This window comes from Chlorocebus sabaeus, chromosome 12, assembly GCF_047675955.1.
Source record: "Chlorocebus sabaeus isolate Y175 chromosome 12, mChlSab1.0.hap1, whole genome shotgun sequence".
Classification (NCBI taxonomy): domain Eukaryota; kingdom Metazoa; phylum Chordata; class Mammalia; order Primates; family Cercopithecidae; genus Chlorocebus; species Chlorocebus sabaeus.
This window is the reverse complement of record NC_132915.1, coordinates 34,843,967-35,055,662: the sequence shown is the minus strand read 5'-3', so window position 1 is coordinate 35,055,662 and position 211,696 is coordinate 34,843,967. Positions and strand designations below refer to the sequence as shown.

At 38.1% G+C, this 211,696-nt stretch overlaps 1 protein-coding gene and 1 long non-coding RNA gene across 7 annotated transcripts; one reads left to right on the top strand and one right to left on the bottom strand.

Moving 5' to 3' along the window:
• Positions 1-10,091: 10,091 nt before the first annotated feature.
• Positions 10,092-163,835, bottom strand: RIC1 (RIC1 homolog, RAB6A GEF complex partner 1). 6 transcript variants are annotated; one of them, XM_007969325.3, is made up of 26 exons: positions 163,092-163,835; positions 132,940-133,047; positions 92,414-92,493; positions 68,961-69,068; positions 62,663-62,805; positions 62,237-62,373; positions 52,327-52,418; positions 47,355-47,443; positions 42,913-43,057; positions 42,337-42,385; positions 40,019-40,171; positions 38,606-38,809; positions 32,888-32,926; positions 32,480-32,590; positions 30,914-31,003; positions 29,473-29,633; positions 28,390-28,528; positions 23,170-23,286; positions 21,660-22,388; positions 19,959-20,117; positions 19,736-19,872; positions 17,388-17,674; positions 16,363-16,554; positions 13,849-14,026; positions 13,510-13,698; positions 10,092-12,689 (listed from the first exon to the last, which is right to left on the bottom strand). In XM_007969325.3, exons 1-26 carry the CDS (start codon positions 163,233-163,235, stop codon positions 12,401-12,403), a joined length of 4,269 nt encoding a protein of 1,422 aa, XP_007967516.3. In that variant the 5' UTR covers positions 163,236-163,835; the 3' UTR covers positions 10,092-12,400. The 6 variants fall into 6 exon arrangements, with proteins under 6 accessions (XP_007967516.3, XP_072877664.1, XP_007967517.3 ...); XM_073021563.1 differs by having other exon boundaries at positions 52,327-52,415; XM_007969326.3 differs by having other exon boundaries at positions 62,237-62,370.
• Positions 162,881-181,412, top strand: LOC140712928 (uncharacterized). Its single transcript, XR_012094775.1, has 4 exons — positions 162,881-162,974; positions 176,492-176,636; positions 178,664-178,820; positions 180,067-181,412. It is a non-coding gene; the product is annotated as an uncharacterized lncRNA (long non-coding RNA).
• The last annotated feature ends 30,284 nt before the right edge of the window (positions 181,413-211,696 follow it).

Sequence of the window (211,696 nt, the reverse complement as noted above, 5' to 3'; positions counted from 1 at the left end):
CCTCCGCTGCAGACTGGCAAAGGCTGCAGAACAGCAAAGATTGCTGCCTGTTCCTTCCTCTGGAAGCTTCGTCCCACAGGGGGACCCACCAGATGCCAGCTAGAGCTCTCCTGTATGAGGTATCTGTTGGCCCCTACTGGGAGGACCAACTTGAGGAGTCAATCTGTCCTTTAGCAGAGCTCAAATGCTGTACTGGGAGATCCACTGCTCTCTTCAGAGCTGCCAGACAGGGACGTTTAAGTCTGCTGAAGCTGCGCCCACAACTGCCCTTTCCCCAAAGTGCTGTGTCCCAGAGAGGTAGGGGTTTTATCTGTTAGTCCCTGACTGGGACTGCCGCCTTTTTTCAGAGTTGCCATGTGCAGAGAGGAGGGAATCTAGAGAGGCAGTCTGGCCGCAGTGGGCTTGCTGAGCTGCAGTGGGCTCCATCCAGTTTGAACTTCCCGGCGGCTTTGTTAACACTGTGAGGGTAAAACTGCCTACTCAAGTCAGCAATGGTGGACGCCCCTCCCCCTACCACATTCGAGCATCCCAGGTCGAGCTCAGACTGCTGTGCCAACAATGAGAATTTCAAGCCAGTGAATCTTAGCTTGCTGGGCTCCGTTGGGATGGGACACACCAAGCCAGACCCATTGGCTCCCTGGCTTCAGCCCCCTTTCCAGGGGAGTGAATGGTTCTCACTGGTGTTCCAGGCACCACTGGGGTATGAAAATAAAACTGCAGCTAGCTTGGTGTCTGCCCAAAACAGGCGTCCAGTTTTATGCTGGAAACCCAGGGCCCTGGTGGCATGGGCACTGGAGGGAATCTCCTGGTCTGCGGGACACAAAGACTGTGGGAAAAGCACAGTATCTGGGCTAGACTGCAAGATATAGTCCCTAATGGCTTCCCTTGGCTGGGAAAGGGAGTTCCCCAACCCCTTGTGCTTGCCAGGTAAGGCAACTAACCACCCTGCTTTGGCTTACCCTCACTGGGCTGCACCCACTGTCCAACCAGTCCTAATGAGATGAACCAGGTACCTCAGTTGGAAATGCAGAAATCACCCACCTTCTGTTGATCTCGCTGGGAGCTGCAGACTGGAGCTGTTCCTATTCAGCCATCTTGCCAGCAATCCCAGTTATGGCTCTTAATGTCTCTTTTTAGTTGAAATACTTAGGGATTTTTGGGGTGTATCAGTGTATTTTTTGACACTTCTACTTCCATATTTGATTTGTAAAAATATAACATGTTGGTAATAATTTCTTTTCTTTCTCCAACTTGGCTCTACACCATGACCAAATGGAATTTATGCCAGGAATGCAAGGTTGGCTTAACATTAGAAAGTTGGCTAGGCGCGGTGGCACATGCTTAATCTCAGCACTTTGGAAGGCCAAGGTGGGTGAATGGCTTAAGCCCAGGAATTTGAGACTGGCCTGGACAACATGGCAAAACCTTGACTCTACGAAAAACACAAAAATTAGGGCATGGTCGTGTGTGCTTGTGGGTCCAACTACTATAGAAACTGAGGTAGGAGGATGGCTTGAGCTCAGCAGGTTGAGGCTACAGCAAGCCATGACTGTGCCACTTCCTTCCAGCATGGGTGACACAGCAAAACTCTGTCTTAAAACAAAAACATTCAAAAATCAGTGTAATGTACCATATTAGTAAAGGACAAAACCCACATGACTACTTCAATAGATGCAATGTATGTTTGTTGAGTGTTTTTATCATGGGAGGGTTTTGGGTTTTGTAAAAGACCAACTACACAGAAGGGAACATCCTCAACCAGATAAAGGTTATCTATGAAAAACCCACAGCTAGCATCATAATTAGTGATGAAAGAAAGCTTCTCCCTAAGATCAGAAAACAAGGATGTCCACTATTGCCACTAAACAAGCATTGTACTGGTGGCTCTACCCAGGACAGTGTGGCAGGAGAAAGAAAGAAAAGGCATCCAGATTGAAAAGGAAGAGTTTAAACTATCTCTGGTTGCAAACAACATGAACTTCAATGTAGAAAATCCTAAGGAATCCACAAAAAAGAAGTTTCGTGTTGCATAATGCAATGTCAATATACAGAAGCAATTGTATTTATATACACAATCCAAAAACAGAAAATTCCATTTTTTTTTATGATAGCATTAATAATACTTAGGAGTAAATCTAACAAAAGTATGAGACTTACCAAAAACTATAATCCATTGTTAAAAGACTTTAAAAACCCAATAAATGGGTGCAGGGTGCAGCCCAACAAGCGAGAGCTGAAGCACGGCGGGGCATCACCTCACCTGGGAAGCACAAGGGGGAAGGGAATTCCTTTTCCTAGCCAAAGGAAATTGAGACACACAACACCTGGAAAATCAGGTAACTTCCACTCTAATACTGTGCTTTACCAAGGGTCTTATCAAACGGCACACCAGGAGATTGTATCCCACACCCGGCCCAAAGGGTCCCAAGCCCACAGAGCCTCCATCATTGCTAGCACAGCAGTCTGAGATCTAACTGCAAGGTGGCAGGGAGGCTGGGGGAGGGGCACCCACCAGGGATTGCTGAAGCTTAAGTAGGTAAACAAAGCCGCTGGGAAGCTTGAATTGGGTGGAGCCCACCACAGCTCAAGGAGGCCGGCCTGCCTCTGTAGACTCCTCCTCTGGGGACAGGGCATAGCTAAACAAAAAGCAGCAGAAACCTCGGGAGAGGTAAATGCCCCTGTCTGACAGCTTCGAAGAGAGCAGTGGATCTCCCAGCACCGAGGTTGAGAGCTGAGAACGGACAGACTGCCTGCTCAAGTGGGTCCCTGACCCCTGAGTAGCCTAACTGGGAGACATCCCCCACTAGGTGCAGCCGACACCTCACACCTCACACGGTGGGGTACACCCTGGAGATGAAGCTTCCAGAGCAAGAATCAGACAGCAACACTCACTGTTCAGCAATATTCTATCTTCTGCAGCCTCAGCTGCTGATACCGAGGCAAAGAGAGTCTGGAGTGGACCTCAAGCAAACTCTAACAGACCTGCAGCTAAGGGTCCTGATTGTTAGAAGGAAAACTAACAAACAGAAAGGACACCCACACCAAAACCCCATCAGGACGTCACCATCATCAAAGACCAAAGGCAGATAAAACCACAAAGATGGGGAAAAAGCAGTGCAGAAAAGCTGGAAATTCAAAAAATCAGAGTGCATCTCCCCCTCCAAAGGAACGCAGCTCATCGCCAACAACAGAACAAAGCTGGACGGAGAATGACTTTGACGAGTCGAGAGAAGAAGGTTTCAGTCGATCGAACTCAGAGCTAAAGGAGGAACTATGTAACCAGTGCAAAGAAACTAAAAACCTTGAAAAAAGATTTGACGAATGGCTAACTAGAATAACCAATGTAGCGAAGTCCTTAAAAGAACTGATAGAGATGAAAACCATAACACGAGAACTATGTGACAAATGCACAAGCTTCTGTAACCGACTTGATCAACTGGAAGAAAGAGTATCAGCGATTGAAGAGCAAATGAATGAAATGAAGTGAGAAGAGACATCTAGAGAAAAAAAGAGTAAAAAGAAATGAACAAAGTCTCCAAGAAATATGGGATTGTGTGAAAAGACCAAATCTATGTCTGATTGGTGTGCCTGAAAGTGACGGGGAAAATGGAACCAAGTTGGAAAACACTCTGCAGGATATCATCAAGGAGAACTTCCCCAGCCTAGTAAGGCAGGCTAACATTCAAATTGAGGAAATACAGAGAATGCCACAAAGATACTCCTCGAGAAGAGCAACAGCAAGACACATAATTGTCGGATTCACCAAAGTTGAAATGAAGGAAAAAATGTTAAGGGCAGCCAGAGAGAAAGGTCAGGTTACACACAAAGGGAAGCCCATCAGACTAACAGATCTCTTGGCAGAAACTCTACAAGCCAGAAGAGAGTGGGGGCCCATATTCAACATTCTTAAAGAATTTTCAACCCAGAATTTCATATTCAGCCAAACTTAAATTTTACTAGTGAAGGAGAAATAAAAACCTTTATAGACAGGCAAATGCTGAGAGATTTTGTCACCACCAGGCCTGCCCTACAAGAGCTCCTGAAGGAAGCACTAAACATGGAAAGGAACAACAGGTACCAGCCATTGCAAAAACATGCCAAATTGTAAAGACCATCGATGCTAGGAAGAAACTGCATCAACTAACGAGCAAAATAACCAGCTAATATCATAATGACAAGATTCAATTCACACGTAACAATATTAACCTTAAATGTAAATGGACTAAATGGTCCAATTAAAAGACAAAGACTGGCAAATTGGATAAAGAGTCAAGACCCATCAGTTTTCTGTATTCAGGAGACCCATCTCACATGCAGACACACACATAGGCTCAAAATAAAGGGATGGAGGAAGATCTACCAAGCAAATGGAGAACAAAAATAGCAGGGGTTGCAATCCTAGTCTCTGATAAAACAGACTTTAAACCATGAAGATCAAAAGAGACAAAGGCCATTACATAATGGTAAAGGGATCAATTCATCAGGAAGAGCTAACTGTCCTAAATATATATGCACCCAATACAGGAGCACCCAGATTCATAAAGCAAGTCCTTAGAGACTCACAAAGAGACTTAGACTCCCATACAATAATAATGGGAGACTTGAACACCCCACTGTCAACATTAGACAGATCAACGAGACAGAAAGTCAAAAAGGATATCCAGAAATTGAAGTCAACTCTGCACCAAGCGGACCTAATAGACATCTACAGAACTCTCCACCCCATATCAACAGAATATACATTCTTCTCAGCACCACATCGCACTTATTCCAAAATTGACCACATAGTTGGAAGTAAAGCACTCCTCAGCAATTGTAAAAGAATAGAAATTTTAACAAACTGTCTCTCAGACCACACTGCAATCAAACTAGAACTCAGGACTAAGAAACTCAATCAAAACCGCTCAGCTACATGGAAACTGAACAACCTGCTCCTGAATGACTACTGGGTACATAATGAAATGAAGGCAGAAATAAAGATGTTCTTTGAAACCAATGAGAACAAAGATACAACATACCAGAATCTCTGGGACACATTTAAAGCAGTGTGTAGAGGGAAATTTATAGCACTAAATGACCACAAGAGAAAGCAGGAAAGATCTAAAATTGACACCCTAGCATCACAATTAAAAGAACTAGAGAAGCAAGAGCAAACACATTCGAAAGCTAGCAGAAGGCAAGAAATAACTAAGATCAGAGCAGCACTGAAGGAGATAGAGACACAAAAAGCCCTCCAAAAAATCAATGAATCCAGGAGCTGGTTTTTTGAAAAGATCAACAAAATTGATAGACTGCTAGCAAGACTAATAAAGAAGAGAGAAGAAACAAATAGACGCAATAAAAAATGATAAAGGGGATATCACCACCGATCCCACACAAATACAAACTACCATCAGAGAATACTATAAACACCTCTACACAAATAAACTAGAAAACCTAGAAGAAAGGGGTAATTTCCTGGACACTTACACTCTCCCAAGACTAAACTAGGAAAAAGTTGAATCCCTGAATAGACCAGTAGCAGGCTCTGAAATTGAGGCAATAGTTAATAGCCTACTAACCAAAAAAAGTCCAGGACCAGACGGATTCACAGCCGAATTCTACCAGAGGTACAAGGAGGCGTTGGTACCATTCCTTCTGAAACTATTCCAATCAATAGAAAAAGAGGGAATCCTCCCTAACTCATTTTATGAGGCCAACATCATCCTGATACCAAAGCCTGACAGATATACAACAAAAAAGATTTTTAGACCAATATCCCTGATGAACATCGATGCAAAAATCCTCAATAAAATACTGGCAAACCGAATCCAGCAGCACATCAAAAAGCTTATCCACCATGATCAAGTGGGCTTCATCCCTGGGATGCAAGGCTGGCTCAACATACCAAATCAATAAACGTAATCCAGCATATAAACAGAACCAAAGACAAAAACCACATGATTATCTCAACAGAGGCAGAAAAGGCCTTTGACAGAATTCAATAGCCCTTCATGCTAAAAACTCTCAATAAATTCGTTATGGATGGGACGTATCTCAAAATAATAAGAGCTATTTATGACAAACACAGCCAATATCATACTGAATGGGCAAAAACTGGAAGCATTCCCTTTGAAAACGGGCACAAGACAGGGATGTCCTCTCTCACCACTCCTATTCAACAATGTTGGAAATTCTGGCTAGGGCAGTCAGGTAGGAGAAAGAAATCAAGGGTATTCAGTTAGGAAAAGAAGTAGTGAAATTGTCCCTGTTTGCAGATGACATGATTGTATATTTAGAAAACCCCATCATCTCAGCCCTAAATCTCCTTAAGCTGATAAGCAACTTCAGCAAAGTCTCAGGATACAAAATCAATGTGCAAAAACTCACAAGCATTCTTATACACCAGTAACAAACAGAGAGCCAAATCATGAATGAACTCCCATTCACAACAGCTTCAAAGAGAATAAAATACTTAGGAACCCAACTTACAAGGGATGTAAAGGATCTCTTCAAGGAGAACTACAAACCACTGCTTAGTGAAATAAAAGAGGACACAAACAAATGGAAGAATATACCATGCTCATGGATAGGAAGAATCAATATTGTGAAAATGGCCATACTGCCCAAGGTAATTTACAGATTCAATGCCATCCCCATTAAGCTACCAATGACTTTCTTCACAGAATTGAAAAAAACTGCTTTAAAGTTCATATGGAACCAAAAAAGACCCTGCATTGACAAGACACTCCTAAGCCAAAAGAACCAAAGCTGGAGGCATCAGGCTACCTGACTTCAAACTATACTACAAGGCTACAGTAACCAAAACAGCATGGTAGTGGTACCAAAACAGAGATACAGACCAATGGAACGGAACAGAGCCCTCAGAAATAATACCACACATGTACAGCCATCTGATCTTTGACAAACCTGTGAAAAACAAGAAATGGGGAAAGGATTCCCTATTTAATAAATGGTGCTGGGAACATGGGCTAGCCATAAGTAGAAAGCTGAAACTGGATCCTTTCCTTACTCCTTTTACGAAAATTAATTCAAGATGGATTAGAGACTTAAATGTTAGACCTAAAACCATAAAAACCCTAGAAGAAAACGTAGGTAATACCATTCAGGACATAGACATGGGCAAGCACTTCATGTCTAAAACACCAAAAGCAATAGCAACAAAAGCCAAAATTGACAAATGGGATCTAATTAAATTAAAGAGCTTCTGCACAGCAAAAGAAACTACCATCAGAGTGAACAGGCAACCTACAGAATGGGAGAACATTTTTGCAATCTACTCATCTGACAAAGGGCTAATATCCAGAACCTATAAATAACTCAGTCAAATTTACAAGAAAACAAACAACCCCATCAAAAAGTGGGCAAAGGATATTGACAGACCCTTCTCAAAAGAAGACATTCATACAGCCAACAGACACATGAAAAAATGCTCATCATCACTGGCCATCAGGGAAATGCAAATCAAAACCACAATGAGATACCATCTCACACCAGTTGAAATGGCAATCATTAAAAAATCAGGAAACAACAAGTGCTGGAGAGGATGTGGAGAAATAGGAACACTTTTACACTGTTGGTGGGACTGTAAACCAGTTTAACCATTGTGGAAGACAGTGTAGCGATTCCTCAAGGATCTAGAACTAGAAATACCATTTGACCCAACCATCCCATTACTGGGGATATACCCAAAGGATTATAAGTCATGCTGCTATGAAGACACATGCACATGTATGTTTATTGTGGCACTATTCACAATAGCAAAGACTTGGAATCAACCCAAATGTCCATCAGTGACAGACTGAATTAAGAAAATGTGGCACATATACACCATGGAATACTATGCAGTCATAAAAAAGGATGAGTTCATGTCCTTTGTAGGGACATGGATGCAGCTGGAAACCATCATTCTGAGCCAACTATCGCAAGAACAGAAAACCAAATACCGCATGTTCTCACTCATAGGTGGGAATTGAACAATGAGATCACTTGGACAGAGGAAGGGGAACATCACACACTGGGTCCTATTGTGGGGAGGGGGTAGCGGGGAGGGATAGCATTAGGAGATATACCTAATGTAAATGATGAGTTAATGGGTGCAGCACACCAACATGGCACATGTATACATATGTAACAAACCTGCATATTGTGCACATGTACCCTAGAACTTAAAGTATAATCATAAAAAATTCTGAGCTCATTTATAATAAATTCAGTTTTTCAAAAAAAGAAACACAATAAATGGAAAGACATCTCACGTTCATGGACTGGAAGACTTAATATGGCAATATTCTCCACATTGCTTTATGTCATGAATACAATGCTTATGAAAATCCCATCTGCCTTTATTTTAGTATGGAAATTGACAAGCTGATCCCAAAATTCATATGGAAATACAAGAGACCAAGAATAGCCAAAACACCCTAGAAAAAACAAACTTAGGACTTCCACTTTCAAAATTTCCTACAAAGCAACAGAAATCAAGGCAATGTGGTATTGGCATAAGAAGATATTATAGATCAGCCTGATACAATTAAGAGTCTATAAATAAACCCATACATCTATAGTTTTTTGACAATGGGAAAAAAATCTTTTCCATAAATGGTGCTCTGACAATTGAATAGCAACATGTTAGATGAAGTCAGATCTCTTTCATACCATATACGAAGATTAACACAAAATGGATCAAAGACCTAAATGTAGGAGATACAACTATAAAATTCTTAAAACTTAGTCATAAATATTCATAACCCTGGATTAGGCACAAGCAACCAAAGAAAAAATAAGTTGGACTTAAAATGAAAAACTGTGTTTAAAACGACACTATCAACAAAGTGAAATGATTGAGAGTCTGTGTGATTGTAATCACATGGCGACAACACTCAGTCTAAATCAGACCTCTGTTGTATTCTCACCAATTTGTTTTTTTTTAAGCAGTATTTAATGGGTACATTTTAGAGTCTTCCATTTTGTGTGGAATTAGGGAGCTTCAAATGCTGTAATTAACATTATTAAAAAAAAAAAAACTTGAATATTGAAACCTAAAAAAGTGAAGCCCACAGAATGAAGAAATATTTGCAATTTATATGTACATAAGAGTAGTATTCAGAATATATAAAGAACTACAGCAAATCAACAATGAAATGACCTAATGAAATGGACATTTTTCTTCAAAAATAGGCAAATGGCTAATAATCCTATGAGAAGATGTACATTAACCATTAGGTAAATGAAAATCTAAACCATGGTGAGATACTACTTCATATACAACTTGGATGGCTACAGCCAAAATAAACATGTTTTGATGCCAAGAAGTGAGATAGAAAAGTCCATATACTGTATGTTTCCATTTACATGAAATGTCCAGGATAGGCAAATCTGAAAGCATATTTAGGAAAATGGGAAAAAGTCAAAGTACTTTTTAATCCCACTTATTAGAAATGACGCCTAGGTTCCTCTATACTTACATGTAAAATTTTGTTTGCTTGGTAGGTATCTTATGGTATACATAATTTTCTGTCATTCCTTCATTATATTTTGAACATTTTCCATGTCATCGACATGGGCTGTTTCCTCCAATATTTTGTTGTCAGGCATCTAAGATGTTGCCAACTCCTGATGTTCTCATTCTAAATCTACGTATAAATAAATATTTTTAAATTTTATTTTTATTTATTTTTTTGGGGGACGGAGTCTCACTCTGTCGCCCAGGCTGGAGTGCAATGGCCGATCTCAGCTCACTGCAAGCTCCGCCTCTTGGGTTCAAGCCATTCTCCTGCCTCAGCCTCCCAAGCAGCTGGGACTACAGGCGCCCGCCACTACACCCAGCTAATTTTTTGTATTTTTTAGTAGAGACGGGGTTTCACTGTGTTGGCCAGGATGGTCTCCATCTCCTGACCTCGTGATCCGCCCGTCTCGGCCTCCAAAAGTGCTGGGATTACAGGCTTGAGCCACTACGCCCGGCCTAAATAAATATTTTAAATAAATCTGTCTGAATTTCATTTCATAAGGAAAATTCTAAGAAGCAGAATTATATAATGAAAAGATGATTTTTGTGGCTTTTGTTAACCTGAGATGATGAATAAACCAAAGTTTGTGTAATGGTTTTATTGCCCTTTATCAAGGGGAAAAAAATACACATTACAGAAATAGCAGCAACTTTAATTACAAGCAAAGGTTGATTTTATTCCCACACCCCAATGACTTCTTCTTTTGGTTTCAGCAAATAATTTATTAATAAATGCATCTAGTAAACCTCAAATAGTTATACTGAATATTTAAATTCACTGGCTAAAATTATGGCTTAAACAGTTGATATGTGAACCAAACAACACAACAAAATAAAAATGGGTTTTTAAAAATTAAAGTATATAACAAATTACCAAATTTTCTGTAAACCTGCCAACCGTCTTGCCTTGGGGCCTCCTATCTCTATTAGTTGTAAAAGAATATTGTATAAAAGAAAAGATTCATTCACGGCCTAACCCACAGGCATACAGTTACCTTACTGGTGCCCTGCTTTCAAGAATGTGAGATGAACTCAGCAGCACAGTGTTTTATTTCAGATACTTGAAAAGATCACAGCTCTTTATAATGGTAAATCATTTTTATTGACTGAATGTTCACACCAAACACAAAAGCAATGCTGGTTCTTCTCCTTAATGGACTAGGACAGGAGAAGAGAGTTCAGTTTAGTTTCTTGCTGGGCTGCATGTACTCACATGCAAAACGTTATCTTAAGATTCAGGGAAAGGTGGTTTGAAATAAAGACTTAAATAAAAATAGCACCAGAAGGACCAGGTACCAATAATCACATACTCCACCCATTCGGGAGTTTTATTTTATGAAATATTATTGCACTTGTAATGTAAAAAGTAAATGATAGTAAATTACCCAACTCAGTAATTTTAAATACTTTGATGCATTCTGAACTAAGCAGTTTCAAAATGGTTTTGAGTTTCTCTTCAAAGGAAACCTGGCTAAGACAACTAAATCTAGCCATTTACTTTAAAAAGCAAGGAGAGAGGACCAAGTTTTGTTTCTAAACTACAATTGCACTATGAGAAAAGAGGCTGTTTTAGATAGTGGTACGAATTTGGTCCACATCAAATACATCGTTATTATAAAAATAAACAAGTTTGTCTTTTGTAAAAAATAACATTGCATTCCTTGTTCAAATTGCACAGTACAAACAAGCTGTCTTAATACTGTTATAAGGTAATTAGAATTACATACAGTGGATGGGTGTTTAATCTAAAGCAATTAAGGAGTATGCAGTTGTTTTCATAATGTATGAAAACAAATTTAAGTCATTTCTAGAAGTACATAAAATATTTTAAGTTTACAATGAAGAATGTATTCTTTACACACTAATTTTTAGTAGCCGTGATAATACAGGATTCAGCAGTCTATTTACATAGAAGTCCGTCTTTATTCAATTTACAAAAGCAATAAATAAGAAACTATGTTAATTTGCACAAAACCTGCTGCATTTCATGATCAGTGTGACCATTTCTGTTACTTCATGACCAAGCCAATAAACCTGTCTTCCTCAGTTTTGCAGAGGAGCAAGCCCTGTCTTTGTATGTGTAGACATGCAGAATCCAGCATTAAAACCTTGCAAATTATAATACAAGTCCTAAAAATATGAACAGTGCCTTTGAGTATATTTACACAAGAGTATTCACAAAAAGATACTGTTCTTTAATACAAAGTAGTTTAGTGGTATCTAACAGCATAATTGAGAAGAACCCCCCTCAGACCTCTGCCCACATTGATCTAATGAGAATCAAGCTTGCTAAAACAAGCACATTAACTCACAGGTAAATAGCTTCCATCAATTCTGGACTGGGACTTAACTGGCTAGTAAAGCCAAGGAGAATGTTTCCATCACACTGGCACATATTGTGCCCCAGGGTAGGTATCTATTCAGGAGGACTGATTAAGGAGTCCAGCTCTATCCAAGGGAGCAAACAGGTAGCTCAAGTACCTGATAAACTACAGCAAGCACCTTAGCATTTATTTTTTAAAAAGCAGTCTGGACATAATGCAGAACTGGGAAACGTGAGAAGATGTAAGTAGTGAAAAAGTAAGCTCACCTGGGGCAAAACAATTCCTGTGGTTTAAAAGCTACCAACCTTTGAGTAAAACCAAAATATTCTCATGTACATCTGTACAATACTTTTCACTGCAGCTTAAAAATTTTTTATGAAAGATGCTTTATATCACATTTTTATGGAGTGAAAAAGATTTCTTAGACAAGAATTATTTAAAATCTAATAATACTTACCAAAGAGTCTCTGAACTGAGTTCTGTTAAATCATCGAACTGTGTTACAACGTACTGAGTTGCACGCTGCTGCTAATTAATACTGCCCCTTTGTGACGGAACCTCGCTGTTGTTAGGACACAGAACAGTCGTAAGTCCCATCCTGAAAAGGTTCTTCCTCCTCTGCTTGGGCTGTGTCCTCCTCTTTCCGGCTGACCATACTGCTGCTTCCAGCTTCTCCCTGGGGGATGCTTCCATGGCTGGAGGAGCCTCTGCTCTCCTCTGCCCGGGGGCTAGTCTGTTCAGGAGTCTTACCCACAGTTATTGGCTGGAAGGCATCTGGCTGGACTTGCTCTTCTGTTATCTCACTGAGCTTCTGCAGTTGTGGCTTAATGATGTTTAAAAATGGCTTATATCCAGGACTATGTAGAGAAAAAAAACATTAGCTCCTCTACCATAATTCAAAAGGTTTGGTAGAATGTTACGGGTGAACTTCTACTAAACATTGATATGATAAGGACAATGATAGATTAGGAGGGGAGATAGAAGACAAAGAAGGTAGGGAGGAAGGGCTTCTTGGGTGTCCTGCCCAGCAGAGGGGGTTACACATTGCATAAGCCTTAGGCTTAAGTTTCTAAGCACTAGGGGCAAAGGCTGATGTTTTAGAACTAGTATTACAACCAAAAATTATATTTTACAGTTGAAAGGCCAACAGGAGCTTAGACTTGAAAAAGGACCTTCAGACAACATTTAACCTAAATGCATTTGGCAATTAAGGAAAACCAGATCCAAGTAAGGGAATTAACTAGCTCTGAATACACACATAACTGGTAATAAAGACAGGGCTAGAGTCCAAGGCTCTTAACTGCCACCACAACTCTAATTTGGATTTGCTTGTAACTGTCATGGAATGTTAAATTCACATGGACCTTAACTTGGAATCTTTTCAAGTAGATATTTTTAGACTATTGCTTTCGATTCCACAGGGCTGAAATCTGAAGTCAGTGATACGCATTCACACTATAAATTATACACTGACCAACAGTGTAACTTTATTTGATGGATATTCATTTAAATAGCTGGGTATAGAATGATTATTAAAGAAAGTAGCTTAAAAATGAACATAAATAATATATAATAAATAAAATATAATACATGAACCATAACTAAGCCTTAATGTGAAAGGACAGGATTCACCAAAAGACATGGAAGGACACCAGTCCTAAGGAAAGCAGCACTTACCAGTCTGTCGAGGCCCATCGGTCTACTGCATGGAGCCCTGTCTTTATGTTCTGTAACATCTCTCCATCTACCTCTGAAGACTGTGTAATAACCAAAATCTGATTGATTATTGAAGATTCTCTAAGAATCAGGCCTATAACAATGCACCAGTCCAGGCACCCTGCCTCCATGAAAATGTGTAGCAAATATCTAAATATAAGCAGAAACAAAATGATTTATGCTAAGCAGGATCTATAAGATGTACAGAAGTGCAATGATTCTTAGGAAAGTAGCCCCACACCTATTTGCCCAAATACTCTGAGTAGGCATTCTGTGATTTCAAATAGCCAAGAAACTCACCGAAGCTGGACCTGGGATTTATGAGGCCCTTTACTGGCCAACTCCATGGAAATGTGCTCCAGCTCTGACTGAGTTAAACTGAGTGTAGAGAAATTTTCATCCACCATCGTCCAGTCTCCATCCACCATGGAGCTACTTTCAGTCAAGTCTGTGGCTGAACCAATACTGCATTCATCACCTGATGAAGAATTGCCAAAAGTTACAAACCAGCTTCTTGGAGAAAATATATTTTCCTTTAATTTTAAATATTAGCTGTTCCTCAGATGTTGATTTCTCAGACTCTTGAAACTAAAACATGAAATCCATGGCTAAAATTACCATGTGAACATAGAAGATATTTAAAGAAAGAATTAGATAACCAGACATTATATACCTTTAGATGGAAAAACATACTACCACCACCTATGAAGCAGTCTTCTCCAGCTCCCTCAGCAAAATCTAGCTAGAATTTGACCAAGTCTTTACATTCAGCTACTAATTTCCAGGAAATACAGAGGAAACTGTTCAACTAAACCATGAAGGATGTAATAAGCAAAATCATTATTGCGAGAAAATCCACAAAATCAAATTTCTTCCATGAATAAACTGCAAGGAAGGGAAAAGGAGATGGTGGGGGAACATCCACTTGAGAATTAAGAACACAATCATAATATGTGAACCTTACTTAAATCTTGACCTATACAAAATTTTGATGTTTATGAAAATTAGAAATCTGAATACTTATTGGATATTTGATGATATCAAGGAATTACCAAATTTTTATAGGAATGATAATGGTATTTTGGTCATAATTCTTCAAGAGTCCTTGTAGGAAAAATACTGAAATATTTATAGCTAATATGTCATGGATTTTCTTCAGTTAATACAAGACGGGGGAGGTACACCAAACAAATGTAGCCATTAGTGATGTAAGCTGAGTGACGGCCACATGGGGGAAGGAGGGGAACCCCACTATATTATCTCTGTTTTTTAATATATTTGAAATTCGGCCACATGGGGGAAGGAGGGGAACCCCACTATATTATCTCTGTTTTTTAATATATTTGAAATTATCTCTTTAAAAAAGTTTTGTAAAGTAATGGTACCATCCCACAACCATTAGGATGACTACTATCAAAAAACTGAAAGTGAGTGTTGGTGAGATGTGGAGAAAATAGAACCCTTGTCCACTGCTGAGAATATAAAATGGTGCAACTGCTATGAGAAACATTATGGCAATTCCTCAAAAAAACTGCAAGTAGAATTGTGATCCAGCAGTCCCATTTCTGGATATATACACCCAAAAGAACTGAAAACAGTCTCACAGAAATATTATATACCCACGTTCATAGCAGCATAATTCACAATAGCCAAAACTAAAAGCAACCCAAGTGTCCATCATCATCCGAATACACAAAACGTGGTTTCTGCATACAAATGAATAAAACATGCTCCAACACAGATGAACATGAGGACATTATGCTAAGTGAAATAAGCTGGTCACAAAAAGACAAACACTATACGATTTCCTTATATGAAGTACCTAGAATAGTCAAATTCAGAGAGAGAAAGAATAAAATGGTGGTTGCCAGTGGCTTGGGGAAGAATGCATGGGGAGTTGTTATTAAATAACATATACAGAGTTTTCATTTTGAAGATGAAGAGCGTTCTGGAGGTTGATTGCAGAACAATGTGGGTGTAACACTACAAACTTTGCTTAAAAATGGTTAGGCTGTTAAATTGTGTATTCTACCATAATTAAAAAAAAAAAACCTGATGAGATCTGTAAGCCTCCTCACATAGCAGAAGCTCAAGTAATAGTGATGACAGACTGATAATCAAACATTAGACAAATGCCTGGTCACTAAAAAAACAAAAAACTTCAATTGTTGTTTAAGCTCCTATACTGTATAACCCTATGCCAACACAAATTGCTTCAAAAGCTCTTCAGTTTGTAATTTACCCATTACTATAGAGCAGAGGTTGGTGTACATTTTTTTGTAAAAGGGCCAGATAGTAAATATTACAAGCTTTTAAGACCAAGAGGCAAAATCAAGGATATTATGTAGGAACTTATATAGCGAGAGAAAAAGCGAATGTCCACAAATTTTTAAGAAATAAAAAACCTTACCTCCTCACATATTCCAAAAGAAAAAAATAAAAAATATAAAAATGATAATGGAGTAAAATTTTTTATGATCCACATCTAATTATGATAAAAATGGAATTCTTTATATGGGGATAACACATTTTGCTTATTTGGAGCTCAAAGTGTTTCCTTATCAGCAAAACTGATTTACAAAGATTCATGTATTGATCTGTACTATTTATTTTGTTCACGTAAAATAAATATGGCAAAGTACAGTCAAGGCCAATCTGGCCTTGTTCTACAAACTGTCTACCTCTCCAGTGGATACAAATGGTTAATCCTCCATCACGACAGAAAAAGGGTGAAGGTTGATCTCTGAAGTGCTATAGCACATAAACTTTCTTCAAAGGAACTGAAGAACAGCCAGGACTTAAAATGACATTTACCTTTATTAGATAAAGGTGACAAGAAGGCATCTTGCATTTGTGGTCCATGGGATGAAGCTGTGTCTATCTCATGATGGGTGGGGCCAATGTTGGTGAGCCAGCTCTGACTTCGCTGGATGTTGGAGATGCCAGCATCCATCTCGAGGTTTAAAAATGGGTCAGCTGATTGAGACTTTAACAGCTGCTCTCCCACTGCAGAGTGGGTCCGAAAACAAAAAATGGAGGAAGAAATTCAAGATGCACGCACTGACATTTTCAGTTCAGCTCTTTTAGCTTCCCCCATGTGCCTACTCAATAAGAACAGTTTAAAGGCAATTACTGTCTTACACTGTGTCAGCCACCCCAAAACTAGAGACGTGGGATTGTGTAACAATGAACTGACCATACAGTGCCACCTAACAGTTATATCATTGTGTATCTTACTGGAGCTAGGCAAAACTTTATTATGTTGATCTTCTAAGTGATTTGCTTTGGCTCTTAAGATAACATGAAGTTTCTAAATGCCAAAGTTAAAAGTTTTGGTTTCAATATTCATAAATAATAATAATTAGAGCAGTCTTCATAAAAAGACCTGAATTTAAAAACTTTAAACTCTTCTTTCACCAAAATCTACACTTTCAGTTTGTCCTCTCCTACTTTAGAAGGTGGCCTTTACTGTTCCCCTCGAGTGAGTTCTGTCAGCTTATTTTGAGGTCCATGTCTATCTGATTCCAGAACTCCTTCCCACAATATCATAAGCATGGTAGCTTTTATATTCAGGCAGTTCTCAACTTCTTTATAATCCAAGAATGATTAGATTTTTGAATTAGACTTCAAGGTCAAAAGACTTAGAGACATAGGTTCTACTTTATTTACATCCTTGGTCAAATAGTTGGCATTCCAACTCATGTACAAAAAGTTGGCTTTTATCCATTCCTAAGTTTGGAATGAAAATAATTCCTTGAATATCAACTAACAGCAAAATGTGTAAATACATGGAGTAAAATACAATTCTTCTGGTACAAGTGACATGAAGTCTACATTACCAGTTCGGTATTTTCCATTTTTGAAAGGAGAACTGATAGAAGAGGCTGGGATGATTGGAAGTGGCCACAGGAAATCTTTATGGAGTCTCTTCAGGGCTATTACAAAGTTGTCTACCCGGGCAGCTCGGGTACGTTCCTTGCACAGCCAACTAATTAGTTCAAAGCCCAGCTGGGCTGCAAAGCAGCCAAGGTCCTTTAACCTCACATCTTCTAAGAGGCGCCGAGCATGTCTCCAGAGCATCATGTCAATATACATGTTCTCAGCGCAGTCACTGTCTTTGCTCCATCTGTAAGTGGAAACACAAGAAAGCTACAGAATAATCTTTACTGGAGGATTTCACATACTTAATTACGCAGAGGTACTGATAAAGCTGACAAGGAGATAAGAGATCCAAGATCTAATTCTGATTGACAATGATGATAAAGTATCAGCGCTTCTCTTCCGTGTTACACCACAACCCTTGGAACACAGTAGGCTCTTTAAGACACATCTGTAGAATGAATACAGGGAACAGGAAAAGGGGGATGGAAGAAGTCAGACTAGGAAGCAGGTGACAGGTGGGTGATGGAAAGAAAGGCAGCAAACCTATGCCGTATTTGAAAAGCCCAATGAAAAGAGGGAAGGAGAGCACATCAAAGAAACTAAGGATAGAGAAGCAAAGTGAAATTAAATTTCTCAGTGTGAGTCATGCAGACATGAAAAGAAAACCAATTTTTTTTTCCTTAAATGACAAGGTTTCACAGTGTCACCCAGTCTGGAGTGCAGTGGTGTGATCATAGCTCACTGCAACCTCAAACTCCTGGGTTCAAGCTATCTTCCCCACCTCAGCCTCCCAAGTAGTTGGGACTACAGGTACAATTCATTTGGCTCCTCCACTGTTTAATAACTTCTCTAATCAATAGGTCAAATGCATTAGCACTAAATTTTTATTTTGATTTTTTATCAAAAGGTATAATTAGAAGGACAGGTAAAATTATTGACTTTAAGAAGGCTTTTGGATTACCTACAGATTTATCTATCTTCCTTTTTACTTTGGTCCTCTATCATCAGAGGTAATTTAAAAGTCTTGCATTTTCAAATCAAAACCACAATGCAATGCCACCTTATTCCTGCAAGAATGACCATAATCAAAAAATAGTAGATGTTGGCATGGATGTGGTGATCAGGGACTTCTACACTGCTAGTGGGAATGTAAACTAGTACAGCTGCTATGGAAAACAGGGTGGAGATTCCTTAAAGAACTAAAAGTAGAACTACCATTTGATTCAGCAGTCCCACTACTGGGGATCTACCCAGAGGAAAAGAAGGCATTATTCAAAAAAGATACTTGCACACGCATGTTTATAGCAGCACAATTCACAACTGCAAAATTGTGGAACCAACCCAAATGCCCATCAATCAACGAGTGGATAAAGAAAACTGTCGTACATACGTATATATGATGGAATACTACTCAGCCATAAAAAGGAACGAATTAACAGCATTTGCAATGACCTGATGAAACTGGAGAGTATTATTCTAAGTGAAGTAACTCAGGAATGGAAAACCAAACATTGTACGTTCTCACTGATATGTGGGAGCTAAACTATGAGGACACAAAGGCATAAGAATGATACAATGGACTTTGGGGACTTGTGGGAAAGGCTGGGAGTAGGGCGAGGGATAAAAGACAACAAATATGGTGCAGTGTATACTGCTCGGGTGATGGGTGCACCAAAATCTCACAGATCACTAAACAACTTACTAATGTAACCAAATACCACCTGGACCCCAGTAACTTATGGGAAAAAAAAAAGTCTGTGGCATTTGGCCAGGTAGGGTGGCTCAAGCTTGTAATTCCGGCCTTTTGGGAAGTAGAGGCAGGCAGATCCTTGAGGCCAGGAGCTCGAGACTAGCCTGGGCAACATGGTGAAACCCCATCTCTACTAAAAATACGAACAGTAGCGGGGTGTCGTAGCACATGCCTGTAATCCCAGCTATTCGGGTGGCTGAGGCAAGAGAATCCCTTGAACCTGTGAGGCGGAGATTGCAGTGAGCTGAGATGGTGCCACTGCATTCCAGCCTGGGTGACAGAGTGAGACTCTGTCTTAAACAAACAAAAGTTTGTTACATTCAGAACAGGTACATCAAGATCTATTCCAGAAAAAGGGGCAGAAACTATTCAAAGGGTACTGAACTTGGGAGGAAGAAAAAAGGGAAGCCTTCTGTATGGTCTCTGCTTTTTGGGAATGGATAAACTGCAACTGGATTAAATAGTTGTTTCCATTAAGACCCAATTTTGTAAATGTCTTGAACTGCAATGTGTCATGAATGCCCAAAAAGCAGTAATGGCTCTTTATTATTTTACCTTTTTCCAGAGGGACCAGATGGCATGCTTAGTGTTTTCTGTAAACTGAATTTACTCGGAGGAACATTTTCCGCTGACTGGGATAAACTGATGCTTCGATTCCTGAAGAACTCAAATCCACCACTTGAACTGGGTTCCTAGGATTACACACAATATGCAGTACCATTAGAGAAAGATGCCACATGGGTGTATGGTCTAGAGATGTATAACTTTTCCAACTAACCTGAGTTGTGGGTGTGGATGGAGGTGTCTCAGATTCTCCAGAGCCAATGGCTTTAAGAAATCGAATCATGTGTCGACAGAGGTCCCACTTGCCTTGTTCTAGTGCTGTGTTGAATAGAAGGGTAGCATGTTGCCTACTTACTGCAGGGACTTCCATATTCTACAAAAAACAACCAGGACAGCATTCTTTTTATACTACACAATTTGGGAAGATATGAACAATTCTTTATCTCCAGCTTTCTAAACTCAAAGAATGTAGTCACACCACCACAGCGGTTAGTTTAATAGCAAGATTAAAAAGTACCATACAAGCAAAAGCGGGGCAAGTACTCTTCTGGTGTATGTAAACTATAATTTATTAAACTCCCACTACATGCCAGATACCGTACATATACTTTAATTCATTATTTCATTTATTTCTCCCAGTGACTCTGCAGATATACATATCATTTGTATTTTACAAGTGAGGAAACTCAGTTAAGTAAATTGTTGAAGATCAGCAGAAAAGGAAGAGAAAATAGGGAGGTTTGCCCGACTCCAAAAAAGGTCAGGTCTGTCACCTGCTGTAGAATTTTCTGAGGCTGTAACTAAAATCTTTGCTTTGGGCAATAGCAAGTAGTAAGGTCCTGCTGCACATTCAGAATTCCTCCATTTTTCTTTCACAAATTTAACCTGCCTATCTTGGTCTTCATGGAAAGGTGCCTAATATACAACTTTAATTGTAGTTATTAACTGTCAATCCATAGCAACTTAGGAATTCTGCTGCAGAAAAAATTACATTGTCAGGGAGATCAGTGAAGTTACAGGGAGTGATCCAGAACCAAAAAAACAGCTGCATTTATTTTGATTCTGTTTTTAAACCCCTATGGATTTTTCTTTAGGGCTAGCCATGGATCATACTTCAATGCCACCCGGCCTCTGCCTGAGTGTCTCTTCTGGTTTCAGTCCGTTGTCGTGAAGCAAAGAAGCTGACGGGAAATCTGCTTCAGGCAGAGATTCAAACCAGGTTTATGGTTAGTTTCTTGTATCAATGAAAACAACTTTGCAGTAACTGGAAAGAATCTTTAAGTGTAGCCTATCAAATAACCATCAAGCCCTTTTGTCAAATATCTAATGAAATAAATTTTCAGGAACTGCAAAGAAGCCATTCTTTTGAGAAAAACCGTGTGCTCTGAGGGTCTTTGCTGTGGCAGGCCTGAGCCTTCTCGGCGTGCTTTCGGGAGACTAGCTCAAGGTGCTCTGTTATGACCATGCTCTAATAAGTGTCCCCTCAGCAACCCACACTAAAAGGAAACAAATTTACTGTTGTGGGAAGCTCAAACTCACTAATACCCCAAATAATACTTTCTTTGCTATGTTTCTTATGTAATATTTCAATAATCTTATGTAGTATTTCTTACATGTTATTATATGTATTCTAATACATATATTAAATTTCTTCAATCTATTAAATTTCCAAAATACTACTCTGAACTCATTAATCTGTTTAGGCTTATTTATGCACAAACAGGAGAAAATATCTCTGCAGTGTTACTTTATGACATTCAAAGGAATCTGTCTGAATTCTTCCAAATTAAAGATATAAACAGAAAATCTGACTATGAATTCCTTAAACACAATCATGGTGCCAAAACAGGACATTTCTATTTTTCTAAGTTTAAGCTCATTAATTCTTGCCCTTTTGTAAGAACAGAATTGTTACCTGTAAGATAATAAGGTAAGAGGCAGCTGTGTCCAAATCCTGAGCCATCAAACATTCCTCAAACAAGTCCTTAGGGTTTCCAACAGCTGCAAAAAGGTAATTCCACAGGGCATATTCGGTCTTCCTGGCACAATGGACAACTGTCTGCAGGAAGAGGGGGAACTCGGTGATAAATTTTGCCACAGTGGGAAGCAGAGGGTCGGGAATGGGCTCCCGTGAGGTAGCTTCTTCTTCCAGTACTTCATGGAGCATGAGCTCCAGCACATGAGGGAAGTAAGGTAATGTGGCACAGGACTGGGCCAAGAGCAAGGCTTGCTCCCCAAGGTTTCTGACCAGAAGTTGTCGTAGAATGTGGTGGAGGTAGATCTGAGAGGTTCTCTCCACAACACAGAAAGGGAAGAGCACCTCCAGCTGTTCTCTAGCATTGTTCCGAGTATACAAAGAATCATATAGCAAAGTGTCATTGACAGCACCAAGGACTAAAGCATCTTCAAACAGAACAGCTAGCGGGTAAATGTTGATGTGGAAAGGTAGCATGATCCGCTGGGACAAGAAGGAATGGGGCTTGCGGTGATCCCTAGGGAAGAGAGGGAGCCAAACTTTCATCCCTGCACCACCACAGCTCAGCCAGAGGGCCTCCAGAAGGTGACGTTTCTGTTTGTTTGCTCGACACGTTGTCCAGACACTTTCAACAGACTGGGCCAGTACAACAGGAGGACAGAATGGCAGCTGGAGAAGGAGAGACAAAAATCAAGTTGTTTTCCTATTAAATTTGCAGGTTCTTAAGTTCCTAGGTAGTAGTTTACTAAGTCTTTTAAATGATAGTATAATATCTTTTTGGGAAAAGCAAGGGAATCTATTTAGAGTTAATAAAAGTATCCTGGCCTCTTAAAGTATATACACTTAAATCTAAAAACAAAACACCCCATGAACTTCACCAGTCTATCCCTATATATATATTTTTTGAGACAGAGTCTCACTCTGTCGCCCAGGCTGGAGCGCAGTGGTGCGATCTCGGCTCACTGCAAGCTCCACCTCCCGGGTTCACACCATTCTCCTGCCTCAGCCTCCCTAGTAGCTGGGACTACAGGCGCCCGCCACCGCGCCCGGCTAATTTTTTGTATTTTTAGTAGAGACGGGGTTTCACCGTATTAGCCAGGATGGTCTCGATCTCCTGACTTCGTGATCTGCCCGCCTCGGCTTCCCAAAGAGCTGGGATTACAGGCATGAGCCACCGTGCCCGGCCTCTATCCCTTTTTTTTTTCCATTAGAATTCGCAATGAATGATGCCTAAGCAGTAACATATGGAATATGGAACATTTCATGATCATTTTGGGACCTTATCCTCCAGTCAGTCAGTCTTACACCCAGAGGCTTAAGACTAATTTTATGGACTTAAAATTTCTCGTTTCCAAATCATAAAATACTCTTCTCCTAAATTCTTTCATTCCTTCATCCTTATCCCATACCTTCTTAATGTTTGAAAAGAAATGACTTGCACTTTACTCACAAGTTTCCTTTGGTTAGGGTTACTGTCCTTCTCCCGGATCTGTGGGCCTGACCTGTCCCTCTGCATCATGATGAGCTGTCCTGCCAGGTTTAACATAATGCTCTCTGCACCACGAGCCTGAAATTTAAGAAAAAGCAGCTAAATTCATACTTCTGTATCAGTATGCTTTCCGCATCTCCCCCCAATCCATAAGGTTTATAGATTAAACAACACAATGTTTATTGAGGTTATATTATGTATAGCCATTCTGCTAGGCTCTGTGGGAATACAAGGAGCTTTCTGGCTAGGATGGTACAAAGCCTAACACATAATGCAATTAATGAACACCACCAGTGACATAAGATTGAGGGCAGAGTTGAATTATCCTGAAAAAACTAAGAGAACTTTAGAAGTTTATCAAAATGAGAGATCACTTCAGTGATCTAGCTGCCATAACTACAGGAAGTTTAAAAGGATGCAGTGGAACCTGACAGATGAGGAAGACATACACAAGTGGGAGAGTAAAGGTTGGTAGAAGTGTGCAATGAAAACGAAGACAAGGAACTACTGGGAAAGTGAGAACAGTCTGGCTAGACTAGGGACATTATGAGAACAAAGCTGGATGGTAACAGCCCTTCAAGGAGGATTTAGAAAGCCAGGTAAAAGAGCAGCAGGAAAGAAGCCACTACTTATGGCTCTTGATTAAGACAGTTATTTAAAAAATCAGAGTTAATCAGGATAGGTTACTGAGGAGAGGCAGATTTCATGGGTGTTGACTTCAGAAATGAGGAAATAGTCTGCCTTTTTATTATGAAAAATTTCAATCAAACCTCAGAGAGCCTAGTATAATGATTTCCTATTGAGCTCTATCACCCAACTTAAAGCATTATGCACATTAAACTTTGAGCAGCCCTGTTTTAAAAGGAATCTCAGGTATCAAGTCATTTCCACCTGTAAAGAGGAAGGAAAATTTTGGTTAAAAAATAGAACTTACTGCTATCCTAGACATGAAAGGTAGAAAAAGAGAAGAACCACAGACGATTCCCAGGTTAGCGGAGGTGCTAGACAGGTTGAAGTTATTATCACTGATAGAAGGTAGGAAGAGAAATTAGGGAAAGGAAAACAAAAGAGTTTCCCTTTTTCTTTTTGGCTAATTTGAAACAAAAAACAAAAAACAAAAAAACAAAAAACAAAAACTTTAAGACTTCCAGGTAAAAATGTGAGCAATGACTAAATCAGAGATGACTGTACCAGCATCAGAAGCTTAAAGGTGAGGCTGGGCCAGGCTGGGCGCAGTGGCTCACACCTGTAATCCCAGCACTTTGGGAGGCCAAGGTGGGTGGATCACAAGGTCAGGAGTTTGAGACCAGCCTGGCCAAGATGGTGAAACCCCGTCTCTACTAAAAATACAAAATAAGCCAGGCACGGTGGCAGACGCCTGTAATCCCAGCTATTCGGAAGGCTGAGGCAGAAGAATCACTTGAACCTGGGAGGCGGAGGTTGCAGTGAGCCAAGATCGTGCCATTGCACTCTAGCCTGGGTGACAAAGCAAGACTCCATCTCAAAAAAAAAAAAAAAAAAAAAAAAAAGGTGAAGCTGGTAAACTGAAGGAGACAGATGTTTCTCAGGCACAGTAGCCAGGGAAAAAAGAGCAGCGGGCCATCACCTGAGCTTTTGGAAAACAAAAGAGAAATAGGGAAGCACAATGCTATATATGCTATATAAACAGAAGGAAAGAATTTCAGGGAGGAAAGAATGACTATTCAAAACTTGTGGGATTGTGTCCCAGTCTTTGCTGCATGCTGGCAGGATTAATTTAAGCTGCCAATATCAGTTAGGGTTTATCAAGAAAACAGCCACCCCTATATATTCTAGTTGCAAAATACTTGGCTATACAAACTAATCTTGCGTACTGCTTTCAGATTCTACAGGGGATTGTGTATAAAGAAATGACTAAATAAAAAAATTGCGTATCTATCCAGAAAGTAATTTGGAGGTATGAAAAGTGAACATGGAATTTAGGTGTGTGGGAACTAGAAGAGTCAGACACCTAGATAACAGTAAAATGTAGCTAGATAGCAGAGGAAAAAAAAACCACAAACACCTGCAGCAAAACAGCATGACTGGGGATTGGCATACACTAAAACACTTCAAAAGACCTTAAAGGCATTTACTGTAATTCACCACAATATGACTAATATTTATAATGACTACCTTATGTTTTAAGATGGTAGATTTCACCATATTTCATACTAATTCATTAAAAAAGTACACTTCTCTCTTCTTCAGTGAGTGGGTATTATCAGTATCCGATCTTAGCATTCAACATTTTCTTTAATGTTAAAGATGACTGCAACAGCACTCTCAGGCAACTTTAATAAAGCTTTCAGAAAAAAGGAAGGGCTACCTGTATGCTCAAAATCCTAAATTTGAAGGAACCCCAAACTCCATCTCTTACCCTAAAAAAATCCCTGGCAGATGATTATCCACGAGAGTTTCAGTAGCAAGGAGCTCACTCTCATGGAGAGACTATCTTGCTGTTGAAGAGTTTTCACTGTTACTACAATTTTTTTTTTAAACTTTAGTATTAAATCAAAACTTACTTTGCTCTAGCATTCTTTGTCTTCCCTCTATGGTAATCAGTCAAGTTTAACTTCTTAATCTGCTCTAGCCAAATTAAGCACCTTCTCTTTGTGAAAGGTCCTCTCTAAATATGGTATCCAGTACTACTGATGCCACTGGTTGCCTACTCTATCTGGGATATATGAGTCCTTTTTTAAATATGAAAACTTTAAATGTGATTAAAAGTAGGGAGAATAGTATAATGAACTTCCACACTGCCATTATCCAGATTCACAATTATCAAGATTTTGCCTTATGTGCTCCATCCATCCCTTATTTTTTTTTTTCCAGTTTTGTCAGAGTATTTTCAAGTAAGATATGCTACCCATTTTACTTCTATATGTTTAATATGCATTCCTAAAATATATGGGCATCTGCTTACATAGCCACAATGCTAGTATCACATCCAATAAAATTTCCAAGTATTCCCTACTTTCTCTCCCCATTAGTATTTAAATATCCCTAATTGTTTCAACAGTGTCTTTTCATAGCTTGTTTGAATGAAGATACAAATGAGCTTACTGACTTGGTTCTGTAGGGTGGTGATTATCAGATTTGCCTCACAAATGAGTTTTACCCACTGCATTTAGTTTTTATGGCTTCAAAATCTTACTTAATCTAGAAGATGCGCTTCTTTTTCCCCCATGTTAGTGACTTGTAGCTGTCCAACAGAATGTCTCGTATTCTGCTTCCTTGTGGTAGGGAAGATGACGCTGTACACTTGATTTGATTCAGGTTCAAGATTTTTGGCAATAATTCTTGTGAACTTCATGCTATGTCACCTCAAGAAGCATACGATACCTGGTTTTCCCATTTTTAGTGACGCTAAGATTGATTAGTTCCTCAGGACTGCAAAATGATTTTTAAATTGTCACAGCTTGTTTCACACCTTTTATCTAAACTTCTGTAAAACAGTATATTTCCTTATCAATTAGGACTAACTGGTTACCATTAAATATGATTTGCAGAGGAAATGGGAACTATATTTTAAAGGAGAAAACCAATTTGACCTATAGAAGGGAGACCAAGGCCGAGCACGGTCACTCACGCCTGTAATCCCAGCACTTTGGAAGGCTGAGGTAAGCGGATCATGAGGTCAAGAGATTGAGACCATCCTGGCCAACATGGTGAATCCCTGTCTCTACTAAATATACAAAAATTAGCTGGGCGTGGTGGCGCAGCCCTGTAGTCCCAGCTACTCGGGAGGCCGAGGCAGGAGAATCACTTGAACGTGGGAGGCAGAGGTTGCAGTGAGCCGAGATTGCGCCACTGCACTCCAGCCTGGCAACAGAGTGAGACTCTTGTCTCAAAAAAAGGAAAAAAGGGGGGAAAAAAAAAAAAAAAAAAAGAAGAAGGGAGACCAAGATGGTTAAGGGGTCTAGAACAAATATCACATGAAATAGTTGGAGGTATGTCACATGAAATAGTTGGAGATATGGAAGTATTTAGCATGCAGATAAGACAGAGAGGTTTGAGGAGAGAAGAAGACAAGGAATGATAACTGTCTGCAAATATTTTAGGGGTCATCATGTGGAAGAGGGAGTAGCTTTTATAATGTCTTGTTACTGGGATAGAATGTAACAAAATCGATTTTAGATTCATATAAGTAATATTACATTCCCCATAACTGGATAGTCTACTGCACTGTTTTCTAATTATTTTGTGGAGTGTTGAGATTTGACAGAAGTGCCTCAATAGGAAGTAAAAGACAGAGTGGGCAGACAGGGATGACAAATAAATCTACATACAATTTTCCTCTGACAGTAAGTTCCCAGTTGACACGAAGTTTACAAACCACTGAAATAGGAAGTTATGCAACGTGGGTCCTGGTCACCCTACTTCCCTGTTACTTTACCCAGCAACTATGGGATTATACTTTCTCTTTCCTCATAATTAACTAATTATAAAGCCCCTGCTATTCTATACTCAATTCTACTTCTTTCCGTATCCTTTTTCACTGCCCAAGTTCAGACTATGAACACCACTGACCTAGATCATTACAATTACCTCCCAGTTGCTCTCCCTACTGTAGTTTTGTCTTACTCCAGTTCATTTTCCTCCTTATAGTAAACATTATAAAGGTTAGATCTAATAATATCTACCTTAAAACACTTTAGACTTAAAGTCTAAAATTATCAATATTATCTACAAGACTTATATATTTCAATTTCCATGTCCCAATCACAGTAAAATTCTTCCAATTCCCTGAGTGTGTCATGTTCTCTCTTGTCTATGGGCCTCTGCACTACCGTTCCTTCCACCTGAAAATCCATCCCCTCTTGACTTAGATAATCTCTACTTATTCTCCTGGTTTTAATTTAAATGATACAGAAATCTCTGATTATTCAGATTATTATAGGTTTTTGTTATATGCTCTCACAGTAATGTATACTACTTTTTGGTACACATAACAGGAACAATTCATTATGTACGTAATTATTTATTTAATGCCTGAGCAGAAAGCGTGTCTTTTTAATTTGCCACTGCAACCCAGCATCCTCATATAAGGTACATTTTAGACACTTAGTATTTATTTGCTGAACAAATAGTTCCTAATATGGACTCGAATACCAAAAACTGAGATGTAAACTCCAAACAGCTTTGATAATGGAATGGTACCTGCTGTGGCATTTTCAAGGTGATTCCATTCTCTGTACTCACTGATGTCAGAGTGACAGATACCACCAGGAAAGGGTGAGGAATGTAGCGTGACATGGAAACCTCCTGAAGAACCTGAATACCAGCAGTAGTATTTGGACTGTAAAAACAAAAGAAACCCACATACCTCAACAACAATGCTAACAAGATTTTCTTTCTTTTCCATTAGTAATAGTATTAGACTTCATGCTTATGGAAGACTCAGATGTCTTCTACCTATCATCTTCTCCCCATATATCCTTCGATCAGGAAGTTGGCAAGGTTGAGGGGAACCAGGGAACATATATGGGGATGAGAGAGAAAGAAAGGGAGTAACAAATAGGAGGGAAGATGAAAACTAGGGAAGAAGCTATAAGAATACAAATATTTAAGTGGAAAAAACTAGTTGATTGAGAAAGAATGATGGTTCAATCACTGAGGCTAGTGAGATGTCTTAATTTTTATCTTGCATTACTCCTCAATCACTGTGCTGTTTCAGTAAATACGTACTTCAATTAACCTCTGAGAACAAAAACAGAACTCAAGAGGTGTGGTCTAAGTATGTTGCAAGTAGACCAGATGCCAACACAAATATAAGGCAACATGCAGCAGCAACAACACTGCTGATTTTTTTCTGCCCCAGACTATAGCCATCTAGCTCAGCGGAAATATAAGTCAGTTTGCTAAGGACATGCTTCCTACAGTCTTAAAAGTTGTGGAACTCCTTCAAATTCCCACCAAGTATCGGGAGCACTAGGAGAGTCAGTAACCATTTATTTTCAAGGTTGTGAAAAAAATTTAGTATCTAAGGGTTTAACCTCATTCCAAACTAGATTTTTTTTTTTCAAATGACTCCAGGAAGATAAGCTAAAGAAGTTAGTGTAGGATATTTCTTTTTTCTTAGCTATTATATCAATATCACTAATTAAAACTTGCTTTTTTTACTTCTAACAAAAACGAGATTGAATATAAAAGTGGAATAACTGTTTTGAGAAAATAAAAACTACAAAAGAAAAACGTGATTAATAGGAGCAAAAAGTGACTTCTCATAGGCCAGATACTTACCCATCAGATTTTCTTTCAATACTGTAAAGGCATATTGAACAGTCTGCTCTAAATACTATTACCATGTCCTGGAAGACACTAAGCAGTAATGTTTCTGCTTGTGCTTTGGTGACATGAGCAAAGGCATTGTCCAGATTTGATGTTCGCAAGTATACTCTAAGCTGAAGAAAACAAAAATAAATAAAATTATAAAAACAAGATAACTACTAGGGATGACCAAATACTTTAAACATGCTGTTTTTATCTTCTGACTTTTTTTTTTTTTTTTTTTTTTTAGTAACAGGAGTTAAAAGAACTATCTAAGCTTTAACAATAAATGGATTATGCTTATATATTTTTGCAGACTAGGCTCATTCTATGAAAAAGCAAAGAATGAAGTGATCAAAACTGAATGTACTATTATAAAATATTCCTGTTAGACCTGCTTTATTTATTTATTTATTTAAAGGCGGGGTCTCACTCTGTTGCCCAGGCTGGAGTGCAGTGGCATGATCTCAGCTCACTGCACCTTCCGCCTTCTGGGTTCAAGCAATTCTGCCACTTCACCCTCCCAAGTAGCTGGGATTACAGGGGTGTGCCACCACGCCCGGCTAATTTTTGCATTTTTAGTAGAGATGGGCTTTCACCATGTTGGTCAGGCTGGTCTTGAACTCCTGACCTCAGGTGATCCACCCTCCTCAGCCTCCCAAAGTGCTTGGATTACAGGCGTGAGCCACCGCACCTGGCCTAGACCTGCAGATTTAGACCTGATACATCATGAGACCAGCAGTTTCTCGAAACAAACAAAAAACCAGATACAGTAGTCTCCCTTATCCATGGCTTTGCTCACCACGGTTTCAGTTATCTACAGTCAGCCATGGTCTGAAAATAGGTGAGTACAGCATACTAAGATATTCTGAGAGACCACATTCATATAACTTTTATTACAATATACTGTCATAATTGTTTTATTATTAGTCATTATTAATCTCTTACAAATTAAACTTTATCATAGGTATGTATGTATAGGAAAAAAGATAGTGCTATATAGGGTTCAGTACTATTAACAGTTTCAGGCATCCAGTGATGGTCTTGGAATGTATCCCCCATAGTTAAGGAGGGGTTACTGTAAATCAGTAACTAAATAAATCTATCTCTGAGGACAGCTGTTCTTATATCATGAAATTTTTTGCTTTTAACTCTTTATCTTCAAACTCCATAGAGAATGTCTGACAGCTAAAATCTTTAGAAAAGGTTATCTTAGAAGTCTCAGTTGTCACTTAAAAATTTTTTAAAGTAGTAACCTAAAAAGAAAATCCCACTGGTTAAAATAAGCTACATTTTTTATTAAAAGATAAAATGTTTTGTTCAGTTTTCAATAGACTATTTTCTATATAAAATTAAATCATGCTTAATAGTTTTGAAATATAAAAATCTGTTATTTCTGAGAGAAAAAACATACCTCTTCTTGACGGTCATTTATGTTATAACATGCAAGGACCATAAAATCATTCCACCAGGCTAGGCCACCTGTCACGATCATATTTTGCTCCTTAAAATAAAAAATTTTTAAAAAATTTACCTTATGCTACTAGAAATTATAACAAAGTAATATATTTATAAAAATTCTTACCCAGACAAAGCTTAAATTATTATTTTTTGAGACAGTCTCACTCTGTCACCCATGCTGGCGTGCAGTGGCTCAATCTCAGCTCCCTGCAACCTCTGCCTCCTGGGCTCAAGCAATTCTCATGTCTCAGCTGCATCCCAAGTAGCTGGGATTACAAGCATGCACCAACACACCTAGCTAATTTTTGTGTATTTTGTAGGGATGGGGTTTCGCCATGTTGGCCAGGCTGGTCTTGGACTCCTGGCCTCAAGTGATCTGCCCGCTTCAGCCTCCCAAAGTGCTAGGATTACAGGCGTTAGCCACCACGCCCAGCCAAAGATCAAATTATTCTGTTCTCTCCCTCTCCAGTGATAACTCTAGAGCCTTTATTAATAATGATTCAGGCCGGGCGCGGTGGCTCAAGCCTGTAATCCCAGCACTTTGGGAGGCCGAGACGGGCGGATCACGAGGTCAGGAGATCGAGACCATCCTGGCTAACACGGTGAAACCCCGTCTCTACTAAAAATACAAAAAAAAAAACTAGCCGGGCGAGGTGGCGCTGAGGCAGGAGAATGGCGTAAACCCGGGAGGCGGAGCTTGCAGTGAGCTGAGATCCGGCCACTGCAGTCCAGCCCGGGCTACAGAGCAAGACTCCGTCTCAAAAAAAAAAAAAAAAAAAAAAAAAAGATTCATACCCTGTTTATAAAAATAAATATTTCTTTAAGAAGGCAAATATACCATTAAAAGTAACTGGGTGCTATATAGCATCATCATTCCAGCACCCAATAGGGCTTGGTGTAAATTCTGGCTTAATCACTTATCAGATGAGTAACTGAATCCTAGTTTTGTGTGTGTGTGTGTGTGTGTGTGTTTACATTGAAAGATAAGTAGTGCCTTCATTGGGTTGCTATGCAGATGAGTAAGGTAACATATATGAAAGTGCCTTAAAATGCCTAACACACAATAGGCACTTAACAAGTATTGATTTCCTTCTCTTCCAACTGCATGCATGTATGTACATACACACACACACACACACACACATACGCTCACTATCCCATACGCATCACACACAGAACAGGCAGGGAATGATCTCAAATTCTGTGGAAATCTATTCTGATCAAATTAGATAAACTCAAGCTGGAATGTAAGAATAAATCCTTAGGCTAAAGAATTATAGTTACCGATCTTAACAAGAATAAAAAATAAACCAACTATTTCAACACAAGATCCTTTATCAAATAGCAAGTATTTTATCAGAATCAAATCTTAGACATTATTCAATATCACTTTTTAATATCTGATTTTCCTTATTTTTAATAAGTAACCAAAATTACTTAGTGATAAACTTTATAGCTATTTCATATTGTAGTTCTCTTATACTTTGAGAAATAGGTTTTTAATCTCAAAAAAACTAACCTGGGTAATGTTTCCAAAAAGTTTCCATTTTTTGGTGAGTAAAGAGTAATGTGCAAAACCAAACTTGCCAACCACAGCAATATTCTGTCCAAGCTTATCAATAGCTGAAAACTGTTTGAAAAAAAAAATAAGAACTTTTCCTTGCAAACCTATATACTTTATTAGGCATAAAGAGCTTAGTATTGTGTCAGGCAAATAGACTATTAATAAATGTTTGCTAATTAAATATTTTAAAATCCAAATATTCAGTTATAGCTGACAAAATTATAGATGTTAATATACTAGCAATGTTACAATAGATCAAGTGTTTTATTTTTCTCAATACACCCACTGAAGGGCTCTTCCCAGAATGCCTCTTGCAGCAAATGCTAGCCAACAAAAGTTAACACCAACAAAGTAACAACTCACCCGTATAGGCCAATTGCTCTCTAGATAGGTGCTGGAAATCTATAGAAAATAACACATCAGTTCGGTAAAACTTATGAAATATATTTAAACTTAAAGCATTAAGTTATCACAATATGAGATTCATCTTCCTGAACAATGTTTAAGGTACCCCCTCAGTTGGTAGCAGAGCACTTGGAATTCACCATTTGTATATGAATCAGCATTTTACATCTTATGTCTGTTATTTCATGTTTCTAGGCACCAGGCTTTCCTCTCCCCGCCCCTTACCCCTTACGATGTTTCTGTTTGTTTTAAATATTGAATTCAATAATTACGGACTGACAAGAGATTTTCAGAGAAGGCACCCATGAGGGCAGCTAAGAATTGTGCAGATGAACAGTTTGGGTTTCCTGATATAAACCATTCCAAAACAACCTAATCTAATACAATTACAGCCTCAGAAAAAGTTCTGGTTTTTAATGGAAATATTTTTATTACTTTTACACTTTTCTGATTAAAAAAGCAATGCTCAGGCCAGGTACGGCTGCTCACGCTATAATCCCAGCACTTTGGGAGGCCGAGGCAGGTGGATCACCTGAGGTCAGGAGTTTGTGACCAGCCTGACCAACATGGCAAAATCCCATCTCTACTAAAAATACAAAACTAACTGTGCATGGTGGCGCATGCCTGTAATCCCAACTACATGGGAGACTAAGGCAGGAGAATCGCTTGAACTCGGGAGGCAGAGGTTGCAGTCAGTGAGCCAAGATCGTGCCACTGCACTCCAGCCTGGGCAACAAGAGTGAAACTCTGTCTCAAAAAAAAAAAAAGCTTATAAAATTATACAATATAAAAATTGACAAAATGAAGTTCTCTGTTGTTTAGGGACAACCACTGGTAGCTTTTATTCTATCTTTAAACATATATATATATACATGAAAGAGTGTATGTACGCTGTTATTCTTCTATTGGGGTATTTGACTTATCTACAAGAACTTTTAATATATTACAAATATTAACTCTATCTGCAAGAAAAGGGGTTAATTTTTCCACGTTGTTTGTCTTACATCTTTGAACATGGTGTCTTTGTATCATCCTAACAACACCTTTCAATTTAAAGAATTGATACGGGATATCAATGTACATTAAGTAAATTTTTGTTTTAATGAGACTGATCTCTCTAGCCTGCTGATTAGTTTTCATGAGCACATGCTGGAGCAGGGCAAGAATTAACAGAACCGAACAAAAAAAGAGTCTTCTGTTCTTGGAATAAGAAAAGCTTCAATTTGTTCAAATTTATTTTCATTTTACTCTAAGAAGAGTTGTCACATATTTAAAAACTAAATGCCAAATTAAAAAGCTAAATCAACTGCAATCAAACCCAGTAAGATTGTTTGTGTAATGTGAAGACAGAATAAAAATTAAGTAAAAGCAATATGCTCTAAACATCTGTATTAACCTTGAAAAAATTTGATAGAACTATTTGTTATACTTCACTTAATCAAGTGCTTTACTTACTACTTATTATTTGTTATTAAGTTGACTTAAGTCAACTTAAAATCCAACTAAATCAATAGCTTCATAAATTAATAAAATTCACTATGGGCCAGGTGCAGTGGCTCACGCCTGTAATCCCAGCACTTTGGAAGGCTGAGGCGGGCAGATTGCCTGAGGTCAGGAGTTCGAGACCAGCCTGGCCAGCATGGTGAAACCCTGTCTCTACTAAAAATACAAAAATTAGCCAGGCATGATGGCAGGTGCCTGTAATCCCAGCTACTCGGGAAGCTGAGGTAGAAGAATCACTTGAACCCGGGAGGCGGAGGTTGCAGTGAGCCGAGATTGCACCATTGCACTCCAGCCTGGGCAACAAAGTGAGACTCTGTCTCCCCGCACCAACCCCCCCCCCCCAAAAAAAAATCACTATGATGGGTAAAATTAGTTCAGAATAATGGTACACTTAAGGTAATGATTGGGTGGTGAAATAAAAGTTGAAAGCATTTTCAACTTTTTTCAGCAGTCACTCACAGCAGGAGTGACACTCACAGTTACACTCACAGTACCTGAGTATAACTGTGCCAATCACCCATGGCACTAAAAGGAATCCTCACCTCCCTCAAACCTTGGTATTTCATGAGTACTTAAGAAACGTGTGGTTGGGTAATGGAGGAGCTGGGATCTTACTGCAAAAGTGGATTCTAACACAAAGAGTTTCTAATAATGGGAACCAAAGTTAAATCTTATCAAATGATCACACTATGATCAGTATCTATAAGAGAAAACAATTTACTCTGTAAAAATCTATGAAGTGCCACAAATGATTTATTTTAAAAACTTAAGGTGTTAAGTTTAGAACGAAGCTTTATTTTTCATGCAGTTTTCTGTCTAAAGATACTTTGTATTTTCTCCAGTAGGTCAACTTGATTGATCTATGTGTCATCTGAACTCTGAGCTCTACCTCTAATTCTGAGAACAGGAAATGGCAGAAGTAAGGAAGAGGCAGCTAATCAGTGAGAAAAAAAACAGGTCATGAAAGCACACTCAGGGCACTAAAGTCATGCCACATCATTGGAAAACTGAGTGCTAAGGTACAGAAACTCTACCCTTATCTTAGAATGTTTCAGTTTCTCTTAAAGAAACTGAATCTGCCCTTATTTGTTACTATGATTTCTAAATTTTAAAGTAACTGCTAAAACTGTCTCCTGCCTAGATGAGTTTTGTCTATAACTAGTGAGACTGTGGGAGCCATCCTCCTAGCAGATTTGTTCTGTGCCAAATACCTGGTACACTTGATACATACTGTAGGAAGACAGCAAGTAATTTATGAATGAAATAGCCTTTAAATACTGTCTGTTGAAACCCCTAACTTAGTGCCTGATACCCTGTAGGTGCTTATCTCCCACATTTTGTGAAGCTTATTCTTTCTAAATAGCCAAGCTAACTATCAAACCAACACCCTCAGAACACTGGATAATAGATTTATGTACCTTTCAGAAGTAAATGTTTACATCATACAAAATACTGACCATTAAAATAAATGGCAGTCTTAGAAGGAACATGGCCTAAAACTAGAAGGTTTGTGTTTTGTAAAATTTCAGTAGTTTGTGCCCCATATGTCAACAAATGACTTTCAAAAGTTTTAAAATTTCTAAGTAAGAAAAATCTTTTTAAAAAGCACCTTGGCTGGTGCTTGCTTTGGCTGGGTGCGGTGACTCATGCCTGTAATCCCAGTGCTTTGAGAGGCCAAGGCAGGTGGATCACGAGGTCAGGAGTTCAAGATCAGCCTGGCCAACATGGTGAAACCCCGTCTCTACTAAAAATACAAAAATTAGCCGGGCGTGGTGGCAGGTGCCTGTAATCCCAGCTACTTGGGAGGCTGAGACAGCAGAATCGCTTGAATCCTGGAGGCGGAGGTTGCAATGAGCTAAGATCGCGCCACTGCGATCCACTCCAGCCTGGGAAACAAAGAACAAACTCGATCTCAAAAAAAAAAAAAAGCACCGCCTTTACTGCCAGCTACCAATCCTGCTTCTGACAAGTATGTATTTGTTTTGTTTTAGTTAAAGAAAAATCATAAGTAACATAGAATTTTCCAGTCTGGAAGCTAAGGAGTATCAGGTAGCAGGTTTAAACAAACAAACAAAAAACCAGTATTCTAAATGAGAAGCAGAACAGGCAGCAGAATTAGTTGGAGTTTATCTAAGCTACACAAGAAGCATACAAAGAATAAATCATGCAAACAAAATCAACTTTGACAGAGGATGTGGTCACTTATCTTAGAACAAAGGATAATACTGTAGGGTAAATTAAACCAGGCAACTATGTTTCTTCAGGGAGTCATGATAAATGGCTAAAAAGCCTAGAACGTAAAGGTTTAGCATTAGACAGACACTGTATACTGCCCTATACACCACTACCATAACTGCACTGAATCACGTAGCTGGAGTGCCAGCAAAATATAGGGCAACTCCAGTGCAAACTGCCAAACAGGCAAATTCTAAGGTTTAGCTCAAGGTCAGTAGTGTATTATGTGATTTAATACTCAGTACCTCGGTTTTAAAATACATTAGATTGTTACTTTAACATAGAGTCATGATAAAGATAAGTCTGCCACTACTCTGCTGAGTGAACCGGACAAGTCATATAACTTCCCTGATCCTCAGTTACCACATGTATCAAATCCAGTTGGACTTTATGATCTCTAAGGTCCTTCCAGCTTGAAAAATTCTATGAGCTCATTATAATTGTTTCGGCAGTACAAAACAATTAATGTGGCATTATTTATGTTATTTTTAAGGAAACTGATAAACTAGGTAAACTCAAGTTTTAAAAGTTCATCTGTCTAAATATCTTTAGCTATTGAAAGAATAGAATAACAGTAGAATCTTGCTGGTACCCAGTCCTAAAATCAGTGTTAAAATGTTTCTCTTATATGGGATACTTCATAGATGCTTAAGAATCACAGAATCACTGAGTTTTTGAGCTGGAAGGAAATTCAATTTTTGTTATTGCCTGATCGATTTTTTAGTTCCAGACCTACCTTCTTTGATCCTCTGCTCTACTTGGCTCTCTGGTAACACAGACCTGGCTAGGCAGAACTGGCATTGATGCTAGGTCAGTGTAGAATGAATAGTTCAAAGTATGGGGAAATGAAAATAGCAGAGAAATGGCTATAGGAGAGAAGGGAGCAGTGGAAAATTTTAGTCAAGGAAGTAGCTAATGCAGTTTTATTTAAAAATTGTTACTAATTATAAAATGGTATGTACATTGTTTGATTCTATGAGTTTATTAATGTAAGTTAAGTACATTTTCTTTTAGTGTATACCACATGTCAATGTAGGAGATAATCCTTCAACCTTTCACATGACCATTTTTTTGTCCCTCATTATCTTCACTCAAAGTCAACTGAAAATAACATGGAAGCTGAAGTAGGCTAGTAGGGTAAACATACAGAGTCAAAGTAAGGCAAAGAATTATGGAAATAGAAACTGACTAAAAGAAACTAAGAATGGGCTTTAATGTACCTAAAATATTTTGCTATCAAAAGGGGAAAGAAAATACTCAGGACACTGAAATTATGTATGCAAGTTTCTTTTAAGAAACTTCAACTTACTGGTTTCCCCAAAATAGTTTTACTTGGTATTAAAATTCAGAATTGATTTCTATGTTAAATGTCAGTTTATCAGAATTACTGTAAGACTGTTAATTTAACAGTGATATCAGAATGAATAAATAATTTAGAATGAGATTAGCTAATAAAATTATTAACAATAAAGCTCTCTACTGATCACAAGTCTGCAGTTAGGGTCCAAAGTCATGTGATTAACCTCAATGTGGCCCCATTAGGACTGTAAGGTCAGCTGCACAGAATACTAGTTGATGTTCCACTTTCTGTGAGATTATTACACTTTGTTTTGCCTGTGCAAATCTGTAGAGCTAAATTTATACAAAAAAGAGGCTGAAAGTAAAATAAATAGTTCTCAATGAGAAGGCAAAACGAACTTCTAGTTCTTGATATTATTAATGGACTTGAAGCAGGTGGGGATACACTCTACGCCAAATGGAAAGAAAGGAGGGAGAAGACAAGAGGACAAGAACACAGAAAAGCAGAAGAGGGACATGACAAAATGGTTAAAAGGATTCTCAGTTGCCTGAAGTTAAAAGATGAAATATTTAATAATCTCTTCCAGGTGATATCCTACCAAAGAATAAGTCTCTTGTAATCAGTAATTAAAGATTTACCTGTACAACATGCCAATGCCGATGTCCAAGTAAAGTGCTTAATCCCTGAGACTCTAAACCTCCATCTGCAAATGGGCTCTTTTCTCGACTGGGCTTATGCTCAGAGTGTGTTGAAGAACTCCTAGGATTCTGGGTTTGTGAAGCCTCTCCACAGTTCAAGTACAAGCGGTCCTCGCCCTGAAGCAACACCTGCTCTTGGTTACTCTAAATGAGGGAAAGAGGAACAAGAGGGCAAAGGAAGCAAGCAAATAAAAACAACTCAGTATTACGTAGGCGAAAACACATTGATTTAGTTTTATTATAGGAAATGTACATATATCTCGATGTTGATTTTCTTCACAGAGGACAAAGACTACACAATAATCTCATGCACTGTTATAACTAGAAAGAATAGTGATCTTAGTGACTATGAGTTTTCAACTAGAAAGTCAGTGTTCTCAAAGGTGAGTAGACTCATTAACTATTCAAATCAGACAAAGCAGCACCTACCCTCATCGCCTTTCCATTTTAGTCCAAATGCTGGTTTGACATAAAACTCAAGGGTGCTTTTAAATTATTATTTGGGATGGGGAAGGGAGGGAGAAATGTTCTCTTCTTTTCTGGGGATCCTTAATCTTCAAGTGGAATAATGGATCTGAGATTCAGGCTATTTTCACCTTCTTTCTGGATGTGTTGTAAACTTTAATTAGAAATTTGTTGTACCAAATATCCATTAAAAAGCCATTGACGGTAGGTATTAAGATATGCATTTCTAACATGTAACATATACCATTACTGTATATTAGCAATATATAATAATATTAGTGTACACTATTTCAGCTAGAAATACAAGAGGCAGTGTTTGAAGTGGTGTTTCTAAAAGTAAGTCCTCAGATATACTTTCTTCAAGCTGTTTCTTAAAAAGTCACAGTTAAATAAGCATGGGGAACACTGTTTTTTATATACCACCTCCTGGATTTTCATGATGCACATTAGCATATTTAAGACTCTGGAGTCCTAAAATAAATAAATCTCTACAATTTTGTTTTACCTTTATTTGACACTTATATGGAAACAAAACTTTTAGAAAATCCTGTGGAATTGCTACTAATATCTCTCATAAGTAGTGCCTAGAGGAACACACTTTGGGAAATGCTATTCAGATAAAGACTAAATTACTCAAATTATTTAAATCAATATATAAACAGTGCTTTTGCTTATGATCCTTTTGAAAAAATAGGACCAAAGAAACACAACCCATTGAGAAATAAAATTTTGGTATAAATTTAATATAAATTAAAAAGAAACACAAGAATTATAGGAAAGAAGATAATATGCCAATTTTAGAAGTATACACCATACGTATGTCATAAAGAAGGGTCTGAACTTCTAACATAAAAGACACTAAAAAATCAGAGCTTTAAATATACTTACCATACAAGGGTTTACAGTGAGTACACTCTTAATAAACTGAAATAACAGGATGCTGGGCTGTTTAACTACACTCCTGAGGTCAGACTCAATTTCAGTGTTTTGAGAACCAAATCCGCTGATTACCCATAGGTGATAGCCTTCTGCACCCCAGCTCTTAGAGAGAAGAGGGAGAAAAAAAGTCAGAGCAATAAAAGGCTTTTGTATCCCTTTCTAGCTTCAATTATTCAAATTCTGAAATAGTCAATGATAGCATTATTAATGACTTCTGAAGGCTGGAGAAACAGTGATAACACAGACAAGAATCACATCTTCAGTTCCCTGTTAACTCCAGAGGAAACCACCATCACTGCTCTCTATCTACAGAAGTGGAAACATTACCTATCATTCTTAATGCCAGTTTCAGGGTCTTAATCCTAAAAATACCTACTGTGCTCTGTAACTTCTCCATTGCTTTAATTTAGCTGCCTCTCAAATACAAAGAAATTCCTTACAGAAGACACCCCAGGTTACCTAGCAGAAGCCTGGCAAAGAAGCCCCTACAACAGATGCAGTTTTGTACGGAGCAAAAAACATTGGATTGGAAGCTGTGACACTAGAGTTTTCATTATAGCTTGGCTTTTTGTATATATTACCTTGGCCAAGCTGTCTGGTTTCTCAGGATATAAGTTTCTTCCTCTGTAAAATGAGAAGGTTCAAATAAATTCCTCCAGAACCATTCAGTTTTAATATTCTGTAACTAGACTCCATGAGAGTATTTTTAAAGATTAGTGATTCTCAATCTTCAAGCCAAGAAAATGGTAAAGGGGCAGGGGTAGCCATGAATTGTTGCAAAATTTCAAAAGTTTAATAGAACTTTTATGTTTTCCTATGATAAAGCTGCATAAGTTTTAACTAAAATGCTTAGACTCTTAGTTTGTGGCTGAAATATCAACTTAGTGAGACAGACAACACTGGTTGTTGCATGCCATTCAGAAGGCTGACTGGCATTTATAAAAATGTGTGGCTAAAAACTTATTTTAAACTATGGAGGTGGGCAAAGACATCAGAAGGGGTCCTCGGTGGTGAAAGGTTGGGAACCATTATTTTAGGCAACCATGGTGGTTTTAATTCTACAAGAAACTCAAGATCAGAAAAATGTCTTCCTCTGTGGAGCAAGAGAGAAGAGAAGCGACAAGCCTCATAGTCACTAATTTAAAAAGGATGGTATGCAGAGGGGCTACAGCAAGAAAAACTTGTTATGTAAAGACAGGGGTTATATCTCTTTGTTTTCTACAGAAACTCTAGGTAAAAAATAAAAATACAAGTTGAGCCTCGCTAATCCAAAAATCTGAAATGCTCCAATAGCTGAAACTTTTTGAGGGCTGATATGACACCACAGTAAAAAAATTCCACATCTGACTTCATGTGATGAGCTACAGTCAAAATTTTGTTTTATGCACAAAATTATTAAAAATATATTACATTACCTTCACTCTATGTGCATAAGGTATATATAAAACATAAGTAAATTCTGTGTTCAGACTTGAGTCCCATCCCCAAAATGTATTTGCAAATATTCCAAAATCCAAAAAGTTCCAAAATTTGAAACACTTCTGGTTCCAAGCACTTTGGTTAAGGGATATTCAACCTGTATTGTTTACAACAGTGACTACAATTCTCTTTACATACATCTATGTAAAGTTTTAAAAATATGCTCAATGCACTGTATACATATATATAGATACAGATATCCTCAAGTAATGCACAAGTGCATATCCTCCAGGAAAAATACCCAATGAGCATTTTACCTCATGTTAAAAGCAAGCAGGCCATGAGAAGACACATACAAAAAAGGCCTCATCTGAACAGTCATTATCATCATAGAGATGATAGGGGTTTGCTGGCCACATCTAAACAAAACACAAATACTGAAAACCAGGCAGCCTTCCAATTAAAAAAAAAGACAACTTTCATCAAGCAAGAACTGTATAAAGAAGAGTCTGCTGAGACCGAAATAGTTTTGTGATTTTGTCAGATCAACATGAGTGAAAAAAGGGCCAGCCTGGGCAACATGGCAAGACCCCATCTCTACTAAAAATCAAAAAAATTAACCAGGTGTGGATAGTGGCGTGCCTGTAGTCTCAGCTACTTGGAAGCTTGAGGCAGGAGGATCGCTTAGAGAGGCTGCAGTGAGCTATGATCTGCCATTGCTCTCCAGCCTGGGTGACAGCACAAGACCCTGTCTCAAAAAATTAGATAAATAAAAATGACCGAAAAAAGGGAAGAAAAATCCAAGTTTTTTTTTAATACCATGCCAATTTTTTATAGAAAGTACTTACCATAGAGTTGATCTTAAGGGGATCTTTTTTGGTGCCATCAGACCTATAACTGAAACAGAACAGAAACCAAATATAATACAGCCTTCCAATTACACATAATGCACATAAAATTTAGTGTGTTTTTTAAAAAAATCAGACAGAGTTTGCTCCTTCAAAATAGAAATACATAATAATGCATGAAATACAAAACTGTGGGTTAATACACCTAGGTGTATATATCTCTCAGCCACATTTTCCGAGGTCAAAGTGACTTCTTGCCAGAGTCATGCAGCTTTTAAAGGTGTGGTCATTTCATCAGAACTGAACCTCATGTCTGATTCTGCTTTGTGTCTAACATGCTGTCATATATACAATAGGGGTTCAAAAAAAAAATACATTTTTATGGAATGAGATGTAATTTTTTAAAAAAATGAGTGTTCAGAGAATCAATATATTCTGAACAGATTATGAACTTTGCAAATTGTTTTAAGGTAAGAGTCAAGGCAAAAAGGGAAGTTCTGATATAAGGTTTTGGTATGCATGCATTGTGAGAAATAATGGAGTTATTTTATCTAAAAATTGTCTTTTTTGACTTACGCAAAATCTCCTCCAAGTGTACAAATCAGCTGTGCTCCAAACACACTCCATAAAGAAAGGCCTCCATATTCCCAGGTCACTATTACAACACTATTGTCAGGAGACCATCTCATCAATTTGACAGCTCCTGTTTTATTCCAAATGTCTGTTAGGAAATAGTGAGAAGAGTTAAAAATAAATAGTTGCTTCAGAAATACTTTTTTTTTTTTCTACATAGTCTATATTTTCAAATCTAAATGAGCAGAAAGGCAAGACTGCTTCAAAAAATAAATCCTGCTCATTTAGGACTACTTAAAATTAGTAAGGCCATTAGTTTTGTCCTGATCTAAGCAGAACAAACTCAGTGCACAGGTGATTTGTAAGAAGTGAAAACTGTTTCTAGCTACTATTAACTTGATTAACTTACAACTGTGTAATCTTAAAAGTCTTTGGTTTTGTATAAATCAATTTCTGTAAAACAGGGATAAGGTTACAGTAAAAGCTGTCTTTAGGAAAAAACATATGTAGACCTTAAAAAAGGCTACACAGTAAGGATGATTAAAAAAAATAAGGAGCAAATTTCTATTTTTGGAAGTACAGCAAATGACACCCTGAATGACTTCCACACTGAAAAAACTAAGATGTTGAATAGAATACTTAAATCCTCAAAACAACCAAAAATACTGAGACAAAGTGCTTGTTCCCTGAATTTTTCTGCCAAACCCTGGAGACCTTGATTTCTACCTCTGATGACTCATAGCATGTTAGGAACAGGAGATAAAGCTCAGAGCTTGCCTAAGGCAGGTAATCTTACAAAAGATACCCATGTAAAGCTGGGACTACAATGGACTAGATCCGTGGTATAAGAAAGAATGAGAAAAAAGCCTCTGCCATATAGGAAAAGAATCAGCAAGGAACACTTTCATGTTTCATCAGTGGAACTCTATGGAAAATAACACTCCCTTGATAATCTGAAGCCACAAACCCTCACTCTGATTTGTAATTTGTACAATGTAATGTGGTTCACACAGAGAATACAATGCAAAGGGTTAGAGATTGATGTAGTGCTCCCAAGTGACCAGCAGGAGCAAAGACATTTAAATCCTCTCTGGAAAAACTCAAATGTTATCCAGTTTTCAAAGTGTTACACACACACAAAAAAACGCTTCAAGGAAAACAATCAGCTCTCAGTCAAAAATCCTAAAATACATACACAAATGAGCAAGAACCCAAAGGATCAAGACATGGCAGAAACAGACTCAGAAAGGCTTCAGATTTTGGGATTAACAGACACAGAATGTAAAATAACTGCTTTTCATAGCCAGTGAAATAAAGGAGAAGACTCAAACAAGGAACAGGATGCATACAGATTGGAAAAAGAGCTAAATAAGCCTTTAAATAATAAAAAATACAATAACTGAAATTAACTTGATGGACAGATCAAACAACATATTAGGCATAACTGGAAAGGATCAGCAAACCCAGATGGAGAAAAAATTTCTAGAATGCAATCTAGAGAAACAAAATTAAAAAAATTTTAAAGTCAGGTTAAGAAACATGGAAAAAAGTATCACATATATCTGAGTTCCAGAAAAAGAGATTAGGGGAGAGGCAATATTTAGAAAGATTGGTTGAGAATTTTCCAGAAGTAGTTCAAAGACATAAATCTTCATCCAGCAAGCCTGAGTCTCAAGCAGGACTTGAAAAACAAACAAAATTCTTCACCTTCCACATCACAGTGAAACTGCAGAAAGCCAAAAACAAAAACAAGATCTGAAAGGTAGCTATAAAGACCAATCTCTTGAAAAGAGAAGACAACTTGACAGATGACCTCCCAATAGCTGCAGTGGAAATCTAATGACACTAGAGCAAATTCTTCAATGTATAAAAAAAAAATAACTGCCAATCCAAGACAGCATACCAAGTTAAACTATAATTAAATCACATGGGGCAAAATAAGTACATTTCAGACTCCGCCAAAGTAGAGTTTACCTTCAAAAAACTTCATAAAATAAATTCCAAAGGATATATGAGAGGTTTTTCAGGCAGAAAATGGTCTCAAGAAGAAGGTATGAGTTGGTAAAAGATATGGTGGGCAAAAATACTGGTATAAATGTGGGTAACACTAAGTCAACATGAATAGTTAAATATCCTAATTGTGATAGTTAACACTGAGTGTCAACTTCACTGAATTGAAGGATACAAAGTATCAATCCTGGGTGTGTCTGTGAGGGTGTTGCCAAAGGAGATTAACATTTGAGTCCGTGGGCTGGGAACGGCGGACCCACCCTCAATCGGGGTAGGCACAATCTAATAAGCTGCCAGTGTGGCTAGAATATAAGCAGGCAGAAAAATGTGAAAATAGAGACTGGCCTAGCCCCCAGTCTACATATTTCTCGTGTGCTGGATGCTTCCTGCCCTCAAACATCAGACTCCAAGTTCTTCAGTTTTGGAACTCGGACTGGCTCTCCTTGCTCCTCAGCCTGCAGATGGACTACTGTGGGACCTTATTCATGTGAGTTAATACTTAATAAACTCCCCTTTATAAATATGTATGTATCTATTCTATTAGTTCTGTCCCTCTAGAGAACCCTTACTAATACAGATATTGGTACCAGGAGTGGTTCTAGAGGAACAGAATATTAAGGATTGAGTTCCTTCACTGGTTTTGGGGTTTCTGGAATTGGCTGCCTAATATCATTAGACCCCAAAATGCTAAGGACTCTATTTGTAATAGTATGGAGAACACTGACAGTCCTTGACATGAACTGTTCAGAGAATTATGCAAAATAAATGCATTTGGCACTTCTGATTCATTGCTTGTGAGAGTCAAGGAGTTTAGTGACTCTATACATAACACCTTTGACCATATGTGAAGAACCAAGGAACATAATGAAGCTAGTTGGTTGCTCCTAAGTTCAGTGAACAAAGTGATGAAAGAAAATGAATTCAGGGATTCTATCTCCCAGAAGCAGACACTGAGCCTCAAATCTGCTAAGATTGCCCTGAGAGAGAGTCTTATCTCCTATAGAGAAAGAGCTAAAATTGTGGAAACACAGAGACAAGCTCTTATCATTTGAGTGGCTGACCTGCAACGAAAGGTGCATACACCTGCATCACCAGGTGTCTACTGTTAAAATGAGGGCATTGACTGGAAAAGAATGGGACTCTGCAACTTGGAAAACGGATGTGTGGGAGGACCCTGATGAAGCCACATTCACTGAGTTTGTAAACTCTGGTGAACCTTTTTTTGCCAGAAGAAACAGCTTTCCCCATCCCCAATAGTGGCAACATCCCCTCCTGGACCCATGCTGCCATTAGCCCTTCCACATTTGTCTGAGGAGATAAACCCTGTGCTGCCTGAGGCAACAGTGATGCCCTCCCCTGAGGCAGTTGCCAGGCAAGATGTTGATTCTCCTCAGGAGCCACCCCCAACACCTCTGTTTGCTTCTAGACCTATAAATAAAGTCCTGGCGGGCCTCTAGAGGTGAGGTTGAGACTGTGACCCATGAGGAGGTGAACTATGGGAACTGCTCAAGTTTTCTAATTTATATAAACAGAAATCTGGAGAACAGGCATGGGAATGGATATTAAGGGTGTGGGATAATGATGGAAGGAAAATAGAGTGGATCAGGGTGAATTTATTGATTTGGGCCCACTAAGTAGGGACTATGCATTTAAAGCTGCAGCTCGGGGAGTTAAAAGGTTCTAATAGTTTATTTGCTCGATTAGCTGAAACATGGATTAAAAGATGGCCCACTGTGAGTGAGCTGGAAATGGCTGATCTCCCTTGGTTTAATGTAGAGGAAGGGATCCAAAGGCTTAGGAAGATTCAGAAGGTGGAGTGGATTAATCACTTTAGACCTCCTCATCCCAGCTGGGAGGGTCCAAAAGATATACCCTTGACTGATGCCTTGCAAAACAGATTTGTAAGTGCAGCACCTGCATCTTTGAAGAACCCTATAATTGCACTTCTCTGTATGTCAGATCTAACAGTGGGAACTTCAGTCACTCAACTACAAAATTTAAATACAGTGGGAATAACTGCATCCCAAGGCAGCAGGGGCAAGTGGCACTCAATTATCAAAGGCAAGGTGGGCGTAGCTACTATAATGGACAGCAGAGGCAAAGCGACAATCAAAATAGTCTGACTTGTGTAGAACTCGGCACTGGCTAGTTAATCACGGTGTTCCTGGAAGTGAAATTGATAGGAAACCTATTGCATTCCTACTTAATTTACACAAGCAGAAAACTTCTAGGTCGAATGGACAAAACACTAATTTGAATTATCAAAACAGAATCACGGCCCCTCAACTGATTTCCAGACTTGAGCCAGTTTACACACCCAGAGTCCCAATATTTGACCTATAGCATGACATGTATTGTTTAACTTAAAATCAGCATCTGCTACACATAGCATTACCAGTACATTAAAAATTTTTTTTTTTTTTTTAAAGACTCACCAGGATACTGTTTTGCTGTTAGCTCTAATTTATGAGATAGCAGCATGGCTCCAGTGCTGTTATCTATTGTATAGACCTGCACAGAACCACTGTGAAAACAACAACAAAAAACTTTTAGTGAAAAAAGACAAATACAAATAGAAAAAGCATAATAACTCTTATGTTCTGCTGGTGGGAGTGTAAACTAGAACAAAACCATTTTGTCAATAAGTTGCAGTCATCTCATAAATTTGAACAAAGGCATATTCTAATCTAGCAATTTCACTTCCAGATATATCGCAGAAATTATTGTCTAATGTTTACTAGAGATACATACAATGTCCATTGTACTACTGTGTATAATTTTTTAAAAAGGAAATAGCTGGCTGGGTGCGGTGGCTCATGCCTGTAATCCCAGCACTTTGGGAGGCTGAGGTGGGCAGATCACGAGGTCAGGAGATCAAGACCATCCTGGCTAACACGGTGAAACCCCGTCTCTATAAAAATACAAAAAATTAGCCAGGCGTCGTGGCGGGCGCCTATAGTCCCAGCTACTCGGGAGGCTGAGGCAGGAGAATGGCGTGAACCCGGGAGGAAGAGCTTGCAGTGAGCTGAGATCCGGCCACTGCACTCCAGCCTGGGCGACAGAGTGAGACTCGGTCTCAAAAAAACAAAACAAAACAAAACAAGGAAATAGCCTATCTAGCAATGTGAGGAAAAAAATGAACTTTTATTTGGCTGTAGTACATATGGTGTAGCAATATACTACTATACCATACAGCACTGAAAATGAATGAACTTTAGCCACATGGATAGCGGATACCGTTAACCCTTGAACAACATGGATCTGAACTGCACAGGCCCACTTATACATGTATTTTCTTCTGCCTCTGCCACCCCTGACATACCTCCTTTTCCTCAAGCCTACTCAACATGAACACAGTGAGAATGAAGACTTTTAGGATGATCCACTTCCACTTAATCAATAGTAAGTACATTATTTCTTCCTTATAATTTTCTTAATAATCTTTTCTCTAGCTTACTTTATTGTAAGAATACAATATATAATATTAGTATATATAACATGGAAAGTATGTGTTAATTGACTATATTGTCAGTAAGGTTTCAATAGTACATTATTAGTAGTTAAAAGTCTTTGGGGAGTCAAAAGTTACACGCAAATTTTCAAATATGTTGGGGGGTTGGTACCTCTAACCCCTGGGCTGTTCAACGGTCAACAGTATATACATTTAAGAGATAAAATATATATATACACACACACAAGTGTGTGTGTGTAAAAGCATAGCAAATATAAACATACATATTTGATATATATAGTAGATATATAGTATTAATAGTAAATATATTTGTGGTAAAAATACAGCGAAGAGTTCATGTATACAAATTTCAGATTAGTGATACTCTGGTGGAGAAAGGGGAGTATCGAAGAAGAGGGGTAAACAGGAGGCTTCATCAGCACTGGTGATGTGTTATTTCTTACGTTGGATGGTAATTTATAAAGATTTTAGTTTTAAAATATATATGCTTTTTTTGTGTATATGGTATATATATTTACTTAATTTAAAATATCTTTACAAGGGTCAAATTTATGAAGGGCCTGAAGCCAAAAGTAAAATCTCTATAATACTTCTAAGCTACATTTCAAAATGAACTACAATGATAATAGAAAAGTCTCATTTCTGCTTATGGTATATTCTCAGTTCAAAAATTTAATGCACATTCAGCATTTGAAAATGAGGCTCCTGCTTTACATTACTTATGCAACACTATATAGTGAGAAAGAGAAACAGATGTTCTTAAAGATACTTTTTAATCTAAGAATGCTTTTGCATATAATAAGATGACACTGGTTTATGACTGCCAGACTGTTTTTTTTTTTTTTTTGTGAAAGGAGAAATCAGACGGTTTCTTCACAGCAGCTTTGATCCATTTCCATCCAGGTCCTACCTCTTCTCAAGGATTAGAACTGGGATTAACTAAAAGACCTGCAGTAGTAGGCTCCTTAAAGTTGTCCCACAGCTTACTCTGTTTTTGTTTTCTTTTTTTTCTTTCTGTGTTCCATTCTGGATAATTTCTATGTTTTTCAAGTTCATTAATCCTCTCTTCTGCAATGTCTAATCTGTCGTTAGTTCCATACAGTGTATTTTTCATCTCAAACATAATGGTTTTTCACCTCTAGAAGTTTAATTTCAGTCCTTTTCTAATGTCTTCCATGTCTCAGTTTAATATTCAAGAGGGACTCTCTACAGCTCTCTGAAGTTCTCTCTTTGTGCCACCGGTTTGGTGTCTATAATTATGAACTCTAGCTGCCTTGGTTTTCCCAGATTCTCTGATTTCCATGTGCTTATCTCAACTCAGGACCTATCTCCTCAATCCTGTGCTGCAGCCTACAAACACTCAAAATAATAAAAACTAAGGGCAGTTACAGAGAGATAATTTTGTTTCTCATCTTTCAGAAATCACTATCCCTTGTTACCTTATGTTCGTGTTTTGAATTCAAAACAGCTCTTTCATATTTTTGTCCATTTTCTTGACTATATCAGGTGGGAGGGAAAATCTGATCTGTCATTCCATCATACCCAGAAGCTAAATATCTGAAAAAGATTTCTTTCCAGACTATCTACCCAAATAGATCATCTCCTGCTGAGAGACAGCACTAAGTGGGTAGCAGGTGTTTGTTTTTGCTTTGCATCTGACAACTGTCAACTGCTAACCCTGGGTTGCTGAGCTCTAAAATGTTAGTGAGGAGTCCATGTTTTAAATATAAGAAACAGGTGCTAAGTTACTACTTATAAAAGTCTGACAATCTTTTAGTTGTTCTATAGTGCTTGTATTCTTTAAACTACTTTTCCTTCCATTTCTCACCAGCTCAATGTAACAGAAAAATATATTTTCATTAAAAAGACAGGACTTACTAACTCCAAAGCAAATAAATCTCTGTAAGAGAGATATGGCTATTGTCACCATAAGTGATCAAATTCAGCATCATTAATACTGAGACAACTTGACATTATTACTAAATGATACTATAGGAAGTATATATCATCACCCATGACAAAATGTGTAACCAGAATCTAGTAATACCTTTAAATATTTAGGTAACAGGAAGGTTGTTCAAATACTGATCTGCTGCCAACTGGCATCCTAAAAGGAAGCTGGCTTCTTACACAACTCTAAGTACACCAGCTATCACCTAGTGTTCAAGGCAATTAAGTCCTGATAAGTGTTGGCAGATCTGGACTAGCAGACACTGGTTTGTTATGTCACACAGCTAGAATCACAAAACTTTAACCCTAACCCATGGGCATGGTAGAGGAGAGCTTGTAGTCTCCCAGCTGATGAAAACTGAGGTGGCTGAAAAGCTATAAGCCAAGAGTCTACCTTCATTATCCTGGGGAGGGCTAGTACTTACGAATCATGTAGCTTAGAAGCCCATAGCCTAGGGAGGAGTACTTCTTCTGGATTCTAACACCCAGCCTTGTGCTAGCCCCAAATGCAGGAAATGGAACTGCACACTTGCCACTGCTTCTGTCTCTGTGTATTTTCTCTAAATGCTTTTCCATGCCTGATGTGTGGGCTTTCTAATCACTTGAATGTATTGCTCAACAAGAACCAACTTCCAGGTTAGTCATGACAGGTGTCAGATAAACTAGTTAAATGCCATCATGAGGAAACAATGAGGCAAATCTAGGATGCAGGATATTCTATAAAGAATCAACTCAGACTCAAAAAAAGTCAATGCCATGAAAATAAGAAAAGTGGTATAAGGATTATTGTAGGTAAAAGGTAACTAAAGAGAATTAATAACCAAATATAATTAATGAATCTTGACTGATTCTGGTTGGAACAAAGGAGGCATAGAAAAAAACTGGGTTAATCTGCATATAAACTGGGTATTAGATCCTATTAGGGATTTATCATTAATGATCTCATGTGATAAGGATATTCCATTTATACAAGAGAATGTCTCCTTTTTTAGAAACCAAAAAATAAGGCAAATGTATGTCAACAGCAAGGTGGATAAATGCTATATTCAGACAATGGAACGTTATTTATAAACCAATTTAAAAAATGATTACAACTACTGGTAAATGACATGGATAAATCTCACAGTTTTGACCGGTTACTAAGTGAGTCAAGGAGGGAGTAAGAGTTGTCACTAGGAAGTAGCAGAGGCAGTTTGTGACTGTAGTCCAGCAATGTTCTATTTACTGATCCAGTTGTGAAGAGACAGGTATTTGTATTACATTAAACTATGAATATTTGGATTATGTACTACTTTGTATGTAAGTTTTTGTTTCAGAATGTGAAATAAAAAGGGTATTATAAACTTTATGCCAATAAGTGTGAATGTGTTTAAGAAAGAAACCAATTCCTGGAAAAATGCAACTTGCCAAAATCATGTAGGGAGAGATAAGTCTAAATCCTCTTAAATCTATTTTTAAAACTGGGCTGGGCCCGGTGGCTCACACCTGTAATCACAGCACTTTGGGAGGCCGAGGTGGATGGATCACGAGGTCAGGAGTTTGAGACCAGCCTGACCAACATAGTGAAACCCCGTTCTACTAAAAATACAAAAATTAGCCGGATGGGTGGCGCATGCCTGCAGTCCCAGCTACTCAGGACGCTAAGGCAGGAGAATCACTTGAACTCAGGAGGCAGAGGATGCAGTGAGCCAAGATCACGCCCTTGCATTCCAGTCTGGGCAACAGAGCGAGACTGTCTCTCTCTTTCTATATATATATTTATATATATCCAAACATATAATATATTTTGGATATATATATCCAAAATCTGCCCTTTACTTTTGTTTCAATCTAATAAAACACTTTTACATTTCATATTAAAGTTGACTGACAAATTATGATAGCATGATACAGTTTATAAGTGTGTTAGGAACATCTTATGTTTACAAAAAAACAGTATTTTTTGCAACAACTCTTAAAAATGCAAAAGTCTACATCAATTATACCTCACACAGCCAAATGCCATTAGTCGATACTTGTTATTTACTGCTACACACGTTCCATCAATAACATCTTGTGGCCAAACTCCATGAAGCTGCTATAATAAAGAAAAATAGTTAAGGCTTAAAAAATGTTTCTCCAAATTTACTGTAGTCAACATAATTCTCCTTCAATAAACACACAATTTCTAATGCTTTATTTGGTTTCATCTGCAGAGGAAAATATCCCATCAGGACTATTCCAATAGTCTCCCTTAAAATACTACCAAATAGTCTCCCTTAAAACCTCAAACTTCTCATGAATTGGTCTGATAAATACTCAGTCCAGTGCTAGTTAATCTATTTAAAAAACACTAAAATATGGAAATTCATCCCCAAACTCAAATAAAGATGACTTTCTTGTTAGAATATAAACACTTTGATAGCGGAAACAGCATCTAACTTGCTCACTATAATTATTCTCATCACCTAGCACATAGTATTTAACTTCTCAGTCAGTGAAAAGTAGTACATTCTGTTTGGTTTATTCTTTAGAAGCAAAATTGCTTACTATTCTCTACAATTCCCTTCTTTATAATGTAATGGTTAATAGCATGGTATCTGGAAGCCTGACAGCTCAGGACTACCTTCACTCCACAAAATGATTATTTGATCTTTTTAAGCTTCAGTTTTCTTATCTGTATTTACCTCTTAGGGTGTTTCAAAGATTAAATGAAGATACACATGTAAACTATTTAGGACAATGCCTACCATTCAACAAACATTCAATAAATAAATGACATTATTAGTAAGCATATATGCTATTTAATTCCTTATATAGAAAATACAGCTCAGTTGTTTGCTCTTATTTGTCAAATCACAGACATTCGATGACAAATTCCAAGGCAAATGTCATAATCATTAGTTCAGTTAGCACAAAAAGTGGCACACTATAATATAGCACTTTATTTTTGGATGATCCCAATAGTAAACACTAAAGATACAATATAATCACAACTATTTGAACTAGAATACTACAGATTTCATTTAATTCCACAATCAGCTATATAATCTACTATCTAAACATGGAATCTTTGCTTTAGTAGGAATTTTATTTATCTTTTAATTTTAATAATAAAACTGGACATTTTATGTCACAAATGGTAAAGACAGCAGTGAGCATTGGTTTTTTGAACTGCTGCTTAGATTGAAATTCAATCCTACAATAAGTATTTTCTAGGTGGTTACGATTCACTAGGCACTGCTCTAGGTGCTGAGGTTATACTAGCACACCAAAATCTTTACTTGTATCCTTGCTTTACATTTGAGTCAAGAGACAGACAAGTTAAAAAAGTATATTGTATATTAGAGGTTAAAAATACTATACGAAAAAAATTAAGCAATGGTGGTAAAGAGGGAGTACAGGGGAAGAGTGTAATATTCAACAGGTTTCCCTGTAAGGATGCCTTTTGAGGAAAGTCCTCAAAGAAATAAAGCAAGTGTAAAAGCTCTACTGTAGTAGCATTTCTGGCATGCTCAAAGACCAGCAAAGAGGCCTGTGTGGACAGAGTGAAGTGGATGGGTTGTGAAAAGAAAGTAGTATATGTGGTAAGAGATGTAACAGGAGGTCAGATTTTTAGGGCTTTGAAGGCCACCATAAGAATTTTGGCTGCTTCTTCAAGTTATACAGAAGAAGAATATTAATTTTTTTAACCTTTTCTGTCATGAATTATAATAAAGAATACATGAAAATGAAATGTACATCTCAATTAATATCACAAAGCAAACACTTGTGGAATTGCTACGCAGGCCAAGAATCATCAGTACCCAAAAGTCTCCTAATAGTGCCCTTCCCGATCACCGTATCCTCACACCCCTACAACAAAAAATATCCAGATTTACATGGTAATCACTTCCTTCTTTCTTTTAAATCATCATCACTTAAACATGCACCCATATATACTCTAATTTAGAACGGCCTACATTATTTGCCCTTTAATTTTTACCTAAAATGGAATCATAGCATGTATTCTTTTGTGTCTAGCTGCTTTTGCTTACTGTGTCTGTAAGATCTATCTGTGTTGTTGCATATAGCCTAGTTTGTTCATATTCATTGTAGGCTTAAATATTGGGCTTAGCTCACTGGGTCGCTTTGGCCTCCCTTAGTCTGGCCAGTTCTTTACTGTCTTGTTTGCTCTCCAAGGCCTTCAAGCATATTAAAAAATATATTTTTTCTCCAGCTCTTTTAGTCCTCAGGAGGTTCTGTTCTAATAATCTAGTCCTACTGAATGAGTCTCCACAGAGAACTAACATAATCATATTTTAACACATCTGTTAAATGTCATTTAGTTATTTCCCTATTACCAGTAATATATACGTACTGTTTTCTTGTAATTTGTATTTTCTCTCTATACCTTATTTAGTAATGCCCATCTGCTTTTCATTAGTTTTTGAATCCCTAACTTATTAGAAAAATTTAATTACATACGAATAAATGCTGAGAATTTATTTTGTACTAACTCTAAAGTACTTGGAAAAGAGCCAATCACTTTTTCAGCCCTAATATTTTTATTTCCAGTCTAAACATTTAAGTCCCAAAGATAATTACAAATATATATGCACTTTATAGGAAAAAAAAAATTTTTTTTCTAATTCATCAAAAGTTTATTTTTATTATTTATATATTGACACAGGTGATCACAAATATATTATTTAGTACTTTATTATCTGAATAAAGTTGATAATGGAAGATATTAGATAGAAATATTAAAGTTGATAACAGAATGACGACAATTAAAAAAGGCCATTAAAAACTTAAATTCCTTTCCAGTTAAAGAGATATGACTGAATATAAACATTTAGCTTCTTGGACTCCTAAAACCGTAACTTCTACAAGAGAAAAGAGTTTTTGTTTAAAAAAGCATAAAGCGGCAAAGACAAAAATAAAAGGAGAGGAGGCGGCATTAGAAAATTTTAGAAGCTGGAAAGCATACCAATGAGTAGAATCCTTAACTGGCAGGGAATAATGCTGAGAAACATCTAAGTTGTAGGGTACACGAAAGGCTTGGGAATACAGGTGTCTTTGAAAGACAACTAAATGCTGTAGAAGTGGTTCAAAACCTACTTAAAGAAGCAACTAGGTCCTCCCAGAGCACTTCCCCACAGCTGAGGAGCCAATAAATACCCCGCCTCCACTCCTACAGAAAACTGGTTATTTTTCTTTGAAGAAACACAAAACAAAACACCCCCACCCCTATCCCCTCCACCAGAGGCGTATGGACCACACTGAAAACAGGGATAGAAAATAAAGGCTCACATCTTGAATTTGGACCCTCTAGCCTAACTCTTCGGTAACTCAAATCCCAGAATATTGGGTAGCCAAGCATATATACTCTAGAAAGGATTGCAGGACTGTTTTCCAAAGAACACTGGAGCGAGAAGAGAACTTTAGAGAAAAAAGAGTAAAAAAGTAGCGAATAAAGCCACCCAGAAATATGGGACTATGTGAAAAGATGAAATCTACATCTGATTGGTGTATCTGAAAGTGACGGGGAGAATAGAACCAGCTGGAAAACACTCTTCAGGACATTATCCAGGAGAACTTCCCCAACCTAGCAAGGCAGGCCAACATTCAAATTCAGGAAATACAGAGAAGCCACGAAGATATTCCTCAAGAAGAGCAACTCTAAGACACATAATTGTCAGATTCACCAAAGCTGAAACGAAAGAAAAAATGTTAAGGGTAACCAGAGAGAAAGGTCGGGTTACCCACAAAGGGAAGACCATCAGACTAACAGCGGACCTCTCGGCAGAAATTCTACAAGTCAAAGAGAGTGGAGGCCAATATTCAACATTCTTAAAGAAAAGAATTTTCAACCCAGAATTTCATATCCAGCCAAACTAAGCTTCATAAGTAAAGGAGAAATAAAATCCTTTACAGACAAATGCTGAGAGATTTGTCACCACTAGGCCCACCTTACAAGAGCTCCTGAAGGAAGCACTAAACATGGAAAGGAACAACCAGTACCAGCCACTGCAAAAACATACCAAATTGTAAAGACCATCGATGCTAGGAAGAAACTGCATCAACTAACGAGCAAAATAACCAGCTAACATCATAATGACAGGATCAAATTCACATGTAACAATATTAACCTGAAATATAAATAGGCTAAATGCTCCAATTAAAAGACACAGACTGGCAAATTGGAAAAAGAGTCAACACCCATCATTGTGCTGTATTCAGGAGACACATCTCACACGCAGACACACACATAGGCTCAAAATAAAGGGATGGAGGAAGATCAACCAAGCACATGGAAAACAAAAAAAGCAGGGGTTGCAATCCTAGTCTTTGATAAAACAGACTTTAAACCAACAAAGATCAAAAGAGACAAAGAAGGCCATTACACAATGGTAAAGGGATCAATTCAACAAGAAGAGCTAACTATCCTAAATATATACGCACCCAATAGAGGAGCACCCAGATTCATAAAGCAAGTCCTTAGTGACCTACAAAGAGACTTAGATTCCCACACAATAATAATGGCAGACTTTAACACCCCACTGTCAACATTAGACAGATCATCAAGATAGAAAGTTAACAAGGATATCCAGGAATTGAACTCAGCTATGCACCAAGCAGATCTAATAGACATCTACAGAACTCTCCACCCCATATCAACAGAATATACATTCTTAGCAACACATCACACTTATTCCAAAATTGACCACGTAGTTGGAAGTAAAGCACTCCTCAGCAAATGTAAAAAAAAAGAAATGATAACAAACTGTCTCTCAGACCACAATGAAATCAAACTAGAACTCAGGATTAAGAAACTCATTCAAAACTGCTCAACTACATGGAAACTGAACAACCTTTTCCTGAATGACTACTGGGTACATAATGAAATGAAGGCAGAAATAGAGATGTTCTTTGAAACCAATGAGAACAAAGATACAACATACCAGAATCTCTGGGACACATTTAAAGCAGTGTGTAGAGGGAAATTTACAGGACTAAATGCCCACAAGAGAAAGCAGGAAAGATCTAAAATTGACACCCTAACATCACAACTAAAAGAACTAGAGAAGCAAGAGCAAACACATTCAAAAGTTAGCAGAAGACAAGAAATAACTAAGATCAGAGCAGAACTGAAGGAGATAGACACACAAAAAACCCTCCAAAAAAATCAATGAATCCAGGAGCTGTTTTTTTGAAAAGATCAACAAAATTGATAGACCGCTAGCAAGACTAATAAAGAAGAAAAGAGAGAAGAATCAAATAGATGCAATAAAAAATGATAAAGGGGATATCACCACCGACCCCACAGAAATACAAACTACCATCAGAGAATACTGTAAACACCTCTATGCAAATAAACTAGAAAATCTAGAAGAAATGGATAAATTCCTGGACACATACACACTCCCAAGATTAAACCAGGAAGAAGTTGAATCTCTGAATAGACCAATAGCAGGCTCTGAAATTGAGGCAATAATTAATAGCCTACCAACCAAAAAAAGTCCAGGACTAGACGGATTCACAGCCGAATTCTACCAGAGGCACAAAGAAGAGCTGGTACCATTCCTTCTGAAACTATTCCAGTCAATAGAAAAAGAGGGAATCCTCCCTAACTCATTTTATGAGGCCAGCATCATCCTGATATGTGATCCTGACAGAGATACAACAAAAAAAGAGAATTTTAGACCAATATCCCTGATGAACATCGATGCAAAAATCCTCAATAAAATACTGGCAAACTGAATCCAGCAGCACATCAAAAAGCTTATCCACCATGATGATGTTGGCTTCATCCCTGAATGCAAGGCTGATTCAACATATGCAAATCAATAAATGTAATCCATCATATAAACAGAACCAAAGACAAAAACCACATGATTATCTCAATAGATGCAGAAAAGGCCGTTGACAAAATTCAACAGCCCTTCATGCTAAAAACTCTCAATAAATTCGGTATTGATGGAACATATCTCAAAATAATAAGAGCTATTTATGACAAACCCACTGATACTGAATGGGCCAATATCATACTGAATGGGCAAAACCTGGAAGCATTCCCTTTGAAAACTGGCACAAGACAGGGATGCCCTCTCTCACTACTCCTATTCAACATAGTGTTGGAAGTTCTGGCCAGGGCAATCAGGCAGAAGAAAGAAAGAAAGGGTATTCAATTAGGAAAAGAAGAAGTCAAATTCTCCCTGTTTGCAGATGACATGACTGTATATTTAGAAAACTCCATTGTCTAAGTCCACAATCTCCTTAAGCTGATAAGCAACTTAAGCAAAGTCTCAGGATACAAAACCAATGTGCAAAAATCACAAGCATTCCTATACACCAACAACAGACAAACAGAGAGCCAAATCACGAGTGAACTCCCATTCACAAGTGCTTCAAAGAATAAAATACCTAGGAATTCAACTTACAAGGGACGTGAGGATCTCTTCAAGGAGAATTACAAACCACTGCTCCACGAAATAAAAGAGGACACAAACAAATGGAAGAACATACCATGCTCATGGATAGGAAGAGTCAATATCGTGTAAATGGCCATACTGCCCAAGGTAATTTATAGGTTCAATGCCATCCCCACCAAGCTACTGATGACTTTCTTCAAAGAATTGGAAAAAACTACTTTAAAGTTCATATGGAACCAAAAAAGATCCAGCATTGCCAAGAGAATCCTAAGCCAAAAGAACAAAGCTGGAGGCATCACGCTACCTGACTTCAAACTATACTACAAGGCTACAGTAACCAAAACAGCATGGTACTGGTACCAAAACAGAGATATAGACCAATGGAACGGAACAGAGCCCTCAGAAATAATACCATACATCTACAACCATCTGATCTTTGACAAATCTGACAAAAACAAGCAATAGGGAAAGGATTCCCTATTTAATAAATGGTGCTTGGAAAACTGGCTAGCCATATGTAGAAAGCTGAAACTGGATCCCTTCCTTACACCTTATACAAAAATTAATTCAGTATAGATTAAGCACTTAAATGTAAGACCTAAAACCATAAAAACCCTAGAAGAAAACCTAGGCAATACCATTCAGGACATAGGCATGGGCAAGCACTTCATGACTAAAACACCAACAGCAATGGCAACAGAAGCCAAAATTGACAAATGGGATCTAATTAAACCAAAGAGCTTCTGCACAGCAAAAGAAACTACCATCAGAGTGAACAGGTAACCTACAGAATGGGAGAAAAGTTTTACAATCTACCTATCTGACAAAGGGCTAATATCCAGAATCTACAAAAACTTAAACAAATTTACAAGAAAAAATCAGCCCCATCAAAAAGTGGGCAAAGGATATGAACAGACACTTCTGAAAAGAAGACATTTATGCAGCCAACAGACACATGAAAAAATACTCATCATCACTGGCCATCAGAGAAATGCATATCAAAACCACGAGATACTATCTCACACCAGTTAGAATGGTGATCATTAAAAAGTCAGGAAACAACAGGTGCTGAAGAGGATGTGGAGAAACAGGAACACTTTTACACTGTTGGTGGGACTGTAAACTAGTTCAACCATTGTGGAAGACAGTGTGGCGATTCCTCAAGGATCTAGAACTAGAAATACCATTTGACCCAGCCATCCCATTACTGGGTATATACCCAAAGGATTATAAATCATGCTGCTATAAAGACACATGCACATGTATGTTTACTGCGACACTATTCACAATAGCAAAGACTTGGAACCAACCCAAATGTCCATCAATGATAGACTGGATTAAGAAAATGTGGCACACATACACCATGGAACACTATGCAGTCATAAAAAAAGGATGAGTTCGTGTCCTTTGTAGGGACATGGATGAAGCTGGACACCATCATTCTGAGCAAACTATCGCAAGGACAGAAAATCAAACACCGCATGTTCTCACTCATAGATGGGAATTGAACAATGAGAACACTTGGACACAGGAAGGGGAACATCGCACACTGGAGCCTGTCGTGGGGTGGGGGTATGGGGGAGGGATAGCATTAGGAGATATACCTAACATAAATGACGAGTTAATGGGTGCAGCACACCAACATGGCACATGTATACATATGTAACAAACCTGCATGTTGTGCACATGTAGCCTAGAACTAAAAAAAAATATATATACACACACACACACACACACATATGTATATATTTAGAAAGGGCTCTCTGATATCACACTGGGCTTCAGAAAACCAGTGTTAAGTTTTTCTAATATTAAAGTCAGAAAAGTTTTTATGAAGAAATATTTATATGTGCATGGAGGCTATGAACATGTATGTGGACATGTGATACATACCTATAGACCCACACATGCACTGCACAGGTGTACACACACACACACACACACTCTCTTATGTTTTATGCAAGCTCATTTCTTCTGTAAGCCATCCTTAAGTGATATAGTTCCTCAGGGTGGGGAAAAAAAAAAAAAAAAGATGAAATGGGCCAGGTACCATGGCTGACGCCTATAATCCCAGGACTTTGAGAGGCTGAGGTGGGTGGATCACCTGAGGTCGGGAGTTCAAGACCAGCCTGACCAATGTGGAGAAACTCCATCTCTACTAAAAATACAAAATTAGCTGGGCATGGTGGCACATGCCTGTAATCCCAGCCATTTGGGAGGCTGAGGCAGGAGAATCGCTTGAACCCGAGAGGCGGAGGTTGTGGTGAGCCGAGATCGTGTCATTGCACTCCAGCCTGGACAACAAGAGCAAAATTCCGTCTCAAAAAACAGTATATGAAACGAACAGAATAGCTAATATGCTTGAAAAAGCTGGGAGGCTATTTACACAACTGACAGTTTGGGTTGAGTAAGAGGTAAGTACATAAAAATTAAGCAAATGTAAAGAACAAGGTAATCATTAATTCCTAGCAGGAGGAAAAATCTGCAGTAAAGGAAAAATAATTATAACATACTGACAGAAACAGGAGACAGCCGGGGTCCCCAGCGAAACTCCACCTTCAAGCCCAAAAAGAGCCTGAAGGCTGAAAGACGAGACTTCTTGTCCCAGATGAAACTGGTGACACAGAGGGAGAACTGCCCGTTTGCCCTTTCTTGACTGATTCTTTCTGAATAGTGCCTACAAGCACACTGGGAGAATGGGGTGGGGTCACGGGAAGTTCACGCCTTGTGCAGCAGGGAGGACCCTGGGCTCTTCAGCTGGTGTGTGTGTGTGTGTGTGTGTGTGTGTGTGTGTGTGTGTGTGTGTCGGGGCTTGGTAATCAATCTGTGAGGTGGGAGCCTGTTAGCAAGACCCCTTCTTTTTTTGCTGAGAGCTTTCTTTTAATAAATTCTGCTCTCCTCACCTTTCAGTATGTCTGCATGCCTAATCTTTCCTGGCTGTGTGACAAGAACCTGCTTTTACCTAAACTAAGGAGCAAAAACTTCTGCATCAGTACTACATGGTTTAGGTACTAATGGGGCTTACATATTGATAAAAATATAAGCAATTAATAGTAACCTAATCAAAATCACAGTAATTGTAATAGGAACATGAGAAGAATGTAAGTATGGTGGAAGCAGGGAAAAGGGAAGTAAACTGTCACTCTCCACAGTAAGAAGTCAATAAACACAGCCTAAAACCTAAAAATTAAAGGAAATATTCAGAGTAGTGGAGATTAAAAACCAAATAACCAGTAAAGGAATAAAAAGTAGTTGCCTCCAAAAGTGGAAAATTAGGCATGAGGAGAGCAGGGAAGAGAAAAGGAACCATCATTTTTCTTTAACTTGTCCAAGAGAATTTTGTCTACTTATACTATTTATATGTTTGATTTGATTAAAAAATTAACAACCCTTAAAATCTTGTATGAATAATGAAAACAGAAGAATTTAATAACAAAGAATAAAATAAGTACAAAATAACAACAACAACAAAAAACCCTTCAAAATAAATAAGCCATACCTCTGCAGTAAATCTACTTGATACTGGTGTAATAAATCCAACTTTACCATCATTAAATACAACAGCAAACCCATCAAGTGTGGCACAGTATTCCATGTCTCTGATATGTACATCTGTGAAGCCCAGGAATGAACCTACTGATGAAAAACATAAGCACATGAAATAGGATTAAGAATATAATAAATTACTCTCTCACCTTTTGCCAGAAAAACCTGTAAGTTTAAAAGGGTAAAAATAATGACCTAACAACCCTAAACAATTAAACTGTCCTTTCCTACTAAATGCCTCTCTCACCCCGCCTCTCATACTCTCCCTACCTCTCTCCTAGCATAAGTAATTCCAAAGAACTGTTCATCCATAGAAGATATCTAACTAGATATCAAACATAAAACAACTGGTTTGACCTCATATAGAAAGTATAGCTACCTCTAGATGACTGCAGGTCTACTGAAAAGGGTACTGTGCAAAGATTAATGGCTTTCCTTCCATTTGTCATTCCTTCCCAGTGAATAAGATGAAGAAGTCCATCAGAAGTAGCAACCAGGAGATCTTCCAACACAGACTGCAAACTGTAGGTAGAATCAATTAATTTTTAAGAGAGCATACTGGGAAAGCAATGTGTATGAATATAAAAACTGCTTTAGAGAATACTCATGCAAAAATGATCATGAAACCATTTACAAAACATCTCCATTTATCTGAAACTTTATCTATGTATATTTCGATCTAGAATCAGAAATTCTGGAAGAAATGAAAGACTATGGGCAGCCAGTCACAAACTTGGTAACTGATAAAACTAGTTAAAAACTAGAAATATTGAAACAGCAAATTAGAAGATGGAAACAGAAGTGATAGCAGACAAGAAAGAAAAAGAGGTACAGAAACCATAAAATGAATAAGACCTAACTAATAACAGTATGACAATCTGGAGCCATTAAGTGTAGAGGTAACAATTCTCCGGTACTTGTCCAATAAAACTTTGAATAATGATGGAAATGGTCTGTATCTGTAAACTATCTAGCTATCTGTAAACAGTAGCTATGAGCTGTATGTGGTGACTATACACTTGAAATATGGCTAGTGCAACAAAGTAACTGAAATTTTATTTACTTTTCATTAACATAAATTTAAATAAATTAATGTGTGACTAGTGGCTACTGTATTGGAGTATAGTTCCAGGCCAATATATTTCTCAGGTATTAGCAAGTATCACATTGTTCATTCCTTCTGCAAACATTTACTGAGCCTATCCTCAGTGACAGGTGCTATACTCTGTGTTGGATATTCGAGGGTGAATAAAATATTCTCTGTCTTCAGAGGACTTCTCAGGCAAGAAGTGAAAAATAGTTACACAGCATGATCTCAACACTTATCAATATTTGTGAAGATATTCAGCATTTACTTAATGGGGAAATAGCCTGTTTTGCTCACCTCTGTATGCACAGTCCCAAGGGCAGTGTTAGTTAAATCTGTCACTAAATATTTGTGCAAAGGAGGCAAGAAGAGGGAAAGGGTTAGAAGAAAGAGGAACCCATAAATGAGCCTGCAAAGATACTGGCACAAAGAAAAAGACAACTAGGGAAACCAGTAGAAACTGACCAAGAAAGCCAAGAAGTAAGATGAATTTAAGAAAGAGTGTTCAAAGTATCAAATACTATATAAGGAAAAACAAAAAATGTTATGTGTATATTATATACAACCTATTAAATACTATTAAATTCCCTTTCATACTTAAGGAAAGAGCATATTTCAGATATATTTTAATCCATAATGACAAAAAAAAGTCTTTTAGTATTTTAATTCTTAAACTAAACCTTTAATTCTTTGGAAAGTTGACTTCAACTACTTATACTCCAAATATTTCAGTTAATGAAGAATTTGCTATTTTTTCCCCAACTATAAAAGTACTGAAAAAGATCAGAAACAGATGTTTCTTTACCCAGCTCTATTTCTTGAACTTCACAGCCATTTGTAATCAATTAAAATTCCCAGTTTATAGAAATTTCACTTTTTAAAGCATTATATATTAATTTCAAATTTGTATTTCAGTGATAAAATCTATGTGTATCATTTGGTGGCTGGAGTATAAAAAGTTCATGTTTTAGATGTACTACTATATGCTATGAAAATATGTAATTCAAAATCTAAGCTGTTGGAAATCTGAATTACTTTTGAGCCTTAAAGAAATGTAATTATGGGGCCTGAGTCACATAATTGGCAGCTATAACCCAGGCAGCTGTAATCTTTCTTTCTCTGATTATAGATTAGCTTTCTTCTTTACTGTATTGTTTTACAAATGTTATAAATGACTAAAGGGATCCAGGGAAGACCCTTCCCTCTTCACTGTTGATCTTCATGGTAGATTAACTTCCCTCTTATCTTTCTTACACAAAGACTTATGGCTATCAAATTATCTTAAAATGGAAATGTTAAATACACTCTTTTTAAATTGGAAAGGAATGAAACTAGCTTTAAAGAAAAGCCATAAAGAAAACAAATTGTAACTAAATTGTAACTCATAAACCAGCCTGGTATACAAAACATTACAATCCTACTAAACTTTATTTTAAACCTATATAAGCCATAACTGAACTTTTTTTTTCTTTTTTTGAGATGGAGTCTTGCTCTGTTGCCCAAGCTGGAGTGCAGTGGCACAATCTCAGCTCATGCAACCTCCACCTCCCGAGTTCAAGCGATTCTCCTGTCTCAGCCTCCCCAGTAGCTGGGATTACAGGTGCACGCCACCATGCCCAGCTAACTTTTGTATTTTTAGTAGACACGAGGTTTTGCCGTGTTGGCCAGGCTGGTCTTGAACTCCTGACCTCAGGTGATTGACTCACCTTGGCCTCCCAAAGTGCTGGGATTATAGGCATGAGCCACCGTGCCTGGCTGAACATTTTTTTGAGACAGAGTCTCACTCTGTTGCCCAGGCTGGAGTGCAGTGGTGCAATCTCAGTTCACCGAAACTTCCGCCTCCTGGGATTCTCCTACCTCAGCCTCCCAAGTAGCTGGGATGACAGGCATGGGCCACCATGCCCAGCTAATTTTTCTATTTGTGGTAGAGACAGGGTTTCACCATGTTGGCCAGGCTGGTTTTGAACTCCTGACCTCAGATGATCAACCTGCCTCGGCCTCCCAAAGTGCTGGGATTAGGTGTGAGTCAGTGTGCCTGGCCTGCAAGAACTGAACTTTTAACTTTGGAACACTGACCCCATTTTCTGAAGTCTGTTCTCACTGATTGGCCAGCTTTCTGCTTGCATTAATTCCAGATTCTGATCCTTCTGATTACTTCAAGTTGACAATGTCAAGAGAAGCAATTTAGCAGAGTAGTCCCTGGTTTACCAGTGATTTTCCTTGGAAGGAGTCAGCCTCGTTTTTTCCAAACTACATTCTTTCTCTCCCCTAACCCTATCTCCCTAGAAAATCACTGTATATGATAGAAATAAAAGTTACACTCCAGTAATCTGACTACCTGCTAGACAAAAACTCAACAATCGTCTGACAAAATTAAGAGTTCATAATCTCTACAACGTGATAATCAGCGATGCTGCAACAAACAAATGACTGGCCAGATGTGTGAATAAGCGGGAAAATGTAACCTAGAATCAAGAGAAAAATCCATCAATATAAATAGACTTACAGATAATCTTGATATTGGAATTAGCAGATAATGACTTTTTAAAAACTGTGATAAACATAATAAATAATCTATAGGAAGAGATAGATATATCCTTCTCATTTAATCGAAAGTAGACAAACTTGTTAAAGGCTGAGCCAGGCGTGGTGGCTTGTGCCTGTAATCCCAGCTACCAGGAGGCTGAGGCGGGAGGAACACTTGAGCCCAGGAGCTTGAGACCAACTGAGCAGCACAGTGAGACCACCATCTCTAAAAAAATTTAGAAATAAAAAAACTGGTGTCAGTTGTTAAAATACTAATATTTCTATAAAGGTTGGTAAATAGACCTTGCCCCAAGGTACCCAAGTGTTTGCTACAACTGAATCCCCTCCCTCAGAAAAATCTGGCCAACTGAAGGATTCATTATTGGCATAGTAGGGCAATGTGACAACCCTGTTCAATAACTAATATAACCCATGTCTTTTCATGCTGTATTGGTTCTTAAATTTTTGGTTTCTTTGAGACACAGTCTCTCTTGCCCAGGCTGGAGTGCAGTGGCGCAGTCTCAGCTCACTGCAACCTCTGCCTCCTGGGTTCAAGCAATTCTTGTGCCTCAGCCTCCCGAGGAGCTGGGAATACATGCCCATGCCACCACGCCAGACTAATTTTTATATTTTTAGTAGAGACAGGGTTTCACTATGTTGGCCAGGCTGGTCTCAAACTCCTGACCTCATGATCTGCCCTTCCTCATGATCTGACCTCGTGATCCGCCTTGGTCTTCCAAAGTGCTGGGATTACAGGCATGAGCCACTGTGCCCAGCCCGGTTCTGAAATATTTTTAATATCACAACTGTTAATGAGTACATTTAAAAATTTATGTAAATATACTCTAAGTTATGTCCTTAGAGAGTCTCTTCAATCATTGACTTCATGAATTTTATGAGAGCTATGTGGTATCCCAGGTGTGCGTGTGTGTTAAATTCATGTTTAAATTTAGGATCTTGGCTGGGCGTGGTGGCTCAACACCTGTAATCCCAGCACTTTGAGAGGCCAAGGAGGGGAGATCGCTTGAGCTTAGGAGTTTGAGACCAGCCTCAACAACATGGTGAAACCTTATCTCTACAATAAAGTACAAAAAATTAGTGTGGTGTAGTGGTATGTGCCTGTAGTCTCAGCTACTTGATAGGCTGAGGTGAGATCACTGGAGCCCAGGAGGCTGAGGCTGCAGTGAGCTGTGATCATGCTGCTGTAATGAGCTGTGATCGTGCCACTGCACTTCAGCCTGGGTGACAAGGTGAGACCCTGTCGGAGGAGTGGGGAGAGAGGGAGGGAAAAATCTTATTATGTTTTTACCTTCTAAACATTCTCTATCCTCAATAACAAAAGTTAGATGCTTAACATTAATCATATTTTTTCTTCAATCAAAAATAAAAGATCAGATAGTACTCTTACATCTATAAGCAACAGCATAACCAATATCCCTAGCCTTATCTGACTTACATTTGTGGTGACAGGAGGGAAAATAATTGGTTATAAAAATCTAAGTTTCATGTCTTCTCACTCAATCCAAATTCTATAGGAAATTTCAAATTTCCAGCAGTTGTGTGTTTCAGGTGCTGATAACTTTGTTCTGAAATGCAATTATTCCACTGGAGTTTTGAGAGAAACCTTACAGATTTCCAACCACCTAAATTCATAGATTAAAACCTAGCACCTGACAGGTTAAACTTGGACAAGATGGCAGAAATTTTTTTTTTTTTTTTGGCTCTTTTTCTATTCTAGTTCCATGCACCATACAAGGTTTCCCACCAGGTGGAGGTAGAAAACCAAGCCTGTACCATTCCACCCTTTTTGGTACCTACAGACACTCAGAATTTCTTATGTATCAAGTTACTTTCTTGAAAGTGATTCCCATGCTGAAATAAATAAAATGTGAAGTGATGAATAACCTTCTGACCAAGGCGATGAGTAACTCTGAACTCGATCTTTTGTAACACTGATTACATTTAAGCAAATAATTGTGTTCTTTTCTATGAGAATAAGATATGAAGGGATGGACCAAAAAAGGCAAGACAATACCCAGCCACTTGCATAGTTTTATTTAATATGTTCCAATATCATTCTGTACAGTACTCTAACAAGAGAAATGGTGAAATAAACCTTTTCTTAGAACTGTGAATCAGAGGGATTTTTTAAAATTAGCATTACATTCATATAATTCAATACATTTACATAGTTCAATATTAAAAAAGAGTACACAATAGCTTTTCCCCCAAACCTGTCCCATAGCTACTCAGTTCTCATCCCGTTTCTTATGTATTCTTCCAGAAAAATACATGTTCTCTTTTAAACAAGATGGAGATCCCTCAACAACCTTTTAAAAACAAACAGTAGCAACATATGCATTTTATTTTTTTCACCCAACAACATATTTAGAAAGCTTTTTTCCCATAAAGAATGTCCTCAATGTTTTTACAGCTAAGTATCATTTAAGTAAATTTTCTTACATCTACACAATGGAAAAGATATGCAGCTAAACTAAGTGACAACTAAAACATCAATAGTGGAACAACAATTAAAGAAATAAAGCCAAATTGTAGGTAAGATTCCTTATTTTTTTCTACCAATGGGTATAAAATAGATTTCTGGTATTCTGGTATTTCTGGCCACTTTGTCATAAAACCTTTATTCATATTTGGATCAAAAAGCGTAACTTTCTTCCAAGCGTACACAAACTTCCCAGAAGCTTAAGACAACTTTGGAAACAAAGGCACTTTCTCTTTTCCTCAACTTGTGTGCTTTCATCAGTATTGTTTTGGGAAATATGGACTGTTATTGCTCAAACAATTCTAGACCTTATAAAATATAAATTTCAAAATAAGATTATAGTTGTTATATTCAATTTATGAGCGCTATTATAATAACTTAAGTATAATGTGCCATCTGCAAAACTTCCAATGTCTTATAAGGGTTAATCAAGCATTTCCAGAACTAAGAAGTTATCTTGAATTAAAAGAAATTAAACTAACTTTCCTGTTGGTCACGGGATTTACCAACTACATTGTCTACTGTCATCATACAATGTCAAAGTTAACCAAAGTACTGTACCTCATGATGGGTGCTTGTAAATCCAGTATTTTCCTCATCTCTAAATTTAATGCTGGAGCACACTGTTCTTCCTTAAAATGGGGTGTCCCCTTCATTTGTGGACTTCCTCTAAAAGAAACATCATAGAGTTAAAGAAAGATATTGAATTTGCCTCCACTCTGTGGCTAATATACATCCAATCAAATAAAGTAAATGAAATCAAACTTACAAATCAGGTATTCATCCTTCAGATTCTCAAATGAAAAACAGACTTAAATTCTATTATAGCAGACATATCTACTTATCAATTGGAAATAAATGTTTGACCAATGTAATTTATGTTAGGAAGGTGGGAAGGAGAAGAGCAGAGAATCTGAGAAAAAAAAACACATTTGAAATAAAAGTGAACTAACTCTAAAAGAGAAGCAACAGGCATTTTGTTTAAAATTACTGAAGGCCCTTTCTAAGATGGGCAACTATGGGGAAAAAAAAATGTATCATTCTATATAGTACCTGTCCCAGTGGTCCAAATCGTGTAGCTTCATCTTTACTTACTCCACACCTTATCTTTGATTCCTATTCTTTGGGTATGTATCAGAATTAAGGTTAAATTCAAGGGTGCAATTAGGAGATGTTTCGCAAGTTACTTAGTTATAAATAACAAAATACCTAAAATTTTAAATTCCTGGCATTAAACAGCTGCAGCAGAGTGCTGGGTCAATGCCAACTTAACTGAACTGTCACACACGACCCTTCAAAGGACTACAGGCTGTTTTGTATTCTTTATCTTCACATGGCATAGTAAACCAGTATCTTCTTCAGTGCCTGTGTTGGAATTTAACAGTTATCTGTCTTTCACCATCAGCTATCACTTGTGGCAACAATTAGCCTGCTAATATCATCTCTCCCTTTCCAGTCAAGTACAGTCCTGTAAATTAATTTGTCAATACTATTAAAATATGCACAAAGAGGCAAACAAATCCAATAGCTTTCAAAGTTCCCAGCTTTGTGAAATATATTTTGATGCTCATATTTTAGTTTTCCTTCTTGCTTATTTTTTAGTTACAGACTATTTTTATTATAAAAGTTTTGTGATTTACTACCATTCTATCCTGCTACTGCTATGATCTGGAGTACTTAATTCCTTCTAAGTCTAAACGACTAAACTAGCTAATGTTTAACCATACAGGTTCATGTTCAACTAACATGTCTGACTGATGTGACAGCCTGTAAAAAGGACATGAAAGTAATTAGTTTATAGGAGTCACATTTAAATTGCTGAACACACAGCCTATGATGATTTACTGAGATGTCTTCCATGTATTAATATATCTGGTTTTAAAGTTAAATTTTATTTTCCAAAGTAATATATACACAGACGTTAAAATTCAAATAGGGCTAGAAAGCTTAAGACAAAAAACAACACAGAGGTAGACTCCTTTTAGTGGAAACTTAAGACATGTGTCCTAATTTGAACAGACCAACTCCCAAAATAACAGCTCTGAGTTAAAATAGGAAAACTGAACACAGACTAGCTATTTGATGATATTAATAAACTATTGTTAATACTGTTGGGTGTAATAATATTGTGGTTTGGTTTCCTTAAAATATCTACCTGTAGCCTGTAATCCCAGCACTTTGGGAGGCCGAGACGGGTGGATCACGAGGTCAGGAGATCGAGACCATCCTGGCTAACACAGTGAAACCCCGTCTCTACTAAAAAATACAAAAAACTAGCCGGGCGACGTGGCGGGCGCCTGTAGTCCCAGCTACTCGGGAGGCTGAGGCAGGAGAATGGCGTAAACCCAGGAGGCGGAGCTTGCAGTGAGCTGAGATCCGGCCACTGCACTCCAGGCTGGGCGGCAGAGCGAGACTCCGTCTCAAAAAAAAAAAAAGTCTACCTGTTACCGATAAAACAGAAGCATTTAGAGTTGAATGATATAGTACAAGGAAGTTGCCTTAATATTTAAAAAGTATGCATGCATGGGGATGGGGGATGTTGACAACTTTTGAATCTGGGAGTTAAGTACATTGGGTACGTGTCCTTTTAGATTCTCAAGTATGGCTGTGGAATTCGATGACATTCCTATTCAGAGACTAGCTCATTTTCCTCTGAAGTACCTAGCATCTTCTTTTTATATCCAATGGGTTCTGAAATTTCAGAATAATTAATTTTTCTACAAGTATGTGAATATTTATCATTGCATTGAGCACTTGCTAGACCTCTTCAATCTACTGATATATTTAGTTTAAACTCTAGGAAATTTGCATGTTTTGTTTCCATAATATAATAAGCTTCGCCATTCCCTGTTCTTTCTATAACTCCTAGTCAGTTAGATATTAAACCTCATATTAAACTCTAATTTTCTCTTTTCTCTTTTATTTTTGTCTTTTATTCTATACCCAGGGAAAGTTCCTCAACTGTTTCTTTCAATGCTTTTACTGAATATACTTCTACTATTGTACTTTTCATTCTGAGAATTTTCTCATCCACTCCCCTTGTTTTCTTAAACCATCCTGCTTTGATTAGCCAAAATTTGTCTAAGGTTGTTAATTATTTCCTCGAGGTGTTTTCATTCCCTCAATTATCTGTTTACTTTAAGTTCCTTTTTTCTGGTATGTGTTTCTAAGTTACATTGGAAACTTTCCTAAGATGGCTAACAACATTTAGTCCTTTGTTCTTATTTTAGAGGTTAACAATAAAAAGGTGACTATGTGTCCGCAGGCTGTCAATTCGTGGACTTCAGCAGGGTAGTGGCCAGCCAGCTTTTTTGTTGGGGTCTTCAAATACTAGTACCCGTAGAGCAATTTTTCTTCAGTGGTTCCATTTCTCCAGGAAGGATCCCTCAAACCTGCCTGGGATATCAAAGTGTGAAAGACAGAAATCTGGAGCCAAGCAGGGTAAGGAGGCACTATGACAACTTTAGCATCTCACTCTTGTCCTACTGTTAAATACATATTGTTAAACCAGACAGTATATTTCCTGTGAGGTGGGAACACAGGAATCCTTATTCAGAGTTTTCAAGCAATCTCTATGTTGATGGCTCCTGCCTCACTTCTATATTCTGTAGTACTAGTCCATCTAATCCCTGAGCCTTTCTGAGTTTGCAGGTAAAACAAGGTGCTTTTTATCAGTATCCTGTAGGTTCTTAAGCACTCAAGTTTGATGGTCTTCCTTAGTTATTTACTCTTTCCCTTCAGATTTTTAGCTCAAGGGTTGGAGATACCTCTAGTTTTGATTAAAGATGGAAATATTATTTCAACTTTTTTTCTGTTGGTGATTATCAAGAGAAAGAATGGAAACCACATTACCTATCTTAAAACTGGAAACCATGTTTTTCTTTACATGGATACCTCATTTATTACAAGTATTACAAGAACTTTAAAGTAAATTTAAGTAAATCCTAATTTCTTCATGACTTCCATTATAAAATTAGAGCTACATCTGGCAGGAAAGTTTCCATCCTGTCTTCCAAACATACTAAAATAGAGCAAACTTTAAAAAATTATAGTAACAAAAAAATTCTGACTTTCTGATAAAAATATTTTAGAGTTCAACTATAATTTGATAAGGTACAGCATCAGATGATTAGAAGAGAGTCACAGAAGATGAGGCTAGAAGAAGAAGATGAAGCCAGATTATGAGAGCACTGAATGTCAGGAGAACAGGAATAGAGTATTTACTATGTATGGAACAGTGTACAAAACATCCTATACACATTATCTCAACAGATCATTTGTAATCTTTTGAGACAGGAATTATCTCCACTTTTCCAGAGAGAAAACTGAAACTTAACAAATATTGAGAACTGTGCTCTTGGTCACAAAGCTAAGAAAGTAAGGGAGCTGATAATCAAGCTCTAATATTTAAGGCTCTAAGAAACTGAAAATTATAGAGTTAAAGAGACTAACAAAATAACCTCTGTCTGCACATAGAAATAATGGAACAAATGCTAAAGAATGGATTGGGGATGGGGTAGGGAAGGGAACACACACTGTAAATGTTAATGTTTTTCATATCTGGACAGACAGCAGAACTGCAGTTTCTTGCCTTCTTAAAATTAGGTGTGGCCACATGAGTTACTTTGGCCTATAAAATACGAGGGGAAGTCATTTGTGTCACTTCTGAACAGAAAATTTAAGAGCCAACACTTGGTACATGTTCTGTTTTTAATCCTCTACTGCAGAGATTTAACCTATACTGACTAATATAGTAACTGACAATTGTTAGATTTTTGTCCTGTAAAACTCAACAAATTAACAGTTTGTGACTATTCTACATGAGTGATTTCAATAACTATGCAATCTGAGAAATAGGAAAAAAGAATGAAAAAAAAATAGACACAGTTCAAAGACTTATGGGAACAACATCATAAATAACAATGCCTGTTTGTATGATGGAAGTCCAAAGGCAAGGAGAGAGAAAAGAGAATATATGAAGAAATAATGGTTACAAACTTTCCAAATTTGAGAAAAACAAGAGTCTTTCATCCAAGAAATTCCAAGTAGGATAAATTTTAAAAGTTGCACACAGAGACACATTATGTTCAAACTGTCAAAAAACAAAGAGAATCTTGAAAGTAGCAAGAGATGTATGTGACTCTTCACATACAAGAGATCCCAAGTAAGACTGACAGCCAACTTTTCATAGGAAACCATGGAGGCCAGAAAACAGTGGGATGACACATTTCAAGTGCTGAAATATCTAGAAAAATTATCCTTCAAAAGCAAAAAAGAAATTACCAAATTTCCAGATAAACAAAAAGTTGAGGGAATTTGTCACAAGTAGACCTGAACTACAAGAAATGCTAAAGGAAGTTCTTCAGCCTGAAAAGACAAGAGGCAATAACTCAAAGCCATGTGAGAAAATAAAGAACACTGATAAAAGTAATTACATAGGTAAATATAAAAGCCAGCAGTATTATATTTTTGTTTCAGAAATCTGCCTTTTCCCCCCTATATGACTCAAAAGACAAGTGCATAAAACAGCAATTATACATCTATGTTAACAGTCATACAATGTATAAAGATGTAATTTGTGATAACAACAACATAAGGGAGGGAGGGAGATGTACAGGAACATAGTTTTGAGATATTATTGAAGCTAAGTTGGTATTACTTCAAACTAGGCTGTTGTACATGCAAGATGTTAATTTAATCCCCAAGGTAACCATTAATAACTAAAACATGCACAAAAAAGGAAATAAGAAAGGAGTCAAAATGGTACAATGCAAAAAAATCAAACCAACAACAACAAAAAGGCAGTAGTGGAGGAACCCAGGAACAAAAAAGATACAGACATAATAGAAAACAAACAGCAAAATGGCAGAAATCCTTCTTTATCAGTTAAGTACTTTAAATGTAAATGGATTAAATGCATTCATTAAAAGGCAAGCATTGTCAGAGTGGATTCAGAGAAACCAAATGAGTCCATTTATAAGTTGTCTACAAGAGAATTACTTTAGATTCAAGGAAACAAGCTGAAGGTGGAAGGAAGGAAAAATATATTTCATGCAAATAGTAACCAAGACAGGGTGGCTATGGTAAAATCAGAAACAAACAAATACACAAACAAAAAAACCAAAAGACTTTAAGAACTATCACAAGAGATAAAGAATGACTTTTATAATGATAAAACAGTCAATCTAACAAGAAGATACCACACCTATAAATAGATACAAATATAACATCAGAGCCACAAAATATTAATATATGAAGAACACAAAACTGAAGGGAAAAATAGATCTGTAATAATGTTAGAGACTTCAATACCCCACTTTCAATAATGGATAGAACTGGGCAGAAAATAAGGAAATAGAGAATTTAAGTAACGCTGTATAAACCACTTAGACCTAAGACACATACTGAATATGCCACCCAACAGCAGAATACGTATTATTCTCAAATGCACATGGAACATTCTCCAAGACAGAATGGATATTAAACCACAAAAAAGTCTTAATATATTTTAAAAGACTGAAAGCATATAAAGTATCTTCTCTAACCAAATGGAATATAACTAAAAATCAGTAAAACTAGAGAAATCACAAATATGTGGAAACCCAAAGTACACTCTAAAACAATCAATGACTCAAAGAAGAACCAAAAGGGAAATTAGGAAATACTCTGAAACTAATGAAAATACAAATACAGCATTATGGGATCAGAGGGAAATTTATAGCTAAAATGCCTACATTAAAAAAAAGATTTCAAATCAATAACCTAACTTTATACCTTATGGAACTAGTAAAAGAGCTGGCAGAAGGATCGAAAAATTAGAGTGGCTGTACATGAAATTGAGAATAGACAAACAATAGAGAAAAATCAATTACATAAAGAGTTGGTTGCTTGAAAACATCAATACAATTGAAAAACCTAAGGAAAAAGAGAGAAGACTCTAAAAGTCCGAAATGAAAGTGGGAATATTATTACTGACCATACAAAAAAACAGTATGGCTTATAAGAGAATATTGTAAACAACTGAATGCTAACAAGTTAGATAACCTATGTTAAATGGACAAATTCCTAGAAACACACAAATTTCCCAACTGACTCAAGAGGAAATAAAACATATGAATAGACCTGTAACAAGTAACAAAATTGAGTCAATAATCAAAAACCTCCCAATAAAGAAGAGCCCAAAACCAGGTGGCTTAGTGACTTATACAATATTTAAATAAGAATGAACATTCATCCTTCTCAAGATGTTATTTAAAAAAAAAAAAAATAGGTAAGAGGAGGGAACACTTTCTAATTCATTCCTTCTTCTTTTTTTTTCTTTTTAGACAGAGTCTTGCTCTGTCACCAGGCTGGAGTGCAGTGGCGCAATCTCAGTTCACTGCAACCTCTGACTCCCTGGTTGAAGCAATTCTCCTGCCTCAGCTTCCCGAGTACCTGGGATTACAGGCACGTGCCACCATGACCAGTTAATCTTTTTATTTTTAGATAGAGTTTCGCCATGTTGGTCAGGATGGTCTAGATCTCCTGACCTCGTGATCTGCTGACCTTGGCCTCCCAAAATGCTGGGATTACAGGCGTGAGCCACCATCCCTGGACTTCTAATTCATTCTATGAGGCCGGCATTACCCCGATACCAAAGTCAGATAAAGACACTGCAAGAAAAGGAAACCATGGCTCAATATACCTTATGAACACAGATGGAAAAAAAATCCTCAACAAAATATTAGCAGACTGGATCCAGTAGCATATTAAAAGGATTATCCACCATGACCAAGTGGGCTTAGCCCAAGAATACAATGGTGGTTAAACACATGAAAATCAATGTAATACAATGTAATCACATTAATAGAATGAAGGGGAAAAATCCCAGAATGATTTCAATTCATGTAGAAAAAACATCTGAAAAAATAGTAATAATCTTTTAAGATAAAAACACTCAACAAACTAGGAAAGGAAGGGAGCTTTTTCAAAATGATAAAGGACATATATGAAAAAGCGCACAGCTAAGATCTTACTCAACATTAAATGACTGTTTACTGACTGAAAGTTTTCCCTCTATGATCAGGCATGAGACAAGAACGCTGCTCTCACTACTTCCATTCAACATAATACTGGACATTCTAGACAGCAATCAGGTAAGAAAAAGAAAAGTCATCCAACACAAACAGAAAAAATGGGACTCTCTTTATTCAAAAATGTCATAATAGTATAGTATATATAGAAAATTCTAAAGAATCCACAGAAGAGTTATTAGAGGTAATAAATTTATCAAAGTTGTAGTATATGATCAACACAGAAATCATATGTATTTCTCTACACTAGCAATAAAAATTTCAGAAAACAACTCCATTTACAATAGCATCAAAAAGAATAAAATACTTGGGAATAAACTGACCCAAGGATGAGTAAGAGTTGTATGCGTAAATAAATTAAGGGAGAACTAAGAAATTGGAAAGGTATATTATGTTCATGAATGGAATATTTAATATTGTTATAGCTACAGATTAAATGCAATTTCTTTTTTTTTTTTTTTTTTGAGACGGAGTCTCGCTCTGTCGCCCGGGCTGGAGTGCAGTGGCCAGATCTCGGCTCACTGCAAGCTCTGCCTCCCGGGTTCACGCCATTCTCCTGCTTCAGCCTCCCGAGTAGCTGGGACTACAGGCGCCCACCACCTCGCCCGGCTAGTTTTTTTTTTTGTATTTTTTAGTAGAGACAGGGTTTCACCGTGTTAGCCAGGATGGTCTCGATCTCCTGACCTCGTGATCCACCCGTCTTGGCCTCCCAAAGTGCTGGGATTACAGGCTTGAGCCACCGCGCCCGGCCGATTAAATGCAATTTCTACCAAAATCCCAATGTTCTTTTTTAAAAAAAAAAAAAAAGAAAGAAATGGGAAAGCTGATCCTAAAATTCATATGGAAAGGCAAGGAACCCTGAAGAGCCAAAATAATCTTGAAAAGAAGAACAAAGTTGGAGAACTCACATTTCCTGATCGCAAAACTTACTGCAAAGCTACAATATCCAACACAATGTGGTAATGATAGAAGGGCAGACATAAAGATCAATGGAATAGAATTAAGAGCCTAATAAAAAACTTATACACCTATGGTCAATTGATTATTGGCAAGGGTGCCAAGTGTATTCAACAGGGGAAACAACATTCTCTCTAACAAATGGTACTAAGACAACTGAATAGCCATTTACGAAATAATTAAGTTGGATCCTTATCTCACACCATAAGTAAAAAATAATTCAAAATGAATCAAAACTCTAAATATAAGAGCTGAAACTATTCTTACAAAATAGAAGAAAATATAGGGGTAAATTGTCATGGCCTTGCATTTGGCAATTGTTTTCTAGATATCAGAAAACTATAAGGAAATATATATATATATATATATATATATATATATATATATATATACTGGATATCATCAAAATTAAACTTTTTTGTGCAAAATATACTACCAAGAAAGTAAAAAGCCCGGAGAATGAGGAAAAAAAATATGAAAATCATGTATCTTAAAAGGATCTGGTATCCAGAATATACAAAGAAGGCTTACAACTCAGACAAAGATAAACAACCCAACTAAAAAGAAGGGAGAGGTGGGGCATGGTGGCTCATACTTGTTATTCTAGCACTTTGGGGGGCCAAGACAGGAGAATTGCTTGAACCCAGGAGTTTAAGACTAGCTTGAGCAACATAGTGAGATCTCATCTTTACAAAAAATTTAAAAATTAGCCAGGTGTAGTGGTGCATGCCTGCAGTCCCAGCTACTCTGGAGACTCAGGTGAGAGGATTGCTTGAGCCCAGGAAATCAAGGACGCAGTGAGCTATGATTGTGCCACTGCCTGGATGACAGAGCAAGAACCTTTCTCTTAAAAAAAAAAAAAGAAAAAAAAAAAGTGGGAAGAAGACTTGAAGAGATATGTATCTAGAGAAGATACACAAATGGCCAAAGAGCAAATGAAAGTATGTTCACTGTCATTAATCATTAGGGAAATACAAATTAAAACCATAATGAGATACTATTTCACATTCATTGGGATGACCCTAATATAATAAAAAAAACAGAAAATAACAAGTGTTGATGAGGATGTGGAGAAACCAGAACCATCATGAATGACTTGTGGGAAAATAGTCTGGCAGTTTTTCAAAAAGTTTAACACACAATTACCATGTAACCTAGCAATTCTACTTCGAGGTATATACCCAAAAAGAATTGAAAACAGGTGTTCAAATACAAATTGTACATGAACAATTGCTATGAACACTCATAGTCATAGCAGGACTGTTCACAATAGCCAAAAAGTGAAAACAACCTCAATGTCCATCACCTGATTAATGGATAAACACCCTGTGGTAAATCCATATAACAAAATATTATTCAGCCATAAAAGAAATGAAGTACTGATACATGCTAAAACATGAATTAACCTTGAAAATATTACATTAAGAAGACACAAAAAGTACACAGCGTGTGATTCCATTTATACAAAGTATTCAGAAATTAAATAAGACACAAAAGGTACATGCTGTATTATTCTATTTATACAGTGTATCCAGAGTAGGCAAACCCAGAGAGAGACAGGAAACAAATGTATGGTTCTAGGGGTTGAGAGCAGTAGAGAACAGGGAATGACTTCTTAATGAATCCATGGTTTCTGCTCGGAGTGATGTAAAAGTTCTGGAACTAGATAATTGTGATAGTTGCACAAAACATTGTAAATGTACTTAATGCTACGTAAGACATGGAGTCAAAGGAGGTTATTTTGGAGCTTTAAGATTTAATGACTGCCCTGCTGCATTTCAGATGTGCACGGGGCGGGAGTGTTACCCAATGTCTACATTCCCATTGTATCTTGGAAGTTATTAACTTGTTTTTTTGATTTTACAGGCTCATAGGCGGAAGGGACTAGTTTTGTCTCATATGAGACTTCGGACTTTTGAGTTAACGCTGGAACGGGTTCAGACTTTGGGGGACTCTTGTGAAGGCATGATTGTATTTTAAATGTGAGAAAGATGTGAGATTTGGGGAGGGGACAAGGGTGGAATTATATGGTTTGGGTCTGTGTCCCTGTGCAAATCTTATGTCAAATTGTAATCCCCAATGTTGGAGGTGGGGCCTGGTGGGAGGTGACTGGATAATGAGGGTGATTTCCCTTTTGGTGCTGTTCTTGTGATAGTAAGTTATAATGAGATCTAGTTGTTTAAAAGGGTGTAGCACAGCTGCATGCAGTGGCTCATGCTTGTAATCCTAGCACTTTGCGAGGCCGAGGTGGGTGGACTGCCTGAGCTCAGGAGGTCGAGACCAGCCTGGGCAACATGGTGAAAGCCCGTCTCCACTAAAATACAAAAAAAAATTAGCTGGGCAAGGCGGTGTGTGCCTGTAGTCCCAGCTACTCGGGAGGCTGAGGCAGGGGAATTGCTTGAACCTGGGAGGCGGAGCTTGCAGTGAGCTGAGATGGTGCCACTGCACTCCAGCCTGGCAACAGAGCGAGACTCTGTCTCAAACAAACAAAAACAAAAAAACAAAAGTGTGTAGCACCTCTCCCCGGCTTCCTGCTCTGGCTATGTAAGAGGTGCCTGCTTCCCCTTCTCCTTCTGTCATGACTATAAGTTTCCTGATCCCCAGCCATTCTTCCTGTACAGTCTGCAGAACCGTGAACCAATTAAACCTCTTTTCTTTATAAATTACCCAGTCTTAGGCGTTTATTTATACCAGTGTGAGAATAGACTAATATACCTCATGACTCAGTTCAGATGCTACGCTCTTTACAATATAATACACTGAAAGTATGTTCCCCTTCTCAACTGCCTCCCAAAAGCTCTTTATCTGTAGCTCCTTTATAGTACACGTCACTTTTACAGTGTATTTGATATTATCTGAATTTAGCTTTTGCCCCCTTAATAAACTATGAGCTTCAGACTGGGAAAAAATCAACTCTAATTCACACTATTGCCTTGTATATAGCCCCAAACAAACAAATGTGTTGAATGAGTAAAAGATGAGGAACACCTCATCAATGGGATGAATATATCCATTTTGGCTGCTCAGTGTCCCCTTTGAGGCCTTATTTCCTGAATCTTAGCTATTCCAGACAATTGATGATGCTTAATACGTGGATCCCCGTATAAGTGGGATGTATGTGCCTGTGTTTTCTGACATTTTGAGTGTATTAAATGTTAATAGTTACTCAGTGTACTTTTGATTCCAGTCATGTGCTTAAGAAACTAACCAGCTTCAATATTTTAATTACCTTGGTTTTCTCACGAAAAGCATAGATTGTTTGCAAAAACAGGTAACAGATTTGACATGCATTACCTACCATATTCATACCAATGTTATGGTACGAATTATACAGAGCAAAAGTTAAGTTAAACTATACAAGGTAAGGAAGATGGATACAAAAAAACTCCTGAATTTTCAAGAGAAAATGTAACTAAACTTTGTTTTTAAAAAATAGAGTCTTGCTCTGTAACCCAGGCTGGAGTGCAGTGGCGCAATTTCGGCGCACTGAAATGTCCACCTCCCGGTTCAAGCAGTTTGCTTCAGCCTCCTGAGGAGCCGGGATTACCACACTGGCTAATTTTTGTATTTTCAGTAGAGATGGGGTTCTGCCATGTTGGCCAGGCTGGTCTTGAACTCCCGAACTCAAGTGATCCACTCGCCTTGGGCCTCCCAAAGTGCTGAGATTACAGGCATGAGCCGCCTCACCCAGCCCAAATATTCATTTCTAAGCTACACTTTGCATTTAAATCAATATACTCCAAAGCATTAAATACAGATGCCCATAAAAGGATAAATATCTCCATCAGAAGTGCTATGTACACATCTACTCATGAAAACAATAAAAACATTCAGAACTTTTCTATAGGTCTCAAACAGAAGAGCCAACTATACCATAGTTATACCACAGATGGGGTATAACAAGTTATTGTTTACTTGCACTAATGAAATAGAACCCAGCCAATTTAAGTCACAGTAGTAGTTTTGATAAATTTTGAGAAGAAACATGAAGGGAAATTAAACACCAGACTTTGACCATATGATTCTGAGAAGAATCTGAACTAAAAGTTAGGTAAGCTAACTGGGGAAAAGAATGTGAAGAGTAGGGAAGCAGTAGGAAATTAAACTTATTTGAAAAAAAAATATTTATAACTTGCAGTTGTCTTTGTGAAACTACATGGAAAGGAAAAAATTTAGTATCTTCTAACTTTTATTAAGATTATTATTTGTGACTCCTCTAGTTCAAAGTTACAGGAAGTCTTAAGTGATCTGTTCCAACGATTTTTCCACAAGCTTTGTTTTCAGTTTGCAACTGTGTAGAATGAAGGTGTTTACACAATGCATATATCATGCTTTGGCAGAAATACCTGCTCATAAAATGGTACAAAGCTTGTTTAGACAATTCAAGTATTTTAAAAAGAAACAAAATATATAGTTTATTATATATTTATAAGGCATATTTATAAATATACATTAATACACATAAGATAATTTAATTTGTAAGATTCCCCTCTAAAAGTGTTGAAATTTGCTAGATTTACAAATAGATTTTTAAGATTTGTAGATGGAACTTAAAAGTTTGAACTACAGTTATTATTTTGAAGCTTTAATAAATTGAATATTTTTAAGCCAAAGTAAATGCTAAATAAATATTCTGATTTTTTACTTTGAAAACACAGAATCGCATATGAACAAAAAGAAATGAAACAGCTGAATACATTACGGGAGAGGCAAAAGGGATTAATCCCATTATAATCCCCTCAATAATGTTCTAAATTTCTATCTATTTGAGATTAACTGGGGCTAAGAAAAACAAACTAACAAAATTTATAGAACTAGCTAAGAATTGTCAGTCATTCCCAGTTCCATATTGGTTAATCAGGTGGTCTCCCCATAAGCCATGGCAGAATTTGTCAAGGAAAGAACAAAAATGTCAACGAAGGAAACTTGGTGGGGTAGGGTGGGGGAAGCCCATGAGAACTATGACCCTGAGAGACAAGAAACCAGTAAAAGAAAAAAAAAAAAGTAGCAATTTTTTTAACGCAGTTTCAGATCATGTGACAGTTTTCTTAATGCATTCTAAGTTGTTGCTAAGTTGTTGTGGTACTTAAAGCCAAGAGGTTTACACATCACTGGCTATATAAAGCTAATTCTGTAGACAATTTGTCTTATTTATAGATAGACAACTTTCAAATATGCTTTAAAGTTTAATCTTGGTAAACTGACACCTATTTTAATACTGTATATGAAATCCAATAATATAATTTAGTTTCAGAATCAGAGTGAACAGACATCAGAAAGTGTTGTAAATCTGAGAAGACTGCAAAAATCTAAGATGTGAAAAATCCAACATTACACTTTATTTACAAAAATTGATTTACACAGGATTCGTTAAAATCCAATTTATGAAACAGAACAAATATAGAGACACGAGGTTGCCCTTACCACTTGTGTGGAATTTGTCTCTCTAGAAAGTTTTATAAAATGTTACTTTTATATTTTATTTATATATGCAATATACAAACAGTTTTTTGAAAAAAAAAAGACATTGAAATAAATGTAAGCTATACATACATTTAAGAAAGATGAATAAAAACATTTACGCATTAATTCCAGTTCAGAATTACAGGTGGCCAGGGCCCATTCCAGCAGCTCGGGGCCAAAACTGAAGCCCACCTTGGACCAGATGTCATTCCATTGGAGGGCGCACTCACACACATACCCCACACTTACTCAGACTGGGGCCATGCAGACACCAATTCACCTAAAGTGTACATCTTTGGGATGTGGGAGGAAACCACAGTACTACACAGACACAGGGAGAATATGAAAATTCCAGATTGACAGTGGCCCTGGCCAGGGATCAATTTTTTTCCCTCATCAATATTATGACATTATTCAAGGATATGATGTAATGAGTTTCACACTATATTAAATAAGCTACCTTTGTAAATACTTGGAATTTTCAAGTATTGTATAAATGAATACTCTGCCGGAATTCCCCAGAGGAGTCAAGTCTGTTATTGCTTACATTTGATATATGACTCAATCTGAGACTTGCTTTTGAACAAGTACACCTGTATTTTTTGGCAACCTCTTAAAAGTTTTGTCATTCTTCAAATTCTAGTTCACTCTAAAACCTCGCAGTTAATGAACTAGAATTCCCTTCTTTTCTAAACACATATAAATTGTCTTAAACATGCAATGGAGGCAGATTATATTTACATAATTCAAAAGGCAACCTAGGCAACAATACCAGTTGCAACTTATTAAGAATCTAATAATAACTCATTTTTCTCATTTTATAGACACACAGCACAGAAAGCAACTTTAGAAAGTGGCTTTTCCAAAGTCTTGGGAAAAAGTAGAATCTGAACTAGAACCTGGGCCTCCCTGATTCCAACTGCCATATTTTTTTCCACATCTCTAAACTGGATATTTATTTGAGGTAGTAATAGCAAGTCTAAGAAAAATAGGAAACTAGGAAAAATGAAGCTAAGCCAGTTTTGTTTTATTAATGTATTTGACATACATTGACTTTTATAATTAAAAGTAAACCCTCCCAGTTTTCTATTCCAATGAATGATAAGGCATTCACGTTAATGAGTGGCCCTTAAAGGTCCATGAAAAACATAAAATGTTTCTATGGGATGGGTCAACCACTAGTCAAACTTCCCAGGACATTGAGGGGGGAGTAATTTCTCATCAAATTGGTAAAAAACAAAAATCAAACCACAATACCCACAAGTGTAGCATAAAAACTACACAGAAGTCTTAAAAGAAAAGAAGAGTGCTTTTAAAGCATGTCAAGTATGCTTTGGAGGGCTAGATCAGGTGATACAGAAAACTGACTCACGATTAAATTCAACAGCCATTTATTTGAGCAGATTCTTTTGTGCAGGAGATAACAAATGCTTTAAGTGCCAGTTAAAGGAAAGAATAATGTGGCAAATAACCTAATAGATTTGGGGTGTGGGGGAACAGAAACTTTAAGAACGCAATTAATTACAGTGTTTTTCCTTGCAACATAACTTACCTAAGTCCTGACTTTTCTCCCAAGTATAGAACTCAAGTCTCCTTATTTACAAAACTTTCCTTGACAACTAATCACTTTACCCTGAAATACTATTATGACTTTTCAAGATATTCACCTGGCAATCTGTTATTTTATATTGCCATTAACTTTAAACAATTATTCATTAACATCTTCAGTAGCAGTGTATAGCAAGTGTTTTACAGATAGTAGGCATACAATAAATGAGGATGAATCCCTTTTGAAATGATTCTGAAATGTGCAAGGTTTGATCTAGAAAGTTCTGGCAGTCCTATGTAAATTCTGGGACTAAGAGGCTTTAGTTTTCCAACCGTAATTGTGGAAAGGCTCAGAACGATTTCTTTTCCCAAAACTCCAGGCCTCATATTTCATCATTTGCATTCACCAAATTGTGTACTGGAATGCTCACAATAATAAAAAGTATTTCTGGATGAAATGAAATAATGGTATCTTGGATGTGCTTAAATATACTCCAGTGGAAAAAGACTGAAAATTGTTCAAACTGACTGATGGACACATAGATGGTCATTTTATTATTCTACTAATAGAGTACCTGGTACTAAACTAGTGCCCAGAAACAAGAGAACTGGACAAAACAGATCAACCAACTATATTCAGACATGAGACAGCAGCAGCACAGGACTGATATCATGAGGGAAGGAAAACAGGTTTTCTGGCAGATGTCACCTTCTAACCTCTTAAGATTTTGTCCATCATGTAGGGAGAGAGAACCCAAGTATAGTATGGCAGCCTTGTTAAGTTTAGGAGAAAAAGATTAAAGTTCAGAGAAGCAGAAGCAGCTATTTGTGAAGTAGAGCACCAGTGATGTGGGAGACACACAGAGAAAAGCTCTAGAAACCTGCAGGAGTTTTCCCTGAGTCTTACTGAATACTATGCAAATATACAGTGACACTCCATAAATACAGGCAAAGAATGACTGCTAGGGTTTTTGGCTACCCAGTTCACACAGGACTGGGAGACATTTCCGAGATGACTGGCCAGAATGGAGAGACCTTGTTAAAGACCCAGGACATTCAGTGGCGATTTCAGAAGGGCTAAGCTAGCTTAACAGTTAAATCCATCCTAAAAAACATACAAAAAGCCTCAAAAGATCAGTAAGATCTCCAAGTAGCTTAACTGCCACCCAAAACAACCTTCAATACTCTTTAAAGGAAAAGGACAAAAATCAGACAATGCATAATGTAATACAATATTTAACATCCAATCTAAAATTACTAGACATGTGATACGGCCCAGCAATTCTATTCCTAGGTATTTATTTACTCAAGAGATATAAGACAACTGGAGAGTGAAATGAGATTAGAATCTAAAAAAGCAAAGTTCACTTTTTTTTACTTTTTATCTTTATAGATCTCTCGTTGGATTTGTTTTAAAAATAAGAAGGTATTCAAGAATTAGTGTAAATTTTTAAAACAAACTATGGGAACGCACATGCCAGATCAGTTATTTGTTGGGTACAGGGGAGGATATAGGAGAGTTGAGGGCAGAAGGTTTATAGAGTACAACAGATGTCTGACCTGAGCTTGAAAACCAAGTCAGATAAATTTCTTACATAAAAAAAGATAGCAGGGGAGTCACACTGAATACAGCAAATAACAAAGGAACCAAGGCATTAAATAGGAATTGTGGGTTCGATGTGTTCAAGATATGGAGAAAGTAGGTTCTAAATGCCAGGCCAGAGAGCTTGGACTTTGTTTTGGGGGAAAAAAAAAAGTTATCAATGCAAATGATAAACTTCATTATGTAGGCGAAAGAGACTAGGGGAAGAGAAATGAGTTAGGGAATAAGCTTTTTTAATAGACAAGGAGGAGGACATGAGGGCCCCTAAAAAGACCAATGAGAGTAAAATAGAGTTAAATGAATTCCAGAGGCACTGGAAAACTATAATCAATCAATAAAATTTGATGATTGAACAAATACGGAAAATGAAGAAACAATCCAGAGGAAGAAATAAAGAATTCAAGGTTTTCTACCTCATACAACTATACAAAAGATGATGGTAACTGTAATAAAGTTTAGCAAAGCAATAGCATGTTTGGCTTGGTAGGGGGTGAGTGAGGCTTAGACATGAATTTGAGATTAAGAAGACATAATAGGCCCGGTGCAGTGGCTCACGCCTGTAATCCCAGCACTTTGGGAGGCTGAGGCAGGCAGATCACTTGAGGTCAGGAGTTCAAGACCATCCTGGCCAACATGATGAAACCCCGTCTCTAGTAAAAATACAAAAATTAGCTAGGCACGATGGCGTATGCATGTAGTTCCAGCTATTCAGGATTGAGATGTGAGAATGGCTTGAACCCGGAAGGTGGAGGTTGCAGGGAGCCAAGATCACACTACTGCACTCCAGCTCAGGTGACAGAGCGAGACTCTGTCTCAAAAAAAATGATATAATAATAATCCAGGAGAAAAGTGACAAGACCTAAACCAAACTACTGTCACTGGGAATTACGAGGAGGGAAAAGAAATGACACACAAGGTAGAATATACTGGACTAGATAGAGACTGGCTATTGATGTTAGTGGGCAGGAAGAGTGAATAAACTCAAATACATGGTGGTGCCATTTACTGGAAGAAAAAAAAAGGTCTCTTGACTTTCCCAGGATTCAGTTACCTAAAAATCAGACTGCATTTTCATTTTTACAGCTAATAAAAAATTCATCATTTCTTACTAACTATAAATTATTATAGGACCTAAAATTTACTCATGGTATCTTCTTACGAATTTTCATACCTGCTAAATCTCACCAATCCAGAATGGTCTTCCTCTGGATGTATATTTTGTTACCTCATCATCTTTGAGATCCTTTTATATGTCATCTTCTCAGTGAAGACACCGACTGCTATTTTAAGTCATGTCCTGCTCTGTTCCCTTACCCCGCTTTATTTTTCTCCATAGAGTGGAGAAAAATCTCCTAACTCATAATGTATTTCACTTATCACCCTCTACTAGAAGAATAACAAGCTCTATCAGCAGGGGTTTTTGTTTTGTTTTCTTCCACTGTTAGATCTCTAGTTATCTACAATAATGCGTAGAGCCGGACAAAATTCAATACTTTTTAAATGGATAGACACATGGATGAAAATAATTTTCAGAAGCATTTTTTGAAAGACGTAGTACCCTTTCACCAGACTCTTTAAAGAACCAAACCAACACAAAACACCAAAAAACAAAAACTGCTTATCATTTGCATTATCACACATTGAGACAGCCTCCAGTCTGACAGAAACAATGTGCAGGGCTCTCTGAATTGGGCAGATTTTTTTTACCAGTCCTATCATTCTTTGGACTCAGGTGCCATCCTTGGAAGTGTGGCCAATAAGGGAGTAGTTTTCACCATCCAGAACTTATGTAATAACTCTGTTACCAATCCTATTAATAAGTGCTCATGCAACTATAATGTAAAGTAATGGATGCATGTAATATGCAAAGTTCAATAGTGAAAGATCACCCATGTACATTTACAGAATAAAAACACACTGAAATCAAACTATACATGGGATGTTTTCAGAGGCTCAAGCAGAACAAAAAACATTAAGATCACTAGCATACTTTGTCAAGTTTATAAACTGAATGTAGAATAAGGTTTATTATTAGAAATACAGGGAAAAAGTGGCTAAAGTTCCTCCCTAGAAAACGAACACTCAGAACATATTAGCAAAAAGAAATAAACATGTGTTGAGGGAAACTTTCATGAGTCTGTAACTAATTCAGATCTCTTGTCGCCTCTAAATTTGGTATGATTTAGATGCTTCTGTCCCTTACTGTAGGTTTCTTCTGCAAAGAAGCTGGATTTTAGAAGGGGCAAGTTGTGTTGAAGTTAAAAATTGCTAACCTCAAGTAGCTTTTCTCTTCTTCCTTTCCAGCTGGCACTAATTCATTGGTAATGAGCTGGTAAGAAGTATCACCATCAGATGAAATTATGTTGGGAGGGTGGAGGGGGAAGAGGCGAAGGAGATTTGATTATATTTTGGAGTGATTTTGTTTTCTTCAGTGAAAAAGATCAGTATCTTTACTATATAATAATTAAATGTACTGAATTTTAGTACAGAAACTTTTTTTTTTTTTTTTTTAAGAAACTCAGCCTCAATAATGCTAGTCTCTAACAAAAAAGAGGGTAGTAGTAGCAGTGAAAAGACAGGAATAAGAGGGGGAAATCTCTGCTCTCAACAGAGTGTACATTATGATAACATATTTGTTTAAATTATTTTCATTATGCTGAAATTAAATGTGATGTGCAATTTAAAGATCTACTAAACTTCTATTTAAACATAAGCACATGAACACATTTTAAAGCTAAACACAAATTATTTCTGAATTATCCCTGGAAGTTTCCTTCATTAATTTCACTAAAATTTCCAAGCCATAAAATAAAATGTCCAGACAACCTTCAACTAGTCTGGCCCACTGGTCTGTGTAACTAATATGAAGAGATACTGTAATATACAATAGAATCTAAGATTTCTAAAATGGAAAATTCATTCATCAAAGAATAAATGATCTTTGAGGTACAGAGTCACTTAATAAGACTGCCACCATTGTTGAAGACTGACTCCCAACATCTATAGGAAGGATGCTAGAAACAACACGAGGTGGAAACTAGGAAAGATCATGAGGCATCTGACCTGTGTTCTCAGATGGAGCATTGTGGAAAAGGATATGCAGTCTGAGGCTAAGATGCTGTCACATAATACAGGGAAGTTAAGATACTCTAGAAAAACTCATGTGATAAATTCATAAGATTTAGAGAAGAGAAACAAGAGACAATAGAATTTCTGTCAGTAAGTGAGAAGAGGACAATTAACCACTGGCCTCAGTAATTACACTGCCTCTATTCTTCAGGACTATTAGAAACCACTCCAGATCATTTCTCCTTTATTTTTCCATTCTCTACTCCTAGATAAACCCCAAAGTAGTAGCTGGATGGAGCATAAACAGGGTTGAGACAGTATATTACTAATTAATAGCACAGAATTTAGAGCTGCAACACTTATGTCTGAATCCTGGCTGTGCAACTTATTAGCGTGTGACTATGGGTGAGTTACTTTGCCTCTCTGTGCAGCAATCTGTATAATAGTTATACCTAACTACCTCATAGGGTTGCCACAGAGATTAAATAAGTATTAAAAAGTGCTTAGAACAGTGTCTCGAACTACACAAGGGTTTATAATGGCACAGATGACAATGAAGATACCACTGTCAAAAACAAACTTTACTTTTCTCAAAACCCTATATAACCACTATTTTTCAGGTTTTAAGAATATGAATTCACATAATCCTCTTAACAATTAAAGAAGTTATTTTTATTCCCATTGTACAAATGAGTTCTGCAGAAAAACCAAGAAACTTACTAGACCAAAGTAACATAACTAGAATAGTCTAGCACACAAATACACAACAGGCTGACTTCAATCTGCAGAACTATTTTCATATAAGAGATTTTAGGTAGCAGTTACTAGAATTGAGACTCTGGCAAAGAAGTAAAATATCAAGTAGAAATATATATATATATATATTTAAAAATTACTTAAAAGCTTAGAAATGAAGTAAACACTTGGTTAAAAAAATTACTGATAATAACAGTTGTCCTGTATTAATTATCCCATAAGCTAGGTGCTTACCTAAGCATTAAATAAGAATGATCTCATTTAATCTTATGAGATGATTACTACTGTTATCCTACTCTACAGATGAGGAAAGATTTTGGTGGTATTAAATAACTTGAAAGAAATCATATAGCTGAAAAGTGGCACAGCAAACATTTAATTCCAGGTCTATCTGACACCAAAGCCTGTATCTTTAATGATCGTTCAAGCTGCTCTAAAGCAATGCACATTTTATTGAGGCCAGTCATTGAAACCTAAAACTTTCAATTTAGGAAAAGAATGCCCAAATTAAGAAAGAGAGTATGTTTTTTATTTAGTTCTCTGCCTTAACACACAGAGTCAAACACAGCGAAGTTCATGCATTGTCAGGACTACTTAGTTAACTGGTGTCTCTTGCAGTTTCAGAATCAGAAAAGAAACAAACTGATTCTTAAAACTTTTCTGGAACACAAAAAGTGGGTCTCAAAATACCATTCCAAAACACTATAAACATGTAATTCTATTAGTGAACTGAAATAAAGAAAACAGAATTTTCACTGTTTCATGAGAAGTTATTTCTCTACCATGCCCACAGGAACATAAATTAATGAAGTTAAATTGTTGTTTCTGATTATTGCTTTTTATTTATAGGAACATGTCTAAATTAAGCAATAAAACAAATATAATAGTTCAAAATGCACAAGTAAATCTAATTTTAGTCATTGATTACAACAGTTCTTCAAAATAATCACAAAATTATCACTTAGAATGAAAAAAATTCATTTATTTTCAGTTTTACCCATAAAACTGAATTTAAAATGTCTAACTACATCACGATGTTCCTATCATTTTGCACTATATTTATGTGTCAAAACTCTTTGCACTATTTTTATTGAAAAATAACCAAATTAAATTGAATCCCATCATCAAAAAAATGTCTGTACTTTAAAGATTTCCAAAACTGAATACCTCAGTTAGCACTATATTTGTTACAAAAACAAGTGGCTATACCATCAAGAAAATCTAACTAGTTGAAAATTTAAGAGTTGAAAAGCAGAAGAATCACTACAGTTCTACATTCAGGAGCAATTACTATAAATATTTGTATTGTATTGCTCTAGATTTTGTCTTTAGATGACTTTCATTGTTTTGTTTTATATAGTTGTGGTCATATTACATATATAATTTTGCATGACTTGTTTCTTCACTTGGCATTATAATATGGTCAGGTTCTTAAGTTTATAAATTTTTCTGAGACATAATGACTACATATCACTGTAAGAGAAGGATGTACCACAGTTAACTTTATTAATCAACTCCCTATTATCACACCTTGGTGTATCAGAAGTGTGCAACACAACTTTTATTATACTTCAGATAGCAGTAACAATTTTTAAAAACTATTTTAATATATTAAAATGTGTGGGTTGAAAAAATGGTTATATTTAATGTTTATTTTATTTGGGTTACTACCGGGTCTAAATACTTCCTCTTGAATTTGTTAGTTACAGTATTTCCTTTTATGAGACTACTTTTCCCTATTTATCTACTGGAATCTCTGTGTGCTTATTGGCAATCTATATATCTATTTTATATAAAAGTAGTAAGACTTGGCCCTATTAACCACAAATATTTTTCCCAAGTTACTTGCTATTAATGTTTTTTTTTTCTGTTAATATTCAAAAATTTAAACTTTTCACACAATAAAATCTGTCTTTCTCTTTAATTTCTTACATACCTATGAAACTTTGGATGTCTTCCACCATCTAGAAATGTGATAAATGCTCTTATATTTTTATCTGGCTTTATGGCTTGATTTTTTTTTTAAAGATGGAATGCTTTACAATTTTATGTTCTTTTATTTCAACAATTAAGGCCTGCTATAAGGAAAAAAATTAAAAACATACATAACTACACAGTGTAAAGGGCAAAAGTCCATGTTTTTCCCAAATTTAAACCAAGAGGTAATAACTGTCTGGGGTTCTTTTTTCTATGCATATATAAAAGCAGATGCAAAAGTACTTGTAACTTACCAACATTTCAACTCTTCCTCTCACCATCTCATAGCTCTTCCCTAATAAGGACTAAGAAATGCTAGACCTGGAGTATATTAACAGTAATTCTGAATGCCCAAGAAAATAGTCTTGATATAGTTTATCATCAAGATTCCCAGACTTAAAGAATTCTTTATTCAAGACATGACAGTTCAAAGACCTGGTAATTTTTGAAACACTATTTGGGAAATGCTGGCTTATTCTAATCACTACAGACAACTCAAAACTGTAATGTTTTTCTGAACATAAAGCATGTGAATCACATATTAAAAGAATGAAAGGCAACAAACTTACTTGGGATACAGTGGTTCATAAAGGTACTTGTCCCCTCTTGTAGATGTAATATGAAAAAACAAGATGTATCCATTTGCCGTCTGAAAGAGAAATTTTATTAATCATGAATTAAAGAGTAAGGCTATAACTGTAACCTTGAATTTTAATTTTATAAATTCTTACTTTGAAAAAAATTTTACTTTCCAGTACTCTCCCTTGGAGAATTATAGCCTAATTATGCAAATAAAAGTCACTTGTTTAATATAACCCATGTTGAAAAAAAGGGTTTTTACAGATTTGAAAATATTTCAAAATATGTCAGTGAAATCAGTACTTCATAAAATATTCTAAACACGAATACTCTCAAATAACTGTATTATTCAATAATGAGTAAGTCATTATTTTGCAAAATATATAGTACTTTTTGAACTCTGCATTAATATGGCAAATTATTATTCTAAGTTTATAAAGCAACAATGCCGCTTTATGGCTTTATTACACCTTTAAGACAAAATGCTTACTCAAAGTTTACACAGTATTAACTTCAGAACAGCATATTTATATATTTCAAAATCAATCTTTTGGTGTCTGATTTACTACAAAATATAGCCCAAGATACAGACATAAAACAGAGTAAACCTTTAATTTCCAAAATTTGAATATCAGCTAGTTCATTTTTCTAAGTTAACAAAATATTTTTTAAAAACAAAGTGTAGGCTGGGCACAGTGGCTCACGCCTGTAATCCTAGCACTTTGGAAGGCCGAGGAGTGCGGATCACGAGGTCAGGAGATTGAGACCATCGTGGCGAACATGGTGAAACCCTGTCTCTACTAAAACAAAACAAAAAAAATTGGCCGGGGGTGGTGGCTGGCGCCTGTAGTCCCAGCTACTCAGCTACTGCTGAGGCAGGAGAATGCCGTGAACCCGGGAGGCGGAGCTTGCAGCAAGCTGAGATCACACCACTGCACTCTAGCCTGGCCCACAGAGCAAGACTCTGTCTCAAAAAAAAAAAAAAAAATTGTATTAAAAACAGTACTGTTACACGATCATGACATACATCTGTGTCATGACATACATTTGTGAAGTTCAAACAACCCTTTTACATTTCTGTAAGTATAAAATAGTATATTTAGCTGTTTCTAGCCAAACATTTTTAGGCATAACAGAGTGAAGTGGCAGCGTTTTGCCCAAACTACTTTACAGTAATACTGAATTCCTATCATTTTAGAGGGAAGTGGGCATGTACTCCAAGTAGAACCAAAGAAAACCAAAGAAATTATCCAAGGTTTCAAATTTTTCTAATTCTGGCTTCCTGTTTTTCAAAGGAATGACCAAGAAAATACTTTAGTTTCTTCAGCAAAGCCAGGTGGTTTGCTTTCTTTTTGACTATTAACTTTACTATTTTATAATGTATTTGAAACTAGAGTTTCAACACTGTTGAGACCAAACAAAAAGGGTGAAAATTCTTCAGATAAGATCATCTTTCTAATTCTTTAGGTGCAATTTTATGTTCTTGCAATATGGAGAATATGGAAGCAAAAGGAAAATGGCTTCAAATCAAATCATAACAAAAGTTTCACACATACTGCCCCTAAACATGTTAATGACTATTCAAAATGTTTAAACTTTACTATTACCTTATATGAGCTAGAAAAGTAAAATAATATGATCTAGTGCTTAAGATGGATAACATTAACCTAAAAATGGTGTCTGAAATATTAGTTACTCAGGGCCAAAAGTTCAACATTTCAGAGTATCAAATGTTAATAATATACTCAGCATCTTAACAAGTGCTTAGAAGACTACAATGTCAGGGAGAATATGCATCATTTTGCACCAGCACTTAGAAATTTTATAAACACAGTGCAGTAGCTGAAATGACAAATAATGGCTCAATTTACTATTTTGGTATTCTATATATCAATCTTCTTTAATAAATATCTAAGGCTTTGTAGGAATAGTAAATGCCATATACTTCCAGATCCCTAAGACATTTATTATTGACATTTTATAAACAGCCTTTGAACAATTTAAAAAGTGTTTGATAGTAAATGGATTATCCTTTAAAAGTAGCTTTATTTTTGTTGTTGTTGTTTTTCAGAGACAGGGTCTCTATTGCCCAGGCTGAAGTGAAGTGGTACAATTTTGGCTCACTGCAGTCTCAACCTTTTGGACTCAAGTGATTCTGCTGCCTCAGCCTTCTGTGTAGCTGGGGCTACAGACGTGCACCACCAAGCTTGGCTCATTTTTAAAATTATTTTTAGAGATGAGGTCTTGCTATGTTGTTCAGGTTGGTCTTGAACTACTGGGCTCAAGCAATCTTCCTAATTCAGCCTCCTAAAGTACTAGGATTATAGCCATGAGCCATTGCACCTGGCCAAAATGTAGCATCTTAATATTGTTATACTAAATCTGTCATTATGCAGTGTTACAGTGGGCCTTTGCATCCCCAAAATAATGCAAATAAAGCATATAACTATTGCTTAATCTGTAGACAACAATCCTAATACCTTCTTTAAACATGTACACACACACACAAGTACACCAAAACGAATGTTTCTAAGTAATTTGGAGTTCTTTTACCTGTTATCATATTTTAAATCTATATCTATCTATCTATCTATCTATCTATCTATCTATCTATCTATCTATCTATCTATTTTTTCTTTCTCCAAGACACACTACTACTGGATTATGTAGTTTTAATCACAAGGGCCAAACAATTTCTGTAAGCAATTTAAATGACAAGTCTTCTTATCCCTTTCTTTTGTATATCCATGAATTAGGGTCATAGATCTACAGGGATAAAGGTTATCATAGATACACATGGATAAAGGAAAAAAAATAAAAGAACATCACTACTTAAATAGAGGATAAAACAGATTTGTCTCTATAAATATACTTAGAATGAAATAACCAGAAACAAGAATTTAAAAGGACATTAACAAATGCATCAGAAATTCAGTCAGGTATGGATATTAAATTTTAATGTATAATTCTTCACCTGTAAATCTAATAATGGTAGGTTTGAAAAACCATACAAACTACCTCAGTTAATTCTACATTTTAGAAAGAAGAATGTGAAATCCGGAGGTAGTGATAGTTGATATTATTATTACTGCATGTTTGTGTTTTGTTTTGGGCACTTGCCAAGTTTTGCCCTCTTTCCCAAAATTAAATATATTTTAAAAATTGTGATTGATGTATGGCATGTGCCATAAATTATAATTCCCTGTAAACAGTAAGAACTTAAATCCTACTGTCATGAGGCAAATGAAGTAGTATGTTTAATTAATGCTTTACCTGGAAGCAGCAATTCCAATACCTTCCTCTATAATTATCCAATTATTCTGTCACATATACATTCACCAGATACTCCAGAATTCAAACCATAATGCATTTCTCCCTTAGGATATACTTTTTAAATTATGAAAGAAAGGACAGACATATGCATCTGGCTCCAATAACCTGAATGATGCATCAGGAAGATTACCATATTAATTTAAGAGATAAGAATTTGATGATTTAAAGATGTATCTTTTATCCCAACATACTGTCATGTGAGGCTTCAAATAACTCTGAAATAAGAGGCTAGCACTTTAAATTCTTCATGCTGGCCTGCAAATGATATTTTCTGTTTTCAATTTATTGTATATGTTCAAAATTTAAAAATACCTAAAATCAGTGACCCCATATCATACCACCCCCAAGCTAATAAACATTTTTGGTATAATCTTCTGGACTTTATACGTACATAGATATGAATATATTTAAATGGAAATGATGAAAGCTATAAATCACTCTCAAATATACGCAATGAGGAGCTTTTGACATGAATACTCATCAAAATTATTCCTAATACAACCACACACTATTTTATACCAGAGTACTAATTTGTTTTTTAAAAAGGCCAGACTTCTGCTACCAACTAAGAAGGAATAAGCTGAAGCTGATTTATAATCCCATCTGAAACAAGAACAACAACAACAAAAAAAAACAGACAAAATATATGAAATAGTTTTCAAAACATTGGCATCAAGCAATGAAGGCCAGTCATCCTTGAGAGATGAGAAACAACTGAAGTGAACCCTACTACTCTTACCCAGTTTACTGCCTTGTGAGAATTTCTGGGTCAGCACACTTAGAAGGGGCACTAAGACAAAGTCTGGCAGACTTCCAGAGTTGAGAAGACGATGAAGAGTCCAGGAAGAGTAAGACAAACATGAGACATAATGAAAAATCAACCAATCAAAACAATGCATAACTCAATCAGATGTTAAAAATAGCACAAAAGGACATTAAAACCTTCTGCTATATTTCGTATGTTACATATATGAACTATATTCCATATGTTCCAAAGGTTAGACAATACAGAAAACCCAAACAAAACTCTAGAAACAGAAATAATAAAATATCTGAGATGAAAAAGACATTGGCTGGATGAATGACAGGTTAGACATTGATCATAAAAGCACAGCAACAAAAATTATCCGTAATGAAACACACACACAAAAAACCCCAAAATAAAACAGAAACAGAATCAGTGAACTGAGGGACAATTTAATGTAGCCCAATATACATATAAACAGAGTCCCCAAATGACAGGGGTAGGAGTCAGAAAAAAATAATTAAATTCAAATTTCATTTGCTTCACTTAAATTTCTTTAAAAGATAACAGGCTTTAAAACAAGAATAATAGCAGTATATGCTGGGGTTTATACCATGTATAAAAATAAAATGTGTATAATATATGTTTCCTGATCCCAACAGAACAAAACTAGAAACAAATAAAAAAAAATTATGGAAAGCCCTCAAATATTTTGAAGCTAAACTGCATACTTCTAAATAACCCATGAATCAAAGGAGAAAAAAGGAAATTTAAAAAACACATCATACCAAAATTTGTGGGATGCTGCTAAAGCAACACTAAAGAGGAAATTTACAGCCTTAAAATACTTATATTAGAAAAAAAGGAAAATCTCAAATCAATGACAAGCTTAAACTAGAAATAAATTACACTGGAGTAAATGATATCCAAAGCAAGTGGTGGGGGGTGTGGGAGCGTGCAAATAACAGAGCTCAGAATGGTAATCAATCAAATAGAAAATAGAAAAATTAAATCAATGAATAAAAATCTGGGGTTCTTTTGTTATTGTTTTAGAAGATCACTAAAGCTGACACACTTCTGGTCATACCAATCAGGCAAAAAAGAACCACTAACAGAAATCAAAGAGGTGACATCACTATAAATTCTAGAGGTATTAAAAGAAAAATGAAGTCACATTATTAATATGACAATAATTTTAACAACTTGGATGATATGGACAAATTCCTTGATAAACACAAACCACCAAAGTTCACTGAAAAGAAATATGTACCCTGAATAGCCAATGTCTGTTAAAGAAATTATAATTCCAATTCAAATCCTTTCCACAAAGAAAACGCTAGGCTGAGATAGCATCACTGGTAAATTCTACCAACTCTTTAAGAAACAAATAATACCAGTTCAATACAAACTCTTCCAGAAAACCGAAGAGAAGGAACCACTTCCTATCTCATTTTATGAGGTCAGCATTACCCTCACAACAAAACCAGACAAAGACATTATAACTACAGGCCAAGATCCCTTATTAACATATTCTAAACAAAATTATAGCAAATTAAGTTCAACATTATTAAAAACAATACATCACAATCAAATGGGGTTTATCCAAGAACGCAGGGTTGGTTTAACAAAGTTCAATAAATGTAATTTACCTTATTAACAAACTAAAAAAGGAAAACCATGACAGTCTCAATACATTGCATTAAAAGCATTAGACAAAATTCAACACCCATTCCTGATTAAAAATTCTCAGTAAATTAGGAAGAAATGGGAAACTTCCATAACTTGATGAAAGAGATTTATGAAATATTTAGAACATCATTCTTGATGATGAAAGACTGAATGCCTTCATCATATTCAACACTGTCTAATCAGTAAATTCAGACAAGAGAAAGAAAAGGTATATAAATTGGGGAGAAAAAGTAAAACTGTTTTTTATATGGTAATTTCCATAGGAATCCCAATGGAATTGACTACAATGAGTTTAGTATGACTGCTGGACACAAGACGAATATAGAAAAATCAACTGCATTTTTATATACTAATAAGAACAATTAGAAAATGAAAAAAAAATCAGTAACATTAAAGTTGTGAAATGAAATACCTGTACACTGATAACTACAAAACATTGCTGAAAGGAAAAATACTTAAACGGAGAAATACATCTTGTTTATATTGCTAAGATAGCAACTCTCCCCAAATGGATCCAAAGATTCAATGTAATCCCAAACAAACTCCCAGCAGACATTTCTGTATAAATTGATGAGATGAACATAAAATTAATATGGAAATACAAAGGCCTACAATAGCAAAAGCAACTCTGAAAATGAACAAAGTTGGAAATCTAACACTGTGATTTCAAAAATTATTATATATCTAGAGTAATCAAAATCATGTTAAATATATACAAATAGATCATGGAACAGAATAAAGAATATGGGAATAAACCCACACATATATACACAACTGATTTTTGACAAAGGTGCAAAAGATATGCTGTGTAGAAGGGATAACCTTTTCAATTAATTATACTGGAACAGATATCAAGATGTAAAAGATGAACTTAACAATAAGAAATCAAGGAACCCATCTAAAAAAATGGGCAAAAGATTTGAACACACATTTCACCAAATAAGACACACAAATAACAAATAAACAAATGAGAAAAATGTTCAACATCATTAGTTATTAGAAAAATGCAAGTTAAAACTATAATGGGATACCACTACACCACTACCAGAATGGCTAAAATTAAAAAGGCATACCCTATCACGTTGGCAAAGATAGAGGAAAACAGACACTCTCATACACTGCTGGTAGGAATGTAAAATGGTATAACTACTTCAGAAAAAAGTTTGGCATTTCCTTTAAAAGTCAAATATACTTCTACCTTATAATGTAGCTGTTCCACGCATGGATATTTACCCAAGAGAAAAGGAAACATGCATCCGTACAAAGACCTGTACATCAATGTTCATGTAGTTTTGTTTGTTACAGCCCCAAACTGGAAACAACTCAAACTGTCCATAAACAGATGAATGGATAAACCAACTGTGAGAAATCTGTAAAATAAACTAATACTCACAATGAATTACTGATTCACAACAAAATGGATGAATCTCAAAATATGCTGAGAGAAACTAGAAAAAATAAGTATATATTGTATGACTTAATTTATATAAAACCAGAAAACACAAGGTAACTGGCAGTGATAGAAAGCAGATCAGTCATTGGTTTTGAGAGAGATGAGGATACTTAAAACAGTAAAGCAATTTTTTTTCTTCACACCCCATTAAAAAAGTGTCAGTGAGATTTCTTTTTAAGATACAAATTGATAAGGAGAAGGTTATGGCTCTATTAATGATGCAGAAATAGAGCTTTTAAAATATTACTAACATTTCATTATTAGTCATGTATTCTTGAGCAGGTTACTCAATCTCTCTGTACCCTAGTTTGCTCAACTGTATGATGGGAATATAAAAGTATCCATCTTGAGAAGACTGTTATGAATAATAAATTAATTGTAATACACATAAAGCACTTATAATAGTGCCTAGAACACAGACACCTCCCAAAATTTACTACTATAATTATAAAATTTAACCTTCAAGTACATAGTTAATTCATATTCAATATATTTCATACAAGGATAAAAAACTATACAGTATATTTGAGGAAAAGAATCATTCAATTAGTAAAGTTTCAGAATGCAATAAATCTTTGGTTACCTAAAAAGTTCGCTTCTCCAGGCCAGGTGCAGTGGCTCACACCTGTCATCCCAGCACTTTGGAAGTCTGAGGTGGGCATATCACTTAAGCCCAGGAGATTGAGACCAGTCTGGGCAACACAGCAAGACCTTGTCTTTCATTAGCTTTACAAAGGTGGTTTAGTTTTGGGGAAGGGCCATTATCATTTAAACTATAAATTTCTCCTAAAGTTGGCATGGCCCAGGCCCAGGAATGACTAAGGGCAGTTGGGAGGTTAAAGGCAAGATGGGGGTTAGATTAGATTTCTTTTACTGTTATAATTTTCTCATTGTTATTTTTGCAAAGGTGGTTTCAAGATCAATAAATTACCACTGACTGCAAATGTGCTGTATGCAAATTATGAATAGGATAATTTTTATATTCAGTATATAATTAAAACTCTTCCTCATCTTTCAAAGAAGAGTTCAGTGAAAGTTGAAGCAACTGGTACATTAGTTTTTACATCTCATTACTCCATCTTATTTGTAGGCCATTTTGTATCCAGTTTTCCCCCCTAAAATTCTCACAGACAGTAAAGAGGGAACAGTCTGATAGCTTTATTTTTATATCAGAAATAATTTCACATTAATTTATTAAGTGACTACCTTTTATATTACTCTAATATTAAGATAACAAAGAAGTTAGAAGAAATTATACTTGCCGTAAGTTGAAGAAATAAAGTACATACAAGAGTAACAAAATAATTTAATATTTTTGGCTACTGAAAATCCAATTTTTATTTCACTTATTTATTACTTATAGTTGTTAGATATGAGTTCTAAATTTCTCTTCAAAGAATCAATATGTCAGTATGTTCAATTTCTTTGCCTTCTACTTTTAAACTTAACTTCCTCATAAGGCAATCTTTTTCAATTACCTGCTCCACCCTGACTCATTCCGATTACCTACTCCAACCTGACTCATTCCATCCTGATTCATTCCGATTACCTGCTCATTCTCCACCCTGACTCATTCTGATTTCCTGCTCTGCCATAACCATTTTTCCCGCCAAATCACTCACCCCGTCACTCTCTTTAAATCAGTCAACTGGAATTAGTTTAGCCTGTGTGGTCTAACCCTAGCCAACAGGGGAACAACACAGCAGCAGGGGCCACGTGCGTCAGGGATAAGAATCCCTTCCCCTCCCTTGTCCAAGTGTGGGCTCACCATTGCTCCATCTGTAAGGGTGCACCCTCCTACATTGCCTTGCTGAGAATTAAAAAGAAAATTTTATATTTGAGTGCTATTTCTTTTGTGGCACCGAAACTTTAACATAGTTGTAAACCAAAAGTATCTGAGACAGGTCTCAATCAATTTAGAAGTTTATTTTGCCAAGGTTAAGGATATGCTCGGAAGAAAAAAATACAGAATCACAGTGACAGTCTGTGATCTGTGCCTTTCTCCAAAGATGAATTTGAGGGTGTCAATATTTAAAGGAGAAAAGTGGGCTGTAGGGGAGAGAAGGAGGGTATGGTAATCCACAAGTTCCACGAGAAAAGAGCAAGTAGAGGAACAGTCAATTATGTATTCATCCGGCATCATTAAACAGGCACTTTACATAAGATAAGGTGAACATAAGTAGTTACTTGTGGAGTAGCTAACCTAACCTTTTATCTGTAGCTATCAGCTTAGGAACAAAAGGAAAGGCAGTTTCTTACGTGACTGGGCTTTCAGCTTATTTTTTCCCTTTTGGCGTGGTGAATTGGGGTCCTAAGTTTTTATTATCCTTTCACCACTGTCTTATTTCTAGAACTTTGTGGAGATGTTAAGATAAATATAATATTAGTCATAGTAATCTGGCTTGTATTAAATATATTGAGTAAATGCTGACCTGCTTCTATTGACTTAATTCATCCTTACTTGGGTTATTTAAAACATGAATTAACATTTTAGCTTATATGAATTTTAAAATTCATATAGGATCATAAATGAATTTTTGTTAAGTGTTTTTTGTTATGAATGACAAATTTCTCCATGTTCAATGAAAAAAACCCGAGAAACACAGAAAGTAACAAAAATAAACTGCCAATAGTTTCACTATTCACAGATAATCATTATTAATTTTTATGTAGTCCTTATGTCTTTTCCAGGGACATGTGCCGAAACTCTCATATTTTATAGCATATTAGATTTCTACTGAAGTCTGTCTGTTTTTAAATCCAAACTGATGATACTGTAAATGACTGCTAATGTAACTGGTTGATGAGCAGTTGATAAATCTGTTAGTTTCTTAAGTAGAGGGTTATCTAAAATATAATTTTTTCTTCATATAAAGCTATCACACAGTTTTATAATCTACTTTTATGGTATTTTATCACAAATGTATAAACTTGACTTTCTTCTGTAATTTGATTTTAAATGTCTGCATTGGATTCTAACTCAGAAATGAGTAAATTTTTAAATTGATAAATACATACAGGAATTTTTATTATTTTCACACAAAATTGGAATCTTAATTTACACATTACCATGCAATTTGATTTTTTTTTTCACTTAGAGTTTTCTGACTGTTCTTCCACATTCATAGATATACTTATTACTATTTTTAGTATTTGTGTGATATTCCAAAGTATGGAAATTTCTTATTTACTTTGCTATTCTTTTCTTGATGGGCCTTTGGCAACTACAGACGATGCTGTAACAAACATATATATATATATATATATCTCCTTATGTGTGTGTGTGTATATATATATCTAATGTTTTGGTGCATATATATTTTGTGGGATACTTTCCTTTAGGTAGGATTGCCAAGTCAAAGTGTACATATATGCACATTCATTTCAATAAGTATTGCCAAATTTACCAAAAAAATTATATTAATTCCCAGTATCACTCTAATTGTTCTTAGAATTCCTGTTTATGCCTGCATTAGATTGGTGAAAAACGGTCTTATTTTAATTTCCATTTGTTTCCTTGCTAGTGATGCTTATCTTTTCATTTTTATTGGCGCTTCATACTTCTTTCTTCTGCAAGTTGCCTTGTTTGTCCATTTATCAATAGGATGGTCTTCCGTAGGAAGCTTTTATTAGTATTAATATGAATATTAATACAGATAATAATTGTCCCTAAGCATTGCAAATACCTAACATGGATGGTATGGTCATCACGTTTCATTTTCTTGTTTAGACTTGTTTATCATCTATCTCTCACTAACCTAGGAATTAGTTACATGTCCACTTGCTTGTCCTGTTCACTGTAGCTCCAATACCAAGGCATTCCCATATTAAACGAAATAAACTAACTGAACATACCATTACTTAACCGAGATAAAGGACATCCTATCTAGGTACAGGATTGTTAGAGATTCTTTTTTCGTGGCTATGAGATATTGTTCTAATGTTCCTTTAAGTTTCTAGGGTTAGTGGTGAGAAGTCTATTGTTAATGTGATTCTCTCTCTCTTTTCTCTGAATGATTTTTCTCATGACTGAAATTCAGTTATTTCTGTACATTATCTCTAGATATGTATGTTTTTTCATTAAACTTTTTCCACACAGCACCACCCGCAATCAAATGTATCTAAGTCTCAGCCTTTTCAATCTGACAACCTCAAGTGTTTCTAAACTAGGGAAGTTTCTTCTGTTATTTCCTAAACTAACACTTGTTCTGTCTTGTTTTCTTTCTTTTTTTTTTTCTTTCTATAACACTCATTCGCAAACCTCTTGAATTTGTTCCTGCAGGTCGCTTATCTTTTCAAAAATAATTTTATTTCTATGTGTCTTACATCATGAAATTGTTTCTATTTGATCTCTGGAACAAAAGATTCAGCTCTCACAAGGGGTTATTTATCAGTTCATCTGTTGAATTTTTCTCTTAGGAAATTTTTAGCTCTGAAAAATTCTGAGTATGTTCTAATTACATTTTCTGAAAGTTCTTAATAATTTTCTTCTTAATTTACTACATTCTTCTGTCTCATCCCTGTGGCTCATCGGTAGGAGCCACATATTTTACTTGTTTAGTTTGGTCTTACATCATAAAGTTAATGAGCTCCCTTAGTGATTTTTTTTTTGCTGTGTTCCATTAGCCACCTGTAGAGGTTAGGCTTTGATGTGGTATCTGGCAAGGCAAACCTACAGATGCTGGATAAAATGACAGTTTGCGGAGGCAGACAAGCTCACACACTGCTGAGCTGAGGCTTCAGCTGTCTCCTCTCAGGCACTGTCTCTGAGTGGAAGGGCCAGCTTTCTCAGACCATGAGGTGTGGCAGCAACTGAGTTCACCAGTGCAACCTCTATTTTAAACCCGCAGCAGTCAACAGAGTTTTATGGGAAGCCCTGCTAATGTCCATTTCCAGAAGCAGACACATTCATCCTTCTTTTGAAGCAAAACCACAAGATTCCACTTTTTTAAGCTCACTTAGAGAACTCTGAAATCTCAGATCCTGGCTCAGTGCCTTAAGGAGTGGCAAAGCAAACCTTTCCCTCTGCCTGGTCCTTCAGTACCTATTCTGTCCCTAAAGAACTTGATATCTTGATGATTCTGACTTTACGCTCATGTTTACTATACTCCTGAGAGGAGAAGATGAGGTTGGAGGTTAGTCCTTCTATCTTCTTGAATTTAGAAATTAACTTAAACCATTTCTACCAGTTCTTCAAAGTTTTTGTTTTTAGCCTCTGCCTGCAAAACAGGTTCTTTATTTTCATTTCTTTCATTATGATGTAAAGTAATACAGGCTGGGTGCAGTGACTCATGCTCATAATCCCAGGATTTCGGGAGGCTGAGGTGGGCAGGTCACCTGAGGTCAGGAGTTAGAGACCAGACTGGCCAACATGGCAAAACCCTGTCGCTACTAAGAATACAAAAATTAGTCGGGCCTGGTGGTGAGGACCTGTAATCCCAACTACTTGGGAGGGTAAGGCAGGGAGAACTGCTTGAACCTGGGAGGCTAAGGTTGTCGTGAGCCAAGATTGCGCCACTCCACTCCAGGCTGGGCGACAGAGCAAGATGCTGTCTCAAAAAAAAATAATAATAATAATTATAATAATAATAAAATAAATAAAATAATCTAGACAGAAAGCCATTAGTTATTTGGTAACAGTTTAGAAAGGTCACTGATATTTTTGTATCATGTTTAGCAAGACTTTTAGGAGGATGAGAGGAGCCTGAATTCTGCTACAGTGTAAATGTAAACAATTACCGGCCCTTACTCCAGAGGTCACAAGATTTGCAACTTCCCCAATTACTCCTGCAGGTAACATCACTATTGTAGAACCTAAGATTGACCTTTTCAGCTATCTCTTCAGGATTTTGCATTTCCGGTGGCTGAGGGCTCCACGTGGACCCACCAACTGGTCCTGGTCCTGTAGTCCTACTCAGAAGCGGACTCAACATGAAGACCATTTTCCACACCTATGATTGCCTCCCTAACCAATCAGCAGCACCCATTCCCTGCCCCACCAAACTATCCTTGAAAAACCCTAGCCTCCAAATTTTGGGGAAGACTGATTTCAGTAATAAAACTCTGGCACTTCTGTTCAGCCAGCTCTTCATGAATTAAACTTTCTCTACTGCAATTCCTCTGTCTTGATAAATCAACTGTATCCAGGCAGCAGGCAACATGAAACTGTTGGGCAGTTACAATAGTTTTAATGGATATATCTGGGCTCATTCCATCTTTATATAATGCTTAGGATTTTATATATAAAAATGAAATTAGACTCAAAAAATCATAAAAGGAGTATTAAGACAATTTTATATTACATGGTTAAGAACTCTATTGCACAGTAGTAAACAGTAAGTAGGTCATGGCAGACCAACTCTCCCAACAGCTAGAAAAAGGCAGAAAACATAAAAAATTATATTTTTAAAGGCATCAGGCAAGCTATGGAATCAATAAGGCCTAGATGGATTAAAATTCATAGTAGGAGGACTGTTCAGAGGTAAGCTGATTTTTTTTTCCTCTAAGAACATTCACCAATTCTGGGCACAGGCTAAGAAAGCAGCAGACTTAGTTCAGGCAGAGGCCTGCTGGAGCTAAGAAAAATCAGCAAAGCTCTTGGCAGTTACATAGGGTTGAAGAAATAATCAGACTTGAAATGCCTCAACTCCACAGTCAATTTTTCCCACAAGACATCTGCTGAACTTAGAAGCTGCAGAAGGGGCTCAAGGGCTCAAAAGCAAACTACAGAAAGGCAAAGTAAAATGTCTGGCATTTCTGAGATGCACAGGTATCCATACTAATTGGAGACCTGATGTGCCTCAAACACATAGCCAGTGACAAAGATTCTGTGCTTAGTCAAACTTCAGTCAGGCTCCTGAACCTTCTTCTCCTAGGTCCATCTGTGCATTTCCTTGTAAAATCCAGTTTAGCAAGACCCCCATACTCTCCAATCTCCCCTAAGTGATGTCTGATCACTCTCGTCTGTCTTCAGCAAGAATCCTGTTGTTTTAGCCAGAATCTCCATTATCCCTGATGTTTCCTCTTAGTAATTTTCTATCCACTGACTCCCACACTGCTTCTTGGCTATAAATTCCCACTTGCCCATGCTGAAGAGTTGAGTTCAATCTCTCTTTCCCACTGCAAGAACCCACTGCAGTGTTCCCTGCATGCAATGGTCCCCAAAAAAGTTTTCCTTACTGTGTTTCAACAAGTATTATTGGATAATTTTTTCTTTAACACCAATTTTACCCTCAAGACATCTGCTGAATTTTGATGTCATATGGGCAAGATGACAATCAAACGCCCATCAGTCAACAAGTGGATAAAGAAAATGTGGTATACATATACACCATCGAATACTACTCAGTCATAACAAGGAGCAAAATAATGGCATTCACAGCAACCTAGATGGAACTGAAGACTATTATTCTAAGCGAAGTAACTCAGGAATGGAAAACAAACATCCTATGTTCTCACTCATAATTGGGAGCTAGGCTATGAGAACACCAAGACATAAGAATGATACAGTGGACTTTGGGGACTCAGGGAAAAGGGTGGGAGGTGGGTGAGGGATAAAAGACTACATATTGTGTACATACTGGGGCTGCAGTATATACCACTTGGGTGATGATGGGTACACCAAAATCTCAGAAATCACCACTAAAGGGCTTATGTATGTAACCAAACACCATCTGTTCCCCAAAAACCAAAAACAATTTCAAAAAAAAAAAAAAAGCTTTAAAAGACAAAACCAAATCTCTCAGAATAAACTAGAGGTAAACTGAGTCTTACCAAACTTTCAAACCAATTCAAATCAAATTCAATCCATGACAAGACAGAAATAATCAGCCCCTAATCCAAATAATGAACAGGAGTCTCTAAAGATAGCTACCGCAATTCTCTTTAATTCTGTGGTACACTATGTCTAGAATAAAACTGCCAGACATGAAAAAGCAGAATCAGAAGACCAATAACCAAAAGAAAGAACAAATGATCTTAAATAACTTTAAAATAATCACAACTATTATGTTCAATAAAAATGAAAAAAAAATACCGATGAGAGGATTGACATTTTTCACCAGATATTTAGACTCAATAAAAAGAAGCAAGTGGATATTCTAAAATTAAAACATATGAAACCTCAATTTACTATCTTAATGGAGTCAGACTGGATATAGCAGATGGCATGTATTAGTGACTTGAGAGACACAGCAATAGAAAATAGCCACGACAAAGCACAGAAAAAATAAAGGGAGAGTGGGCAACAACAACAACAAAAAAAGGATAAGAGATGAAAGATACATACAAAAGTTTAAATCGATGTCCCATTAGAAAACAGAATGGGACAGAAGCAGTATAGAGGTAATAGTTGAGAATTTTCAGATTCAAGACCAGAGAACAGCAAACAGATAAGCACAAAGGAAACCACACCTTAGTATATCATAGCTAAATTCTGAAAACCAAAGACAAAGAGAAAATCTTAAAAGCAGTAAAAAAAAAAAAAAAAAATTGGTGGCTGGGCACAGTAACTCACACCTGTAATCCCAGGACTTTGGGAGGCCAACACAGGAGGATCACTTGAGGCCAGGACTTCAGGACCAGCCTGGCCAAAAAGGCAAAACCTGTCTCTACTAAAAATTAAAAAAAAAATTAGCTGGGCCTGGTGGCTCACACCTGTAATCCCAGCTACTCAGGAGGCTGAGGCAGGGGAATCGCTTGAACCCAGGAGGTGGACATTGCAGTGAGCTGAGATTGTGCCACTGCACTCCAGCCTGGGCGACAGAGCAAGACTGTCTCAAACAAAGAGACTGGGCAACACAGCAATACTCTGTCTCAAAGAAAGAAACAAAAAAGGTTGCATTACTTTGAAAAGGCCAAAAATAAGACCATTCACTGACCTCTCAATAACAATGAAAAATGGCAGAAAACAATGAAATCAAATCTTTAACTTAAATAACTACCAATCCAGAATTCTACACCTCTTGAAAATATCCTTCAGAAATTAATGCAAATTAAAGATATCTTTAGGGGAAGCAAAAATGAAATTCATACAGTTCATGTAAATTCTTTCTTGCAAGTTCATACTTACTGATTAACAAACTCCCAGGAAAAGAACAGGGACCCCAAAGCTCAATATACAACAGAGACTTCATCAATGTTGAAAACTGATGCAAACATGAATATCTACATGTAGCAAAAACACCCTTCAAAAAAATAATAGCAAACCAAAGACATTCTTAAAGAAAATGGAAATCACACTGCATGGTTCCAGACAACCTTTTTTTCTCAAACTACATCCTCATTGATTACATACTATCTGGAATGTACAGAAGCTCTATAAATGTTGAAAAAGTGAGAGAATAAATGTATTTTAATACTTTTTAAACCCACAAAACTTGTGATAAACAAATATTTAATACTAATACTTCATATGTAATCCAGTTTCTAATTTTCCTTTATGTAAATAAATACATTTTGGGAGACTGAGGCATGCGGCTCATTTGAGGTCAGGAGTTCAAGATCAGCCTAACCAACATGGTGAAACCCTGTCTCTACTAAAAATACAAAAAATTAGCTGAATATGGTGGCATACGCCTGTAATCTCAGCCACTCAGGAGGCTGAGGCAGGAGAATCACTTGAACCCGGGAGGCGGAGATTGCAGTGAGCCAAGATTGCACCACTGCACCCCAGCCTAGGCAACAAAGCAAGACTCTGTTTCAAAAATGAATAAATAAGTACATACACACATACATACATACATACATACATACATGTTACCAATTGTTAGTAATAGTATCGATCTTAAGATGTTACCTTTTGTTTAAAAGAAATCCATGTTTCTCCAGTGTAACTCACTTTAGCTGAGTTCTACACTTCTTTAATTGAATATTCAAGCTAATAGCATTATAAAGCCAGAAGGTGAACTTGAAAGAAAACTTAATTCTGATTTTATTTCAAATTAACATTCTCTACATAACTACATTGCAGTCTCACAAGCTATTCCTTTTCTATACCCACACCTACAACACCTACATACCACACACACAAACACACACACACATACACTACACCACACACATGAAATATACATATATATATGTCCTAGAGACCTAAAAATATCAACAGTGCAGAGAGGGAGCTTACACATAAAATTATTAATAACCTAAACTTTAAGACACTTTAAGTTTGCAACATTCCCTATATCAGAATGGAGTTACATGGTTAGAACTTTATTTCTAAAATTGGCAGTCATAACTTACTGCCACTGCACATAGGAATTTGAATTTGTATATCAAAATAAGCCTGGTGATTGTCCAAAAGAGCCAGGAAGAAAAAATAAATAAAATGCAACTTTAAAAAATTACCTTGCTAGAATTTCAGTGAAACCAGAAGGAAACGTATTCCCCACGCTGTTTTAAAACAACTACCACCACTTCTTTGCCATCAACTGCACATAATTTAGAGAGCCTTTTCCTCTTATAGCCCTCTCATTCAATTGTTAAGTTTCAACTATGATTTACAACACACACTTCTAAATTTAACAAGAGTGGAGAATGACATCAGAAAAGGTGGTAGAAGAGGAAGCTCCAGGAATCCATCTATCCACCAAAACTACAACTTAATTAGCAGGAATTACCTGAAGCTACTATTGTGGAAGTCTGGATCTGGTAGAACGCCTGCAGCCTCCAGGAGACAGCCTGATGAAGCTGTTGGCAAATTTCAAACAATTTCAGTTTTCCTATGGTAACAGCTGTCACCCACCTCATCCACCAACTCTGTGGCAGGCAGCTGCAGATGTTGCACAAGGGTATCTAGTGTGGCTTGTGGGAGTAAGGGGGGTCAATAAGGGCTCTGTGCTCCAAAAGCTGGTGTTGTGGGTTCTAATTTCCGCTTTTGATCACTGAGGGTATGGTACACCCAGGAGATAAAAAGGATTCTGGGCCAAGAGGGAACTTTAGAGATAGGACCTATTTTGTACCCCACTCCTGGGAGTAGGATAAGGAAATATTACATGATTAGCTGAAAACAGAGAAAACAGAAGAGAAACTTCAGAGACCACTCATAAGAAGAAATACATACTATGCAAAAATAGTTCCAAAAAATCATAAAAGGAACTCTTCAGTAATCAAGGAGCAAAACCCAGCAATCTCTGAGGGCTAGGAGAATTAGATTTCCAAAGTCACCACAACATAATACTCAGTCCAGTTCTCAATGAAAAATTATAGCACATAAAAAGAAACAGAAAAGTATGGCCCAGTTATAGAAAATAAAGAATATGGCAGAAAACATCCCTAAGGAAGCCCAGACATTTGAATTATTAATCTGAGACATTAAATCAACAGTCTTAAATATGTTCAATGAGCTAAAGGAGACCATGGGCAAAAAAACTAAAGAAAATCAAGAAAACAATGTCTAAACAAAATGAGAATATCAATAAAAGGGAAAAACTTTTTAAAGGAACTGAAAAAATTCTGAAGATAAAAAGTATAGTAACTAAAATGAAAAATGCACTACAGGAATTCAACAGCAAATTTGAGCAGACAGAAGAAAAGATAAATGTACTTGAAAATAAGACATTCGAAATTATGCAATCTAAGGAGCGAAAAGAAGAAAGAATAAAGAAAAATAAACAGAGTCTGGGGGACCTGTGCGGCACCATCGATCACACCAATATACATAATATAGGAATAGAAGTATGGAGGAAAGAGAAATGGTTGAAAATGCCAGAAGCCTTAATGAAATTCATGTATACACAAAAATCCAAGCAATTCAAGAAACTCCAAAAAGGATAAACTCAGAGACCCACACTGAGACACACTAGAATCAAACTGCTGAAACTAAAAGACAGAATTGAAAACATTAACAGAGAAGCAGCTTATCAAATATAAGCGTTCCTCAATGATACGGTTTGGTTGTGTCCCCACCCAAATCTCATCCTGAAGTGTAGTTCCCATAATCCCCATGTGTCGTGGGAGGGATCTGGTAGGAAGTAATTGAATCACAGGGGTGGTACCCTCATGGTGTTCTCATGATAACGAGTGAGTTATTACGAGATCTGATGGTATTTTAATAAGCGGCTTTTCTCCCTTTGCTCAGCACTTCTCTCCTGCCACCATGTGAAGAAGGACATGTTTGTTTCTCCTTCTGTCATGATTGTAATTTTCCTGAGGCCTCCCCAGCCATGTAGAACTGTGAGTCAATTAAATCTCTTTCCTTTCCTTTATAAATTACCCAGTCTTGGGCAGTTCTTTATAGCAGCATGAGAATGAACTAATACAGTAAATCGGTACTGCAGAGAGTGGGGTGCTTCTATAAAGATACCCAAAAATGTGGAAGCAACTTTGGAGCTGGGTAACTGGCAGAGGTTGAAACAGTAGACAGCCACACTTAAAAAGGCACATCTCAGGCCCAGTGTGGTAGCTCATGCCTGTAATCCCAGCATTTGGCCAAGGCAGGATGTTCGCTTGAGCCTAGGAATTTGAGACCAGCCTGGCCAACGTAGTGAGATCACATCACTACAAAAATTAAACAAAATCAGCTGGGTGTGGTGGTACGTGCCTATGGTCCCAGCTACTAGGGAGGCTGAGGGAGAGGGTCACTTAAGCCCAGGAAATCAAGACTGCAATGAGCCATGATCATGTCACTGCATTTCGGCCTGGGCAACAAAGCAAGAATCTGTCACCAAAAAAAAAAAAAAAAAAAAAAAATGTGGGGGTGGAGGGGCATTTCAAATCAATAACCTAAATGTGAACAAAAAATAACTAAATAACAAAGAGCAAAGTAATCCTGAAGCTAGCAGAAAAAAGGAAATAATAAAGATGAGAGCAAAATAAAAAGAAAACGGAAAAACAATAAAGAAAATACACTTTAACAAAAATTGTTTGGTTTTTCTTGACACAGAGTCTTGCTCTATTGCCCAGGCTGGAGTGCTGTGTCAAGATCAAAACTCATGGTAACCTTGAACTCCTGGGCACAGGTGATCTTCCTGACTCACCCTCCTGAGTAGCTAGGACTACAATCATGTGCCAACTCACTTGGCTAAGTTTTTTTTTTGTAGTGACTGCATTTCACTATGTTGCCCAGACTCCCCTGTAACTCCCTGCCTCAAGGAATCCTCCCACCTCAGCTTCCCAAAGTGCTGGGATTAAAGACATGAGCCATCACATCCAGCCAAAGTTGACTCTTTGAAAAATGAACAAAACTGATAAACCTCTAAGTAAGTTAAGAAAAAAAGGAGATGATTCAAATTACAAAAATCAGATATGAAAGAACTTACTAGTAATTTTGCATAAATAGCAGAGATTATGAGAATACAATAAAGAGTTGCATTCTAACAAAATTAGACAAGCCAGATGAAATTGAGAAAGTTCTAAAAACATACAATCTACCAAAACTCACTTGAGACCTATAGATCAATATATTGTATGAATACAGATGAAAAATCCTCAGCAAGTACTTCGTACATCGTGACAAAGTGGGATTCATTCACTGAATGCAAGGATGATTCAATATCTGAAAATCAATCAATGAAATACACTACATTAACAGGATAAAGAAAAAATCCACGATTCTCAACTGATGCAAAGAGAGCATTTGACAAAATTTAACACCCTTTAACGATAAAAGCATGCCAGAAACTAAGAATAGAAGTAAATAACCTCAACATAATAAAGGTCATATATGAAAAACCTAAAGCCAACATTATACTCAATGGTGACAGACTGAAAGCCTTTCCGCTAGAACAAGATAAGGGTGCCCGTTTTTACCACTTAATTCAACATAGTATTGAAAGTTCTACCCAGAGCAATTAAACAAGACAATGAGATAAAGGCATCCAAATCAGATCACAGACAAGGTGTATAAATAATGCACACAAAAAATATTAGAGCTAATAAAGTTAGCAAAAGTTGTAGGACATAAAATGAATACACAAAAATCACATATATCCATATAGCCTGGATGAGAAAGGGTTCCTGCAGTGTAGTAGAGCCACACTGCCAGATCGTGGCCAGACTGCTTCTTCACGTGAGACTTCTAGCCACTCCTCCTTATGGGGTAGTGGGCCTTCCCAGCTGGGGTCTTGAGCCACCCCCAATTAGACGGAGCTCTCATTTCCCCCCAGGATGGAGTACCCGGGTGGTGGGGCAGGCTGCCACATTGGTGTTCAGGCTTCTCAATCAGTCCAGCCTGTGGGTCCTGGAGAGGCCATACCGATTGGGGACTGAAGGAATCCCCAACACAGCACACCTGTTGTAGCCAGACTGCTTCAAGTAGGTCCCTGATCCCGTTCCTCCTGACTGGGTGACATCTCCCAACAGGGGTCTCCAGCCACCTCCTCCAGGCACATATGAGCAAGCAACAGGTCAGTACCCCCCTGTGAAGGAGCTTCCAAGGAAGAAGCAGGCTGCCATCTTTGCTGTTTTGCAGCTTTCCCTGGTCATACCTCCAGGTACAGGAAAAATCGAGGCAACTACGGTCTGGAGTAGACCACCACAAATGGCAGCAGCTCTATGGAAGAGCGGCCTGTTAAAAGAAGAACAAACAGAAAACAACAACATCAACAAAAAGAGACCCTACAAAAACCCCATTCAAAGGTCAGCAACCTCAAAGATCAAAGGTAGATAAGCCCACAAAGATGAGAAAGAATCAATGCAAAAACACTGAAAACTAAAAAAGCCAGAGTGCCTATTCTCCTCCAACTGACCAAAGCACCTCTCCAGCAAGGGCTCAGAACTGGGCTGAGGCTGAGAAAGCTGAATGACAGAAGTAGGCTTCAGAAGGTAGGTAACAATGAACTTTGCTGAACTAAAGGAGCATGTTATAACCCAACGCAAAGAAGCTAAGAAACATGACAAAACAATACAGGAGGTGCCAAGTTCTTAGAGACCTTCAAAGAGACTTAGATTCCCACATAAAAATAGTGGGAGACTTTAACACACCCCTGACAATGTGAAAGAAGAGGAGCCAGTTTAGAGAGCAACATAACCAACCTATTAGAGCTGAGAAACACACTACAAGAGCAAAAAAGACAAAGGGCATTACATAATGATAAAGGGTTCAATTCAACGAGAAGAGCTAAATGTCCTAAATGTATACGCTCCCAATATAGGAGCACCCAGATTCACAAAGCAAGTTCTTAGGGACCTCCAAAGAGACTCAGACTCCCAAACAATAATAGTGGGAGACTTTAACACACCACTGACAATACTAGGAGGAGCCAGTTTAGAGAGGAACATAACTGACCTGTTACAGCTCAGAAACACACTACAAGAACTTCACAATGCAATCGCAATTATTAATAGCTGAACAGACCAAGTGGAGAAAAGATTCTCAGAGCTTGAAGATTATCTTGCTGAAATAAAATAGGCGGACAATAATAGAGAAAAAAGAATGAAAATGAACAAAACCTCCGAGAAATGTGGGATTATGTAAATATACTAAACCTAAAACTGATTGGGGTACCTGAAAGAGACGGGGAGAATGGAACCAAGTTGGAAAACATATTTCAGGATATCATCCAGGAGAACTTCCCCCACCTAGGAAGACAGGCCAACATTCAAATTCAGGAAATGCAGAGAAGCCTCATAAGATATTCCCTGAGAAGATCAACCCCAAGACACATAATCATCAGATTCTGCAAGGTCATAATGAAAGAAAAATGTTAAGGGCAGCCAGAGAGAAAGACCAGGTCACCTACGAAGGGGAGGCCCATCAGACTAACAATGGACCTCTCAGTGGAAACCCTAAAAGCCAGAAGAGATTGGGGCCAATATTAAACATTCTTTTTTTTTTTGACGGAGTCTCGCTCTGTTGCCAGGCTGGAGTGTAGTGGTGCGATCTCAGCTCACTGCAACCTCCGCCTCCCGGATTCAAGTGATTATCATGCCTCAGCCTCACGAGTAGCTTGGACTACAGGCATGTGCCAACACAGTTGGTTAATTTTTGTATTTTCAGTAGAGATGGGGTTTCACAATGTTGGCCGGGATGGTCTCGATCTATTGATCTCATGATCCGCCTGCCTCGGCCTCCCAAAGTGCTGGGATTACAGGTATGAGCCACCGCACCTGGCCAATATTAAACATTCTTAAAGAAAAGAATTTCCAACCAGAATTTCATATCTGGTAAAGCTAAGCTTCTTAAGCAAAGGAGAAATAAGATCCTGTTCAGACAAGCAAATGCTGAGGGAATTCATAACCATCAGACCTGCCTTGCAAGAGCTCCTGAAGCAAGCACTAAATATGGAAAGGAAAAACCATTACCAGCCACTATAAAAACACACTGAAGTAAACAGATCAGTGACACTATTAAGTAACCACATAAACAAGTCTGCAAAATAACCAACTAGCATCTTGATGACAGGATCAAATCCACACATAACAATACTAACCTGAAATGTAAATGGGCTAAATGCTCCAATTAAAAGACACAGAACGGCAAGCTAAATAAAGAACCAAGACCCAACAGTATGCTGTCTTCAAGAGACCCATATCATGTGCAAAGACACACATCCCAAAATAAAGGGATGGAAGAAAATTTACCAAGCAAATGGAAAACAGAAAGAACCAGGGATTGCAATCCTAGTTTCTCACAAAACAGACTTTAAATGAAAAAAGATCAAAAAGGCAAAGGGCATTACATAATGATAAAAGGTTCAATTTAACAAGAGCTAAATATCCTCAATATATACACATACAATATAGGAGCACCCAGATTCCTAAAACAAGTTCTCAGAGACCTTCAAAAAGACTTAGACTCCCACACAATAATAGTAGCAGACTTTAACACACCACTGACAAGACTTTAACACACCACTGACAATATTAGGCAAATCACCAAGACAGAAAATTAACAAAGATATTCATGATCTGAACTTAGCTCTAGGATCAAGTGGACCTGATATCTACAGAACTCTCCACCCAAAAACAACAGAAAATAATTATTCTCATCATCTCGCGGCACTTACTCTAAAACTGATCACATAATTGGAATTAAAATACTCTTCAGCAAATGCAAAAGAACTGAAATGATAACAGTCTCTCAGACCAAAACACTCAAAAAAATTCACTCAAAATAATTAAGAAATTCACTAAAAACCACACAACTACATGGAAATTGAATAGCCTGCTCCTGAGTGACTTGAGTAAATAATGAAATTAAGGCAGAAATCAAGAAGTTCTTTGAAACTAATGAGAACAAAGAGACAATATACCAAAATCTCTGGGATTCAGCCAAAGCAGTGTTAAGAGGGAAATTTATAGCACTATATGCCCACATCAAAAAGCTACAAAGATCTCAAGTTAACAACCTAAATCACAACGAAGAGAACTACAGAAACAAGAACAAACTCAAAAGCCAGCAGAAGACAAGAAATAACCAAGATCAGAACAGAACTGAAGGAGGTAGAGACATGAAAAACCATTCAAACGATCGATGAATCCAAGAGCTGGTTATTTGAAAAAATTAATAACATAGATAGACCGCTAGCTAGATTAACAAAGAAGAAAAGAGAAGATTTAAATAAACACAATCAGAAATGATAAAGGGGATATCATCCTGACCCCAAAGAAATACAAACAATCATCAGAGAATACTATAAACACATCTATGCACATTAAATAGAAAATCTGGAAGAAATGGTTACATTCCTGGACACATACACCCTCCCTAAGACTGAACCAGGAAGAAACTGAATCTCTGAATAGACCAATAATGAGTCCTGAAATTGAGAAGTAATAAAAAGCCTAGCAACCGTCCCCTCCCACCCTCCAAAAAAAGCAGCCCAGGACAGACAGATTCACAACCGAATTCTACCAGAGGTACAAAGAACAGCTGGTATCATTTCTACTGAAACTATTCCAAAACAATTAAAAAGAAGGGGCCGGGCACGGTGGCTCACGCCTGTAATCCCAGCACTTTGGAAGGCCAAGGCAGGCAGATCACGAGATCAGGAGATTGAGACCATCTTGGCTAACATGGTAAAACCTCATCTCTACTAAAAATACAAAAAATTAGCCAGGTGTGGTGGCAGGCACCTGTAGTCCCAGCTACTCAGGAGGCTGAGGCAGGAGAACAGCATGAACCCGCGAGGTGGAGCTTGCAGTGAGCTGAGATCGTGCCACTGCACCACTGCCCTCCAGTCTGGGCAAATCCATCTCAAAAAAAAAAAAAAAAAAAAAAGAAGAGACTCCTCCTTAACTCACTCTATGAGGCTGGCATCATCCTGATACCAAAACCTGGCAGAGACGAAACAAAAAAAAGAAAACTTCAGGCCAATATCCTTGATGAACAACAATGCAAAAATTCTCAACAAAATACTGGCAAATACCTAGCAGCACAACAAAAAGTTTATCCATTATGACCAAGTAGGCTTCATCCCCAGAAGGTAAAGTTGGTTCAACATACACAATTCAATAAATGTGATTCACCACATAAACAGAACTAAACACAAAAACCACATGATGATATCTCAACACATGCAGAAAAGGCTTTTGATAAAATTCAACATCCCTTTAGGTTAAAAACTCTCAATAAACCAGATACTGAAGGAACATACTTCAAAATAATAAGAGCCATATACAACAAACCCACAGCCAATATCATAATGAATGGACAAAAGCTGGAAGCATTCATTCCCCTTGAAAAAAGGCACAAGACAAGGATGCTCTCTCTCACCAGTCCTATTCAACATAGTATTGGCAGTTCTGGCCAGCGCAATCAGGCAAGAGAAACAAATAAAGGGTATTCAAATAGGAAAAGACAAAATCAAACTATCTTTGTTTGCAGATGACATGATCCTGTATCTAGAAAACCCCATTGCCTCAGCCCAAAAGCTTTGTAAGCTGATAAGCAACTTCAGCAAAGTCTAAGGATAGAAAATTAATGTGCAAAAATCATTAGCATTCTTATACATCAACAGGCAAGCAGACAGCCAAATCATGAATGAACTCCCATTCACAATTGTCGCAAATGAATAAAAATGCCTAGCAATACAGCTAACGAGGTGAAGAACCTCTTCAAAGGGAACTACAAACCAATGTTCAAACAAATGAGAGATGAACAAATGGAAAAACATTCCATGTTCATGGATAGGAAGACTCAATATTGTGAAAATGGTTATACTGCCCAAAGTAATTTATAGACTCAATGCTATTCCCATTAAACTACCACTGACGTTCTTCACAGAATTAGAAAAAAAATTATTTTAAAATTCACATAGAATCAACAACGAGTCCAAATAGCCAAGGCAATCAAAGCAAAAAGAACAAGGCCAGAGGCATCACGCTGCCTGACTTAAAACTGTAATTCAGGGCTACAGTAACCAAAACAGCATGGTACTGGCACAAGAATAGACACATAGACCAATGTAATAGAATAGAGAACCCAGAAACAAGAATGCACACCTACACCATCTGATCTTCACAAACCTGACAAAAACAAGCAATGGGGAAAGGACTCCTCATGTAATATATGGTGCTGGGAGTACTGGCTAGCTATATGCAGAAAACTGAAACTGGACCCCTTCCTTACACCCTATAGAAAAATCAACTCAACATTGATTAAAGATTTAAATGTAAAACCCAGGAAGAAAATCTAGGCAATACCATTTGGGACATAGGCACAGGCAAAGATTTCACAACAAGGATGACAAAAGCAATTGCAACAAAAGCAAAAATTGACAAATGGGATCTAATCAAACTAAAGAACTTCTGCACAGCAACAGAAACTATCATTGGAGTGAACAGATAACCTACACAATGGGAGCAAATGTTTGGAATTTATTAATCTGACAAAGGTCTAACATCCAGCATCTACAATGAACTTAATAACTTACAAGAAAAAAAAATTCCATTAAGAAGTGGGCAAAGGACATGAACAGACACTTCTCAAAAGAAGACATAAATGTGGCCTATGAATATATTTTAAAAAGCTCAACATCACTGATTAATTAGAGAAATTCCAATCAAAACCACAATGAGATACCATCTCATACAAGCCAGAATGGCTATCACTAAAAAGTCAAAAAACAACAGATGCTGGTTAGGTTGTGGAGAAAAAGGAATGCTTTTATACTGTTGGTGGGAGTGGAAATTAGTTCAACCATTATGGAAGACAGCAGGCAATTCCTCAAAGACCTAGAGGCAGAAATATCATTTGACCCAACAATGTCATTACTGGGTATAACCCCCAAAATATAAATCATTCTGTTACAAACATTCATGCATGCGTATGCTCACTGCAGCACTATTCACAATAGCAAAGACATGGAATCAACCTGAATGCCCATCGATGATAGACTGAATAAAAGAAATGTGGTACATATACACCATGGAATACTATGCAGCCATAAAAAGGAACAAGATCATGTCCTTTGCAGGGACATGGTTGGAGCTGGAAACCATTATCTTCAGCAAACTAACACAGGAACAGAAAATCAAATACCACATGTTCTCACTTGTAAGTGGGAGCTGAATGATGAGAACATATGGACATGGGGGAAACAACAGACACTGAGGCCTGTTGGAGGACGGGGGGAGCGGGGCGCAGGATGATGGAGCACATCAGGAAGAACAGCTAGTGGATGCTGGGCTTAATATCTAGGTGATGGGATAATCTGTGCAAGCAAACCACCAACCACACATTTACATATGTAATAAACCTGCACATCCTACACATATACCCTGAACTTAAAAGTTAGAAAAAAAATCAGACATATGTCTACACACTTGGAATGAACAACTGAAAAGGAAACTTAAAAACAATTCCATTTGCAATAGCATCAAAAAGAAATTTAAAACTTAAGAATAAATTTAATGAAGCAGGACAAAGACTTGCATACTGAACACTAGAAAACACTACTTACAGAAATTAAAGGTCTAAATAATTGATAAGACATTACATGTTCATGGATTGGAAGACTTAAATTAATGCTTCCCAAAGAGAACTACAGACTCAACACAGTCTCTACCAAATTACCAATGGTATTTTTTACAGAAATAGAAAAACCAATTCAAAAAAGTCGTACAGCATCTTAGGGACTGGCTCAGAATAGTCAAAACTATAGATGGTACTGAACTTATGATGGTTCAGCTTACGACATTATGATGGATGTTTGGGGCTGTTAAATTTTTGACTTACGGTATTTTTAAGTTACAATGGGTTGCTAGTGGGTTGACATGACTTACATCCTGAAATGCAACAATAAAATTGGAGGATTCCACTTCCTGATTTCAAAAGTTACTACAAAGCCACAGAAATTTAAAAACCGTGGTACTGGAAAAAGGACAGACATATAGATCAATGAAATAGAATGGAGCATCCAGAAATGACCCCAAATACCAATGGCCAATTGATTTTCAACAAGCGTACCAAGACCATTCAATGGGAAAAGGATAGTTTTTTGTTTTTTTTTTTTTTCATTTTTAAATATTTATTTTACTCAGAAATGTACCAGTTGTGCAAAGACATGTTAGAAAACACTGCATATGCACACACAATCTATCAATAATATTCCTCTCAGAGACAATTTGCTATATATTTATTTAGAAGTATATTTTCTGTTCAATACATTTTTTTGATGCAAAGATAGAAATACAGATATTTGATTATCTGTAAATTCTGGACATTTTTATTTTATCTTATTAATACTAATGTTTTTGCACATTTTTATAATTGGCATTATTCACATAATTTTGATAAGATTACTTATTTCCAAGATGATTTCATTTGTCTGATAATACCCATTGCATGTTTGTGTTACAAATTATATTCAAAATTCTGAATTGACCATTACTTTGTTCCATTGCTGTCAAGATTACTGTATCTAAATAATTGCTCCTATCTTTTTTTTTCGGGGGAGTTTGCAGAAATTTTATTATTATTATTATTATACTTTAAGTTCTAGGGTACATGTGCATAACGTGCAGGTTTGTTACATATGTATACTTGTGCCATGTTTGTGTGCTGCACCCATTAACTCGACAGCACCCATCAACTCGTCATTTACATCAGGTATCACTCCCAATGCAATCCCTCCCCCCTCCCTCCTCCCCATGATAGGCCCCGGTGTGTGATGTTCCCCTTCCCCAGTCCAAGTGATCTCATTGTTCAGTTCCCACCTATGAGTGAGAACATGCGGTGTTTGGTTTTCTGTTCTTGTGATAGTTTGCTAAGAATGATGGTTTCCAGCTGCATCCATGTCCCTATAAAGGACACAAACTCATCCTTTTTTATGTCTGCATAGTATTCCATGGTGTATATGAGCCACATTTTCTTAATCCAGTCTGTCACTGATGGACATTTGGGTTGATCCCAAGTCTTTGCTACTGTGAATAGTGCCGCAATAAACATACGTGTGCATGTCTCTTTATAGCAGCATGATTTATAATCCTTTGGTATATACCCAGTAATGGGATGGCTGGGTCATATGGTACATCTAGTTCTAGATCCTTGAGGAATCGCCATACTGTTTTCCATAATGGTTGAACTAGTTTACAATCCCACCAACAGTGTAAAAGTGTTCCTATTTCTCCACATCCTCTCCAGCACCTGTTGTTTCCTGACTTTTTAATGATTGCCATTCTTACTGGTGGGAGATGGTATCTCATTGTGGTTTTGATTTGCATTTCTCTGATGGCCAGTGATGATGAGCAATTTTTCATGTGTCTGTTAGCTGTCTGAATGTCTTCTTTTGAGAAATGTCTGTTCATATCCTTTGCCCACTTTTTGATGGGGTTGTTTTTTTCTTGTAAATTTGTTTGAGTTCTTTGTAGGTTCTGGATATTAGCCCTTTGTCAGATGAGTAGATTGCAAAAATTTCCTCCCATTCTGTAGGTTGCCTGTTCACTCTGATGGTAGTTTCTTTTGCTGTGCAGAAGCTCTTTAGTTTAATTAGATCCCATTTGTCAATTTTGGCTTTTGCTGCCGTTGTTTCTGGTGTTTTAGACATGAAGTCCTTGCCCATGCCTATGTCCTGAATGGTGCTATCTGGGTTTTCTTCTAGGGTTTTTATGGCATTAGGTCTAACATTTAAGTCTCTAATCCATCTTGAATTAATTTTCATACAAGGAGTAAGGAAAGGATCCAGTTTCAGCTTTCTACTTATGGCTAGCCAATTTTCCCAGCACCATTTATTAAATAGGAAATCCTTTCCCCATTTCTTGTTTCTCTCACGTTTGTCAAAGATCAGATGGCTGTAGATGTGTGGTATTATTTCTGAGGACTCTGTTCTGTTCCATTGGTCTACATCTCTGTTTTGGTACCAGTACCATGCTGTTTTGGTTACTGCAGTATTGTAGTATAGTTTGAAGTCAGGTAGCGTGATACCTCCAGCTTTGTTCTTTTGACTTAGGATTCTCTTGGCAATGCGGGCTCTTTTTTGGTTCCATATGAACTTTAAAGCAGTTTTTTCCAATTCTGTGAAGAAACTCATTGGTAGCTTGATGGGGATGGCATTGAATCTATAAATAACCTTGGGCAGTATGGCCGTTTTCACGATATTGATTCTTCCTATCCATGAGCATGGTATGTTCTTCCATTTGTTTGTGTCCTCTTTGATTTCACTGAGCAGTGGTTTGTAGTTCTCCTTGAAGAGGTCCTTTACATCCCTTGGAAGTGGGATTCCTAGGTATTTTATTCTCTTTGAAGCAATTGTGAATGGAAGTTCATTCATGATTTGGCTCTCTGTTTGTCTGTTACTGGTGTATAAGAATGCTTGTGATTTTTGCATATTAATTTTGTATCCTGAGACTTTGCTGAAGTTGCTTATCAGCTTAAGGAGATTTTGGGCTGAGACAATGGGGTTTTCTAAATGTACAAGCATGTCATCTGCAAACAGGGACAATTTGACTTCTTCTTTTCCTAACTGAATACCCTTGATTTCTATCTCTTGCCTGACTGCCCTAGCCAGAACTTCCAACACTATGTTGAATAGGAGTGGTGAGAGAGGGCATCCCTGTCTTGTGCCAGTTTTCAAAGGGAATTTTTCCAGTTTTTGCCCATTCAGTATGATATTGGCTGTGGGTGTGTCATAAATAGCTCTTATTATTTTGAGGTACGTTCCATCAATACCGAATTTATTGAGCGTTTTTAGCATGAAGGGCTATTGAATTCTGTCAAAAGCCTTTTCTGCATCTATTGAGATAATCATATGGTTTTGTCTTTGGTTCTGTTTATATGCTGGATTACGTTTATTGATTTGCAAATGTTGAACCAGCCTTGCATCCCAGGGATGAAGCCCACTTGATCATGGTGGATAAGCTTTTTGATGTGCTGCTGAATCCGGTTTGCCAGTATTTTATTGAGGATTTTTGCATCGATGTTCATCAGGGATATTGGTCTAAAATTCTCTTTTTTTGTTGTGTCTCTGCCAGGCTTTGGTATCAGGATGATGTTGGCCTCATAAAATGAGTTAGGGAGGATTCCCTCTTTTTCTATTGATTGGAATAGTTTCAGAAGGAATGGTACCAGCTCCTCCTTGCACCTCTGGTAGAATTCAGCTGTGAATCCATCTGGTCCTGGACTTTTTTTGGTTGGTAGGCTATTAATTATTGCCTCAATTTCAGAGCCTGCTATTCGTCTATTCAGGGATTCAACTTCTTCCTGGTTTAGTCTTGGGAGAGTGGAAGTGTCCAGGAAATTATCCATTTCTTCTAGATTTTCTAGTTTATTTGTGTAGAGGTGTTTATAGTACTCTCTGATGGTAGTTTGTATTTCTGTGGGATGGTGGTGATATCCCCTTTATCATTTTTTATTGTGTCTATTTGATTCTTCTCTCTTTTCTTCTTTATTAGTTTTGCTAGCGGTCTGTCAATTTTGTTGATCTTTTCAAAAAACCAACTCCTGGATTCATTGATTTTTTGGAGGGTTTTTTGTGTCTCTATCTCCTTCAGTTCTGCTCTGATCTTAGTTATTTCCTGCCTTCTGCTAGCTTTTGAATGTGTTTGCTCTTGCTTCTCTAGTTCTTTTAGTTGTGATGTTAGAGTGTCAATTTTAGACCTTTCCAGCTTTCTCTTGTGGGCATTCAGTGCTATAAATTTCCCTCTACACACTGCTTTAAATGTGTCCCAGAGATTCTGGTATGTTGTATCTTTGTTCTCATTGGTTTCAAAGAACATCTTTATTTCTGCCTTCATTTCGTTATGTACCCAGTAGTCATTCAGGAGCAGGTTGTTCAGTTTCCATGTAGTTGAGCGGTTTTGATTGAGTTTCTTAGTCCTGAGTTCTAGTTTGATTGCACTGTGGTCTGAGAGACAGTTTGTTATAATTTCTGTTCTTGTACATTTGCTGAGGAGTGCTTTACTTCCAACTATGTGGTCAATTTTGGAATAAGTGTGATGTGGTGCTGAGAAGAATGTATATTCTGTTGATTTGGGGTGGAGAGTTCTGCAGATGTCTATTAGGTCTGCTTGCTGCAGAGATGAGTTCAATTCCTGGATATCCTTGTTAACTTTCTGTCTCGTTGATCTGTCTAATGTTGACAGTGGAGTGTTGAAGTCTCCCATTATTATTGTATGGGAGTCTAAGTCTCTTTGTAAGTCTCTAAGGACTTGCTTTATGAATCTGGGTGCTCCTATATTGAGTGCATATATATTTAGGATAGTTAGCTCTTCCTGTTGAATTGATACTTTTACCATTATGTAGTGGCCTTCTTTGTCTCTTTTGATCTTTGATGGTTTAAAGTCTGTTTTATCAGAGACTAGTATTGCAACCCCTGCTTTTTTTTGTTCTCCATTTGCTTGGTAGATCTTCCTCCATCCCTTTATTTTGAGCCTATGTATCTCTCTGCATGTGAGACGGGTCTCCCGAATACAGCAGACTGATGGGTCTCGACTCTTTATCCAGTGTGCCAGTCTGTGTCTTTTAATTGGAGCATTTAGTCCATTTACATTTAAGGTTAATATTGTTCTGTGTGAACTTGATCCTGCCATTATGATCTTAACTGGTTATTTTGCTCGTTAGTTGATGCAGTTTCTTCCTAGCCTCGATGGTCTTTACATTTTGGCATGTTTTTGCAATGGCTGGTACCGGTTGTTCCTTTCCATATTTAGTGCTTCCTTCAGGGTCTCTTGTAAGGCAGGCCTGGTGGTGACAAAATCTCTAAGCATTTGCTTGTCTGTAAAGGATTTTAATTCTCCTTCACTTATGAAACTTAGTTTGGCTGGATATGAAATTCTGGGTTGAAAATTCTTTTCTTTAAGAATGTTGAATATTGGCCCCCACTCTCTTCTGGCTTGTAGAGTTTCTGTGGAGAGATCTGCTGTTAGTCTGATGGGCTTCCCTTTGTGTGTAACCCGACCTTTCTCTCTGGCTGCCCTTAAGATTTTTTCCTTCATATCAACTTTGGTGAATCTGGCAATTATGTGTCTTGGAGTTGCTCTTCTCGAGGAGTATCTTTGTGGCGTTCTCTATATTTCCTGGATTTGAATGTTGGCCTGCCCTACTAGGTTGGGGAAGTTCTCCTGGATGATATCCTGAAGAGTGTTTTCCAACTTGGTTCCATTTTCCCCCTCACTTTCAGGCACCGCTATCAGACGTAGATTTGGTCTTTTTACATAATCCCATACTTCTTGCAGGCTTTGTTCATTTCTTTTTCTTCTTTTTTCTTTTGGTTTCTCTTCTCGTTTCATTTCACTCATTTGATCCTCAATCGCTGATACTCTTTCTTCCAGTTGATCGAGTTGGTTACTGAAGCTTGTGCATTTGTCACGTATTTCTCGTGTCATGGTGTTCATCTCTGTCATTTCGTTTATGACCTCCTCTGCATTAATTACTCTAGCTATCAATTCTTCCACTCTTTTTTCAAGATTTTTACTTTCTTTGCGCTGGGTACGTAATTCCTCCTTTAGCTCTGAGAAGTTTGATGGACTGAAGCCTTCTTTTCTCATCTCGTCAAAGTCATTATCCATCCAGCTTTGATCCGTTGCTGGCAATGAGCTGCGCTCCTTTGCAGGGGGAGATTCGCTCTTATTTTTTGAATTTCCAGCTTTTCTGCCCTGCTTTTTCCCCATCTTTGTGGTTTTATCTCCTCTGGTCTTTCATGATGGTGACGTACTGATGGGGTTTTGGTGTAGGTGTCCTTCCTGTTTGATAGTTTTCCTTCTAACAGTCAGGACCCTCAGCTGTAGGTCTGTTGGAGATTGCTTGAGGTCCACTCCAGACCCTGTTTGCCTGGGTATCAGCATCAGAGGCTGCAGAAGATAGAATATTGCTGAACAGCGAGTGTACCTGTCTGATTCTTGCTTTGGAAGCTTCCTCTCAGGGGTGTACTCCACCCTGTGAGGTGTGGGGTGCAAGACTGCCCCTAGTGGGGGATGTCTCCCAGTTAGGCTACTCACGGGTCAGGGACCCACTTGAGCAGGCAGTCTGTCCCTTCTCAGATCTCAACCTCCGTGTTGGGAGATCCACTGCTCTCTTCAAAGCTGTCAGACAGAGTCGTTTGCGTCTGCAGAGGTTTCTGCTGCTTTTTTTGTTGTTGTTGTTGTTTAACTGTGCCCTGTCCCCAGAGGTGGAGTCTAGAGAGACAGGCAGGTTTCCTTGAGCTGCTGTGAGCTCCACCCAGTTTGAGCTTCCCAGCAGCTTTGTTTACCTACTTAAGCCTCAGCAATGGCGGGCGCCCCTCCCCCAGCCTCACTGCTGCCTTGCGGTTAGATCACAGACTGCTGTGCTAGCAATGAGGGAGGCTCCATGGGCGTGGGACCCTCTCGGCCAGGTGTGGGATATAATCTCCTGGTGTGCCCGTTTGCTAAAAGTGCAGTATTGGGGTGGGAGTTACCCGATTTTCCAGGTGTTGTGTGTCTCAGTTCCCCTGGCTAGGAAAAGGGATTCCCTTCCCACTTGCGCTTCCCAGGTGAGGCGATGCCTCGCCTTGCTTCAGCTCTCGCTGGTTGGGCTGCAGCAGCTGACCAGCACCGATTGTCCGGCACTCCCTAGTGAGATGAACCAGTACCTCAGTTGAAAATGCAGAAATCACCGGTCTTCTGTGTCGCTTGCGCTGGGAGTTGGAGACTGGAGCTGTTCCTATTCAGCCATCTTGGGAAAAGGATAGTTCTTTAACATATTGTACTGGGACAACTATATATCCACACACAAAAAATGAAGTTGGAATCTTACACTTTACACCATCTACAAAAATTAACTTAGAAGGAAGCAAAGACTTAAAGTAATAAAACTCTTAAAAGAAAAAAAAGAAGAGGAAAATCATGGCATTTGGCAATGATTTATTATATATGATACCCAAAGCATAGGCAATAAAAGAAAATAGAGATAAACTAGGCTGGGCGTAGTGGCTCACGCCTATAATCCAAACACTTTGGGAGGCCGAGGTGGGTATATCATTTGAGCTAAGGAGTTCAAGACCAGCCTGGGCAACATGGTGAAACTCCATCTCTACAAAAAATACAAAAATTAGCCAGGTGTGGTGGCATGCAGCTATAGTCCCTGCTGCTCACTTGAGCCCTGGAGGCAGAGGCTGTAGTGAGTTGAGGTTGCACCACTGGCACTCCAGCCTGGGTGACAGAGTAAGACCCTGTTTCAAAAATAAATAGATAAACTGTACTTCACCAAAATTAACTTTTGTACATCAAATGACTCAGAGAATGAAAAGAAAACCCACAGACTGAGAGAAAATATTGTCAAGTCATACAGCCAATAAGGGATTCATGTAAGAATAAACAACTCAGTAACATACAAACAGGCAGCCCAATTAAAAAATGGACAAAGAATTTTCTTTTCTTTTTTTGAGACGGAGTCTTGCTCTGTTGCCCAGGCTGGAGTGCAGTGGCGTGATCTCAGCTCACCTGCAAGCTCCGCTTCTCAGGTTCACGCCATTCTCCTGCCTCATTCTCCCCGGACTACAGGCGCCTGCCACCACGCCTGGCGAATTTTTTGTATTTTTTAGTAGACACAGGGTTTCACTGTTAGCCAGGATGGTCTTGATGTTCTGACCTCGTGATCCACCTGCCTTGGCCTCCCAGAGTGCCGGGATTACAGGCATGAGCCCCTGCACCCAGCCAAAAACGGGCAAAGAATTTGAATAGACATTTCTTCATAGACATACGAATGGCCAACAAACACATGAATAGATAATCAACATCATTAGTCTTTAGGAAAACATAAATCAAAACTACAAGAAGATACCACTTCACCCCTTTAGGATGGCTATTAAACAAAACGAAAATAAAGCATTTAAGGGGCTAAGGAGAAACTGGAACTCTCCTACACTGACAAAGAAATGTAAAATGATGCAGCCTTTATGGATTTTGATCCACCAATTCCATATCTCGGTATATACCCAAAAGAATCAAAAGCAGGAACTCCAACAGCTACTTGTATGCCAATGTTCAATGACGCACTATTCATAATAGGCAAAAGTTGGAAACAACCAAAATGTCTACCAAAAGATAAAGAAAATGTAGCATATACAGACAATGCAATATTACTCAGTTATAAAAAGGAATGAAGTTCTGATACATAACACAATTATGGATGAACCTTAACAACATTATGCTAAGTGAAACAAGCCAAAGATAAAAGGATAAATACTGTATGATTCCACTTACATGAAATACCTAGATAAGCAAATTCATAGATACAAGAAGTTGATTAGAGGTTACCAGGAGCTGGAGAAATTGAGAATGCAAAGTTATGCTTAATGATAAACAAGTTTCGGTCCAGGGTGACATTCAAGAAAACAGATAGTGGTAATGGCTGCATAACACCATTAATGTTACTAATGACACTAAATTGTACACTTAAAATAGTTAAAATGCTATATATATTTATGCTATGTATAGTTTACCACAATTGTAAAAAGTTAATAATGTAACATAACAAAACTCTATAGAACCAAATCCAGAAAATTCCATCTTCTTTCATGAACACTTGCTCTTCTTACATTTTTTACTAATTGCCATGAACACCTACCTACCTAATCATCTAGGCTTGATATCAGAGCAATCTCAACTACTCATGCTCATTTATCCAACAATGAGTTGGCAAATTTTGTCATTTTTCTTTGAAATTTCTAGGGAATAATGGAAAAAACCAGTTTAGCTAAAGGAAAGTCTATGTAGACAAAGAACGAAAAAATAACACCAGAGAAGTAACGAAGTAGGGTTTTAGAGATTAAAGTGCCTTAAATGAAAGGCTAAGAGGCCTGGACTTGGTTGTGTAGAATAAGGATCTGCAAACCTTTTCTGTAAAAGGCCAGATAATAAATATTTTAGACTTTACAAGTCAAGAGGGAAAATCAAAAATATTATGTAGGTTTATCATGTTTACTTACATAACAAGATAATATTTTAAAATGTGGATTTTATTATTATTCAGGTATACTGAGGTGAACAGATCAGGAGATGACTGCCAATGAAAAGACAGTTTATTACTCACGGTTCCAAAGAGGAGGGGACATGACATGCACCACCAAGGAACATACTGCAAACTACCAGGGTCAGTCAGGAGACAGTGGATGTGAGGGGAAAACATGAGTAAGATCCTTTATTGTGATTTCCATGGGAAGGAATGGTTGAGGCATGGCAAGGAGGCTTTGTATTCGCTAGGCTGAATAAATCAGTTGTCTCTAGTTATACAGTACCTAGCCCTGAGATAATTAGGGCAGAGGATTATCGGCCCAGAGTGGCAGAGGTCAATAAAGGAGGTGGTTGGGGCTATATGCTTTGGATTGATTAGTTTGCATACGAAGGTGTACTTGTAGGTAAGTCCTCTAGGAACTGGCTATCCCTGGCAGGAAGTGGGCTGTCCAGGGATAGCAGGCCCTTATGTCAAAGCATAAGAAATACAGAAAAATAAAACATCATGATTAATAGAATGCAAATTTTTATAAGTTTTATAGTTACAAAATTCTAAATATAATAGTAATGAGAACTGAGTACAACTTTTTTTGGTAATACGTATCCACTAATGAGAATCAGATTCTTTTTGTGGAAATAACCTTTTTGGTAAATTGGAGTTTAAAGTACTTTTCCCTATCATCAAAATTGAGTGCAAATTTTTATCTATTAATGTCGGTCCTTAATGAGATTTTACATATTTCATATTTGAAAACGTTTTCTAATACAGCAAAAGCTATTTTCCAAAGTTATTCAGTGCCTGTTAAGTGGTAGAGGGTGGTCCTTCAAGTAAAGAAAACAAAAAGTCAGTCTCCGTTAAAAAAAAAAAAAAAAAAAAAAAAAAGTTTCCAATAAACCTTTATCACTACCCAAGCCATAACAGCTGTGTGCTGAGCAGGGCAAGTCAAGTTATTCCCACTCCCATCTCTGAAAAAAAAACTTACAAAAACCATAGGTTTTAAAAGACTTATATTTTCACAAACTTTGTATAAATCTGTCCAACTAAGTCTTTTGCTGCTCCATGTGGATTTTTACTACTACCAATTAATACAACTTCTTAGATGCTACTTCGGGTTGTACTGAATTAGTATTTTCTCAACCCCTTTGAGAATTTTTTTCATCTGGAATTGTTCCATAGGTCACTCACAGTAATTCTCAGTCAATTCATACTTCACATGGACCACTGAAATTAACAACTGAGCAGTATTATAACATCTGTCAATTCATCAAAAACCAAGCAAACTTACTTTTACTGCACTTTCATTTTCATACTTTGTGAAGGAATTCTCCTGTGGTGAGCTGTTCTGTGCTAAATTTTTAATTCTTCTAACTTTACCTTCAGTATATTCCAATAAGTGCTTAGTCTAGTAATGTCAGCTTATATTCTTTTGGCATAGCTATAGTGCCACTGAGTAATAAATACAATATTTTGCCATCAAATTCAATAATAAAATAAACCACACTCCAGTGTGCTTTAAAAACAAAACAAAGTCTTTTTCTCTTTTCTGGTTCTTTTGACATGATTATGTACTAGAATAAAAATAATATAAAATGTCACAGAATGGCAATATGTGTACACTTGAAAAGTTATGAAGTTATAACTGTGTTACTATATAGTACACTGAACAGAGGAGCAAAGCAATGAGAGCACCACATATGCTTGCTGTAAGAACTTCAACTCAATCTGCTATTGTAGCTTGAAAGAAGTTACAGACAATACATAAATCAGTGAGGATTTTCGTGCCCCAGTAACATTCTACTTATAGACACTGAAATTTAAGTATCACATAATTTTCAACTATAGCAAATATTCTTCTTTGACTTGTTTTGATTATTTAAATATGTAAAAACTATTCTTACATTATGGTCTGTGTACAAACAGGCACCAGAGCATACTTGGTACATGGTCAGTCATCTGCAAACTCCTGCTATAGGAAGTGTAGAACTACTCAGTATTTTTGATCATATGGCACGTTTCAGATTATTAACCTAGTCAGTGTTATATATAGTACGGACTAGAAAGCGACCAACAACCAACACAAAGAGATAAGTTAGTTATAAGGATACAGTAAATGGAAGCTGAGTAGCTAAGTTTATACCTTATCTCTCTAATATACACTACCCATGTAACCTTGGATAAGACAATTTTTCAGATCCTCAACTTACACATCAATTATGAGGGATAGTAATATCTACTTCAAAGCACTTATCGAAAGATTAAATGGGATGATCCATGTAAACTGATTACAATTGTACTCATCAGATAGGAGGTGCTCAATAAGGTTAATTAACCACATATATTACTGCTAATGCAAATTAAGTCATAATGACAGCCTTAGACAGTGATAAAACATGAACTGAAAAGGTAAAATTAAACATATCTAGGCATGTTTAATAGAACAGAAGAAAAATGGAGAAACAGATCCAAATGGATATGAAAATTTTAGTATTACATATACATATAAAGCTTATTATTTTGTGGGATATCTTTTGGAATGGAAGGGAGGACTTTAAATATAAATTCAAGAATACCATGTGAATATGTTTTCAAAAACTAGATAAGACTTCAAGGACAAAACAGTAAAGTGAGAACAACAAACAGAAAAGGATATAGGTGCTATGTTTAGGGATGGAAGGAAGTAGCGGAGTCAAGAGAAGCTATCGTAGGAGTAACATGCACAGAATAATTAGTAAAGCAGTTAGACTTCAAGGACAAAACAGTAAAGTGAGAACAACAAACAGAAAAGGATATAGGTGCTATGTTTAGGGATGGTAGGAAGTAGCAGAGTCAAAAGAGAAGCTATAGTAGGAGTAATCCACACAGAATAATCAGTAAAGCAATTCCTATCAGAACAAAATAAATGCTTATGAGTGTAAAAGACTGAAAGAAAGTCATCTAAGAGAATCAAATTTAAATGCAATGTAACGGTTTCATAAGAAAACACTGTTTAGCGGAAAAATCTACTTACTGATACAGCTATCATGGTACTATCTGGCCTCCATTCAGCTTGCTTGTAAGATCCAAACTGAGTAGATGATTTTGCAGGCTCCTTGTAGGTTACAATTAACACACTCGGCTGGAAGAAAACAGTTGTATTTTTTATCAATATCTCATAAAAATACACACAAATAAAATTTAAGATAACATATAGAGTATTCAAAGTATTTTTAGAGTAAAATAAAATACAACATTGATATTAAACTATTGGCTTTCAACATTCCAAGCATATCAACCAAAACAAAGACCTAAACCTAGGCCTGTACATATTAAAGAAACCAAAATAATAATTAATAATCATCCAAAACAGAAAGAACCAGGACTAAATGTGTTCATAGGTGAAGTCTACCAAACATTGAAGGGACAAATTACACCAATTCTTTACAAAACCTTCTACAAGATAAAAGCAGAAGGAGTACTTCCTAATTTTGAGTTCGGCATTCCCTTAATACCAAAATCAGACAAGGGTATTACATGAAAAGAAAACTACAGGCTGGGCGTGGTGGCTCACGCCTATAATCCCAGCACTTTGGGAGGCCAAGGTGGGCAGATCACGAGACCAGGAGATCGAGACCATCCTGGCTAACACAGAGAAACTCCGTCTCTACTAAAAATACAAAAAAATTAGCCGGGCGTGGTAGCAGGTGCCTGTAGTCCCAGCTACTCGGGAGGCTGAGGCAGGAGAATGGCGTGTACCTGGGAGGCAGAGCTTGCAGTGAGCCGAGATCGCGCCACTGCACTCCAGCCTAGGTGACAAAGTGAGACTCCATCTCAACAAAAAAAAAAAAAAAAGAAAAAGAAAACTACAGATCAACATCTCTTATGAACATCGATATAAAACCTCTCAACAAAATATTAGCAAATCAAATCCAACAATGTATTAAAAAAATTAAACACCATAACCAAATACGATATACCCCAGGTATGCAAGGCTGGTTCAACATTCAAAACTCAATTAATATAATCCATCACAACAACAAGCTAGAGAAAAATCATGTGATTATTTCAACAAACGCAGAAAAAGCACTTAATAAATCTAACAACCAAGATAAAAATGCTGAGCAAGGCCGGGTGCTGTGGCTCATGCCTGTAATCCCAGCACTTTGGGAGGATGAGGCTGGTGGATCACCTGAGGTCAGGAGTTCGAGACCAGCCTGGCCAACATGGTGAAACCCCATCTCTACTAAAAATACAAAAACTAGCTGGGTGTGGTGGCGGGCACCTATAATCCCAGCTATTTGGGAGGCAGAGGGAGGAGAATCGCTTGAATCTGGGAGGTGGAGGTTGCAGTAAGCGGCGATTGCGCCACTGCACTCCAGCCCAGGCAAAAGGGTGAGACTCTGTCTCCATAAAACAAAACAAACGAACAAAAAACACTGAGCAAACTACAGAACAACACTCATTCATAATTAAAAAAAAAAAACTCTCAGGAATGGAAATAAATTTTTTCAACGTGATAAAGAACATCTATGAGAAACCTACAGCTTCAAAGCTTTCCTGCTGAGATCAGGAACAAGGCAAGGATGTCTCCACTCACAGCAGCTTTTCAACAGAATAGTGGAAGTTCCAGCTAACTCGATAAGACCACAAAAAGAAATAAAAGGTAAAGAGAATGGGAAGGAATAAATAAAACTGTCTTTACTCATAGATGACATGATCATCTTTGCAGAAAATTTGAAAGAACTGACCCCAAAATCCTCCCAGAATAAGCAACTATAGCAAGGTTAAGGATCCAAGATTAATACACAAAAGTCAATAAATTTTCTATATACCAGCAATAAAAAAGTAGAATTTGTCATTACAAAACATTTGCAGGCCAGGCGCAGTAGCTCATGCCTGTAATCCCTACACTTTGAAAGGCCAAGGTGGGCAGATCACTTAAAATCAGGAGTTCAAGACCAGCCTGGCCAACATGGTGAAACCCATCTCTACTAAAAATACAAAAATTAGCCAGGTGTGGTGGCACACACCTGTGGTCCCAGCTACTCAGGAGGCTGAGGCAGAAGAACTGCTTGAACCCAGGAGGTACAGGTTGCAGTGAGCTGAGACTGCACTACTACACTCCAGTCTAGGCAACAGAGACTCCATCTCAAAAACAAAAACAAGGCTGGGCATGGTGGTTCATGCCTGTAATACCAATACTTTGGGAGGCCGAGGCAGATGAATCGCCTGAGGCCAGGAGTTTAAGACCAGCCTGCCAACATGGTGAAACCATTGCTCATGCCTGTAATCCCAACACTTTGGGAGGCTGAGGCAGGCAGATCACGAGGTCAAAAGTTCAAGACCAACCTGGACAACATAGTGAAACCCCATCTCTACTAAAAATACAAAAATTAGCCAGGCATGCTGGTGTGCACCTGTAGTCCCAGCTACTCAGGAGGCTGAGGCAGGAGAATCACTTGAACCCAGGAGATGGAGGTTGCAGTGAGCCGAGACTACACCACCAGCCTGGGTGATATAGTGAAACTGTCTCAAAAAAAAAAAAAAAAAAAAAAAAAAAAAGAAAAGAAAAGAAAAAATAAATGGAGACATATTCCATGTTAATGAATACAAAGACTCAATATTGTTAATATGTCAGTTCTTCTCAACTTGATATACAGATTTAATACAATCTCAATCAAATTCCCAGAAATTTATTTTCTGGATATCAACAAACTCGCTCTGAAGTTGATATAGAGAGGCAAAACACCAAGACTAGCAACTTAATAGTGGAGAAGACAATGTTGGAAGACCAGCACTACCTGACTTCAAGACTTACTATAAAGCTAAAGTAGTCAAGAAAGTGTGGTATTAACAAAATAATAAACAAATCAATCAATAGAACAGAATAGAGAGCCCAGAAATAGACACACACAAATATATGCCAACTGATCTTCGACAAAGGAGGAAAGGAAGTACAACAGAGAAAAGACAGTTTTTGCAACGAATAGTGTAACTCAACACAATAAAAGCCATATATGACAAACCCACAGCTAACACTACTGAAAAAGGAAAAGCTGAAATCTTTTTTTCTAATCTAGAATAAGACAAGGATACTATCTTTCACCACTTTTATTCAACACAGTACTGGAAATCCTGGCCAGAGCAATTAGGCAAGAAAAAACAAAAAAAGAATAAAAAGTATCCAAATTAATTGGACAGGAGAAGTCAAATTAGCCCTATTTGCAGGTAATACAATCTTACATATAGAAACCCTAAAGATACCACCAAAAAAGTGGTAGAACAAAATAATTCAGTGAAGTTGTAGAATACAAAATCAACATACGAAAACCAGTAATGTCTCTATACACTAATAGTGCATTAGCTGAAAAAAGAAATCAAAACAATCCCATTTATTAATAGCTATATACCAAGGAATAAAAAATTTACTTAAAGAAGTAAAAGATCCCTACAATGAAAACTATAAAACAGTAATGAAATGAAGAAAACACAAATACATAGAAAGATAGCCCATGTTTATAGATTGGAAAAATTAATACTGTTAAATTGTCCATATGACCCAAAGTGATCTACAGATCCAATGCAATCCCTACCAAAATACCAATGATATGCCTCACAGCAGTGGAAAACACAAGCCTAAAATTCATACTGAACCACAGAGGACTTCAAATGGCCAAAGCAATCTTGAGCAAAAATAACAGTTAGTGGAATTACACTACCTGACTTCAAAATATACTACAAAGTTATATTAACCAAAATACCATGGTACTGGCAATAAAAGCAAATAAAACAATGGAACAAAATAGGCCAGAAATAAATCCATGCTTTTACAGCCAACTGATTTTCAAAACAAGTGCCAAGAGCACACATTGGAGAAAGCATAATCTAATAAATGGTGCTGAGAAACCTGGATAGCTACATGCAAAAGAATGAAATTAGACCCTCTTCTTACTATACCCAAAACTCATTTCAAAATAGATTAAAGAGGCTGGGTGCAGTGGCTCACGCCTGTAATCCCAGCACTTTGGGAGGCTGAGGTGGGCAGATCACTTGAGATCAGGAGTTCAAGACCAACCCGGCCAACATGGCAAAACCCCATCTCTACTAAAAAAAAAAAAAAAAAAAAGAGCTGGGCACGCTGGCACACACCTGTAATCTCAGCTACTCGGGAGGCTGAGGCAGGAGAATCACTTGAATCCAGGAGGTGGAGGCTGAAGTGAGCTGAGATCACACCACTGCACTTAAGAATGAAGGACAGGGTGAGACTCTGTCTCAATTAAAAAGAAAAAAAAAAAAAAGATTAAAAGACTTAAATGTAAGACCCAAAACTATAAAACTACTGGAAGAAAACATAAAGGAAATGATTCATTATATTGGTCTGAGCAAGGAATTTTTTGGATAAGACCTGAAAAGCACAGGCAACAAAAGCAAAAATAGAGGGGGGCTTCAAGATGGCTGACTAGAGACATCAGCTCTTGCCTCCTTCACAAAGAAAAACCCAAATAGGGAGTAGTCACACTTTCAACAGAACATCTAAGACACAACACTGGAATTTAGCAGAGAAGTGATAGGGAACAGCTAAAGCAAGGAAAGAGAGGGAAGCAAGGTTGTCTGCTTGGCCTTTATCAACTTGGAGCACAGAGCAGATCTCCAGTGTGGGGGAAAGCTGAGAGATACCCAGCAGCCCACATTCCCACCATGGACTCCTGCAACCCTAGCTTACAGAGAGGGAGTCCAGAGACTAGCACAGAGAACTTCTTAGAGACCACGTGATGACACTGCTCCAGAGAGAGCTCACACTGAGTCCTATACCACCTGCATGAGACCTAAACAGCTATAGCATTGTGCCATTTTCAGTCTAGCTCTTATCAGGCTGCATCCTGGCCTTGAGCACAAGAGTCCCTGCATTTCCACATTAGTAAAGCCCTACTAACATTCCCTGCATCCACCTGGGGGGCTACAGTGATGCAATGCCACTTGGACCCAGCAGAGTGGCAGAGTCCCTGGTATTAAAGCATATATAGAATCCTACACTGTGGAAAACAGGCAAGTGCAATGCACTGGGGAGGGTATACTGGGGAGGCTATCACAAGGGCAAAATGAGCCAAAGCCCACACTTCTGAGAGCCTAAACCCTGTCAGCTGGGGTTGCTGCCACTGACAGCAACCCCACCTCCACAAACAGCAAGACTGAAGCACACTTGAACATGTCCTGAGACAGAATCTACCAGCATGCCAGCGTCAATGTTTCTGACACTGCTTGGAGCAAAGCACACCATACCTGCCCCACCCCAGCCTCTGGTGTGAGGCTACTGACACAACCCTATCCCCTCCAGCAGCAGGGCCATAGTGGACATACACATGGCCCTGAGGAGAGCCTCTCTCTACCTATTGCTGCTACCTGAGCACTCAACAAGGGGGTCTGAAGACAGGCCCACCTGGCCTGGCACCACACACCCCCAAGGGCCCAAGCATACAGACTGGAGCATAGAGATTGCCCCACCCTGTCTGCCACTCACACATATGCACTGCTATAGGGAAGCCTGAGAGTCAGCCCACCCAGCCTGATGCTACCACCACAACTACTGCCATAGCCCATACCACACACACTGCCCAGGGACCAAAGGACCTACCTACTCACCCGGTCATCCACTGCAACCACCAGCACCTGAGCAAGCCACATGGAGGCCTAAGAATTAACCCAATTAAACCTGATAACACCATGCCTGTGTACCCTGGGACTGAAGGACAGGCACACAGCCTGCTGCCACCACCACTGGTGCCCAAGGACTGGCCTACCTGGCATCCCACTGCCCAGGAATACTTCACCTCAGCCTCTGCTAACAACTGCACCCTAAATCACTGAGGAAATCACAGACACTACTAATGCTATAGATGGCTAAAACAGTCATATGAAAAATACACTACTGCTCACACCCAGAATCAAAGACAAAGTGCCCTACCCAACCAACACCACGGATAGATCTTCAGGAAAAAGTCTACCCCCTCTGAAAGCCAATCTAAAACACTGGAAGAAGTAACTGTTACACCAGAGGTACAGACATCAACTTGTAAGTATACAAGTAACGTGAAAAAGCAAGAAATTATGACATTTCCATAGGAACACAATAATTCTCCAGCAACAGATTCTAATAAAAAAGAAATTTATGAAATGCCAGAAACAGGATTCAAAATAATACTAAAGACACTCAGTGAGATAGAGAACACAAAAATACAAAGAAATCAGAAAAACAATTCAAGATACGAATGAAAAATTCACCAAAAAGATAGATATCATAAAAAAGAAACCAAACAGAAATCCTCGAACAGAAGAATTCACTAAATGGAATAAAAAATACATTCCAGTGTTTCAACAATGGATTATATCAAGCAGAAGAATGAATTTCAGATTTTTGAAATAACTCAGAAAACAAAACAAGAATAAATAAGAATGAACAAAGCCTACATGACACATGGGACACCATAAAGTGATCTATTTGAATTTTTGTTCTTACAGATGGCAAAAAGAAGATCAAAGGAGCAGAAAAAGAACTATTTAACAAAATAATAGCTGAAAATTTCCCACGTGTAGCAAGAGATTTAACCATACAAACAGGAAGCTCACATATCCTCAAAGAGATACAACTCAAAAGGTCTTCATGGCACATTATAATCAAACTGTTGAAAGAAGGAGAGAATTCTAAAAACAGCAAAAGAAAAGAATGTAGTCACTTAAAGAAAACCTCCATCGACTAACAGTGAATTTCTCAGCAAAAACCTCACAGGACAGGAGAGAATGAAACGATATATTCGAGCAGCTGAGGAAAAAACCAAACCAAACCAAAAGAAACTTGCCTGTCAAGAACACTATACCCAGCAAAGTTATCCTTCATAAAGGAAGGAGAAAGTCTTTCCCAGATGAGCAAAACCTGAGATAATTCATCACAATTACATCAGCCGTACAAAAAATGCTTAAGGGTGTTGGAGGCAAAAGGACTATGTCTACCATCATGAAAACACAAAAGTATAAAACTCTCTGGTAGAGCAAACACGTAAATGAGAAGAGAAGGGATTCAAATGTTACCACTACAGAAAATCATCAACTTACAATGCTAGCAAGAGAAAGAAAACAGCAAAGAATATACAAAACAACCAGAAAACAATTAATAAAAGGACAGGATTATGACCTCACATATCTATCTATATTTAAATATACATATATATACACACATATATATATACACACACACACACAATAATATCAATAATCACCTTTTCCACTTAAAAGATACAGACTGGATGAATGGATTTGAAAACATGACCAAACTATATGCTACCTACAAAAACTCACCTTGAAAGGCACACAGACTAAAAGAGATGGAAAAAGGAATTTCATGCAAACAGAGCAAAAAGTGAGAAGTGGCAATACCTACATCAAATAAAACAGGCTTTTAAGTCAAAAGCAGTAAAAAGAGACAAAGAAAATCATTGTATAATGATAAAGAGATGAATTCGCAGGAGGATATAACAATTCTAAATATATATGCACCTAACACCAGAGCACCCAAATATATAAAGATATTATTAGACCTAAAAAAAGAAGTAGACTCCAATACAATAAAAGTTGGGGCAAGGTATGGTGGCTCATGCCTGTAATCCCACTATTTTGAGAGGCTGAGGTAGGCAGATCACTTGAGGCCAGGAGTTCGAGATCAGCCTGGCCAACATGGTGAAACCCTGTCTCTACTAAAAATACAAAACTTAGCTGGGTGTGGTGGCACACACCTGTAATCCCAGCTACTCAGGTGGCTGAGGCATGAGAATCGCTTCAACCCAGGAGGTGGAGGTTGCAGTGAGCCGATATCACACCACTGCACTCTAGCCTGGGTGACAGAGTGAGACCTGTATCTAATAATAATAAAATAAAATAATAGTTGGGAACTTCAACATCCCACTATCAGCAACACACCATTGAGACAAAAAATTAACAAACACTGGATTTAAACTGCACTCTAGATGAAATGAACCTAACAGACATTTACAGAAAAATTTTATCTAACAGCTATGGAAATGCATTCTTGTCAGCACATGAAACATTCTCCAGTGCAGACCATATGATAGGCCACGAAACAACTCTCAAAAAATTTTAAAACTCTGGGAGGCTGAAATGGGAGGATCACTTGAGCCAGGGAGGTAAAGGCTGCAATGCGCTATGATTGTGTCATTTCACTCCAGTCTGGCAACAGAGATAGACCCTATCTCAAAAAAGAAAAAAAAAAAAAAATTAAACTCAAAACTATATCAAATATCTTCTTAGACCACAGTAGAATCCTCAAACTAGAAATCAATACCAAGAGGAACTTAGAAAACTGTCTAAATAAATGGGAATTACATAGAATACTCCTGAATGTCCATTGGGCCAATGAATAAATTAAGAAGGAAATTTTTAAAAATTCTTGAAACAAATGAAAATGGAAACACAACATGCCAAAACCTATGAGACACAGCAAAAGCAGGGTTAAGAGAGATGTTTATAGCAATAAACATCTGCATCCAAAAAGTGGAAAGATTTCAAACAAAAAATCTAACAATGGACCTCAAGGAACTAGAAAAGCAAGAATAAACCAAATCCAAAATTAGCAGAAAGGAGCAAATAATAAAGATTAGGGGGTCGGGCTGGAGCAGGAGCGCAGCCCTGGGACGTGGCCTCCTTTACTATTAAAATATATATATATTTCTGCTATAAAGTATGCATATACATACATATATATTTATACAAAGCAGAACAAAATGAAGGACACTAAAAAAATACAAAAGATCAACAAAATGAAAAGTTGGTATCTTGAAAAGATTTTAAAAATTGATAAACTGCTAAGAAAGAAAAAAAAAGAGAAGATCCAAAAAAAAATAGAAAATGAAAAAGACATTGCGACTGATACCACAGAAATACAAAAGATCAGAGACTATTATAAACTATTCACTAAAAAACTAGAAAACCTAGAGAAAAAGGGCAAATTCCTGAACATATAACAATCTACCAAGATTAGATCATGAAGACAGAAAACCCAAATAGACCAAAAACAAGTAATGAGATTGAATCAGTAATAAAAACTCTCCTGAAAATGAGAAGCCCAGGACCAGATGACTTTAAAGTCAAATTCTACCAAACTTACAACACAAATTCTCCTCACACTTTTCCATAAAATTGAAGAGAAGGGAATTCTCCCCAACTCATTCTACAATACCTGCACTATTCTTATGCCAAAGCCAGACAAGAATGCAACATAAAAAAGGAAGCCACAGGCCAATATCCCTGATGCAGGTAAATGCAAAAATCCTCAACAAAATACTAGAAAACCAAATCCAACCACACATCAAAAAGATAATATACCATGATAAGTAAGATTTATCCCAGGGATGCAAGGATGGTTTAATATGGTTTGGCTCCGTGTCCCCCATCTAAATCTTGTCTCAAATTGTAATCCACACGTGTAGAGGGAAGAACCTATAATCCCCACATGTTGAGGGAGGGAGGTGATTGGATCATAGGGATGGTTTACCCCCCACATTGTTCTCATGATAGTGAGTTCTCACACGATCTGATGGTTTCGTAAGTGGCAGTTTCCCCTGCTCCCTCTCTCTCCTGCTGCCATGTGAAGAATGCCCTTGCTTTCCCTTTGCCTCCCACCATAATTTTAAGTTTCCTGAGGCCTCCCCAGCCATGCAGAACTGTGAATCGGTTAAACCTCTTTCCTTTATAAATTACCCAGTCTCGAATATTCTTTATAGCAGTGTAAAAAATGCACTAATACATGGTTCAACATATACAAATCAATAAATGAGATACATCACATCAACAGAGTCAAGGACAAAAAACATTATCAATAAATACAGAAAAAGCATTTAATAAAATTCAACATCATTTCATGATAAAAACTCAACAAACCAGGTACAGAAGGAACATACCTCAATGTGATACAGGCAATTCATGACAAATCCACAGCTAACATCACACTGAATGTGAAAAAGCTGAAAGCCTTTCCACTAAGAACTGAAAAAGACAAAGATGCCACTTTCGCCAGCCCTATTCAACATAGTATTGGAAGTCCTACCAAGAGCAATCAGGTAAGAAAAGGAAATAAAAGGCACCCTAGCTGGAAAAATTCAGTCAAATTGTCCCTTTTTGCAGATGACATGATCTTATATTTAGCAAAAGCTAAAAACTCCACCAAAAAACTCTTAGATCTGCCGGGCATAGTGGCTCACGCCTGTAATTCCAGCACTTTGGGAGGCTAAGCAGATGTATCACGAGGTCAGGAATTTGAGACCAGCCTGGTCAATGCGGTGAAACCCCGTCTTTACTAAAAATACAAAAATTAGCCAGGCATGGTGCCAGGTGGCTGTAGTCCCAGCTACTCGGAAGGCTGAGGCAGGAGAATCACTTGAACCCAGGAGGCGGAGGTTGCAGTGAGCCGAGATCGCACCACTGCACTCCAGCCTGGGCAACAGAGTAAAACTCTGTCTCAAAAAAAAAAAAAAAAAAAAAAACACACAAAAAACCTCTTAGATCTTATAAGTAAACTCAGTAAAGCTGAAGGACACAAAATCAACAAACAAAAATGAGTACCATTTCTATACATCAATAATGAACTAGCTGAAAAAGAAATCAAGATGGCAATCCTATTTATAGTAGCTACAAAATTAAACTAGAATAAATTTAACCAATAAGGTAGAAGACCTCTATAAGGAAAACTACAAAACAGTGATGAAAAAACTAAAGAGGAAACAAACAGTCCATACTCATGGATCTGAGGAATTATGTTACAATGATCAAGCTGGTCAAAGTGATCTACAGATTCAATGCAATACCTATCAAAATATCAACTTCATTTTTCAAAGAAATAGAAAAAACAATTACAATATTCTCATGGAACCAAGAGAGCCCGAAAAGCCAAAGCAATCCTGATCGAAAAGAATAAAGCTGGAGGCATCTATCTGACTTCAAAACATATCAAGGCTATGTTATATAAACCAAACAATATGGTACTGATATAAAAACAGACACATGGACCAATATTCTCAACAAAACAGACAACTCAGAAATATATTCACAAATTTACAGCCAATGACTTTTCAACAAAGTTGCAAAAAATATACATTAGGGAACGAGCACCTTCCTTCAATAAATGGTGCTGGAAAAACTCAACATCCATTTGCAAAAGGATGAAACTAGATGACTACCTCTCCCCATATATAAAAATCAACTCAAAATGGATTTAAGGCCTGAATGAAAGAAACAAAAGTATAAAACTACTAGAAGAAAACATAGGAGAAACATTCCAGATACGAAAAAAACAAAAATAACAAACGGGACTAAATTAAACTAAAACAATTTCTGCATAGCAAAAGAAACATTCCAACAGAGTAAAGAAATAACCTTCCTTTTGAATGGTAGACAATATTTGCAAACTATTCATCTGACAAGAAACTAACAACTAGAATATACAAGTAGCTCAAACAACTCAACGGTTAAACAAAACATTCCCATTAAAAAGTGGGCAAAAGACATAAACATTTTTTCGAAAGAAGACATATGGATGGCCAACAGGTATATCAAAGAAGGCTCAACATCACTAATCATCAGGAAAATGAAAATCAAAACCACAAGATACCATCTTAACCCAGTTAGAATAGCAATTATTAAAAAGACAAATAACATGCTGATGAGAATGCAGAGAGAAGGGAACTTGCTGTGGTGGGAATATAAATTAGTACAGCCATTACAAAAAACAGTATGAAGATTTCTCAAAAAGTAAAAATAGAACTACCATATGATCCAGCAATCCCACTGTTAGGTATTTATGCAAAAGAAACAAAATAAGTACATGAAAGGGATATTTGCACCTCCATGTTTATAGCCACACTGTTAACATTAGCAAAGATATGGAATCAACCTAAGTGTCCACCAACAGATAATCATTTCAACTGACTCAGAAAAAAAATCTGACAAAACTCAATATCCTTTCATGCTAAAAATACTCGAAAAACTATGAATAGAAGTAAACTATCTCAAAATAACAAAAAGGCGATATATAAGAAACCTATAGCTGGCTAGGCGTGATGGCTAACAGCTGTAATCCCAGCACTTTGGGAAGCCAAGGCAGGTGGATCACATGAGGTCAGGAGTTCAAGACCAGCCTGGACAACATGGTGAAACCCTGTCTCTACTAAAAATACAAAAAATTAGCCAGGCATGGTGGCAGGCACCTGTAATCCCAGTTACTTGGGAGGCTGAGGCAGAATTGCTTGAACCCAGGAGGTAGAGTTTGCAGTAAGCCAAGATCACACCATTGCACTCCAGCCTGGGCAACAGAGCAAGAAAAAAACAACAACGACAACAACAAAAACAAACAAACAAACAAAAAACAAAAACAAACAAAAAAACTTGTAACCAGCATCAAACTCGATGGTGAAAAGATGGAAAGCTTTTCCTCTAAGGTCAGAATTAAGACAAAGATGCCCATTCTTACCACTTCCATTCAACATAATACTGAAAGCCCTAGCCAGAGCAATCAGCAAGGAAATGAAATAAAATAAATCTAACTTGGAAATGAGTTAGTAAAATTATATGTTTGAAGATGACAGACATGATCTTATAGAGTATCTAATCTTTAGAGTAAAGACCCTAAAGATTCCACAACAACAACAAAAAACCTATTAGAATGAATGAATTCAGGAAAACTGCAGAGTACAAAATCAATACAGAAAAATCAGCAAACCATAACATCAAAAATAATAAAGTACTTAGGACTAAACATAATCAAGTAGGCAAAAGACTTCTATAGTGAAAACTGCAAAATATCACTGAAAGAAATTAGACACAAATAAATGAAAAGGAATCCTCTGCTCATGGATTAGAAAATTTAATACTGTTAAGATGTCAATACTACCCAAAGCGATCTACACAGTCAATGTAAGTCCTTTCAAAATCCTAACAGCATTTTTAGCAGAAACAGAAAAATCCATCCTAAAATTCACATGGATTCCCAAGAGACCTCGAATAGACAAACTTGAAAATAACAAAGTTGGACATCTCATATTTCCTGACAGCAAAACTTAATAGTAGGCTACGGCAATCAAAATACTGTCGTACTGGCATAGAGATATACACATATAGACCAACAGAATAAAACACAGAGTCCAGAAATACATTCTTGCATAAATAGTCAAATTATTTTCCACAAGGCTACCTAGACCATTTATGGGGGAAAAGGAAAGAAAGTCTTTTCAACAAACAGCTTTGGGAAAACTGGATATCCACATGTAAAAAAAATAAAGTTGGACCCTTATCTTATACCATATACAAAAATTGTCTCAAAATGATCACAACTCTAAACAGAAGACCTGACCCTATAAAACTCTTAGAAGAAAGCACAAGGCAAAAACTTCATGACTTTGGATTTGAAAACAATTTCTTGGATATGATACTGAAAGCACAGGCAACCAAAAACATAGGTAAGACAGACTTCATCAAAATTGAAAATGTTGTGCATCAATAGCCACTACCAAGAGAGTAAAAATGTAACCCTTGACATAGAAGAAAATACAGTCATGTGTCACTTTAACAAGAGTGGATAAGTTCCAAGAAATGCATCACTAGGCAATTCTGTCATCATGTGAACATCACAGTGTGTACTTACACAAACCTAGATGTTACGGTCTACTACATACCTTGGCTATATGGTATACCCTATTGCTCCTAGGATACAAGCCTGTATAGCATATTACTGTACTGAATACATAAGCAACTGTGCCACAATGGTAAATATTTCTATATCTAAATACATCTAAACATAGAAAAAGTAATGCATTGCGCTATATAAAATTTATATTGTCACTAGGCAAGAAAAAATTTTCAGCTCCATTAGAATTTTACAGGGCCACCATCGTACATAATGCAGTCTGTTGACAGAAACATCTCAAAACGCCATTACGTGGAGCATAACTGTATTAAAAACCACATATCTGATAAAGGATTATACCCAGAATACATGAAGCATTACAACTCAACAAAAAATAACCTAAGAAAAACAATGGGCAAAGAACTTCAATAGACAGTCCTTCCAAGAAGGCATATAGATGACTTACAAGTACATAAAAGATGCTCGACATTAATAATCACTGGGGAGATGCAAACCAAAACCATGAGATACCACTTTGGACCCAAGGGAATGGCAATCATCAAAACAACAGAAAACAAGTACTGGCAAGGATGTGAAGAAATTGGAACCACCGTATTGCTGGTAAGAATGTAAAATGATGTAGCACTGTGGAAACACAGTATATGGCAATTTCTTAAAAATAAAAAAAAAAAAGCAAAATTTCTCAAAAAAACAAACAAAACAAGAAAACACAGAATAATGAAATGAAACAGCAAGTCCACTTCTGGGTATGTACCCAAAAGTAGTAAAGCAGGGATCTGGATATTTGTCTACCCAAGTTCACAGCAGCATTATTCACAATATCCAAGAGGTAAAAGGCCCATGTGTCCATCAACAGATGAATGAATAAAACAAAATACAGTATGTATATATACAATGGAATATCATTCTGCCTCAGAAGGAAGGAAATTTTGGTACATGCTACAGCATGGATAAAACTTAAGGCATGCTGAGTGCAATAAGTCAATCACAAAAAGACAAAATACTGTGTGGTTCCACTAGTCTGAGGTACCTAGACTAGTCAAATTCATAAAGACAGAAAATACAATAGTAGTTTCCAGGGACTGATAGCATGACAAAACCAGGAATTACCGTTTATGGTGCATGAAGTTTCAGTTTGGGAAAATGAAAATGAAAGTTCTGGATACTGATGGTGGTAATGGTTACATGACAATGTGAATGTACTTAATACTGCAGAACTTTGCAAATTATATATCTGCTAAATAATTTGTATCAAGGATATATAAAGAACTCTTACAACTCAATAATAAGAGAAATATTCCACTTAAACAAAAATGGTCTGGGCATCGTGGCTCACACTTGTAATCCTAACACTTTGGGAGGACAGTCCGACGATGGGAGTTTAAGACCAGCCTGGGCAACTTATGGAGACCCTGTCTCTACAAAATTTTTAAATAAGTGAGGCATGGTGTTGTGCACCTGTAGTCCCAGCTACTAGGGAGGCTGGGGTGGAAGGATCACTTGAGCCCAAGAGTTTGAGGCTGCAGTGAGCCAAGATCAGATCACTACCTTTTGTTTGTTTGTTTTTTAAATGGACAAAGGATTTGAATAGATAATTAACTACATAGGTATAGTGAAATGGCTAATAAGATATATAAATGGAACAAGATAAATAGCTAATAAGCACATGAAACCATGCCAAACATTTTTTAGTCATTAAAAAAATACCAAATTAAAGCCACAAATATGACACCACTACAAACCCTCTAGAATGGATGTGGAGAAACAGAAACTTTCATACATTATTGGTAGGATTGTAAAATGCTACAGTCACTTTGGAACAAAGTTTTGCACTTTACTAAAAAGTTAAACTTGCCATATGATTTAGTAGTTGCACTCCTAGGTATTTCTCTAGAAGAACAACATTTATTCACACAAAGACATGTATACAAATGTTTACATGTATACAAATGATTCAAAATGAGAGTATTATTCATAGTGACTCAAATACTCTCAACTGGTGAATGGAGATAAAAATGTGGCACACCCAAATAATGGAAAAATATTCGGCAACAAAAAGGAATACTACCACACAGACATAGAGTGTGAAATAATAGATGTTAGACTCAGAAGGATGAGAAGGGGATAAAGGATAAGAAGTTACTTATGTGTACAATGCACATTCTTTAGCTGATGATTACACTAAAAGCCCAGACTTCACCACTGTGCAATATATCCATGTAAAAAAACTGCACTCACATCCCTTAATTTACACATATTTTGAAAAAAGAAATATTATGACCTGGATGCACCTAAAAACATTATGCTAAATGAAAACCAAACACAAATGACTATATACCATATGATTTCATTGATACGAAAATTTCAGGAAGCTAAATCCAAATGGACAAAAGTAGGCCAAGGTTTTCTGAGGCTGGAGTGGGAGAAGAGGTTGATGAAAAATGGGCATAGTACTTTTTAAGGTTGATATATATATGTTCTAAAACTAGATTGTGATGATGGATGCACAACACTATAAATTTACTAAAAATCAATGTACATTTAGATGTACGTTTATGCACCTCGAAGCTCTTAAAAATTTAAACCATAGCAAATTCTGCAGTATATCTACAATAATATCCAAATTTTCATAGGTAAATTTATGTATGATTTATGGTTGAAATAAGGTAAACCACTTGGGGGACAGTAGATTTGTGACAGCAACTCAAAGGAAAGCAATTGTAACTTAAAGGTAAGAAACCTCTCTGATTCTAACCAATTGGTCCCTGCTCATCAGTAAGAAATTTGAATGAAGAAATTGTCTCAGTTTGTGGCAGATGTAAATTTCAAAATATTTTTAAATTGTAAATTTACTACATTTTTTCTGATTAAATAAATTGCCTAACAAACTAATACAGGTGGAACACTTTAATGCAGGTCCTATACCACCATTTTAGATGACATACAAATACCGAAGTAAATAATCACACATGAAAAAAATCTTTTTTCAACTCCTCTTCAATCTTTTTTATTTAGGTAAGGAGAATATCTGAATGAGGTGCTAGTTTATTTCTAAGCACCTTGCATAAAAAGGGCTAATTGTCCTTTTTAACAAAGGAATAAGAGTTTGGCAGGAAACTATATTTTTCATAACTTTTTTTTTGAGAAAGGGTTTCACCCTGTCACCCAGGCTGGGTTGCCATAGTGCAATCATGGCTCACTGCAGCCTCAACCTCCTAGACTCAAACTACTCTGTAGTTCATCAAAATTTAAATAGTATACAGTCATCAGATTAGCTGAGACCACAGGCATGCACCACCATAGCCAGCTAATTTTTTTATTTGTATTTTTTATAGAGATGGGGGTCTCCCTATACTGTCCAGACTGATCTTGAACTCCTGGGCTCAAGTGATCCTCCCACCTAAGCCCCCAAAAGTGCTGACGTTACAGGTGTGAGCCACTGTGCCCAGGCTTATAAAATTGTTTTTATTGTATTCCTTCATAATACCTTCTATTCATATAAATGGTACTAGATTTCCATTTATGGTGAAAGTATAAATTCATTTATTTTGAAAGAGAATTTCAAGTTTAAAAGTTACAATGAACAGGTAGTATGAGAACAGGGCAAAAGTCATGAATGAGAAATAAAAACAATTTATATTTGGGAAACTTTGCTTACTATGATGTAAAATACCTAGTCCATGGTAAACTCCAGATAAATATTTAACTATAATATGGATTATGTTAATGATTCATAAACACCTGAAGATGACTGCCAGGCACTGGCCTGGCAGAACCCACTGTGGTCCTGTGGTAGTGGTAGCCACAGAGGCAGATTCTCCTCTGCCTGTGGACAGGGGAAAAAGTGGGAAGAACTTTGTGTTGTGGTTTCAGTGCCAGCTTAGCCACAACAGAACAGAATATCAGGCAAATTGCTAAGAATTTTGATGCCAATCCCTGGCTTCCAGACAGTATTTCTGGACTGGCCTGGAGTTTGGGGAATGAGACACTCTGAAGGAAAGGACACAAACCTGGCTGGCTTCGCCAACTGCTAATGGTAGAGCCTTAGGGCCTTGAGTGAACATAGGTGGCAGCCAGGTGGTGGTGATAGCAGGCCTTGGATGAGACCCAGTGTTCTGCTGGCTTCAGGTCTAACCCAGCTTAGTTTCAGTGGTGGTGGCAACAGGGGTGCTTGCAACAACACATCCCTAGTTCCAGACGACTCAGCACAGAGAGAGACTCCATTTGTTCAGAAGAAAGTTAAGGGAAAAGAACAAGAGTCTCTACCTAGTAATCCAAATAATTCTTCCAGATTTTATCCAAGACCACCAAGACAGTATCTCTGAGTCTGCAAAAACCACAGCATTATTGGGCATGAGGTCCAAGTCCCTTCGAATAACTGGAAAAGACTTCTCAAGAAGGACAGGTACAAACAAGCCCAGACTGCGAAGACTACAATAAATACCTACCTCTTCGATGTCCAGACACCAATGAACATCTACAAGCATCAAATCAAGATCATCCAGGAAAACATGACCCCACCAAACAAACTAAGTTAAGGCAGGGACCAACCCTGGAAAAAGAGAGATAGATATGTGATCTTTCAGGCAGGAATTAAAAATAGCTATGTTGAGGAAAGTCAAACAAATTGAAAATAACATGGAGAAGGACCTCAGAATTCTATCACATTTTAAACAAAGAGATTTAAATTTTTAAAAATCAAGCAGCAATTCTAAAGCTGAAAAATGCAACCAATAAACTGAAGAATACATCAGAGTCTCTTAAAGCAGAACTGATCAAGCAGAAGAAAGAACTAGTGAACTTGAAGACAGGTTACTTGAAAATATAGTCAGAGAAGTAAACAAAAGAAAAAAGAATAAGGAACAGTGAAGCATGCCTAAAAAATAGCATCAAAAGGGCAAATCTAAGAGGTATTGGCCTTAAAGAGGAAGTAGAGAAAGAGACCGGAGTAGAAAGTTAATTCAAAGGGATAAGAGAGAACTTCCCAAACCTAGAGAAAGATATCAGCATTCAAGTACGAGAAGGTTACAGAACACCAAGCAGATTTAACCTAAAGAAGACTACCTTATGGCGGCTGGGCACAGTGGCTCACGCCTGTAATCCAGCACTTTGGGAGGCCGAGGGGGGTGGATCATGAGATCAGGAGATCAAGACCATTCTGGCTAACACGGTGAAACCCCATGTCTACTAAAAATACAAAAATTTAGCTGGGCGTGGTGGCAGGCGCCTGTAGTCCCAGCTACTCGGGAGGCTGAGGCAAGAGAATGGCGTGAATCCAGGAGGGAGAGCTTGCAATGAGCCAAGATTGTGCCACTGCACTCCAGTGTGGGCAACAGAGCAAGACTCCCGTCAAAAAAAAAAAAAAAAAAAAAAAGAAGACTACCTTATGGCATCTATAGACTCTCAAAGGTCAAGGATAAAGAAAGATCCAAAAAATGGCAACAGAAAAAAAAGAAACAAATAACATACAATAGAGCTCCAATATGTCTGGTAGCAGACTTTTCAGTAAAAACCTTACAGGCCATATTTCAACAATATATGGAAAGTGCTGACAAAACAAACAAACAAAAGCATTTACCCTAGAACAGTATATCCAGTGAAAATATCCTTCAGGCATGAAGGAGAAATAAAGACCTTCACAGACAAAAAAAAAACCCTAAGAGTTCATCAACACTGGATCTACCCTATAAGAAATGCTAAAGGGAGTTGTTCAATCTGAAAGAGTATTTAATGACCAAGAAGAAACCATCAGAAGGTACAACTCGCTGGTAATAGTAAGTACACAGAAAAACACAGAAGAGTATAACTCCTTCTACTTGAGTAGTTTACACACCACAATTACACTCTTATTTTATAACTTCAAATAAATAACCTAATGATGTCTCTAATGAGTGTTATTGTAGTGTGTAAACTGCTCTTAAGTAGAAAGACTGATGAAATGAACCAATAAAAAAATAACTACAACTTTTCAAGACATAGTACAGTAAGACATGAGAAACAAAAAAGTTAAAAAGCAGAGGGATGAAGAGTTTTAATTACACTTTAAACACTTTTTGTGTGTTTGTCTGCTTATACAATCAGTGTTGTCATGAGTTTAAAATAATGGGTTATAAGATAGTATTTGCAAGCCTCACAGTAAACTCAAATCAAAAACACACAACAGATACACAAAACACAAAAAGCAAGAAATTAAATCATGGCACAAGAGAAAACGACCTTCACTAAAAGGAAGACAGCAAGTAAAGAAAGACCACAAAACAACCAGAAAATATGTATCAAAATGACACAAGTCCATACTTATCAATAATAGCATTGACTATAAACAGACCAAACTCTCCAATCGAAAGATACAGAGTGGCTGAACGGATGAAAAAACAAGATCCACTGATCTGTTGCCCACAAGAAACACACTTCACATACAAAGGTATGCACAGACTGAAAATAAGGGGATGAAAAAGATATTACATGCCAATGGAAACCAAAAGAGCAGGAGTAATTATATAAATACCAACAAAACAGATTTCAAGACAAAAATTGTGAGACAAAGTATGTGATTATATACTGAGAAAAGAGTCAATCCAGCAACAGAATATAACAATCATATGTATATATGCACCCAACACACCCAGATATATAAAGTAAATATTATTAGGGCTAAAGAGAGAGCTAGATCTCAATATAATAGCTGGAGACTTTAACACCCCACTTTCAGCACTGAATCCAACTCCCAGACAGAAACTCAACAAAGAAACATCAGACTTAATTCGCACTACAGAACAAATGGACCTAACAGATATTTATAGAACATTTCATCCAAAGGCTGCAGAACACACATTCTTTCCCTCAGTACATGGATCACTTAAGGACAGCACATATGATAGGTCACAAATCTTAAAACACTCAAAAAAACTGAAATAATATCAAGCATCTTCTCTGATAGTAGAGTTAAACTAGAAATCAATAAGAACAATTCTGGAAATCATACACACACTTGGAAATTAAACAATATGTTCCTGAATGACCAATGGGTCAGTGCAGAAATTAAGAAGCAAACTGAAAACTTTATTGAAACAAATGATAATGGAAATACAACATACCAAAAGTTATGGGATACAGCAAAAGCAGTACTAACAGAGAAATTTCCAGCTATAAGTACCTACATCATAAAAGAAGAAAAAATTGCCAGGGATAGTGGCTCACGCCTAAATCCTAGCACTTTGGGAGCTGAGGTGGGCAGACTGCTTGAGCTCAGGAATTTGAGAACAGCCTGGGAAACATGGTGAAATCCCATCTCTACAAAAATTAGCTGGGCACGGTGGCATGCAACTCCCAACTTTTTGGGAGGCCGAGGTGGGAGGATCACATGAACTTGGGAGGTTGAGGCTACAGTGAGCTGAGATTGCACGACTGCACTCTAGCCTGGGGAATAAAGTGAGACCCTGTCTCAGAAAAGAAGAAGAAAAACTTCAAATAAATAACCTAATGATGCCTCTTAAACAACTAGAAAAGCAAGAGCAAACAACCCAAAATTAGTAACAGAAATAATAAAGATGAAGCAGAAATAAATTAACTTCAAGAAAATAATCCAAAAGACTAAAGAAACAAAAAGTTGCTTTTTAGAAAAGATAAACAAAACTGACAAATCTTAAAAGAGAAAACCCAAATAAATAAAATCAGAGATAAGAAAGGAGACATTACAATTGATAACACAAAAATTCAAAGGATCATCAGAAACTACTATGAGCAACTATATGCCAATAAATGGGAAAATCTAGATGAAGTGGATAAATCCCTAAGCACATACAACCTACCAAGATTGAACCATGAAGAAATTCAAAACCTGAACAGACCAAAAATGAGATTGAACCTGTAATAAAAAGTCTCCCAGTAAAGAAAAGCCCAAGACCCAGTGGTTTCACTGCTCAATTCCAACAAACATTTAAAGAAGAACACCAATACTACTGAAACTGTTCTCAAAAATACAGGAGGAGGGAGTACTTCCAAACTCATTCTATGAGGCCAGGATTACCCTCATACCAAACCCAGACAAAGACACATCAATAAAGAAAACTACAGGTCAATATTTCTGATGAACATTGATGCGAAAATCCTGAACAAAATACAAGCTAACCAGATTCAACAATATATTAAAAAGATCATTCATCATGAGCAAGTGGGATTTATTCCAGGAATGCAAGGATGGTTCAACATATGCAAATCAATCAATGTGATACATCAACAGAAGGAAGGACAAAAACTATATGATCATTTCAACTGATGCTGAAAAAGCATTTCAGAAAAATTCAACATCCCTTCATAAAAACCCTAAAAAAACTGGGTATAGAAGGAACACACCTCAACATAATAAAAGCCATATATAACAGACCCATAGCTAGTATCATACTGAGTACATAAAAACTGAAAGCCTTTCCTCTAAGATCAGGAACCCGACAAAGATGCCCACCTTCACTACTGTTATTCCACACAGTACTGGAAGTGTCCATCAACAGATGGGTGGATAAAGAAAATGCGGTACTTATACATAATGGAGTACTACTCAGTTATTAAAAAAAAAAAAATGAAATCCAGTCATTTACAACAACATGGATGGAACTAGAGTTTGTTATGTTAAGTGCAATAAGCCAGGCACAGAGAGACAAACATAGAATGTTCTCACTTATTTTGTGGGATCTAAAAATCAAAACAATTGAACTCATGGTGAGAGAGAGTAGAAAGATGGTTACCAGAGGCTGGGAAAGAAAGGTAGCTGGGGGGATAGGAAGGGAGGTGGGAACAGCTAATGGGTACAAACAAAAGAGAATGAGTATGACCTAGTATTTGACAGCACAACAGGGTGACTACAGATTGCAGTGAGCTGAGATTGTGCCACTGCACTCCAACCTGGGCAACTGAAGTGAAATCCTGTCTCAAACAAAACAAAACAAAACAAAAAAACACACAAAAAAACAAACACCTACTGTGTTCTCACAAAAATTAAAAAACTAAAACTTAAAAAAAAAATTGCTATGCCACACATAGGACAAATGCCTTAAATTCATTAATATTAAAAATGTTTATTAAACATCTTCTTTGTACAGGCACTATAGATAATACAAATTAAGATAGTTTCTGTGCTCCAGAAATGTATAATCTAGTTGGAGAAATAAAGCATAAGTGCAAAACTTACAATATAAAGCAGTAGTTCAAAAGAAAAAGCAAAATTGTCTCTGAAGATGACATGATCTTATACGAAGAAAACCCTAAAAACCACCAAAAAAAATTTAGAACTAAGAAATGAATTTAGTGAAGTTGCAAGATATAAAATCAACATACAAAAATAAGTTGTGTTTCTACACAAGAACCATGAGTATCTAAAAAATAAATTAAGAAAACATGGCTGGGCGTGGTGGCTCACGCTTATAATCCCAGCACTTTGGGAGACTGAGGCTGGCAGATCACCTGAGGTCAGGAATCGAGACCAGCCTGGCCAACATGGTGAAACCCCATCTCTACTGAAAATACAAAAATTAGCCGGGTATGGTCGCCGGCACCTGTAATCCCAGCTACTCGGGAAACTGGGAGAGGAGAATCGCTTGAACCCGGGAGGCGGAGGTTGCAGTGAGCTGAGATTGCTCCATTGCACTCCAGCCTCGGTGAAAAGAGTGAGACTTTGTCTTAAAAAAAAGAAAAGAAAAGAAAAGAAAACAATACCATTTACAGTAGCATCAAAAACACTAAATACTTAGAATACATTTAACCAACACTAAACACTATAAAATGCTGATGAAAGAAACTGAAGAAGGCACAAATAAATGGCTGGATATCTTATGTTCATGGATTGGAAGAATTAATGTTGTTAAAATGTCCATACCATCCAAACCAATCTACGGATTCAATTCAATCCCTATCAGAATTCCAATGACATTTTCACATAAATAGAAAAGCAATCTAAAATTTATACAGAACCACAATAGCCCATGAATAGCCAAGGCCATCTTGAGAAAGAACAACAAAGCTGGAAGTGTCACATTACCTATGTGTTAGTCCGTTTTCACACTGTTATAACAAACTTCCCTGAGATTTGGTAATTTATAAAGAAAGAGGTTTAATAGATTCAGTTCTGTAATGGCTGATGAGGCTTCAGGAAACTTACAATCATGGCAGAAGGGGAAGCGGGCACTTGTTACATGGCGGCAGGCAAGAGAGAGACAGCATGTGTAGAAGGAACAGTAAAACACTTATAAAACCATCAGATCTCATGAGAACTTACTATCACAAGAACAGCACAGGGAAACTGACTCTATGATCTAAAGACCTCCTACCAGGCCCTGCCCTCCATACATGGGGATTATGGGGATTACAATTAGAGATGAAATTTGGGTGGGGAAACAGAATCAAACCATATCAACCTGATTTCAAAGTATATTACAAAGCTACAGTAATCAAAATAGTATGGTACTGACATAAAAAGAGATACACAGACCACTGCGACAGAACGGAGTCCAGAAATAAAACCACGCATGCATATATGGTCAATTAATCTTTCACAAAGTGCTAAGGATGGAGAAAACACATCCTGCAACACTGACTTTTCAACACCATATAAAACTGGATATCCACATGCAAAAGAAGGAAACTGACCCTTATCTTACACTATCAACTCAAGAAGGATTAAATAGGGAGGGGGAAGGGAGGATGGTTAATAGGTACAAAAAACAGAAAGAATGAATAAGGACTGGGTGTGGTGGCCAGATCACTTGTGTCCAGGAATCTGAGACTGGCCTGGGCAACATGGCAAGACCTCATCTCTACAAAAAATTAACTAGGCATGGTGGCACGCATCTGTAGTCCCAGCTACCCAGGATGCTAAGGTGGGAGAACTGCTTGAGCCCAAGAAGTCGAGGCTGCAATAAGCCATGATCATGACACTGTACTCCAGAGTGACAAAGTGAGACCCTGTCTAGATGATGAATAAAATCTAGTATTTGATAGCACAACAGGGTGACTACAGTCCTGTATCAAAATATCCCATAAATACACAGATCTATGTACCCACAAAAATTAAAAGAAGGATCAAAGACTTAAATGTAAAACCTGAAACCATACAAATCCTAGAAGAAAACGGGAAAAACACCCTGACATCTGTTTTCACGATGGCATTTTGGATGACATCAAAAGCACAGGTAACAAAAGCAAAAATAAACAAGCAGGATTGCATGAAATTAAGTTATTGTACAGTAAACAATCAACAAGATAAAAAAGCAACCTATGGAATAGGAGAAAATATTTGCAAACCATACATCTAAAAGGGGGCTAATATCCAAGATACGTAAGGAACTCATACAACTCAGTAGCAAAAAGCAAAACAAAACAAATAACCTAATTTAAAAATGGCCAAGAGATCTGAACAGATGTTTTCCCAAAAAACAACCAATGACCAGTAGATGCTCAATACACTAATCATCAGGGAGATGTAAATCAAAACTATAAGATATCTCATACCTGTTAGGATATCTATTATCAAAAAGCCAAATCATAACAAGTATTGGCAAAGATGTGGAGAAAAGGGATGCCCTCCCTGTACACTGTTGATGGGACTGCAAAATGGTACAGTCATTATGGAAAACAGAAGTTCCTCAAACTAAAAACAGGACTATCACATGATCCAACAATCCCACTTCTAGGTATATATCCAAAGGAATTGAAATCAGTATCTCAAAGAGATATCTGCACTCTCATATTCTTTGCAGCATTATTCAAAGTAGCAAAGATATGGAAACAACCTAAGTGTCTGTCAATAGATGAATGGATAAAGAAAATGTAACACACACACATACACACATGAAATATTATTCAGCCTTTAAAAAACAAGGAAATCTTGCCATCTGCAACAACATGGACGAAACTTAAGGACACCATACTAAGTGAGCAAGACATAAAACAACTGCATGATGTCATACATGGAATATAAAGACGTCAAACTCATAGAAACAGAAGAGTAGAACAATGATTGCCAGGGGCTAGGAGGTGGGTGGAATGAGAGTACTTCGGTCAAAGGTAAAAATTTTCAGGTATAAAATGAATACGTTCTGGGGACCTAATGTACGCCACAGTAACTATCATTAATAATGATATTTATTTCCATAATTAACACATATCGTATACTTGAAATTCGCTAAGAGAGTAGGTCTTAAGCGTTCTCATCCCACATACAAAAAAAGAGGTAACTGTGTGAGATGGTGGATCTGTTAATTAGACTGACTGTGGTTATCAATTCACAGGGTAGATCCAAGTATTGCACAGCACACCTTAAATATATACAATTTTTACTTCTCAATTATACCTCAACAAAGCAGGTAGTAGGGGGGAAGCAGCAGTTCATCAGAAAAATGAACACTTATGGTTATAGTAGGTAAAGAATGACTCATAAAGAAAGAATTTCAACAGCAGTTAAAGGATGGATAATATTCGGACAGGCAGAAATGAGGCAAGAGAGCATTCCAAGAAGGGAGTGTCTGTGATATCAAACTAAGGAGTTTGAACTTCATTCTTTAATCAACAGTGAACCCTAGAAGACTTCAGAGCAGTGAATTTATAAAGAAGGCTCTCAGGAGGCAGTGAGTAATAGAGTTAAAAGGGTGAGAAATGGGAATGCTGGGAAAATACAAATAAAATGGTCTTCCTGAGGTCACACAGTTAATCATATATCTGATTGAAAGCTTGGTTCTTTTGAAAGATCATTGTTTTTTTCCCATGATTAGCACACCAGTGGGAACTAAGTTTTTGCTCAGAATTACTAAATGGCATACAATTTATTTTATAAGCCTAGCAATTATTTGCCCATTTCAGCTTTTTATTAACTACCTACAACAGTGATAACTCACAAGATTTATCATATTAACACATTAACATCTTTACACAGTTCACATATAACATGTCTCTTCATCCCTTTTATACACATCTGTATTTTACAGTTGGTGTTCAAAAATACATCTGAAGGTAATTTAAATGTTTAAAGTCAGTGACGTGAAAAATGAGATACGATTATACATCTAATTTAGAATGGCTACATTCAGAGATATCATTTTGATGTTCACATATATAGACTTTCATATTCACAGTTAGTATATTAAAGAGTAATTCTGGGCCCCCAGTACAGTACAAAATGTAATTCATCTCACACTACACCTATGTCAATCATAAATCATAACCTACCTTATATAGCAGTTTCATCTTCAAAGCTGAAACTAGTCCTTTTACAACAACCTTAGCAGAAATGTATCAATTGCCCCCAGTAAAGTTCTACCTCTGCTACCCCAATCTAGCCTACACATATTAAGCCCTTTTTAACACCTTTTCGGGGGCTCCAAAATGTAACATTGGAGCTTCAATATAAAAAAGCTAAGTGACTATCTAGAGGCTCTTTTGTTCATAAACAACACTATACTGTATTTCTCAACTTTGGGGGAAGAAATAATTATGAAGAGATATGAGCCTATAACAGTGGAATTCCGAATACCTACTTAGAATAGAGGACAGTAGGTATAAGTAGTACATAAAAGTTCACTAGAAGACCCATATAATGTACAGTTAGAGATTTTAACACAGATTCAGTCTTATGAAGCATCATTGTACACATACAATTTCCACAATTCTTTTGAACATTAAAACAACCAGCTTAGATGACCAAACGACTGTCCCTTCCATAAGGCTAGCTGTCTCTTTTTAAAACCTATCCCTCCTAAGAGAGCTTGATTTACTAAGTGAGCCCTAACAAAATTTCAAATAAGCAAATCTTGTTTTATCATCTCTATGAGCATGTCTCCCTGCCTTCAAATGCCCTCAAGCAGCTGTAAGACTTCAACTCTGTAGAATCCTGTAGATCTTCAAAATATTAACATAAAATTACTTGCATCTACAGCCTCTCAAAAGTCAAAGCTTTTAGCAGCTCCATTAGAACTTTTAAAACCAATTCACTCTAAATTACGCAGTATAACTGACAGCCCTTTAATTTACCTAAAGGCATTTTCACTTTTAAATGAAGTGTGTTAATCTAAATTTATTTTAACTTATATACTTTCAGGAAGTTTAGAAATTAGAAAATCAAAATGAAAACTTTCATACAGAGTAAGAAAGCGCATATCCCAGGAAGAGAAGATTGGAAGCTAGAGTCTAGTATATGTATCCCACTCACCTAGGCATGTAATCATACACCTTATAATCACTTGGTTCAATACCTGATTTTTTTTTTTTTTTTTTGGAGACAGAGTCTTGCCCTGTCGCCAGGCTGGAGTTCAGTAGTGGAATCCTGGCTCACTGTGACCTCTGCCTCTTGGATTCAAGCAATTCTCCTGCCTCAGCCTCCCGAGTAGCTGAGACTACAGGCGCGGGCTACCACCCCCAGCTAATGTTTTTGTGCTTTTAGTAGAGACGGGGTTTCACCATGTTGACCAGGATGGTCTCCATCTCTTGACCTCGTGAATATCTGATTTTTTTAAGTGACAACAAAGCTGGTGCCCAGAGACCAAGGTTAACCACTCATACTACAGTATCATGCAGCCTCCTGTAAGGTATCCTGCATTTCGTTTCACTCCAGACCTCTAAACCCATGGGTTCTCTACAACCTAACTTCTGCACACTGGAACTTAATAGTAGTGGTCCCTGGACTTCCGTGGAAAAAGGAAGCTGCATGTGAGTTGGGAATTTGAAAGAAGAGTATAAATAGTTTAAATTCCAGGACTGTCTTGGATTTCTAGATGTGGTATCTAACTCCAAAACCAAACAATGGACATTCTTAAGAATATTCACAATGTCCCTAAATTAAAGCAAATTTTTGTGCTCCTCTTAATGGGGGAATAAAGTGGTTTACAGGCTTCTGGCCAATTCATACTGTTTACTTTTATTTAAAATTAACTTAGGTCTGCCTTTTTAAAGGTAAGAAAAGTTAAATTTTAGATGTAAAGTCTAAATTTGTTACATTCAAAAGGAATTATGTACTAAATTCAAAAGACAATTTAAATTCAAGTTCCATTTTTTCTGCATATGCTTTAAAGTTAATAGTTATATACACCTAAACAAATTAAAAATTATTCAACGGGCATATACATTGTAAACGAGTATCTCATTTAGGAACCAGATGATACTTTATAGATATATGTGTATATATTTACACGTTTTTATATATATATACACACATACATACATATTCAAAACACCATCAAGCACTAGACAAAATAGTCATATTATTGGTATTAGGATTTTATAACAGTTTGTTTTGTTCTGATTTGCATTTGAAAATTAGATCCGCCAAAACTTGATGGCAGTCTGATTTACAGCCCAACTATGACAGTCACAGGAGACACCAGAATTACCCGTCACTAAATCCCATCACCAGTTTTACCAGGGATGTGGGTGAGGACGGTCAAGGGCATTACAGGCAATCAAATAGTAACACACAAAGATTTGAGGATTTTACCAAACTAAAACCAGTATTTCACGAAGATCTAATAAGGACAAGGTCACAACCTATCCCACATGGTCAAATTAACTTGGAAAGGAGAAAAACTTCACTCTGACATCGATTGGTACTGCCTTCTTTGGGGAAGAAAAAAAGCATTTTTATACTCTGAACTCTGTCGTTCTCATTGACAAAGTTATAGCAGTGTTTGTAGAGAGTAGGGAGTATCCCATCCACCACTTATTTCTTTCTCATATCTACTCAATACAAGAAAGAAAAAGATAACCAGGACTTAAAGCAAAAACAGAATTCAATTCCATGCTCCTCCCAAGCCTTATTATTTCCAGGTGTCATAACTGGGGGTTGTGCGGACAGATTTGAGTTCTACTTCCGCTCCTTTAACCCCCTACTCCGAAGAGTCCAAGAGCAGCAGCAAAGAAAAAGACCAACTCGAAAGTGGGGAAGGGATGTTGGGGTTAAAGAGGGGAGTTAAATAACCAGACCTTTAGTGAAGAATAAAGAATTCAGGCTGTAGTTTCCAGAAATAATTTATTACAGGCCTGTAAAGTCTGGCGCTGGGTAAAGCCCAAGAGGCTTTCCCTAACTCCAAAACAACGACCTTTAAAGGGAGGGAGGGTTGGGGCACCATAGCGGCCGGATTTCTAATTGTGGAAAGTTTAAACAAATTTGTTCCTCGGAGAATGGGGGAAGGGAGGGAAGAACAAGTCTGGGCTCGGCCGGGGAGCGTGCGGAGTCTGCACGGCGCGGCCGTCGGTTCAACGTGGGGAAGCTCAGGGATTTTCGGCAGCAGCGACTTCATCCACCCCGGACCGCCGGCTGGAGGACGTGCCCGGAGCCGGCGGGTACGTGCTGCCAAGTCGGTGGAACGAGGACGCGGACGGCGAAGGTAGGTGGGTCTGGCGCGAAGGGGCAGTGGTCCCGGGAGCTGGGTGGAAGTTAGGGGTGGGACGGCGCCGGGGGGCCGGGGAGGCAGCGGCGAAAGGCGGCGGGCGGCTCTACTTACTCGGCTGTACCAGATGCTGAGGCGGGCCGCGGCCAGCACGGCGAAGAAAGCCCTCTGCGGGTCGGACTGAACGTGGAAAGGCTCCTCGGCCGGGCTACCCAGAGGGCACAGCAGCCTCTTGGGCCAGCCGCTCAGAAAATACATGGTCCGTGCGGAGCCACAGACGCCGGGGCCCCGGGCCCCCGGCTCCCAGCTGCGTCCGTCACACTCAGCGGCCCCGGGCTGGTAGCCCGCCTCCCACACCGCCACCGGCCGAGTCGGCGGCGGCGGCGGCTGCAGCTCGGGGCATCTGCCCGCTGGCCTGGCCGGGCCGGGCCGACGCGAGGCTGCGCGACGAAGGCACCCCTAAGCTGAAGGGGCCGAGTGTGGGGGAGGGAAGGGGAGGGAGAGTAGGCACAGAGAGAGGGCGGGAGGAGCGCGGAGGCCCGCCCCGGCCCCGCCCCTTCCTCAGGCCGCGCGGGCGTCACCACGCCGCGCCGCGTGGGTCGGGACGGGGAGGGCCGGCGCGCGCGCTCTGGAGACTCCTGCAGTCCCCATAGCTGTATCCTGAAGCTCAGCCTAAGCCTCGCCCGCGGCTGCCGGGCTGCGTCGGCACTTCTGCTCACTGGCCTCGCACTTGCTCCTCTCCCTAGCAAGCTCCAGGGTTTTGCCGGGAGGACCTGGGCAACGGCCTGAGACTCCGAGGCAAGTGGGCGAGTCCAAGGATAACGCAGCAGCAAGGCGACTGGGCCCGTGGAACACGCCCTGGCCTGGCCAAATTGGACCTCCCTTCCGGATTGGCGGGGTCTCGGTGGGGGCGGGCCGGATGCCGGGGAGCTGGAGTCACGTGACGCCCTGCGCGGATTCCCACTCTGGGCTGCTGGCCTACTATGGCTGTAGAGGGCGGTAGGGGCTTTTACCGTGTGAGCGCCTTTAATGCCGGGGTCTGCAGTGAGAGCTGGTGATGAAGCTCCTGCCGGTATAGAGCTTACATCCCTAAGGGAGCGTTTATTTAGTCAGTAAATAAACCACTCACCATGAAAGTATTAAGTTCTGTCTTCTGCCTTTCAGGAGTTCTAAATCTGTGTCTGAAATCGGTTTCCATTCGTCTGAGCCTCTACCAGCCATGACTTTAGATAGGAGGAGGTTATCTCTTTCGTGCTGCAAAAGGCTTGGACTTAGTTTTAGAACTGGAAGGGACTGGTGACAGCTTAGGTCCATATTTAGCTTTTGGACTCCAGGTATCACCTTAACTGTAACTTTCAACGGATTGACCCAGTGGTAACGTCTGAATAGAAGGAGGGTTGAGGGGATGTGGTGTGGAATGGGGAAGGAGGAGTCTCAAATAGAAGAAAGATTTGCTTCTCATTGTCTACTTTTTTTGTTACAGTTTGAATTTTTACATATGTTTGTATTACTTTTTCAATTAAGCCAGGTTTAAAAACTGAACCCACATTAAAAAGTAGCAATATAGGCGGGGTGCGGCGGCTCACGCCTGTAATCCTAGCATTTTGGGAGGCCGAGGTGGGCAGATCACTTGAGGTAAGCAGTTCGAGACCAGCCTGGCCAACATGGTGAAACCCCGTCTTACTGAAAATACAAAAATTAGCTGGGTGTGGTGACAGATGCCTGTAATCCCAGTTACTCGGGAGGCTAAGTCAGGAGAATTGCTTGAACCTGGGAGGCGGAGGTTGCAGCGAGCCAAGATCCCGCCACTGCATTCTAGCCTGGGCAACAGAGTGAGACTGTCTCAAAAAAAAAAAAAAAAAAAAGCAACATAAACAGAAAAAAAGGAAACAGAGGAACTTAATTCATATTAGATATAGCATTGTAGCTGGTATTCATAACAAAATATGTAACTTTCTGTAATTTTTCTAAACATTCACCGCATTCCCTAGAAGGTGATTATAGAACCCTGGATTCCTCAAATGAAGGTTGAAACTGCCTCACCACTCACCAGCCTGTTGTGATCAGATTGTCTCCTTGGCGTCTACCCTCCCACAGTCCAACACAGCAGCCTGGAACATAGTAAACATAGTAAGCTGGCAATATTTGTCAGACAAACCGTGGATGAAACCCTGATCCAGCTGAGCTACATCATTAGACAAAGAGGCCCAGAGAGGTTTCTTAACTTGCCAATTTAAAATTGTAGAATAACAAAGTTGCATCATACTTTCATCTTAGATTCAGTTATGCACTTGGCAGAAAGAGAGAGGAAATGAAAATATTCTAGTGCAACAATTCTGCTGGCAGTGTTACTGAATGTTTGTCCCAGCTGTCTCTCAGAGAGTCTTTGTTCCCATGTGTCTCTCAAGCCTGTCATACTGTGCTCATGGGCAATTTAAGGAACTTCTAAGCAATTTTTATTGCACTTAATTTTAACCTTGCTGACTTTAGAAGCTAATTCCTCTGCCACACTCCTGTGTAGTACTTAAGATTCACGAAATAATTTCAGATGCTTGTCTTGATTTAATTCACAGTAAACATTCAAGGTGGGTGACGTTGGTGTGATGTTGTTATTCTCACTTTCTTAAGTGAGGAAACATGACAAGTGTGGTAGATGTGCCTGAAGTCACATGGCCTGAAAAGAACTGATATTCTTTGTACAGATCCAGTGTGATTTCTTTTTTTCTTTTCTTTTCCTTTTTTTTTTTTTTTTAGTTGGAATTGCACTCTTGTTGCCCAGGTTGATGTGCAGTGGTGCCATCTCAGCTCACTGCAACCTGCACCTCCTGGGTTCAAGCAATTCTCCTACCTCAGCCTCCAGAATAGTTGGGATTACAGGCATGCACCACCATGCCCAGCTAATTTTGTATTTTTAGTAGAGACGGGGTTTCTCTGTGTTGGTCAGGCTGGTCTGGAACTCCTGACCTCAGGTAATCCACCCACCTTGACCTCCCAGAGTGCTGGGATTACAGGCATGAGCCACCGTGCCCAGGCTCCAGTGTGATTTTTTTAAAATGTAAAGTTTGGCTGGGCACGGTGGCTCACACCTGTAATCCCAAAACTTTGGGAGGTCAAGGCAGGCAGATCACGAGGTCGGGAGTTCGAGACCAGCCTGGCCAATATGGTGAAACCCTGTCTTTCTTCTAAAAAAAAAATACAAAAATTAGCCAGACATAGTGGCATTCACCTGTTGTCCCAGCTACTCCGGAAGCTGAGGCAGGAGAATTGCTTGAACCCGGGAGGCGGAGGTTGCGGTGAGCCGAGATCCCGCCACTGCACTCCAGCCTAGGTGACCGAGTGAGACTTTGTCTCAGGAAAAAAAAAAAAAAAAATTTAAGGCTTATGGCAACCCTGCATCAAGTAAGTCTATTAGTGCCGTTTTTCCAACAGCGTATGCTCTTTAGGCTGAACTAAATTGTGGTAATTGCTCTGGACAGTGAGAGGGAGACGGGAAAAACCTCTAGGTCTTTCTCCCTGCTGGGGAGAAAAGGAAATATCTGACTCTCCAAAACCCCATACTTGAGAGTTCCCCCATTGTGACAAAAATGTTATTGGCTGGATTTTTCAACTTTCTTTTTCTTTTTTTTTTTTTTGAGACAGAGCATTGCTTTGTCGCCCAGGCTAGAGTGCAGTGGTGCAATCTTGGCTCACTGCAACCTCCGCCTCCCGGGTTCAAGTGATTCTTGTACCTCAGCCTCCTGAGTAGCTGGGACCAGCTGCCCCACCATGCCTGGCTAGTTTTTGTATTTTTAGTAGAGATGGGGTTTCATCATGTGCCAGGCTAGTCTCCCAACTCCTAGCCTCAAATGATCCACCAGCTTCGGACTCCTAAAGTGCTGGGATAACAGGTGTGAACCACCGTGCCCGGCTTCAACTTTCAAATACCATATTTTAACTTCATTTTGTACAATATACTAACAGTTCCCATGCCTTAGGTCTTCCTTTTTCTACCAGCTTCCCCCACCACTCTAGTCAAAATTTTTGGACTCTGTTCTAAGATTAAGCTTACGATAAAAGTTAATAGGGGGCTGGGCAGTGTAATCACGCCTGTAATCTCAGCACTTTCGGAGGCCGAGGTAGGCAGATCACTTGAGCCCAGGAGTTTGAGACCAGCCTGGGCCACATGGTGCAACCCTGTCTCTACAAAAAATTAGCCAGCACTGTGGCATACATACTGTGGTCCCAGCCCTTCAGGTGGCTAAGGCAGGAGAATTGCTTGAGCCCGGGAGGCAGAGGTAGCAGTGAGCCAAGATTGTGCTATTGCACTCCCACCTGACTGACAGGAACGAAATCCTGTCTCAAAAAGGTGCATGTTTTCATCTATGAAACTTATAAACTTTTTAAATTACAAGAACTAATGTTGGTAAGAGTACACATAAGAAACAGGGATACATTTATACACTCTTGATGGAAGTGTAATTTGGTCCTTTTTTTTTTAATCCAAGGTTTGTGGTAACCCTGTGTTGAGCAAGTCTGTTGGCACCATTTTTTCTAATAGTATATGCTCACTTCATGGTTCTGTATCACATTTTGGTAATTCTTTCAATATTTGAAACTTTTTCATTATTAGTATATGTGTTGTGATGATTTGTGATCAGTGGTCTTTGATATAACTATTGTAATTATTTTGTGGTGTCATGTACCACATCTATGTAGGATGGAGAACTTAAGCGATAAATGTTGTGTGTGTTTTGACTGTTCCATCAACGGGCAGTTCCTCTGTCTCTCTCCCTTGCTTTGGGCTTCCCTATCCCCTGAGATGCAACAATATTGAAATTAGGCCTGTTAATAACCCAACAATAGCCTCTAAGTGTTCAAGTGAAAGGAAGAATCCCATCTCTCACTTTAAGTAAAAAGCTGGAAATGGTTAAACTAAGTGAGGAAGGCATGTTGAAAGCAAAGCTAGGCCAAAAGCTAGGCCTCTTGTACCCAATAGCCAAGTTATGAATGCAAAGGAAAAAAAATTCTTAAAGGAAATTAAAAGTGCCACTCTGGAGGACATAGGAATGATAAAGCAAAACAGCCTTGTTGCTGACCTGGAGAAAGTTTTAATGGTCTGGATAGAAGATCAAGCAAGCCACAACATTCTCTTAAACCAGACGCAGTGCCTCATGCCTGTAATCCCAGCACTGTGGGAGGCTGAGACAGGAGGATCACTTGAGCCCAAGACTTTGAGACCAGCCTGGGCAATATAGCAAGACCCCATTTCTTTTTTAAAAAACAGTTTTAATTAGCTAGGTGTGGTGGTGTATACCTGTAGTCCTAGCTACTTGGGAGGCTAAGACAGGGGGATCACTTGAGCCCAGGTGTTCCAGATTACAATGAGCTATGTGCGCCACTAGACTGGGTGACAGAGTGAGACCCTGTCTCTAAAATGAAGCAAAAAACAGTTTTTAAAAAGCATTCCCTTAAGCCAAAGCCTGGGCCTGAGCAATGCCCTAGCTCTCCTCAATTCTGTGAAGCCTATGAGAGGCAGAAGAAACACTTGAAGCTAGCAGAGGTTGTTCATGAGGTTTACCAAAAGAAGCTGTGTCCATAACAAAAGTGCAAGGTGAAGTAGCAAGTGCTGATGTAGAAGCTACAGCAAGTTATCCAGAAGATCTAGCTAAGATCTTTGATAAAGGTGACTACATTAAACAACAGATCTTCAGTGTAGACGGAACAGCCATCTATTGGAATAAGATGTTATCTAGGACTTTCATAGTTAGAGAGGAAAAGTCAATGCTTGGCTTCAAAACTTCAAAGGACAGGCTGACTCTCTTGTTAGTGGCTAATAATGCTGGTGACTTTTTTGGTCTAAGCCAGTGCTCATTTACCATTCCTAGAATCCTAGGGCCCTTAAGAATTATGTCAAGTCTACCTTGTCTGTCCTCTGTAAATGGAACAGCAAAGCATGGATGTCAGCACATCCGTTTCCAGTGTCGTTTATTGAATATTTTAAGCTCTTGTTGGGAACTACTACTTGGAATGAAAGAGTCCTTTAAAATTTTTACTGTTCACGGACAGCACATCTAGCCATCCAAGAGTTCTGATGGAGACATACAAGGAGATTAATGCTGTTTCCTTGCCTGCTAATGCAGTATCCATTCTGTAGCCCATGGACCAAGGAGTAATTTTGACTTTTAAGTCTTCTTATTTAAGAAATACATTTCATAACGCTAGAGCTGCTATGAAATGCAGCTGTACATAGTGAATCTGCTATACATAGTGATTCCTCTGATGAATCTGAGCAAAGTAAATCTAAAACCTTGTGGAAAGGGGCTGGGCATGGTGGCTTATGCCTGTAATCCCAGCACTTTGGGAGGCTGAGGTGGGCGGATCACCTGAGGTCAGGAGTTCAAGACCAGCCTGGCCAACATGGTGAAACCTTGTCTCTACTTAGAAATACAAAAATTTGGCTGGGTATGGTGGCTCGTACCTGTAATCCCAGCACTTTGGGAGGCCGAGGTGGGTGGATCACCTGAGGACAGGAGTCCAAGACCAGTCTGGCCAACATGGTGAAACCCTGTCTCTACTAAAAAATACAAAAATTAACCAGGTGCGGCTGGGCACAGTGGCTCACGCCTGTAATCCCAGCACTTTGGGAGGCCGAGGCGGGTGGATCACAAGGTCAGGTGATCAAGACCATCCTGGTTAACACGGTGAAACCCCATCTCTACTAAAAATACAGAAAGAATTAGCTGGGCCTAGTGGTGAGTGCCTGTAGTCCCAGCTACTCGGGAGGCTGAGGCAGGAGAATGGCATGAACCTGGGAGGTGGAGCTTACAGCGAGCCGAGATCGCGCCACTGCCCTCCAGCCTGGGTGACAGAGCGAGACTCCATCTCAAAAAAAAGAAAACAAAAAAAAAAAAGCCAGGCATGGTTTCGGGCACCTGTAATCCCAGCTACTCAGGAGGCTGAGGCAGGAGAATAGCTTCAACCCGGGAGGCAGAGGTTGCAGTGGGCTGAGATCGCGCCACTGCACTCCAGTCTGGGCAACAATAATGAAACTCTATCTCATAAACAAAAATTAGCCGGGTGTGGTGGCACACACCTGTAGTCCTAGCTACTGTGGAGACTAAGGCACAAGGATCCCTTGAACCCAGCAGGTGGAAGTTGCAGTGAGCAAGATTGTACAACTGCACTCCAGCCTGGGCCATAGAGTGAGACTCCGTCTCAAATAAATAAATAAATAAATAAAATAAAACCTTCTGGAAAGGAGGTTTAGATGCCAGTCTAGATGCCATTAAGAACATTCATGATTAATGGAAGGAGGTCAAAATGTCAGTATTAACAGGAATTTGGAATAATTTGCTTCTAATCCTTATGAGTGACTTTGAGGGGTTCAAGACTTCATGTAGGAAGTCACTTCAGAAGTGATGGGAATAGCAAGTGAAAAAGAATTGAAACAGCCTGAAGATGTGACTGAATTGCTACAATCTCATGATAAAACTAATGGATGAGCAGTTGCTTCTTATTGATTAGCAAAGAAAGTGGTTTCTTGAGATGGAGTGTTCACCTAGTTAAGATGCTGTGAACATTGATGAAATGACAAAAGTTTTAGAATACTACATAAGCTTAGTTGATAAAGCAGTGACAGGGTTTGAGAGGATTGACTCCAATTTTGAAAGAATTTCTACTATGGTTTAAATGCTATCAAACACCATCACATGCTACAGAAAAATTATTCATGAAAGGAAGAGTTCATCAATGGGTCAAATTTTATTGTTTTCTTATTTTAAGAAATTGCAGCCGGGCACGGTGGTGCATGCCTGTAATCTCAGCACTTTGGGAGGCCAAGGCAGGCAGATCACGAGGTCAAGAGATCGACACCATCCTAGCCAACATGGTGAAACCCCGTCTCTACTAAAAATACAACAATTAGCCAGGCGTGGTGGCACCCGCCTGTAGTCCCAGCTACTTGGGAGGCTGAGGCAGGAGAATCGCTTGAACCTGCAAGGCGGAGGTTGCAGTGAGCTGAGATCACGTCACTGCACTCCAGCCTGGCGGCAGAGGAAGACTCCATCTCAAAACAAAAACAAAAACAAAAAAAACTTGCAACCTTCAGCAACCACCACCCTGATCAGTCAGCAGCCATCAACATGGGACAAGACCCTCCAGCAGCAAAGAGATTACTATTTGCTGGATGCTCTGAAGATCATGAGCATTTTGTTAGCAATAAAATGTATATATGCACACACACACACACACACACACACACACACACACACACACACACACATTTTGAGATGGCATCTCGCTCTGTCACCCAGGCTGGAGTGCAGTGGTACGATCTCAGCTGACTGCAACCTCCACCTCCCAGGTTCAAGCGGTTCTCCTGCCTCAGTCTCCTGAGTAGCTGGGATTACAGGTATATGCCACCATGCCTGGCTAATTTTTGTATTTTTAGTAGAGATGGGGTTTCATCATATTGGCCAGGCTGGTCTCAAACTCCTGACCTTGTGATCTGCCCACCTCGGCCTCCCAAAATGCTGGGATTACAGGCATGAGCCACCGTGCCCGGCCAATGAGGCTCTTTTATACCACTTTTACTACACTTAAAGGATCATTTCTCGACTAGTGACTCTATCATCTTTACCGATTAACTGGACGTCCAGTGGTGCCCAAATTTTCAGGGACTAACATGGGCATGGGCAAAATCTTGCCTTGTTAAGGTTAATGGTGTTGTAAATTGTTAACTATTGCATTTAGGTTGGGCATGGTGGCTCATCCCTGTAATCCCAGCACTTTGGGTGGCCAAGGCAGACAGATCACTTGAGGCCAGGAGTTTGAGACCAGCCTGGTCAATATGTTGAAACCCCGTCTCTACTAAAAATACAAAAATTAGCCAGGCATGGTGGCGCGCACCTGTAGTCCCAGCTACTTGGGAGGCTGAGGTAGGAGAATTTCTTGAACCTGGGAGACGGAGGTTGCAGTGAGCTGAGATTGCGCCACTGCACTCCAGCCTAAGTGACAGAGGGAGACTTTGTCTTTAAAAAAAAAAAAAAAAAGAGCCTCATTCAGTTTAAGTTTGCATGAAATATGATACATACTCTTACTACATTCAGGCCATATGAGTAAATTATACATCCTTCAAAATTATATTTATACTTTTTGTCTTTCATTTACTTATGACCATTTACTCAATGTTCTATTTTTAACATGTTGGCATTTTCTTTGTTTCATTATTCCAGTTATTAATGGTTGCATTTTCTGGAATCTCTTCTTATTAAACTTGGGCAAATATAGCATACATTTGAAAAGAACAGATCAAAAGAGAACTTCTGAAGGAAATTCCATCCAATCAAGCAAAGAACCATTCAGTGTGTCAGTATTCAATAATCTCCCAAAACCTTTGTCTCCTGTCTCACAATGACACTGTCAGCTTCAAGAACAGGAAAACATCATCAGAGGCTTCTTCCTAGAGACTACAACCCCATGCTTTCCTTCCAGCATTGCCCCAACCGCTCCAATTGGGTCCTCCTTCTTCATAGGTTCACCTTTTCTTTGCTCTTTGTCTTAGTTTTGGTTCCCCCAGAAGCCAGATCCCAAGACATTAATACGTACACAAGTAGTTTACTTGGGTAGTGATCTCAGGAAATACGGGCAAGGGAAGTGAGACAAAGAGGGAAGGCAATCAATGAAAAGGGTGTGTTTTCAAGTGGTTTAGTACTATAAATAATGGACTTAATCCCTCTGGAGAATTTTGGGTACCAGTGTAAAATTCATGCCTCTTGAGTTATTCTACCAGAGTAGCAAAGGAGCTGAAGTATTTATACCCCAACTCCTATCAATCATTAGTTAAAGGCTGCACTTAAGGCATTACATCTCCTCAAACCTATGCTCACACATAGAGCTCCAGTCACCAGAGAAGGCCATTAAGCAAGATGGTCCAGCTGCTGGCACTTGGTAAGGCTCAGGAGACATGGGCAGGGCACCAACTATATCTACTACACTGCTATCTGAGATCCCAATCTAGTACACTAGGACCCATGACTAAAAGCCAGGGATTACAAAATAGGAAAGAAGATCAAAGCCTCTGGAGTCAGACTGATTGGTTTCAAAACCTGATTTCTTAATCTCTCTAAGTTTCAAAATTCCATAGAGGATTGTTACGGGGATTGAATAACGTAATCCGTGTAAAAGTATCCAGTATTGTGACTAGCACGTACTACATATTCCCAAAAATACTAGTTAATAATGTTAACACCTGATCCCCTCATGGAGACATAAAACTGAACAGGATCTACTTTGTTCTCTGTCCAGATTGCCCAGCGGGGACCCAGCAATTCCAGTTTTGCTACTGGCACTGCATTTACACTGGTGTCAGTGAGCAGAACTGATGAAATGACTGGACCTCAGTTAAAGTAGTCATAAAGACATGGCCAGATGGAGCCTTGAATTATCATCAATGCAGAGTGGGTTGCTTCAAGCTGCATGGGGCTCTATGGAGTACAGAAGAGTAGATGGATCTCCTAAGGAAGGAATAGGTTCTAGAGCAAGCCTACCTGGTCGTCCAACTTAGCCTCTTCACACTATTTTCCTACCCAGCCACTCAGACAGTCTTTAATTTTTTTTAATGTTTATGAGAAAAAGGGAGAAAAGAACTAGTACTTATCCTTCTCAATATCAAGTTCTAACACAGCAATATAACTGCTCTTTCAGTAAGCAAAGTATTTTTGGAATTCCGTAGTTCAAATGAAATTACATGGTTCACATGCTCAAGGCATTTTTTTCCAAATGGTTTTCATTCCCAGTAAAGACCAGACTTTTGGAAAAACTCAAACTTTCATTAAAGTTCAGCCATGCAGGATATAAAAGCTGGGTGGATCCGCTTTGATTTTGCTTTGTTGCTAACCATTTCCGCTTAACTGACAGCAAGAACAGATTTTTGGAAGAGAATGCAAAGGGCATGGAGAGGCCTGTGACACCACATAAAAATTCTAACAAAAGAAAACTTAGAGAAGAAAATTTACCATATTTTCCAAACAGCAGAAAACACTAATTTTTCAATTTTAATATAGTATCTGAAATAAATATATAGCAAATGTATTTCAGTACAATTTGGTATTTTTCTAAATCACTGATCATGAAGACTACAGTTGAAATACCAAATTTTAAAAAACACTTAGCCACTAATATTTATAGACCCCTAATGAAAATATTGCCTTCTCCTGGAAAACCAAACATCATATGTTCTCACTCATTAGTCGGAGATAAGCTATGGGGATGCAAAGGCATAAGAATGACACAATGGGCCAGGCGCGGTGGCTCAAGCCTGTAATCCCAGCACTTTGGGAGGCCGAGGCGGGCGGATCACAAGGTCAGGAGATCGAGACCATCCTGGCTAACATGGTGAAACCCGGTCTCTACTAAAAAATACAAAAAACTAGCCGGGCGTGTTGGCAGGCGCCTGTAGTCCCAGCTACTCGGGAGGCTGAGGCAGGAGAATGGCGTAAACCCGGGAGGCGGAGCTTGCAGTGAGCTGAGATCTGGCCACTGCACTCCAGCCTGGGCGACAGAGCGAGACTCTATCTCAAAAAAAAAAAAAAAAAAAAAAGAATGACACAGTGGACTCTGGGGACTCAGAGGAAGGGTGGGAAGCGGGTGACGGATAAAAGACTACAAATTGGGTGCAGTGTCTACTGCTCGGCAGATGGGTGCACCAAAGTCTCACAAATCACCACTAAAGAACTTATGTAACCAAACATCACCTGTTTCCCCAAAACCTATGGAAATCAAAAATTAAAAAATAAAAATATGGGAAAGTGCTTTGTACATGTCAAAAAAAAATGTTGCCTTTCTTAATAAAGATAAACACTTCTCCCAAATGTTCACTGGAAGGAGAATCTCCACATGGGGAAGAATAGCTAGATCTTATATCCCGCTAATTTTGTCTACCCTTAGCCTGTGGGGGAAGACACTATTCCCCTCTTTACTATTGGTCTAAGACCAGACAGTGGACTGGTTTGATCCCAAGAACACTCCCTAATAAACTTCCTTCACCCCAATCTCTGTCCAGACTCTGCTTCACTGAGAACCCAATTTGTGGCAGTTACCCATGGCCAAGGTACATACACCTTAACACTTCAACTCCCCAAGTCTAGACCCAGAAGAGTAAGAACAAGAAAAAAAGCAACTTATTGACTGTGTGTGGAAGTGGCTTTGTTCAATTGATTGGTGGTGTTAATGATCACTTCTTTACAGGAGGAAGTTAGCCTCTCTCTTTTGAGGTTTCTACATGATAACCATATTGGAAAATAACCCAATAGGTACAATATCCATAAAATTGTGGGTTGTGGGGGCATTTTGTTATACACTATCTTAGAGTCCAAATCAGTTAATAGAAAAGGGAGAGTGACAATATTATTGCATAGAAACAAAAGAAGTACTGATACATCTCACTTTGTAAAGAAAGAAACATATTTCAGAAAAAGCTATGAATCATATTTTTATCTTAAATTTTATTTTAAAGTTAGTAATGAAATGCACCATCTAAAGATTTTTAGGACATAGTTTTTGCAGAGAACAACTTAAAAATTTACATTATTACCTTCCAATTTGTTATTTTGTGAAACTAAAAATGCTAAAAAAAATTTTTATCTTTTTCTTTACCAAAAGAGTTTCCGACTCCTCAAAATTTATTTTTATCATCTAAAATGATAAATGATTAAAATTTTTTTATCATTTAAAAGTGATAAATACTCTATTTTAAATCACTGAGATGATTTATAATAAAGTATTATTGAAAATCTAAATACCACAGTAAAACACTTCATATAAAATTACATTCAACTCTAATCAGTTTCTTTTGGCCCAATATTTTTAGATAAAGAAATTACTTCAAGTTGCATATGATATAAATGTTCTTGAGATTAGCCAAACTTTTTCACAGTACTGGAACTTTGTTGTATTATTATTACTCAAATTCATTGACAAAGAGTTATTATCTCCCTAACAGAATTTTATTTCTAAGGCTATGTTTTGATAATGGTTTTAACATTCATCCTGGATGAGTGGCTAAGAATCTGGAAATGAAAATTAGGAATGTACTTATCCTCTTCTGCCAAAGAGTGTTTTCTTTTTCCCCCAGATTAGTAGTCACAGAGTAACCATGGATTATGGTTACCAAATTGGTACCAAATTTGGATTTTATATGGAGAACTTGGCCTTAGCTCAAACGCAGCAGTTCACATTTAAATAAAATGAATATTTAGATGCTGTGCTCAAATTTAGATAAGATTATATTGTAGTGAATCAGTCTTAAGATCACATCTATTTGCAGTGGAATGAGGAATTTCCTTTGGAGAATAATTAGTAGAACTATTACTGCAAAGCTACCTAAGCCCTCTTATGTGATATGATCAGAGGCAATTGGCAAAAGAACATGAGTCAAAAATATCCCTCGGAGAGCCTGTACCCAGATCCAAAATACTGACATGCACTTTCTTATGAAGGGTTTCAGATGCATAAGACTTTTTTTTTTTTTTAAACAGGTTTCTAGGTAACAAGTCACTTGACTTCTCTGGGCCTCTTAAACTTCCCATATGAAAATAGACCAGATGAACCTGGAGAAACATTTTCTGCCTGACATGGAAGGTGAAAGTGAAGAAATTAGCTGTATTTCCTAACACTCAGGAGGTAGGTGCAGAGCCCATAGCTCCCCCAGCTCCTCTGGATCTTATGCTTCAGCTTCTCTAACTCTTGGGTCAGAGGTGTGTTTAACTCCATGGTAAATGGCACCAGAGGTTTGGAGGTGGTGAGAGACCAATGCAGATTCCAGTCCATCCTCATGGATTCCAGTTTGTCCTCGCTTCCTGCTCTCTACCTCCTGACCACTGGTCCTGTGAACTTCGGTTCCAGCACTAGACACAGAAACAACAGCCTCCCATAGCGAGTATAACCAGCTCCCACAATTGCATACAGTCAAGTCTCTACAATAAAAATAAATCCCTTATGTCAATTTCTCTTAGTAGTTCTACCTCTTTGAACAAACCTTGACTGATTACATTTGGGTTGTCATGTTTTTAACAAAAAGTGCTACTGTGCATATTCATGTTCATATTTTCCGGTACACTTGTGCAAGAATTCCTCTACAATATATACCTGAGCCTACATATTGCTGGATTGTAGAATGTACAGTACTTAACTTTGTAAGATAATGACAAATTGTATTCCAAGGTGGTTGTGCCAATTTATGTTCACACTAGCATTGTTTAAGAGTTCCCCTTGAACTGTCTTTGGGAAAAATTAATATAGTGATATTTCTCTTTTAATTTTTTTTAGAGACAGGGTCTCACTATGTTGCTCAGGTTAGAGTCAAACTCCTAGGCTCAAGTGATTCTCCTACTTCAGCCTCCTAAGTAACTGGGACTACAGACATCCACCCCTGCACCCAGCAGTAATACTTAACTTTAGTTCATCTGAAGAGTATAATATGTTTACTCATCGTAATCTTAATTTGCATTTATATGATCACTGTGAAGTAGAGAATCTTTTCATATTTTTATTCTTCATTCATATTTCCTCTTTTGCAAAATGACTATTCATGCCTCCCTTTTTTGTGGCATTGCTTGTCATTTAATTATTGATAAACAGAAAGAGTTCTTCTTGCATTCTGGAAACAAATCCTTTAGTGTTATATGCAGTGGTGTGCTGAAGCTGGCTTGTATAGTCTCGTCAGAGAGATATGTGTATCTCTTCCTAACTTCATGTTTAGCAACATCATGTTGGTGGCTTGAAATAAATTTTCCACCTTGAAAAGAATCAAACCCAACAAATCATGGCTTTTTTCCTCTCTGCAACGCCAGGTTTTTAAAACATATTTTGGCATACCACTAGTTATATATAGCAGATATCTACTACTGGCTTGTGGCTTGTCTACAAATTCTTGTTTGGAGTATTTTGAAAAACAGAAAGTCAAATTTGTTCATCTCTTCAGTTTTAGATAAGCTTTTTTGGAGTGTTTTGTGTTTTCAGTTTCAGATAAGCCTTTTTCTTGGTATGTGTTTTCTCTACCCCAGGAAACTAAAGACATTGTCCTATAGATGTTTAAAATATCAGCTTTCACATCCAAGTCTTGGATGCATTTAGAATTGACTTATGTATCATGTTGGGTAGGAATCCAATTTCATTTATCCCCATATTCTCCCAGCACCATTTATTGACTAATTCTCCCTTTCTTCATTATATACAATACCACCTCTGTTATAAATGGTGTCCAAATATGTGTGGATCTGTTTCCAGAATCTCTACTATTCCATTAATCCATTTGTGTATTGCAGCATTAATAACACTCTCTTAATTAACTTTGTAATCAAAGTCCTCAAATAGGATAGAGTATACCTCCTATCTTATTCTTCTCCAAAAGAGTCTTTGTTATATTTTTGACCTTTGTTCATCCATATAAATTTTAGAATAAGCTTTTAGGTTCTTGGGAAAAAACACAGTGGGATTTGGCATTAAATTACACTGAATCTGTAGGTCAAATTGGGAAAAACTGGTAACTTTACAACAGAAAGTCTTCCTTTTGAATGTCTTCTTTTATTTATTTCTATAGTAGATCTTCTTTGATGTTTATCAAATAGAGTTTTAGAATTTATTCCATATTGGTCTTCCGTAACTTCATTAGATGTAATTTATACTTTTTTATTGTTATGGTATATTAGTCTTTTCTCATGCTGCTAATAAAAGACATACCAGAGACTGGGTAATTGATAAAGAACAAGAGGTTTAATGGACTCACAGTTCCGCATGGCTGGGGGCGGCCTCACAATCATGGCAGAAGGCAAAGGAGGAGCAAAGTCATGTCTTACATGGCAGCAGGTAAGGAAAGCTTGTGTAGAGGAATTCCCCCTTATAAAACCATCAGATCTCGTGATATTTACTCTCACAAGAATAGCACAGAAAAGACCCACCCCCATGATTCAATTACCTCCCACTGAGTCCCTCCCAGAACGTGGGAATTATGGGAGCTACCGTTCAAGATGAGATTTGGGTGGGGACACAGCCAAACCTATCATATGGTAACCTGCTTTTTTATTTTTTAAATTTTCTGTTTGTTGCCAATGCTTAGAAATATATTTGGTTGTGCATATTGTTCTTCTACTCAGCCATGTTGGTTAGCTTTGTTATTGTTATTATTATTTATTTTATTTCTTTTTGAGACAGAGTTTCACTCTTGTTGCTCAGGCTGGAAGTGCAATGGCATAGTCTTGGCTCACTGCAACCCCTGCTTCCTGGGTTCAAGCGATTCTCCTGTCTCAGCCCCTCGAGTAGCTGGAATTACAGGCAAATGCTGCCACACCCAGTTAATTTTGTATTTTTAGTAGAGATGGGGTTTCTCCATGTTGGTCAGGCTGGTCTCAAACTCCTGACCTCAGGTGATCTGCCCTCCTCGGCCTCGCAAAGTGCTGGGATTACAGGCATGAGACCCTGCATGGCCAGCTCTGTTATTATTACCAATAATTTGCCTGTAGATTTTGTGGGACTTTCTGTATAGAGAATTATATCTTTATGAATGAAGTATATTCCAATACGCCTACCTTTTATTGCTTTTCCCAATCTTTGTACTTTGTTGCTTCTTGTCTTAATGCACTTAGAAAATCCACTATAATGTTGAGTAGAAGTAAATAGGACTTCTAAGTCTTATTCATGATTTTGAAAAGTCTGCTTCTCATTATCTGCTGCATCTTTTGAGATTATCATATTTTTCCCCTTTAATCTGTTAATGCGGTGAATTATATATATGTGTATATATACGTATATGTGTGTGTATGTATATACACACATATACATGTATGTGTGTGTGTATAGATACATATGTATATACGTGTGTATATACGTGTGTATATATACATATATACATGTGTATATACGTGTGTGTATACGTGTGTATATACAACTATATATACGTGTATATACACATACATATGTATGTATATATGTGTGTATATACATATATGTATATATACATATATGTGTATATATACGTGTATATATGTGTATATATATGTGTGTGTGTGTGTCTATATATATGTTTTTGAGACGGACTTTTGCTCTTTTTGCCTAGGCTGGAGTGCAATGGTGCGATCTCAGCTCGCTGCAACCTCCGCCTCCTGGATTCAAGCGATTCTCCTGCCTCAGACTCCCAAGTAGCTGGAATTACAGGCATGCGCCACCACACCTGGCTAATCTTTGTATTTTTAGTGGAGAAAGGGTTTCACCGTGTTGTCAAACTCCTGACCTCAGGTGATTTACCTGCCTTGGCCTCCCAAAGTGCTGGGATTTCAGGTGTGAGCCACTGTGCCTAGTCAGTGAATTGTATTTTTATATTTTCTTTTCTTTAGTATTATTATTATTATTTTTTGAGACAGGGTTTTGCTCTGTTGCCCAGGCTGGAGGGCAGTGGTGCCATCTTGGCTCACTGTTGCCTTCACCTTCCAGGCTCAAGCAATTCTCCTACCTCAGCCTCCCAAGTAGCTGGGACTACAGGCATGTGCTACCATGCCTGGCTAATTTTTGTATTTTTTGAGGGGAGACGGGGTTTTACCATGTTGCCCAGGTTGGTCTCTAACTCTTGGGCTCAAGTAATTCACCCACCTCGGCCTCTCAAGGCACTGGGGCTACAGGTGTGAGCCACCGTGCCTAGCCATATTTTATATTTCCTGATGTTTAACTGCCCTGGCATTTCTGGTTAAACTCAACTTTTTTATGATGTATTATCTATTTGAAATAAACTCCTAATCTTGTTTCATTAGTATTTTATTTGAATTTGTAGCTATGTTTATGAGTGAGATTGGTCCAAAATGTTTCTTTATTGTCCTGTCCTTATTTGGTTTTGCTATCAAGGTTACATTAATATCATTGAGTGAGTTGTGTCATAGTCCCTCTTTTTCAGTTTTATAGGACATTTTTAAAGATTGGAATGATCTCTTTCTTGAAACCTTGGTGTAAGTAATTTATAAACATATCTGGACTAATTATTTTCTTTGTGGGAAGATTTTAAAATATTGATTGCATTTCTTTGGTAGATATAAAACAATTCAGTTTCTCTATTTAGTAAGTTTTCATAAATCATAGTTTTCTAGGAATTTGCCCATTTCACCTAAGTTTTTGACTATGTGGCCTAAATTGATTCAGAGTAGCTCATCTAAAAAAATCTTTGCCTCGTCTGTGATTAGGTCCCTTTTTATTCTAATATTGCTTATTTGTACGTTCTTTTTTTTTTTTCCTCGCTCAATCTCAGCAGAGATTGTTCTGTTTATAAAATAAAACTTTTAATTTTGCGGATTCTTTTTTTGTATCTTTTTTTACCTTTTTCTGAACCTCTGTTTTTATCTTTATCATCTACTTCCTCCTACTTTGATTGTTTTTCTATTTTTCCTCCTAATTTCTTGAGTTAAACACAAAACTCATTAATTTTTAACCTACCTTCTTCTCTAAAACAAGCTTTCAAATTAATAAATTGTCCTTAAAGAACGACTTTAACTGTTTTACAGAACGTGGTAGGTGATATTTTCATTATCATTCAGCTTTTTCATCAGTTTTTCTTTGACACATGAATTACCTACAAGTGTGTTTCCACATTTTTAAATATATAAGAACTTTTACAGATTTATCTTTTGTTATTGCCTCTAAATTACTTTGTGCACAGAGAATGAGGCTATGTTATAATTTCATGAAATTTGCCGTATGGCCTAATAAATGGACAATTTTTGTGATTGCACTATGATGTTTGAGAAAAATAAGTGCATTTGCCAACTGTTGGATGCAGAATTTTTATCTGTCTATTTAATTGTGTTGTTAATTGTGTTGTTCAGATCTTCCATATTGTTAATATCTTTGCTTTGGATGGTCTATCGGTAATTGAGAGATACTGAAAGCTCTCATTGGCAATTTCTCTCTGGAGTTCAGGAAATATTTGCATTATGTATTTGAAACAATTTTTCTAGGTGTAAAACTTTGAAGTTATTATATCACTGACATTTGGAACCTTTATAAAAATCAAATAGTGGCCCCTCTCTAACTCTAATGATACTTATTTTCTTAAAGTCTATTTTGTGTGATTTTTAATACACACTTTAGTTTTTTTTGGTTACTGTTTTCCTGTTACATCTTTCAACCATTTTGTGTCTTACGTTTTAAGTGTTTCTTTTGAAAGAGCATGTAGTTAGAGGTTTTTTGTTTGTTCCCCAATCTGTCTTTCACTGTAAAGTTTAGATTTATGTTGATTATAATTATTAATGTATCTAAACATTTTCTACCACCCCACTTTTAATTTTTATTTGTCCAAATTTTATTTTGCTTTTGCTTTCCCCCTCTTCCTTTATTGCTCTCTTCTTAGTTGATTGGGGTTGGGCTTTTGTTTGTTAAGTTTGTTTTCTTTTTCCATTTTTCTCTCTTCTTTTTAGAAGTTATTTGAATTTTTGTTATCTGAAAATTGACTATAATGACTTAGAAAAATTGCACCGAATATTCTGTATCTGAATAAAAAAACTGCTGCAATGAATTTACATTCATGTGCTAGCAAAGACATTGAAATTGCATATAAGTCCAAATGAAAAGATGTAGAGTCCATTGCAGTCATAGCTGTTCTCTAATAAGCTCACATCTTGTGCTCCCATTACTTAAAGAGGCATAGATTGTCACTATTACTGTATTTTCCACATTATTAAAGTGAAAAGGCTTATTAAAGGACAGAAAATGCCATAGAGAAAATAAGTGAACGTAAAAGATTCACTGCATGAACACCAGACATTTACTGTTGTGCTCACTCCTTTACCAGCTCACTCTTGCCTAATATAATGCAATTATTTCTCATCAAATGAAAGCACAGTGGCTTTCCCTGACCCAAAATAAGGTCAAGAGTTCCTTTATCCATTTTTAGGTGATCTTCATTTCTCTTTTAGTTTAGTCACATTTACCCTTCAATAGATACCCTGTAACTGAAATAGTGGGATATAGAGTTAATTCTTTTAGCACATAAACATGCAATGAAATATTATACAGCAGTGAAAATGGAGTACTATATGTAACAATATTGATATGTCTTACAAACATAATATGAAGTAAAAAAGATAATTTGTGGGAGAATATATACAAGACAATTCCATTTACATAAGTCTGAAAGCACACCAGGGCAGAAGTGGGTCATGTAATTAATATAGCCTGTGTTCTGTTTTGCAAGCAGTGCACCTTGGTTTAGAGTTGTGTCCAACACAAAGAAGAGGAGCTTTTTTTTTCTAATTTGCACAGAGGCTCTGAATGGGCTTCCTATGACTCTGGGTATATGTAGAGGTATTGGTAATATTCTAATTCTTATATTTGGTGATGGGTTCATGACTTTTATTTTGTAATTTTGTTACCTCAGACCTACTAGTTTGCTTCCCTAGAGTCAGTTATTGTTAACAGTTGCTTGTATATGCATCCAAAGATACCCAGTGCTTTGGAAGCATAGATAAATGTATATTTGTGCTTTTGTACAAAACACAGTAGAAGCATTCTATGACATTGTATTGGATCTTTTTTTTTTTCCTACTTAACGCTATGTCTTAGAATTGTTCTATGGTCACAAATATAGATATACCTCATTTCTAAAATGGCTATGCAGCATTCCATCTATATTATGTGCCATAATTTATTTAACTTGTCTTCTGTTGATGAGACATTTCAGTTGTTTCCCATCTTTTGCTTTTATGAACAATGCTGCAATGAACATTCCATTATGGGTATTTTTGCCCACACGTGTGATTATATCCATAGGATAAATTCCTAGGAGTAAAAGCGCTGGGCCAGATGGAATGTACTTTGACATATAGTACCAGATTGTTTTTAAAAGCTGTAACACCAATTTATTCCCTTGTTAACACAGGGAGTGCTCATTTCTCTCACAGAAATATCATACATTGTTGTTGTTGTTCATTTGATAAGTTAAAAGGAATAGCCAATCACTGTGTTTATTTTCTATTAAGAAAAGAAGATTGATCATAAAAGTTATTTTAAAAATCTTCAGGGGTTCAAAGGAGGTAGAAACATCTGTTTGAGAATGAGAGGCAGGGAAATTCTCAGAGGAGGTAGCCTTTAAGCAGGCCCTGTAATAATATGTAGAACTATGACAGCTGAGATGAAGGCAGGTGGCAGAGTGTTCAAGGTGGAGAGTGTGGTATGTAAGGGCAGAAGGTGGGAAATTGTTTTACAAGTAACCTAGTTTGTCTAAAGCAGAGTGAGCACATCCTGAGTAGTGACAAGAAGTGTACTAGAAATCAAAAGCTACCTAGTAGGCAGCAAACAATCACTTAAGTAGGGGCTTCTAGCCTTGATTGCCCATTACAACAACTGGAAGGTTAAAAAATATATATTGATGTTAAGTACCTCTCCAGACAGATTATATTAGAGTCTCCAGTAGGAGCTTTCTCCCCAGGGGACATTATTTGTAGCCAGGGCTGAGAATGACTGCATTAAGGACAAATGGACTAGGGAGTAAAAGGCTCAAAAGTGGGCTTACAGAAGATTTAGAGTTGTGGATCACATGCTGTTTACCTCTAAATTTATTTAATAATTTGAAATATGGGAAAAAATTTGTTCAAAATTTAATTTAGATAAATTTCCACTATAGTTTAAAATGATAACTATTCTATGTCTCAGAATAATTAATTTTGGCTGGGTGTGGTAGCTCATTCCTGTAATCCCAGCACTCTGGGAGGTCATGGCGGGTGGATCACTTGAGGTCAGGAGTTCGAGACCAGCCTGGCCAATATGGTGAAACCCCGTCTCTACTAAAAATAGAAAACTTAGCTGGGTGTGGTGACCGGGGCACCTGTAATCCCAGCTACTGGGAAGGCTGAGGCAGGAGAATCACTTGAACCAGGGAGGTGGAGGTTGCAGTGAGCTGAGATGGTGCCACTTCAGCCTGGGCGACAGAGCAGGACTCCATCTCAAATAATAATAATAATAATAATAATAATAATAATAATAAATTTTTTTTCTTTCAGGGTATAGGATCATTTACCAGGTGGGTGTAATTCACAGTGAAAACTGCTCATACATCAGTGATTTGACGCAGTGGTTTGACTGCCCCAGAATTCCCCTAGAATGAGATGGTTCTCAGGGCTTGGTGAAGCGTCGCCTTGACACTAGGTGGAGCCATGGACTGTGATTAGGTGAAAAACTGCCGCTCCAAAGAAACTGAGGTAGAATTTGAAGAGGGGAGGAGACTTGGAAAGCATGTGCGCTGGTCCCTCGTTTATATTTTACTTTTTAATTTCTCTTTTGTGTGTGCAAAATTTTCTTCTTCTCTTCTCTGCTCTTTTCTCCTTTCTTGTCTTTTATTTTCCTTTCTGTTTTTTCCGGAGTTTTACTTTTGTTGCCCGGGCTGGAGTGCAATGGCGCCATCTTGGCTCACTGCAACCTCCGCCTCCCGGGTTCACGCAATTCTCCTGCCTCAGCCTCCCAAGTAACTGGAATTACAGGTACCCGCCACCCCACCTCGCTGTTTTGTATCTTTAGTGGAGATGGGGTTTCACCATGTTTGTCTTGCACTCCTGACCTCAGATGATCCGCCCACCTCGGCTTCCCAAAGTGCTAGGATTACAAGCTAGCACTTTGTGCCACCGGGCCCGGCCATTTTCTACTTTTCAAATAAGTTACATTTTTATATAGTTCTAAGTTTACAAAGTGAAAATGCTGTACTGTCTGTGAAGTGGATATTCTCTCTGTATGTCTTCAGATCTACTCTCCACTTTGCCTTGAGCCCCAAGAGGCTCATCTCCAAGGATGTCCAGAGATCCAAGTGCAGAAGGAGAATGTGGTGAGGTTATTTATTCCCCCAGCGCCTTCCCTGCTGGGCTATGGATGAACAGTGGCTGACTTCATCTGGGAAAGGGCTATGGCTTCTGTCCCGTATCCCCTTCTATACCTATAGCGCTCTGTCTCTGGATTCAAGTAACCGCTTACTCCCCTTCTTCATCCTTAGAACTTAGGTATAATGATGATTCCCGTCTGTAGGTTGCCCACTGGGAAGTGTCAGCCTCCTTTGTTGGGTGCCTTAGCCCTGTCCACAACTTTGTAAATAATTCTGTCACTCAACTGTCTTCGATGATGCCTTTTGAATATGCCATATATTTCCTGCTGAGATCCTAACTGGTACATTCTCCTTCCTCTCTTCTCTGTCCCACGCCAATTCAGTTCTCCTCCTGAAGCAACCAATTTTAGAAGTTTCCTATATTTATGTAATATGAGCAAAAAGGAATGTATCTATTCCTTTTATCCTTACTTATGCAAATTGTAGTATATTATATGTCCTGTTCTGCACTGTAGTTGTTTTTTATCCCCCATAATAGTATATCCTAGGGATCATTCTATAGCAGAATATAGGGGTCTTTCTTAATACCTTTTTTTTTTCAGGTTTAGAGCAGAAATTTAATAGGTGAAAGAACAAGAATAGCTGTCTGCTACAGAGAGGGATCCTGGGAAAATAGGTTGCCAGTTCACAGTTTGGATACAGAGGCTTTTATAAGAAACTGATGGGGGCTGGTCATCTCATTTGCATAAGGTGTGCATTTCTGGTAATTCCACCCCGTCCTCCCAGTGTGGATGCAGGCTTTTAGCTTGAGTTACTCCATGTTGCTTTGTTTCCCTTACTGCACATATGTCAGGGGACAGAATTTTCCATTGTAGGTATGTCTGGGCAAGTCTCCTCTGTAGTCTTTCTTATCTCTGCAGCTGAGGGGATGTCTTAGGCAAGCCCCCTTGTCTCTTGAGCAACTTCTCTTATCTGTGCCTGCAACTTGATTTTTCAGGCTGTCATTTTGTTTGAAATAATTTAATCTTATTACTTTTTATGGCTGCATTATATTCCATTTTATAGGTGTACACTTTTTAGCCAGCCTCCTATCAACAGACATTTAGGTTGTTTCCAGTCACTTACTATTACAAATGTTGCTTTAAGGAATAACCTTGTATGTAAGTTATTTCTCCTTATTTTATGTATGAGGAAAATGAAACAGAAAGAGATTAAGTTGTCTAAAGTCAGTCATTGGCAGAGTCTATGGTATTATAGTCATCAATTAGTAGGGTGAGACTTGAGTGACCTGTATAGTCTTCATTATGGACTGGAGTGATCTGAATCTTGCTGAGGGACCCCCACAAAATTTACTGCACATTTCTACTCTTCTTAAATTTTTACCCTTATACATTTATTTCCTAGCATCATGATTAAAAGCATGGATTGCATAGCCACAACACTAGGTTGTATTTTCCACTCCATTATTTATTAGCTGTTGACATTGGACAAGTCACAGCCTTTCAGTGCCTCACTTTCCTCATGGTGTTGCTAAGGGCATTAAGTGCCTGCCACATGTTAAGGACCATGTAAGCACTGACTCTTATTAGTAGTGCTGTTATCATTCTTTTGGCTTGTGACTGTGCCCCATTATTAACATTAAAACACAGCCTGAGCGCTATCTCCTATTTCATCAATAGTTTACCTTTTATGTAAGTGAGATCATCAGATCTCTTCTTGATAGGAAATTAGGGCAGATAATTAGGGATATGTGATGTCCCTTGATATGTGAAATGGGACCTAAATGAGAAGGGAGTTTCTGAAGATAACTTTACCCACTTCACGATTTTATTCTGATATTCCTATTCACATGTACTTAAAACAGTGAGACCCACAAATAATTCCTGAACTGGATTCACTGTCCATAACCCCTCCACCATTCACCATCCTTGACCAACAAAACCAAACCCCGTCTTCCTCTCACAAGCCCACATCACATTCAGGTGGATCAATTAACACATCTCAGAATCATCCTTGACTAATCTCTTCCACATCATTCACGTCAAATTTGTTATCAAGCCCTGTAAATTATTTCTTCTTAATAGTTTTCAACTTCATCCCCATCCCTTTTTCTCTGTGTCCTTTGAGATTGCCTTAAATCAGACTCTTATATTTCTGTGGGCCATTGCAGAACTTTGGTTAGTCTTTTCCCACTCTCTCTCCTTCCCCTCTCTCTCTTCCTCTCCTTGCTCTGCAAATATGTATTGAGTGGCTGTTATTTATCAGGCCTTGAACTGGCACAGGGATGCAAAAGTGAGTAAGACAGAGGGATCCTAAAACCAACTGCAACCTTAACGTAATCCTAATCCTCAATTCATGAAATTTTTACTCCAAAGAGAGTCAGGTATTAAACATACAGTTATACAAATAATTGGTTTAGGATAACAGGAATCTCTGTTTTCTGCTGTAGGCTTTCCCTGAAACAAATAGATTATTAGCTCAGGCTTTATGTGGGTAGTGAGGGCTTCCTAGTCTCAAAAATGCATCACAACTTTTGCTTTAGAAAGTCTCTGTGATGGTAAGAACTGGAGTTTGGAGGGGAAGAGGAAAGGAAGTGGCCTGACCCTAAGGAAAAGGAGAATGCCTGAGACTGTCCTGGACAGGGAATTGGGGGACAGGTTTGCAGTATGTTCTATAAGGCTTTGGGATGTTATCACACTGTTGCATAGTTTTCCAAAGACTATGACACTTGCAGTGGGAGAGGCATAGGTACATGTCTGTGGTGGCCTGACCTGAGTGCTCTGGCCCCCAAAGCAGTGGCAAGAATTCCTTGTGGAGGACCTGTGGTCAAAAAGAGAGAGCTTTGTGGGAGCATCTCTGCAGTGTGCCAAGGGCAGTAGGGCCTACCGAATTCCAAAGGACCAGCCCAATGACCTGAAGGACCAAAGACCAGGTCCTCCTCCCTTTTCATGGGGCTGTGTAAGCCCCAGGGCCCTAGTTGGCCTGCCACTGGGTGAGTGTGGTGGGGGGTAATAATTACAGTTACCTCTGTGTAAAACATTAAAAAATGGTGGCTCCACATGAACCTTATTCCATAAGCTATTTCTATATGGCTAGTTAATTTCTATTCTTTTCTTTTTAAAATAAACCAAAAAAAAAATTTTTTTTTTCCTAAGTCACAAATTAGTTGTGTTATCATGTACATCACACATCCCCTCTGGGACTCCGTTTCCTTATCTGTGAAATGTGAGGGATGATGTTGGATTTCTGTTCCAGCTCTCCTATCCCAAGGTTTTATGTTGTCTCATCCTGAGAACAGAATAGTTAATGCAGTGACTCGAGAGTTTCTTTCTTTGCTTTAATCATGTTGATTACACTCCCAGCAAAGAAAATGAAAGCTGATGATATCTATCTACATCACCAAGTATCAGAGTTTGCATAATTCATGCTAATTTCTGTAAACTCTCCCTGTATATGAAACATGCAGTTAGCAGTAAAGATGAAGCAAGAAATGCTATATCAAGAGCACATGACCTGTCTTTGTTTGAGGCAGATCATGTGAAATTGATACCGAGATGACTTTCTCACCTGTGACTGGTGACATTGGAAGGAGGGGGAAGGAAATTTTTTGACTTAAGAGACTCTTTATGCTAAATGAACAGGAAAACTCCCCTTCCTCCCTTTAGTAACATGAACAGAATCTTACTTGTCACCAGGCCCGTCCAGATGGGGAGTGAACAAGGCTTCATTGGCAAATAGCCAGCTTCTTCCATGGACCTAAGGGGGTTGTTAGAGAATATGCTTTATTGAATGTGGCATTTAATTACAGAAGTGGGGGTTTTGAGGGAGGAGGGTGAGTAGGAGGAATCATTGTAATTTTTCAACTGGAGAAATAGATTGCTGGATGAGACAGTCAAGTATATTAAAGATATGGAATCTGGAGACAGACTGCTGGACTCAGCCTGGCTTTGCAACTTACAAGCTCTGTGACTTTGGGCAAATTACTCTCTGTGCTTTATATGTAAACTGGGGACAATAATGGTATCTAGCTCATAGGAGGATTATGTTATAAAGATTAAATAAGTTAATATTTATAAAGCACATAGAATAGTGCCTGACACATGGTAAGAACTTTATAAAAAGTGTTTGTTGTTGCTGTTATTTTTACATGCCAAGGCACACATATTGACTCAAACTTTGACATTTAAATCAAACTTCATAACTCAGCTTTAAAGCAGTTCCATACCTATGGTAATAAATTCATCTGCCTATTATGTGGTTATTAGAGTTAGTTAGATCACTGCAGATTTCTTCTGAGAACCAGGTGAAGAGGTTAAGAAAGAGGATCTATGTAAGAAGGAAAATGTTGTGGACAGCCAGAAGAAATGTCTTATAACTGGTATTGTAAGTAATAAATTTTTCAGCCAATCTCTTTCAAAAAAATGTTACTGAATTACTTGATAAATCATGTTCTGGGGTTTCTCTAACTTCCCCAGGTAGATTGGTGTAGGTGTATGTCCACCAGTATCAAGTGCTTTCAGCTTTCCTCCAAGATGTAGAAACATCAAACAAGTGCATCAAAACCTTTCAACCTATTTTTAAAATCTAGTCATGTGACAGATTATGAAATGTGAACTCTCATTCATTTAAAGTAATTACCAATTTTTACATATATCCTTAATTTTTATTTTGACATGTAAGATTTCTGGATTTTTTACTTATCTTGTTCCACTGGTCCACAGAGTATAAGAGTATAGCTTGCATTTGGTTCACCTGGTGAATATATGAACACAGCTTTTCATGTGTTGATTTCCTCTGTGATTTGAAAAACTATAGCAAGATTATTTGTAAGGTTGTGCCTAGTTGGTGACATTTGGAGGGATCCTTCTTTTTTGAACTCTCTTATGCTTTCTAAATTTTTCAAAAATGAATATGCATTTTAAACAATTGAAATCTGAAAAAAATTAATGTTTGCTATTTGGCTTATATTCTTTTTCTTTTGATTTGTTTGTTTTGGCTTATTTTCTTTAAAAAGGAAAATAAATTAACTAACTTGACTGCCTTCCAGAAATAACCCAGGGAATAAATACATGAAGTCAGTATTGTTTTTAATTCCCTTAAAAAGAAGAAATTTTGCAATTACCCAATTCTGTTTTTTGGCTTTTTTTTTTTTTTTTTTTTTTTTTTTCCCTACACAGGGTTTCACTGTGTTGCCCAGGCTGGAGTATACTAGCGTGATCATGGCTCACTGCAGCCTCAACCACCCAGGCTCAGGCAATCTTCCCACCTCAGCCTTCTGAGTAGCAGGGACTACAGGTGTGGACCACCATGCCAGCTAATTTTTACCTTTTTAGAGATGAGGGTCTCACTGTGTTGTCCAGGCCGGTCTTGAACCGTTGGGCTCAAGTGATCCTCCTGCCTCGGCCTCCCAAAGTGCTGTGGGTGATGACAAGCATGAGTCATCATACCTGGCCCTAATTCTTGACTCTAGCACAGGTCCTTGGGTGGTCATCAGTGTTAAATTTCATGATGTGTCAGAAAGACCTTATCTCTGTTCTTTTCGAATATGATTCCACATCACTCTGAATAGATCTGGTCCTAGATAAGCAGACAATCTCTTAGATGAAAAGATCCAAGATACTAGGCCTAAAGTGCTGTCAAACAGCTTCCCAACTGTTTGCTATACTGGACCTGAGGCTATGGAGATCTGGGATTAAATTCTTCAAAGAGAAAAATGGAAATTTGGAAATTTGGGTATTTTGCCATACTCTGTTTTCTCTATAGTGGATGTATTTAATTTAGGCTTTGCTTTTTCTCTCTGTGTGAATATGTTTAACTTATGTTTTGTTTTGAATGACATTTCTTTTTTTTTTTTTTTTTTTTTTTTTTTTTTTTTGAGACGGAGTCTCGCTCTGTTGCCAGGACTGGAGTGCAGTGGCCGGATCTCAGCTCACTGCAAGCTCCGCCTCCCGGGTTTATGCCATTCTCCTGCCTCAGCCTCCCGAGTAGCTGGGACTGCAGGCGCCTGCCACCTCGCCCGGCTAGTTTTTTGTATTTTTTAGTAGAGACGGGGTTTCACCGTGTCAGCCAGGATGGTCTCGATCTCCTGACCTCGTGATCCGCCCGCCTCGGCCTCCCAAAGCACTGGGATTACAGGCTTGAGCCACCGCGCCCGGCCTTGAATGACATTTCATCCTGAAGTCATGTGATAACATGCAGTATTCAAGATTCTCAGTTCCCCTTACTGCAAAACCACAGTTGCATCATTAGAAGCTGACCTAAATGAGAACAAGGTGACGTAAGAAGACAAAATCTGGATTGAGGTTTTGAAAGATATTAGCAAGTTTCTCAGAGGAATCTCTTTTACAGTCCCAAAGTGAAATTCTGGATATTTTAGCCAAGGATTATTAGCACCTTGCACTTCCTTATTTTGTCAAGGCCCTTGACAGGTGAAAACTCCCTGCAAATCCAGTACCTACTACATTTCACACAGCATCCCACAGTCCCAGAGAGGTGCAAGTGGCTAAGTCTTGATCACAACTCCTGGAAGCTTACAGTCTTGTCAGAGAGACAGTTACATGGAAACAACTGAAGAATTCTTGAAAAGCAGATCAGGGCTGGGCACTGTGGCTCATGCCTATACTCCCAGCATTTTGGGAGGCTGAGGTGGAAGGATTGCTTAAGTCCAGGAGTTCAAGGCCAGTCTGGGCAATATAGTGAGACCTTGTCTCAAAAAAAGAAAAAAAGAAAAGAAATCAAATTAGCCCCATTTAAAAGATTGTATCAAGGTGCCTATCCATTTGGGTTTCCAAATTCAGCCTAAAACAAAAACTGTGTCACTCTGCCCACAATACTGCTGATGCCAAACGTATTTTGTTTTTCCACACCAACAACTAGTTCTCCAGCTCTCCAGACACCACCTGGATGTCCTTCAATTCAATTCACTCACTTCTGACACTGTCTACCTGGGATCAGCATCAGACCCCACAGGTGAAGGGCTCTGTTCCACAAGACTTCTCCCACTTCAGATGTCAGTTACAAATGGTGAGTCCCAGGTTACTCACGCTTCTGTTAAACTTGGCACAAATTGGGCGTTCCCAAGACCCCCTCCTTACATTCAATAATTTGCTATAATGGCTCATAGAACTCAGATGCTTTAACTTACGTGTACTGGTTTATTGTAAAGGATACAGATGAACAAGTACACAGAGCAAGGTCCGGAAGGGCCCCCACTCCTCTTGGAGTTGGGGTGCACCGCCCTCCTGGCATGTGGCTGTGTTCACCAACCCAGAAGTTCTCCAAGTCTCGTTCATAGTTTAAGGATTTTTATGGGTGAACTCAGAGCAAGAACTCACTCACCACCGAGAGGATGGCACTAAGGCATTCATGAGGGATCTACTCCTATGATCCAAACACCTCACACCCAGGCCCCACCTCAAACATGGGGGATTACACCTCAACATGAGATTTGGAGGGGACAAACTATCCAAACCACATCACCAGGCAACTTGTTAGAATTGCAGAATCTTGGGTCCCATCCAAGACCTACTGAATCAGTACCTGCATGTTAATGAGATCTCTAGGTGTATCATGTTGCACATCAAAGTTTGAGTAGCGCTTGTTTAGGTGACACCTGATAAGAAGCAAAGGTTTGCTTTGAAGCATATTCCTTAGTTATTGCTGAATACTGTATTTCCCTTTATGCTTTCACAGATCTACTATCAGTTGTGCCTCAGTTATATTAACTACAACTCTCAGTTATGAAAAACAGAGACATGAGAAGAATTTAACTTGCCCATAACAACTGGGAAATTAAAACAGAAGGAAGAGAATGCAGAATTCAGACTCCTGCCTCCCTTTCCTTTTCTCTCCATCTTTTTTCTTATGACCCAGTCTTGTTTAACTTGAATCTCCACCTGGGAGTTGTAGCATTCCTAGTCTAGCAATCACTAAGGTTGGAAAAAGGAATGATCAAGAAGTCTTCAGCCTGGAGATAGTGACTGAAAAATCACCCTGGGGCAGCTGGAAAATAAAAAGAAATAACCCTAAAAAAGATGCTAGGAGGAAAGAAAGGTAATCCCATCTCTACCTGTCCTACCTTCACTTTCACCTTTTCTGCTTTTTTTCTTTTGCCCATTCACTGTACCATTCAGTTATATAATGTATACATTGAGCACCTACTGTCTGTCAGGCACTGATATCTGCATTTTCCTAGTAACTACAGGACTTTCTACACACTTTCTGATCTCCCATGAGACCGTGACCCTTTTCCAAAGCCGGTAAAAGCCACTATCTTTTCTGTTTTCAGTCTTCTCCCACTGTGGCCCCAGGTGGCTCATCAGAACAGCAGGAACAGTTGACTCTGGAAGGCTTTAGGGTTTCTGTTATCTGCTCACTCCACGTGCAGGATTCTCTGATTCTTTTTCTCTAAAAGGGATATTAAGGGGGAAAATATCCAGGTTCAACTGGGGTTTTAGCACCTGTGGAAAATAATTATTGAACTTGACTGAAGGGCTGGCTCTGATTTTGGTGGGTCACTAAGGTCAGAGCTCAGTTGAATCCCTAAAATCCATCGAGTAATTTCCCTCAAAAGAAGATCAGGTTGAAGAGTAAGTTTGAGGTACACAAAGGGAACCTTTGTGGGAGGGAAATCAGAAGAGAAATAACACCATTACCCCAATCTATTTCTGATAAATCAGCATAGAAAACCCATAATGTTGTAATTGTATCATCAGTCGATGATAGAGAAGCATGTTGCCACAAAACAAGGATGATAAAGGAAAGATATAAAGGGGAGATATAGTGGTGTCTGTTTTGGCTTTTAAATCAAATTCCACAATAGGACTATACAAGAACCAATTTGAATGCTTACCACAAATTGATATCTCTGCTTACATATTCTCTTTTTACCTCTTTCCTACTGGTATCTGATTCTTTTAACAGTGTACATACAGGGGCCAGGCACTTTGGGAGGCTGGGGCAGGTGTATCGCTTGAGCCCAGGAGTTTGAGACCAGCCTGGGCAACATGGTGAAACCCCATCTCTATTTCCTTAAAAAATTAAAAATTAAAAAGTAAAAAATAAATTTTAGAAAGTGTATGTACAGTATCAGGGAGAGGGAAATTTAAGGAAGGAAGAAACATGCAAATATTGAGGTTCTACCATAGTGCCATCAGAAGCAACTTTAATCTTTCAAATGTCTTACCCAAAGTTACATAGCAACCATTGGAAAGAAATCTAATCTAGACCTCCAAGTTTCCCCTGTTTCTTTAAATAAGGGAAAGTCTTTAGTAATTAAATACCACTTTAAGCAGGCCTGCAGGTTGCTTGAGTTAAAAAAAAAAAAGAGGAAAGAAAGAATTTGTAGTTAATTGATAGGTGGACAACACATTGACGGTCAAGTGGTTCAATGCACCTTAGAAGGAACCCATGGTAAGACTTTGTAACTGAAAGTGAAGCGATGGGCCAGGTGCGGTGGCTCACGCTTGTAATCCCAGCACTTAGGGAGGCTGAGGTGGGCGGATCACCTGCAGTCGGGAGTTTGAGATCAGCCTGGCTAACATGGTGAAACCCTGTCTCTACTAAATATACAAAATTAGCTGGGTGTAGTGGCACACACCTGTAAGTCCAGCTACCTGGGAAGCTGAGGCAGGAGAATGGCTTGAACCTGGGAGGTGGAGGTTGCAATGAGCCAAGATTGCGCCACTGCACTCCAGCCTGGGCGGCAGTGAGACTTTGTCTCAAAGAAAAAAAAAGGAAAGAAAGAAAGTGAAGCAGTATTAGTGTTTGTCAAAGCGTGATCTGTGCATTCGTGCCCATCCACAAACTGTTGTTCCTGGTCTGCAAAGGAACTGAGTGTAGAAACTTTAGAGCAATTTCATGGAATAATTTTAAATCTATTGAATCTAATGGTTAAAAAGATTAAGCCTTCTATTTGTAATATATTTACTTATTTAATTTTTCTGCTAAATTATTTTTTTATAGTTTATAAAAGTATTGGTCTGTGAGGGATTGGAGATTGAAAAAAAACAAAGTAACAACAATTTTTTACCACAGTCTGTCTGAGAAGTAGCAGTCTAGATTGTGCTTTCAGGTGGTGGCTTTCAGGGCTTTGTCATTGTGCAACACTAGGGGGCACCATCTGCATGGTTGTATAACACAGCCGCCCTATTTTCTTATGACCAGCGCTAGATAAGAGGGCTGTGAATTATCCAACAGTAGACCGCAGACGTGCCTTCATATGGACACATGATTTTGGATGGGTGGGGATATTTTGTAAACTTAAACTGTTGAGCCCAGATATGTAAAACAGCTTGTGTTTGAAATGTCAGATTTGTATTAACCTGTTAGGCAACTTTTTGATTCCTCAGGACAGAGAGATATCACCCCTTCTAGTCCCATTGACCAAGAAAGTTTAGCTGGTTTTGCCAAAGTTTGGCAGAAACTACCTTTTACCATTTCATTTTCTTTTGTGGCAGTTTTGTAAGTGGAGAGGAAGTGTTTGAATCTGAGCCCCCTGCAGCTCTGGTTTGAGTTGCAGCTTGAGGTCAGTGTTCTTTGATAGGCAATCACGTATGTTTGCTTAGAAACAGTAAGCATCTCTCCCAATACATTTTTCTTCTTAATTATGTTTTGATTAGATGAATCCTAAAATACATTTTTCTTGGTGGTATGATGTAAAGAACTTTGGAGTTATATAAGCCTGTATTTGGACCCCAGTACCGTTATAATACCTGGCTGTGTTACTTAGGAGATAGGACTCTCAGCTTTCATTTCTCATCGATAAAATGGGGATAATCCTGCCTATCTTGCCAAGGTGTTGTAAGGGGTTAAGTAAAATAATCCATGCAAAATACCCCACATAGTACTTAGCATAGCTCACTTCCATATGTGTTAATTTCTTCTTGACTTTTATTTGGGCAATAGGCCCAAGAAAGCTTAGGGGAAGGATGAATGATAAATAAGTAAGGCAAGGAAAGGAATGAAAGAACATAGCCCTGGATTGGCAATCTGCAGTCCATTAAAGTCAGCTGGTTCAGGGCATTGTACCCCAGCATGTGAACTAATTTGCATTTTTAATGCCCATCAGCCTGATATCATGGGAGTGTGCCCAACCAATTTGGGAAGATCATTCAAACCATCCACAAGGACCATGTATAACAGAGGTGTCCAGATTTCACCAGCCTTCAAGGGGCCACACTTCTAATTAATGCCCAAACAACTTTCAGCTGAATTCATCCCCTTATGTAACTGCAAGAACGTTAGTCTCTGACTTTGCCAAAGAATTTCTGGAAATTCCAGGGAATTCTTACCATCTACTAACAGAGCCCCATTAAGAGTCCAAAACAGAGAACAAGACTAACATTTAACAAAATTTTACTGAAAGAGATGTGGGAAAGAGATTTTACTGAAAGAAAATCATGGGAAGAAATAACAAGGCAGAAAAGAAAAATATCAGGTTGGGCACGGTGGCTCACGCCTGTAATCCCAGCACTTTGGGAGGCTGAGACAGGCGGATCACGAAGTCAGGAGATCGAGACCATCCTGGCTAACACGGTGAAACCCCGTCTCTACCAAAAATACAAAATAAAATTAGCCGGGCGTAGTGGCGGGCGCCTGTAGTCCCAGTTACTCGGGAGGCTGAGACAGGAGAATGGCGTGAACCCGGGAGGCGGAGCTTGCAGTGAGCTGAGATTGCACCACTGCACTCCTGACTGGGCGAGACTCCGTCTCAAAAAAAAAAAAAAAAAAAAAAGAAAACAAAAGAAAACAAATGGAAAATATCAAAATGGGCCCTCTAGAACATCCCTTACCCTTATCTCATACGAGGAGTATCTCCCCTTTATTCCCTGTCCCTCTACCTTGTGGTAGGGATCAATCTTCCTACAGATAACAGATAACAAGAGTCCATTGACCATGGCTGCCCTTCCCAGACCCCAAGGAAAACAGTCTCAGGGCTGCTCAGTAAATATTTGTTGAATTAATGAATGGTCTTAACCTTCCCATTCCAGATTAAGATCTTGGCTTTATATTTATGTGATTGTTAAAATTTTTATTTAGATTTTTTCCCCCTCAAACAATCAGTTTCAAATGTAAATTTTGAATCTCCCTTCTATTATACACTTAAAGGTCTGTTAAGAGGTAAAAAAAATTACCTTCCAGATAGGTAAATTTTTTAATTTGGCGACTTGGAAATAGTAGCTTTTCTCTGTCCTTGCACCCAACTTCTTAATTTTAACAATTAAGATTTTATGGGCCCAATGCCCCCAGCCTAAGCTGGTGCACCTCATTACATAGGGCATTTACTATTGAGAGCATATTTCTGAGAATCCCAAGATTTTCACTTTTGCATAAAGGCTGACTGAGTAGACTCTGTTATCCCATAATATAGCTTTTAAAACAAATTATTATACTAGTAGCTAATTGCTCATTAAGATCTGGCTTTATGGGCTAGGCACAGTGGCTCATCCCTGTAATCCCAGCACTTTGGGAGGGTGAGGCAGGTGGATCACTTGAGGTCAGGAATTTGAGAACAGCCTGGTCAACATTGTGAAACCCCATCTCTACTGAAAATACAAAAATTATCTGGGCATGGTGGTGGATATCTTTATCCCAGATACTTGGGAGGCTGAGGCAAGAAAATCGCTTGAGCCTGGGAGGTGGAGGTTGCAGTGAGCCGAGATCGTGCCACTGCACTCCAGCCTGGGCAACACAGTGAGACTCAGTCTCAAAAAAAAAAAAAAAAAAAAAAAAGAAAAGAAAAGAAAAGGAAAAAATGATCTAGCTATATTGCTATATACTAACTGTGACAGGCTCTGTAGTTCCTCTCAATAACACTGCCAGGTAAGGTTCATTGTTTTATATATGAGGAAACTAAGGTTCAAAGAGAGAGACTTGTCTGTAGTTATGCAGCTGGTTAATAGCAGAGCTGGATTCAACTCATGCAAGCTACCTATACATCTCAGGTCAAGTGAGAAATGGTTACATTAGACTCAAGTAGGAAACTTTATGAAATTGCTCACCACTTCCTGCTTCTCCATGATATTCTGATATGTACCCCCAAATGGCTGTGAATCTTTGCAGAAGTCAGTGGTTGTTACTGACGGGAGAGTGAGGAATTATCCTTCAGTGTTTTGGGGGTGGTAAAAAGTCTGAGAACCACCACAACATGTTACTTCTTCCATCTGCCTGCCACTGCTTGAGGCTTCAAAAGAAAGTTTTGAGAAATTCCAGCTGTTTGCTCTTACCAATATAGCCCAGGGTGACTCTTACTTAATTCTGTATATGAGTTCCAGAAAATATAGAACCCTATAGAAAAAATACATGGCACTTGGCTGAGATGTTCTGTTTGACTTCCCTCCAGTCCTTATAAGATCACTTTTCCCTCCCTTGATTGTTGTCCCCTGTTGACCAAACCAGCAGGTACTAGCCGCTCCCCTCAGTGACTAAAGCTGTCAGCACTATTACTAGGGTTAAGGCCCTGCCTTGGGCTGCCCCGGCCACACACATATTCCAGCTGCTTTGCCTGTTTTAGTCATCCTGTGATATCTCTTCTTGTTATATAGGGTATCACCTATGTAAAAGATGAGAGAGAGAGAGGGCTTCCGTGATCTGCAAACCCTTTGACGACAAGGCTGATGTTTTACTATCTCTCTATCTTGGTGCCTAGTACAGTGCTTAGTACCAAATGAATGATAAAATACATGAAAAAGAACAGGATGGTCTCCTCATGATTGCACTTTCCCAGGATAGGCCTGGACCCTATCTCCATTTCCATAGAAATGGCCCTTTCCCCCAAGTTCTGGTACATGGCCCTGGTTAAGCTAATAAATAGAAACAAAAGAACTTACAGTCTAAAAATGCTTTGAGCCCTAAAATAAATAATCTCTGAAGGTGAAGTGTTCAGGTAGAAAGATGGAGAAAATGGGGGAAGTGCATGTGCAGGGAAAGGGCAGGGACTTCCCAGCTGGCCTCCTATCATGCTCAGATGCAATCACACTTTGCTTACAGTGACTTGTCCTGTCTGGAGGCAATTCTTTGAGGCAAAACTATGCCTTAAAGCCTTAAAGCCCAGCCCAGAATTTCACGTCAGCCCTTATCTAGTCCTGACATTATCCACCAGATAAAAGGCAGATACTTGCTGTGTTTCACAAGTTTCTTGTCTGTGTCATCAGCCTCGTTCCATCCTTAGATACAAAGAGGGTTGAAAGTAGGATGTTTGGGTTAAAAAACAGGGTTGAGGAAAACAAGAATAATATTCAGAAAAGAATGTGGCAAGTGGACATAGTTCTTAAGGAACTCTACAAATGAAATTTGAAAACTTAGATCATTTCATGATTCATTGACTCAAAGACTTTAAGGACATATTTCAGCTGGTAGAAAAAAGTTCACTTGAGGTTAACATCTTGAGAGTCAAGTTGAAGATAAAAGATTCCTGTTTCTGGTATCTCTGTGAAACATAAACTAGGGTACCCTTTAGGACCAAGTACTTCATAGAAGGATAGAAGAGCTGGAAGGGGATTTACAAGCCATTTCATTTTAGTCTTCTCAGGAAACTGAGGCTTATAGGAGTTAAGTGTCTAGTTTGAAGAATTATGGGATCTTAGAGTAAGAAGGATATTTGTAATTCATCACCTAAGGGAAGAATACCTTCCAGAGTAACCTGAAAAATGGTAGTTCCAGGCTATGTAGATATATCCAGGAACCAGGAGGTCAACCTTTGATGAATAGCTCTAGTTGTTAGTGAATTCTTTCCATTTCTGGGTCAAATTCTGCTTCAATGTAACTTGTACCTATTGATATTGGCTCTCATGTCTTCCCTTGATAATTCTTCTCCAGGATAAATGCACCCAGCTTCTTCTGGTATTCCTAGTCTAGGGGTGGCTTCAAGCCCAATTGCCGTCTTGGGTGCTTCCCTCCAGATCTACTCTCATTTATTAATGTACCAATTAACAAGTGGGGCCCACAATAGAACAAAATATTCTAGAGGTAGCCTGGCCTAGACATAGTAGGTTCCACAGGACTATTTGTTCCCGGTTCTGAACAGTGTCCTACCAATGCTGCTGAAGTTCTCCTTAGTGTTTCTGTTTTGTTTTGAGACAGGGCCTCACTTTGTTGCCTAGGCTGGAGTGCAGTGGTGAGATCATGGCCCATTGCAGCTTTGATCTCCTCGAGCTCAGGTGATCCTGCTACCTAAGCCTCCCTAGTATCTGGGACTACAAGTATGCGCCATAACGCCCAGCTAATTTTTGTATTTTTTATAGAGACGCGGTTTCACCATGTTGCCCAGGCTGGTCTCAAACTCTTGGGCTCAAGCGATCCACCTGCCTTGGCCTTTTAATGGGCTGGGATTATAGGCATGAACCACCATGCCCAACCTCTTTAGTTTTTAAGCAACTGGATTTCAATTCAAACTGCATTTGCAGTTATGGCACATTTGTAGTTTATGAGTATGATACCATTTAAATTCTTTTCTATTAAATCCCCAGAACTTTTTTATATTAACTGTTAACAAACTGCTCTTCCATCTTAGGTGTGTGGATCAAAAGCAGGACCTTACATTCTACCTCTTTGGTTTTGACCTAGTGATTCAGCCAGGGGCCTAATTTATTTTTATTTTTTATTTTTATTTTTTGAGGCAAGGTCTCACTCTGTTGTCCAGGCTGGAGTGCAGTGGTACAATCTTGGCTCACTGCAGCCTCAACCTCCCGGGCTCAAGTGATCCTCCCACCTCAGCCTCCCAATTAGCAGGGATCACAGGCCACACCACCACACCTGGCTAGTTTTTGTATTTTTTGTAGAGATGAGATTTTGCTATGTTGCCCACCCAGGCTGGTATTGAACTCCTGACCTCAAGTGATCTGCCCGCCTTGGCCTCCCAAAATGCTGTGATTACAGGTGTGAGCCACTGTGGCAAACTGGGATTTTAAAATAGAAACTCTTCTATCCAGCTGACTCTCCCTCCCTGCTTTATTAATCATCATATATTATAAGCTCATCTTCCATGTTTTCATCCAAGTTACCCATAAGAGAAAGGGAAAAAGAAAGACAATTTTTAGCAGTTGCTTTGTCAACCTAACCTCTTCTCTCAACCATATTCACTTATTCACAATGATATAAATGTACATCTTGTTGTGTGCTGTGATTAAAAATCAATATATTCTATGTCTATGGCAACTCCCTGAGCTACCAAACTTGTAACTCCCTAAGCTACCAAACTTTGAGACAGGGTCTCATTCTGTTTCCTAGGCTAGAGTGCGGTGGTGTGTTCACAACTTACTGCAGCCTTGACCTCCTGGGCTAAGTCAATCCTCCCACCTCAGCCTCCCTAGTAGCTGGGATTACAGGCATGCACCATCACACCTGGGTAATTTTTGTAGAGATAGGGTTTTGCCATGTTGCCCAGGCTGGTCTTGAACTCCTGAGCTCAAGCCATCTGCCTGTCTCAACCTCCCAAAGTGCTGGGATTACAAGTGTGAGCCCATGCTCACCCCAAACTGGTAATTTTACTGAAAAAGAAATGGGATAAATTGGGCAAGTTACTTATCTTCTATAAGCCCAAGTTTCTTCATCCATAAAATGTGAATATTTGTTCTACTCCCTTTACCAGGTGGTAGTGAGGCTCAACTAGTATAACAAGACATTTGAAAATGCTTTGTAAACTTTAAAAAAACATTTTTTTTTGAGATGGAGTCTTGCTCTGTTGCCCAGGCTGGAGTGTAGTGGCATGATCTCAGCTCACTGGAAGCTCTACCTCCTGGGCTCAAGCAGTTCTTCTGCCTCAGCCTCCGAAGTAACTGGTGGGCACTCATCCCCATGCCCGGCTAACTTTTCTATTTTTAGTAGAGATGGGGTTTCACCATGTTGGCCAGGCTGGTCTCGAACTCCTGACCTCAAGTGATCCGCCAGCCTTGGCATCCCAAATTGCATTTTTCTTTCCTTCTCTGCTGTCTTGGGCTACTCCTGCCCATGGGGAGCTCCCTCCCATCCTCAATTCCTTTGGGTCTTATAGTCTGGTCCCACTTATCAATCACTTGATTGCGTGTAGCTTTGTTTTTTTGTAGTGTATTTTCCAGCTCACTATACATTCCTCAAAGTCAAGGTACAGCATATCTAATATGTACTTTCTATTTCTCACGAGTACACAGTGCTGACTGGGGGTTTCAGAGTCTCAATACAGAGTCTGAAATACCCTGGGGACTAGATGAGCTGCCTTTATGCCACATAGCCCTGAAAGGGTGGGGACGCTGTCAGGGCAGTCCAGTGAATCACCCTGTCTCGTTGATGAATGTAAGAAAGTAGAGGCTCTAGTCAACCTGGATTTAAACTTTCCATTTTGCTTGTCAGGGGATACAGCTGTAGCCTACCAGATTGGCATTTTCCCTAACAGCTTTCAAATGTCACATTCCCCTATCACACACTCACATACAGAAACTGTTCTTTCCTTGTCTTCATTTTGAGAACACTCAGAAAAGTTTTTATGTTTTGGAAAGACCCCTTTCACTCCCCACCCTTGAGTTTTCTGCCTTCAGGACGTTGGTTCTTGAAGACAACTCCCCAGAGCACTAGTGGAAAGATGCTCAGCAGCTCCTCCAATCACATGCACCTCACATGTTCTTCCGCAGCTCGGTCATGCGTTCTGTGCTGGGGCTGCGTGATGTTTGATTAGGCAAGCAGGATGCTGGCAAACCCAGTGCCTTTTCAAACTTCAACTTAGTACACTTTTCTTGTAGTTTCTCTTTAGAGTCTCATAAAAACACAGGTGAAATTTTGCACTTGACATAGGGAAGAAACACAAGTTGTACATCTAAAAATTTTGCCCCAGAAACATTATATCTGGCATTTATGTGACCTTTTGATTTATAATAAGCAGACACTGAAATTCTAAAATTTCAAAATATTTTAAAAGATTGCTTAAAGATTTATTTTTTTGAATTTAAAAATGTTTATTTTTAAAGCTTTTCAAATACAAGAAGAATGTAAAGAAAAAAATTACCCATAATCTCATGACATTGACAAAGAGTCACTGTTATTGCCATTCTAATTTTATAGGTGAGAAAACAAAGGAGAAGAAGAAAGGAAAGAAAATGAGCTTTTAGGGTTTTTTTTTCCCCTCAACATTAAGAAAAAAACTCGTTAGAGGGATCCCCCAAAATTTTGTAAACAACTGACAGATATTCATATTCCTAATAACACATATTGCCAGGAGTATCATTGCTGTTTCTGAACACCATGATGTTTCTTCAGTAAGCTTTACAGAGCTCTGATTTCCATGTCACAGAGGAAAACTACTTAAAATAACATTTTATGAAAGTTACTGTACTACCTGACAAAAAATCTTGTAAAACAGAGAAAAGAAAGAAATTACATACAACCCCAACACTTTAACAAAATCTATTCATATTTTAGCATATTTCCTTCTGTCCTTTTTTCCCATTCTAAATTTTCTTTTAACTTTTATTTTAAGTTCAGGGGTACATGTGCAGGATGTGCAGGTTTTTTACATAGGTAAAGGTGTGCCATGGTGGTTTGCTGTACAGAACATACCATCACCTAATGCCCAGCGTCCATTAGCTATTTTTCCTGTTGGTTTCCCTCCCCCTACCCCCGCTTCTGACAGGCCCAAGTGTGTTTTGTTTCCCTCATGTGCTCATGTGTTCCCATCATTCAGCTCCCACTTGCAAGTGAGAACAGGCAGTGTTTGGTTTTCTGTTCTTGCGTTAGTTTGCCAAGGAGAATGGCTTTCAACTCCATCCATGTCTCTGCAATGGACATGATCTTGTTCCTTTTTATGGCTGCATAGTATTCCATGGTGTATATGTACTACAGTTTTCTTTATCTAGTCTATCATTGATGGGCATTTAGGTTGATTTTATGTCTTTACTATTGTGAATAGTGCTGCAATGAACATACGTGTGCATGTATCTTTAAAATAGAATGATTTATATTCCTTTGGGTATATACCCAGTAATGGGATTGCTAAGTCAAAGGGTATTTCTGCTGGGTCAAATGGTATTCTTGTTGTCATCACCAGGTCTTCTTTCAAAGGTCTAGAAAATTGATTCTAGATTTCTGTGAGTAAACTCAGAATTAGACTAAAAACTGGATCATACTAACCAAACTCCTAAGGGACTTTTCTATAATAAGAAATGCCATTGACATGCGTATCAGAAGTTGCTTTGAAAAGTCTATTCCTATAGAAAACCCTGTATAAGGAGTCTAATTATAATCAGGTTCCACAGTAAGCATAGACCATAGATGGGGTGAAGGATGGTGGTGGTGGCTAGAATTATTTTAATGGCTAGTGTCAACAAGCTACATGACTCTGATGCATTCACATAGGAGGAGTGTGGGCTGGATGGACAGAGACCCTTCTCCATTGGACATGCTGGAGATTCACTAAACATTTTTCCACATTGGCCTCTCTTGCCTCAACTCCATGCACACTGCTTTCAATTCAATTCCATGATATTCGTTAAGTATCTTCTATGTGCGAATCCTTGTACTGGGTTCTGGGACTATAAAAATGAATAAAAAGCCAGGTCCTGCTCCTAATACCTCAAAGGCTGTTGGAGAAAACCAAACACATATATAATTACAAAATACTATGTATTGAAGGCTTGACTGGTGCAGGTCTAGGATATTTGGTCCGATGTGTCTGGCTTGCAAAATCTTAAGATCTAGCTTTGCCACTAGCTGTGTGATGTGAGCAATTTATCTAACTTCACTGGGCCTTAGTTTGCTTACATGTTGATAACGGTTTGGATTTGTGTCCCCACCCAAATCTCATGTCGAATTGTGATCCCCAGTGTTGGAGGAGGGGCCTGGTGGGAGGTGATTGGATCATGGGGGTAGAATTTCCCTTTTCTGTTCTCATGATAGTGAGTGAGTTTTCATGAGGTCTGGTTGTTTAAAGGTGTGTAGCACCTCCCCTTGCTCTTCCTCTTCCTTTCTCAGGCCATGTAAGACCTGCCTTCCCCTGCACCTTCTGCCGTGATTGTAAGTTTCCTGAGGCTTCCCTGGCCTTGCTTTCTGTACAGCCTGTGGAACCATGAGTCAATAAAACCTCTCTTCTTTATAAATTACCCAGTCTTAGGTAGTTCTTTATAGCAATGCAAGAACAGACTAATACACGTGTAAAATAGACAAGACAATACACTGAGTTATGAAGTTTAAATGAGATGATACATGTGAAGCTATTAGAGCAATGTCTGGTGCATGGTATGAAGATTAGCTATAATGATAAACTTAATTAAACCTCATTTTGGATACCAGCAATAAGACATTGGCAATCTAATGTTTCAAACCCAGCACAAGGAATAACATGTAGTCCAACCCTGTGCAGCACTTTAACACAGACATATCCCATGACAGGCAGGAAATACATTATCAGGAAAGACAACACACTAAAAATATATTTTGTCTGAGATTTAGAAATATTTCCCCCAGGGGTGTTATATGATAGTGATATTTTTCTTATAATGGACACCTAACACCTTCTGCTATAAATTCTAGGAGAAGTCCACAGATGCATTTGGGCAATTGCAACATCTTAGCACAAAAGATGTCACTTTGATTTACTCTCCACTTTCAGTTCATGTGGTCTGGGTGGAGCTCCAGACCTAAGACATCACTTACATACTCTTTCTTTCAGTGACTGGTTCTGGAGAGGGCACATCACATAAGTTTTCCAGTGTAAATCTCAGGATTTTGGTGAGAATGCTGAGAAAAATACTCTGGCTTTATTTTACTTGTAAAATATTTGAATCTGAAAGGTTTAGTAATCATTGGCATCCATCTTGTAATTAAGAGGAGATGTCTTGTCTGAGAATGGCATCAACAAAAAGGAAACAGAGTGAAGAAATGATGGAATTTGAAACCTGAAGACATTTGTTAGACCCCCTATACGCAGTTGCACATTTGGCTGCTCAGTTACATAAGCGAACATGTTATCTTTTAAAAATTTAAGCCAGTTTGCATCAGATTTTCTCTCATTTGTAGCCAATGAATTTTGATACAACTTCTACAAAATGTACTTAAAGGCTGGGCGTGCGGTGGCTCACGCCTGTAATCCCAGCACTTTGGGAGGCCGAGGCAGGCAGATCACGAGGTCAGGAGATCTAGACCATCCTGGCTAACTCGGTGAAACTCCATCTCTACTAAAAATACAAAAAATTAGCCAGGCATGGCGGCACACACTTGTAGTCCCAGCTACTTGGGAGGCTGAGGCAGGAGAACTGCATGAACCCAGGAGGCGGAGCTTGCAGTGAGCTGAGATCACGCCACTGCACTCCAGCCTGGGCAACAGAGCAAGACTCTGTCTCAAAAATAAGTAAGTAAATAAATAAATAAGTTTATTTTGTCTTATGCTTATGGTCAAAGCAGATGCCCAATTGTTATTTTTCTCATAAAACTAATCAACAAATATACATTGGGCCCTTGTTACAGGGTCAGATGCCACAAAGTTTAAGACAATTCCTTGTGCTACAATCTAATTGGAATTTATAGTCTCTCTATTTCTCATCTCTTAATGGATACATCTCCACTTCATCCAGATAGATTTTGATTGAGGAGTGAGTTGGTTATTTACTTCCTGTTCTCAACTCTAAGTCCATCCTCCTCTCCTCTGCTCTGATGTGCCAGGGCTGGAATTTTGACGAACTTCATTTGCCAGCCTCCCTTGTCAACTAGCTTCCTGTTAAGTTCAGTAAATGGGAAGCCCTTGGGGACTGGAAGGTGGTAGGGGGAATTATTTCCTGTTTCTAGTTCCTGAATGTGTCATGCCTGTAGCAATAGGTAGCAGAAAGGTAGCTGCTGTCTGTAGTTCTAATATTTGGCATCCACTTTTTTTTCCATGTTAGTCTTATATCTTTATTACAAGTTCCTAATATTAAATACACTCTATTTTTATGACTGGACCCTTGTTGATACTAGTACTTGATACTAGGTGTGGTCCTAGGAAACAGATTCTCAAATTCTGACATTCTGGGATTGATTTGATTTGTGGTTGGTGTTAGATTGGTTTGAATTGAGAGCTGAACTCTTTGCCACTAGTAATCTATGGCATGCAATGGCATCACAATTAATTAAATTATCATCTATTCTTGCTAGAATTGAATACCAATGAAAGGCAAGCTTCTGGAGACCAAGTAGCTATTGCATTTAACCATTATGGAGGTAAAGATGATTATAAGGAATGTAATGTGGGATGGCTGCTTCTGATTTCTCCAGGGTGCTTACAGGAAGCAAATAATAGGGCTTTCACCTGAAATCATATTCAGAGCACCAGAGGGCTTCTAAGACTGCCCTGAAAGTACCTCTTATTCCTTCTAATTACAGGAATCACTAGACATGAAAGACATGACTGAAAAATTCAACCCAAATTAATCATTCACAGACTGGCTGAGTCTCATATGTGAAAGTTTTCTCAGTAATTTGAAAGGAGTAGGACTCTGAGACTAGGAATGGGGGCATTTTGGTGGATTTGGATGAAACTGAGAATATTGAAACCCCCAAGCATCCCTGAGTTTCCCTTGATAGTGGAATAAGCCTCTCATTTCTTGTCTGATGATACTAGCCTTTCCTTGTTTGAAAGCCTGTAATAAGCCCATATGAGGCACTTGCCTTGCAAGGGAGATCCCTATTCTTTCTCAGCCCCAGTGCTCCCAACTCTCATGGCCTTTATTTAGAGTCAGTTCCCAGAATATACGGAGGTGGGAAGAGCAGAGTCTAGCTCAGGAGGAAAAGTCTTATACTTCAAAAGAATCGTAAGATTTTGTTAACTTAACATTAGAGGAAACCAGACTAAGATGTATGGGATGACTTCTAAAGGCATTAGACCCAGGAGCACAGAAGATAACATTGAATTGGGGCCAGATTAAGGTAGTCCTGATATACTACACTTTCCAGATAGGTTTGGACTTAATGTTGTAGATGATTACAGTAATAGTATCATGCCTTCATATAATTACTTTACACATTGATTTTTGGCATGGTTATGTGCTGCTTTGGATAATGGAACATTGTTAGCAAATATGATACAAACAGACTTGGAAAGCACTCGCACATGGGGTTTTCTCTCTTTTTTGCTGTTTTTGGATTAGCCTCTATGTTGAAGAAGCCTGGACTATCCTACTGAGGATACATGGTTTTATCAACAGCCAGCACCAATAGGAAGATATGAATGAAGCTATCTGAGACCAGTCATCTGGCAGCCAAACTGCCAACTGACTGCAAATGCATGAGTGATCGCAGCTGACACCACGTAGAGCACAAATGAGTTGCCTCCACTGAGCCCAGCCCAAATTGTTATCCTACAAAATAATAAAAACATAAATGGTTATTTTAAGTCACTAAGTTTTGGATAGTTTGTTATACAACAAAAGCTAGCTGAAACAAATGTATTAGCTAGAGTGGCTGTGAATGGCACTATTTGCTTAGTTGATTGGCTGAAATTTGGACTCACTGGTAGGTAACATTTAACGGTGTTGAGTTGCCAGAATTTTTCTGGAATAATGTATAGGAGAGAGAAATAAGGGAGTAATTTACTATGTGTAACTGCACCTCTTCCCTCACCACACTTGGTCCTGAAAGGGCCTAAGGAATAGTTCCTTCTCTAAAGCACTGAGAAATGCTTTAGTGGGAGAAGCCCCAGCACCCTTGAACATGTTCAGGCAGCTGTCTTCTATAGGACAAGGATGAGGTGGGAAAAGCTGCCTGATTTCAATGTGGATGATGAGATCCCAGAGTAGCAATCGGAATTTTTTTACTGGCAGGAATAATCTTTGGTGGTGGTTGGCTCTAAGAATTAAATAGATGTGGGCCGGGAGCGGTGGCTCACGCCTGTAATCCCAGCACCTTGGGAGGCTGAGGCGGGAGGATCACCCAAGGTTGGGAGTTCAAGACCAGCCTAACCAACGTAGAGAAACCCCACCTCTACTAAAAATACAAAATTAGCCGGGCGTGGTGGCGCATGCCTGTAATCCTACCTACTCAGGAGGCTGAGGCAGGATAATCACTTGAACCCGGGAGGCGGAGGTTGCAGTGAGCCGAGATCCTGCCATTGCACTCCAGCCGGGGCAGCAAGAGTGAAACTCTGTCACACACACACACACACACACACACACACACAAAAGAATTAAATAGATAATAAATGTGTAGCCTACCAAAGCATTACTTGATCTGTATAATAGAAACCAGACCTGAGATAACACATGTGTGGTGGTATGTGCCTATACTCCCAGAAAGCTGAGGTGGGAGGATCACATGAGCCTGGGAGGTCAAGGTACAATGAGCCATGATTGCACCATTGCACTCCAGCCTGGGAGACAGAGTGAGACCCTGTCTCAAAACAAAATAGAATAAAATAAATAAATAAATACAGTTTTTAAGATTTTGGCTTAAAAGGGTTACAAATCTTCTAAAGTCATGTAATATATAAAAACAAATCTGGATAATATTGAATTGTTCTGCTCATCTATAATATTATTTTATAAGGTAAACTTGAAAGAAAACTGACACAATATTTTCAAAAAATAGACATAATTTGTCAATTAAACTCCATGTATAATTATTAAGGAGGAAAGCATTCATGTTTCTTGGATGCTTCTTCTATGCTACATGCTTATTTTCATTTAATTCTTACAATAATTCTGTGAGAGAGGTGTTATTGTTAGGATATCTGTAAATAGATGCAGACATTGAGGCTTTAAAAAGTTGATCTTCTAAAAAATTGAATTATGAAGGAAATAGATTATACAACTAGAGAATGAGTGGGGAAGGGAGGAACATATTTAAACAAACTCCAGAATAACAATGTGCACAGCAAGAACTAGGTTTTATAAGCAAACTTAAGGGTAATCCAAGACATGAAAACTTAAATTACCATAAAGTACCATTTTTTAACCTATTGACTTAGCAAAATTATATTTAAAAATATCCAGCGCTGGAAGGATGCACTGGTAGAAATGCAAACAGATCCTTTTCAAAAGTAAATTGACAGTATGAACTCAAGAGCCTGAAGTGTTCACATTTCTTTGACTCCATAATTCTCTTTTCAGGTACCCATCCTTATGAAATTAGATGTAAAAAGACATGCATTATCTGAAATAGCATGATATATCATTTAGGACATTGAACTGCATAATTTGAGAGCTAATTAAAGAGATTCTTTGTAGAGGCGTGGGCCGGGTATAGGGAACTCTAAGGAATAGTGTAGTACCCAAGGGCTAGCAGGAACAGGTGTGCGTGTGTGTGTTTTCACACGTGTGTGTGTGTGTTGCAGGGGTGAGGGGACACGTAGGCACCCAGACATGAAAAGGGGATGGGAGAGAGCAGTTACTGGAACCCACAGGCAGATACAGCCATGTGGAAGGGGTCATTCAACAAGAGCTGCGATCTTTAGTTGAGAGAATTATCCAACCAGCAGTGGCCCTGGAGAGGGAGAGCCTGGGGAATGAGTACCCTGGCATTACTGTTCTCCCATCCTCTGATCTCCTGCCAGTGTCCCCACAGGCTGAACCCAATCAAAAGCCAGACAGCAATGGAGCCCATTGATATAGTCCATACAAGTCAGCCTCATAGGACCCAAAGCAGGGAGGAGAAGGCTAGAGAATGGATCTGGAGGGTCAAGTGGAGGATATCCAGCACAAACGCTTGTAACTAAACTGGCAAAAAACCCAGAAGCAACTGTAATCTTCCATTAATAGGGGGAACAGTTAATTAAATTTTGTCACAGCCACTTGGTAGAATATTATGCAGCCATTAAAAATGAAAATTAGGAACACTTGTCAGCAACATAAGTGTGAGCTTATGGTAGATGACAATTTTCTTTTTCTTTTTGTTTTTTTTTTTTTTTTTGAGATGGAGTTTCACTCTTGTCACCCAGGCTGGAGTGCAATGGTGCTGTCTCGGCTCAATGCAA

Excerpts from the sequence above, each read along its gene's own strand:
- RIC1 (XM_007969325.3), bottom strand. The coding sequence starts at position 163,235 with ATGTATTTTCTGAGCGGCTGGCCCAAGAGGCTGCTGTGCCCTCTGGGT. Across the intron at positions 47,444-52,326 it reads ATGGCATTTGGCTGTGTGAG|TGGTTCTGTGCAGGTCTATA; the intron begins GTATAATTGATG and ends TTGTTTTCACAG. Across the intron at positions 43,058-47,354 it reads AACAGCAAAACAGTATCCTG|ACATTTGGAATAAAACAGGA; the intron begins GTGAGTCTTTAA and ends ATTTCCTAACAG.